Raw genomic sequence first — 266,639 nt, forward strand, 5'->3', positions numbered from 1 at the left:
TCACCATTTGACACCTTAGCCTTTGCCGTTTTTGTTAGCATAGAAACGAATGGAATTCGAATTCACCTATTCCAGCCCCCATCCCATTAATGTGCATTTTAACGAGAAAATGGCACTCTATAATATTGTGCTTTATAAAAAAACAAAGCACTATAATATAATTAAATAGAATACACAGCATAAAACAGGTTTCGAATCATGACGTAAAGCTACAATCCAATTCAGTGTGCTGCTCCTTGTGGTGTACCCGCCTTGGCCACCAGGAGGCAGTAATGTAACCAGACTTCTTCTATAGCTGTACTACATAGTTGCTGTACAACAGTATATGCAGTATATGTGTAAATACGAACATCCCGTTTAACCTTTTCGCAACAGTGTCGTTTTATATTTCTTGCACAGGCATGTGTCATCGCCTCCTCCACGCACACGCACACACACACACACACACACACACACACACACACACACACACACACACACACACACACACACACACATCCTCTATCAAAAATCATGCCTTCATTCTCCTCACATCTCTCCATAGAAGACACAAGGCCGCTAAGATCACATGACACCTGTAATCAATAAGGAAATAATATAGTCGTTCACATGGCGGGTGAGCGAGGATGATGACACGTGAGATGCTCCTCGGAGAGGAAGTGAGAGGAGAGAGCGAGCGCGCGCGTGTGTGTGTTCGAGAGAAAAGAGACACGCCCACTCCGCTTTATTACAAGCCTGCCCCTCGCTTTCACTCCAGTCACCGATGAACGAACGCCTCATGCAGACACGGCAGAGTTGGCGTTAAGGTTCCTTTTTATGTGCGCTACCGAAGACGTCGTCCAATCAGCTGAGGTTGAAACTGTACTGAAGATTCGTAAAAAGGAGTCAAGAAATGTGAAGGGCAAACTTCAGAGGAAACCATTCACATGTAAGTTGATCTATGTTGTGGAGAGTTTGTGCAATATCTTATTTATATTTGCTTTTTCGCTAGGCTGGTTAAGCTGCTTTATATACTATGTAAATAGAATGAATGTTTTATCAAGTCATTTTATTGACTAATTGAAGGAGGAGAAGGAAAGGTGTAAATGTGTGAAGTGTCCGCTTTGTGTGTCACACCACATTTTTATTATCATGCATGCGGCAGATTATGATCATTATTGGTCCAATATGTAAATAGCTCAATGAAAATGGAAAGAGGCCAAAGTAGTACTACTCCCCCAAAAAAAGGCAAGGACAATTTGTTTTCACTAAGAAACATAGCACTTGATAGTATTGTACTTAAAAACATATAGTAATAACATAATTTAAAACAATATCAAGAAATAAGTCTTTTTTTTTTTTGCTTTATAATTCACCATTGTGTAACTCATTCTGGTACAGCAAGTGTGTCTCTTGGCCGCTAGAGGGCAGTAGAATACATATACACACTTTTTCACAGACGATAAAGAATATGTCTGAGTGTATTATTGTACGCTCTGTTAACATGTGCGGCTCCTGTTTGTATTCAAATATAATTCATATAAAAGTTTATAATTAGTGCAACATTGATGCTGGTTTCATTAACAGCCATTCACAATAATTAATTAGTGTGCTTTGGTTAAACACACAACAGGCATCGACAAAGGCCACCCACCCACCCCAACGTTGACGAAATATTTTTAAGGAGCAGCAAAATGTCCTTCGTCTGGGAAATACGACATACGAATGTAAATTAAAAAAAAAAAATCTGTCTACAAAGGATCATTTTGGTGCAAATCTGGATTAAAATTTGCAAAGACAGTTCGAGCCACATTTGAAATTGTCCCCTGCCTTGGTTTTCTATTTTTGCTATTTGAATCAACCTTGAAAGAGAAGGAAAACAATCTTAAATTATTTTTAATTTAATTTTAAATTATTTAAAAAAAAAAATCTTACATTATTTTTTACTCTCCCTCTGCCCGAGATTGAAAACAGAATGTTTTTTCTTTGATTTTATTTCTGTTTTTGATCTTTAACCCTATTATCTATCCAAAATGATTTTCATTCTCCCTTGCCTTGAATTATATATATATATATATATTTTTTAAATAAATTTATTTTATTTTAATGCCACAACATCCTGAGCCAGAAAGTGGTATTTTTCATTTTAAATGTAATTAGAATTTTTATTTCATTTTATAGACGTTTATATTAAATACGTGCCTCCACCAATCTCAACACAGGTTTCAGGGGGCGGCCATTTTGCCATTTGCTGTCAACTGAAAATGTCATCGCAGCTGCTCGGGGCTCAGGTAAGGACCAATCACGGCTCAGCTTCAGAAAACTGTTGAGCCGTGATTGGTCGTTACTTTAGCCCCGATCAACTGTGATGTCATTTTCAGCCGACAACAAGTGGCAGTACAAAGCAAAATGGCCGCCTCCTGAGATGGATAAAAATGGGTGGATTTTTCGGGATAGTTTTTCTTCAAACGCATACTAATCATAATGCTATGTTTGTTTATTTATGTATTTACTTACTTACTTGACATCCTCTCAAATACTGATTGAAAAATATTGGATTTAGAAATTTTTTGTGTGTAATTTTTATTTACCCTCACACTGAAATAAAAATGAATGTATAATTTCATTTCAATTTGAAAATGCACGACCCCGTCATCTTCCATCCTTCCTCGGCGTGATTCGCAGTCTCAACACGTTTATCTTGAGCGTTTTAAGCGCACAGGCGGGATTGCAGCAGCTGCTCCCCCTTGACCGAGACTGGCCTGCTTGTCCGCGCCGTGTCTCTTATTGATGCCGAGAGACTCCAGCCGGATTGATGTTCTGGCCGTTAATAGCGCGCCAGGCCTTAGTTACACATCGATCCCTCCCCCTTTTCCTTAACCTTCGTCCTCACAATGCATGCGTAATATGCAGCGGCACCGCCATGGAATATGATGAAGGGGTTTGGGGCGTCACGGGAAGATAAACAGAGCATAGACAAGAGTGTAATGTGATTCTTTTTATTCTGCGTGAAAAGGCTGTCGGGAAAGAGGACAAGCGATTGATTCATCCTGTTCAAATTCAACATTTGCTGTTTGCACAACAGTCTCCCATTCTGTCGAGTTCACGGAAATAGTTATGTCATGCTCCCAACACGTTGAAGAGAACCGATACATGGACGGCAGGAACCTTGACTGGAGTGCTATTTTAATTAGCACTTTTGATTGAGCAGGTTAATAATTTTCTGTTTTCAAAAACCTCCAATAGAGCCATTACGGTTTTATATGTTTTTATTACCTTTTTTTTTTAACTTCCAAAAGAACAGAAAGTCATTTGCCATTTCTACTAGAAAACCTGTTTCTTTTTATTTCATTGATTGAAGCAATATTATTTAATAATAATTATTTATTTATTGTTACTTTATAGATCATGCCAGTTATTTATTTATATGTTTAATATTTTATATTTATTATACAGTATAGTATTTTTCGACTAAAGACTCCAATTGCTAAATCTTATTTCTGATTTTTTTCCCCCAAGTGAGGCTTTCCAAATTGTGTCAGATTGTGATGTAACAGTGGAGATAATTTAAATAATACAGAATTTCTTCACTCATTGCTTGTTAGGTCACCATCTTTAAGGGGAATTCATGGAAGCACGGTGTGAAAACTAAAAGCTAAGCAAAGCTGCAGTGCTAGTGCAAATGAGCTAATTAGCATTAGCTAACAAGGATAGCCGCTGATAAATGCCTGCATGCCTGGTGAGTGACGGGTTAGTGAATGAGTGTAGTTGGCACAGGGATTTAAAAAAATAAATTATTATTATTATTATTAAGTGGCTCCCTTGTCAAAAAATTGCTCAGTAATGTAATCTGTTAGAAAATATGTAAAAATAAATAAATAAGGAAGGGCGCTAATGTGTAAAACCCGGAAGTCCGTGGCATCTAGCCCATACACCGAAGGCGAGTATGATAATATTGTACAGAAAAATAAGGTGCTTTGTTGCTAAAGTGACACACTGAATGCCCTTTTATTGCTGTCTGCCTCAATAATGTCGTCCCTGTCCTCCCAAAGGTCATTCTTAAGCATGTGTTGATTTCCTCCTCAATGTGTCAGACGGCGGCGGTGACGTCCGAGTGGAGGTGCGCGTCGGGGGGCGACGCCGAGGCCATGTGCCCAGTTCCGCCACAGCGGCCATGGAGCAGACCTCGAAAAGATCAAGACCCCCAGGTGAGACCGGCAAGCTGTCTTGTCAGAAAATGCATCTGCCAACAAAAACATGTTATTGTGTGAAGGCTTCACAAACGGACTTATCATTTATTCCCAACACACATTTGCATCGTTCACATTCAATTTTTAAAAGGTTACAACCCATTCAGTTTACCTTGGGAACCGTTTCCATGGTGCCCAAAAAAACAAAACAAAACAACAACAACAACAATGTCCCACTTTTCAGAACTATTCCCACCGAAACAGTTTATTTATATTTTTTTACCAATTCAAGGCGTTCTAACTTTAAACTGTTCAGTTTATTCTTCCGCATTTTTTCTCCAAATAAAAGCAAACAATTATTAAAACTGTTCAGCTTACTCAAAGAAAAAAAAAATCTAAATAAAACCCCAATTTTACTTTTCTTTTTTTTGCCCCCGCCCCATAATTTCAAAATTTTACCTAATTTTCTCCAACTTTAAACTGTTCATTTTTTTTTCAAAATAAAAGCCAAATTAAGATGCTTTGTTTTTGTTTTCCAATTCCTAAATGTTTTGACCAAACCTTTTCAACTTTAAACTGTTCTGCTTATTCTAACTAGTTTTTTAGAATTTTAAAATAATAATCAAAATTAAAATGCTATGTTTATCTTTTGTAATTTCGATTTTTTTTTACCAATTCAAACATTTTCAACCCTAAATGTTTTTGCTTATTCTTACTAGTTGTTTTTTTTATTCTCAAAATAAAAGCCAAAAATTACCACTTTTTATTATTCTAATTTCTAAATGTTTTGACCAATTCAAACCTTTTCAATTTTAAACGCTTCTGCTTATTCTTACTAGATTTTTTTCAAGTTTTCAAAATAAAAGCCAAAAATTATGACTTTTAAATTATTCTCCTAATTTCTACATTTTTTGACCAATTCAAACCTTTTCAATTTTAAACGCTTCTGCTTATTCTTACTAGATTTTTTTTCAACATTTCAAAATAAAAGACAAAATCACAACTTTTCATGTTTCGCCTCTCATTTCTAATTTTTTTGACCAGTTCAAATCTGTTTATTCTTGCGAGATTTTTTTTTCAACATTTCAAAATAAAAGCCAAAAATGACTACTTTTGATGTTTCTCCTCTAATTTCTACATTTTTTTGACCGATTCAAACCATTCCAACTTCAAACTGTACAGTTTATACCGCATTTTATTATTATTATTTTTAAATAAAAGCCAGATTAAGATGTATTTGGTTTTCATCCTCCTGCCTATCTATCTATCTATCTATCTATCTATGAAGCTAGCTAACTAGCTATGAAGCTAGCAAGCTATCACGGTAGCAGTTTAGCTATTAAGCTAACTAGCTATCAAGCTAGTGGTATGTCTGTCTATCTATCTATCTATCTATCTATCTATCTATCTATCTATCTATCTATCTATCTATCTATCTATCTATCTATCTATCTATCCATCCATCCATCCATCCATCCATCCATCCATCCATCCATCCATCCATCCATCCATCCATCCATCCATCCATCCATCCATCTAATCTACTGTATTGCATATCTCATCTCTCTTGCTTTCCTTTCTCTCTCTCTCCCCGTCTCTCCCTACCAGGAGGCGATGCGGCGCGTTGGCTGTGCGGCGTCTTGTTGTTCTGCTCCTTGTGGATCCCGGCCCGGCCGCAGTGTCCGGACGGCTGCCACTGCGCCTGGGACACGTCCACCGTGCTGTGCTCGGACGCTGGCCTCCAGGAGGTCCCCTCGGGGATCCCGCCGGACACGGTGTCGCTGCACCTGGAGCGCAACAACATCCGCAGCCTCCCCGAGAGCGCCTTCGCGGAGCTGGCCCACCTGCGGGACCTCTACCTGGCGCACAACCGCATCGACTCGCTGTCCTCGGGGGCCCTGCGCCGCCTGGGCCCCGAGCTGCGCCTGCTGGACCTGTCGCACAACCAGCTGAGGCAGGCCAGCCGGGACGAGTTCGGGGGCACGCGGGCCAAGACGCGGCTGTACCACAACCCGTGGCACTGCGACTGCACGCTCCAGGAGCTGATGGAGACGCTCAACCTGGAACCCGAGACGGTCAACGGGATCGTCTGCGAGAGCTCGGTGCGAGGGCTGGGCGAGGCCAGCCGCTGGGAGGACCCGGGCGTGCTGGGCGAGCACGCCGGCCAGCCTCTGGTGCGCCTCCTGGACTCGGGCGTGAATTTCTGCAGTCTGCAGCGCAAGACCACCGACGTGGCCATGCTGGTCACCATGTTCGTGTGGTTCTTCATGGTCATCGTCTACGTGGTCTACTACGTCAGGCAGAACCAGGCCGAGGCCCGCCGGCATCTGGAGTACCTGAAGAGCCTGCCGAGTCCGCGGAAGACCCCCACCGAGACGGACACCCTGAGCACCGGCTTCTGAATGGAATCGAGCGGAATGAAAAACTCTACGGCTGCTTGCTCACACAAAATGGTGGATCTTGTTTGCCTTTTCGTGCCGGAATCGTTTTTATGTGCAACAGAAATAAAATAGTTTGAACTCCAGACACGAGAAGGAGAACTTTGCTGACTCTCTTTGCAGTCCGCTTTCCCTTTATTTGATCCCGCTGTGCCCTCGACTGTCCTTGCGTTGTCTCATTAAGGTCCAAATGGGACGAAATGACTTTTAAGAAATGACATCATCATCATCGTCATCATCAATGTAATCATCGTCATCATCATCATCATCTGAAGTGTTTTTGTCATTTGGACTACAATAATGTTTTAGTTTTTGGTTGTAAGTTATTGCACAATTGATACTATTGATATTTTTATTTTATTGATCAAGCAGGTGCTTTCTTTTTATATCATGGTTTTATTGGGCTGATTTGATTTGATTGTATTTTTGTTTTTGTTTGATAACTGAGCAGATACTTTGTTTTGATTGATCAAGCATGTGCTTTATTTTCATCGCTTGTTTCGGATTACAGCATTTGTTACTAAGCAGGTGTTTTATCGAATTAACATATTTTACCAATTTAAACAGGTGGTTTTTTTTTTGTTTTTTTTGTTTCTGATTTCAATATATTGATTGAGGAGGCCATTTATTATTTTCTTCTAAATGTTATTTTGTTATTTTACTGCTGAGCATATGCATTTTTTCCCTTATTCATTATTTTATGTTTATTATTTATTTTATTTTCTCCTTTTCCTTAAGCTTTTTATTTTGCACTGGACCAGGAGAACTGTTGATCTATCCTCAGGAATATACTGTCATGTTTAAAACGTGGGCCAGAATAAGGCCTTGGTAGCTGTCATTTATTTATTTATTTTTAACCATATGTATATTATGATTTAAAAAGTCATTAAAGTGATTTTAAAATAAGTTTTAAATATTACCAAATGAAAGTTGTAATCCATCAAAAGTACACACGCACACACAATATGAATGTTGTGTTCAAGAGCATATCATCTTACAACTTTATTCTTAGAATAGAAACTTCTGTCAATTTATTTATTTTCTCATTTCTTGATGATGCTGCACAAACGCAACATTGGTCCCAAATTCAAATTTCTCTCAAGTGCCTGCTGCTCGCCTCCCCCCCCCCCCACCAAACCCTTTCGATCAACTCACTTAAATGTGTGTGTGTGTGTGAGAAACCACTCACAATCACACACACTCAAAGGAAATAATATATTTTCATGTGTTTGTACTTGTTTTTCCACGTCTTCAGTCTTTTGTGCGACATAACGTGTGCACTTTGTATTGTCGAAACCAAATGTAAAAAAAAAAAGTAGCGTAATGTGCTCTTTGTGACATGCTCCGTTGTTTGATGACTACAATGTTTGTATTATTATTTTTGTATTATCATTAGGTCTGAAAAATCTGATTGTTATTGTCGTGTGACCTTCACAATAAATCTGTACGTGGACACGAGTGTTGTGTTGGCGTAACATACTTGTAGCACTTTGCAACTTGACAAAAGTATTGGGACGGATGGAATATAAATTGCCCATGTAAACTGGTCACTAAAGATGACTTTTTTTTTCTCATAATTTCACTTTGTATTTATATAAAAACTTTATTCTCTCAAGTTTGTCATTTTTTTAAAGACAGACTTTTGTGTGTGTGTGTGCAAGTTATTCTTGTACGACTATTGCCAGGACATTGAAACCAAAATGAATGACAAAAATATATTTTTTTTATGTAAGTGGCCAGTGGAAGAAGTTTTGAACTTGGTCAAAACCAATTTAAATGATTTATTTTTTTACATTTTAACAAGGGTGTGTAGACTTTTCAGATCCACTGTATATTACATTTTTGAAGTTTTTGTTTGTTACGTTGAAGATTAAAGGGTACAAAAAAAAAAGTACATTGATAGAAATGCTTAAGAAGTGCCTTTTATTGCTTGTATTGCGTTAAATGAAGGCATATAAAAAGACAGAATAAGAGCCTGGAATCAATTTAATTTACTGGGCATCTTTTTTTTTTTTTTCAGTGGCATCATTGTCTTAAAAATTGTAATTTTACATTTTTTTTTTCCAGAATGGGATCTGAGAGCATCCAGAAAACAAAATTCAGCCGTCAACTTTGGTTTTTGTCTTTTATTTTCCAATTTACATTAACAAAAAAACAAGTCATGATCATAATATTAATATAAGAACGCTATTATCAAATCTATTATTTTTATTATTAATAAAAATATACACAACCTCACGCATGTGCGTGAGCTTAACAAAAAAAAATCAAGTCATACCTCGCGACGAGCTTCTCACCTTTTATTTGACTTTTTTGGGGGGGACTGTAAACAAACATTTAGTCGATTTTTGCAATGCTTTTTAGGTTTGAGTGAGGTAGCTTCACAATTGGAAAACAAATGAAAAGACAATGTTGGAGTGGGGTGTGTCAAAAACGGAATTGTCAAGCGAAGGCATCTGCTCAGAAAAGAAAATACTATATATGTGCGTACACACACACGCACACACATATATACGTTTCTTTGGAATCAACTAGTATAGAAGTATAGCACCATTGTAAGCATACAAAGTAATGGTTGATCTGCTGATATGATTTTTTTTTTTTTTGAAGCGACATGTGTAAGTGGGCTTTTTTATTGACTTAAAAGAAGCAAAAACACAAAGCCCAAACAATAAATAAATAAGACGGACACATGACACTCTGAAGGTGAGACGCTGCTGTTGGTTGTTGCCATTCAGTGCAGGTATTTCCTACATAGTGAGTTCAATTTAGTGGGGGCGGGGAAAAAGCACTTTTTTTTTTTTTTTTACTTAGAAAAAGAAGAAGTCCCATTTATTTAAAAACAAAACAAAGAAAAAGTGTCTTGATTTTTCTCCTCGTGCTCCACTTTCATTTATTTGGATTTGTTTCCCTCCTCCTGCATCTTCTCGGTCCGCCTTACAAGAAGCACACGGCGCCCACTTCTACTCCGAACTCCTGGTCGGCACCGCCGATGTCCATGGGGGCGATGTCCACGACGGGAAGGCGGGAGGTCTTCTGTGATCGGTACTCCATCACCGTCTTGCCCCACTTGCCCGTGTGTCTCTGCGCAGGCGAGGACAACGCAAAAGCCGTCAGGACTCCGTTTTGGACCAATCGCGTTGAATCAAAACTTTCATCAGAAACCCTACTTTTAAACTCCAGCCCCAGTTTTAAACCTAACTTTGAAACGCTAATCTCGGGTTGAAACCCGACTTTAAAACTCTAACTGCGGTTTTAAACCTCAATTTAAAAACCCTAATCCTACTCTGAAACCCTAACCACAATTTGTAACTAATTTGAGAGCCTAAATTGAAACCGTAACACTAGTTTGAGAGCCTAATTTGTTTATTTGAAACCCTAACCCCAGTTTTAAACCCTAATTTGAAAGCCCCGCCCTATTGAAGCCCTACTTTGAAACCTTAACGTTAGTTTGAAACCCTACTTCGAAATAATAACTGTAGTTTGAAACCCTAATCCCAGTAACTCTAGATTGACCCCAGTTTGAAACCTGACTTTGGAACCCAACCTGTTTTAACCCCTATTTGAAAGCCACACCCTAGTTTGAAACCCTACTTTGAAAACCTAACCCTATTTTGAAACTGTAATTTGAAACCTTAACTACAGATTCAAACCCCACTTTGAAATTCTCACCGTAGTTTGAAACCCTAACCCAGTTTGAAACCATACTTTGAAATCTTAACGCTAGTTTGAAACCCTACTTTGAAAACCAAACCCTAATTTGAAACTCTGATTTAAAACCTTAACCTCAGTTTTAAACCCTACTTTGAAATTCCAACCGTAGTTCGAAACACTAACCCCAGTTTGAATACGTTGAAATCCTAACCCTCGATTGAAAGCCCAATTTGTTTATTTGAAACCCTGACCCATTTTGAGAGCCTAGTTTGAAAGTCACACCCCACTTTGAAACCTTAACCTCACCCTGAAATCCTAACCTTAGTTTGAATTCCTATTTTGAAATCCAAGTTTGAAACCATAATTGCAGTTTGAATAATTAGAAACCCTACCCTAATTTGAAACCCAGCTAAAGCATCATTTCCCACTATTTTATGGGAAGGTGACATGAGGGACAAATGTGTGAGGATATTTTCTTAACACTTAAAGTGACTAAATGAAGGCGTTGGTTCCATTCCCCTACCGTGCATCCGTCCTCCATGACGCTGTAGGTGAAGCGGCTGTTGCCCTCGGCGCGGATCTCCACGTCGTTGGAGCCCTGCAGCAGCACGGCCTTCTTCAGGTTGCCGGCGGCGGCGTCCATGTAGGCCACGCTGTTCTTACAGTGGTACGTGACGTTCTGCGACGCCTCGGTGGACAGCAGGCGCAGGAACGTCATCTGGATGGCCGCCGTGTTGGGCGCCAGGTTGTCGTCGCCGTAGCTGAACTGCAAAAGAGAGGAAATGAAGAGGGAACGATAGTGGAGTGCAGTGCTACGCTAACGTTAGCATGTGTAAGCTTGTTTTTCTACATGAGCAAACCCTTACGTGGAATCCGCCGTTCATGGTTTCTCCGAACCACACGTGTTTGCGGTCCTTGCTCTTGCTGGACCACCAGTTCTTGCGCGGGATGCTGGACGGTTTGGAGCGGACGCAGGACTCGCCCGTCTCCATGTTGCAGAAGACCTTGATGGCGTCCACGGTGCAGCCCTGGTTGGGGTCGATCCAGTACTCTCCTGCGAGGACATGTGCATTAGAAAACAAACTTTAGCTGTCACTTTCTGTAGGTGTAAAAAGCAGGATTAAAGTGAATTTGACATCCAGGAAGGTTTAGCAAAAACTAGGCTGGGCTGAAATACTTCCTGTTTTTGTTCTTCTTCTTTCAAATTTGCAGCGTCAAATTACGCAGTGTGTCATCTAGTGGTCGAGAGTGGAATTACACGCAAAATAAATGAGCGGCAGAACAAAAGTAAAAAAAATTACATGAAGTACCACTTAGTTTAAAAAAAAATAGTTTTAGTATTTAGTTTTAGATTTAAATTTTTTTACGTTATGTGTCAAATTACCTGAAAAAGGTGAAAATCAATATTTTTGTGAAAATTACAGCTACATTCTTTAAAAAAAATCACTCTCATTTTTATTTCATTAAAGAAAATGTTTCTCGAATCATAGTAAGGCTGCTTGATTATGAAGAAAATATTCATCACAATTATGTTGGCAATAATTAATTTTTTTTGGTACAAAACAAAAAAATAATTTCATGTAAAAAATATGAAGACAAATAAAAGTTTTGAAACACTATTATGCAAGTTCCTTTTGGATGAAACAACATTTTATAAATTAGTTATTTTTTAAATAAAAAAAGGTGCAAATGTATAAATTAAACAATTTAAAATTAGCATTAATAATCTATTATTTTTTTTTTACTATTATGCTAATTTTGTAATTGTGGAGTATAATATTTGAAATTGTAATTTAATTTTGAATAATTGCACAGCCCAAAATAATAGTTTTAGCTATTTCGTTGTTATTTTTCAGTATTCTTTAATAGTAACCTTGTCACTATCAGTGATTCTTTGGCAAACCACTAGAGGGAGCCCACAAACCTGCCACACTTGGAGAAATGCTGAGCAGACATTACAAACCTAGATGCTAACGGCTAATTGCTAACTGACCGCTCTTCCAGTCGGGATGGCAGAGCTTGAGGTCCCTGCAGGTGCGAGCCGGGTTCTTCTTGGAGCCCTCTGGACTGCGGATGTTCTCGATCTGGTTGTTGAGCGACTTGAGCGTGGCGTCCACCTCGACGTCGTGCTGGCGGAGGTTTCCGGAGGCCTGGTCGGCTCTCATGTACCTGAGAGGATCGGGACCCTTCTCTGTGTGACCCAGGCCGGCGAAGGCGGACATGTCGATGCCGGGGCCGGGGGGGCCGGGAAGACCGGGGGGGCCGGTGTTTCCGGCAGGACCCTGACGGACGAAGGAGGATGTTCATTTTGATTTATTAGTTTCGTACGCAGCCTCAAGCTCGAACTCACGGAAGGACCGGTCTCTCCGCTGCGTCCACGGGGTCCGGGGGGTCCGATGGGTCCGGGCATACCGTTCGAACCCTCCTTTCCACTGGGCCCAATCGGTCCGGGTGGTCCCTGTATTCAAAGAGACAGATTTTAAACCATCAATGCAGCAAAGCCACGACGGTGGTGAAATGTTTGTCTCTTCACTCTTTGTCCAGAAGGTCCAGCAGGTCCAGTAGCACCCTGGTCTCCAGATTGACCCTAGAAAAGATGAACACATGCTTTTTAAATGCCCTACTCAAATAATATACCATCAAACCTAATTTAGCTTACTGGAGGTCCGGGCAGACCCTGCAGACCGGTGAAGCCTCTGTGACCCTTCTGTCCTCTTTCGCCAGACTCTCCGCCTTCACCCTTATCACCACGAGGACCTTGGGGTCCCTGGGAACAGGGTCACATGACACATGAAAGGTTAATAAAATAAATTCAACCCCTGGAAAAGTTTGTGCGGGAGTAGCTACAGTACGGTACTTGAGAAAATACATAATGTTCTCCCAAGAGTTACGTACGGGCATTCCTCGGGCTCCAGCAGGTCCTGGAGATCCGGCGGGTCCTTGCGCACCCTAAGGAAGAGGGACGGAAGGAGCAATTGCACACAGGTGAGTTGTGCGACAGTCAGTCAGGAACGTGACATTGCCGCCAACGCTTGCACTCACAGCCTCTCCTCGGTTTCCCTGTTTGCCGGTGGGACCGACCGGGCCTGTGGAGCCGGGAGCGCCTGAAGCACCGGGAGCGCCAGCGGGACCTGTGTTACCGCGGTCACCCTGAAGCAAAAAAAAAAGAATAAGAAGAAAAATTCAACTTTTGACTATATACATAAAAACCAACTTAGTGAGCAGAATTGGGATGGAAAGTTTCACCTTGATTCCAGCAGAGCCGTCTCTACCAGGAGGTCCATCAGATCCAGGGTTGCCCTGTCACATCAGCAATTGATTAATTTGCTGTATCCATAAAATTGTCCCCCTTTACTAAACGGCAAGCCTAAATTAAACGACTTACAAACAAAAAAATGCCAAAAAAATGCTATTTCCATGACATATAACCACCATAGCTGTGTTTACATTGACTGATGAAATAACTCCACAAAATCCTTATTTTATAAATTAGAGGTTATTTTTATGAGAAACAAAAATTTGACTTGAATTTATATTTATTTATCCATCCATCCATCCACGTTGAAGGAAATTTGCATGTATACTCAGAATAAATAAATTACTTATTTTTACCCACATAAATAATGATGATTTTACTCTTTGATAATTAATGATTTAATTAGTTCAAATTAAAAAACAAAACAATGTGAATTGATTATTTGTTTAAATCGCCAAAAAACAATTGATAAGTCATTTTTATTTAAAAAATAAGTGAGTTTAGATTTGTACTCATAATTACAAAAAAATAATTAAACAAATTATTTTAACAATAAAGTCAAAATTTTCTTTATAAAAAAAAACAACTAAACAATAGCTTGATTTGATTATTAGCTAATTACATTCATTTTTGGAAAAAAAATAATTATAAAAAGTAATTTCTTTTTCAATAAACACATTTTATACATAAAAAAGTGACTGTAGTTTTGTATTTTTTTAATTATCTCAAATTTGTTTGTACTTTTTTAAATGAAAACACAAATTATTATTATTTTTTTTTAATGAATTACTTTTTTTAAATTAATAATAAGCTAAATTAAAAAGCTAAAAAAAAGTAAAACATTACTTCATTATTATTATTATTACTATTACATTTTTAATCAATTATTAATTTTAAAAGGCAAAGTCATTTTAATTCAAATACACGACTTACTTTGCTAAATTAAAAAAAAAAAAAATTAAAAACGATTTTAAGTGGAAAGAAAAACAAAAAACATACAAAAAATAAAATGCATTATTATAATCAATAATGCAAATAATAACAATAATACTACTAATAATAATACTACTACTAATAATAATAAAACTAAGGGGAAAAAATTGAGGGTGACTGGCAATATTCGTTACATAATACAACTAAAATAAGCACCTGTTCCTCTGCCCTCAAGTAGCTAAAGTAGTAAACGCGTGTCGTGTTCACGTAATACGAAGCGTTTTAATGGCCTCTGGCCACCCCGCTGTGCTCTTGGCCTTTCACTGACCTCTCTGCCTGGCTCTCCTGCAGGTCCGGTGAGCCCGGGCGGTCCGACGGGACCGGGGGATCCTCGGTCTCCGCTGCCGCCGGCACCTCCTTGCTTTCCAGGCTCACCCTGTGAAGAGGAGGAAGAGTAAGTCATGTCAAGCTGATGAAGACCCCTGCAGACGGAGATGCAAAATGTCGTGTGTAAAATGGCGCCGTCGTGACTTCTTGTTGAAACGCGATGGGGAATGATCAGAATTACTATTTCGAGTTTAGCGACTGCAGAAACAAATAAGCCGACACTGTTTTTATGAAGATGGCTCAAAATGTACTACCCGGAAAGTACTTTTCAGAATTAATTACAAATGCTCTGAATTTACACGAGTGCTTCCATCTCCCAGTAGTGCGGAGATGTTTCATCCTTCTTACATTTTTATTTGATTCAATTTGAATCCATCAAAAGACCTTCTACGGCAATCTTTGTCTTCTTTTATAACAGAAGATGATAAATGTCATCTGCTGCAAAATGGTGGATGCATAATTCAGATGCCAAAATTGAGCATTTACATTACAGTGTTATGAAGATTGTATTTCATTTGATATGTTTGACTATATGAGTTTCAAATGGAAAACGTGAGAGAATTTGATTGATTGCCCAACATATTGATAACAGCCACTAAAATGACTTTGGATTTAAAATGTTACTCAATCTTGTTATGTAAGTTTATGTTTTACTTTTTTTATTATTATTACAGGCTACTTTTAATCCTCCTTTTATGTTTGTTTTTCAGGAACAGCAATAACACTGCTGGGTCGATTTGACCCGGACACGTTTAACTGTCCAGAAATGTCAGAAACTGAAAGAAATTCCAATTAATATAATCCGTATTACATTAATTAAACCCATCTTTTACATTCACTTCTCAGGAAAAGCAAAATCGTTTCTGGGTCAATTTGACCCAGGGCATGACTAATTTACTTAAAATGCACTCCAAAAAATCAATACACGTGGTCTATATCACATTATTTAACTATCCTGTCAGGAACATTTAGTTATCAAAAGGTGTGAGGAAATGGGGGAATCTCAATAAACATTGTTTTTTTTTTTTTTTACTCATTATTATGAACCTTATTAATGTTAAGCGAAACTCACTCAGGGCACATTTAACAATCCTAACGTGTCAGTATTCAGTACCTGATTGCTTTTTTTCAATCCAATAAACATTATTGCCTGTCATCAATAAACTTTGTGTTACATGAGTTTCTTTGTACCAGTGATAAGAAAGCCAAATTGATGACAATGAACAATTTTCATTGTCGATGTTGAGTATTCCAAGCAGAAAAAAAGCCATTGTAAAAACTGTACTAACTTTAAAATGAGTCAAATTGACCCGCAACTCTGACCTGCCCTTCACTAAAAGCGAACACTCGGAGTGGACCATGAATATCACGTCAATCATTTTTTTTAAATACAATAGCATTTTTACATTGATTCATTCATGCAAATGTCCTTAATGTACTTTATCTGCACCGGAGGACACAATAAAACGTTGAGTACGCTGTTAATTACTCGACACAGACAACAATGAAGCATTTTTAAGACCTTTGGATGTCAGATTTAAAGGATTAAATAGCATTTTTAACCTTTATTAGAAATCCACCAACACCCTGTTAGTATTATTAGTAGTGCTAGTTCTAATTGTATGATGGAAAAAGTGAGGCAAACGCCCTGTCACCATAAATGGCGCCTTCATCCGGTCACGTCCAACACGGCCGCCCGCTGCTCACCATGACAACCAACATTACGTGACACGACGACTGACGGATGCAGACATCACATAATGTCATATGATTCTCGAGCACATACTGTATTTGCCATTATCCTGACAAACCAAATCTCTATCTCTCGGTGACGTGAATCCTTTGTCGTAGTGAATGTTTGGGTACTTACAGAAGGTCCGGGCAGGCCGGGGAAGCCTCTCTCGCCACGCTGTCCCGGCAGACCCACGATACCACGCTGGCCGGCCAAACCTTGAGGACCAGAAGGACCCAGAGCACCCTGGGACGGAGGAAAACGGAGACAAATGTCAAACCACAAGCATTCATGTAAAAAATTGCATAATTCGCTTTATCTTTCAACACTCAAAAACGGAATTTATTTTTAAATTTCACAATTACATGCTCGCCCCGACACACACAGACGGGTGGGGGGGGGAGTGGAAGAAGACTTTGGTGGTGAAGATGAAAATAACATGTATGAAGTAGATAGCAGGGGCCCATCAGATGGCATTTTCTGGACAGGCCTTGTCATCTGCGGTTGTGTGTGTGTGCGTGTGTGTGTGTGTGTAAGGTAAAAGGCAGCCGAGGGGCCTGCCATCAATCTGTCAGTAAGACGGCGCCGCTCCCTCTGCACTGCCCTGCTATTACACTCAATGACAGCCGGCTGTATTAATGGATGGAATTGTCTCTCTGCGAGGCTGACAGCGCCACTTTAAACTTGCAGCTTACAAAAACAGACACGTCGAAAAACAAAACAAAAATTGACCACCATGGCAATCCTTCAGCGACACCAAAAAAAAAAGAGGATGACACACTCACAGGGGGGCCGTCCTCTCCAGCGTCTCCTTTCTCTCCAGGAGTTCCAGCGGCACCGCGAAGTCCAGCGTCGCCCTGTCTGCCGTTGGGGCCGCCATCTCCCCTCACGCCCTTGGGGCCGTCTTTGCCGGAGGGGCCGGCGGGACCAGCGGCTCCAGGATTGCCCTAAGGAAGCATCCACTCACGTTACAAAACAAGCTGTGATAAGAGCAAGTGTTTCAATGTTTTTCCTTAAAATATGAATATTTATAATATCATGTGAAAATATGTCATATTGTGTCTTCAAATACATACGACATATCTTTATTTAATAATGGGAAACATGTATCGCCATTAAGGAAATAATCTGAAACAATACAAATATGTATCAAAAATAAATATTAACATTTACAATATGCTGAAGACTTAATACATTTGGAGATAAATGGTTTTCGTTTAAATAATAATTATTGTAAATGGTTATATTATTGTACTGTATTTCAATTTTTGAAAAACAAATATTTTCTTTCAATTAATATGATAGATAACAAAATATTCATTAGGAGATACATGATTTTCATAAAATGTTGAATTTAGGGAAGTGTTATTTTGATTTAAAAAATTGAAATTAAAATGATTTAGATTTTTTACATAAAGTATATAAAGACTAACTAAATTATTATTTTTTCTTCTAAAACATAGCACATTTTAATATTAATTTGGTTTTGTTTCATTTTATTTAAAAATAATCATGTCATTATTGAACAGAGGAAAACCTAACAAAAAAATAAATAAATGCTTTTTGTCTTTTAAAAACACATAATTGAGAAATAACATTCATAACAATTTCCTTTTACCTTGACTTTTTCTTTGACTTTACTTTTTAAATAAAAAAAGAGATTTTTTTTTTTTAAATTCTTACTTGTCAAATAATAATAATAATAATAATAATAATAATAATAATAATAATAATAATAATAATAATAATAATAATAATAATAATAGAAAGAAAAGTATGTATCTCAAATTTTGTCTTACTGGGAAAAAAATGGACTGTTGTTGCTCTTATAAAGAGATATAACAAAAAAATTGTTGGGCAACTTACATTGGGACCAGGAGGTCCGACTCGGCCGGCGGCTCCAGGGAAACCGGTGGCGCCCTGAAAAGAAGCGAGGGGATAAAAACCCGTCCAACAAAAATTCAGCAGAAGTGACGGTGGGTGTTGTGAGATCACTTACGGAAGGTCCCTGAGCACCGCGGGCGCCTTTAGGTCCAGAAACACCAGTAGGGCCCTAGAAAAGAAACACACTGTACATTAACATTAAATTCTATTTGACCTCAATTGCTTCAGGACAATTAATTCCACATAATTGGCCACATTCTTAACACTCAATTAATCTATTATTACGCCCAGCTTATATTTCAAGTACTAAAGAGACTCACAGCGGGCCCAGGGGCACCAGATGGTCCTTGTGGTCCAGGAGCGCCGGCATCACCCTTCTGGCCGGACTCTCCCATCTCTCCCTTAAGTCCAGGTTGTCCATCAGAGCCCTGGTGGAGAGACATAAACACTTTTGAATCGTCTTGATGACAGAGCGTTAGCACGTGTTGGCTAACTGGTGGACTAGCGCTATTCGTAATTGTTCAGTTACCTTTGCAAAAAATTTTTTTTTATGGAAAAACCTTAAATAATGAGGCTCCTTGTGACAAAAAAAATGCCTAATTGAAAAACATTTATTTAAGATGAAATGTTTTATTTATTTCAAATTGGGCTTCTTTATGTATGGGAATGGTGAAAAAGTATAACAGCTATGCATCAGATTTTGGGAATTTTTTTTCCAGGACTTGTAAAGGCTTTAGAGTAGAACTGAGCTAATTTAGCAAATTGCAACCCCCCTTCCAATAAAAGCTGACACATTTACACGTAAAAGTGACAGTAGGAGACTTGTTTTTGTCACATCTCTATTTTGAGTGCGTGTGGTGATACACTACAACAGCTATAAACAGCAGAGTGGAAATCACAAGGACGATGTCGTGCGTCATTCTGACGTATAATCGATAATTAGCAATGCTAACATCAGATCTGTCTCTGTGTTACTTACAGGGGGTCCAGCAAATCCAGCAGGCCCAGGAGGTCCGGTCTCACCTCTGTCACCCTTTAGGAGGACACAGTAGTAAACGTGTGAATGCACAATCGACACATTTTGAATTTATCTGGCAGGCTTAATGGGGAAAAACCTACAGGGGTGCCACGGGTGCCAGGGGCTCCAGAAGGACCAGCAGGACCGGATTCACCCTGGAAAGAAGAACACAACAGTGAATACATTTGAAGATGAATTGTGTACGTGAGGAAAAATCAACCATACCTTTTCACCATTGGGACCGGCAGGACCAGGAGGGCCGATGGGACCAGTAAGACCCTGAAAATAAAATATCGATACGTTCGATCAAAGGCCATTTCTGTTGTTATTGATGAAGAAATATGATGTAAACAATTGAACAAAAGTATTGTATTATATATTATGACTATGAGCATACACACAATTTTGTTCATCCTGGTAGAAATGCACTTTATGGTATTGGTCGCTTCCTAAAAATTGTCTCAAGAGGACACCAACGGTTTTCCTTTGAAAACATGAAACTTAAAAAAAAAAAATTCTATCATGATTAGACGCACAAAAAAGTTTCATGAAGCGACACTTGAAAATACATTAAGGCTACTATTCTGGTTTGAAGCTGCCATTTTAGTGTCAATTTGGCTTGAAAGTGTCCCGAGAATTTAATTAAAAAATTCAGCAAATTTTTTATTTTTTTTTAAATAGAGCTCTGAGTGGTTTTTGTTTTGTTTTCTTTTCAGCACTTTAAACTCACCCTGCCACCATCTTTTCCAGCAGCACCTTCGGGACCCTTCTCTCCAAGGTCACCCTATGAAGGTTAAAAAACAAAACAAGCATTTTATTATCAACAATTTAGCATGTAGACATAACTTGAAGTCCAACAGACAAATCCTTACTCTGTCTCCTTTGGGTCCGGGAATACCGGAGCCTCCTCTCTCTCCGGGCATACCCTGCAGACCGGGGGGTCCCTGAGCTCCGCCGCCTCCGGCAGGTCCGATGGCTCCCTAAACAGCGAGACGAGATGGCAGACATAATGAAGCGAGCTCAGAGCAGCAGCAGTGGATTACGAAAGTGGAAAACAGCTAACACAATCATTAACTAAATCCATGTTGGAATCTACTTGTGTATATTAACACCTTCACCATCAGGTAATAACGCATTTAACTTTATACCTGGTGAAACATGTAAATAATTGTACGTTTGCGATCATGAGACGATTTAGTACAAGTGGGGTGCTGTATGTAAAAGCATAATATATATCACCGGATATACGAGCATAAAGAATGTACGTATGTTTTAAAACAAACACTAATTGATAAATTAACGATTATAGTAATTTTTCATGTTACAATTTCATATGCTGTATATGCGTATCAATACTAGAATACAATTACATTAACAAAGTACATCTGAAATATTAGTTAATGGATTTTATAATATAGCGTGGATAAGTTAATAAATTGAAATAAATATCTCTCTTATAGGGTAAATATAAGTATAAAATGGGACAAAATAGTACAAAAATGCATAAATTATGTATTATCACTTAAAATTTTTTTTTATTTTAAGCCCCATACTTGTATTCTAAAATTATAATAATAATAATAATAATTATTATAATAATAATAACAGCAACATATTAAAATGTATTGTTATTATTCTAATTATATTTGATATTTTTCGCACGTCTATTATTAATTAAATAAAAGTATAAAAAAATAATCAAATAAAAAAACAAAACTGTATTTATTTGTTATACAGTTAACATTATTTTATTTGTATCCATACAAGTGATTTATTTGTACTTTCTTAAACTTCACACAGCATGTAACGAGAAGGAATAAAACTGTGGACCTCCTTTATGCCGATACGATTGGGATGTAACGAGAATATTCTTCTCTGCCTCCTCCGTGGAATCGGACTACAACTTCATACACCTTGAGACCACCTACGGGCTTCTAGCGGAACAGCAGGCCACCGACATGAGGACTGATCGTATTGTGTCTTATCGTATCCTATCTGGTCTTATCGACTCTTCTCTTAACAAACTAATTGAATTAGTATAAGCTGTGCAAACGCCTCTAGGACATTCTGCCCTTGTAAAAACTGATTCCTTTAAATTGTGCAGTACAATTGTCACCGTTGTGGCCAATTGATAAAGCCCAATTGACCCACTCAGGGACCAATTCCAGGGAGTCTTTAAGTCGCTGCTGCCTGACATTTTATGCAGATAAGGACACCATTTCAGATAACCGAGCGTGTGACAATGGCGTCTGCTTCCCCCGTGTTGCCGCAATTAAGGGGCTTAAATGTGCTGGTGGCTGGATTGGAAACACCCAGCGGATTGCACCTGTGTGAAGTCGATTTGTACTCAAATAATTATTGTTTGCCGCTGAGTATTGTGACGACTTATCACAAGGATTCTCTCTTAATAACGTTTCCCCTCCTGGGAAAAGCAGCCAAACAGAAAAACAGCAGGCAGCTTTTGATTATGGATGTAAAAAATGGAGTGGTGAGGTGTGTTGCATTTATGACTCATAATGACTCACCTTGGGGCCGTCAGTTCCAGGAGTTCCGGGCAGACCTCGGGGTCCCTGCAGACCCTGGGAACCGGCTCCTCCTCTCTCTCCGGGGAAGCCTCGTTCTCCCTGAGCATCAACACAAACTAATCAATTGGTTATCTCTAATTACTGCATTTAATGTTGAAGTTATGCATGTTATACTTCATAGTTATGCAGTATTATACAGTAAGTACCGTAGCTACTTTAAAAAAATCGAACCATTAAGAGCATTTTTTTTCCTTTCAACTACGTGTTACACTGGCTTAAAATAATATTCAATACTGCGGTGCCCTGAGAAACAAGTTTAAAAGACCACTCGTATCTCAAATCATCTTTCCCCATTTATATGAATGGAATGGCCATTAATTTGTTCCAGCCCCCAAAAGAACACACACATTTGTTCGGGTTTTTAAATAAGGAAAAATAGCAGTACTAGTACTTTATAAAAGAATAAATAAATACATTACATAGAATGTAAATTTAAAAAACAGTTTGCGTGTCATTATTTAATTCTTCAATCCAATCAATTGTACTGTTGCTTCTGGTGCGCCCGCTCTGGCCACGAGGATGCAGCGTAATACATTTTTGAAGAATTATTCACTATGTGCCAAACTGCTGCTTGTTGTCAAGTTAGTTGAGGTGAGGTTTGTTGGCCATCGAGGTGAGAATGGGTTGAATTTGATTTTTGACAACCACTCAATCAGTCAAACACACGTGCACATACAGGAATGTGAGAGAAGGTGCATGGATTCTGTTAACGTACCCTGGGTCCAGTGGCACCGGCAGCTCCGCCTTCTCCTGGAACACCCTGGCGCAGGAGAGAGGAAGTGACACGTGACGAAACAGGAAGTGGGCTTCAGACAGTCAATGTATTTTATCACAAGCTTTCGTGTGTGAGTCTGCTAAGTAGAATCGGCTCAAAACATGGCAAGTGTAAAAAAATGTTTAGGTTAAGCATGACATTTCTTAGATGCAGCCGATGGTTTAAAAAGTAAAAAAAAAAGAAGACAATAATAGTAATATTTAGCTGAATTAATTCAATTGAAGATTTTTACTTTGATGATGGCAATAAAGCCTGAGAGCTTTAAGGAATATGTAAGTAAATAATATAATGAAAATACAAATAACAAAAGAAAAAAAAAAGATCTTACATTTGACATTTAACAAAATCAATAGGATTTCTTTTTAGCCAAAAGCAAAAACACACAAAGCGTCGTACAGTATAAAACCTCAGATGGAAAGCAAGACTGACTTAGGGCACTTTGCTCCTCAAGGACAAAATACGATTTGAATCAAGCCAGAGGTTCAAGAGGCTCCTCCATGCTTGACATGATTGACTGACTGTTCAGTGTGCACGTACCTGATCTCCAGGTTTGCCTCCCTCACCGGGAGGACCAGGGGGGCCGGGAAGACCCTGTGTGGACACGACAGAAGCATCATGATGTGTGCCAGCAAACATCTATTGATCATAGATGCATTGCAATACGTACTACAAAAATACTAGAAAATGGACAAGGGGTTGTAATAAATGTTATTTTGAATATGTCTGACAGTTTTCTTTTCTTTATTACATTTTACTTTGGATTTGCATCATAGTGTGTAGATATAGTTGTTCATATCTATTTTGTTGTTCATATAATTGTTAATTACTATTTCCTATGTGTTAAAGCTTTTTTTTTTCTTTTTCTTTTTTTAACAGAGTTGTTATTTGGGACTTTTTGGAGCCAGATTAAAATTAAAGTACTTTTGTTTAAATAGTAGTATTAGTAGTTACATATTATTTTAAATAAATTACATTAATTTAAATCATAAGATTGTTCAAAGAGAAAAAAAAGCTATACATTTTTTTCTTTTTTGTGTGTGAAGAAAATAAAATTTTACTAGTAGAAGTTGAAGTTTTTCCAATTATATTTTCATTGTTTTCGTTTCTGAAAAGGATGCTATTGTCAGTTCAATCGATCTAACATTGTCCAATGTGTTAAAAAATACACAAACAGCATTTTTTTTGCCTACAAAAAAGCACCATTTGTAGAAATAAAATTAATTGAATAGAAAACCCAATCAAATACCTATGAAGTAAAAAAAAAAAGAAAGAAAAAAAGAAGTGTATTTTTAGAATCTTTTTGGGGAAAAGTATTCAGATTTATGAACATGATTTTTTTTTGAATGTATACTATTTATCTAGGCTTTCCTCTTTGAATGATAATGTTGATATTATTGTTGTCCTGCGAAAAGCATCCAAATGTTGTGAGATTGTTGTTGTTTTTTATTTCGAAAAAAGACCCCCAAACCACAATTTGGAGATTCATGTGTTTGTTTAGATATGTATGCTAAATGAGTGCATAAGTGAGACGATTACCTGGAAACCAGAGGGACCAGGCTGACCTTGTTCTCCTCTCTCTCCAGCGGGACCCTAAAGATAAAAGTGACCAAATCAACTAAAGCCATGAAATACACAAAAATCCCTTTTAGATAATTTCAAATGCGTTATTATTGATACGTACAGCAGGGCCGGGGGGTCCAGCAGCGCCAGTTTCACCATCCTTTCCAGGTAGACCCTGAGTAGAAGAAAAAAAATCCACTGTTAATTCAGATGTTTGTTACACGGTTTCTTTTGTTGATGATTGCTTCACGCTTACTCTCAGACCATGAGCTCCAAGCAATCCCTTCTCTCCAGATTTGCCAGGCTCGCCCTAAAAAACAACCCACATAGACAGAATGCGAAAGAGAGAGTTGATCAACAACAAAAAAAAAACAAAAGACGATCAACTGCCACCACATCCAACAGATGGTGACTGGGCAAAAATAATGTATAATGATATAATAATAACAACAGGGTATGAAAATTGTATTAATATGCCCCATGTCCTAATTCTACCTAGCAACAAGTGACTGGGCAAGGATGTGAGTACTGTAATTTTCCTGGCACGGAGCCTAAGTGGGTGGAGTCCCAACAACAATTTTAAATACTGAAACACACACATATGCACGTTAGAAAAACGTAAAGTAAACAAGTACAGTAATAGTCATATGGTGACAATATGTTTAACTTAATGCGAGGATAGCTGGCTTACGGTTGCTCCTTTGGGTCCGGGGAATCCCATGACGCCGGGCTGTCCACGGGCACCCTGTGGGCCGGGGGGTCCGGGTCGGCCATCTTCACCAGCACCTCCCTGCATGGTCAACAAAGTCAATTGTGGTTACGCAGCACTTATAGGTAATAGGATTTTGGCAAAGTTTTTAATATTGAACAGATAAACTTAAAAAAAACAACAACATGCGCGCCAAGTGACACATTGGGACTGCTTGGCTGGTAGGTAATAATTGGATTTGTCATTAAGTGTGGATTGATCAATCACTAAAAAGCCTTTTGGTGGCTGAGAAGATCCTAAATCACATCATGGCCCCTGAAGATGGAAAAGGTGTCTTTTTTTTTTTATTGCCAGCGGTCACACAATTGGATGAAATGCACTCACAGAAGGTCCGACTTTGCCTTGGGGACCAGCGTCACCGGGACGTCCAGTAAGACCCTGCCAGAGCACACAGACACGCAATCAACAAACACATATGTACGTAGATCATTTGCATAGAGACGAGACGCACGGGTCCACAGCGGAAATTCAATCGTCTGCTAGATTGCATGACCAATAAGTTACAACCGCAGGAAAATGGAAAATACATAAATTAGCTTAAGGTGGGTGGAACTTGTCCCGATTAGGGATACAGCGGTTTACGGATAAACCATGATAATATTTCAGACTGCTACACATTGTAATGATCAATAATTATTTATTTAGTGTTGCTGAGAGTAGTCTTACGGCCTGTCCCAAACATTGAAATAAAACAATGCAAACAGATGAAGATGTCAAATTCACACCTCAATTTAATTTTTAGAATTTTGCCAATGTTTTTTTGTGTTTTCTTGTGGTTCCTTATTGTATTTTTCTTCTAATAAGGTGTTAGATTTTTCTGTATTTGCATTTTTTTTTAATATATAGTTTTTATTCTTTCTAATATTTTGTATTTTTTTGTATATTTTTATTTTGAATTCTTAAATTCACTATTTGGTATTATTTAAAAAAATATTTGTATGTTTCTAATTGGTTAAATATTAGTGTATTTTTGTGTAATTTTCTAAAATATTATTATTATTATTATGTATTATTTATAATACAATATAATATTATATATATATATATAATACTATAATTTAAAAATGTTTTTCTTTATCTAAACATTGTTCTTATAATTAAAAAAAATCTTTTATAATATATTTGTTATTATTTTCTAAAATATGTGTATTCTTTGTAAATATTTATAATTTTTCTATACAATATTTTATTGCTTTTGTATTTTTCTTCTGTATTTTCCTTTTTCGGGTGGTGGTATTCATTTTGAGCAGAGAACAAAATTAGGGTGTGGTTTAGCTTGAGAAATCCACAACAAACAATATGTTTAGTTTTTTTTGTCTTTAAATTAATGGTTTTGAAAATGCCAGGCTTCCACCCGACAGTCACATTATATTTTATTTTATGTAAAATATTTGCAGTCTTTCTTATATTTTAAATTTTTTCTAATACGTGTGTGTTTTGTTAGATTTTAATAAAAATTGTAACAATATTATAATGACAAATAATAATAATAATATTTTTGTTTTTCTCACTGAATTGAGCAAGTGGACCTAATGTTTTGTTTCGACTTGCATAACCCAATCCCTGGCTTATTTATTTTTGGAATATTGCAAAAACACAGATATCCTTGATCATCCTGCTCACTGTAGTCTTGATATGAAACTTTCATACCGTCATCAGTGACCTTCTCTACTACGGGACTGATAATAAAGTATTATTCTTAAGCACAAAGCCTAACTAACTAATCAATCTATTTCTTGCACTAGAACTTACTCTGGCACCGGGCAGACCGGACTCTCCGGGACGACCTGGGTCACCGCTAGCACCCTTGGGACCACTGGCACCTGAGGGTCCACGCTCACCAGGGGCACCCTAAGAGAGACAAAGTTAGAGAGACAGAAACAGGCCTTTCATTCTCATTTTGATGGTGAGAATCATTTCATTGACCCGTTGAAGATGAACAGATTAAATTCTGGCAGGTTCATTTGAGCGTAAATGAGATTTGTGTGTGGGGGGATCACGTTTAATGAGATTCTGCTGCTGACATGTGAGACATTTGGGTCACTGACGCAGAGACGGAGTCGGAGCTATGCTACCATCCGGTGGCCGCCAGATGGAAGGACATCCTCCACTGCAAAGCCTGAGTCGAGTTACCATTTGCACAGGAATGCATAGAACAGCATTGAACAAACTTTTTTTTTAAGCCCCCACCTCCTTCTACATCCAGGTAGAGTTGGTATGCATGATGGTTAACCATGCAAACCAAAAAAAAGAAAAAAATAAGAAAAAAAGGATACAAGCCTGTATTATATGCAGCATATGGTATTTGTCAACCACCAAAAAAAAGTAGAAGAAGAAGGAAGAGGAGATTTTTTTTATTTGATTTTGATTTTGAAAAAAATACATTTATTTGCCGCACTTATTTACATTATTTATTTACAAATAAATAGATAAAAAAAATAAAATAAAATGCTTTTACATCAGAGCATCACTAAAACATAGCGCCTCCTCATTCACGTCGCACAGTGCCTCGTTAACAGTCCACATCTCACAAAAACGATCCAAATCTCCTGCTCTCTTGTAAAAACTAAAATCAACTTTTTGCATAGAACCGTGGGATCGACTTCTGCCCCATCGTCAACTTTCCTTTTACGGGACAACCACACACCCATCTTGGCCTGACTCAAAACAAAGTTTAAAACCCGGCTTTCTCTCTTGATCTGGCCCTTGTGGTTAAAACCATAAATAAAAGAGTGCTTGTGAAAAACGACTTTGTATTGGGTAAAAACCCTATCGACAAAATCAAAAACAGATCGCAAACGCTCGCACTGATAGAAACAATGAAAGACTGTTTCCCGGTGTCCACAGAAGAAGGAGTAGTTGTCCCATTTTATTCTTGTATTTACCCTATAAGAGAGACATTCAATTAAATTTATTAACTGTATCCATGATATAGTATAAAATCCATTAACAGGAGGAGGAGGAGGAGAAGAAGAAGAAGAATTTGTAGTAGTGTCGCCACAATGTGACATGGGATTCTAGTTAAGGTAAGACATTTTAAACTAAAAAGAAAAACGTTTCTGTAGATAGCATAACATTTTGAACCCAACCTGAACTGGTTCGCTGTTGTCAACGTGCTTGGTTTTGGGACACGGATTTTGGGTGCGAGTCCAAGCTCTACTGTTCTTGGTCCCAGTTTCTCTAAACTAAATTTCCCCCCAAAAATGTGACTTGTAGTCCAGTGTGGCTTATAGTCTGAAAAATATATTCGTATATTTACATACTATATGAAACTATAGAACAACCCTCCTCAAACATTTTTTTTCCAGCCATGCACCACCTTCAACATCCCAACAGAGTTGACGCACCCGTCTACTAATTACTGAACTACTTGCTGAAATAAAGATGAACGTGTCAGCAAAAATGCGGAGTAGATTACTTTGTATTTTTGGGTGTAGATATTTGAAGGTTAAGGTGTCCACAGGATTAAAATTGAATTACAGCCATGCCGGAAGCGATAACACAGACTCGTAAATGACATTTTGCAAAGCATGATAGCAAAAAAAAAAATGCAATTGCAAATTGCAAGTTGACAAGGTTGGACTCGATGGGAGCTAGTGCACACATTTCCTTATCTCGTGTTAATGCATTTTAATAAGGGGGCATATTTCCATTTTCGGCAGCAATCACAATCATAATAGCTCTTTTTTTTAATTGAGGACATGACTCACCTTGGGACCAGCCAACCCATCTTGTCCTGGGAAGCCCCGATTACCCGGAGAGCCCTGGAAACAAACCACCATCAAGACACTACTTACTCATTTTCCAAGTTTCATACTACAACAGAAGACTTTTAATAACGTATTTAGTCTCTTCATAAATGTATGATAATAATTATGTTTCATTGGGACAAATTAGAATACAGTTCTACATGCAAATTCACAATGAACCCCCATTAGCTTTTTTTTTTTTTTAGACAAAGGCATGGCTTGAAGACAACAAGCTTCTACACTCACTTCAACAAAAACACTTAGCACCCAAATGCCACCAGACGGCACAATAACAACGACGAGGCACATTTTTCAGGAAATAAGCAAAGAAAGGGTTTATCAATTGCCTTTTTTTTTTTTTTACAGCTACATATGGATTTTGATGTGTTACAAAGTTCACAAAAGTCAATGTGAAACTTTACAGCAAGCTAGCAAAATATTTTGAAAACGTCTAGCATTTGTACTTTGACTATAGTAGCAAAATCTCCGGTAAGAGTTTCTTCTTTGAAGGACCCTAGAAACAGCCAAAAAGGATCAGTAAAAGTATGTTTCAACCCAAATTGTGGACTTCCTGTGTCATTCTAATCATTGGTTCCTGAGACTTTTTTGTGTAGGTCTGCTCATGATGAACATGCCCCCCAAATTTCACCGTGCTCATTAAAATAGGTCTCAGGGGCTGGATTGTTACAATTCCTCAAGTTTGGTTATGCATGCAACACCTGGAGAAACAAATTGCTATACTATAGAATCCGTGTACATTTCACAATACTCACTCTTTCTCCCTGAGGTCCAATTGGTCCAGCACCACCGGGTTCGCCTCTGGGCCCTCTCTTGCCTTCTTCTCCTTGTGGGCCGAGGGCTCCCTGAAGACCAGCTGGTCCCTGCACAGAACAGCCATTCTTAGCTCGAATGTCAGTACAAGAACAGACATTGTTCTCGAAACATTTGCTATTTTTCCTCCAAGTCAGAAGAAGTGAGCAAATTTGGACATAAGAGCAGATGCATATTATGCAATGTTACTTGATATGGTTTTCCCCCCCAGTGTGTTTAACAAATTGTCAATCTCCAGGCAATCAAAAGAGTAAAGTGACAGCCCGTCCACATACATTTTCTATAGCATGTTAACAACAGTTCCCTTACGTACTTTCCACCCTTTTAGCGTTGTGCTGGGCCGTGGTGTATTATCGCGAGGAGAATATTGACGGTATTGGACTTTTGTCTATGGTAATAATTTGAGTTGCGAAACAAACAAGAACTGAAAAAAAAAGCATTTCAAATGAAGAATACAACCGTCTGGTAAGGTTAAAGGGTCAAAGGCTTGATGCAGTTATTGCAAGTAAGGTAATATGCCACCAAATATTATGTGTTATTTGACTGTGAGTTAATTTAATAATGTCACTTGAAAAGTGTGTGGCTTCAAACAAAAGGTGCTTTGTCCTGAGTTAATACATCTAGATGTGATAAATACCACAAAACAAAAGATGGAATTCTGAACTTTTGTCTGATATTCATTTTTTGATCTGAAACCCAAATGTCTTCAGTAAACAACAAAAACAAAAGGATGGATGGAAATATACTTGCTAGATGACTTTAGATGAGGTTTATATTTTTGTACTTTCTTTTCTTCCTTTGCCCTTTTTTTTTTATACGGCAAAACAAAAACCAATAAAAAAAGGAAATATGCTTGCTATGACTTCTATTAAAGTGTCTCGTGTCTTCATGACTTTATGAAAATGTGCCTGCCGACGTAAATGTCAATGAATAAAAATGAAATACAACGTACAAACTCTCCTTTAGGTCCAGCTTCTCCCTTGAAGCCTGTGATACCTGGATCCCCCTGAAGGACAAAACACACAAAAAACAGACCGTCGTCCTCAAACACTTCCTATGTGGAAATTCATGTATTTTCCAGATGAAAGCCACTATCACTGGTGGCTGAATTATGCTGTCCGTGATCACGTACAGATGTTCCTTTTGGCCCGAGAGGTCCGGTGGCTCCCTGAGGCCCGGGAGGCCCGCGAGGTCCGGGGAAACCGGGAGCGCCGGCGATACCGTGAGCACCCTTCCAAGCAAAACACTCACTCTTAGTCTTTTATTTCCACTTTTATGAGAATACGACACAAAATACTCATTAAGGGAGATTTTTCTACTTACAGATGATCCTTTAGCTCCGGGGATACCATCAGTACCGGGGTTTCCCTTTGAACAACAGAACATTACGTAAAGTAAGCCTCCCTGCATTAATAATAAACCATGATGAGCACGTATTTCATGTCAAATCTCTCACAGAAGCGCCGGAAGGTCCAGACGAGCCAGGCGTGCCAGACTCTCCACGGGGTCCCTGTGCACCCTCGGGTCCACGAGCACCAGTGGGACCAGCTTCTCCCTGATAGACAGCACAAGATGTTGTTGTTGAGTGAGGGCTCCCCCCAGTGGTACGTGAAAGAATCCCTGCCCAAGTTTAGTTCAGGTGTACCGAACTTTGAATTAAACTCAATACATTTGTATTTAATGTTTGTTCACTGTTCCTACGAATTTATTTAGGTACATTATTTCATGTTTATGTGCAATATATTTTAATTGAATCATTACTTAAGTGTAGTTTTTTTTCTACAACAGACTGCATATGTTCAAACTTACTTCCACTCAAGCCTATTATTTTATTGTTGGTGACGATTGTGGTACTTGGAGAGCAAAGTTTTGTTTAGGTGGTGCTGAGTGTAAAGCGTTTGAGAGCCCCTGAAGTACACGATCTGTAATATAGTTCCTGTTAATTAAATACACAACACGAGATTAAACATGCTCTAAACACATTAGCATAAAATGTAATTAATTGGGAGCAGACTGATAAAATTAGATGTTCAATTGTTCAAGCCTGCGAATCAGCGCGGCAGTTTAACTTGTATTTGTTCATTGATTTCTAATATACTTCCACTAGCGCATATGCTAATGCTAGCTACCAAAACCGCACTGCGCATTAGTCAATTTTGGTTTAATGTGATTTTTTTTCAACACCAAATATTTTGCTAGAGTGCTTTACATCACAGTAATTGCTCGTTCTTTGCCTTTAAAAGACACCGAGCCCTGCCACAAATCGCGAAAAATGCTCCCAAAATGACGCCCGCCTTAAAAATGTTTAAAAGTTGCCCTTATTGTCCACAAACTGATTAATAAACTCATCATGCAACATTACACTTCAAAATTAATGACTTACAGATGATTTGATTTTGAAAAATCCACCCGAAATGCTTTTTCTTTTTCGTCAGAGCTTTGGCGCCATCTTGTGGCAGTCCAGAACAAGCACACAAATCACAAACTAGGTGAGTTTTGCAGTGAATTTCGGGGGGAAGTTGAAAAAATTGTGAATAGATGAATTTGTGAATAGTGAACTAGGACTGTATGGAGTATTATTGAACATTCAACTGTAATGCATTAACCTGTGCCATATCTCATGGAACTTGCTTTGGATGTCTATGCCGGAGTGTTTATCTACGTCACTTCCCGTTGCGGCAGTCAGAATATGCGGCTGATGCCCATTTTGCTCAATTTCTGTCATTTTCAGGAAAGAAACACTTAAACAACAATCATCCGACTTGGACACGAAGTCACACATGAGCCAAGTATTACATCTAATCCAATTTAGTGTGTCTCAGTCGTGACATTTGATGAATTCTCTAACTTCTGATGTGGTGTCAAAAGCCCCTCCCCTCCAACCTTATTGGCCACTTGCCAGATACCTCAGCACACTTCCTACTATTGCAGCTTGGCGTTGTGTGCAATTGCTCTCCCATAGGACTCAGGAGTTGAATATGATGTAACTAAAGTGTAGCTACAGAAAAAAAAAAAAATTGCAAAGCAGACGGATAGAATTCCTCTGCTCACATGGTAGATTGATGTTATTTCACTTCATGGCCCAAAAACTTGAAGTTCCAGACAAAATACGTGACTCATTTTGAGGTCAGGAAAAGCTTTGAGGTGGATATTTTTAAGCTTGGTTTATTCAGCCGAGGTTCTAATAATACTTTTGGTTTCCTTGGTTCCTTTTAGCGCTTAAATGCGGAGCATCAAATACCGAACGGGCACATTTAGATGCACTTCTATTACAGTGCCAGAAGGCAAATTTTAGACCTCACGTTCATTAAAATGTGACAACAGGGACGAGGGGATACAGACTCAATATCATAGCATGATATTTTAAGAAAATTGTTTTTCCAGTATAGGAAGTACTCAGTCTATGACAATGAATTTGTACGCAAAAGCGAAATGTGTCATTTATCACTAACCCAGGCTAATGCGGTAGTAAAGTCACAACTACGGTCAATATTTGTAAGGAAAACCCTTGCAGGCCATACATCTGACAAAAACTAAGAACAACGCTAACTAGTAACTAATACATTTAGGATGAAAGTTATAAAAGAGTATTAGTTAAATAAGTTATACATTCCTACCCTAGTGCTAGTTAACTTCTTCGACTGATTAAAAAAAACAACTCAGCTGATTTGATTTATTGATGACATTTTCTTATGCCACCTTGTAAACTAGTTTATTGCAAACCGTTTGTTACGCTGAAACCTTATACTGTACGTCAAGCCGTTTTTATTATTATTATTTTTAAACAAAAATTGCTAAATTACTACTAGAAAAACGACCATAATGGCTGAGTCAATTGCCAACTTTCTGTTCACGGTTCTTTAAGACTTTTGTATGTTTTGCTCTGATAAACGTGTCTAAAAAAAATTCGGGTCAATTGGTGAAATTGGTGTTGGGGAGCTAACAAGCGCGTCCCGATGTAAATTTTGTGAATTTTTGGAGTATGGTAAAGATTTAAAGTGGCGATTTACCCTACCAATGTTGGTGGCCTCACCAAGCAAACAAAATTTGAAGAAGAAGCATTTTGAACACCTGTGTCACGTTTAAGGAAAATCAAGGCTGACTTCATTTTGGAAACTCTAATTAAGAACTTTTTAGGATCCGTGCACACCCTGTTTAAGAATTTCAACAGTCTTCCCATGGGACACACAAAGTGCAAAGTACAGCCACGCAAAAGATCACTGATATAAAACCGCTAGCTCTATGACTGCCAGATTCTCCAAAGAGATCTTCCATTTGTGAATTCCCAAAAGAACGCGAAGACGGCACAGCATCAATGTCGAGTTCGCTGAGACTGTCTGCACATTCTGGATGAATAAATCAGAGTTGGGAAGGGCAGGGGGAATGAGACCCTCGGTCCAAGTTTCCACGCAGACGGCCGCTTTTAAAGCGCTTTTCAATACAGCGCAGCTTTCTCTCATTTCAAAGCTTGACCACTCGGCCTTAATATAATCTCACTCCGACTCACAAAAGATTTTTCTTGTCACAAAGGAACCAATTGTTACAACTGGTCTGCAATCAGATGCAAAAAAAGAACAACAACCTAATAGCTAATTAATAGAAATATGTTTCTATGAGTTAAAGTATTTTATGTAAACACAGATCACAGGTTAAGTGCTGATAAAGCTGCAACAGAAGGTTTTCCTCCTCCATAAACTGGAGAGTGGAGGCCATTTTCAGTTTTTTATTTTTTATTTTTTAAATAGTATAATTTTTCTATGGAGCCCCTAAAGTGACATGGGATTAAAAAAATCTATTAAAATATGTTTCTTGTCCGCGCAATATGCAATATGCATTTTATTAACAGGGATCATTTCACTTAATGATATTCGTTCAACAAACAAACAAAAGATGTTTCAACAAGATGTTCAAATATTAAATGATAAAGTAAAGTGTGTCCGCAGAGACAACGAAGAAGTTGTTCAACAACTTTGGGACTGACCTTTGAACCAGGCGAGCCAGGGAAGCCAGGAGCTCCAGAAGGCCCGACTGGGCCCTAACACAAGGGACAAAAAAACATGGACAACATTTTTATCCCACATTGTTGTGCAATAAATGTAAATTTAGCATATTTCAATAAAAAAAAAATAATGAAAATTTTATTTTCTGATCTTCATTTTGTCTTGTTGCATTTGCTTTTTAAATCTGACAATAGTACATTTTATGCCATTAAAAAATAAAAAAAATAAAATAAAAATAATAATCTCTCCCACAGTGTGTTGTCTATATGTATATCCAACAACCAAAACGACTTGACTCGTGATTGGACTAAAAAGCAGTATAACCTACAAACTTTGCTTTCCGTTAGACAACATCCATGTAAAGTTTCCAACTTGAAAAATTCCCACAATGCAGACAGGATGAACAAGGCCATCCCGTCTTTAACATGATTGGATACCTACCGGGGGACCAGCAGGGCCGGGCAACCCATCATTACCACGGGCACCCTGGAATGAACAAAACAAACAACAAGTCAGCACATGTCAGATGAAATATTGATTGCTGATTGATTTGAGGCACTCACAGCAACACCACTAGGTCCAGGACGACCTCTCTCACCGGGAAGGCCACGGGGTCCCTGTGGAGGTGACAATGGTCACAATGGACTTATACACATTTAATACAGAAGACAGTAGAAACTAAGCTGCAATAATATTAGCCTTTTTTTGTGTGTGCAGAGAATAAATGATATATGCCTGTGAGTGTTGTTTCTGCTTGTGTGCAACTAAAAGATGCTTAAAAGTTTAGAATTACCTTAACATCTATGCTAGTTGTGTTAGCCCATCCATGGAGTTTTGCATTGTGTGTTAGCATTTAGCTAGCAAACTTTCATAAGACAGTTATCTGGTTCAGTTCACTGAGTGTATCTTTGTTTTACGCTTAGTTTGCAAGGAACTTTAAACTGGAAGTTGTAAAAAAACAGCTTGAAGAAGGCACTTGCTCTCTTTTTTAAACTGTTGCTTGTCACTGCCGGCAAGCTATAGCAAATCATAGCTAACTCTCGTAACATACATTTTTTGCTGGCAATTCAAGACAAAAAATCAAATAAAAAATTGCATCTCAAAAAACTAACGGTACAGTATTGTAAACATACATACCATTGGTCCAGGAGCTCCGCTTTCTCCAGAAGCCCCAGCCTCTCCCTGCACACAAGTTACCATCATCGTTATCTTTACTTTTCAGTAATCAGATAAATTTTTTGAAAAATATTTTTTTAAATATTTTTTAGGGGGGGTGGGGGTGGAGTCCACTTTAAGATAAGGTCAGGTGTACTTTATGATAAAATCAGATTTTTCAGGCAATACAATATATATATATATATATATGCATTTTCAAGACCAGAAAATAATTCAGATTTTTAGGAGGAAATCGTCCCCCCCCCTGACAAAACATCATAATCATAATACAAATACAAATATTTTTGTGGGGGAGAAAAGAAGAAAGTTGCATTAAAAAAACACAATCATATTTTAAGAAATGTGTGACTTGTGATTCTTATGACAAGTCCCAAGAACAAATGCCCTATGTTTTCAGTGGAAAGCAATTATTTCATTATTGTTTTAGAAAAAAAAGTCCTTTAAAAATAAAAATTAACTTGTATTTTAATTAAAATAATTCAAGACAAAAGTCAATATTGAATTCAAGATAAGTCAGCTTTTTTTTTTTTTTTTAAATATTACAATAAAAATAGAAAAAACAACGAAAGAAAAAAAAACGCCTGTCACACCTCTCATACATTTATTTCTGAATAATGTCTGTCTTAACATATACTGTAGGTTGCCTTTAAACAACTTTATTTTCAGAAATTAAATGGACTTTTGTTGGAATTTTTTTCCCCACTCATAGGCTCTAGTACCTCTTTGTGATATATGGTGGGGTCCTAAAGAGTCAGTAAATGGTAAATAAAATGCAGGTAATAGATCATAATGTACCTTTGACCCAAGAGCACCGGTCTCTCCCTTTGTACCATCAATACCAGGGTATCCCTAAAACAGACAGAGGAAACACAATGAATAAACAATACCTCACTCATAAAAACGTTATAAAGCATGAAGAAGACCCTGAAAAACCCTGACTGACTCGATGTCCCTTGATGCCAGGCAAGCCGGGTGTTCCGGGGAAGCCGCGAGCACCCTGCAAGAGAGGATAACATGAAGAAAAGATGATCACGGGTAGACCTTGACTTGGTCTATTGGAAATGTCAGCCTGTTAAGCTGAACACAAGCTAAAATATTATAATTTTATAACAGATGGACAAAAAGGTCAATTGTGCTTTCTTTATCTAAAGGAAGATTATTTAATTGTTCTTGCTGTCACTATAGATATAGATAGATGAACAAAGATATGTTTGTTAATAAATAATAATTTTGAAACAAATCAAGTGAGATTGAGAAATTTCATGGATGAGCTCTCACGGGCACACCGGTTGGGAATCACTGTCCTAAAAGACGCCTCCCACCATCTGCAGTTATATTCCACTCACCTGAGGTCCAGAAGGTCCACGCTCGCCTGATTTTCCAGGTTTGCCAGCCTCACCCTAAATCATAAACAAAAGCGTAAAAAAAGGAAAAAAAAAGAGAAACACTATAAATATGGGGAGCCTCTATACAATGCTACTTCCGATCATAATTAGAATTATTGGGGAATTAGTGCTCCAATTATTGCTTCTCGCGGACACATAGTTAGATACATTTAATGTCTGCTGCCATCCAGTGACCAAAATGAGAATTACATCTTGGTGTTTGGAACCTCCTGATAAGGACTATGGAAAAGTATAACCGTGTTGGTTGTCAATACATTTGTAAAATGTGTTAACATATATACAACAATTGAACAATTTTTGTTCCATTTTAGGCCATTTCGAAACCTATCACTAGGAGCATTGTGTGTTCAGCTCATGGGAACTATAGTCTAAATTCAGAAAATAATAACAAAACAAAAAAAACATACACAATTGTATATCTTAGACAAATTAAAGCAAAACCAAATACAAAAAAAAAAACTCAGATAAATGAGATTCTCAATGCATAAGTATGTAGTATAAATACATAAGACAGTAGTAAAGATAATAGTAGTAGTAAAGTCAATTACAAAAATAAATAAGTCCAAAATTAATCAAACTTTAAAGTGCTTATATTACTAGTTACATTTTAGGCAATTTTAATATTCATTATTCATAATAAATTAATCGAAAAATAATAAAACTAAAAACTACAGTATATAACAAAATTACCAAAATAAAAGATATATATATATGAAAAATGACACAATAATAACAAAAATGCATACAAATATTTACAAAAAATAACTAAATAAAATAAAAATAAAAATAATTGCAAACCCCAGATAACATTTCAGGCCATTTTAGCAATTATTATTAATAATTACAACAAAAATGCAAATATTTACACAATTTAAAGATAGAAATAATGAAGTAAAATACAACAATATCAAAACAACTACCAAAGAACTAAGCAAAACATCTACCTCTTATTTCTTGCAACATTTTACTCCATTTTAAAACTTTCAAGTGCATTTTGACTGCAGGGACTTTTGACTTTTGAAGTAGGAACTTTTGTAAGACCATTGTTTGGAACTGGAGCCCCCAATATGTTTGTATTTTGGGGTTGGCTCTGCGCTGAGCTTGATTGGAACATTTGAGTTACAGGAACTACAAGAGCTCAAAGTTCTTGCAACATTGAGTGGAAATGGGTCTTAATAGCTGCTTTTCCATCAACAAGCCCAGGCCTGGGTAAAGGGAGTTCTTGGTTGTAAAAGTTCTGCAGGGAATTTATAATTTGTGTTTCCAAAGTGTCTTAGAGTTCTCGGTAATTAATTCAAATGAGTTTGATGACGATGTAAAAACAACCCCCCCAACCCCACCCCCACCCCAAATCTCAAATCAATCAGCGCATATGGAGGACCAAAACTGCCTAAATGTAAAATAAATAAATATTAATTTAAAAATAAATGTCAAAATAAATACAAAAATAAATATACAAATATAATTAAATATCAATCAATAGATAAAAACGCTCTGCTCTCACATTTATTTATTTAATGCTGCAAACGCTCTGCCAGGACAAAATGTTATTCAAATGAGGGGGCGGTCCTCAGACTATATATATATATATATTTAATTTTTGAAAATTCTTTTTTCATATCCGTTTTTATTTTCACAAACTGAATTTTACCGAGGTAAATTGAAAAGAATGATTAAAATTCAAAAATTTTTACACACTCACGTCATCTCCAGGTTTTCCAGAAGGTCCTGGGGGTCCACGGGGTCCCATGGAGCCCTGTAAACGACGAGGAAACAAGCACAGGTATGAGACTAGGATACCACTGGCATTGTGCAGCCGTGCAGCTTTTCCCTTTTGGCGAGCTTTGATTTTAATCACACATAATGAAGCAGCGTCAAGGGGGGAGCGCAAGATAATCCCAAACTCCGGGGGGGAAGATTAGCGCAGCCCCCGGGTTCAGTCAACCTGCTGAGGGATCGGGGAAGGAACGGTTGGGGTCGTGTGATTTCTGGAAGCTTCATTTGGGGTAAATAAACGGGAGGAGGAAGCTAGTAGTGCGGGACTAAAATGACAGGGAGACTTTTTAGCATAAATCAATAAAAGCAACACAGATGTTATTACAATTTGCACATGGACATTTGTGGAGCTCAGCTTTCACTCAGAAGTCGAGCAAAATGGGCAATTTGTCTTGAGGAGATACCATAGGGAGGAATAGCAAATAGGTGGCTGAACAGGATAAAGGACGGTTTTACGCTCATAACTAGAATATATACAGAAGTATAATGTGTGTGTGGGGGTTGGAATGACACTCACAGCTTGTCCGGACTCTCCAGCCTCTCCTGGGCTGCCTTGGAATCCTTGAGGGCCCTACACAAAGACACACAGACATGTTCAAAATTTCATGAATGAATGAATGAATACGTTTAGCAAATGACTGCTCTTTTCCCTATTTTTTTTTAAACAATTTAAAAAAAAATTAAATACAAAAATAATAAATAACAATAGAAAATGCAAATACAAAACATACAAATAATGAAGGTGTTACTTTAATACAATAGATAAAATAAAATTGATAAAAAACAAAAGTAAAAATATAAACTGAGCAGCTTAACCAAAATGAGCTAATGTATCGTCCAATACTGTAATAGTACTAATAATAGTACAATAGTAACGACAAACAATAAAACAAAGTAATTCATGAGCTAAAAAGTAGAAGGATACTAAAATAAAACGACCATAATAAAAAAACAAAAGTTCAAAAAAATAAATCAATAAAAAAGTAGGACTACAAAAAAATAAATCTAAAGAAAAATTATGAAACAGTATAAGTCAAGTTAAATAAATACAATAAATAAGTAAAAAGAATACACAAAATAAAATAAAAACGACACCACAGTGTCTAAGAGTTAGCTTGCGAACGTTGCATGACCAAACCCAGAAAACAGGTTAGCTGTGATTGGTCGTTACCTGAGCCCTGAGGCACCGTGATGTAATTTTCAGTCGACAATGGCAACAATATCCACAGGCAAATATTCTTTATCCTCTATGAAAAATGATTAATAATACAGCATCTTACTGAGTCACAGACAGTAGCAGCAGTTTGAGTCTTATTGTACTGCCTCCTGGCAATAATGTTTTAAATGAAAAAAATTGACCGAACTGCATTATCATTAATCAAATGCAGTGGTTGAAATACACCGATAATGCAATGGAGTCTACACACAGGATTTGTTTTTTCCTCCTGAAAGCACCTGGAGGTCTCTAAACATGAAACACATCCTTATACCGTACATCAAATCGAGACCCGTTTGTGGGCATCGCCTGCCTAATGTTTTCCCTCTGCAGTCTGGGAGGAACCTACGAGGCCTTCAGGTGAGGACGAGGAGGTGAAAAAGACCAGGACGGGGGCACCAGACATTAATTGTCAGGTGAAAAAAACAAAACAACGAGGCTTGCAGCTGGGAGTATTCCACTCACCTGCCACTTTGTAAACACACTCATCTCTTCTTGCTGGAACTTATGTGTGTGTATGTGCCAGGAAGTGACTGTAAAGTGTATACAGTAAAGTGGGTACTTACAGGAGATCCAGTGGGTCCAGGTGGTCCTCGGGGACCCATTGGGCCCTGGAAAGAGAAAAACGAAACAATCAGGAATGGACAATAGTCACGATTTCATTAGGTACACCTGTTCACTTCCAATATGGCAAAAAGAGAAAGCTCACATTGAGTTATAAAAGTTTGGGGATTTTCATTTCATTTTTCCCAGTTACTTGTAATTAGTCTTTCGTTTGTTAGTTTTTTCAAAAATACTTTGTTTTAGTTTTTATTAGTTTTAGCTTTTTTTTTTTTTTTTTTTTTTTAAATATAGAGTATCTGTGGAGTAAAAGATTAAAAACAGAGGTTACTGAGTAATGTGTAATTAAGTAAACTCCAATTCTTAAACAGCTATTCAACCTTCTTCAATATGGCCACAGTGCAATACATTTGGTATCAAACCCAAAAGCTCATTATTAAATGAATTGAACAAAGGACACTACTATTATAGTTAGTTTTTAATCAGTTCTATCAAAGTAAATGTTAGTTTCAGTAAATTATTGTTTGTGTAAAATCACTTTCATTTAAATTTTTCATTTGTTAAGATTGCATTTGTGGAAAATGACTTGAACAGCAAAAATCCACCCGTTTTTTATCCATCTCAGGGGGCGGCCATTTTGTCACTTGCTATCGACGGAAAATGCCATCACAGTTGCTTAGGGCTCAGGTAACAACCAATCACAGCTAAACTTCAGAAAACACGTGAGTTGTGATTGGTCGTTACCTGACCCGAGCATCTGTGATGTCATCTTCTCGGCAAGCGGCAAAATGGCCGCCCCCTGAGGTGGATAAAAACGGCTGGATTTTGCTGCTTAACTCATATTCCACAAACACAATATTAATCAGAATACTGTGTTGAAATTCGTATATGTTACATGTTACATATTGTAACCAACGTTTTTTGGGTTGACTTCCATTTTAAAGTAGCAATTCTACTTTTATCAGTCGTTTTCAACACAAGTTTCAAAACTTTGACATAGTGTGATTATTTTTGCGCCCTCTGTCAGCGACAATTTGAAGCCCACTTACACCTTGTCTTTTCAGGTCTTGAGCTACACTTCCTCCACGTGTAAAAATAATAATAATCATCATTTGAAATTCCACACTGTCATTCATCCTCGTTGTGCATCTCTACAGCTGATCGTTGAGCAGCATGTTTGAACTCTGCTTGACTTCTTTTAGGCGGCGACACGGAAGGAAAAGCAAGACAAAGGCGGGTCTACTCGTTTCCCTCAGCAGCAGGTGAGATTCCTGCGACTCATTTCTCTTCCGCTCAGCCTCAAATCCCTCGCACCCCGACCACTTATAACGCTTAACATGAGAAAATCACATTCTGTGAAGGTGATGAGCCAAACACTCACTTTGAGGAAAAGACACGTGGAATTAAGCGTTAACAAGTTGTTTTTTTAAATGGTCAGTAACCGTAGACAAGTGGTTAGCAAATCTGGCTCACAATTGTGACGTTCTGGGTTTGAATCTTGGCCCCAGAATTCCTGTGTGGAGTTTGCATGTTGCGTGTGGCTCATACGTAACGCCAACGCCATTGATGAGTCATTTATATTTTTCGATGGGGATGCGTGGGGGAAGTTCTGCTGATGGAAGCAACTTCACCGACGCACAACCACCACTAGGTGGCAGCGATGCACCATTTTAGATATGAGATCAGCCCAGTTTGTAAGTCGTTTTCATTTCGTAGATTTAGGTTTTGCAAAAAACCTAATGCTCTAAAATGCTTGGCAGTGAATGCGTGTCACAAAATGGATGGAAGTTCTTCAAATATTTTGAGAGTTAAACATACTCCCATATAAACACACCTTTCAGAATCTTGGCTCAGCTTTAAAATAATTTTAAAAAAAATCATATAAACGTGGCACAGTGATTCTCAGAAGTGAATGAAAGTCACCTTTGAGTGTGAGTGGGAAGGCTTCACCACTGTGGCTTGAGGATTATCAATGGTGCTCTGTAGTAGTACTTCTGCATATACCGTATGTGTGTGTTTAAGAGGGTCTCAGTAGCAGTGTTGTTCCACAGTGTGGTACAGGTCGAGGTCCAGCGGGTGTGTTTCTTGATTAAATGTCACTCTCGCAGATTGACTAGGAGCCAAGGTAAAGCCACTGGTCCGGCCCTGAACTTTTAATTCCATTTTGCAGAACCTTTCCAGGTAGAATAAGCTCCTTTAGTTGAAAACTTTCTGCTTTCTTCTGTTTCCTTGATCATTTTAAATCTCTTTCATGATGATGATGTGTCCACCTCGTGAAGCTCCTCCGGTTCAGATGGTCAGCTAGTGTCCCGATTTTTCTTTTCTTTTTTTAAAGCTTTTTGACACATTGACAAGGGCTCGCAAAAAGAAAGAAGATGAGGAAAGTTGCTGGCTCACCATGGGTCCTTGCATCACGCCCATCTGAGCGCCGCCGCCAGCCTTCTCGTCAAAGCCACCTGCCATCTGAGCAGCAAAGTTCTGGGAAACAAAAGAAGAAGCATTTATAGACTTTAGAACAGTGAACAAGGGACCACCTGCCATATGAGCAGCAAAGTTCTGGGAAACAAAAGAAGAAGCATTTATAGACTTTAGAACAGTGAACTAGGGAACTAGGTGAACTGATTAAACAGTTCATAGCTCTTGGCTTTTGGCTATTATTATTATTATTATTACTGTATTATCATTTTTTTACATATCAACACAGTACGAAATGTCAAGGATAATGACATTTAACCACCACTGGCCCCCCCCAAAAATCAACTGATTTTAGCTGCTTTTTCTCTCTCTGTTGTATAGCTAAACAAATACTCAAGGACAAAGTATTGTAAAACAGTCAAACGTTCTGCCTGTAATTAATATCTTAATTGTTGTAAGGACCAAAAATAAGTTATTTTATTTATTGTATTATTTTATAATTATTTGGCAGATTATTTTGTAATTAATAAAATTGAATATTAATTTTAATTAATGCCATAGCACGTGATGTTGTGGAGTCTGCATGTTAAATGTGTACTTTTCCCCCGGCGTTCAATAAATGGCTAAAAAGTTCATCGACAACGGTGGCTTTCCTTTCCCACGTGCAAAGACATTACAGATTTCCGTTATAGACAAGTAGATACAGAAAAAAAATTGTAACATAGTGAGGCCGGCAGGTGAACTGCGATCTAGCAGTGGGATACTGTATACTGTAAGTACACCTGCATAAAATAATGTAAGTAATCAGGTGACCGGATAACTAGGGAGGCTTAGGGTCTGTCTATAAATATTGAAACGAGACAAGGCTGATGCAAAACCCCAATTAGGGTAAAGCTGGAAGGAAGAACCGATTAATTTGTACAAGGATAAATGAGACACAATCGAAAGCGGGTTTCTTGACAGATGGACAACGTGGACAACGTTTTGCCTTTGTCATCTTATGATTATGTCTTTTGTAAAAATTGCTGATCATTTCAAGGATTCACCATAAAAATCGCTGATCTACGCTAATATTTAAACATTGTTTTATCTTTTATTTCCCTTGTACAGTACAACTCCAATGACATTTATAGAGCAATGAAGTTGCTACAGTAAAGGCTAAACTCCCAATAGTGGCCTTGTGCCGAGTTATTGTGATTACATTCCGATTACATTTCATGGTTACCATTCATCTCTCCTTCACAGAGTGTTTTTGCAATAACACCTCCACTTGAAAATTACATTCAAGACCCCAATTCTCCTCCAAAGAATCTTCTATTGTTTTTTCCCCCCCTTTCTTCTGTTCCCGAGCATTTCTGGACACTTACTCCTCCAAGGCCAGGGGGTCCGTTAGGTCCTGGTGGTCCAGGGACCCCAGGGTTTCCGGGGGTGCCAGGCTCGCCATCTCTGCCACGGGGACCGGGTGTTCCCTGGAATTAATAGAGACAACAATTTACGATAAAGAGTTACTTTACTGCCGTTCTCTTCAGCTTTTAAATATTGTTGTCCCAGAAACATTGATTACTGTACATGAAAAAGTAGTAGTTTAGTGTAGTGGTTCATCCAGTTTAAAATACAAAGCATAAAAAATTTGATCAAATATATAGTTGCAATATTTAGAACCCAATCATTTTATTCATAACTAACTAGCATTGATATGTATGTTGCCATTATTGTATAACAACATAAATCTCCCTTATACCTTACTTGAATGAGTCAATATCTTAATAAGGTGCCTGTGTGTTTTTCCAGAGAACTTTATATTCATTTTATTAGGTGTTTTTCTGAATGGGTTTATATATCCGTTGATATTTCACTATGACAGATTGGACATGTTAACTACTTGATTCATTTAGCCATTTTCAGCAATAAAAAGTTCATATTTTGCCACTTGCTGTCGACTGGTAACGACCAATCATGGCTTAGTTTGTGAATGTCACATGACCAGAAAACAGGTTCAATCGACAGTAATGTCACTGCTCTATTATGAAATGTGTGTTTATGTCATACAGACGAAAGAAAATGTATTTCTTATCGATAGTGCTATAGAGCATGTCACTGCTGTAACTTATTGTTGATATTATGCACCTTGCATCTGCATTGTGTTTGTAATATAATTTCACTAATGTACGTAACGTTTTGGTAAGCATACAAATATTTGCAATATGCTACTATTCTGCTTGTTGTTGCCAAGCAATGATGATCAAGGTCTGTTCTTATGCACTGGACTTCATTCCATGTAGCACTACATTACTGCTGCTGGTGGCTTGCCATCAATCATGCCTCAACCTTGACCGTATAGCATAATAAGTCATAAGAAATGAGTAAATATCCTCTTTAATGACATGTTCAGGGAGGCGGATGATAATTCATGAGTTTGGACCAGACTAACCGCATGTGTTGACAAATCACAAGAATGTGCCGAGAGGCAGCCGGCCAAGTGTTAGATTTGCATATGAACGAGAACACATGATGGAAGACCGTGTAAATCGGGTTTACATTTGAGCTTCCGACAGGCCAGCTTGTGTTCAGCAAGCCTGGCAGACCCCACAGCTTTAAAGCAAATGACGCGAGTGAATGAAAGGCTGCCTTTCTGCACACAAATGTCAGGCCATATCACCTTAAAAGGTACATACTGTACCTCTTGGGTCTGTTAAGAAAACACACACTAATAAAGCAGACTGACCTTCTCTCCCTTCTCTCCTCTGTGTCCGCGCTGTCCCTGTTCTCCTGGGGGGCCCTGAGAAAGCAAGTCATGTTAGATGTAAAGATGACTCATTTCATGTGCAGTGAATGAATGAATGAATGACAGACCATTGGGCCACCCGGTCCTCTTGGTCCTACAACCTGTGTTGTAAGAGAGAAAGGCAATTAGAGAATGCAATTTAGGTTGAAGTTCTGCATAAAAGCATAAACAATCAATCTAGTGTGATTAATTAAAATGTTTTTTTTTAAAAAAAAGTAAAATGGGAGACTTAAAAAAAAGAAGCTTAATTTAAAAGACGGGTACATTTTTTAAACATATCGACTATTTGGGCATTTTTGAAAATGTGGAATACAAAAAAGTATACGGTATCAGGAATGTGATAAATACTTCACAAGATGTCTTGGGTGAGCATAACAGTTTGAAGTTGGAATGTTTTGAATCGATTGAGAATTAGTTATTTCAATGGGATTTATTTTAATAGAGAATGTGGAAATGTGGAAAAGTCCGAATTTGGAGAATGTGTAAAAATTGTTCTCAAGAAATCTTGAATTTTTATGATTTTTTTTTTTTTAAAGATGGGACAGTCCAGATTAGAAATAGGTCCTAAATAGGTTACAAAATGTGGAAAGAGTAGCGTGTTGGAAAAACTGCCAGGAACAACATTGTTTATATGCTTATTTTTCATGGTAAAAAGTACAACAATAGCAATGAGTCCCTCAACATTTTTTTGTAGAGCTTCAAAAGCTTTCCACATTTTGGATGTCTTTCCACTTGACAACAAGGGGGCATTATCTCTTCCACCCCCCCACACTAATCAGAGAGCAGACTCATTAATGGCCAACCTCTGAAGGGGAAAGCATTTAAACGAAAGTTAGGATAAACAATTCCGTTTTTATTTGCCGCCGCAAACTAGCGTGCTCTCAGAGGGACAAAGCATTTCCAGGTGCAGACCTTGTAAGGTTTGGATAACAATTGGGGCTTTCTATCACACCGAGGACATACCAATATACAATCTTATCTCATAATCGGTGGGGTGATCATTGAACGGCGTTAACTTACATCGGTAATATCTCCAGGTTCGCCTTTCTGGCCCTGTGAGACAACCCAAAACAAAGAAAAAAAACAATAACAATAGGATTAACACATATTACTTAAATTGCATTGAGTATTATGGTTATACTGCATTTGTTCATTTTCGACTCTCACATTCCAAACACATGCACATTAGGTTCATTGAAGATTCAAAATTGTCGCTTCTCGCCCAAAGTAAGCTGTGATAGGCTCCATCTCACCTCTGACTAGGGATGCCACGATATCGTTTGTGATATCGCGATATTAAAAATGCCACAATATTGTCGTCGTCGAGTCACGATATTAAAAGTAGCACATCTGTTCAAAAAGTCAGGTTGATTTACATTTGTGCAGTTCTAGAACCCTCTGATGGCTAGTTTTTTGTGCAGTTTAATTTTCATAAAGGATGTTTTGGCCCTTCTATGTTTAAAATCCACGCTAATTGTCAGATGAAGCGGAATGAAACGAGTCAATGTGGAGGAACTCAATGTGTGTTATCAGAGATTGTAGGCGGTTTATATGCATTGCTTTAATGTACAAAAGCATAATATTGTGTTTTTTTTAGTATGAGCTCATTTTCTTACAATATTGTGACCTTTTTTAATATCGCCAACCTCCCCACAATATCGTGATAATTATTGTATTGTGAGCTTCACATCATCATAATATCATATCGTGATCTTTGGATATCGTTACATTCCTAACTGTGACCCTAATTAGCAGTACAAAAAAATGGAAGGATAGATTTGTTGAAAATGCCGCACCTCAAATACACACCTCCTCCCCTTTGGGATTAAACTAGGCGGTGCCACTTGTTGCTTCATATTACCTTTACTTTGTATGACGTTCAATACTGCAGCAGACATGTAAAGCTGTAAAGCTGAACTTTACAACTGTCAGTGATGTAAGCGATGATAGGTAAGAGTGCAATAATTTTTATAATCATTACTTGAGGAAAACGGTCATAAAAGATACAGAATAATACACAAAATGCCTTTGCATTATTGAAATGAAAATCTCACTGGACCCACAAATGCAGCGCCATGCAAGAAATAACGCCTGGCACCTCAATGTCTAAAGCAGGGGTGATCAAGTTGGGTCCTCGAGTTTTCCATGTTTCCCTGATGCAGCACAGCTGAATCTAATGATCAGCTAATCAGCAAGCTTTGCAGAGGCCTGATAACGATCCTGATCATAAATCAGGTGTGTTAGTGGAGAGAAACATGGAAAACAGGCTGGATAGGGGCTCTCGAGGACCCAATTTGAACACCCCTGGTCTAAAGCATTTCAGCACCAGGCTCAAAAATGAACACAGGGCCTTCATTACACACATACTGTGCATGCACACACGCACACGCAACGCTCACCTTAGATCCAGGCGTTCCTATGACGTGGCAGTAAAGATGAGAGAAAAAGTTAGCACACAGGTAACAAACAATACAAAAATAATACATCTTAAACTTCTCAACACGCTGATAACCATTTTTTCTCTCCCACTTTAAATCCCCTTGCAAAAATGTGATATTTTGGTACGCCCAATTGCCCATTTGAACGTTGTTGACTCTCCATCTTAAGCATAAAAGCGTTAAAGCAGAAAGCGGATGTTTCGTACCATATGCCGGGCAGCAGGCAACGGTGAGAAGCACAAAAAATACATGGTGACCCCCAAAAATGTACTCACTCTGACATGCCATATACATTTGGTTTTGATATATGTATTTATGGACATATATACAAGCCTGATGTGGTTAAGGAAATATTTTTTTTTTATAACTTAACTGCATTAAAGTAAACAGTCTAATCCAGTCCCAAGTTGTACAAGTACCACAAGTGGTACGAAGACTCCCTCTAGTGGTACATGAAAGAATCACTGAATTAAATGTTCAAACTGTGCATGTTACTGTGGCTTTTTGTTGTTGTTCTAATTCTAATTAATAATTCCAGTGCAATACATTTTTAAAGAACAATTCAGTTGTATTTAACTTTTAAGTAAAATTAATTTGTGGTCATCTTTCATTTCAAACATTTATTTAGGTACAAGAACCGCTGGTCTAAACCAAAAAAATATTGGGCAGTCAAAGAGTGATTACGTTTTTCGGGGCACGTGTATGTAAATAATATTGTACGTATTGTTGCTCTTGCTTGAAAACAACATTGAAACGCAATCACTCAAAGGGAGGGAAATACATTTGCACTGTCCAATGAGAATCATATATATATATATATCAGGATTCATAGGTCACGATTCAATTCGATACCGATTAATCCCGATACGAATCTTTAAATTGATTATTGTGATTTTTTTTACTCAAATTTAGAAAATACTAATCAGTAAACTTGTATATGTACACTGTAAGATTTGTATGAACATTTATTTATTTATCTGAAAATACAGGTTGCAATCTGTTTCATGTTTGAACAGTACTGAAATACAATATTAATTAAGGCTTAATGTTCCATTAATATAACATTCTTCCATGCTTAATGTGTAAATCCTAACCCTAAGTAAGACGTTTTGTTGAATATTCCCATAAAAAAATTGATGTTTAGAAATCGATTGGGCCGCATATTGAATCAATTCGAGAATTGCGCGCTGTAATATCGCGATATATTGCCGAATCGATTTTTTCTAAAACCCCTACTAGCTTCATTGAAAACGCTAAATTGTCCATTGGTGTGAATTACTGTACTCTATACTGTATACAGCTAATTGGTTGGCGACCAGTCCAGGGTGTACAACATATCTTGCCCAAATGCAGCTGGAATCGGCTCCATCTTACCAGTGACATCAATGAGGATAAGTGGTATCGAAAATGAGTTCCATTTCAAAACTCTGAAAAACGTTCTACTTTTCAATGGACAGTGATATAAAAAGGACATTTTCTCATATTGACCTTAGAAGTTCTACTGCCAGTCAACAAAAAGAGAAACCAGCGCATCTAGAAGCCAAAAAATGAATAAATAATGCAATTTACCACTGCTGATACAGTAGCTGTAATATTGCTGCCATTATGTGTTGCGCAGTTAACAAGCATTCATCGCTGGTGTCGGGCCGTCACATTTGGACAAATTTCAATTTTTTTCCAAGATCTACATTTCTCAGTCCACACATGTGAATGCTATTTTTTTTTTTTTTTTTTTTTTTACAAATTACTAACCATTCTTAAGTGTTTAAAAATAGTAAAAATGTTGGGGTCTCCTGAAAAGTGATGATAACGGAGGTTCGAGGCTTCCGCCCGACACCAGCGATATGAGCTGAAACTATAAAAGCGTCTTATTCAATCAACAGGCAGCCACTTGATTTCACTCATGCTTCCACCAGTTTTTTTTTTCTTCTTTCAAATATAAACCTCATTCATGAAGCCCTTAAAACAGGGGCTGTCACAGTTTTCTCCCCACATCTGACACACAAAAAGCAGCGAGAAAGTGAAGGATGTGAAGGAGAAATGTGAAGCTGCGTCTCCTTGACTTGAGGTATTTCCTTTAATGGCTCCCACATGTTTTTTTTTTAATACCGTGTAAAGACTATTCCGGCAAGGTAGGGCCAAGGTGAGCTTGTGGAAAAAAAGAAGAAAAAAAACTTAAGGGAAGCATTTCAGTGAGATCTCTTCTTCTTTTTTTTTTGCCATGTCTTTACTTTGAGGGCCAAATAAAAAAAATAGCCTCAAAGTAAGCCACATGATCCCGCAGTGGGTGGGTAATTTATTTATGAGAGGATTGAGATAAATAAATTACAACCAATGGGCGGCGAAGGGTCAGCGGCGCAGATGGGGCAACACTCTCCGAATGGGATTTCGGGCTTGGGGCAGTCTCTGAGCTCCTCGCAGACTATTTCGTCGCACAGGACGGTTCCGGTGTCGCACACGCAGATGCGACACGGCTCGGGCTTCCACACGTCCTTGTCGCTATAGCGTTGGCCGTCCTGCAAGCAGCTAAGAGCATCCTCCTCTGCGCCGGCCAGAGGGCACGGGCACCGGGGCAGGAGGAGGATGAGATTAAGTGACAACATGTTAGCATGATGGTACAGGTGCATCCCAATAAAGTTGAATATTAATTGAAAAGCTCATTTGTGTCAGTAGTTCAATTCAAAAAGTGCATTCATTCAAGAAACAATGCTTTTCAAAAAGGCCAATTCCTGTCACCTAATTTCTATATTGAAAATAGTTGTGTTCATTGATTTGGGGTTTACTCACCAACACACTGAATATCAAGAAACATTTCACTATGTTTTGTGAATCTACTGCATAGCTAGTTGAGTGTGACTTTTTGAATGGAACTACTGAAAGCTGGGAGGCGTTTTCTCAAGGATCCACTCAATAATCTCAACGCCAATTACACAAAACCAACCATGTGTGCTCATAAATGGCATAAAATAATAAATAATAAAATATTTTTTTTAAAGTGAGAAAACGACTTAAAAATTATGTGAACAAAATTTGAACGAATAATTTTTAATACAGTACTTACATAGAAATATGGTCAGGAATCAGAATAAATGATCATAAACTTACAACAGATAAAGATTTTTCCAAAGTAAAGTCGCAATATTTCATTTACAAGTGAAAGACAAGTCACAAAAAACGACTTGATTCTTGTAATACTGCATTCAGTCCCCCCCCACCCCCCAATTAATTAATAAAAACAGTAATATATTCTTGCCTGGAAGATAACAGATAACCCTGAAATCTGTTTATAACGTCTGTAGCATTGCCTGGTCCCTATATGTGAGTAAGCACTTTTTGAATTATAAATAACAGAGCTTCATCTATGGCAAATTATTTTGTGGACCCCCCAAACTACGACTCCCGACCCCCCGTGTGTCCTCAAACCACGGTTTGAGAAGCCCTGTTGCAATTATATTGAGATGCACCTGTACTGCATATGTTGGAAACGGCAAGACACTTACCAACTGGTCCTCCTCACACACACACACACACACACACACACACACACACACACACACACACACACACACACACACACACACACACACACACACACACACACACACACACACACACATCATAAACACGTCATCCAATACATAAAGCTGATTCCATAAGAGAAGTGAAACATTACATGAAAAAATTAAAATTAACATTACCGAATGAACAATACTGAGCTCTCTCAGGAAAAAAGAAGAAGAAAAAAAAGAAACACTACACACAACTCAGTGAGATGAAGCGCAGTTCGACACAATTGCAACCATTATAATAAACAGCTGAACTAAGCATTATTATCTTTAGAGGCAGTTTTGCGCATGTGTGCCTAATTGTTGTTGCTGGCCGCTCAACACAAACAAAAGTGTCACACTAATTCGCATTTCCAGCATGTACTGTTAATGCCAAAATGATTCACATGCGTGAAAATGTATTGGGTATCTCCAGTCTGGAAGTGACAAGACTATAAGAAGTTAAAATGTCCTTCATATTCAGCACCATTTCCAAAATAACATAACCAGTATGTATATATATATAATATATAATATGTAAAAGTAAAATGAAAAATATCCCCTCTTAACATAACTTCTTAGAATCACATACTCACTCACCACAAATTACGTATCACATTGTTTTTTTTTAACAAACACCAATTAATCCCATTTAAAGTCAACCTATGGCATGACCACTGGGTGGCAGTGTAACGTTGCAGGATTGAGCCTTATAGGAAGTAACTTCACAAGAGCTGGAGGCCATGTGCAAAAAAAAAAAAAAAAGAGAAAAAAAGAAGTTATATAGGGCCGGTTTACATTTATTGGACATGAGAGACAGACTTGGCATTCAGATATCATCTGATATCTCTCAATGCTGCTACTGTACATTAAAGGATCCAACCCCCTTCGCCAACAATGAGCTTGTTGGTCCTTTGTGGCGTTGCAGTTGATTTTTCCACTCACAGATGCTTTGAGGGGATACAGAAAAGCACCCCCCCCCACCCCCAATCAAATACAGTAGCCGTGTTTATCTTTTGGGAAAGTGCTCAGGTGGAGGTGACCTAAAGAATGAATGAGGCCTTTCTGGAGGAGTGCACAGAGCGGGCAATTGACTAAGTTATTATTGCCTTGCATAAACACAGCGTGCGTTTTTCTAAGCCCACATGGTGTGCCGGGAGTTGCGGGGATGGTACTTGTGTAAGCTTACAATCTTTTGATGAAATATATATTGTGATGATGCAAATCGGACACATCTCTCTCATGTTGGCAACTTTGCTCTCTAGAAAAGAGAAGGTGGGAGGGGGGGAAAAAAAATGAAAAGCATAAAGTGTTCCCAGGTGCATCTTGAGAAGCTGTTTTCCATCTGATGCTGTCTGGTTAGTTTTTTTGTTTTTTTTTGTTTAACTAAAAGGGTCAAAAAGTGACCCAAGCCTCCTCAAATGACTTTACTACTATTCTCCAGCCAAAGTTTTCTTACATTAGTTAACTGTGAGAAAAGAAAAGGGTGCATTATCCTACGTTTTGGTGAAGGTAACCTGACACCTGACTGGCTTTTACGTTGGCCCATTTTAAAGGTGTAAATACACCTCAAAAGTTCTCTTGCTCCAGACGATAACAAAAAGCCTCTGTCTTATATATTTTTTTCCACAATCATCTCTTGCTTGCACGCAGGCCGACTTCCACATTTTATGGCCGATCCTTAAAGCAGATGGAAAACTTGCTTATGGAACATTATTCCTGGAGCTGATCCTTCACTCTTAAATCTCGCAGATACTTTATTTGACTTTAGAGGACTTAAGGGACAATTGATGCAATTATTAATGGAATGACGTTCATTTCAAATTTGCATGCAAATCACTGGTGAACTTGAAATGAGGAGGCAAGCTCGGATTCGCCTGGATGCCCTCTGACGGCAATGGAATGTGATCACTTTTCACCAAAGGCCCTTGAGCCTGACCACCTTTCACTTTTTTTGCCTACCCCTCCTCCTCCTCACGCTCAATATCTGTGATTGTCAAAGTATGATACAGGGGCTCTCTCTAGTGGTATGCGGAAGGAAGGATGGATGGATAGTAGTGCTGTCACTATCAAATATTTTTTGAATTAATTAATCTATTGATTATTCAATCGATTAATCTGATTATTTTAATTTTGCATTTAAGTGTATCGCAAAAGCTTTTTTTTTTTTTTACTTGATTATTGTTTATTAACCAGTGATTGGTGGTTATTTCGTATTTCGTAAATGTATAGAAAAAAAAGAGGGGGGGGGGGATTGATGTACTATGTTACCAGTTCCGTCATTTTTTTTTCCAAAGTAAGAAGAGATGTTTGTAAATGTCTTATTTTGAAATCAGTGAACAATTACTGTTGACATGCTAAAATCAGAGGATTCGGACAAAAAAAATAGTTTACTCGATTATTAAAATACTTGTCGATTAATTTGATACACGATTAATTGACGATTTATCGATGAATTATGACAGCTCTGATAGCTAGAATTGTCGATTAATCGAATAATTTTGACAGCTCAGATAGCTACTAGAATTGCCGATTAATCGAATAATTTTGACAGCTCAGATAACTAGAATTGTCGATTAATCGAATAATTTTGACAGCTCAGATAGCTAGAATTGTCAATCAATTGATTAATTTTGGCAGCTCTGATAGATAAATATTGTAAATAGATAGATATTATAGATAGATATTATAGATAGATATTATAGATAGATAGATGTCCAATTGTTTAAATTTAAAGTACAACAGAATCATTTGGGCCTCCTATGCTACAATCTTCTAATGTTGGTCACTATGGTGGTATTTGAAAATCTATGTATGTATAATAAAAAGCATTCAATCTGATCAAGTACATCGGTTGCAAATGAATAAAACGTGGCAAACTGATGTAATTACCCCCTCTGTGCCCAAACCCCCCCAGAATATGTCAGTTTAACACATTTTATCATGTGCAACTAATTCACATGTGCAAATTAAATAAATTCAAAGGTTTTTTCCCCGGTGTATTCTTGAGTGTACAAACGTTAAGAAACACTGCTCTCTATTAAGCGAACGAATGGTCAAAAAAAAGAGCTTGGCAGTGCTCATAAAGCACCCACAGGTGTTCATCTTAAGACAGCAGCATGGGAGGAGGCGGGAGAGTAAGGAAGGCACCCAGGGGCAGTCACAGCTAACTTTCACAGTTGGCTCCAGCTTTTGTGCAAGTTATCATTTGATAAAATCTGGTTTTATGCCACCAAGTAAAGCAGTGGACGCTGGCAACCATCTCACTTATTATCCAGAAGGTCCACACAACTTATTAGTCACACACACACACCTGCGCTCCACAGCTTCCAACTCGAGCGTTTAAGTGCTGCACCATGCGCAAAAACCACAACTTTGCCTCATAAGAAGAAAAAAGGTCACTTACGGTTGCCGTCCTGACATCTGACAAGGGCTAATAGGCACACTTGTGCGGCTGCAAGTAGCAGTAGAGTCCTTGAATCCAGGAAGCCGACCATGTCTAAATATTAGACACGCAGTGGCCCTGGAGGGAAAAAGTTCTCGCGCGGATGGAGTCTCTCAAATGCGTGTGTCCTCCAGTGATTTCAAAGCCGCACCATTCAACAGTCACCCTTGCCGAGCGGCGACGAGGGGAGGAGGAAGGGGGGGAAAACCGGCAAGCAGGACTCGGACCTGCAGTAACAAGCTCAGCACCGACCGCTTTGAGGGCCACAAGCGGTAGTTTTATGTCCCCGTTGCCTTCAATGAATCTTCGTATATTCCCAAGAATCAGCCCGGCCCCTTACCCCCAGTCAGGCTGAAATCTGAGCACACTTTCCCTCCCATTCTGTCTACCAGGTCCACCCCCCCACACACCTCCCTCCATCGGTCCGAGACCACTCCCTTCCCCACGTGCTGCCACTGAAGCCCCCTTTGCAAAAAATAACTTTCTTCCCCAACTTTGCTGCCCTCCCCCTTTCCTTCCTGTAGGGTTCATAGAAAGCTACTCATACATTTTCTTCCCCCTCTGCTTTGTTGTGACCTCAATGCACTCCCAACAGGTGTCATGTGGGGAAAAACATACAAATCACCAAATAAAATGGAGCAGCATGAACAAATTTCCCCTCAAAATTCACAAGAATTTTGCTTCACACACAACAGCAAATCATAGCGACCTCATATATCACAGTGGAATATGACATAAAAAGCAATCTGATCGCAGCCCGAGGCTGACGTGAAAATACCGACTGCGTTTGCCTCGACAGGTTTGTTCAAAAGCGCGCATATTTTCGGGCGGTTTGCGCCGGACCACAATAATGCAAATTCCGCTTGGGCCAAGTTGTGCCAAACAGCTCTTGTCATTACAAAACACGGCTCAGAGTTACACACACTAACCACACCAATTGGAATAGTATTTGGATTAAAGCGATAGAAATGTTACTATTTAATATCTTGCATACAAATATTTGGAATTTCTGCCGACCCAATAAGTTTAAAAATGTACAAACAAGCAATTTGTTTGTGAGCTGCCTGTTTCTGAAAATGAAAATGGGCTACTTTACACAATACTGCACTGCACCATTTTTCTACGCCCATGGTAGCTAGGCTCAGCGACAATCCATCATTTTAGGTAAGCAGAGCTGCAGATTTAGCACATATTAGCTAACAGCATTATCAGCGTTAGCACTTGTAAAGCAATACATACAGTACTCGAATATTTGGCTACGTTGTCAATGTGGGATGTTTGCGTTTGGTGATGAAGTGCTGCCCCTACTAGTGAAAATGCAAATGATGCTTTTACTCCATCATTATGGGGAGTGGTTTGGCAAGTAGTTAGCTACGCCACGGTCATCATGGTGATGAAAGTCATACTCGGCATTGACGTTGTTGTGGGGGGCGGGGCCAGCAGTAATTAATTTGCATGAAACCCGCCCATACCGTCAAAATGGGCTCTTTTCAGTGACATTGCAAAAATAGCATCAAAAGTGGGCGGCAATTGTTGATATTTGATGGCATCAGTGAGACACATTATTAAAAACTGCATATGTTGCATATCTTTTTAAACATGCTATTATTATTATTATTATTATTCACAACTCCCCATCCATTTTCTATACCATTTTCCTCAGAGTGGCAGGTGAGCTGGAGAAGCTGACCTTTGGGAAAAAGTGGCAAGCATGACTTCAACATAATTTATAATGTTGTAAATATTAACACAAAAAAACAATTGATGTTTATTTTCCAAACAAATGTTATTACCCTCAACTTGTTTCTAAATATAAATCACAGTGGAGAGGGTTTTGGCTGCGTCTTTTGTAAGGTCCTCACCCCGAAGCAGGTTGTGACCTATGACCTTTGACATTTGAACACCTTTATTAGCCAGGACAGCAGCTGGTGCAGCACTGAATCTATTCTCAACCCGCTTGGCCGTGTGAGGGCCAAAACAAGAGAGCGTGTGAGGGCCATTAATTGAGTTCCTACATGATTATGGGGATGTCATAAACACCTGCAAGCCTCACAAGCTCCAACACTTGGATGGCGACTAATGCCAAAAACAATTTCATTCAATGACATCATCGCTTGAGCCAAGCAGAGAAATAATTCATTTAATTCTACATTCCAAGCTGGCATGTTTACATATTGATTTGGGTGAGAGCCGGAGATGCAAACTCCATACAGTGAGGCCTGAAGCGAGATTCAAACCTGAACTGTGAGGCAGGCGTACTAACCACTAGGGCACGACGCTGCTTTCTGTTTGACTACGTAAACAGCAAGTTATAAGTGTTTCATTTTTTGCAACTGTGGCGGGTCCCATAAAGCCTGCAGCTTAGCCATCAAAGTCACACGATCACGAGACTACCAATTACGCATCAACAGACTGCAGACCTAATGCCAGCTTTGGAGGTGGTCTACTCTACAATCTGGTTGAAGGTTCGGGGCCTCTTGGTGTGGATTTCGCATCTTCAAAACCCATGGATGCGTTTTAGGTTCATTGATGTGTTGAAAGGAATGAATGAAACTGGTGGGGCATCAACCACATACAACATGTGGACTACCGGGAAAATCTTACTGGATAACGTTCTTTCAGCTTTTAACTTCTAGTTTCTTCTGCTAAGAACTAAAGAAGGCAGATGACAAAGCCACTTTAGTAATGCAGAAAAAAAATAAAAAAGACAAGGACAGAGGTAAAGAGAAAGTCAGATAAAAATCAAAACAATCCGTTGTGGGACACTGGTGAGCCTCTGATTTGTTTGCGTTTAGAGTTTGTTCCCCAAACTGTGTGATGCATTGGCCATCATAAAACTTAGATTTCGCTGTAGGCAATGTTTTGAGCAACTTTCCAAACCGGAATAGTGTTAAAAAAAAAGAAGAAAAAAAGGCTGGAGTGTTCTCTCCGGGTCATGGACGAGATCCTGCCCCTAGAGTTCAAGTATCTTGGGGTCGTGTTCACAAGTGAGGGAAGACTAGAATGGGAGATTGACAAATAACAAGATCCCAGATACAAGTGGCTGAAATGAACTTCCTCCACAGGGCATCCCAGCTCTACCTGGGAGATCAGGTGAGAAGCTCGTTTCGCTGAGAGAGACTCAGACCCCGGAAGTAAATGGCTGGATGGATGGAGATAAAATGAAAATACTCAAATCAAAGTATTCCATCTATTTTTACAAGCTCCACACTATAGCGTCCAAAATATACATTTACCACAATTCATAGCTAGTCGTTTCAGTAAAACAAGTCAAGCACATGGACAATTTATTTAGCAATGAAATTAGGACGTAATCGGGTCACTTTTAAGGAGGCAAAACTGATGGGAAGCGTCTCCGTCTGAAGCTGTTTGGAAATGAGGTCTGGAAAGATAATCAGGAGGGAAACCAAGAGCAAAAGGGCTTGGTGCAGTTGCAGGAATTTAAAAAAGAGAGAGCGGTAAGGTGGGTGGGAAGGATGGAATGCAGGAGGGATCGATGGCGAGAGGGAATGATCGGAGGAGGGTTAAAGTGAAGCAGCGGGTGGGTGGGATTCGCTGGCGGCGCACAAAGCAGGGTTAACGTTCTAACTGAGGCCATGTGACATTTTGGTTTGGATAACAAAAAGTGATGACATCACTGCCTGATCCCTGCAAGGCTGCCTATGGTAGCAATAACATTGCTTATTTCTTGTGCTTTTTATCTGTGGGGCCAAATGGGGACAATGGCTGCTACCTTAAGGCAACCACTTGGACTTCTTTTGTAGTTTTGTTACTGTCAGTCAAACCAGGGCAAAAAACAATATTTGGTAACTTAAGTGGAAATTTACATCACAAGCCTCCCTTTAAGGAAGTAGAACCCTGAGATTCTTGTCATATTCATTTGGCGAACAGTGTAATAATAACATTGGCGGGTATTTTCTAGTATTTAGTTCCTTTTGTAATTAGATTTTTTTAAACCATTAAAATATTAACTAAATTTGCTCCCAAAAATGCATAGAACGTTCTATTTAAAATATTGCCAGAGTCCCAAAAACGTGATTATACGTTTTTCTAAAATTAATTTTTATGCTAGAGCATACAGAAGGCTCTTATGCAGCCTCTGACCTAAAGAGGACGCTTAAAGCAATGGTAGTTATTACAAAAAACGGCCAGCAGGTGGCAGCAGAGTTAAAAGAGATCAACCAGGACCATGTTGCAAAAAAAACTATTTTCCCCAGTGTTTAAAACATATTTGTGAATATTGATAAAACCTAGCTATAATATAATGCTACTTGCTGCAAAACGGAAACAGATAAAAAGAAGAGACTCTAATCTATCTTTTGGTAGGTTCCATGTTTTTATAGCAATAGAATACAATTCAGTAAAACAGCCAGGGAGTGAAAATGGTTGGGAGTGAATAAGATAAGAAGAATAGCTACCACAACAAAGTGGCTACGTTTACATTTATTCGGATTTAAAGTGTGATCGGAATAGAAATACTTCATGTACACACCCCATTCGGAATATTCTGACCCGATCAAGATTTTATTCAGAACGAGAGGGTTGGTTTATATTGATTGATAATCCGATCAACGACATGAAAACAGTTTCATCAGAATGACAATTGACAATTGATTTCCACCTGGGCATCACTAGCAGAGTTAGCTGTCACCAGGCTCGCGTGCCTCTATCATTAGTGGTCCTTGGTGAACCTAATAAGACAAGCCCATCAATTTGATCCCATTTTTAGTCTCCCATCCCAAGGGAATCTAAGACATTTTTACACCTCAAATAACCCTAAAGTCACATCCGCCCGCGAATAACATGGCCCTTGTCTTATGAACTGCAATGTTTATTGACGGAGTATACAGAAAGAGTGGCTGGGAACCGGCACACTAATGTGCCTCCAGACTGGCTAAATAAACCAGAAAATCGCCCAAAAACAAATGCTACTTTATTGACGTGGAGGACCGCCATGAGAGTCGGGCTTTCTAACCATACATAGGTTAATTGTATTTGTAAGCAGCGTTTGCGTTTTTTGCGTGTTCTTCCGATTTATGCACAGGATGTGAAGATCCAGCTGTCGCGGATGGAAATGTTTCCAACACGAGCTTCTATACAAGAGCCTCGATACTAGCTTGAGTGCAGACACGTGTGTATGCGGCGATGTGTCAGAGAGGCCATCTTTGTGTACCTGCAGCAGATTCAAGACACACGCCTCTGTCTGGCTCGCAGCATGCAGAGTCAACAGGGCAGCCCGGGCGTGTTTGCAGAAGTTAGCGGCCGTCTCGAACAAAGCTCACACTATTCTGGCGAGCAGCAGACGACGCCAAAGTGTCAGTCCAGGTTCTGCTAAGATCATCTTTCAGAGAGAACATCCATGAGAGAGAGAGTTTGGTAAGGATTTGTCCAAAAAAGCAACATGCTTTTTGCACGTTTCTTTTAGTTATAGACTTCTAATGAATAATTAGAAGGATTTTGTTGAAGTTATGCGGGTTGCTTTTGTCAATGTATTTGGCCATGTTGGTACATACTGTGCCATGAAAAAGTATTTACCTATTTGAAGTCCAGACTTGAATCTGATTAAAATACGTTGGCATAATCTTCAAAAGGCCATTCATGCATGAAAACAATACAGTGTTGCTGTATTAAATCAATTCTGCAAGGAAGAGTGGGTCAAAATATCTCCTCGGAGACTCATTGCTAATTATATCCAATTTTGTCAAATTATTGAGCAATTTTTTTAAATCTATAAATTCTCGCGGCTTGTTCTAGTGAACAGAATTTGACGTTATAGTTTTTTTAGTAGTATTTTTTTTTTCAACACAAAGTAATGCATTGGAATTGCGCGGTAATAAATGGATGGAAGTAATGCACTGGAATTAGTACAAAACTAATTATTGCAATTATTTTTGTATATTATTGAGACATTTTGTAAAGATGAATGAATAAATAAATGAATAAACTCACTCAATGATCCAATTTTGTGATTGTGAGGCTTCAATTTGAGAATGTGCCAGAAAAGTGATGTTCAGGAGGAAAAAAATGGTGGTGAAAAACTGGAAATTTCATGAGTGCTGACACATAACTCAACAGCGTCACATTAGATTTCACACTCCAATACTGTCTTTGTATGACGTGTGAGACATGAAGTAATGCAGACGTCGACGTTCAAAGACCTCCAGACAAAATTAAAGCTGTGAGCGACAATGAATGGTAGTACCAAGACTGTCCTGTCAGAGGCGACATGGAGCGTGGAGCAACCAGAAAATAACTAAAAGAAGCAAGGTTAATTAGCTAGGCTAGGCTAAACTCGAGTCTAACCTAGAACAGCGTGAGCTTCAGGTCGCTTCCTATCTGGCAATTATTTTGTTTAATGTCACATTCACGCAGTCTGTGGCTCGGTCCAACTCATAAAGATTTGTGATTTCGATAAGGTCAAAGCTGCAGTTGATGCAGTATATCTGATGAGTGCGTTTACACTGAATTTGCATTTGCAGATACACCTTCAGACTTTCTTTCCACATTTGAAAGAGGCCTTATTCCAATCTGAAATGATCAGAATTTATGCATTTTTTTCTATTTATGCTATGAATGTCGATGATGTATTATTATTATTAAACATAACCATATATTCAAGTCACAACTTCCCATTAATGACAGAATTTCACTTGGTTCGAGATCATGGTGTTTTGAAAGTAGACTGTTCAGGGGTGATGTATTGCAATTGAAAGCAGGAAGCCACGCAGCCTGACTGAAACAAATACCTTTGCACATTCAAAAACTGGACCTGCTGCAGAGGTGGGACGGCCGATGGACATGCTGATAGACAAAGCAGACGCATTCAGAGCAGCAGACAGAAGCCGAGAGTCGAAATCTGTACAATTTTAAAGTTTCAAATGTCACTAGTTGTGCAGTAATTATTAGGACTGTCTTGACTTTGCTTTGGTGCATGGCCACAAAAATCACTGAAAATGTGGGACAAATGGGAACAGATATGAGGAAGGGAGAGAGATAAACTAAAAAAATAAAAAAAGTCTCCTTCTCAAATATTGCGGAAAATAAACAGCGCTAAATCGGATTCAGTGCTTTAAGTGACATTGAGCTGGCGAAAAAAAACGAGGCTACCTTGAATGCTGATGAAAAACAGACAGTGGTCACCTCGGTTCTCCACCAGAAAAGCACCTTAGTGCCTTCACGGTCGATTTCCTCTCCTCCAACTCCTCTTAACTCTTAACTTCTGGAATCACTCTCTTCGAAGAAAACAAAGGAAAACGGGGAGGGGGAGAGATAATTTGTATATAGATTTAAAGAGGACAAAATATGGAAAATTGACTTTTTTAATTGCTTGGATACAAAAGTTGGGTCTTGGGGTGATGGTGTGAGGTGGTGGTCTGCTTCTATCAGTTAGAAACCTCTCTAGTCATAATGTCAAGGCTGTGCCTTGGTTTTCATGGAAATGGAAGCCTGACTTGCAATTGGTCCAGATGCAAACAGGTCAGGCACCGCACCTGAAATAGGGTGTTTACAATGTCCTATAATTGGGGTATTTTGATGAAAGCATATCACAAACATGTTATTAAGAAACCTGTGAAATGTTTTAAAATGAGAAATCCAGTTTTTATCCATCTCAGGGGGCGGCCATTTTGCCACTTGCTGTTGACCGAAGATGACATCTCAGGGCTCAGGCAACGGCCAATCACAGCTCACCTGTTTTCTGAAGCTGAGCTGTGATTGGTTGTTAACTCTGACCTGAACAACTGTGATGCCTTTTGATATTGACAAAAACTGCTAGATTTTGCTGCTTAACTCCATGTTGCAACGCAGCTGATTCTAATCAATAGGATCGTTACCAGGCTTGTGCAGAGCTTGCTGATGAGCTGATCATATATCAGCTGTGTTGGAGAAGTGGCCCTCGAGGACCGAGTGTGCCCACCCCTGTACTAACGCAATATTAACTAGAATACCGCATTTAGACCAGTAGGCCTGCATAGGTCATATTATTTTTTTGTGGGCGGGGGGGACTTTCCCTTTAAAGCAAAAGTGCATAAGACAGATTTGCATTATACTACCTGTCATAAGTCAAAATTCAAATTATTGGATGATAAACACTTCATCAAATATGATGGGGGGAAAACTGTATGTCATATGTCAAGCTTGAGGACACACTTCTAAGTCAATTAATGTCCTTGTGAAAATAAAATAAATACTGTACAGTATGTCTATTAAATGTAACCCACCACAGAGATGAGTATCAATTGCATGGATTGCTTAAAAAAGAGGCTGACAATATCTGACATTTGTGCTCATAAATCATCTGCTGGCCTGATGATAACTTGCTCCTTTCCCAGCTGAATCAATACAATCCTGCACTGTCACCGTTGCGCCCTGCTCTCGCTCACTCGCTCCATTACACACACACACACACACAAACAGGCAACATATGCTTAGTCATGCAGGTGGACACCCTCACACATACAAGACACCAGACCTCCCCAAATAGAGCATTCCTCACACCCAAACGAGATTCCGAGCTTCTTCCTCGGCCCCGTGCCCTTTTGGAAGAGTCGAGTGCAGCAGCGTGCAAACTACGTGTTTCTACACAGGAGGGATGACATCACCATGTCTACGCCCGCTGATGGATGTGCAGTCCTAGAAAGCGGCCGGCTTGACTGACTTTTGAATTGCTTTGCTTTGCGTGCACTCAAATTGTTCAGAGGTGTCACGATTGAGTACAAGGTTTTAAAAACTAAAACACTGCCGAGACAAAGTGTCAAATGGGAAGTTGAGCCCGTCTAGCTTTGGTGTTGGTAACATTGGAGGTGATCCACGTTAAAAACACACACACAAATGACTCATCGTGTTCATTTCTGGGACATGGGTGAGCTGATATCAAATAACTTTCGGCGAGAAAAGCAGGTTATACTCATGACTAGTTGAGCCAGCGGACGTTTGATGTGAGTGAGCTAGTCAATCACACTGCAAAAAAAAACATTTATACTCATGGATCATTTAGAGTCTTCCATGAAGTTAACATACATGTTTTTGGAATGTGAGTGGGCACATATTTAATAAAGAAAGGGCCAAAATGAGTTTGGGACCCTGACTTTTGAATAAGATATGCTAACCAAAATAATGCACCATGCCACCCCATGATTTCTGATGGTCGGTCTCTGGATTAAAGTTGAAATAAAGAGGCAACTGAGTTGGCAGAAGGGCCGAGCTATTTTGAAAGATAGTCTAATTGCGATTTTTTCCCTCAATATTGCAATTGTGATTTAATGTGCAATTTTTTTTCAATGTTCTCTTCCCATGTATTTTTTAACAAACAAGCAAAAAAAAAAATCTGTTTAACAATAAAAACTAAAATATGACATTACGCATTAATTACACTAAAATAAAACCAACAAAAATTCAACTAAATAAGTGTGGCTTAAATATAAATGTGGTAAATCACAAATCTGATTATAATAATAATGCAAACAATCTTGTGACTTCATCACTTTAACTTTTCATTTTTCTCGAAACAATAATATGTAAACATTTGGACTGCACTTCTTAAACACTGAACTGACACCCAAATACATAAAAAAAAATATGCACATAAAGCCTACCGACTGATCAAAATGAAGCAGATGTGGTTTTTTTTTTTTTTATTGGATTCTACTACATTGTGAATGTCAATTTGAATTTGATTAATTGTTTAGCTCTAGTTGGCAGCCATTTATTTTTTAGGGTAATGCATGCTAGATTTGAAATGATATTAAACTGTTTTGAGATCATAGTGTGTGGTATATTTGTTATGCTTTTTAAAGTTCTATGCACCCCCAATAAACACTACATTCTGACCTGCCCCTTTGAAACCGTCAATTCTAAACATTTGTAGGGGGGTGGCAACTATTTCCGGGGTTTTTTCAAGAGCGGGACTTACTGCACCTTTATGTCGTAGGATGTCTTCAGAACTTTGGAATACAACACAAGACTCAAGAAAAGAATTCACTGTAACAAGAACTCCATAACAGCCTATTTGGGGAAAGTGATACGTTCTGCCCTCTCATCACTGTGGTTACTTTGAATGGCCTAATGGAGCTCAAAGCCATCCACATGCTGCTTTATCAGGTGAGGAGATCCCCCCCAGTGTGGTTGCTCATTCTTTTCAGCCACAACCTAAGCCTCTCAGGAATGCTGGCGTCGCGACCCTGAGTGTGCGAAGCGTGCATTGTGTGCGCAGTCGTGCGTTGTGTTTCAGCTCACAGGTGTGTGTGTGTTTCACATGCATTTAGTCAGTAATGTACATCAGAATGATAACATAAATTCGGTCACGAAATTGCCTTTCAGCCGGCGGCATCAAGCCTTCTCTCAGCTGGGCTGTTTATGACCAGTTGCAGAGTCTCAGAGACTTACAGAATTATGTTTCTCAGTCACAAGTGGTAAGCTCTCAAATGGTTCCAATTGAACTCATTAGCCTGGAGGTTGATAAAATGGGTCAGCGCCTGCACAGCGCCATGTGCATTTTCTGATATAAGTAAAGCACCATCTATAGACGTGATTCATAAATCGCTATTTTTTTTTTGCCATGGAAAACTTAAAATATGCTTTAATGTCGCAGTTTATAAACGCCCCTCCAAAAGTATTGGAATAGTGAGGCCATGGATGCCATGAAGGAGCGCTCTCATGATGAACCACCATGTGGCCGCACCAGGGCGGAGGTGCTCTCGCTCTGGCATCTCAGGTATTTTATAGAGGAGAAGTTGGGCCCCCTCAAATTATCTTCCATGCCCCCCTCCGTCCACCTTCTCCTCCTCTTTGAAAACTCTGAGGCTCATCAATGGCCTTTTTGAGTCGAGATGTTTGGTTGTAAACATTGCGTAAAAAAAAAAAAGTAAAGTGGGTGGAGATTGTTGATGATGGCTTACGTCCAAAAGCAGTGGAAGTGAGAGCGGAAGGAAAAGGGAATGAAGGTGGGCATGGATGGAGTGACATGAAGGTACAAAAAAGTGGGTAGAAATGTGGAGGGACGGGGTCAAGTTGGCTTTACTTTTGGGGTGTAAAAAACAAACTCATGGCCCATGTTAAGGTTTGGTTCGAGTTGTGTCGTCAGGAAATGACTGTAAGTTGATCTAGTGTGTGTGGTGTCCTAAGGTGGAACGCCCTCCTCAACCCAGCGACACAATGAAGCTCTGTGTGGTGAACTGGAGGAATGCTGAGAGATGGCAGGCCAGGGAAGAGGGGGTTCAGACGAGACGAGTGATGGAGAAGGTGGGGGGTGAGGGTGTAATGGAAGGGTAATAGAGAAATGCCAATTATGAGAAATGAGATGGCAAAACTTGGGGTAATGTCTGTAATGTCTTCAAGTAAAACAAATATTTGTGTTGCTGATGTGTCTGCAGTATGTGCCACATAGGCTACACACTATAATTGGCACATGTATGAAATGTAGTATAAGAAACGCTGCCTTCACTTTCTGAAATATGTCAAAGCCAAAAGGTAAGCAGAGCTGCAATGACTATTGTTGAATCTACAGATAAACGTTAGCTGAAAGTGGTAGCTTCCGATAAGCAGCACATACTTAATTGGTGAGGGAGTGGGTCTATTTGTGTTATGGGGGTGGGTGGCAATAAAGTCAGTGATTGTAAAGGCGGGGAGGAGAGACGGGTGATTGCAGATTTGTTTACTGACTCCCCTACACTGAGCAGGCTGCTGGGGTCTTAAAAGAGAGTGGGACTGACCTGGAAATTTAGCTTGAGATTATACATTCTAACTGCTTTAGGATTTTTGGTATATATTGTCTAGTTCATATAGGGTATTACTCAACTCTGAAGTGACAACAAAGTGGCTTCCTTTGGTTGTTGTACAACAAAATTACACAGTAGGTGACCGTAAGAATGCACAATATATTTTATTATAGATAAAAGGGGAAAACTAATGGAAATGTAGAATGTAAGCAACATGCTCCCTATAACGTTCATCTCTGTTGTTGTTTTTTTCATTATTATTGAATGTTAGTATTGTGAAAATTTTTTATTGCTATGTGAACAGGATTAGCTAGGTTAGCATAGTGTATTGCTATCTTCATTATAATTCAACTTTTTAACAATCACAATTGTATATATTTGCTATTCAATGGAATTCAACTGGAACTCGTTTGGTGCCGTCAACATGATCAGGGAACGGAGATTTTGAGAATAGTAGGCCGAGCTCTACTGTTCTTGGCCTCAGTTTTTGTAAAATAAGTTTCAACCAAAAAAATGGCTAATATTCCGAAGTGATTTATATATGATGCATTTCTGTGTGCATTTTTTGACTGGTCCTAAGCAAAAATACAGTAATATGAAATATTTTAGCGTACTGATACTTATTTTTTTATTGTTGTTTACTAACTTGTGTGTTATGGCCTTGTTGTGTGGGATACTGCTTTTTATTGCTATTTGTCAGAATTCCACAATGGAGTTCTAAAATTGTGTGCACCCATCAATACATTTATGCTAGTTGATTCAGTGGGGAGATATATTGTACATTCCACACACTTCAATCAGAAAACATAATTTGTTAATTTACCTTGTCCAGATTAGCAACCCAGTCTAACACTAGGGGGATTTTGAACAGCATAAAACGGGTCACTGGGCCAATTTATAACACTACCGGCATGTCTGGACAAAAGCACAGTGTTCAGGTTGTATTAATACACAGCACATATGACAGAGATTGCTCTTAAACAGTTAAAAAGAAAAACAAACATATCCTGTCATATTATGTATTTATCTTGGTTGGAGTTGTTCGTATGTGTTTGTGAATATTGTATGAACCTTTGACAGAGTTGTGTGTATATGAAAGCTGGAAATTGTGAAAATTATATTTTGGTACACTGATGGTAATGACTTCTCCTGTGTGTGCATATGTGAGAGAGCTCAATTCATGGTCACCTAAAGAGACACTATGTGCATGGTGGGGAATGATGCTTGGGAAAGTGCATTTGTAAACAGAGCCGCTATTCACTTGTACAGTACACTCCGAGGGTCCTATCCAAAAGTAGCCCCCTTGTGGTAGAAATGCCCACCGGCTTTGTCAGCAAAAGAGCAGCAATCCACTAAGCTGATTATGGTGCACCATTAAACAAAATGAATCAGGAATGAAACAATCCTGCCAAGCCAATCGGAGGGTGTAGAACGGCGGAGCTGGCATTATCATCTCTTTATAATGGGCTTATTGTGGAATAATGGACTCAAACAAAACGGTTTTCTAAGTGTCCTAAAAGGCATAAAGCAGCGGTGATTAGTGGGTACTAATTTCAACACAACAGGAAATGTCATTTATTTTCAGCCAGCACAGTTGGCCTTTTAATTAGGGAAATATTTTCAAGTCTGTTCAGCAACCTTAAATGTGAAATGCCATGTTGCTTAGCGCCTCACTTTGCCGTTTGTGTCGCATAGATAATGTACTGTACGTTTTTAATCCCCCTTAGAGTTACATCAATGGTAAAGTGACTGTTGGAGTATTCTTGCATGTTTAAGTGGATATATGACATCCAAATTCGACATATATTTTGCTTCCTATCAGAGTGAGGGAAGTAGACGATAGATGATCAAACCACCTCCCGCTTCCAGCAAATTCATCCATCCATGCTCAGTGCAGAAATTTGACTTGAATTTCGACTGTGACTTTGAAAGATTTCACATTTCGACAGTAAATTGTCACAAAGCTTGGTATGCATTTGATCTGTATCTATCAAGTGAGTTGGGATGAAAGGAAGTCATTTGTGTCTCGTTAGGTATTAATTATTGGGATCTAAAGACAATTACAAAAGAAGCATTTAATGTCTGCAGAGAACCAGAAACAGATTACCGGTCTAAAACGAGATGATTTATGGAACAGCCAGTCAGTGTGAATTCATTGTTCAAAAGAAATAACTTAGATGTTCCTGTGAAGTAAGATTGCTGCTGCAACATCAGAAAAGCTTTTTTGTTGAAAAAACATAAAATCAAGAACTGAAGTCACTACTGGAATATTCATATTGTACATCACATAAAATTTAAAGAAAAAGTTCAACCTTGTGTATAATTTCTCCACAGAGAGCCCTCTATACATGCCGCTTGAGGAATCCTTTGATCGTGAAGTCGGAATGATGCTGTGCGCAGTTAGCTCAAGGTGTGGATTGTGACTACAAACAGGGCGAGCTTTTTCAGCAGCAGAGAACAGGCCTGTGTCAATACTGGCTAGCTGGATGGGACAAGGTCTTGATTTATCCAACAGTTATGCGCTAGAAATAGCTATATTACCAGTTTCCAAGCTTGTATGAAATGCCTACATTTTCTCAAATAAATTACAGTGCAGTGAAATCAGGTGCCACATGAAAATTCCCTTGATAAAGTATGTAAAGGGTAATGAAAAAATACGGAGAATACACGGAATAGGGAATACCTCAAAGCTCATGTGCTGCTGCTTCTACAGTGGACTGTTCCTCTACCACGTAATCAGTAAAAAATGAAATAACTAGATGAATTTAGTGATTTAACGCTCATCCTTATTGCCGGTTATTAATCCAAGGGTTTTGAGCTTCAGGATTATGGTAGGAGCTGGATCTAATTCCCGTGAAAGAAGAGAGAAAGTTGGACGCCATGGACTAGTTGCAGGGTAATTGTGAATGGCAAAATATTAAGGAATTGATCCCAAACCAACTGCATTAATGTCAGCTATGTGAACACTGCCAGTTGGTCTAAATGCAAAAATCACACATTTAAAAAAATACTATAACTCAGGCTTTATAGCTCTTGTAAATTAGCACATTATGTTCTAAACCAGCTTCTTAATGGTATAGCATGTGTCATTCAGACAACTCTTACAGCTTATTATTGGATCATTTCCAATAATTAAATCAAGCCGCATCTAAAAGGAATGTTGGCATTCTTGACCAGGGCATCAGAAGCTCAGACAAAACAAAACACCGTTGTTTCTCTTCGAGGCAAAATAAAAGACTTAAAGCTTTAGAGAGGAAACACATTCCCCTGGATCGGCTGCTTCTCAATCATAACTGAACTCGATCTTGATCTCAGTGTTGACTTTGGAACAGCAACAAAAGACTTGTTACCCAGGGGTTGGACACCAAACATGACCTAAAACTCAGGGAGTATCTCAAATGCGTGATAATTACACCACAATTCCTGCTTGTGGAACTCGTATGCCAATATTAGTCAGTCCACAAAATCTTGTCATATTTGTCCATATTTGTTTTCGTCAAGTGTTCCATCAGTACAAGATTCAGTAGAAGTATAGTTGAGTAATACTTGAGTAACATTCACTGAGAGGGAGGATTTCCCTTTATGGAGTATCAGAATATCTCCCACTTGAGAAAACTCAACACAGTATACATTGTGCGTGCCTCCTTTTGAGGGGCTTGCAAGAATCAAGCACAATAAACAGCAAGCCCCCCTCTGAACGTCCACAACAAAAGCAAATAGCTCCAGCCTGGCTATAGATTTATTAGTGGTCAGCTGGTTCCCATTAGAAGGGCTTTGTGAATTGCTATCGCCTCTCAAGAATCCCAAACAAACTGACCCTGGGCTCTGTTTGTCTCCTTGTAACCTCTCACCAAATCGGTCGTGCCTCTCCAAGAAATACCCCTGGATACTGCGGCCTTCCCACAAACAGGCATCGGTCCCAGTGACATTTCTGGCCTTTAATGTTGTTACATGGCTACTTGGGTGGACGTGGTACTTGAATGGTTTGTTTGACGTTGCACAGATGTTTTTAAAGGGGCCTGGTGAATGAAACATGTCGCTAATTGTTTTGTGAGATGGTTACCTCGTAGTCATGAACCCCATGAGATCCAGTTATCCAACTACAGTAACTCTGACAGTTCTCAGTGAAAAAGCTCTTAATCTAGTAGCTACCAATCAGTTAGGGACCAACTGACATGATACAGAAACAAACATAATCACACTTACTTAAGTCCCTCACAAACCTGCCTATACATTATTGATCCTATGTATTATCACTTTTAGTTGCACTTTTCAAGTGTGATATAATTTCTGCAGCTGTGTATTTGTCAAGGAATTGTGTTTAATCTCGGCATCAGTCAAGTCAAATCAGTTTGAGTGAGTCAAGAATGTGCTGAGGTTGGTATGTGGCAGATGAAAAAAATGATACTTTCCTTCTCCCTAAATAAGCTTGGTCAGGCCTGAAAGACTAAGCAACCTTTGTTCAGCCCCTTGGTCCTATTTGTGTTTCCAGATGATCTCATTCTGATCAAAGATCGCTCTACACTTATTTCCTGTTTTGACAATAAATAACAAAGGATATGCCAATCCTCAAAGAAGAAAAAAATTGTTTGTTTATAGCATGAGAGCAAGAAGGATGGTATAGATGGTTTTAGGTGTATACTGTGGTTGGTGGTCCAGGGGGCCACTTGAGGTCCTGGCAAAAACCAACATGGAGACCAACCAACAAAGCAACCATTCATATTCCCTCCCCGGTAATGGAAAACGTTTCTCCCCCAGCGTTAAAAACAGAGTGAGGGGCAAATGTGCAAAGACAACAAAGGGGGAGAGCTTTCCTTGACTGTGGATTAGGATCTGCTTGCTGTGAGCCGCATTTAGATCTGCATGGATGTGAAAGAAACCCAAACATCTGCACTGTGGACTGCAGAGAAGGTTCCTCCATGGGTGGGAGGGATCATGTGGCCTTGAAGGCCTGGGGGACCAGCGTCTGGATCCTGTGTTTGCCCAGACTCCACCTCACGATGCCACACGGTATGATTTGTCTGCTAATTTCTGAAACTCCCCATCGTATATTTGAACCTTTGAAAACATGTATATGTATGAGCATGTGTTTTTTTAAAGCAACATATAGATAGACGTGCAGGTAAAAGCCCTTTGATACTTACTGTATGTGGTACATCGTGACAAAGAACAATAGAGACGTGCAAGAATCAGGCTGATAATTAAGTCTGGTAAGCATGCTGATTGGATTTAGCATCTGCGTGCTTTTCATCAAAGCGTTATCGCTCCGTATCTTTATATGTTTAGGGGAAAATGTGTTTAGCTTGGAATCAGCTCTGCTTCTCAGATGATATCAGGATGTAGCTGGGATTGAAACTATTTTGGGTGGCCCGTGACTGAGCTTGTGATTGCCTCACACCGCGTTTTGGAAACACTTTATTTTGTTTGAGGGTCTGAGTCGTCTGAGGGCACTTGTCACAGACAGGATATCCTGTTCTGCAAGGGGAGGATATACTTCTCTGTCTGTCCTGGGGCGCTACCGACAGCGCTGGAGGAACTTGAAGGCCTTGAGTGTTGATATTTTTACAAAAAAATTGTGATTGCATATGAGAATAAAGTGTCCTGAAAATAGGAAGTCATTTTGTCCTTTTATACTCACAAGCCACATTTAACACACTAGTCACTATTTTGAAGATTCAATATACAGTAGATAATAATGATCCTCAAGCTATAAATCCATATTTAAAGTATAGGAATGCTGATATTGTCTGTTAAATGCAAATTATTTTTTCTTGGAAGATGTTGGCTCTTCTCCTTCAGTTTCACAATTTGGCATTTTCCTGTTTCCAAAGAAGCTCTCCAAAGACGTTTGTACGCTTTACTAATTTTTGCTAGATTTCGGGCTTATCTTTTGACTTATTGACTAATGAGACCTAAGATGAGTGGGTTCCCCTGCGTACACTATACAGACTGGCACAAGCAGATGTGCCTGAATTTCAAAATAAAACATTTCAGATTGTGATGTTCAATAAATCTTAAATACCTTTTGTTCAGACTCTGTGTATAGCCAGGTACCAAATGGCCCACTGCCTACAAATTAGAAACCGCTGGTGTAGTCCATCAAATTCATGATCTGTTTACTTAACAAGCTTCGGACTGAAACTTGACACCGAGCTTTATCGGAAATATAATTTACTCTCTTGTCATTATGACATTCTGTACTTATTTGTACTGAACAGATACGACTGATACAGATGCCTGTCTCGTGTGCAGCTTACTTAGGCGTTGAAGGCTGATCTGTCGTTTGACAGACACAATTATCTTGTCAATCAACACCATCCTCCCTTGACAGCCTCATCAGTCGCTCGACTTTTGTGATGACAGCCAAATACACGCCTTACGCACCTGACCTTGGGCTCATTCGCCAGCATGTCAGCTGTAAGCGTATTGCCACTGAAGCACACTGCCTACCAACTGTACATTCCAAATCATTTTAGACTACGGTATAGGAAAGGCTTTTTCGTAAGGTAAAGCATGTGGAGGTGAGTAGTTTATTGTAATTAGGCTAGAAACTGCACATGAGGGGTGGAGGAGGTGGAAGTGGGTATGAAGAGACCAGCTTGTCGTGGGGGGGCGAGCAGCTCCAGTTCAGATTCAGTTGGACATGAACACTGGGCACTCTGTGGCCTGCTGAGGTGATGCTATCTTTACCTCAGTGATACAATGGCCTCATAGACAGCTGACTTTGGGCAAGGGCCCAGCCAGCTTCAGCTGTGGCAAATTCCAGGAAAAGTGTGCCACCTACAGGCACTCGACAGGGAGCCTCGGCAAGTCATGATAAATACAGTCGAAGCTAACAGTGTCTTGTCATTAATACAGTCGTTTGTAACAGAGGGTAGATTATGGTCAACAGGTCAGCCATTTTCTTGCAATTTGAATATAGAAGATAATTCAAGATATTATGTTTAATCCAAACCAAAAGTGAGTTGATTTTTCAATGACTTTCCTGCTTAACAGCTTCAAATTAATTCTGTTTCATTCGATATCTTTAAATCTTCCACATATATTGAATAGCTAAAATGTCTCGTCAGTGCCCTAGAGTTTGCTATCGTTTTCAGCAAATAACTGAGGCAAGACTAATGATCTTAATGAGAGATTTTAAATCACAGCATATATTGCTGAGCGAAAAGGAGAGGAATTAGGTATACTTAATGATAGCATGGTGAAAGATTCACAGGTGAATGTTTGAAGACCATTCAATTTGGAATTTAACCAAACATTCCCAGGAAAAAAAATCGTAAAAAAAAAAACACTGTCATGCTTTTCTCACAAGACCTCAGTTTTGTGAGAAACACTATTGTTTTCTTTGGATATTATTCAACAATGGCTTCAATATATGCATGAAAGTTTTAGTGTTCGAAATTAGTCTTACAACTTAACTTAAAAATACTTAAATTACATCACTATTTGGGTGAGCTGGAGCCAATGCCAGCTCTCTTTTGAGCATGATGCAGAGTACACCCCACCAGCCAATCACAAGTCACATGCAAAAAAAATCACACTCACATTTATACCTATGGAAAATTCAGGGTCTTCAATGTCAGCTGATTTATGCCATAAAGGAAGGCAGATTCAAACTTTGAACATCCGGACTGTGAGGCAGACATGCTAACTGGTCCCCCAACAGACAATCAAAATGAAGGAACTATTAAAAATGCATTCACCTAGACTGTGAACGATCTGAAGAAACAATCAAAGTGCCATCTTTCCCCATCATTTGAACAGTAGCTGTCAGCTACCGCGTTAAACCCGCAGGAAGCCTCACTGCAGCAGCCGCTGGACGCATGCCTGCTAGAAGCTCTTTCCCTCTGGCATTCCATAATTCTCCTCTCGTGACGAGACGCACTGGCAGGCGGGAGAACACTCAGACTCAATGGAAGTTTTTTTTCTCGAATAATATGGACACATGCCAGTTGTTGCAAAATACGCGTCAAAAGCACTCGCGCGGACATAAATATTGACAACGCATTGTAGGCAAAGTGTTGTGTCAGTCATTTGTGACATTCCACGGTTTCAAAGTGTTTAGCCAGGACGGAAACCTCACGTTGGTGAAAGAATGTCTTTCCCACTCCCCTCACCTCCTCGCATTAACTGCCTCCTCACCTAGTTTCCCATCCTTTTCCCACCGTCCTCGCCATCGTGACATTCCTTCAATCCTGAGCTGCTCCCGCCTCGATTCCCTCGCCAGATGTCAGCTGATTGACGGAAACGGCCCTTCCCGGGAGAGGAGACTTGGCAGCGTTGTGCAATAGTGGATCACTGTTGTTTTCAGTGTAAATTAAAGGGCCTCTGACAAATGTTGTGGGAAGAAAAAGTGTACTTCAAAGTTAAAAGGAGTCAAAACTAATTTTAAAAATCTTGAAATTGAAATACATGAATCAGTTTGTAGTGACAGCTGAGCTGCTGGTGCACTGCTGACTTGTTATTCTGGGCCAGAACGTCTGCTAGCAATTTGCATTCTTTTCACAGAAGCTAAGATGATTTTGACGTAATATGAAAAATTTAATTTTTTAATTTTGCCTACTCATCCATCCATTTACTACCGCTTATCCGGGGTCAGGTATGAAATTAAGTATGAAATTCAATTAAATCAAACTTCATTTATCTAGCACCTTTTATATCTCTCTAATTTACATAACTACCACCCACAATTAATTTCTCTACCTATGAATGAGCAGCCAGGGCCCTTGATCCACCGTTGGACTAGTCAAACTTGAGCACTATAATGTCGACAACAAAAGGTAAGCAGAGCTGCATTTTTTAAATGATTGAAATCCAAACTATAAGTTGGTGATGTTCTTTCTTCTTGGACAGTAAGTATTGGATGCTCAGGGAAATGTGAGCAGGTGCATTGTCATGGTGAAGTGGCCACAAGTTGTTTGACTCCTCTTGTACACTAAACGAAGCAAACGGAACAGGGTCTCTTCACAGACATGCTGGTTGATCGCCTGGTCCACATGAAGGAGAAAACTCATAGTTTGGGTTTGAAATGTATCTTTTGTGACAAGACGAGGAGCGTGCCCGTAGGTGCCAGAAAATCTAAATTTAGCTGCAAAGTCGCTAAGTTGACTATTGAGTAGGCCCATTTCTTCGCATGCTGTGGCTCCACCCCTGGTTGTCAAAGTAACAAAAGCTGTACTCGGAATTTGAGTGATTTGAACCAGTGTGACACTTGGATGTTAAGTGAGCTATTTTTCTTTATCGTTTGTGTATTTGTTTTTTATTTTTCGTAACCTTTATTCAGATACAGATCCTCATTTGGAATGCTGACATGGCAATTTTTTTTATTTTGACCAAATACGTCAGACAGTTTTTATGAAGCTGCCTGGGGACCGTTTAAAATTTTTGGGGGGGAAAAATGCATGAAATGCCTCTTTTAAAAGCCTATTAGATGTTCTTTTTTTGCGACTCTGACAAAGCAAGAGGCTTAAAGTGAAAAAAAAAGTAATGTGCAATGAAGTGATACACACCGCCTAAATGAGCCCTCACAGGATCTCAGAATACAGGAAAACGATGATGTGAAGATGGAAAATGGAAGGAATATTTGGATGTTTTTGTTGATTGTCATTGTTGTATCATTGTAGAGAAGACTGATAAGTAACTACGTGATCATCTAACGTAGCTATATTGGATGACTGTTTTTTTCTTCTTTATTTTGGAAAAAAAAAATCAGCGAGAGAGTGGGTTGATGGATTGGCCATCTGTGAGGAAGCAGTCGCTGAGCAAACCTGCACATTTCACAGCTTATTTCGTCAATATGTTCCAGCCATCAGCGTCATTTGAACACCCGTCGTTATTTCGCTGCCTGATCTTCCTCCATTTACCAGACTTTACAGGTCACTTTTCCCCCTAGACAGAGTTTGTAACATGCAGTTGGCAAGGGTGAAGTTGCCGCCAGGTCGGAGGATTACTGTCTGACTGAATCCTTCAAAAAGGCCCCACCACCGTGACTCCCTCCTTCACCCCTCCCATCTGACCTCCATTTTTACCTCTGGAGCTTGGTCTGTCTGCTGTGTGAAGCCATGCCAGGTAATGGGATTTACAAGGCAGTGAACGCCACACGGCATGCATTCATTGTACCAGCGTGTGCTTGCAAATCATGTATTGGCCACAAAAAAGTGAGTACCAAGGGCTAACAGTTTACGACGGTCCCGACATACAATAATGTTTTTTATTTCATTGGTTGCTACTCATGGGATCATTTTTAAAAAAAAAAAAATTTACACAAATATTTACTGTAAATAGGATAGTGATCGACTACTGTAAAGTCCAACTTAAGCATTCATTCTGGTTACGTCAAATATAAAATTACAGCATGTGAAACGTTGTAGGTTTTGATTCATTTTCCTGCTTTCAAATGGCTTGAAACTCTCTGGATTAACAGCATTAAATCATTAGAACCACCACTGTGAAATTATGTTAATTACTGTAAACACATTTCAACGCCAGCTTGAATGCTGCTGCCTGCCAGTTTGCATAACAACTGGGACAAAACAACAGTGAAAATAACCGAGCTTAAGGACTGCAATCATCATTAATGCAAGATAAAAATACTTAAAACAAACAAAAAAACTCTATAAAGAATACAATCTAGTGAGAGTTAATAGCTATTGTTTAAAACACTTACTGTTTGAAAAAAACACACTAAAAGCAAGTTGAAATTAGGTTTGACAAGCGTACAGAATGTCATACTTACTGTAAGCAATAATTCATGTATTTGACAAATATAGCGAGTTTTCTTGTTAGATGATAAGCATCTGTCTTGTAAATATCTGATCTTGTGTGTTTTCTGATACATCAAATAAATTCCACCAAGCAGTAAAAGTGTTCAGATATAATGTACACGTTGTCGGGACCTGTCAAATGACGTATAACTCGTTTTTTTCTTTGCACTAGTTTGTGAATTTTCCCCTCCGTCGCATCGTCTTTCTGTGGACTGTGTCCTGACTTGCCGTGGAAGAATGCCATCTCTTTTAAGTCGCTCTATTACTTAACTGTTTAAGAGCATAATTACATGGGATTGCTGTAGACTGTCATGGTGGGCAACATTTTTATACACTTTCTAAAGCACAAATGATGCTTCAAATTATCAGAAAGTGCAGAAAAAAATCTATCAGATGAAAATTACTTCATATTTAATCTTATGGGCCGAATGTAGTTTATTAGTTTATTGTTAATTTATTTGTTGGCAACAGTCCTTTGTTTCTACGTTTGACTTATTTTAGCATTATTGTTAGCATTGTTAGCGGCTATTAGCATTATCCCGCACTTAAGATAACAGCAGATTTTTTATAGACTTTTTGCTATCTTTTATCGCTGTTTCTTCATGATTACGAGTAAACTTTGTAGAATGTATTTTAGAATTTAATTGTGTAGTTTAGTGCTAGTCACCATACTACATACTTTTAGACTAATGATGTGTATACTTTTTTGACAAAATACAACATCCTATAAATCACAACTCACAAAATGTGAAGAAACCATGAAATTAATTATAAACTAGCAGTTTAGCTCGTGGCTGCTTGCTAACTGTGAGAACAACTCTGACAGGTTACACATATCCTTTTATGGCTGTTATTTTTCTGTTAGTTAATAAATTATGTAGAAACAAGTATAGAATTTACATAAAATTAATTGCAATAATCTGACTATTATTGCTTATTATCCTCATAATTATAGTATTTCTTAACTTCACGGTTGTACGGCAGAACTATGATGTGTAACCGAAAATGGTCAAATAAGCATGCTGCATATGAGCAAATCTTTAGTGCCCAACATCTAAAACGGATATGCTGATAAGTCTGAAATGTCTGCACAGGTCTCCAGTCAGCTTATATTGCATTTATTGGACCTGCCCATGTGCTTTGCCGTCACGCTTCAGACATCTGGACGGCAGCCGAGGCTGGAAGCATTTGCCAAACGCTTCCTCTGTCATTAGCATTAGGTCGCTGCTGCCTCCTCCTACTGCAACCCTGCTGACTATCTTATGTAACACCCTAAGCTTTTCTCTAAAGTCATAGAATTGTCTTCTTCTTTTTTTTTTAATCAGGCCTTTTCATCACTCATGAAGTTGTCAGAGCAAGCCTTTTTCCCACAACGCTAAGGTCAGGTGAGGATCTTGTTACCAGGCACTCTTTCAACTGCTCCTGCTTATTCCACATACATGTCTTCTCAACATTTCTGAGATTCTGCCAAAAGGGAAATAATAAAGAAGATGATTAGGGTATTTCTTTCCCTTCTTTGTGGGTTGACTCACATGAAGACAACTAATCCCTATGAGCTGTTTTCCATTCTTCCATTTGCACTCCTCTTACCCTGTTACAAAACTCAGAGAGATGCTGGCGGGAAAATCGGAAAGTAACACTTGGATGTCAAGTTAGCTTTGGACTTTTTCTTGTTTATGTGACAAGAGACTCAAGTCACAGTAATTAACCCAATGTGGTAAAAATAGATGTTGACTAGGAATGGACCCTGGCATCCCCATTCTGAGGAAATAGTTGCCAGAAGGTTACATTTCTACCAGTAGGAAGCACAACACAATACATTTGGTTCAGCTCTGACGTGGAGCTGACACACATACCCATTTTTTTTAAACATATTTTTTAAGTGTGAGAGACCACACACATGATGAGGGATGATGAGAGGAAAAAATCAGCAAGTGTGTGGTGTACTTGGGATGACCAACAGAGCACACCACACAGATAACGATATCCGAACAATGTTAACTTATCACTCAACATGTTTCCGTCCAGCAATTGATTGGCTATCGTTGTATGTACGGTATATATATGATCATTATGGCATTGCTAAAACTAAGTCTATGCACAATACTGTATATCATTATTTATGTACAGTTTGGAAACTGGGGCTTGTCACATGTGTAAGTTATCTTCTCCACCAGAGGGCACATGTAAAAAGTGGAATAGTAGTGTTCTTCCTTGAAATGGTTGGGGGTCTGGTTGTGACTGAAAAAAGAATAGCACATTGTGAGCTGAGATGAGCGCGAATCAAATTTTTTGCACAACCCAAAGTAAAAAAACGTTTATATATTTTGAAATAAGTGTCTTCAAGATAAAAATCCCAGCAATGATACCTGTGGACTTGTTAGAGGAGATATTCAAGTGAGAATAGAGAGAGAGAGAGGCAGGGAAAGAGAAAGAGAGAGAAACAATAATTTTGTCCATGTTATATTAGTTGCAAAATCCAGTGTTAGACAATTTAGCCGATGGTAATGATTTAATTGTTCCTGTCGCTTGCATCTTAAATTGGTAAATAACCCCACCTTGTGGTAGAAAAGGTTTTTTCAAAGTTTTATTTTTATGGATGTGTTGATAAAAATGTAAAAATACCTTTGAATAGTTTTTTGACTTTGTTGTTAGAAATAATATGTATATGGAGGACTAATATGTAGGTTGATGATAAAAATAAAAATAAATTCAGATGCAAAGAAAATTTATGAAAATGTGAAAAATCATGCTTTAAAATATGACAAATCCTATTGAAGGCCACTAAAATAAAATGGATTACCTTCTCAATTTCACTTTGATTGTATTTATTATATGACCATATCGACTACTAGTAAATCTACACCTGATGGCAAGGCACATGAATGCATTTTCCTTTTTCTAACATTTCTACTAATATATCCTTTCATCAAACGGATGATTGCAACAAACTCACCCCAACACGTCCAAACTCCTCCCACAACCACAAGCCCCATGTGACCCATCGTCAGGGGATGACGCCTCGGGTGCACTCGCTTGTTTCGAGGGCCTGTGTAGCCGAGGCTCAAGCAGCGATAACGGTGAAGCTGAGGAGGACCATGGAGAACCATCAGAAACTGGCGGAAAAGCTCACCATCCTGAATGAGAGGGGGAACGGGGTGCTGATACGCATGAACTACATCAAGAAGGTGAGCGCAGGATTCAAAGTCAAAACCAAAGACAAGAAATAAGGAACTTGAGTCACATTCAGAATCTATTCAGAGAGGCACACTAAACAATCAAATTATGATCTAATTTAAGAAAGTGCAGTATATATTGACATTTTGCACAACAGATTATTTCTTATTTCTTTAGAAATGAAGAAATTAAGGTACATAAAGTCAAATGTAATACATTTCTGGTACCTAAAAATAGGTAATTTCTTGACTTATAAGCTTCACCTTATGAAGTGTGACTACATTTTTTAGGTAATTGCAAGTGAACTTAAACAAAAGTATCTAGTGCTTGTTGCCTTCAGCGTACTTCGTGTCCTTCCCCACTGCACTGAACCAAAGAGGAAGTGCAACCAGGAAGTGGGCCTGAGCTGTCAGTCATCACCAGGTTCAGTTAGTCTGAAACTGTCAAATGAATCGAAAATAGCCAAGAAATTAGATCTGGAGCCTACCCCAGCTGACTTTAGGTGGAAGATGTGGGATACACTCTTCTTACTCTTTGACTGGTCGCCAGTCAATCGCAGGGCACACAAACAGCCACTCACACTCACAACTATGGACATTTAAGTCTTCAGTGAAACGACCATGCAGGCTTTTGGATAGTGGAAGGAATTTAGGGTACCCGGAAAAAATACACACAAGCACAGGGAGAATATGTAAATTCCACACAGGCAAGCTGAAATTGAAATCAGGTAGAACTGTGAGGAGTCCGCCGTTCTGCCAGGTAATGAGATACTGTATCCATGCAAATTTGATATGAATTTTGAGGAAATGATTCACATTCATCATATTCATGTTTCCACTTTTACATAAAAAAAATAGATACTTGTTTTTATTTTTTTAGACTTCATTAACCTTCTGTCTGAATTCTGCCACTTCACATCAGTCAGTCAGGAAGCCAGTCATTTTACATGTCAATGGCGTAACTGGTTGGAGGCTTGCTAATCTTGCTCAAGGTCACCTGTGAGGTTGCTTGCTGAAGCATTATTATTCACTCTCAGTTCTCCTTTCTTTCCAACGTTGTTTGAGAATTGGACCAAATGATGGTCAAAATCATTGTTCTTATTGCAAAACAAGTTTTCCCATCGGGTATAATGCAAAGTTTGCTCCATGCTCAAGGTACGACTATTATAAAAGCTTGGGAAGGCAATATATTAAGCAACTGCCATACAAGCACAACTACATAATAAAACTAAAATAGAATAAAAACGACTCACCCATGAAGAAGTCTGAAGACATGAGAAGGAACAAGAAGTTTGTAGGACGATACTGTCACCTAGTGGCATGTAACAGATATTACTGGGATAAATAAACAGCATAAAAATGCTACTGCTCAATATTGTTGTTGGCGAATTAGAAACTGGTTAGCACATCTGACTCACTTTTGAAAGGTTTTGAGTTTAAATCTTGATTCAAGCTGTCCTATGTGATGTTTGCATGTTCTTCCTCTGCTTGCGTGGGCTCCCTCTTGGAGTGTGGGAAGAAAGCCAGAGTAGCTGGGGAAAACACAAGAAAAACTTCATAATTTCATGCTAAAAGATTAGCTAGTCTTTAGCTTTAGCTAATCTTTCATCATAAGATAGCTAATAGTCTTTAGCTTTAGCTAATAGCTGGTCTTTAGCCTTAGCTATTAGCTGGACTTTAGCTAATCTTTCATCTTGAATTCAAGACTCGCTCGTCTTTAGCTTTAGCTCGTCTATCAGCATGAACTAATGCAGTCTGCTCAGGTGAGAGGCACAACCCTGAAAAGTTCAGTAATGGTTAATTCAATGCTCTGAGAGAATGGATGGATATGTGGCAAGCTTTCCTTGGTATTCATTAAGTATCTATAGATTTGGCAATTTATCTTTGCATTTATTTGGTAAAATTAATTTTGGTATTTTTTCTGGCTTTTGTTTGACTTTCGAGCCACTTTGTCCTTGATAATTAATAGTAATAAGACAAATAAATGATTTTTGCATCTGTGGTGCAGATCTGCGCAGATGTCAAGCTGCGGCCAGCCATCCTATCAGACAAGAGCATGGAGCCCGCCATTAAATATATCAACAAGAAATTCCCTAACATTGACTTTCGGGGAACCATTGTAAGTATTCTGGTTTTCTTTTCTGATTATGACACTATATTCTTAATCTCATAAGAAATTATTGTTTTTTTTCATCACAGCAAAGTCTGACGAGCATCCAGCGACAAAAGTCTGAAGTGACGGAAGCCACCACAAGCTACTATGACTCCTTTCTGGACGTCATAGAGTTCAGGGTAATTGTAAATTAAATTCACCAAATTATACAATTATATTTAAAATGCCATAGACCAATATGTTTTTTATTGCCTTCTCTGTTTCCTCTCATCTAATCGTAATGGGAGATTAAATTTACATATAGAGTGGTTTAGTCAGACATAAAAAATACTGTTGTAGATTTTCAAATTTGCTAGGGGTTTATTTAGGTGCACTTTGTCACACTCCTGCAAGCATTTGCATGATGTAGGTCGAGGCATCGTCAGCATTTATGATGATAACTCAATCCTGGTGATGAATTCATGCAATTTCTGTTTGGGTGATGAAATCATCTGCGTGGCTAGTGTTGTGCGCAGGAAGTCAGTGACAACTGATGTGCGTGTTATTGCTCTGTTGGCATCTGTGTTTGGTTTTAATCAAATTCTTCTGCAATATTTGTCCGATTCAGGATCACGTCTATGAGTTACTGAACACCATAGATGCCAGCCAGTGCTTCTTCAATATTGTAAGTATAATTGTTGGCCACAACTGTTTTTTTTTCTTTTTTCTATTTTATCATGATTAATTTCATGCAATTTTGTAGTCATCAAGGAAAGTAATGGGGTGACAACCTTGCATAGTGGGTTGGCTTTTCTGAATATTTACAGACATCTGATAATCGGGCCTTTGCTGACTTTGACTGGAATTTGGCAAATTTTTCAGTATGTGTGTACCCTGCTTTTGACTGACAGATGGCTTGAAATGTTGTATTACAGGCCATAACCTTTGACTTCACCAAGAGCTACTTGGACTTGATCATCACATATACTTCGGTTATCGCCACACTTGCGCGCATCGACGAAAAGAAGGCTCTTGTGGGTATGTTCAACTGCGCTCATGAGATGAGTAAAGGAAGCAGGTGAGACAACATGATATTCACAATAGGACATGATCATAAAGGATCACCTACTTGGTCTCACTTGCCTCATTGCATCCCACAGTGACCCCTCATACCCGCGGCTTAGCCAAATGATTGTGGAGTACGAGCATCCCTGGAAGAAGCTCACTGAGGAGTTTGGCCCTCATACTAAGGTTTCATTCACAGTTTTTGTGCTCAGGTCAAAGTCCTGTATAACACAGTAGATTAATATGATTATTTGTGACATTGTGGTTCCCAAGGAACAATCCTGAGGTGAGTTAAGGAGCTTTATGTAGTTCTTTGCCGCCTTATAAACCTTTTAAGAGGGAGGTGTCAATTACTCAGTGACTAATCACAGCATGCTTGGCCTTATACACTGTATACTTACTATAATGTATTTTTTTATATATTTCACATCTTTTTTTTATACCTAAAGCATGTGCGTCTGGAACGTAACCCCACGATGAAAGGGGGTTCACTACATAACAATTTGGAGGTTCGTAATTGTCTCGTCTGTGGTTCTAGTCGGTGACAGCTGCTCTGCTGTCTCTGGGGAAGATCTACCCGCGACGAAACTTGCCAGCGGAACAGTGGCGGAGTGCCCAGCTGCTCAGCCTGCTCAATGCTTCGACTACCATGTTGGAACCGGTCTGCTGTAACACTGTAAGTCTGTCACCCATCGATTTCTATTCAATTCACCCATAACGGATGGATGGGTAGAGAGGTATCTGCAAAGGTAGGCGGGCAAGTTTTGCTGGTCTGTCATTTCTCATTAGTCAGCGCCCTGGGGCATCCTTCCGTCATCGTCAGGCCATTGTTTTTTTCTAGCCGAACGAAACCGCAATCCTCAGTCCGTCATTTTATATTAACCATGCTTCCGTCGTCACTTCGTCACCACTATTTTAGGAACAGACAAAGGTGGGCATTCCGTCAGGACTGTGTGTCATTCATCACTAAAACAGGTAGGTAGTGAGGGAGAGAGACAAGATCCATAGACAAATTGTTTTTTTGTGTTGACAGATTGATAGACGGATTAGATTCGATAGATAGATAGATAGACGGATTAGATTAGATAGATGGATTAGATTATATAGATAGATAGATAGATAGATAGACGGATTAGATAGATAGATAGATAGATAGATAGATAGATAGATAGATAGATAGATAGATAGATAGAGACAGACATGTATGATTCATGACTACAAAGAATTAGCATATCAAATAACACTTGCTTAGGGGAATGTTTCCAAAAACGAGAAAAAGTTAAAAGTAAACAAAGGTTTTCTCAGTACCATACCACTCACTATAAATCATGCCTGAATTGTCCACCCCACTTCCATCTATGATTGTGGGCATGTCTTGTCCTTTACACCTCATTAATTCTTGTTTTTCCGTTACCTTCATTTTTAGGCGATGTTTTGCTCTCTGCAGGCCAGGAGCTCTTTCACATAAGAACCAATTGTCTGCATGGGCCCTCCAGGCAGCTATTTATCTTTAGATAAAACGCAACAACAAGACACTTCCGAAAATATCTCGTTTAGAGAATGTGTGCAAAATCTGCTTTTGGGGTTGAACTACCTCAAATTGAACTGTATGGCAAAATGGCATAAAACAATTGGATAACCTGGCTTTTACTTGCCTTTTGTATGCATTGGAAGCCTACTTTAATCCAACACGGTTGGCAGTTAATACATATGATGCCCCCCCCCCCCCCCCCCCCATCCTACAGATGGCATGTGAATATCTGTCTTTGGAGGTAATGGAGCGCTGGATCATCAGTAAGTGCACATCACACTCCAATTAGTGTAATTTGCTTGGTAAATAATACAAATTTTGGGGGGGATATTGGTTCAAACACACCACTCTCTTTGTCCCCTAGTCGGGTTCCTCTTGTGCCACAGCAGCCTGAATAGCAACCAGTCATCCCAAGAGCTGTGGAAAATGGCTCTGCGGAGCGGTCTGTACATCACCGTCACCAGGGATGAGCTGCTCAGCATACACAAAGTCTCTGAGGAACTCTTTGACAGCATCAAAGGGTATGGAAACTCCCCTTTGGCAGATATACAGAACACCCAACTCCAATACTTGCTACTAGAAAATAAGAATAAAATGATTTTGTACACCCTTATGTAATTTTAATATATACTCTACCACTTCAGTGGATGGAGTCCTCAAATTTGAAGGGCCTCCCTTGAAAACACAGCAGATACACTTATTGAAGGGACCAGGTGGCCGAGGCATGCACACCAGAAGGAGCAACACAATGCCAATGAATTTAAGCAAAGGATGAGGCAAAAAGTGTTTCATTCTTAACATTTTAAAATAAATGTCATTACTGTATATTCTTATCAAATATACCATCACAGAGGTTTTTTGTTGTTGTTTTGTTGGGATGCTAGAATGGATTAATGGCATTTTTAGTAATTTCAGTAGTGAAAGGTGATTTAAGATACAAGTGTTTTGAGTTACGCATGTGGTCACAGACTAATTAAACTCATATCTCAACGCCCCACCGTATAGTGAATCCCGCAGAGCCCAATTATACGATCGTTTCAAATGTTTACTTCTCGCTTAGGTATGGCAAGCGAGTTGCAGATATCAAGGAGTGTCGTGATTACGCCATAGCCAACAGGTAAGACACTTGATTCTGTGCCAGTTATGGAAAAAAAAAATATGGTTAACTTAGAGCTATGTTATGAACAGTGGAGCCTTGCATCGTGAGAGAAGACACTTTCTCCGCGGAGCCTTGAAGGAGTTAGTAACAGTTCTGGAGGATGAACCAGGACTGCTGGGACCAAAGGTAAGACGTATCTGAACAACGCTCCGATTTCTGGATGGATGGATGGATAAGCATGTAAATTGATAGCATGGTTGGTAATTTCATGGATGCTTTTATGCTAGGACACAATCACACTAGCACAAAAAGGGGCTTTGCCCAATTGTTTCCACAATATTGGAAAGATAGAATTGTCCAGTGTTTGTATGAGACGGAGATTTCGGAAACCTACATTGTACTATATCCTAATATTCTGTGTTGAATGAAATCCCCTCAAGGCTCTGTTTGTCTTCATGGCCCTGTCCTTCTCCCGTGATGAGGTCCAGTGGCTCGTGCGACACTCTGACAACATACCCAAAATAAAAACACCCGAGGACTATATTGACAAGTAGGTAGCTCCAAACCTCAACAAACAGTGTCCCAAACGACTTGATTTGTAGAGATGTGTTAGAAATGTCATGTGATGTTTTTTCAAGTCAGATGGCAGAACTGCTTTTTCACATGGAGAAACTGAAAGGACTCATAAGAAAGTACCACTACGTAGTGCAACGTTACCACATCCAGTATCTGGCTCAGTTTGATGCCTTGGTTCTCAATGACACAATACAGGTACTTGAACATGCACAGCATAACATTTGTACTCGTGCGTCATCTTTAATCGTGCCCATCGTCATTCGTCACTGTCCTGTACAGAACATGCACGTGTGTCCAGAAGAGGAATCGGTTCTGCTGAGTTATTTTGTGTCAACGCTTTCTGTACTCTCAGTGAAACAAGGTAAATACAATCAAGTGACAGTCTTGACTGTGCAAGATTCATTTTGAAGGTCCCTGGCCCTCATCTCATCTCAGCACACTCACACATACAGACACTATGGGGTGGATCTTGCATTTCCTTTAAAAAAAAATTGAATTATAAGCAAAAATAATAATGCAACAGCAAAGACCAGTTAGAATTAAAGAAACAAATGGAATTGAAAAAACAAAACCTGCATTACTGGCTTTGTTTCCCAGTGTCCTTGCTTTCTTTTATGAAGTTGACTCCACAAGGTGGCATACATTTACCGTACAAACAACCAATGATTGACAAGTCATGTTTTACTTAATAGAAAAACGATTTTGCTAAGCAATTTTTAAATTAATACCGGTAATTTGGGGTGCGTAGCCTGCTTACTCAATAAACCCCAACCACTGTGCCATGAGAGGTCAGGTCTGCCGCAGGAACCTTATGCAACTGCATTTATTCACTACAAATAATGTACTGCATGTCTGATCATGTCTATGCAATGTGTAGTTAACAAGCAGGACAATTAAATGCTCTTCTACTGATGGCAGAGGGAAACATTAACCTGTGTAGCCACCTGTTGCTATTCCTACAACATAATAGTAGCATTGTGTCCAACATACATTTGTGAGTAAATGAAACCAAGGTCATCGTCATTTAATTATAGCTACTTTTTATGACATCTTTGTTTTGAGATTTTTCTAATGTGAACTATGTGACTTGGCTCAATAAAAGATTAGGAAACACTGTGCTAAATAACTTAATGCAATTCCTCTTGTCTTTGCATTTGGCAGAGGTTGGCAGGCTTCACTTTGGATCTCTCTGATGCTTTTCATTTGTGTGTTTGCAGTGGAGAGCAAAGAGGAGTTTGATTTCAGGGCTGTGAGATTGGACTGGCTGAGATTGCAGGTATGCACAGACATACTGTACACTAGTCACATTAAGTTAGGGGTATTCTGCTTTTGGGTGGAAGTTCAGGATGAACCTAAAATTGTTATAATATATGTTGACCGAATATGCCTAAAATGTTGTCAGTATAACACATGATGCAATCACAGCAGCACGATCAAGTGTCTTTGCATTCTCATGTCATAGGCTTACACCAGCGTGAACAAGGCCCCTCTTCCAATCAAGGACTACCCGGACTTGGCTAAGGTGATGAACATGATTCAGTTTCACACCAAGATGGTGGACGCTACAGAAGAACTCCTGCAGGAAACCTCAGACGTGTCAATTCTCTGGTTAGTTTTTGTGCTTTTTAATCAGTCGTTTGCTTTTCCAATCTGACTGTGAGCATTGATCCGTTGAATAGTTTCTACCCACGACTATTTGAGAAGATGTTTTACCAGAGCAGCGCTGAGATGTCTATGAAGCGATATCTCATGGCCTTCCCTTCCGTCTGCTCCAATTTCCACTACTGTGGACACCCTCTGTGCCCTGAAGAGGTCAGTGTTCATTCACTTCACCAGCTGCAAACAGACCAACACTTGACTACCTCAAATACAGTACATAAAAGTAGTTGATTCCACAATATTTAAAGTATAATATGTTTTTTGTTTGGCCAGGAGGAGGCGATAGAGAAAAGGAGTCTACGTTTGTGTGTGACCTTCCTGGAGCAGATCGCCAAACAGACTAGCACTATTTTGTTTGAGATATGTGCTGAGCAGTGCAACCTCAATGACCAGGTCTAAGTCCAGTACACGTACTTTACGCTAGTAGATAATATATATACTCCGTATAATATGATTAATTCTTTCCCCCTCTAGTTGTTGCCCAAACACTCTTCTGAAGCTATCAGCGCAGCTCGCTACAGGAAGCAAAAAAAAGCCGTGCCCAAGAAAGGAGAAGTCCAGAAGGAAAAACCCGGAGCCGAAAGCCTGAGACGAGACCGCGCCATAACAACCAAGTCAGCATTTCTCTTCATTAGCGCCATTTTACCATGCAAAGTACTTTTAATGTCTACTTATTATGACATTTCTTTCTCAATTTAATTACTCATGTTCTTTTTAGCATGCAGATAATACACATGATGATGTGTCTGCCTCCTTTTTCCATTGCTCCAGCACATTTGTTACCTTCATGTGCCCTTTCCTCATCAACAAAGTATTTGTCTAAAACACTTGTATCATCAGTCTCTTTCACTGTCTGTCTCCCCTAGCATGGACAAGATGCATCTGATGTTGACCGAGATCTGCTCCTCCTACAACCTGTGCAGCGAAATGCTGGTCTGCGAGCACATCGTCATTCCCAATGAGTTCCTCTCTTCTCATCTGGAGGCACGCCTCTCCAAGTAAGGCGAGTGGGAAAGAGGAGTGTGGAAGTGAGCCCTGAGGTTTACTGAAGTGCCCCTCGGTGAATTTGAATGGGATTTTATGTGTGTCCTGTCTAACTATCTACATGCAGCCACTTGGAGGCAATCAGTCAAGTCACTGTTTGCTCTGCGTCATTCCGGTGCTAAATGGTATTTAGATTAGGGCCTGGCACCAGGGCAACCTAATGTTTTTCATGTGCGCGCGCTCTGCTTAATCTCCCTCCTTTGAGCTGATGATTATCTCCCCCGTCACCCTAAAATTAGCACCCTCGAGTAACACAACCCTCACTGTGATTTGCACCTCTAGCTAAAAAAACAACAACTCAATCTAGGCCAGTCAAGGAGAGAAAGTCACAAGGATATCGTGAAGAGTAAAAAAGAAGAACAAGAAAAAGAAAGAAAAACAATTGATGAGAATAAAGTGAAAATCTAGCAAGAAAAAAATTCATTTATTTTTATTATTATTATTATTTATTTTATTTTTTAAAGGAGAAACTAGTTGTAGACTAATTTGACCAGAATTGTATTTATTTATTCATTTGTTTGTTTATTTTTAGATATTTGTCAGAACAAAATTCCGATTAATCGGCCAATTAATATTAAGGAGAATTTTTTTTTTTTAGAATTTATAATTGTATGAAGAATGTTTTTTTTTACTGTAAATCCTTGATTTAAAAAAAATTCTGCTCCCACTCTCTGGTGCTCAGTGACATAGGTTGAACATATTTGTCCAGGATTATCGTGAGAATGGCCAATTACAACCAGAGCACCCAAGAAATCGCACGGCCAACAGAACTCCTGGCTGGTGTAACGTCGTACGCCGCCACCCTGCAAATCCTGCCCAACTACATCAACGTGGACGTGGCGCGGCTGCTGAAGAATGTCCTGCTTCAGCAGACGCAGCCTCTCGACTCGCGAGGGGCGCCCACGCTCACCAACATCTACACCAACTGGTACGTCCAAACGTGGCCATTAAAGCACAGCTGCTCAATCACAGACTCAACTGAACACTGTAGTTACACTTATTTTTTATTAATTACCACCTTTTGTAAGTGGATAACTATATCATTGGGATTTTTTTCTTCTTCTTCTTCTTCTAATAATAATAATGTGGAAACTGATTGTAGTAATGCAATGTAGTATTCACGTAATATTATAATTTTACCCAATAAAAACTACAACATTTTTGGGGGAATATTGAAGGTCATTCTCATAATATTTCAATTAGATTTTTCCTTTATATTATTCAAGAAAAATTAAGACTTTATAATATTTCAATTTCCTTGTTGTACTATTTCATCTACTTTCTTGCGATTCATGTTTTACTTAATTAAAAAATTGTTCTAATAACATTGCAATTTTATTCTTTATTCTAGTATTATTTTTTGGAACTTATGACATTTTGAGTAATGTTTTACTCTTGTAATTTTTTGGCTTTTTTTCTCTCTGACATTTCCAAATATTTATTATATTTTGCCTTTTTTTTTTGAAAAATTAAGACAATATGAATTATTTTTTTCAATATGTTCAAAATTTCCCTGCAACAATAAAAACTGTTTACGACCATTAAAACTGTTGGCAAACGTCTGGCGACTTTGAACGAAACCTGACCAAAAAATCAATACAAAAAATCTATATCCACTACCCTCGCAAATGTTCGCTGCTCAAGTGATATATGGGTTTAAAATCAAGACTTCTTCATCTTCAAAAAAAAAAGTTTTGATACAGTTTTTAATAAACTGTTGGTCTGTTTGCAGCTGATGAAGTGAATGAACACTGACCTTTATTCTCTTTCATTTCAATATTATATTCATTTGAGTTCCTTTGTTGAAAAACATCACCAGTTTTTCATTGATTGTTCATTTTCTTCATGTTGGACTGCACACCGCAGGTACCTGGAGAGTCTGCTACGCCTGGCCAGCAACTCGCTAGTTGTGCACTGTCCGACCATGCAGTGTTTTGTCAATCAAATATCCGACAACGATCCCGCCTTCCGAGCAGAAGAGTTCTCAGACATATCAGGTTAGCCTATTATGTATGTCGATTAACACTCATTACTTGTACAAATGACTTGCTTGTTGTCATGGTTACAAAGAAAGTGGAAATGATGGTAAACCACCATCTGTCACGATCATATTTTTTCATTCCTTAACTTTATTTTTTCACAATTTGAAATTCGTTCAACGGTCAAAATACACAAAAGTTAAAGAATTACAGCAACCAAATGCAGAGTCCGGATTATGTTACCATGATGACAGAGGGTGGAGCTAGTGTTATGACGACGTGAGCGGCTACTCTCGGTTGCTAATTTAGTAAGTGTCATATTAGCATCTATTTAAAAAAAAAAAATGGTGGTGCTGGGGTCTGATGAGTGGCACTCGGTCAAAATCACAGCAGGCTGATCTAACAATTACGTTTTGTGATTTTTTTTCTGGTTAAATCCCAACTTTAATCTCGGAAATTAATTTAATTCATTCTCACTCATAGCTTCTGTATTATAGTTTAAACCTTAAATACCCCTCCATTCACAGTACAGGGTACATATTTCAACACGCAGAAAACTGTTAAATAGGTAATGGTGAGGAAAATGGGTGGATTATTAAAAAATCAGTTTTGTATATAAAGACTTGGAGCTTTTTACCCGCTAAGTAACCACCTACTACTCCATCATGATTATATGATACCACCCACTCAACTATTGCAGAACCCCTTCAAGCTGCCTTGCAGGAGTGGATGACCTCTATTAACCATCACACACACCTACATCCCGAGCTACAAACAGACACACACACATAGAACAGACTCCCCCCTCACTATGTGTATATTTCAGTGCTTACAGTATGCACCTACCTCGAGTGACTCATTGGCACTCAGTCCATGAACTACCTCCTCCAATGTTAAACACACACACGACACGTCCTTCTTTCAAATATCTATATTGGTGGTGGGTCGTGATGTGAATGTGATACCAAGATGATGTTGTAAACAGAGCTGCAAGCGTTGGCCGAGCTGCTGGGCCCGTACGGCCTCAAGTTCCTGAGCGAGAACCTCATGTGGCACATCACGTCGCAAGTCAGTGAGCTCAAGGTACGGAAATGGAGTAATAGTAATGCATATATATCGCTGACGTCATACATTAATAATATCATACAAATAAATGTAAAGAATTAAGCAGTTCGTACATAAAATAATTCAATCATTCTGAACCGCTAATTTAATAGTTATAGTCATAATAATAATAATAATAATTAACAACAACAATAGTAATAAGCATGATGATGATAAATAAACAAGATTATTATTTTTTTAATGTATTTATTATAGTGCAAGTGTTCCTAATATACCAAATAATGTGCATCGATTTGTTAATACAATCTATAATAATAGCAATAAAAGTAGAATAATAATAACAGAAACGATACTTATAAAGCTGTATTATCATGTCATATATTAATATATTAGTAGTAATTGTAGTATTTTTACTTTTATTTTAATGACTACAATATATTTTGTGTGCCACATATTAATGACAATGGTAATCCATGTTGTTCCTACTATCATTAGAAACTGGTGGTGGAGAACATGGACGTCCTGGTGCAGATGAGGAACAACGTTGATAAGGCAGAGGTGATGGCCAATCTCAAGAGGAGGCTGACAGGTGAGCAATTTGGTGTGACAATGTCATTGGGACATCAACTCAAAGTGGGCTCACAGTTCCCTTTTGTTTTAGTTTGTTGAGTTAGTTTGTGGGGCTCTTCCAGAACAAACTCATCCAAAATGTCGGCACTCAAGTGCACATCTACTAAATACCTCATGGACACAGGCATACAGTACAATCGTTTACTTGGAACTGAGCGTACGAGGATAACCTTGGGAAATGAGTCACATGCTGCTTCACAACTTCACAAGATATGATCTGATCATCACATGGTATATTCCTTTACAAGAAGCAAGTAAGTTCACCAAGGTGTGTTCCAATACCACCAGGAGGAGAGAACCTGCTCAAGAGGATGACCATTATCGGGGTGATCCTGTCCTTCAGATCCATGGCGCAGGACAGCCTCAATGAGGTGACACTTAAGATGTTGTTTAAATGCATCACCAGTTAGGGAGCGAAATGTTGTACAGCAAAATATGCAAGCAAATGTGTTGTTGGTTTTTTAATGGAGGAAAATATTTCATTAAATACTATTTGTTCAATAATGTCATTTTATTATATTTTATTCGATAGATAGTAGAATAAGTGGTGTAGAATATTCAGGGAAGAATAGAAACTACATTATATCTATTTGGGGAAGACCCCACTTTTGCTCCTGCTGTTGTATTACTACTTGATATTTAATAAATTAATATACATTATTTTTCAAATGAAGTAAGTTTTATTATCTTATAAATAATTTTAAAATATAATTTACTTTATTTTACACTAATATTTACTAGATAAAAGAACAACATTTTTATGTACCTTTTAAAAGCTCAATATTTAGTTATATTATTTTATTTCATAGATACAAAAGTATGTCTATAGTACTTGAAGAAGAGCCAACGTTTGCTAGTGATGCTGTATTTTTTGTTGTTGTTAATTTTATTTCATATTACTGAGCATTGAATACATTAATTGTATTTTATATTCTTGCTTTAATAAGGTGAAGTAATTTATTTTACTGTAATTTAAATAATTTATCTTATTTTACAATATTCATAATCCTATTTTATTTTAATTTTATATTACAGTATGGTTATTGGTGGGGTAAAAAACATCAATTTATTTTATAATTTCAACAAAAAAATACAATATAAGAAAATGTATTTCACTAACATTTGGCTCTGAATGTATCACGTGCAATGCAATACAGGTGATGCAGAAGCATTGTCCTTTTCTGATGGGGCCCATCGAATGTCTGAAGGACTGTGTCTCTCCTGATACGGACATCAAGGTACCACCATTGCTTCTCACACTAGTTACCTCAGAAACCGTTTCTAGCGGAACATACAGTATGTACTATGTATTGACATTTATCACTGTTTATTTACATGAGAGACTAAAGGGATTTTTTTCAAAAGGTTAAAAAAGTAGGATAAAGCATGTGGTATATTTGTTTAAATGAGGGCAGGGTGGACGTTACAGAGGAGGAACAACAAAAGTGTGCCCGCTGTTACCGACCAAACTAGATTCTTTATCTCCCGGTGGAGCACTCTTATGTGAACATGACACGCCAAGGCCGGCGGCCCTCTCTTTTTGCTTACGTCTGGCCCCTGAGTGAGGCATGACAGCCGTGTCACAGCTCAGACCAGGATAACCCCAATGACGTCAGCAACCACTGCCACATCCCACCCCCCTCCTCCCGCCGTGAGACCACATCAGTGGAAACACCATGTCAGTGCAAGTAGGGCAACATCAATGTTCACCCTTAAGTTCGCTTTAATCAAACTCGTTTGTTTCTCCTTGTTTAGGTTCTTGTGAGAAATCGAGTGGTCTCAGTACGGTTCCAATTATGAGATGAACATGCGTAAAGTGCACATCAGGGAAAATAAAATGCCATAATCGTGTGTAACTTGTTCAAATTGATTAATCTTGGAAAATTGCAACTTTTTTCTCCTAAAAAAAATTCAACTTAATTTTGAACAACCCTCTCAATTAAACTGCGTAATATTACATTTGTCTAGTAATTAGGGGTGTCAAGCGCTTACATTTTTTAATCATAATTAATCGCATGACTTCAATAGTTAACTCACGATTAATCGCAAATATACGCCTTTGCTACTCACACTGGTGTATGGAAGGTGCGAATGTTTGGTGGTGGTCGGAGGGGCCATAGACGCACATTGGCAGCCACACTTCTGTCAGCCTGCCCCAGGGCAGCTGTGGCTACTGAAGTAGCTTACCGTCACCACAGTGTGAATGTGTGAGTGCATGAATAATGTATCCATTCCATTGTAAAGCATCTTTGAGTGTCTAGAAAAGCACTATATGAATATGATGCATTATTATTATTATTTCTGTTCTAAATGTACAATAAAATGTACAATGAAATAATTGTTTTCTAAGTATTCATACTCCTGTTAACATAAAATTGAAGAAAAAAAGTTAAATAATAGAAATATGGCTGCATCTTTCAGTCATAGATACAGTAATTTCATAAAAAATCATAAAATGTAGTTAAAATTAAAAAGATGCACTGTACTGCAAAAAAAAAAGTGTGTGACATTGATTTGTGTTGAGGCAATTACCTGCCACTAGATGGCATAATTGCATCTGTAAGACGGTGACAGCATTTTTCTTTTCATATTAAGAGCTATATAATCTTTAACAATAAGTAACTTGTAAAATTCTGCACATTTTTTAAATTGTAAAATACAACTTGACCCAGTTTCCACAAATGTATGCATTATTATTAAATTTAGTACTGCTAAATTTTGATGTTGACGTGTCTGCTGCGTTGCGACTGGAATTCTACCAGTAAAGGCTTTCCAAGTAAGGGGCGGTCATTAATAGCGTGTAAAAAAATAAATAAAATGCCGTGAAAGGAACGTTAAATTAACTCAAAATGAACAGTCATTTTGACCCCCCTTACTAGTAATATGACTAAAACTCATAAAAGTATTTAATTTGTTACAGTCGACTGTCGACCCCCACCCCCAAGATGAGTTGAGGTTTTCAGCAAATAGCCGAGGATAAGTTCCAAAGAAAGAAAAAAAACTGGACGGCTTGACTATACTCAATGGTCCATAGGTTAAATCTTCTTCTCGTGTATACTTTTGCCACCACGAAGAGAAGAGAGTGTTCAGTACTTCAAGATTAAATGCAAATACAACTGAACTTACTTAGGCAGTTATTCTTCAACCACTAGTTACAACCATACCACATTTTACTGTGTTAATGTATTTCTAGGTGACACTTAGTGTGTTCGAGTTGGCCTCCGCTATGGGAATGAGCTGCGACGTGGACTCAGCACTCGTTTCCGCTATCAGAAACATGCATACAGGTAACCGTAAAAATATACAGTACATGATAGTAATGACACCATCAATTTGTTTTAACTTTAGACCCCCCCCCCCCCACCCCCCCAAAAAATATATATAGATAACACGTCCATGGACGAGGAGTACAAGCTGTCATGCTTGCTGCTTGTCTTCATCGCCGTGTCCCTGCCGAGCTTGGCCCTGGACCCCAACTCTTGCTACAGCCGAGAGCATGGAGGTACGCATTTGTTACGTTCGATGGCAACACTTTGACAAGATCAAGTGCTCACATAGCCCTCAACCCGACATTCATCAGTCATCGTGAACAAATACATTTAGTAGGTTTTACCTGCATAATTACAGTTCAGTCAGGAATCCTTGATAGCTGATGTCTTAAACCACCATGTTAAAGGTAGTAGGAGAATGATATCCAAGGTAGAGTTTTGTTATTTAGCTCCATAGGAAGGGGAAACTTACAACTTATTTTCAATTAGAAATAGGGACGGAACGATAACGGCAATATCGTGATATTGCGATATTAATATTATTTAAAGAAGCACATCTGTTAAAAAGGCAAGGTTGTATTCCATTTGTAAAGTTCTAGCATCCTCCGGTGTTAAAGTTTTAGTGCAGTTTAATTTTAATTAGGAATGTTTTGGACACTGTTGTGGTTATCACTCCTATAAATCAGTCATACCAGCAAATGTGTTTCAACATCTGTCAAAAAAACATTACTTTTGGCCAGCTTCAGTCAAACAACATTGTGGACTACATAGATTCAATAAAAAAATCATAATAAATAAATAAACAAACAAATAAATATTTCCCAATGTGAGCTTTTTTTTTTCTTTTTTTCTTTTGCTTTTATACAATATCGCAAGTTTTTATACATTATCGTGAGCTTTTTTAGATCCCCAACCTCCCCATACTATCGTGATAATTATCGTATCGCGGGGTTCATATCGTGATATTCATCGCATTGTAATGTTTGGATATCGTTACATCCCTACTTAGAAATGAACATTAATTTTTTTTTTTAAATCTTCGTAGTTTATTTTGATACATAAGAAAGGCTTTCTCCGCACTTCAAAGAAATTAACATTTAGCTCCATTGGGTCACTGACTTGAACACAATATTAGATACACCCGCATCCGTGTACCTAATATTGTGTCCTGGAGTATGTGCGTAAACAAAGCACCGCACCCTGAGAACAGCATGCGTGTCATAATTTCCACTCTCAAGTATGTCTGCGCCTAACGAGAAACATGTGTTTTGTGTTGAAACTTTTTGTTTACTGACGTGCATCGATGCAGTCACTGCTGTTGGCGTGTGATGACCTCAAATTTGTCACAGAGCCCGCGTTAATGGCGTTATCAAAGCACACCGCGTTATTTATTTTGCCTTCGTTTTCCATTGCCGAGCTCCCAAAGTGATCAAGTTGGCAGGAAATGTGCCAGTATGCTTCCTCTTCAACTTAACGGGTCGTTAATGGAGTATAGCGCTAATTGACGGGCTGCAAAAACATCCTTTTTTGGCTTCCGCTTACTGTATGTCACGTACTCGCTCTCACACACAAACACACACACACTCTCACAGTCTCACTTTATTTCATACTGTTTGAAGTTTTGTCTCATATTAATTTTTTGACCTGAAACGCAAAAACCTTCCGCAAACCAAGGAATTGACCTTGCTGCTCCAATACTTTTGGAAGGGTCTGCACTGCCACACAATCACTTTTGTGAGGGTTATTCATTACACTCTTGTTTTTATCAGGCCACAACAACAACATCCACTGTTTGGCGCTGGCCATCAACCACGTGGCTGCCGCCATGTTGACGGTACAGAACAAGAACATCGAGCAGCATTTGAAAGAGTTTCTCCTGGTCAGTGCTCCAGAATAGGTGTCCAGTCCACTTCTTTTTTTTTTCTACATGAAATCGAGTTCGCTGTTTTTTTAACAATCACAAATTATCCAAGTGGAAAATCAGTAAAATTGCAACCAGTATAATAACACTATTGATAAGTCTATTTTATGTTCTAAAACTATTTTGTCATCTTGCACCCTATCATTCAAAAGCAAGAGCAGGAATCTTGCTTAGAAAAGACAATGAATAACCTCTGGTACATTCACCATTTGATCTTAAAAATGATAAATGTTTCTACTTTGAAGAAGATTTGTTAAATATGGTACAAAGTTACGGAATAACATGCCTCCATTTGAGGTTGAACATCAGCCATTTAGTGGCTGATCGTCAAAAATAAATTGGCAAATTAACAACTTTTGGTGCTTGAATAAATGTTTCATTGAAAGAATGTTTCATTTGCCTTCATACATACAGTTGGCGTCCTCTGCTCTGCTTCAGCTGGGACAAAATGTGGAGAGCAAAAACAGAGAATCAATCTACCTGCTCCTGCACATGGTAAACTCATACACCTTATACTAAACGCTTTGAGGCATGGTTTTTGAACGCTAATTCTGTTAGAAAATTTAAGTTTAACTTCACCTTCTGACTGGGCTTCAATTCTGATTAGGAGGAAACTTTATAAATCAAATCCAATATTAAATTTTTCAAATTACATGTAATTAGTGATCATGTAATTGGTTTCCTGCTTTAAAATTTGACCAAATATACAGCGGTTTTAATGGCAAAATAAAACATTTTTACTATAGGCTTCCGATTATGTTGCCAACAAAGATAGCAAAATTAAGCTTTTATACTTTTTTACATTTAAAAGTATTTTTCATTTAGTGAATCAGATATAATTGTATGAAATTACGTGCCATTAGTACTTATTTTGTGTATTTTAGGTTGCATTAAATACCTTTTTCTTCCCTTAATTTTCTGCGATAAATACATCAATGCTTAATTTGGCAAAATATATAGCATATTTATGGCAAAATATTCAATTTTGACTGTGGCATGTTTTATTATAGTACAACAAAAATATAAATACTGTAACATAATCCAATACTATGCTTTTTTCTTTTTTTTTATAAATAAAATACAGTAGTACCTGTACCAGTACCAATTAAATTGAAGATTGAAATGTTGTAGTCTTTTGTACACAAATAAATGTGCAGTGAACCCTCAAATTTGCAGTTCGGCATTCGTAAATTTGCAGATTTTGTTTGTGATATCCAAAATAATATCAATAATATATATTAATATCCAAAATTACTTTTAAAACTTAGCTACAGCTCATGTCAGATACTTTCATACTTCCACTCAAATAATTTTCCACAATATGACTAAGTTCTCCCAGTTATATTTTGTAAAGATATTTGTACAGTGCTTTTACTCAAGGATCGCTTTGAGTTACTTTCAACAAAACTGTAAAATAACTTGAAATCACACAGTGTTGTATCATGAGGTGCTAGCATGTGTAAATGTCCTAACTCTCGGTATGGTACAATTCTTAGTTCCATCTATGACTTTTGCTATTCAAAACGCATGAAAGAAAAAAAAGAAAAAAAGCAAGCCAAACTGAACCAAACAATACAGCGTTTTGGAAATTAGGCTAATCCGAGCTGACGTCCGAACCTGTGATCCATCTACTGTATTATTTAGATTGTGGAGGAGTCTGCGTTTTTGAGCCAAGACATGCTGGAGAGATGCTTCCCGTACGTTCTGCTCCGCAACGCCTACAGAGAAGTGTACAAGTCCATTATCATCACACTCGGCTGAAGACACGCCGACATTCACCATAACACTTACAGTAAATGAGTTTCAGTGGTCAGATTTATGATTATATTCACCTTATTGTAAAATGTCCCTATTAAATCCTCTGGTCATTCAGGTGTATTCTGTAACAAGCTGTCAGTGCAAACACTGCACTTTTCAGACTGGAAAGTTGCTGATGCCCTTGTGTATTATTCTTTCAAACTTTCCATGAATAAAGATCTTAATTATATTTAGTTTGTTTTTCTTTTCTTGGGCCCCGAGTCAACATGTGTTCCTCATCTGTTTCCAGCCGTCCTACCGCCTACTTCATCTACCCAATTTCAACAAAATAAAACGACTAAAACATTAGAGAGACTGTAACTAGTAAATATTAATATTTTTGAACAAATTATGTTAAATTATAGTCATATTTAGCAAAATTTCAAAAATATATTACTTTGCATTTTAAAATAAATGTCTCAAATGTACTTTACATAGTTTTATTTTTAAATAATTGGTGTGAAAGGTGACAAAAATAGAATTTTATGATTGTAAATAAATTTGATTTATTATGACACAATTACATTTGATTAATTTTGTAAGATTTTAGTAAAAGATAGGTTGTTCTTTGCAGAGGACCCCCAAAAAGTATATTCTGTGAGTGTTGTTATATTGTATGTTTACTTGTTGCTCACCAGTTTGCGGTAAAATCTGTTGCTTACAAGGTTATAACACCACCACACCAATGCTATTTGTTCATCATCTATGGCGTTTTGCGCTTGTTAACATTAAGTCAAACTGACTTCATGAAGGCAAAGCTATGTGGTTGTTTAAATTACATGTGGAATTTTTGTTTTATGTTTAATTTGACACTAAACAATAACTCATTAGACTGCCAAAACCCATCTTAAAGTCTTTGAGTAGAAGAACTGAGTAATAAGTGGTTCAAAAAATAGATGGATAGATGAACACTACAGTATCTGACAAAGTGTTACTTGTGAACTGAGCCAAAAAAAGTATTCAAACGACGGCACTATTTTCGCAATGCTCGTAATTCAGGTCATTCCTATCTCAAGGCACTGCTGCAATTTGCCACGTGCTATTTCCAGATTTAGAATAATTCTGCATGACATAGCAAGTTGGATTCTTGTGTGTCTTGCATGCAATTGGACTATTATGGCAGCTCCACAGCCACAGTGTGTTCCTGTCCCGAGACACTTGGGCCAGTTAATGGTGGAAACTCTGGTCCTGATATAAAGACTCTCTGCTGATTGTGTTGGTGCCGCAGAGCCTCTCTTGCTGACTTGTGAACCTCTGAGGAGTCCACAGGCGAGCACATTGTGCTCTCACACCACACACACACACACACACACACACACACACACACACACACACACACACACACACACACACACACACACACACACACACACACACACACACACACACACACACACGCACACACTGTGCATACACAGAGGAGAAGGCATGAAGACGTGTGAGCGTAAACACAGAGCAGCGCAGGCTTACTAACATAAACCACGGCAATGTATACACACATGCTGGATTTACAGTAAGGTGCGGGGGCGCATGTTAATTTTTGGGGGGGGGGATCTTGGCAACACACGCACACACACTAATCTAATGCCAGAGGCCATGACACACCCTCACAAGATGTGCAGAAGACCGCCTGATAAACATCTGATTGTTGCATCATGGAGGACTGCACTGGGCCGGTAATGCTGTTTTTTTTCCCCCACTCTCTCTCTCACTCAGTCTCTTTCTCTCTCTTCAATCACTCTCTTTAAAAATATATTATATAATTTTTTTTTATATAATGTGTACATGACATCATTTGTCAGTCGTCCAATTGGAGGGCACCCATTAAGTTTCAGGCTGTAGCTTTCTGCTATGAGCTAAAAGCTAACAATGTGCTAGTGTGCTGATTGCAATTAGCATATAGTGTAAATACTGTAAACAAAAATTTTGTGATATTGTCACGCGTCTCTGTAGTGCTATGACATAAAGAACTACAAATATGACCAACAATATATTGCTGTACTGAGGTAAATTAATGATAAGATGGATGTGCTAATATGCTAACTAATATTGTGTAAATTATAGGGGTGCCCCGATCTGATAGTGGTATCAGATATAAATCCAATATCAGCAAAATAAATAAACAAATAAATAAAACAAAACAATAAATAAACAACTATCAGATTATATTGCACTGCAACTAAAATCTCATCATGGATGTACTCATATGCTAACTAAACATATGATGTATGTGTCTCACTGTTGATGCGTTAATAAGGCAACCTAATTGTATTGGAAAATTCACAGGTGTAGCAATGTGTGTACTCAGCCTTAAATGTTTACGATTGTTGGCCCTGACCATTTTCCATCGGCTTTGAGAGACATTCAACAATCAAGCCTTTACTGGCTGGTCTGAAGGGTGGGAAAACACTCAAATTTGGGTCAAGTATTGATATGTATGTATCGTGATTTGGTACAAATATGTAAACCAGCTGTATCCGTTTGTGATGTCTAACTAAGAAGTAGCAATCTGTGAAAATGTAGACTGCTACGAAGGGATTGAAAGAGTCTCGAGACTGGACATGTTGCTAAAAACATTAGCTAAACTCTATTTTGGACTCCGGTATTGTAAAAACAAAAAAGACCACCCCTCATGCCCCACATCACCCTAGGCCTCTTGGAAGTGCAGTTCCCATGAGGAGACTTGCAACGTTTTGTAACGTGATTTATGGTGTCACGGAGTCACATTTCTTTCTGTTAAATGTAGCGGACAGCAAAGAGATCAAAGGCTGCGCGTTCGTCATCCTCAAGGAAGGGATAGACCGATAAGTAAACCGAAATAGTTATAACACTAAAAAGATCAAAAATGCAAAAGTCTGCCAACCTGTAATTTGAACTATACGTCAGGAGCGAGCGTTCTCTGGCATTTTAAAAACTAACCTTCTAGCAAGGAGGAGGAGGAGGCCTTAGTTTGTTTGTACATCTGTCTGTAAACAGGATTACGCACAAACCAAAGACTTTGTATCCAAACTTGGTTAAGGCTTTAAGCATTCGTCAGAATAAGAAGCCAGTAAAATCTGTAAAGGATCTATTTACGATCACAATGGCATTTTTGGGGGATTAATGGAGAGAACCTGACCACCACATGGCTTCTTTCAAATACTACTTTGTTTAACCAATCCATCAGGGACAGAGCCAATAGTAGCTGTGTGGAAAAGGGAAGGTACTACTTTTCATGGGCTGCATCCATCAGAGGCCAATTGGATTACCAAGTAAAAGAGTAAAAGTCAGAAGTGCTAGTTTTTAACAAACAGCCTCTTTTACAGACACCCAGCGACACTATAGTGCAAGATAAGCGAGTGCAGTGGAGGGTGGAGAAGAATTATGAGTAGAGTTAAAAGGTTTAGGGTAAGGTAAGATTATGAGGATTAAAGTTAAGGTTAGTAGGTTAGGGGTAGGTTCATTCTGAGGTGTAGCGTTAGAAAGTTGTGGATAAGGTTACGTTTTGGGGAACGCTAAGCAGCTTTCACACCACACTTGATTTTGTGGCATTCACAGTGGGATAGAGTACAGAGAGGACAACGGCCAACTCAAGCATACCCTTTTTCTCGACGGTTGTTCAATGACCGAAAACAAAGGATCTCAGTGCCTTGGATGTAAAGTAGGCTGCAGCTCCACGATATGGATTTGTCACCAATAAAAAGCCCTAGCTTTATTTTTGCTGAAGAGAAGGAACTCTTTATAAAAAGGCACAGCGTGATCTTGGGGAGATCAGGCTTGTCTGTGAGCTAGAGCTATTAGAAGACCAATTTGAGGTGTACTTAAGGCTTCTTCAAGTTTTGCCAAGCTTTTATTCACTCTCGTCTACAGCACTGGCAAAACGTCTTGCTTTTTTCACTTTGAAATCATTCTGTCATCATTTCTCGTCTGACGTCACAGTGGCGCTGTGCCAGCGAATGTACATATGCATTCACAATGAATGAGCTTGTCCAGTGGTGCATTGTGCTTTGATAGGCCTCATGAAGGGTTGGGGATAATGTTAAAAGATTAGTGGTAGGGTCGTGTTAGAAGGTTCAGGGTTGCGGTTATAGGGTTTGGATTGTGGTTAGGGTAAAGTGGGAAACGGTAATGACAGCTTTAGATACAGGTCCAACTATGATAAAACTGCTGAAATACTCTTATAATAATCTCGTTTGTGGTGGCCACATATCACAAACGTTTACTTATCGAAGCCCAGTGACGACCTCTCCTCCTCCTTTCTGATATGCCACAACTGTACCAGCTTGAAACTTGACCAAGATGCACTAGGGTGATAATGAAATAAAACTCTCACCAATTCGGCAAGCTCGCAGTGAGTGTTTTTCTTCCTCACTTTGACATCACAGGTTTCTTTTAATGAAAACAAAACCAGCTTCCAGTCATGTCGATGTGACTTTTCTTCACTTTCGGCGATATGTTGTGCCATGTCAAAGAGCATGGGAGCATGAGAGTGAGTCTGATCCAGCAGCCAAACCAGCAATGAGGGAGGAATGGGGGTAAGGGATTTAGACTGAAGCGGGGGCTTTCCCCAGTCACATTGCTGCACGGTGCTGCTCTAACTCCATAAAAAGATTACACATGGGTATCAAACATCGAGGGAAAAAGTTAGGGATGTGTTTAACAACCTTTACTGATCTTACTGATTTGTGGAATTGCCCTTTTTAAGCTTTGGCTCATTAAAATTTTCCTCTAAAAATGTCCATCTGGCAAACGACTGGATCTTCAACTTTATCCATAATTTCACTACATTTTAATGGTTTTGGCCTATGACCCGAATCTTCTACAACATTTTTGCAATAAAACCAGTTTTGCTTCATCATGCTCCCAAACATTCAAACAGTGATTATGACCTGGGTGCGCTTACTGAGGCTTTTTAGGGGCTTGGCTGTGCTTTGTAGGGGTGTCGCTGTGCTACTCATGGTTTTTAGGGGCTCAGTTGTACTTCATGGGGGCTAAAATGTGGTTTGTGGGAAATCAGGGGGGCATCGCGGAGGGTTTTTGGGACTCAGGTGCCCTTTGTGGGGGCTGAGGTTCATAGAGGATTTTCAGTGCACCTCATGGGGACTCATTTTGTGAGAAGTTCTGTTTCGTAAGGGCTTCTTACAGGCAAGCTTGTACATTTGTGGGGACTCGGATGGTCAACTATGCATTGTGAGGACTTCTTAGGACTGTGCTGGCATTTTGTGGGGACGCAGGTGCTGTACATGGAGGCTTTTTTGGTGCTCAAATGAGCTTTTTCTGAAATTTTAGGAGGCTAGGGTGCGCTTCATGGGGGCTGAATTGCACCTTGTGGGGGTGTTTTGGGGGATTGGATGCGCTTCATGAGTTGGGTGTTCCAGAATATTAGACAGTTTAGCAATTTCTGAATCCCTGATCTTAAGTTTCTATTCTATCTTTAGATATGATTATTTAAAATCTTATGATTTAATCAGTACGAAATGTGTACCATTATTTGACCCACTGACCCCTATGGCACTGTTCTGAGAACACTGATGGTTCAATAGTGTGTCGTATTGAAAAGCCATTGACTGGCTAGGATTGAAGCGGAAAAAAAGTTGATTCCCCAAAATGGCTGCTCTGTTGTGGCTGTTTTTGGAGGACAAGCTTTGTTTTATGAGCCTGAGTTGGGGCGACTCTGGTGAAAGAGTGTCTCTGTGGCTCCCTGATTTGTGGCAGCGTTGGAAATTTTCTCATTTGGGATTTAAGTACACACGGCTTGAAAGGCTTGCAGTCAACACCTCATCAGTGAGGTCAGCGCACTCACACACGCGCACACATAAACTGACAAAGATGCTCATACCACACTCTCTCACACACAGACACACACACACACACTGTCACAGTCTAGGCTCATTCAACCAATCAGAGTGAGTGAGTAGGTCCCCCCAGAAGTGGGTGGGAGAGTTGTTGAAACAAGTCTGTCTCAGGACACACAAGTTTTTACGTTAGTGCTTTGGAGAACTTTTTTGGGGGGGGTGCTCTAGAATAATCCTTGTTTTTCCTGCACTTTTGTTTTGATTTCGGGGGGGGGGGGAACTCTGGGGTCCGTCAGGTTACAGCTTGAGCGCAGAATGGCTGAACTGGTGAGAATCCGTAAGAAACATCTCCAGATGCCCATCTCAAGGTAGGATCAGAGCACATGTTGAGTCATTTGAATGAAAGCTTTTAACGCCACCTTAACTGATTGAGGGGACTCTCCCACTTGTTTGGGGTGTTTTATAATGAAAACTGCCACTAAAAGTCTGTTTCTTTGACGGACAAGACATTATTGATTGTTGTTTATGTTGTTTAAATTGTTGTTTCATTCTGCATGTAACCCAAGCACACATTTTGTACATTTCTAATCTAGAGAGTAGACCAAAACCTGAACACTTGCGCTAAACAACCGATCGCATGGTTTGTATTCACCAGCCTGACTATACTTAGCAACCACAACACTTACCAGTTGTTACAGGAACACTTGACTTCCTCTCACTGTGGCTTTGTGGGAGGGGAAATGAGCTGCACGGTAGATGGGTCATGTGGCTTTTGTTTTGGTTAGGGCTTTGACGTCTTAGTGTCTTGTAGGTGACACAACTGTTACTTTTGCCTTTGCAGTCATCATTACTGGACCAATTAAGGCCTCATTTTTGTTCAAAATGGTAAAATGTCAAAAACGCACTGAAAATAAATATTATACGAACCTCTATTATCTATGAATTTTTTTCCATATTTTTTTGTATTTTGACCAAATGCTCCACAACCCAAATTATTTGTAACTTTGTCAGTACACGCATGTGGCTTATGTGTGAGCCAGATCTCCAATGGGGGCCAAAGAACTTGGGAGGCACAGCACCTCAAGAAAAATAGAGGAACAAATCTTTTAACCTAGACCAACTCCTAACTACTAAACTTCTTCACACATTCTAAAAACATGCACGTTAGGCTATTTCAGGACTTTGAAATTGTCTAAGACACAGAAAACCTTGTAACAATTTCCACACAAAAAATTATATTCCAAAATGTAAAAGTAGATCAGCAGTTTTGGCTCAGTAGCTTGAGAAAATTTAAGAAAATAAGTATGTTTTAGATGTGCTAAACCAAAACCCAAAACAATTCATAACCTGGCACAATTTAGAGTTAAAGTAACTTAACATTTTTTTTTTTATGCCGACGATGTGCCTCTTGGTATAAAATACTTCAAAACAGGCACAGCAGCTTGAGAGAAATAAAGGAAAACGTATTGAAATATTTGAAAATTAGTTTTCATCACTAGGGGGAAACAACAGACCTCAAGTAGTACAACTGTATACGTGACCAAATATGGTTCCTCATTTCTTAAATGAAACCTGCAGAAGAACTAAAGCATGTTAGTTTAAGGAATTGTGCACTACTTTTGCACTGTTCGCTTGTATTCAAGTGGTATCAGTGACGCTCCACTGTGTACAGGACAAAAAAAGATTTGTCATTCATCTCCATAAACAAAAGTGCCCTTGACAAGTCATTTCCGGGGAAAAAGCACTGTCAAATGTCTCCCCTGCCGCTAACACCAAAAAGATGGAGTTATCTGGAAAGATTATGAGTGCTGACTTTCGGGCGCTTGCTATTTTTATGGCTCAACAGCTTTCTGAAGATGGTGCCAGTGTGATAAACACTTGAAAAGCTACGAGTGCCAACGGCAGCATCCCCGCCTGTTAGCAGGCCACATGGCCGTCATCTGGCAGTGCTTCAACAAGGGGACGGGGGGGTGTCATCCGTTATTTTGAAAGAAACTCACGTCACGTGACTCACGTCCAATAAATCTGCATGAGAGAATAAATCCGCTTCTGTAAACAGAGGATGAGATTTCTCATGGAGACCCGAGCAAACCTGTTGAAGCTTCGGGGATTTATTAACTGCACAAATGCAAGCTACATGCCGCAATTTATTAACCCTTCAAAGTCCTTTAAATCAATTTTTGCCCAACTTTTGGGGTCCAGGAAAGGGCCACCTCATGATTCCTAACAGCAATTGGAAATAAATAGCATGTGATGCACCCCTAAATGCCAAAGGAGTGAAAAAGTTGCCTACCAACGAGAACGGTAGTGATAATTAATTGATATTTTTAACAATAAAATTGTTGCAATTAGGGCTTGAAACAACTCATTGAATAACTCAATAATAAAATAATAAAAAAGTCAGTAAATCTCTGCCTCAAGTCTTTACATGCATCATTTTTCCCTCACAGTAAACAAAAAGAAAAAGAAAAAGAAATAATTATTTTAAGATTTTAATAAGCACACTTTTTGTCACTAAAAAACTAATTAAAAAATGTTTTTGGTCTGCCGTTTTTGGTTAATTCAAGTAATTATGTGTGATAATTCTAATATTACACACATATTATCAATACAACCGAATATGGCTTGTAACTGAATGGCACAAAATCTCTTAAGGCTTTGAATTACATCCTCATTTATGTCCTAAACACAAGAGTGACAATATTCACTCTAAGAGGCACAATTCTCAAAACATCACTTTCTCAAAGTGTGCCTTACGTAAGGCCCAAAGCTTGGGAAGTTTTATTCTCATGGAAAGATGCCCTTTTCATCACAGGCATTTTTTTCCCCTCCTTGGGACAATTTGGCATGAAACGGATTCCAAATGAACTCTGGAGAAGACTTCATTTCTCACTGCGAACATCAACTCACTCACTCAAGACTTCAACACATGCCTTTCAGTTTGTATTGGATTTACATTTTGGGATTCAAGTCACACAATTCAAATTGTTTTGTTCCCATTTGGTCTAATTAAAAAAAACTGAAAAACCGCATACACGGTAGTTAGGCTAAAAATATTTTATAAGATGCATCAGAGCAAGTGCTCCCAACCCGCAGCTCACGCACCGTGTGTAGGGCCCCATCTTCCGTGAGAAGCCTCAATTTGCGTGAGAGGATGCATTGTGACATTTAACATCTGACCGATGTGAGGTAACACTCCGACATGTATTTGACCTTGTTATCCAAATCGCCATCCAGGTAAAATTCCTGTTTTGAGGTGGTATGAAGACTCCTGTGCACACAAAGAAAACATGCACAAGCACAGGAAGGCTGCAGCTCACATTCAAACCCAATTCTGAAAAACACACAAGCTTGAGCAAAGGCATTAGACAGCGAGTCTCAAAAGCTCGACCATGAAGGCCCTCCAAGCGGTGTAAATCACTAAAGCTATTCAACCAAACAATAACACCTAACTCGGGTCAATTCAAGTCAAGTTTATTTATATAACCCTTAGTCCAAAAAAAAAAAAAGTCTGAAGGGGCTTCACCGACTCACAGTTCACAAAAATCAACAACATACCCTGCGCTCTAAGCACCAGAAAAACTCAAGAGAAAACCCCGTTCAGGGGGGAGAAAGGAAAAAACCTTGAGAAGCTATTACAAAAACAACAAAAATGGGGGCAGTAGTGATACAGGCCAAAATCCAGATGTCAGTGAGTATGACAAGAGACCAATTGCCCGAGATAGCTGCTTCAATTTCTGTGGGTAGATCATTCCAAAGTACCGGAGTCCAAACAGAGAACGTTCTAGAACCAGCTCTAACCAACAATGTATGTTTTTTGGTTACAAATATGAACTCATTTTGACTGCTTTCAGGCTGCGGAGCATCTTGAAGCAGCTGGAAGACAAAGATGTTGACTTTGAAGACATCAAAAATAATCTAGATTTGACAGCATCGCTTTTGGAGGCCGTCTATCTGGATGGAAGCAGGTAGAGAAAGTCTAATAACGGTGGCAATGTGAGGTTATTCAAATGTGTTTGGCATTGTCGCACAGGGGTAAAAAGACGATTGTGAAACATGAAATCAACTTTCCATTCAGTGTGTGTGTGTGTGTGTGTGTGTGTGTGTGTATGTGTCAGGCAGTGCTTGGAATCTGAGGACGACCTCCAGCAGCTTCAGTCTGAGGGAGTTCCCGCGGAGGTTACTGATTGGCTGGCATCAACATTCACTCAGAGAGTCCGACAGTCGGTGCGACGGTCAGACGAGAAGCCCAAGTTTCGTAGCATCGTACATGCGGTGCAGGCTGGGATATTTGTGGAGAGGTAGGACTTATTGTTTACACTTCTGTATCATATTCAATTCTGATATCATTTTGTCCAGTCAATCACAGTGCACACACTAATAAGCAATCGTATTCACATTGACAGTCTGAGAAGGAATCAAACCCACGCTTGCAGCACCAAAGTCATCTATGTGAACCACTACACTCAGAATTGCTCACCAGACAGTCACAGAGCAGAAATCGGTCCCACATTGACTGAATAAAAGTCAGCTATATGAACACCGCTAAGGATTGGTCGCAGGAAGTGTAGGTCACCCCAGTTGACTTAGGGGAATTACATATCGGATAGATCACCAGTCAATTACAAAACGCTTGTGAATTTACTATGATAGTGTTTTTACTTGACCACAACCTCAACAAGCCCACTACACACAGTCAGCCACACAGGACAGTGAAACATTGCCCCCCTTTTCTCTTTGAAAACATCCTCACGAAAGTGTATGGGGACTTGGGAGGATTTATATAAACACCTCCTGAGACGAGTTTGCTGCACAGTCTCAGCATGTGAACTTCAAGTGAACTCAACATAAACATTGCATTACTCCAGGATGTTCAAGAGGGCCTACACGGCCGCCATGCCAGACCAACCTGCTGCCGTCGTTAAATGTCTGAGGGTAAGCCCCCGAAGCATCTCGCCGCGTGTCGTGTGTCCAAGTGCATCAATAATTCTGTCATGCTAACCACCCTGTCTTAATCTCTCTCCGAAGGACGTCGACCGCTGGAGTTTTGACGTGTTTGCCTTAAACGCAGCCAGCTCTGATCACGCACTGCAAACTCTCTTTTTGGAGCTTGTCGCCAGATATGAGCTCAACAGCCGCTTCAAGGTCCTTTTTGCAGTCTTTTTCATCTTACACAACATATGAAGCCACTTTTCCACCAAGCAGTAGAGTTAAGTAAGGGAACGTAAACCCGGATTTGGTTTGCATGTATAGGCAGGATGGCGTTAGCTGAATTAGCTACCTACACCTGTAAATGTAAACATGCTACTTGTCAATGTGTTGTAAGGTGCACTGAAGATTAAATTCACACTGACAACGGACGCGGTGCGTTTTCCGTACGGCCGCCGCAAGGAATAGAAAGCGTTCCAGTCTGCGTGTCAATTCACACCAGTTGCAGTGCGTTGCGTATGCGGTGCGGAACGGATGCGGCGCTGCGGAAGGTTTCCGCAAGCGTTCTATTTTTTTCTGGACGCAGCATGCGGATTTTCATGAAGCTGAAGAAATTACACGAGCCAGACAGGAAGTCGAGCGTCGGCATCAAGGTAGATCTGGTATATTTCACACGAAAACCGTTTGCGAACTCTTTAGTTTTTTGGGGAGGGAATCTAGCTGACTACATAGCATGACATGAGTGACATTTAAGAGAAAAAAAACGATCTCAGAATAAATTAAACATGACAAAATAACACTATTTAAACACAAAACGTACTTACCCATGGTAGAAGTCCCAGAATTATGTCCAAAAGCACATCGATCATGTGACAACAACCAAGTGTGGCTATTGTTTACCAACGACTCTATATACATGGTTGTTATCGCGTGACCTCAACTCTCCAGCACGAACCCCCGTGATCTCGTGGTCTGGCGGGTGCAGATTTCCGGACACGGACAGCTCACGCAACGCACGCGGTGTGAATTGCAGTCCGTGTGCGGCGGCCATACGGAAAACGCACCGCGTCCGTTCTGCAGTCAGTGTGAATTGGCAACACATCATGACTCAGTCAATACTTTGAGGATTAGAAAAGCTATCGCTTGGAAATAGTTTAGCCTACAGATCAATAATTCAAGAGTGGGTTTTTTTCTGTGGGGTTTGATAGTTATTTACAGTATCAGACACATGGATTGCATTGGATTTCTATGGGATGCTTATTGAAGCATCCACATTGCGCATCACCAGGCTTAAGTTCATCACAACAGAAGCCATTTGTAAGGGGTTGAAAAGAGGGTCATGCAATTGATTTGTTCTAGATTCCCATCTCGAGCCTGACGCTGTTCCTGTCTGCCGTGGAGAGAGGATACTGTAAACACAACAATCCATACCACAGCCATGTGCACGCCGCAGATGTCACCCAGACCATGCACTGCCTGCTGCTGCGATCCGGTCTCGTGGTACAATTCAAATGTTGATGAGTTAAAACAGAGTCAAGATTAAGACTTATGACTACACAACAAATCAAGACCACGTCAAGAATTAAAATGTTGAGGACTTACGTCAGACCAAGACTCTGAAGAGTTGAGACAGAGGAGTTTGGAGGACTTAATTAACAATAAGAAATTATTAAAAATTTGAGAAGTTAGGACTTATTCAAAATAAAGACTTTAAGGAGCTGAGACTAAAACTTTGATTAGTTGTGACCAATTTAAGACCAAGACTGTGAGGACTGAAGAGCAAGACTGAGAAGAAAAGACCCAAGACTATGACTTCAATGACTTACAACCACGTCAAGACCGAGACTTTGAGGAATCAAGAACCAGTCAAGACTTTAGACTTTGATGAGATAAGAATGTGTCAAGAGTTAAGACTTCAACAAGTTAAGATCAAGTCAAGACCAAGACTTTTAAGATTAGAGCAAGTCAAAACAAAGAATTTGAAAATTTAAGACTATGGCCACAAAAGATGGTTAAATGATTGATAGATTGTTGTGTTTCTTGCATGCATCAATCAGCATTGGCTAAACGAGCTGGAGGTGATGGCGTCATTGTTCGCCGCAGCCATTCATGACTACGAGCATACGGGGACCACCAACAACTTTCACATCCACACAAAGTAAGCTCTTTTTCTTGGAACATTTACTCCTCCCTCGGCCAAATTCAAACAAAAGTGGCTATTTGCGTAGCATCCGGTTATGATTTTAAGCTATCAAGGAATATGACAAACGATTTATAAAGGGCTAAACTGCAATCAAAACACATCTTTATAGCGGGAGATTCGTATTTTTAGATGCTATATATATCCATCTTCGCAGAAAAAAATTCTTGGATTATTTGTGGCTCACTGTTTATATGTCCAACGAAATACAGCTGAATCAACCAATCGGAGTACCTACAAAATTGCTACAATCTGACGTCCAACCAAAATTACCTGCAAAATTATGCTTCAAAAGCTCAAAACAAAGCAAAGATTCCAAAATAATTGTGATACTGATTTACTATAGTACAGGAAATGAAACACGACAATGAAGAGGGGTTCTGGTTTCTCAGTACAAAAAGAGCTATACAATGACAAACAGCATATACTGTATTTAACATGGTGAAAATGTATCAATTTTTTTAAACATAAAATATTGAAGCTTTTTTTTTTTTAAGAATTGCTCAATATTTACCAAACTGTTGTTTGTTGTCAAATGAATTGAATAGCATTCACTGCCACCATACAGAACTTATATCTCAAATATTTGCTGACAAAATAGTCAGTCAAAAGATGACTCATATCTCAAAAAACTTGGGTCACTCCTATATTGAACTAGCATTATATTTACTATGGGGAAAATGGCCAAACCTTTCAAACACCGTGGATGAGTGCACCTACCTTTTATTTATGTAGTTTTTCTTTATTTTTGTTTCATCAGGTCTGAGTTTGCACTGATCTACAATGACCGGTCGGTGCAGGAAAGTCATCACCTAAGCGCAGCGTTCCGCCTCCTGCAAGACGACCAAATGAATATCTTTATTCATTTGACTCGAGAAGAGTGGATGTAAGACATTCCTTACTTTCAAATGGTTTTTGCTGCACATTCAACAGCATGTGGATGGATGTGAAAGGGTCACTGCATTACATTGGTTGACTGTAGGGAAAACAATACAAATTTGCCAGCCTGACATTAAAAATTGGTTTTATGGAGAGAAAAAAAATCATACATGTACAACTTGGCCAGAAAGAACTGGCGGTTTATACTAAACGTATTAGCAAATTACAATTTCTTATGAATTTAAAAGGATACTCGTTTAATTATTAAGTGCTGCATAACAAATGATTTTCAATTTAGTCATACACCAAAATATTACACTCATATTTGAAACTATTTTACTATCATGCACAAATGTTTCAAACAAAAAACAGTTTAAAAAGTTAAAATTGTAGTTAATTGGATTTTTGAATTACTTGTATCATAGTCTAATCTCAATTTAGGTAGATTTTAAAACGTTTCATTGCCTTAACTTTACTTTTAGATGAAGTATGTTAGTAAGGTCTAATTTTCTTCTTTGAACTTCAAAAGTCTCCCCATCTAAACAGATTATTTGCAAGTAAAGAAAATCTTTCTTCCTCAGTCTTATTCTGATTTCTAAATGAATGTTTGGAGTCTTTTTAAAGAGACAATTATCTTACCATAGACACTGTTGGAGGTGCTAGCCTGTGCCAGAGACAGGCTGTAATGAATTAAATGTGTCCCAAACGAAATTAAAGTCATTAGCACCTAGCTTGAGCAAGGCGCCTGCGTAGAAGAAGAGAAACTGCACCAACATGAACCAGTGTGCTCTCGCACGCCACCTTCGGTGTGGATGTCGCAGCCCAGCCAATCAAAACGCTGCATGCCACAGTCTGGAGGCAAAATTATATCTGTAATTTTGTGCTTTATCTTTATTTGCGGTTTTATGTGATCAGCAAAAGTGTGACACAAATCTGAAATACATTAGCCTGACTGTTATATTTTGAGACGTGAAGAGAAAAGGGCATGGACATCTCACGAGCCTAATTTGATTTAGTACTTTAATGTTACCAGTAGAGGGTGAAGTTGGACCATCCTATTTTGCTTTCTGTGAGGCTGACTAGTTTCTGCCGCACTTCCCAAGCATTTAAACAGGAAACACACAACTATATCTAGTAACCATTACATGTGCCCACAGGGAGTTACGTTCCCTTGTCATCGAGATGGTGCTATCCACAGACATGTCCTCTCATCTCCTCCAAGTAAAAGCCATGAAATCCTGTCTTCAGCAACAAGAACGGTAACACCACCCACCTTCATGAACTCTTTCGTATGTATAAAACCAACATAATTTTTTGGTCTCAGGATCGAGAAATCCAAAGCTTTATCACTACTGCTCCACACGGCCGACATCAGCCATCCATCTAAACCTTGGTCTTTGCACTCCAAATGGACCAAAGCCCTGATGGAGGAATTCTTCAGGCAGGTAGGAACATGCAAGGTCTCCTGGGAGGGTGAGGGACTAAGAGCCAATCACTGTTGACATTGAGCAGGAGGCGGGGCTAATATGTCATGGGCCAAACAGGTGACCATGTATGTTTTTAGTCACACACGAACATGTCTGACAACCCAATGGAATGACATCACTGCCATAAAATTTAAGGTTATTAATGCTCAGCTTTTGTTGAATAATTCAATTGTATATGATTCAAAATCGTATTTAAAAAGGAAGCCAAACTTAAAAATGTGTTGACAATAATATGTCATATGTGACCTTACTAGTCTAAACATGACATTCTGATTAATATTACATTTGTGGAATATGAGTTATGACGCAAAATCCAGCCGTTTTTGTTCATCTCAGGGGGGGGCGGCCATTTTCTCAACCAATCACAGCTCAGCTTCAGAAAACAGGTGAGCTGTGATTGGTCGTTGCCTGAGCCCTGAGTAACATTGATGTCATCTTCAGTCGACAGCAAGTGGCAAAATGGCCGCCCCTTGGATTTTGCTGCTTAATTTAACTCATATTCCACAAATGTAATAAAATCTGAATTTCATGTTTAGACTAGTGAGGTCACATATAACATATTATTGTCAAGAATTTGGGGGGTTGACTTCCCCTTTTTTATACTAATAAGATCACGTTTATTTGTAAAATATTCCAATTTTATTCTTGCATGAATACACCCGTTTTCTCCTAATATTATGACTTTTAATCTTGTAAGATTTGTCCTAGAAATTATTTTTGAGCTATATCTGTGTGACCCAGCACACTATGACTCTCAAGTGCCATTTACATAAAGTCATCAGTATTACCAACTGTGTCTTCCATCATGAGTCTGTTCCTGTCATTGGCCGCTTTTGTGCTGCTAGTTTCTTTTTTTCCAAAATAGAAAAGAGGAGGCGTTTTGGGCAGCCTCGCTGTTTCTCTTCCAGAAGTATACCAGAAAAGCCTGTTCAGTGTTTTTTCTACTGTGGAGAAAGAAGAAAAAGCACTTTAGATGTATCGCATAAGCTTGGCATAGTTATTTTGAGGCTTGGAGTGGGATGCCTTTTAAGATATCTGCTGGTTGTCTCTTTCTACCATGGGGAGGGTGATAGAGAGGCGGAGCTCGGTCTGCCCTTCTCGCCGCTGTGTGATCGAAAAAGCACCCTGGTGGCCGAATCCCAGATTGGTACGTCCAACAAACGTACACACAAAAAGCACAATACTTTTTATTTCACCTGGATAACGTGGCACATAAGGTTTTGTTTCTTTCCCGAAGGTTTTATCGACTTCATCGTGTACCCGACGTTCTCCCTGCTGACGGACATGGCGGAGAAGATAGTGGTTCCTCTGGTGGAGGAGAACCCGGGACCACCAGACCCCTGTAACAGACACAGGTACAACATTGGCCAGGATTTCCAAGTCATGTAACACAAGATACATTTTCGGGTCTTACAAACACATTTAAACACGTAATATATTGAGGAAGAGCACGAACAATGGATGACGGAATATTTAAGAGTTAAAAAAAACAACTTATCTCACAATACACATCAATAATCATGCCCAAAGATATAAAGTGAACCTACAGTCGTCGCTTTCTGTATGCGTATAAAGCAGGTTTAAAGAGGACTTCTCATTCAAGAATCTTCAGCAAAAACTAGGCTGAGCTGAAATACTTCCTGTTTTCATTCTTATTCTTTCAAATTTACATCATGTCATGCAAAAAAAGTGTGTTATCATCTAGTGGTCGAGAATGGAATTACATCCTCTCTCTCTCTCTCTCTGTCCCTCTCTCTTTCACTGTCTCTCTCTCTCTCTCTCTCTCTCTCACTCTCTCTCTCTCTGTCCCTCTCTCTTTCACTGTCCCTCTCTCTTTCACTGTCTCTCTCTCTCCCTCTCTCTTATTCCTCTCTCTCTCTCTCTCTCTCTCTCTCACTCCCTCTCTCTCTGTCCCGCTCTCTTTCACGGTCCCTCTCGATTTCACTGTCTCTTTCACTGTCCTCTCTCTCTCTCTCTCTCTCTCTCTCTCTCTCTCTCTCTCTCTCTCTCTCTCTCCACTGTATAATGAATCCAATTCATATCGTATCGGTGTCAAACTGCAGCAATTTTAAAACCATTTGAAATGGTACAAGCGAAGCAACACTGTGATATTTTTTTTAATAACAAGTATCTAGTATAATGGGGGAGGGGGGCTACAGGAGGGGGGGGTGTGAACGTACTAGGGTAAAAAGTTAAAATACGGTTGATATTAGCACATAAAAACAAAAAAACATATAATATGGGTACCCTAATATATAAATGTATTTAACCATTCAGAATTCTGTGTGGGGAAAAAAGGTAACCAAATAAAAAGTAGAAAACATCCCAACACAATAAATATACAAATGTATAATAAAATACAACATACAATGCACACGATATGGACATACATATTAGGAGACAGCTTACCTTCTAATAAACATTCTTCTTCTCCTGTAACCATTCTCCATGAAGGTCAGTCCTTCTGAAAAAAAAAAGTGTCACCAAAAACAAGCCGAAGAAAAAGCCAAAACGTGGAAGTCATCCTTCGATTGGTTCTACGTTGTTGAAGGTTTTGTGTGACTTCAAAGGCCCTGTTTCGTTCTTTTTTTAATATTCCTCATTGTGAATGAAAACTAAATCATAGAAAGTTTTGTTGTGTCAAATGACACAGAACCTCAACAATTATCCGGCACTTAAAGAATTATCAGCCGTCTAGCGCGTCACTTGGCTAAGTCACACTCGGCCTCAATCGACTGGATTTCCCCGCGGTTGCCCGGTGACTGCCCGTTGTGTTGCCTTTGTGCCATGTCTTGCTGTTGGCATGCTAGCAACGTGTGGAAGGAGAGCTCCAGAGGACTACAATGGAGTCTGGCTCACATCACGGCCGAGCTGGTGAGCTTCCGTTCAACGTGGACGCGTCACACCGACGACAACAAGCTCAAGTGGAAAGACGGGGGACCCAATGGTATTTATTTTCACCGCCACTCAACATCTACCGCGTAGCGCGCTAGACACACAACGATAATTGGGTCTAATTTGAGAAAATAATTTTTGCACATTATGCAAAAGCTTGATGCTCATAATGTGTTAATAGTTATTTTTTCCTCATTAGGCCTGATTATTGGGATGAGTGCTCACTAGCAAATGTTTCCAATGTGTGTGTGTGTGTGTGTGTGTGTGTTTTTTTATAACTCTGCAGGATTCTCAGAAGCCAAAGTGACAAAAGAGCAGAGAGGATCACCAGAGGAGCAGTCGCACAAATCCCAGCAGGATGCCACCAAACACCCAAAACAATAGACTTGACTCTTTTTTTTTTCTCCTTTTATTTTTATTTCTTGTTCTTTTTTTTACGCTATCTGTTGAGCTGAACGTCACTGTTTGTAGCAAAACCACAATGCTGTTATACTGTCTCATTTTTAAGTACATAATTTAATTGTGCAATTGTGTAACATGCTGGCCATGTTGTGCTGTAACTAGACCATCTTATTAAATTAATTTACCAAACAGCTTGTTGCAAGTGTTCTTTTCCCATGTTATTATTATTGTTATTAATAAAGTAGCAATGCCATGCTTTTATTCTTTTAGGCAAGAACATTTGACTAGAAATACACATTTACACTATAATCCCACTTTGTGTATTAAGTTTAACCTTATTGTTATTACTTTTATATTTTATTCAATGCTCTTTACACATGATTTGGTTCATGACATTTCCCTTTTCCATGTGTTTATTTATTTTTATTTAATCTTATTTAATATTTAATCAACATGACCTGGACATTTATAATAGCAGAGTATTACTATTAATATTTGGTATTGTTGCCATTATTACTTGAATTTAAGATACAAAAGGGTTAGGGTTAGGGTGTTTTTTTTATATATAGTTTAAAAATGTTTCAGGAGTTCTGGCCCCATCCAACCTCTTAATGGACTAAACATGTAGAACTCGAGCAATTACTGACTATTAATACAACTTCAGTAGTTAATACATTTTGCATTGGCTATCATATTGTGGCTGGTGGTTTTGAAAAATGCCTCAACTAATGCCTACTTTTCAGGGTTAACCGGAAGTGTCTGCATGTAGACAGAAGTTGCTGCAACGCCCCTCAATGTACGCGACCATGTTTATGAAAAATGCATGCTTTTCGTGCTTCCGGCTCATAGTTCAATGAATTATTAATACTCGGGGCCTATTTTTAGGGGAGTCACCCTCAATGAACCGCATGGCCACTGGCGCTTGCGTGTGAAAACTTCTTCTTTGTTGTAAGAAATCAGAACATGTCACCAGTTTAAACATTTTATTGTATCAAACACATTTTGATAACTCATCAATTCAAAAAAAAGTTTGGAACAAATGGACTGAGTTAAGAATATTTTTTTTAACAAGACACACACAATAGTATCCATAAATACACTGCAGAAAAAGAGCTAAATTTGTCAGTTAGATGTTTTGGAATTCTGAAGCTGATCCGTGATGTACCGTAAATGTGAAGCATTAAGGAAGGATTGTCACAATCTCCATATTAATGCAACTTCAATTTAAAATGTTCTGGTTGCTTTGACAAAGGAATATCATGGGTGTGTGCCATACAAAACGAAGCACAATCAAATCTATTGGTACCATGCAAGAAGGTGTTTAAAAGATGGATTTAACCCCCCCCCCCCCAAAAAAAAAAAAACTAGCATAAAAAATTAAAAATGTGGGCCTGGCTTCTATCTTAAATATGAAGTACAAATGTTTACAATTGCCTACATCCCCCAAAAAGTGAAATATAATTTAAAACTCTCAAAAATAAACTGCTAACAGATGATTTACATTTAGAAACAAGTGCATCTGAAGTGCGCATGTACCTGCACATTTGGCGAAGATTTTCCTAACTTCCACTATGCTAAACAAACCAAAGCTCCTCACCAACATATGAAACTTATAGAAAGGCATTTGAGCATTAAATCAGTATTGTGATATCCGCAATAAAGCACTAGAATTCCACATACGACCCTTAAGATGGCTATCAAGCATATGCCAGCCATTTGAAAATGTCCTCATGACATGAAATATGCTCAAAAGGATTCATAGAAAGCTGTTAAACTCACACTAGTAGGCACTGGTAGTGGACATTTTTTAAATATTTTAGAAACAGTTCTACTAGTTCACTTACTTGTCTTACTAATGAAGGCAAACAACATGCTAGCACTTGGAACTTAAGTTGAATACCGGAAAAAATGCTCAAATGGATTTCCATAAAAGCTTTTATCTTTCAGTTGAGATGTATCACCTTACTTCCTTGAGACCAATTCCTTTTCAGACAAGGCTTTGGCGCCATCTTGTGGCATCTAAGAGAGAAATAGGAAAAAGTACCACTGTATCTATTAAAATAAACTCAGTTAAATATCTATCAGGTGTCATCAAAGGGTGGGTAGTTTAACTTTTACTTAGTTTTATTTATTTTACTTGAGACGTGTATGCCTGTTAGGAATGTTAAAACGAAACTTGTACTATTGCTGAGTTTTATGATACGTTTCATGAGGTACAAACGCGGTGTTATTGCTTCTATGGAACAATTGCAGTTGTTATGGCACATATACGATGGCGTATTAGGGCCACGTATAAAAAAAATTTTTTTTAGAGAGGGGGTAATATTCAGAGAAAAAGAGCACAAATTTATGAAAAATAAACATACATTTGTGACACTATAATGTGGCTAATTGGCGAGAAAAATCTCACAAATTTACCAGAAAAAACTTGAATGTTTGCGACTAAATGAAGTAGCAAATTTGCAAGAAAAATCTCACAAATATACGAGAAATAAACTCACAGGTTTGTGACATTATAAAGTGGAAAATTTGCAAGAAAAATCACACAAATTTATGAGAAAAAAATTGAATATTTGCAACATTATAAAGTGGCAAATTTTCTAGAAAAATCTCACAAATTTACCAGCAAAAACTAAAATATTTTTGCAACAATATAAAGTGGCAAATTTGCGAGAAAAATCTCACAAGTTTACAAGAAATAAACTTGCAGACTTGTGACATTATAAAGTGGAAAATTGGCAGGAAAAATCTCACAAATTTCAGAGAAAAAAACTTGAATATTTGCGACAATATCAAATGGCAACTTTGCCACAAAAACCTCACAAATTTACGAGGTGAAACTTTAATATTTGTGACATTATAAAGTAGCAAATTCGCGAGAGAAAAACTAACAAATGTATGAGAAAAACTTGAATATTTGTGTGTGGCAAATTTTCTAGAAAAATCTCACAAATTTACCAGAAAAAATCGAATATTTACGACAATATAAAGTAGCAAATTTGCCACAAAAACCTCACAAATTTACAAGGTAAAACTTGAATATTTGCGTCATTATAAAGTGGCTAATTTGCGTCGTGAGTTCCTCCACCGTAGGCATTTTGCACTCTTGCGAATTGTAAATTTGTGAAGTTTTTTTTCTGGCAGATTTGCCACTTTATAATGTCACAAATATTCACGTTTTTTCTTGTAAATTTAAGAGGTTTTTCTCTGAATATTACCCCAAAAATATATTTATATGTGACCCTAATACGCCATCGTACACATATGATGTGTGATTAAATCCTGACGTGACAGGAGACGAGTAAATTCCGAGTGCGACAATAAAATTTAAAAAAGGGGAAAATTGAAAACGTAAGGATCTGTTTGGAAATGTATGGCTGCGTATGAATGTTGTTTTGTGGCTGGTAACTGAGGCCCTAAAGGACTGTCCTGATGTGGTTTGAGTGAGTGAGTGTGCGCACACACAATCTTCTGTCACTGTGTGGCGCTGTCTGAGTAGAAGGAGCAGCATTTGTGATGTACACACGAGCGCTTTAATTCACTCTTTTCATCGACTTCTTTTTCAACATTTATTTTTCTGTCCCTGGGCTGAGCTTCTTTGTCTTCTCGTCAACCGGCTGACTGGTGCCGCACGTTGCCGCTTTTGTGTCTGCAAAATACAGACAGGCATGACAGTCACTCACACAGGGCCGCTTCTGTCTTGCGTATGCTGCTAGACAGTAACTTACTGTATATGATTGTTTTTGGTTTGATCCCTATAGTCATTAAATATAGTGGTGGGAGTTACAAAGTTACTAACATTATGATATCATCACTAGTCACTATATGTTGCCAACCAATCAAATAGTATCACAAAACAAGACGTCAGAATATGATGTCATTATTTTAACCAAAAATACAGACAGTATGGCTGTATCGATACAACACTCATGATACGATAAGACAATATTAAATCAATAGTGGTAGTATTGTGATACAGCGCTCACAATACGATATCACAATATTTTGCCAATACCGATCTTGAGACAGTATGGATAATAAAGCAATCTTTTTCCGATAAACAGTATCACGATATGGTACACACAATTTGATATCACAATATGTTGCCAACAAGAGAAACAGTATCACGATACAGGATTTACATTATTCTGATATTATTGCAATATTTTGAATCTTGTTGACGATTTTCAGATATTAAGTGACATTGAGGGGGTTTTCCATTAAGAGTTTTAGAATGTCCCCATTTGGGGGATTTTAAAAATATTGTGTTACATTTTAACAAATGTTGTTATAATTTTAGAAAAGTTAATCGCACGTTGAATGTCGCTACTACAAGTTGGCAACGCCCAAATGACAACACAGTCTTGTGTTCAGAGTACATTTTCCCACCATGAAGACAGAGGGGGGGGGGGGGGGGGGGTATGTATGCGTGACAGTGAATGTTAATCAAGTTTCCATTGGTCTTGTTGCCATGGTGTTGTCATGCACTTTAAAACTTTCAAAGCGGTTTGTTTACAGAGAACAGGACCCATTGATTGACAAGTGTAATGTAGTACTGCAGTCCAGGAAACAAATAGTTTAAAAATATGGCTTTTTTTCCCCCTTTTTCCTTATTCTTTATTTAGCCTATAATTAGCTTTCATTATTTACAGTAATAAGAGTCAGACTGATTTTATTGTATGAAATATGGAGGAACTACACACCCTTTTCCTTTTACATTTTGTTAAATAAAGAAAATGTTATTAGATCTAGATAATTGTGTAGCCATTGATGTCCAAACGATGGCCTGTGGGCCATTTGTGGTTCGCCATCCATTTTTAAGTGGCCCACGGCATATAATAAAACTGACATATGCTACTAATAAATAAAATTTATATACTGTGCAGCTTTTCTAAATATATAAATGAAAATTTTTACTATTAAAGTGGAAATCAACCTTAAACATTTCTTGACAATAATATGTTATATGTGACCTCACTAGTCTAAACATGAAAATCAGATTAATATTAAATTTGTGGAATATGAGTTGTGAAGCAAAATCCAGCCGTTTTTATCCATCTCAGCGGGCGGCCATTTTGCCATTTGCGGTCAATTTAAGATGACATCACAGTTGCTCGGGTAACGAACAATCATAGCTCACCTGTTTTCTGAAGCTGCGCTCTAATTGGTTGTTACCCTAGACCTGAGCAACATTAATGTCATTTTCAGTCGACAGCAGGTGGCAAAATGGCTGCCATCTGATATTGATAAAAACGGCTGGATTTTGCTGCTGAATTCATATTCCACTAACACAATATTAACCAGAATACCATAGTTAGACTAGTGGGGCTGTATGGAATATATTATTGTCAACAACAAAAAAATTGGGGTTGACTTCCCCTTTAAACAAACGACAGTAATTACTTCAATTAAATTAAATGTACTACTGTTAACTAAAGTGCAGCATGAGTGAAGTTTACAGACCACCTCACGTGTATTTGTGGTATAGAAAAAAGAAGAAGAAAGGCCCACTGTACAGTAGCTTCCAGTGGGCATTTGAGCCACACCCACTTTGCATATCGATGCTATAAAAGAACACCACCTGGGAAAATCTTTAGGACTGCATAATGTGGTGATATTTCCCCTTCTTATTTACCTGCTTGCGCGCTGTTGAACTGCGATGAAGAATCTGACGAAGCGACCCTGGAACAGTCACCGTCTTCCTTAGAGGGTGGGTGCTCCGATTCGCCGACGGCCGCCTCTGACAGACTCTCCCTGGAGAACTCGACTGCAAACGCAAAATAATGGCAGTCAAGGTAATTGACCGATGAGGTTGCGCTCATTAGATGCACATTATGAGCTGGATCAATGCCTCCTGACATTTACGTGTTACTGTATTTACTCATACTGAGTCTATTTACAAGGCCCATCTTTAATGAGGACACATGGCACTCCATAAATATTGTAGGTAGTAACAATATCTTAACTCATTCACTGCCATTGAAAGCAATAGAAGTAAAAAAAATAATAATAATTTTAACTATTTCTATTAGTTAAAAAATAAATAAAAAATGTGTTAACAAGAGTATGAAAGCCTAGATTTTTGGGGGTACATTTAGAACAGATATAAAATTTTTGATTAATCGTGAGTTAACTAGTGAAGTCATGCGATTAATTACGATTACAAATTTTAATCGCCTGATGCCCCTAATTTTTTATAATATTTTCTTTTATAATTTTTTTTCTTTTAATTTTTAATAATCTTTTTTTTTAAAGAAAAGATTAATAAAAAATAAAAATTGTAATCGTAATTAATCGCATGACTTCACTAGTTAACGATTAACTCATTCTCTGCCATTGACGGCTATAAACGTCAAAAATTCATTTGAACTATTTCTATTAGTTTAACATTTTTTTCCCCACTTTTGTTAACAAGAGTATGAAAACATGGAGAATTTTTTTTTATTGTACATTTAGAACAGATATAAAATTTGTGATTAATCGTGAGTTAACTAGTGAAGTCATGCGATTAATTATGATTACAAATTTTAATCGCCTGACGCCCCTAATTTTTTAATAATCACTGCTTTTCTTTTTTTTAATCTTTTCTTTTTGTTAAAAAAGAAATGAGTTATAAACATTTTAATTAATCACATGACTTCAATAGTTATCTCACAATTAATCAAAAATGTTATATCTGTTCTAAATGTACAATAAATAAATGAAAATCTAGGCTTTCATACTCTTGTTAGCAAAAGTGGAAAAAAATTAAACTAATAGAAATAGTTCAAATGAATTTATGGCAGCGATTAAGTTAATCACAAATTTTATATCCGTTCTAATACAATTTTTAAAAATTCTAGGTTTTCATACTCTTGTTAACAAAAGTGGGAAAAAATGTTAAACTAATAGAAATAGTTCAAATGAATTTTTGACGTCTGAATGGCAATGAATGAGTTAATGTACCAATGATATTTCGATACAATACTCACAATATAATATTAGCACAATATTTTGTCCATACCACATGATCACCATACAAGATTCATGTTACTAAACCAAACACTATATAAGTATCCCAGTATAATACAGTAGGTAGTAACAGTATCATGATACAGGGCATCACTAAAAACAAACACACACAGTATATATTGGCTTTAGAGAGACAGCCTTTGTGATGCATGAAGACAGGCCAATTATTGGGTGCATGTGCAGGGTGTGTGCTGCACTCTGTGACCATCTGGTGACCTGCTATTAAAGTGAATTACTGGGCCTGAGATGTAGCGCCAATGTGCGCTCTTAGTCACTAAAGCAAGGACACAGCGTCTGCATAGCAAGCCGGAGATAGCGGCACAAAATGAGTAAGCTCATCGTCATGCATTTGCACAGTTCATTCGCCAAAGGAATTTGTCAAAAGAGAAAAAGAGAAAAATCATTTATTAACTGCCCCAAATAAATAAAACATTTATACATATATTTTACTTGATTTTTTTTTTATCTTAACGTTAAAACTTTCTTTAATTTCTCCATTAAGGATTTTTTTAAATTAGTCTTTTATTTCATTTTATTATTATTATTGTTTACAATTCATTCGCCAAAGGAATTTGTCAAGTTGACACCGTCAAAAAAAAAGAAGAGAAAATCATTTATTAACTGCCCCCAATAAATACATAAACATCTTTTACATATATTTTATCTTACCTTTTTTTGGTTTTAATCTTAACGTTAAAACTTTCTTTAATTATATGTAATGGATTTTTAAAATTTGTCTTTTATTGTATTTTATTCTTATTATTTTTTACAATTCATTCGCCAAAGGAATTTGCCAAGTTGATACCGTCAGAAAAGAAAAAGAAAAAAAGAGAAAATCATTTATTAACTGCCCCAAATAAATAAATAACTATTTTTACATATATTTTATTGGACGTATTTTTTGTTTAAATCTTAACGTTAAAACTTTCTTTAATTATATGTAATATGTTTGTTTGTTTTTTTACATTTTTACCTATTTACTATAGGTTAATTTTTACTGGTTGCTTTGCTGCAACATAACATAATGGAATAAAATATTGGCACTTCATTTTCAATTTTTTTATTACTTTCTGAAAATAAGTGAAAATAACCAAATAGGCCCCAATGAACCATTTTCCCTCTGTGGTGTCATGTGACTCATTAATGCAAACCAGTCACAGGTGTGCGTGGGGAGCAGGTGTTTTAAATTTGATGTGTGTTCTCTTAAAGTTATTTTTTGCCCCCGTTAAGACAATTGTTGGTGATTTTTTTTCTTACATTAGACTTACTGTTACTGTATGTGACAATTTGTCATAATTTATGCACACCTTTGTTCTTCCATTGCTCTGCCATGTGTCACTGTAACATTACACTTTGATGCCATTTTATTTCTACACGGCTTTCTGTGCTTTGAACAATGTTGAATAAAATCCTGAATGCATCTCCATACTGACTGTGGACGTACCCTCCATTTGACAGCGCAGCTTCTCAAAGGCCTCGGCGGTGGCCTCGTCGTCCCGCGGCAGCTCGTCCCCCGGGGCCCCCGAGTCGGGGCTGGGCCTGTCCGACAGGCAACTCTCGGAGGAGCACTCGTCGGCGCCTCCTTGCTGCTGCCTGTATAGGTGATGCTCCACCAGAAACTGCAGCTCTGGGAACCAGGCAAAGGATAAGGATCAAGGATAACACAGTGGGAAAAGGATGCTGAGTGAATGTTGGCAGAATGTTAAAGGAGGAGCCTGTTGGGGAGAAGAGCGGGGGCGAGATGAAGGCAACCAGTGAGGAAGAGGGGAGGGGATTAACACAAGGGGGTGGGAGACGGAGAGGTGATGAGACATCCAGCGCGTCCCAAAAATAATATAAGACATTGAAATGAGTTTTTAAAAACATTAACAGCCAGTCGTGATTATGAAACTTGATACTATTACTCTTAATCACATGGGAGTGGGAATTAAAGCAGGCTGCCTAGCGAGGAAACTAAATAAAGAACAACATCCCACCATCGTTAATTTTCTACTTAATTAGAGCCTGCGTAATCAGGTGATTACAGAAATCCTCAAGTTAAGTCGAATACCTTTTAATATCTTTTTAATACCTTCTCAGTACTTGCTCAAAGCAACACTGCTATTTTGATGATAAAACTTCTCACTTCTGACTAATACGAGGAACTTTAACTCATTTACTGCCATATAGACGTCAAAAATTAATTTGAACTCTTTCTATTAGTTTAACATTTTTTTCCCCACTTTTCTTAGCAAGAGTATGAAAACCTAGAAACAAATATTATACATTTAGAACAGATATAAAATTTTTGATTAATTGTGAGTTAACTATTGAAGTCATGCAATTAACTCATTTATTGCCATTGACGGCTATAGACGTCAAAAATTCATTTGAACTATTTCTATTAGTTTAGCCCCCCCCCCCCCACACACACACTTTTGTTAACAAGAGTATGAAAATCTAAGGAAAAAAATATTGTACATTAAGAACAGATATAAAATTTGTGATTAATTGTGAGTTAACTAGTGAAGTCATGCGATTAATTACAATTAAAACATTTAATTGCCTGACGCCCCTAATTTTTAATTAGGTTTTCATACTCTTGTTAACAAAAGTGGAAAAATTGGTAAACTAATAGAAATAGTTCAAATTAATTTTCGACGTCTATAGCCGTCAATGGCAGTGAATAAGTTAATTACAATTAAAAATTGTAATCGCTTGATGCGATTCAAAAAAAGAAAAGATTATTCAAAATTAGGGGCGATTAAAATTTGTAATTGTAATTGAATCGCATGACTTCACTAGTTAACTCACGATTAATCACAAATTTTATATCTGTTCTAAATGGACAATTTAAAAAAATCTAAGTTTTCATGCTCTTGCTAACAAAAGTGGAAAAAAATGTTAAACTAATAGAAATATTTCAAATTAATTTTTGACGTCTATAGCCGTCAATGGCAGTAAATGAGTTAATGATCACACTGAACCGAACGTCTTAATAAACGCACGAAGCGGCCTATTCCTGTCAAATTCCATCCAATATCTTTTAATTGCTCTGCGGCGATTCCTGTCAATAATTCTTACCTGCGGAGGACCCGTGCAGAAAGCGAGTGAGATGGATTGCCATGGATACCACACGCACACGTGCGTGTGCACACGATCGCGCGCACGCACGCCAAACAAACTTCACCGACATCACTCACCTTTCATCGTAGGCGTTCCTTTTTGTCCTTTTCGCCGCTGTCGAGGGGAGTTCAACAAGGCAGCCTTAAAAATTAAAAACATTTATATTTTTAAAAATCGAATCATCAAAAAAACAAATATATATATATTCCTGTGATGGATAGCATGATGGATAGTACAGTACCTTGTACAGCTGGTTGGGCAGACGGTCTTCATCTATTTCTGTGGGAAGGGAGCCAAACATAATCAATTAGGAGGCATTCAAACATGTTTATGGATATAAAAAGTCTACACACCCCTGTTTAAATGCAAGGTTTTTGCCATATGAAAAACAATCTGACCAAGATAGAAGATCCTAGAAATGTTTCCACCATTAATTCAACCTTTTTGAGAGGGGAAGTAAAAATAAACAACGCAAATAATGTGGTTGCAGAAGTGTACACACCCACACACATGAATAAACATAACTGGGAATCTGGCTGTGTTCAGAACGAACCAATCAAATTCAAGCAATGTGTTCAATTCATTTTAAACGGGAGTCAGCACACACCCGCCACCATTTAACGCAGTGGTAGGGAACCCTGGTCCGCGAGAGCCACTGTCCTGCCTGTTTTCCATGTCTCCCTCCACCAACACACCTGATTTATGAACAAGATCGTTATCAGGCTTCTACAGAGGCAGCTGTGTTGGATGAGGGAGACATGGAAAACTGGCAAGACGGCGGCTCTCGAGGACCAGGGTTCCCTATCCCTGATTTAAAGTGTCTTTAATCAATCCTGTCCCGTCCTGCTCTCACCCCGGTGAAAACGACTCCTGCTCTCAATTGGAATGAGTCCCACTCAGGGTTATTATAGCTTTGAAATTTTCATTTTATTTCGTTTTTATTTCATTTTTGAGATTTGTTATTTACATTTAGTTAGTTTTTTTTTCCCCACTACCATTTTGGAGGTCAGTATATATATATATATATATATATATAAACTGTCCGAGTCTTTCTTTTTTCCCCTACTGTATAATCCCGCTCCCAATCCCATGATTAAAGGTAAAGTTTGCTCCCATCTTGCGCATTCCCAAAAAAAATGTCATAAAAGTTGTTCAAATAGATATATTGCTACAGCTTCTGTTTGAATCGGGGATGGGGATTATCATTTTTTTCAAAGTCGCTGATTGGCTGAAAAATCCTCATCCTGTAAAGCCTATTAATTATATCACAAAACGTGGCATTTGAACAGGGGTGTGCTGACTTTTTATATCAGCCTCCTATGGGGCTTGAAATATATTTCATGGAATGTGTGAAGCAAGTGGAGAAGCATATGACCACACGGAGACAAAGAGGAGCTTTAGTATATATATATGTCGGCAATTGAGGTCACATGACTGCAACAAATAGAAGAAGACGTATCTGTTGACTTGAGCTGAAACCGTAAATTGTGAACCGTTAAACGCGCTCATGGTGGAACTTTTTCTAGGACAGCACCCTGTTGCTCGGCAACCTATACATCCTGGAGGCCAGTGCGCATATATTGCTCCGACTTAAAAGCGTGCGCTGGTGGTGGGTTCCTTAATTCGTCTCTTGTTTGAAGCAGCGAGCGTACGCTCGGATCGTCGCGGATGAAAGTGTTACATTACGACTCGCAATTTCTGTTTGGATTCATATCTAGCGCATCTGGCGAATTTGGAAAGGTTTATAGTGCAATTATAGATGTAGTGACAAATCAATGGCAGTAAATGGAAGGGTCATCAAGTCAAATAAAGATTTGTTTGTTCCTAGAGAAATGGGATTCTTATCACACAAATGGTTTCATTCCATCTGTTTCTGTCAGTGAATGAGTTTTGAAATTATAGCTTGAGATGAATTGAAATTGAATTGCACGGCATTTAGGCAGCACTTGAAACTGGATCAAACACACCTCATTCCTCATGTTTGCAAAAATCCAATTTAAGATTTATTTTTAAATTGACCACGATATTATTTTTAAGTATGGAAAAAAAAAAAAGTCATCACAGTGAGAAAAATGAGACCATGTTCACCATGATCGTTAGTAATCCGAGCTCTCAAAGCATCGAAAGAGTGAGCAGCCGTGGCAGTAATAAGAGATGTGCAGATTACGGGTTGGGTTAAGAAACATGAAATATGGCTTTGGTATTGATGTCGGTTCTAATTGCCTTCTCCATCTGCGCCCTCGAGAAGTAATGAAAGCCTTTTCTAGCTGACTGGAGACTCCCAGTTGACTGACTGGTGGACACAAAGCCAGATGAGCACATACACACGCTTGAGGGGGCGGCCATTTTACCACTTGCTGTGGACTGTTGATGACATCACAGTTGCTCAGGCAGCGACCAATCACAGCTCACCTGTTTTCTCAAGCTGTGCTATGATTGGTTGTTGCCTGAGACCTGAGCTGAACTGTGATGTCATTTTCACTCGACAGCAAGTGGCAAAATGGCCGCCTTCTGATATTGATAATAAGGGCTCATATTCCACTAACGCAATATTAACCAGGATACCATATTTAGACTAGTGGGGCTGCATAGAATATATTATTGTCAAGAATTTTGAGGGTTGACATTCACTGCCATTGACGGCTATAGACGTAAACAAATATTTTTTTCTATTACTTTAAAAAAAAAATCCTCTTTTGTTAACAAGAGTATGAAAACCTAGAAAAAGATTATTGTAAATTTAGAACAGATATAAAATTTTTGATTAATTGTTAAAAAATTAAAAAATGCAATTGCCTGATGGGCCTAATTTTAAATAAATAAATAAAAATAAGGGGTCTTTAATCGTAATTAATCGCATGATAATTGTATATCTGTTATAAATGTACAATAACAAAACTAGGTCTTCATTAAAAAAAATATTTTTTTTTAACTAATAGAAATACTTCACATGAATTTTTGACGTCTATAGTCGTCAATGGCAGTAAATGAGTTAATGTCTAAACAAAAGTACACCCCCATGTGCCCAATTTTGTATGAACACCATTATTTTCCAGCTCTGCCTACACTGCAAAACCAAACAATATTATGTCAAATGAATTCTTTAAAAAAAGGTTTTATTTCAGAAACTGACTGTCTTCCACACTCGTCACCTACTCTAAGGGACATTTATGCCAGAAGGTGTCATATTGAACGTCCACTAATATGTTTGAAGGCCCGTTCACACCCGTGATCATGTAGCACCAATAAGTCAGTCACATGACACCGCGGAGGGAAAATGGCTCATTTGGGATAACGTTTCAAATAGGGGTGCACTCAATTTTGTTGCCAGTGATTGAGATATTAACTCATTCACTGCCATTGACGGCTATAGAGGTCAAAAATAAATTTGAACAATTTCTATTAGTTTAACATTTTTCCCACTTTTGTTGACAAGAATATGAAAACCTAGATTTTCTTTTATTATTGTACATTTAGAACAGATATAAAATGTGTGATTAATTGTGAGTTAACTAGTTAACAAGTCAATTATGACCCCCAAAAAAATTACTCGCCTGACGCCCTAATTTTTGATAATCTTTTCTTTAAAAAAAAAAGATTAAAAAAATATACGTATACTTTTTTACAAAAAAAAGATGAAAAATTAGAAATTTGTAATAATGAATCCCATGACTTCACTAGTTAACTCACATTAATCACAAATGTTATATCTGTTCTAACTGTACAATAAATAAATAAATTTCTAGGTTTTCATACTCTTGTTGACGTCTATAGCCGTCAATGGCAGTGAATGAGTTAAAGGCTGCGTGGTAAGATATTTTGACAAAACATGATTACTTTGCAAAGTGACATTTCTCTAATTGTTTTTCCATTATAAAAAAAAAGTGTTGTTTTTTTCTTCTTCTTTTTTTACAGTTAAGAAAACCAGTTACGTCCCTGGTGGTGTCCATTTTGAAAACCCATTTAAAACATTGAACACTAATAACAGATGAAAGCATCTCAGCAGGAAACTGAAACTTTTTTTTTTCAAGCTTGAGGTTTTATGTTGCATCATTTATCACTCCAAGGTCTCATTGTCATGGGGATAAAAAACCGAGTGCCATCCTGACACACGTTCAGCATTCTCATTAAGGTTAAATGCCACTTGTGTGTACATCCACAGCCTCTGATGGGTGTTTTTTGCGGGGCGAGTGCGGGGAGGGGGAAGGTTCATGGGGCGTGCACGAGGCAGCCTAATAAATAATGCAGGGCTTCTGTGTGATTTGGGGCACGCCAGAACAGCTCGTCTCCCCCTCATCGTGGTATCAGTTCCTCCCTCATCCCCCCCCATGAGCATCCTCTGCCAGCCCCACAGGATCAATGCATCTGTTCAAGCCTGTGACCAATGTTTCACGTTGTATTTCAATCTGCTGTGTGGGGCTGCTGGTTTAATTTGCAGAAGATTACAAAAAAAAAAAAAAAAGAACAAGTTGTGTAGTGATTTTTTTTGTTTTTTCAAACAATACAATATTATGAGCCGAACAGGCGTGTACATTTTTATGTCCTGCGCAGATTAGTGAAGTGCGGCTTTGTTCAAATCTTGCTAGCAATTTAATACTGAAAATTTCCACTTAAGTGGCAAGCGATTTAAGAATGCACAATAACAACATCATTCTTCTACATGCCGGTATGTAACTTAGAGACAGAGTGATCTGATCTTCTTCTGTCTGCGTCATTTCACGTTAATATTCCTCAACTGTAATGAGGACTGGGCGATGGTCTAAAAATGTCCACAAACATAATGTATATATTTTTTTCTTTACAGATAATGTGGGGGGAAAAGTATTTTTTTTAATGTGCACTGAAACGAATTGACTGTAGAATTTATAAGAAATAACTGGCAAAAAAGTAAAATCTCATTTAACTCATTCACTGCCATTGACGGCTATTGACGTCAACATTTTATTTTAACTATTTCTATTAGTTTAACATTTTTTTTCCACTTTTGTTAACAAGAGTATGAAAACCTAGAAAAAATTGTATATTTAGAGCAGATAGAAAATTTGTGATTAATCATGAGTTAACTAGTGAAGTCATGCGATTAATTACGATTACAAATTTTTATCGCCTGACACCCTAATTTTTAATAATCGTTTTTTTCTCTTAAAAGAAAAATAAAAATAAAAAAGAGAAAAGATTATTAAAAATTAGGGGCGTCAGGCGATTAAAATTTGGAAAATGTAGTTCTAAATGTATCATTTTAAAAAAATTCTAGGTTTTCATACTCTTGTTAACAAAAGTGGAAAAAACTGTTAAACTAATAGAAGTAGTTCAAATGAATTTATGGCAGTGGCAGAGTTAATTACTGTGAAAATATATTACACCATATTACTGTATTTTTTAACAAGTACTTACTGTACATAAATTACAGTTACTTACTGTATTTACTTCTTTTTTTCTTTTCTTTTTTTCTTTACTTTTTTCTTCAAGAAAACAGCAATTCACAGCAGTTTCTTGTATTCTAATTTTTACTGATGATTTTATATACATTTGTTACAGTGTGATTAGAAATTAACATTTTAAATATTCAACCATTTTGCATCATATGAACTTTCAAACTGAATCGAAGAGTAACGCCAAATAGACCATAAGCTTGTTCTCATAAGAATTTAGAGCAGCATTGCACTATTGTTAGTGGGAAAACCGCCTTTTTATTAGCTGACAAGCCAATGACAGTAATTGCGATAGGGCCTAATCTTCTTCCATCCTCAATTCCATTTATATTCATTCATTCAAAACATAATAGCGTCGTCTATTCTCACCAAAACCAAACATCCCCGCCTCACTCGACCTTGTTTTTATTACAGGGCCACGTTACACACACACGAGGTGGTACGACAACAGAAGCAGCAACGAGCGGGTCAGGGCTGACTCGCGTACGCCGAGAGAACTCTCCAGAGGAGCGCTTGTTGTGTTTGATGTGCGTATTCCCTCGAGAGAACGCCAGGATGTTTTTGTTGCTCTGAAGCAGCGGCAAAGAAATCCGAGACAAAATAAAATGTTGGATTGTGTGTGAAGTTGAACGAAACATGCACCCGGACTGACTTTATTATCGACTCACATTTGGAATACTGGTATTAAATATACCTACTGGTGCATATTTTTATTTTTTTTACCTGGTGATGATTGGTCACTGGATGCCACTAAAGTTGCAGGTGTTGGCCGACGTCTCCTAATCTGAAAGAGAAGAGAGTAATTTAAAATTAGATGTAAGATAATGAGGAGTGTCGGCAAAGAAAAGTGAGAAATTTAATAATTTTTGGGTGGGCTTCAATCTCATCATACAATATTAACCGAATAATAAATGGTTTACAGGTGACTTAATTTAGGGGGAAAAATGCACCAGAAATGCACATGTACATGCGGCGAAGACTCACGCATACAAAGTTTACTGTATCTCTAATTCAAGATCATTACGTCAACATAGTGGTGACCACAGACATAACTCTAAACAATTGTATACAACATAATCTATATAGATGAATAAAAATGCGATTAATCTGTTCCAGGTGTGCAGTAAACTCCCGCCTTCATCGCAGTCTTGCTATTTTACCGATATTTTTATTAAATTTTTTGTACTGTTAATAACTCTATTTTGGTCTAACTCTGGTGCAGGTGTAATTTCAATGGCGACCATTAGATGGCGGCATACTTATTTAGTATGAGAAGTTGTAAATTTGAAAGAAGAACAAAACAGGAAGTACTTTATTTCTTCACCATAGGTATGAACACTAGATGGCCAATGAGAAGAAACGGAACCACAGGGCGGCCATCTTGGGACAGGGCTGTTTGATCACTCATAACATTACAGTCAATAGAGCGCGGACTTTCAAATAGGTGTAGATTGCTCAACCGATTTTCATTTTCTTCATTGTTATTGTTAGATACGACACAAGAGATGACACAAACAACAACGCCATGTTTAAAAAAAAAAAAATCAGTGATTTAAAAATTCTGCCTGAATCATAACCTAATACGGTTTGTGATAACCAACCAGTGGTTACGTTGCCGATTCCACCTTGAGGCATCTAGTGTTCATTTCTATGGTTATTTAATGTCAAATCCTCTTCAATCCTGCTTTCTATGCCTACAGAAAGTGCCGACTTTAAATGGGTTGATTTTATAATGATTACTGATGTATATTGTGAGATAATAAGTTTATTAAGTTGTAAAAAAAAAAAAACGGATTTGTTTACTGTAAACACACTGAGGGATCGGTACACTGTGCAATATTTTTGTGTTATCTATTAATCTTGCTCTCACTCAATATACTGTATGATATGCATTTAGATGTGTGTGTATTCTTTTAAAAGTGTGTTTAAAGACCTTTAAAAATGTAATTACCGTTAATGCTATTTTAAGTTTTAAAAAAAAACGTGCCCAGAGGGCATTTAATTAGGGTTTTTCTATCTTGTATGGTGTGGGACGGGATGAATGGAGGATTACTGTAGATAAAAACTTGCTCTTCCTAGCTCATTGCATCATTTCAGCGCCACCACGGACCATGTGACCCACTTTGAAGATGCCGGAGTCGCACCGTCAAATCAGCCGCCGTGACATCAGCCGAGCTTCCACCATCGTGCTTCCGGAAAACCTTCACATTTCATTCCAAGTTGTTGAATGGCTGACACGACGGCATTTACATACTTAATGATGGCTCTCGAAAGCCATAATGGTAACGCTGAATTATCATGCTTCGCATGGCATCGGCTTTGAAGGAATAATGTGTATAAATGCAGTGAAAAGAGTACCGCCATGCTGGCACGGTGCAAATGGGAGCTGAAGAGGCTTCATTAGCATTGGAGCTGTATCAGTGCAGTACAGGAAGGCTGCGTGAATACAAGTGTGTGTGCCCTGTGCCTCTTCTGTAGTCAGATGTGCGCCTGCTCCTGCTGCCAACTTCACATCCTGATTGCATATTGACCCATTCAGCACTTTGCTCTCACAAGGTTCTATTTTTATTCATGATGACAAAAAAAACCTCACATTACAGTTGTTGTTGTTTTTTGCAGGAAAGCAAAAATAAGTCCTCCCTTAGCCTTCTTGAACTTTTTAAATCAAGTACTACCGACAAAATATTTAAGTACTACCATAATGACCAACTAAAACAGTGTAGTGTAAAAAGGGCACAAAAAAACGGTGTATTGACTAAAAAGTACATTTTAAAAAGTGAATTTAAAATTTATTGACCACCATGGCCACCTATAAGACATACATGTGTAGCACAGGCAAAATAAACATTTTTGAAATGCCAACAATAAAATGAGGCCCCAAGACTCTTGTCATGGCTACAAACAAATCGCGGTGGACACTACAAACAACGACCTGCTATTCTTGCGCAATTTAAAACGAATCAGAGAAGCGACTGAATGATTCAAGCCTGATGGTTCATGCGGTAAATTATAGTTCAGGGTGGCCATGTCAAAGGCTTATTATGTGATCAGTCAAAGGTTTAGTGCCATCATAAAACAGCAGAAATGGCACACATCATTTTGCTGACAGGCCGAGTCGCCATTAGTGGCTCAAAGTGAGCCTGACATTCAGGGGGGGGGGGGGGGGGGGGGGCATTGCACCCTTTGGCATCTTTTGTGATTTCAATTTCACTGATGGACAGCTCAAACTGAAGCGGCTGCTTCATGTCTGCGGAGCTTTCCATTGTTCGACAGAGGGACGTTTTGGGCCTGAAGCACACGATTGTGTCTTCTCTTTAAAGTAATCCAAGCCTATCTATAATTAGATGGAAATTGTCATTTTGGTTTTACTGAATTTGGCTGCTAGTTTGGCACAAATTTGATCGTTTAAGAGCACATGTATAGATGAAATAAGTGGATACATTAGATAATGGATTTAATACAGTAGCTAACTAGCTTGATGTAGATAGATTTTAATAGTTAGCTAGCTATATAGATATATCTAATAGCTAGCTAACTAGCTATATAAATAAATCTAATAGATAGATAGCTTGATAGCTAGCTAGCTATATAAATAGATCTAATAGATAGATAGCTCGATAGCTCGATAGCTCGATAGCTCGATAGATAGATAGATAGATAGATAGATAGATCGATCGATAGATAGATAGATAGATAGATAGATAGATAGATAGATAGATAGATAGATAGATAGATAGATAGATAGATAGATAGATAGATAGATAGATAGATAGATAGATAGATAGATAGATAGATAGATAGATAGATAGATAGATAGATAGATAAATTTACACTGGTAGATAATTTGCAAAATATAACAGGACTAATATTAGGACTGACAAGTAGTATAGATTAGATTCAATAATTTTATTTTATTTTTTTATAAAATTGACTAAATGTTGGCCATTGGAGGTTTTTGCTCGACAGTCACGATATGCCTTGCGTAAACTGTGACCTTGCATTTTAACACTGCAGCCCACACAGTGAGTGAGTGAGTGACTCATCCACATGCACAGGTAATACAGGAAATAGCCCACAAAGCAGCAAGCTTGAACTCAAATAAGCATAAAAGGAAATGGATGAATGGAGTCACAAGAGCAGTCATTTCATGTATTGAAATGTTCTTGGAAAATACGTTTACTTGAGAGAATATATCTGCATTCCATTATTCAGCTCAAGGACAAAGATGATGTGGAAGGGGAGCGGAGGGGGGGGGGGGGGTGGGAGCACACTCTCTATCTGGGAGGTCTGTAATAAAATTACACATGGAAACATGCCATTTCCGTCTGTGCTGGTTTTGCTAATTAGGTGACCCTCATCTAAATGATAATGAGCTTACAGATGTGACGAGCTACATGAACTGTAAACAAGTCCAACGAGACTTCTAAACTGTAACGTACAGTATTGCTTTATTTAGTATGTGCGAATATACGATGTGTTCCGATTACAACATTAATAGGAGAAAGAAAAACAAAAAGATTACAGAAAATGAATTTCACAAGTGATTCTCCATTTCATATGCATCTCATTTGCATGTGTATTCATTTATCATGTTCCATAACTTGTCCAAATTATTAACGTGCCATCCAGGACTCTATCACTATGAGTAGTCCGTGTTGGGCAGGAGGTTCAAACGTAAGATTGTCATAAGTGTGGGAATACAGTGTGTGCGCGCATGTGTGTGTATAAGCAGGATGGTGTCGTTATGGCGAGTGTCACACACCTCAGGGAGGCTGCTTTCATTGACATGCGCCTCTCCACATAAGCTGATTCACCATGCAGCGGGGCAGTGAACCGTGGCACGCACGCACACACAAACACACTTTTTTTTGTCTGTATAAATTCATCTCTCCATATTACACACACAGCAGCATAGTGTCTATAGAATGCAATCAAGCCCATGGCCACAATGCACAAAAGCATACTGTGATGATACAGTATCATTTAACAGGATGTAAAAATTTTAACAATTTATGCATCATGATTTCATGGGTCAATCCCTATGGGCATTGTTCAACTTCTTGTGTGTGGCCACTAGGGAGCAGTATTATACAGATGTGCATAAAACACAAAGAAGAGTTTCCCAACCTAATATGACTCCACTATCCAATATGACTATTGCTCAAAACAATGTAAATATATTCTGGTAAGATTAGAACTTTTTAATAGAAAATATATAACATTTGTTTACAACTTTCCTTAAAAAAAAAAAAAAAAACTCAAAATAATACGACTCGTAAGATTACGACTTTATTTTCTAGAAAAGGTGATTCCCCCTAGAAATTATACTTCTTTTTTAAAAATAAAAAAATTAACTAAACTTTTTAATCATAAACTTTATTAATGTTTTTCTAAAATATATATTGTTAATATTACATAATAATAATAATTATACAACCATTTTTCTCACAATCTCCAAATTTTATTAAAATATATTATTTGATTTTTAAACAAAAAACAAAAACAGATTTCTTGAAAACTACATAGCATTATTCACCTAATAATGCCCCCCAAAACACAAACAAAAAAAACATTACTTTGTTCTTGAAAATGTTCAAAAAATCATTTTCAGGGAATAAATGTGAGATTTCCTCAATTTTATACCACATTCATCCTGTAGAATTTCCAACTTTTTTTTTTAATGAGATGAACTTTTCCCATTAATAAGAGTATGACTTCTCATAGTATATATATATTTTCCTTTTGCAGTGTGGCCTTCATACTCCTTTCCCACTAATGTGTAAACCCCTCAAATGTCTCCCGTAACTTATAGTACCTGTGAGAGCCTGACACATAGGGAAAAGAGCGGACGCACGTCAGAAACAGCGAATGAGAGACACACACTCATAAATCTCTGCTATTTATACACAAGGTTCATTCAATATGAATGGGCCGTCTTGTTCATGGAAGATTCATCAAATGAGGAGAACGGGACTGTGCTCACGAGCGGCTCTTAACATGCACCCATTGTGAGCCGTCCTTTACTTGCATAGTAACTGTGTCTTGAAATACTGTACATTATGGACTTTTGGACATTCCTGGATGCTGAGGTGTCTCATTATAAGCCTGCGTGTGTGTGTGTGTGGGTGGGGGGGGGTCGTTTCATTCTGCTCACACTAACGGTGGACGTGTAGACAGTTAATTGGCTGCACCGGGGTCGTAAAAAAACAGCATTGTGTTGTTGGGTTTTTTGGCTCACATTAGACACTGAAACATATAAAAAATAATATAGAAGTATGTGTCAGGGAAAAAAGTGAGCTTAACCACCTTGTTTGCTTTCCACAACTAAAATCAGTTGGAAAAATTGTTTTGGAAATTTCTCCCATTTTTGTTCAACTTCTCTATTCAAAATGGAAAACTTTCTCCTTATAAGTGTTTTAAAAATACTTTTAAAAGAAAGCTTTGTCTAGAAAATATACAATTTTATTTTTTAAAAAGACAGAGATTGCAATTTTTTTTCATTAAAAAATTATGACTTTTCTAAATATAAAATGTACTTTTTCTAAAAAATAAACAACTTTTTTTGTTGCGGGAAAAAGCAAGATTTTTTTTAAAACCATTTTTTTCTAAAATATGACTTTTTTGAAAAATATTTAACTTCTTACTAGATGATATATAATTGTTATTGTCAAAACTATACAATACCTCCCAACCCCACAGAAAAACATATTTAGAACAGTTTTCAAGGAAATATGTGACCTTTTCTAGAAAACATACTTTTCACAGAAAATATCATATAAATATATTTTTCAAAAATGTATTTATACACACTACTGTCCTATTCAAAATATAAGACTTATTTCTTTCTGGAAAATATGCTTTTTTAAATGTTTCATTATTAAATTACAAATTAAAATTTTCTAGAAAATTACTTTTACTCACCAGACATGTTTTTTTAAATAGTATATTAGACTTTTTCTCTCTCTTTCTCAATGTGTTTCAAGATAACATTCAACTTTGTTTACAAAATACAAAACTTTTTTTCTTGAAACTATACATCTTTTTTTTTTCAAGAAAATTACATTATTTAAAAAATATATCTATTATTCTCCAAAGATTTTGATATTTTGAAAGAAATTATCAACTTTTACAGAATTTTTTTTCTTCTTGAAACTATAAAAAAATACAAAACATTTTTTCTCACAACTATTTACATTTATTTTTATTTTATTCTTTAGTTTTTTTCATTTTCAGAAAGTACACATTTTCCTTTTTCCAAGTTTTTTCCTTGAAAACATACAGTACATACAACATACACATTCATCACTGTGGTGTTGTTACCTGTTCAGCTGCCTCGGGGTCCAGGTGTGTGTCCAGTAGCGGCATGGTGAACTGTATCTTCCTGGGGCTGCCGGTTTCCATGGCGGCTGTGCTGGAGTAGATGCTTGCGTGCGTGAGTGTCAGCAGTCCTTGAAGAGCGCAAGGAGGAAGAAGAAGGACTCCACCAAGTGAGGATGCTGGCAAACAAAGTGCAGAGAGAAAAAAAAAATGGGGGGGAAAATTGAAAAAAACAATACCGGCGTGACGTTTTCTTGACGTATCCGCACTTTTGCGTCATTCACTTGCTTGTCAGCATTCCTTTTGAATATTCCCAACGTGACCTACTTCTAAGCACCTGCCCGTCCTGCCTTGCCTCCTCTCTGGATCCCAATGCTGAGACGACAAGGGCACCCCGGGCTGGAAGTGCCTCTCCTTCGCTGGCATTGGCTGAGCTGCCGGGAAGGCCCGCCCTTTTTCTACACCTCCCACCATGTGTATTGGCGCGCTCGGAGCTCTGCGGCAGGGAGAGCGAGCATGAGAAAAAGATTCTCTCTCTCTCTCTCTCTCTCTCTCTCTCTCTCTCTCTCTCTCTCTCTCTCTCTCTCTCTCTCTCTCTCTCTCTCTCTCTCTCTCTCTCTCGGGTGTGTAGGAGGGAGGCGTCGTCCTCGTCATCCCACCCTGACTAGCTGACCTAAATGTACAGTAAATGCACCTATAATACATACTAACTTTATGAAATAATGCTGTGGTACATTACATTGTACAACAGAATTGTGATTATTAAGAAAAGTTTTTTTGCAGCCAATCACATTGCAGCAAGGCGTGTCCATGTGATCATACGTCTCAACTCCTCTCTCAGCTCATCAGTACAGCCCTAATATTAGTTGTTCCACGCAGAGGATAAATAATTTATTACTCTGAGTATTTTTAGATGATCTGTCTATATGTTGTTGCTGAATGGTTTGCGTTCAATCTGTTACGTAAAGGCTTGAAGCGCTGCAACAAAGGAAGCTATTAGCATTGTGGCTGTTTTAAATATGTCCTTTGTTTTATATTTATTGTGACAGTATACTTCAACTGGGAATGGCATTAAACTGACTTTTTAAAGAAGGGTGGGTTTTATTATTGAGAAAAGACAACATACATTGTCCAAGTCAGACATTTTTTAGTTAAAAAAAAAATATATTTTTTTTTTTTTGGTGTGGGGAAAAGTATGTAGGTTACGAAAGGAAAATTTTATTTATTTATTTTTTAAGAAGTTTTGTATATAATTTTAGGGGGACAATCACATTTTTGAAAAGTTATTTTTACAACAACAACAACAACAACATTCTTCTAAAAGTTATATATTGTAAAGGGGGCAATTATATTTTTCAGAAAAACAAGGTATACTGTATAGCGAAAAACTAAACATTTCTTCTTAACCAGACTTTGATATGGATATAGCATGGAGAGGGTGATGCGCCAATGAAATGAGCACATATATGAAATGTAGTCCTCCAAGTTAAAAGTCTTTATTATTATTTGAATGTTTTTTTATTAATTCAATTAAAAGTTCATCATTTTGGCCGTTAGTCACGGGACATTAAGTCCATTCAGTATCATGTTGGTGACAATAAAGATACAAAATAAATACATGTGTGGTTTGAAGGACAAAACAGGTGCTTTTCCATTTCAGTTTCATCTGATGGACACGGGTCGCCCTCATCAGCTCAGTGCCATACGTGCGTCCTCTTTGCAGCAGGTTATTATTTCTTGCCAAACCTCTGCGGCACCGCCATGCTCCAAATCTGCCCGGGAGCCTCCTCCCAGTCGGGAGAGTTGATGTGATCCTCCAACACGAGCGGCCCTCGGGACGAGCGGCCGAACCTGCCGGGGTGGCGTTGGGAAGAGGATTTGGAGACATACGGGAATTCAACGGGCCTGACTGACGATACGATAATAAGATTTCTATGAAAAGATCTCTTTATGGATGGTAACAAGTTTAAATTTAAAAAAGAAATGCTTTTGATGAGAGATAAGCATAAATCCTGCAGGTCCTTTTTTCAGTAAGTATATTTACAGTGCAACCTGTCATGTATGGAGGACCAAAACTGCCTAAATTAAAAATACATAAATGCCTAAATAAATAAATCAATAAAAGTGAAAATAAAAACGGATATAAAAAAAATATTATTCAAAAATTTAAATAAATATAAATGGAAATAAAAACAACAAAATATATACATCCCTAAATAAATAAAAGTAAAAAATAAATAAATAAATAAAAAACGAGATTCAAAAAATACAAGTAGAAATAAATAAAATTAAATGTCCACTGAAAAAGGCAGTTTGCAACGGCGGAGCCCAACCCAAGACACGCTTAGGACCGCCCCCTCATTTGAATAACATTTCGACCTGACAGAGCATCTGCAGCACGAAATAAATAAATGTGAGAGCAGAGCGTTTTTATTTGTTTATTGATATATATATATATATATATATATATATATATATAGTAAGTTTTTGATTTTTTTAGTTTTGTATTTATTTCAACATTTATTTAAAAAATTTTAATCTCGTTTTTTATTTTGGAATTACTTTTCATATCTGTTTTTATTTGTTCTTTTTTTCATTTATTTATTTATTTATTTAGCCTTTTATTTATTTTTAATTTTTGGCAGTTTTGGTCTTCCATAGTCATGTAGGTTCAAAATGTTAAACCTAATATGCAATATTGTATTTCTATTGAATATGTGGCCAGCTAACACCGAGCTAGCAAAAAACGAAACGGAGTTTGCAAATTTGGACGCCGGAACTAAGAGACGGACTAGCTTAGCTATAAAATAGGATGAAGCTAGTAGCAATGTAGCTGGATTTGAAATTTTGTGTGCCTTTGTGTGCCTTTGTGTCCCGCTTCTAATAAGTACAAGGGCCCGACCAATTAATTAGCTGACACATTCTATCGGCGAATATTAGCTCTTTTAGAATCGGCCAATTATTTTATATTTTTTTATACATTAACACAACATTAAACTAAGATAATTAAGTTCAAACATTCCGCCATTCCCCCGCCATTTAAATTAATCGTCAAATTATAGAATATTCTTTATTTAAAATGAAAATGTGAAAAACCTGTGCGAAACAAGCGCATGTCGCCAAAGTAACTCGCACCGACCTCTGCGGCTGATGGAGCACCGAGTCGCGGGCTTCCCTGCGCGTTCCCTGCAGCAGAGCTCCGAGCAGCGCCGCCAGCAGACGATCGTCCACGCCGCCGTCCGCTTTGACGCTCGCCTGGTGGGCAGAAATAGCATGAGACACGCGCAGCATGTTATCAGGAATAGCAGATGTCAGGAAAAAAACTCTTTCTGAGGAGACGTGTAAATCTCCTCTTTAATGTGTGCGTTGGATATTGCGAAGCCGTGCGCACTCTTACTCAGTGTTGCATGTGGACTGGCTTAACTGCACAATATTTCATTTCTTTTTAACATCACACCCTACGGGGCATGTGATGCTCCACCTTTAAACTGTTTTATCTGACAAGAAATCATATTTAGTAACTTTTTTTTAGGAATGTTTTAAACCGATACCAGAACGAGTATATCGATACTACTATCACTTTTAACACATCAAATTTCCCCAAGGAAAACAATGACAAATCATTTCATTCCTATATATCCCAATCTAGCATTTTTCCTTAAAATTGCATGTAATGAATGAACATTTTCTACTCTTCTGATTTCTATTTTCTAATTGTAAAACGGCTGTTGGCCAAATGCCAACAGTGGAATACCGAAACTTTGAATATATTATCGATACTCGCCTAACCCCATTTTTGACACATAACTACATTTCTTAATTATTTGATTTTATTCCTAATTTTCCGGGGTTGAAATTGTGATTTTACTTTTAATTAAATAATTAATAAGTAGGCCTTTACAGTTTACGGAAATTAATCATATTTTTTTGTGTGCTTAATTTTGGGGCAAATTAAATTAAATGTTTTTCTCAGTTTTTTTAGGGACATTTTTGTATCAATTAATTTATTGGACCGGTTCATGTATTGTGTTTATTTTTTTTATTATACTATATTTCAAATATTTTGTGTGTGTGTTTTTACAGTATTTTATTCCCTATTTTTGAATAAAAGTATGTATTAATTTGCCGTATTTTAATTTGTTACTATATTTTAACAAAAGTAGTTAATTCATTGATCTATTAATTGCAACTGCAATAATAAAATAAAATAAATGTAATAAATAAAAATATTCGTTTCATGTCAAATAATTTTGCGATGTATTATTTTCTAAATGAATAAATGAATACACAATAGCATTTCCAGTCTGACTTTCCACAGAAAATCTTCCGAACGAGCTGGGTGAGATCCAGACGAAGAGCATGCGTATGCAGAAGATGTTGTGAAGTTTTTGATTGGCTGTCTCACCATCTCCAGCAAGCGGTTGTCCATGTTGTCCTCTGAGCTACCCGCCTTCGTATCTTCACGACCCTCCGGAGCGCCTCCGACGTGAAGCCCGTGGGTGACGCCCGCCAGCGCCATCAGCGCCACCAGAATGGTCACCGCTGCACTTGAGTCCATGTTGGTCAGCCTAGGGAGGAAGAAGAAGAAGAAGAAGAAGACTTTCCGGAAACACTCCGAAGGACTTACAAGCAGTAAGTGCGAGGATGAGCGGCACCGACCTGGCCCGCTGTCTTTTATACACCGTGCGCCGAGACGGCGTGGAAACCTCAGGAGAGCTGGAGAAAGATGTGGCGGTGCTAATGGGAGCGAGGGACGGGATGGAGGCCGGACGCGAGGCCATTTAGGCTCAGCGTCGGAGTATTTAGTGACGACGGGAGACGGTCATTACGTGGCCCAGAGGACAGCGCGCCGCACAATCGGCAACTCTTATTAAACAGATAAATCCCCGCAAATGGGCCGTGATCCGCGAGCCCCCTGACGACAGAGGAAACGTTCATCAGCCTCTTAATCGGGACGCCACGCAGCGGAGCTTGAACATCGCAATGGATTGTTGTTGGGGAAGTCAATCTTAAACATTTCTTGGCAATAGTATGTGACCTCGCTAGTCTAAACATGACATTCTAATTAATATTATATTTGTGGGATATGACTTATGCAGCAAAATCCAGGCGGCCATTTTGCCACTAGCTGTCGACTGAAGATGGCTCAGGGCTCAGGCGATGACCAATCACAGCTCACCTGTTTTCTGAAGCTCTGCTGTGATTGGTTGTTACTTCGCACCTGAGCAACTGTAATGTCATTTTTACTCGACAGCAAGTGGCAAAATTTTTAAATCAGCAAACACACCAACCAGTGCTACCAATCGATGTGAAATTGGGTGAACCGGTCTTTCATTTAACACCGTATTCCACTGAAAGAAGAAACTGTTTTTTACTCATTCAATTTGTTAACAAGAGTATGAAAACCTAGAGAGAAAAAATGTATTGTACATTTAGAACAGATATAAAATTTGTGATTAATCGGGAGTTAACTAGTGAAGTCATGTGATTAATTACAATAAAAACAAAGTATCCCCGATGCCCCTAATTAAAAAAAAAAAGATTATTAAAAATTAGGGGCGTCAGACAATTAAAATTGTTAATTGTAATTAATTGCATGACTTCAATAGTTAACTCGCAATTAATAATCAATTTTATATCTGTTCTAAATGCACAATCAAAAAGTTCTAGGTTTTCATACTCTTGTTAACAAAAGTGGGAAAAAATAAAACTAACTAAAAATAGTCCAAATGAATTTTTGACGTCTATAGCCGTCAATGGCAGTGAATGAGTTAATCGGCATCATCATGCTTGTGAGATTTATTGTGTAGTAATTAATCATCCCTACAGAGTCCATGCGTGACGTCAACACGCCTAATGGCTGATCGGCTTAAAGCGAACAAACAAACACACGTTAGGCACCCGATGGATGTTTAACCGCCATGGCAACCGGCATGTCATCACCAGTTTATGTTTTAAATAGAGATCATAAACCTTTGCGTGAGATGGCTTTCTAATTTCCCCCGACACCATATTAAAACGGGACATTCATTTCCAGCAGCCACTAATAAGTCCTCATAATAACTCATCAATGCTGACTCACTGGACTAACCCATAAAAGACGAGAAGAACATTTGGACATTTTGGAACAAACGTAACTGTGTGTCATTTTGCCTGTGAAATTCCTACCCAAGTAACAAATGAGCACCTGGTCGCTTTCCAGGTTGAAGTGAAATGGCGGACAAATGTTTAAACTGGATCAATTCTGGATAACAAGGCACATTTTGTTCACATTGGATTTTTTATTTCCGCAATTGCTGAAATCTCCCCTTTTATCCCTTTTAGTGGTTTGGACTTTCTCTCCTGGTGGTCACTGACTGAAATGAAACACTTCATGACTTGCTTGTAAAATTAAATAAATCACTATCCAGACATTTTTTTTATTTAAAAGATGAATTTATTATTTAAAATGTGAAACAACGTTACAATCATCCGTTAATTCTCAGCCCCATTCATACTTTATTTGTGGCATGTGACATTTTCATTAAAAAAAAAAAGTTAACTATTTGACACTGTGCCAGAGTTACTGACTCTAAGTTAGCTTTGATTAACTCTCTGCAGAGTTGCTTTAACACTAAATACATCAACTCTGTCAAATAACTAACACTGGCCTCCATTTAAATCAGTGTTACACTTAGCGGGTTGAAATCAACATTTTCTAATATTTAACACCAACATTTTAACACTCCAATTTTTTGCTGTGTAACTTTAGTCAATGGGGGGTTTTTTTCTTCAATGTAATATTTTTATTCATTATTAGAATTTTTAACCATTTGGTCGAATTTGAATTAATTTTAAGACATTTCAGCTCTTATTTAATAGTATTTGAATCATTCAATTGCATTTTACTTATTAACAGAATTCTAACCATTTAATAGATTTTTATATATAGTCCATGATATATTTATTTAAATTCAGTTGATAACGTTTTCTTAATGGTGGAAGTTTTAACTATTCAATAGAATTAGAATTTCATGATATTTACATTTATTTTCTTATCAATTTAATAGTATTTTTGCCAAACACATCATGTGCGGTGCGCGGAACTAGCCGAATGTCAAACAACAACATTTGTTAATTCAATTTATCGTTATTTAATGGATTTGAATTATTTACTGGATTTTTTGTGTGTGTATATTTTTGTATTTAGTGGCATTTCAAAAAAAAAAATTCAGGATTTTCTTTTTCCAAGTAGTTTGATGACCTCAGATTAATTTGTGAAACACTTTTTTGGTTTGTCTGTTCAATGCAGTAAACCCTGAATTTTTTGTTCTCGATAACAACAGAGCCAAAGTATGCAAATGGCATTTCGTTTAATTATTTTTTTGATTCACACAGTTACAACAGTGCAGCCAAAGAAAAAAAATAAGAAAGTAAAAGTGTGGAAACAGAGGAGATGGCAACAGGGGGCTTCATTATGCCACTAAAACAAGCTTGTCCAGCAGTAGCTACAAACACAAGCGTCATTCTTTATATTGCTGACGCACGCCCAGCGTGACGTTCCGAGAAAGCCTCAGGCAGCCACCAAGTAAGCAACTGTGCACATGATAGACGTTTGCATGCGGTCAATGTCAGCATGAGAAATACATGCAGCTTGATTGCAACAATTTTTGCTGTGCACAAAATCCATCCGCCTTGGGTCACAGACGTCCAAAAACTTTTGAAGATGCTTTGAGCAAGGACACACATTCAATATTTAATCTCAGACGTATTTTGGCTTTCATGCTGTGTAATCAAATTGATGGCACACATTTTAGATGCAATTATCTTGGATTAACCCTAACCTCATACATGCGGGCAATATTATTACAATATATTATTATCATATTTTTTTTAGAATTTCAGTATTCCTGAATTTGCATATTCAAAGATTTTTGGGGGGAGATTTTTTTTGTTTTTTACCGACATGCTGCAAAACTATTCACTGTTTGTACTCAGGCCAAAGCAATAAATGTGTTACTTTAGTGCCATCTAGTGGAATCTTAGTGTTGTTGCGAGGTTTCATTTATTGCTAGTGTATCATTTCATTTGAGGTGTATTGTTTTGTTGAGTTTTAAATGCACCTTGTGACAACAAAAGTTAAAATATGTTTTTGCTTCTCTCCACTACTACTACTACTACCACTACTAATATATGGCCCAAAACTGCCAAAATTAAAAATTAATTAATTAATAAATGAATACAAGTGAAAATAAAAACGGATATAAAAAATATTATTAACAAATGTAATATAAAAAAATTAATATAAATGGAAATAAAACCTATATATCTATCCCTAAATAAATAAAAGTAAAAAAATAAATTAAAAAAACGAGATTCAAAAAATAAAAATAAATATATCATTTTAGATATTTATTTTGTATTTATTTCGACATTTATTTTTAATTTAATTTTTTTTTACTTGTATTTATTTATTTCTATTTATATTTTAAAAAAAGTATTTAATTTTTGAATTATATTTGTTGTATCCATTTTTATTAATTTATTTATTTAGTCATTTATTTATTTTTAATGTTGGCAGTTTTGGTCCTCCATACTAATGCACTGCATTGACATCTTTGCCTCAATACTTACTCTACCTAAAACTCAGAAATGCATTTCCTTGGAATATCTCACATCACCACCTGCTGGTCAACAACAATTCAACACAAAGTCTTCAGCAGTCAACCAACTGTTGCTGATGGCAGTATTTGTCTTTCGTGACTGATATGTCCATGATGTGTTTGAAGTGCAGCCTCCACGAGTGAAAAATATTTTCACCTTTATCAGTAAAAGGCATCTCCACTTCTTAAAATTAAAGCTGGTTACTCATTTGCTCCACTGGAGTCTAATAGTGCCATTACAAAACACTTATAGAAATGAAGAATATTGCATAAAATTGCTGAACGTACTGAATGCTGGTGAACTTGTTCCATAAAAGTCAGCCTCACTTATCATCAGCGCTTATCCATGCCGGGGCGTGTCGCATCGGTCGCCCACCCACCCCGGGTAGCACTTACACTCAAAGCGAGACATCATGAGCATCACCTCCTGAGGGCCGAGCCGTCCCAGGACCGTGTAATGACGTCCGCCCCTTGCCCTCTCCATGGACGTCACCTTCCAGCGGGCGGGGTGGAGGTGGAGGTAAACCCGCGACTCCGGGTCCCTCCTGGCGCACCTGCCCCTGGACGAGCACACGGCCTGGCTGCAGAGGACGGCCGCCGACGTCACGTTGACCAAATAAGGACCGAGGATCTCGTCTATGTACCACTTGACGGCGTCGCAAGAGGCCTGAGGGGAGGGAATCATTTGTCAATTGTACAAATGGGAATGGTCAGAGCAATCTATGGATCAGTTTAAGAATTCTGTTCATATGTGGATCTGATTGTTTATTATTATGTATTGAAATAATTGAGGTAGAAAAATAGGCTAGGTTACTGTTTATGAAAGAAATTGAATTTTGTTAGTTAGCATTTCATGTCATTATAATATTATTGAAATGAAAGTCAACTGAAATAAAAAATTGAAAAAAATAACATTTTATTTACCTGAACTGAACTCCCACACTTATTTGCAATTTTAGATCCACGAGACTTTAATCAACCAATACCAACAATTTTGTCTGTGTTTATAAGTGAAAATAGATGCATTGGTTTTTGACGGATTTTTTTACAAGGCCGATAACATTCATTTGTACGGCTGCTCGATTAATCGAAGAAAATATTCATCAAGATTATTTTGGTAGTAATTGAAATCACGATTAGGACAATCATTTATTTTTGGGAACAAAACAAGAACATTTTTAAATGTAAAAAATATTGAGACAAATGAAATTATTTGAAACACTATGTCTATATAATTATGCAAGTTCCTTTTGGATAAAACAAAATGTAATAAATTTGTTAATTAAAAAAATAAAAAAGTTGAATAAAATGTATAAATTTAAACGACTCAAAAATTTGTATTAATAATCTTTTTTTACGATTATGCTGGTTTTGTAATTTTGTAGTGTAATAATTGAAATTTTAATTGAATTACAATTAATTTGTAGTAAAAGCAAAAATATTAGCGTATTTTTTTTTTTTTTACCCTTTTTATTAATTTTAAACATATAAAGAATTAACAGCTTTGTTTAAAAATTATTGGGGAAACATGGCAGGGTGTTTCCAGGGTAATCAGCATGTGTTAAGCTAAATTAAAAACTAAGCAGGTTTTCTACTGTTAATAGTTTTACAAAATTTAAACATAATTTCTTAATTTAATTATTATTATTATTATTATTTATTTATTTTTTTAGGGAGTTCCCAGTGTCAGCGTCATTTTTTATTAAGTGGAAATGTAAATAAATCCATAAATGAGAAGTTCCCTGTAGCTCACTGAGTGACAAACGCATGCAAACGTAGCTAATTTGCCGTTTTCGTCAGGGTTCGTAAAAGCTTTCAAAAGATCTTCGCAGACAGTGAAAATTTGTCTGAATATGTTCGAAATGTCTTTGCAACAAAAAAAAAAAAACTGTGAACATCTTACAAATCCTGAAGAAAACCCTAAATTGACTACGTTTGCAAGCATTCACCACTCAGTAAAATACCAGCTTTATCGGCATTCAGATTCGTAAAAAAAGCCGATGGCGATATTTGTCAAAAATATCGGCACCTATGCCTAGCATTGATAAAAGTAGTAGTACCTTAGTTTTGGAGAACATATGGTCACCCCAGAGCACGACCCCTGCAGATCCCAAGGCAGCACTCTCTCCAACAGTGTAGACGAGATGCTCCTGCATGACACGAGCAAAACGATAACATGTTAGAAGAACATATTTCTTTGCAGTGCTATGTTTATTAAAACATCATATCATCAGTTTTTGATGTTAGAAATCATGACATTATTCGTGTACCCCATTTAACTCACCCGAGAGAGAAACTGGAGCGAGTAGGTGTAGACGATGGTGGCGTAAGGGACGACGGGCCGAGACGGCGGCGCCACTCTGAAGGCCTCCAGGATGCGGTGGCGAGCGTAGAGCGACACCTCCCTGCCGAGGTTTCGCATCTCCTGGCTGAGGTAGATGTCGGGATAGAGAGCCGACGAGGCGTTCCAAAGCCACGTCAGCTCGTCGTTCCTCTTGGATTCCGCTGCGGGACACCGGCCTGTGTAGTTGGTGCTTTTGTAGTAGTTGTAGCAGTTGGGGAAACCGTAGAAGCCCCACAGTCCACCGGGTCGCTCGTTCTGACCCACTTTCAGCGTCTCCTCCATGAACTTCCTCCCCGCCGCTTCAAACTCAACACGGGCTAAAGCGTCCACCTGCGCAGGTTTCCATTTTGGATGCCTGGACCGGACCAGTGCTCGTGATCCTTCCCAGTACACCTGCTTGGTGTCCCAGTTCCTCTCCCACACGGGCCTCCAGTCCTCCCAGTCCACTACAGCCAGGCCCTGGAAGTCTCCATCAGGGATGTACTTGCGGATATCATCTCTCGCCGCCCTCAGATGCTCGTCGAGGCTGGCGTTTTGCGGCACGCCACCGTTTACCGCCTTGCCTTGGCTGTAGTGCGGGTACGCACCCAGCTTGTCCGTGTAAAAGATCGTTATGTTGTCACCCATGAAGGTCTGATTTTGGTTCTGGGCGATGTTGAACGTGCCCAGGTCGAGATCCACGCCATACTGGGAGAGGCAGGCGGCCGAGGGGGCATTCCACACACTTGCAAAGGGCAGCTGGGAGAAGGATAATGGCGACATGATGACGCCCGGAAGGTGAATGAGTAAGCTGAAGAAGAGTAGCGGAAGAGGATGTAGGCAACTCATGCCTATGAGGAAGAAAAAAAGAAACATAACATGAAGTAATATAAATCCATTTTAATATCGCCACACAACTGAAATAACTCGTGTTACGGGCCACACATTTTCATCACAATTGTTAGACAAGTATCTGTATTTAAAAAGCACTCAAATTTAACGAATGCAGAAAAGACACTTTGGCTTAATTACTTTCACAAAGATATTTTTAACTGGTTTGATGACACCAAGTTGGCACCCTTGGCTATTATTTACTGGTTTTAACTCTGTGACCACCAAGGACCCCTGAAAGTCATATCCCAGCCACAGTTCTGTTCCAAGCTAATACATTACATCATCAAGAAGATGTCACATTGCTGTGGTAGAAAGCCTTGGCGGAGGTCTCTTGCTTAACCAATTTTCTAGGCTACGGCTTGTTGTAACCTTCAAGTTCTAAACTCAATGTTAAGAGATTCGAATTTAAACCAAGCATCCATTCAGCGTGTTTAGTGTTAAAGTTTTAGTTTTACTCATAGTGTTGCTACACTTCACAACCCATAACGCCAAAGAGTAACGATGAAGAACAACTACTCATTTTCTTATCTTCTTATTATGTCACACTTACCTGCTTTCGAAAGGAAGTATTTAAGTGGATAAATAAATAACTTGCAGCACATGCTGGGTGGGGGGAAAAAGACGCAAAAAACAGCCCGTCTCGTGACTGGAATAACACACAAAAAAACGGGAAGTGGTACAAAATAGACGTGAGTTTGTGGGTTTTGTTACAACCAATTAGAATTGTCCTTGATGCGTATCCGTCCCGCCCTCCAGCCAATAGGAATAGCCAATCTGATTTACTAACAGCCAATCAGAGGGACGACAAAGTAGAGTTGAGACATTTTTCCTCTCTTTTTTTTTAAGTGACAGGCCAAAAAATGGAAACAATTGACAAACAGTATTCTCTCTCAAAACAAAAAGTCATGTGTTTTTCTCGGGAGGAAGTTGGAGCAATGGCCTGGTCAAACCGAGAGAGAACAGTGGCTCCCTCTAGAGGCCATTTGGACGGATAACCGAATACAGTACAGCACTGTACTGTACAGTACTTGTGATAAAAATATAAAAAAAACAACTAGAAAATAAAATAAACAGACAGCGGTTAGTGAATACAAATTTAGATTATTATTTTTCTAGCAAATTTTATTTAGATAAAATATTTTCAAAAAGCAAAAGTTATAGTTTTAAAATTAAATTTGATTTATATAATTATAATTTATAAAACGAGTTAAATTACCATCAATTTGCTTAGTAAAATAAATGATAAACTATGATAATCAGAAATAAAAATAAAATGGCAACAATGTCAGCAAATACATAATGTATTTAGGTACATTATGATAAAAGGTCAAATTAATTTATGGAATTTGGCATACATTTATTTGATTAAAAGAAAACTAATAAAAAGGATACAAAAAGTCAGTGGTCAGTGAATCTGTTTATTTTTCAGAAATGCATTTGCTCATTACATCAGTTGTGCTTGATTTGAATCTTTATTTTTAATTTTTTACAATAAATGTGTTATTTCCCTCTGAAGAAGTTAATTAGTAGTCGTCGTAGTGTTTAAGGCACAGAAATGTCACGTGAAAACAGCTAAAGTACATTCAAATAAATACTGCAATGGCCTCCATCAAAATCGGAATCTTTTCAAGTCAGCTCAGTCACTGGCCGCTCAACTTTCCCTCAGCAAACACCTCATCACATCCACTGTGGGAAACGTGGAATCTGACACCTTTGGGAGACAAGGCGAGAGCCAGGAAACTGGGAGCAAAACGTAAACACCGTCATTCCAGCAAGCCCTCGCTAGGTGAAAAAGTTACAAAAATAACTTCTTTTTTTCCCCTCTCCTTCTCTTGCAAAAGTGTTTCACAACAAGAAAAAAAATCACTTTGTATCATCCGTGTTTTACAGCATTTGAAAGGCACCAGACAGGTGTGTGTGTTTGTGTGTTTCTCTACAGCAGTAGTTCTCAAACGCAGTCCACGAAATGATATGCAATAAATTATCATTTAAAAAGTACATATGGAGCTTGGCTGCTGACAAAACTTATATAATAAACAAATTACTCCTCTTTAGGCCGCAAAAGCTTTGCTATGATGGTGACACATAATCACATAAATCTGACATCCCTGCGTGAATAGGATTCTTTTCCAGAACAAACGCAAAATATTACAAAAAGCACAAATTATTGTTGGAAAACTAATGGCACATTATTACAGAAGTAAAGTCCTATGTTTTCTCAAATAACTGTATTTTCCCCCCCATATATTTAGTCAATTTATTTTAGAGAATGAAAGCATCTTTTCCAGAATAAACAGTGTAATTAATATTAAAGAGCTTTTTTTTGAATGGGGTTTGCAATAAACAAAGTCATTTTCCAATCCATTTTATTTAGACAGTTGGCTAAAATTCAGCAGGCTGTTGAGGAATTGTGGCCGGGCTTATTTTTATTTACCCTCTTGAAAATATTTTTTTTAAATCAAGTGATTTGTAGAAGTTATAGGTCATGTCAATTGTAGACAAAGTTTTGAAATGATCTTGGTATACTTTTTTTGAACAGTGTAGACTTGTTATATGTGTCAACTGTATTTAGGATTTAATCTGATACCTTTCATTGAAAATACCCTCAATTCCGAATTGATTCCCATAATTGGAAAGTTTCCAATTAGGAATATTTCCAAAGTTCCCCTCCTCAACTTCCCATGGAAATTTACCGTAAAATTTCCATTAATTCCACCCCCAGTTAAGGAGTCCAGGAATCCAAAAAGTTTATCTACAGTATATGTTGCACCACAACATAAAAAAGCAATAAGATAACACACTGCAGTGTAGACGCCGAGGTTCGACACGCCGCTCCTTTCTGGTACTGAGGGTCCATCTTCTCGCATCGCTCCCCCTCAAAGCCGCCATAGCACTGGCACCGGAACCCTGCGCCGAAGCCCTCCAAGCCCGCCTGGCCCGGCTCGCCGAGCACCTCCAGCTTGCCGCCTGGCCCGACCCGCAAGGTGTGCGTTGCAGGATTCAGGTGCAAGTAAACATCGGCGTCGGGGTCCCGGCGTAGACAGCGGCCGTGGGAAGAGCACAGAGCCTGGCTGCATACCTCGGCTGCCGTGGAGACGTTGAGGAGGTATTTGCCCAGCGGACCCCGGAGATAAGCATCCAGCTCCGAGCAGGTGGTCTGGAAAAGAGCAAAGACACGAGAGACAAGAGTTACGGCTTGTGGACAAGGGGGCTCGATTTATGCACTGGGAAATAAATGTTGGTATTGGACGATTTTGTTTTTCAATTTATATATTCTGATTTTCACAATCAAGTTTCTTTTTTTCCACATTAAATGCTTTTGGGGGGGGGGGGAAATATGCCTCTAAAAGCAGAAAAAAGGAAAAAAAATGAGAAAAGTTGTCTTTATCGTCTCTCTCACCAAAAGTCAACTGCGGAATCCTGCACAGGGTGCACCCCGCTTTTCTCAGCAAAATTCCGCTGGGGTTGTCTCATGCATTGCGACAGACGAACAGATCAAAGTACAATTAGTGTAGCTACGCCGCCAGTGGGATTCATTTTATTTGATTCCTCCTACGTTTGAAAATGTCCTGCCAAGATTGAACGAACATTGGTTTGACTCCCAAACAAACAAGAGAAGCCACAGCCTCGGTATTACCAGTTGACCCCCGTCTTTGAAGTGGCGCCCCGAGGAGGAAGAAGTAGAAGAAGAAAGCCATCTGACATGAGCAGCTGCTCGAAAAGGACGGCATCGTACGCATACGTCATGGCTGGCGTGGCCACGGGCTTACTTTGTTGCTGGCGTAGGCTGCGTCTCCCCACAGGATGATGCCGGCTGCTCCCAAAGCCACACTCTCCCCGATGGTGGACACCAGGTCCATCTGGAACCCATGAGCACGCATGGTTAAAAATGTACATCTTGTCTTCTAATTCATGCAGTCGCTGTATGACAAAAAGGGTTTGTTTACTATGCCCAGAAACATCAGCTGATAGTTGACGAGGAAGGCGGCATACCGAAAGTAGTAAAGGTAAACAAACCCTTTTTTGTCTTTAAAAAGATAAACGGTGACCATGCAGCTAAGTTAATATCAGCCAGTTAAATTGGTTGGGCCCAAACAGAGTTGGCAAATCCAGGTCCAGAAAGTAAAAACCCTGCCACAGTTTGGTGGTAGCTAGCGAGCTCCCTCGCTAGCTCCTCGGGTGCTTGTTTACCTGCTAAGGAGCTAGCTAGCTAGCACAAGTTGCTAAAGCCAAACTGTGGTAGAGTTTTTACTTCCTGGACCTGGATTAGCCCAAATGATAAATATGTTATATGTGACCTCAGTCTAAACGTAAAGTAAAATCCAGCTGTTTTTATCCATCTCAAGGGGCGGCCATTTTGCCACTTGCTGTCGACTGAAGATGACATCACAGTTGTTCAGGTCTCAGGTAACGACCAATCACAGCTCGTCTGTTTTCTGAAGCTGTGCTGTGATTGGTTGTTACCTGAGACCTGAGCAACAGTGATGCCATCTTCAGTCGACAGCAAGTGGCAAAATGGCCACCCCCTGAAATAGATTTTTTTTTTTATGCTGTATTTTGCTGCTTAACTCATATTATACTAACACAATATTAACCAGAAAAGCATATTTAAACTAGTAGGGTTGCATAGAACATATTATTGTCCCAATTTTTTTTTTTTTAAAGGGTTGACTTCCCCTTTCAACACAAAAATGGATCAACACAAATATATCAACAATATAACAAAGCAAAGCAACAATAATACTGCAGTTTACTGAGTCATTTACAGTAGTTGTGAAAGTCTCTTTCGTTTGTGTCTTTATGACTTTACATGTATTAGTGGTTGTCCCCCCTTGTCCTCTCTCTACATGTCCCTTTTCAACAATGTACAGTACAAATGACAAAATCTATATTTATCCAGGTCAGGTTCTCATTTGCAATGCTGACCTGGCAACGGGTTCAACTGCGTACACATATTTTCCAATATGCAACCTGTCACTCACAAAGTTTCAGCACACTTTCATGAATGTGCCAGTCACAGTTTTAATGTTTTAGAGAACATTACATTATGCTAGTGTAGGGCGGAGTTAAACACGCTGCTGCCTATTGATTGGTCAACAAGAGAATTGTTAGGTATTTGACTCAATTTCATAAACATAATTGCTCTCCGAATTGTAACTCAACCAAGAAGTGCAAATTGTTATTAAGTTTCCTGTGAGAATTGCCTGGAAGCAATCCAAAGCATTTTTTTTCCATCCGCTACCGCATGTGACATTCTCGTATTTGCGCTATCATAAGGAAGCCCTCAATAGGGTGTTAGCGAGCTTTTAAAAAGGTCCAACACCCATCCGCACGCAAATATGTCGTATCAGCACAGGAAAGAACTGCGCCCGCTGATAAGCGACGCCGTAAAGCTGCTGCTGATCAAAGTGCTGAGATTTCAAGTGGCAGCAGAAAAAGTGAGTAAGAGAAAGGCAAGTTTTGTTTGTCCAAAAGGTCAGGAAGAGCTAACCCGCATGACGTTTTGGAATTGATGGGATACAGAAGGGAGCAGCACGGTGAGCCGAGTGGTGAGCTGGTCTGTCTCACAGTTCTGAAGTTCGGGGTTTGAATCTCGGCATGGAGTTTGCATGTGATTTTTTTTTCTTCTTTCTTAATATTGCGATTTAATGTGATTTTCTTTTCAAAGCCCTTTTCCCATGTATTTTTAATAAACACAAGCTATAGACCAATCTTATTACAATAAACAATATCAGATTTATTATAAATAAATGCTTTGTAGGTTAGGCGTATGATGAAATAAAGGCAAATGAAACATAAATAAATATAAAATACAGTTTATCTATTTTAATTAGAGTTGTTATCTTACTAAAGTATTTGACTCGCAGTCTTTTAGACTTCACAAATTTCAATCAAATGTAAATAAACGTAAATCAGTAAGTCATAAATCAGATTACAACAATAAGACAAACAAGTCTGTGGCTTTATCACTTCTAGGGCTGGGTTTAAAAAAAAATCGAATAATTGATAGCGGATCGATTTTCCTTTTCGAGCCTGATATTGATTCATAAAAACATGAATTGATTACTTTAATATCTCTTTTTTTTCATTAATTCATAATAAAATGTAATTTTATTATTATTATATTGTTTTTTTTAATTTACTGTTCACATATATTTAAAAGTATTTTCTTGCATTTATGAAAGACCTGACAATTCAGAATCTTTTTAATTTATATTTACAATTATTGAATTGCGAAAATATTTTCATCTCATCCTTGCCCATCTCAATGTTTGTGTAACATTTAAGTGATTATAAAACATTATTTTCATTAATAAACTAAATAATTTAACCAGTTACTGCCTCAGCAAAATTAATTTGGAATTTAATGTTTGCGGAGTTTTTATCATGTCCTGAATTGATGTTCCATAATTATTCAATATCAGATTGAATTGAAGTGAATTGAATCAAATCGAGGAAAAACTCAATCGAATCCAACTCAACTCTCGAATCGACTGAGGAAATTAGAATCGATACCCATCCCTAATCACTTCAACTTGTAATTTGATGGTACAAGGAATGTCTCACCTCTGTCAACTGCTCCAGAGAGTTCATGTACGTGGGTCGAGTGTACACAAAAACGGGCCGCGCCAGCCCATCACCCGACGACGCCAAACGCATGCCCTCCTTCACACGGTTCCTCACAAACTGCCGTCCGGAAGCGGAAGAGCGCAGCACCATGCCCATGTAGATGGACGGGAAGAGCGCCGTGCTTTCAGTCCACAGCCAATTAAGCAGCTCGTTCCGCGCCACCTCCACGTCGGGGCAGCGACCCGTGTAGCTCTCCAGGGTCCGCCTGTAGTCGTGGTTGTAGCAGTCCGGGAACAGGTAGAAACCCCAAAGCTGGTTGGGCCTCAAGTGCTTGGCCAGTTTTAGTGTCTCCAACATGAACTTCTTGGCGGACAACTCGAACTCCTGCAGGGCCACTTTGGACACCTGCTCGGGCGGCCAGGTGGGGTTCTTCTGGCGCACCAGCTCGCGGGAATGCTTGCGATAAATGTCCTTAGCCTCCCAGTTGCGTATCCAAAGGGGCCGCCATTCTTCCCAGTCAATAACCGCCAAGCCTTTGGCGCTGGGCTCCCGTATGTACTTCTTCACGCCGTCTGGCATCTTTTCCAGATGCTGCGCCAGACTGGCAACCTGCGGCAGACCCCCGTTGACGGGCGTTCCGTCCGGCTCGTAGTGGGGGTACAGGCCCAGGCGGTCATTGTAAAAGATGGTGAGGTTCTGCTTCACGAAGCCTTCGTTGGGGGAGGCTATGATCTGGAACTGGTCCAACTGAAGGGAGACGCGGTGCCGCGGGGAGCAGTCCTCCGTCGGGGCGTTCCACGCCAGCAGCAGGGGCTTCTGGGAGTACAGCGGCCATGCTGTGGCTTTGAGTCCCAAGGCTCCGGTTTCATCCCACAGTAGAACAATCAGCAGCAGCAGCAGCGGAGCTTTGCAATCAGCCACCGTCCAGTGCATGTCCAGATGGGAACGGACAGAATTGACGGTCACTCTCTGCTCTGTAATTAAGCACAAGACAGCGACATGAGGCTTTTTTACTTTACGCTCTACATCACAAATATGAACGGTATCAAATAACTACCAAATGCATTACACCTACGTAAGCTAATGAGGCCCAGTTAAACAAAAAAAAAAAAATGCTGTCAGAGAGGTTTATTATTGTGGTTTTGATTGGTTTTGGGCTTCAGTCCTCGGATTTGTTCCTACTGGTCTTTCATTAAGCTATGCAAAGGTAGTAATAAAGTCATAATTATAGTACATATTTGTATGGGAAAAAAACTCTAGGCCACCACAAATATAAATTATGAGGTGTATAAAAAATGTGTCACGACTGGTGTCACAAAAGATATATTTGAAGCCAAAGTGCATTATTCAAAATCTAGAGAGATATCCTTTCCAAACCGCTATAATAATCTCAATTATATATTTTTCCATAAAATGACGGTGAGACATATTTTTCAAACCCGCTTCCGAGATGGTTGCGTGTAAATTACACCGACATCCCTGGCTTAAATTTTCTGTCATTTCTGACACTAAATTCAGTTTTTAATTTAAATGTTATCAACTACAAATGCCTCCTCACTGTGCTGTATTTATTCTTTATTATGTATTTTGACAACCTATAGAGTGTATGTTCGTTGTTGGCTCTTAATTTTTTAATGTATGCTATCAGCACTTTAGAATTAAATAAATAAATATAACAAGTGTAACATCATTATTATACATATTATATATAGTGTGTGATTTCTGTTTTTAGCAAACTTCCCAATGACACCTAACCCTTTAAAAAATATGACAGAAATTTTAAAAAGTTCGGAAAGTTTTTAAGCTCGGATTCAGAGAAAAAGTCACACTGAAAATCTTGACCTCTCTTGGTACCTTGACCTTGAGACGAGTGACCCCACATACGAGTCTTCGCCCATTTCTGGGATACAAGTGTTGTGTGGTGGCAGGTGACTCAACTCAATTCACATCCAGTAGCAATTTGCAGAGAGTAAACAACTGAATGTGTTTATTGCCACTCTCAGCTTAGGGCACTATTAAACTAAACATAAAACAAGGACAATAACACTTTGTGTATTTGAAACAAGCGCATAGCCTCTACTAGTATACAATGGAAAACACAATTAGCCTCAGAGTTGTGACCTAAGCAAAGGATATCTGAACACAACGGGTTGTAAAAGGATAAAAGAACAATAATCACAGGCAAATATTGTTTATCCTCTGCGAAGAACCACTAATACTACTACTGCAATGTCTGTCTTATACTGCCCCCAGGTGGCAATGGTAGGTGCACACACACGTTTGAATTCTATTTAATTATAGCATTACTGTACGTTTTTTTGAAAGTATATTTTGAGTGCTATTTCCTTATTAAAACACATTTCAAACGTTTTTTGTGCGGGATTAAAGGAATTTTGATTCATTTCAATTCAAATATAAATTGCCGGGAAAACGGTGCATTTTCGCCAGTTTTCATTCAAGATGAATTACTTTAATATTTATTACAGGAACATCATATTTGTATCACTATAATGCGTGTCTCATGTCTTGATTTTTACACACGTAGTTATGTGCAATTATGCACATATTACAGTAGGCTATTAGCTTTGTAAAGGCATATTTACTGTCCTTGGATTGAACCGTATTATATAAAAAAGAATGTCACTGATACTTGCATTGTCGGTTAATATAGGAAAATGTTGTTATAGTCCTTAAATCAATTCCAAATCAAGTCATCACCGGCTCGCCGGGGTTCACTTACCTTTCCCGACAGTGTGGACAAGCATTCCCCCCCAAAATCCCCAACAAGTCACGCCGCCGTTTTTATGGTTGTTGTCGCCTCAAAACGCCAAAGAACAAAAAGTGAACATCGCTGCTCTTTCTTTTGTGTGTTGAGGAGCCGTAGAAGTGTCGTCCAGAAAGAGCGAGGCGGATCGGATGGCCTCCCAGCGGACTGAAGACACGAGCAGCAGCTGCCCCCTGCGAAGATACAAGAACCACCACTGGAAGGTTCCATTCGGATACAAGAAAAGGGGGTGTGCCGTAGCGTACCGAAAGCAATGCCTCCTGTAAAAAAATCGCTCTTTGTGTCAAAAATGAACACTATTGTATTATTTTGCTATTAGAGTAATTCTGCATCAGAATTTGCCCACATTGATTTAAAAATAATTCTCCAATCACCCCAGTGGAGTAACGGTGGAATGGGCTGCTCCGAAAAGTTTGTCACAGGCCATGCGAAGCAGATACAGTAAGATTCATGCAAGGTCACAGCCACACTGTCTCTTCCCTAAAAATAAAAAAGCAACGACACAAATGAGTACTTGCCCCGGGATGGCTTTTAAGTATAATCATTTACAGACAGATAAATACATGGCAATTGGGTTGAAAACTTCCCTCAAGACCTCGGGGACAATTCATTCATGCTTTTCCCATTAGTTTGGGGATAAGAACAAGCATCCAAATATGATTTCAATGAAATTATACAGTGATTTGGGTTAAAATAAATACAAGACAAATGGTTGCAATTTGTTCTGATTTCACAGCAGATTTTCTGAAGGGAAATTGAAATGATCCTTTACAGAAGGGGTTTTGTGTTCTCAGGCATTTGTTTGTTTGTTTGTTTTTTGAGCGAATACAACACACAGATGTACAAGGTAATTTGTAGTTGAGGTAGAGTATTATTATTATTATTTTTTAAGTAAGACGTTGTTATAATCCTTACATCTCACATTCTCTACTCTTCATGAAATCAGAAAAAAATGCCATCTTGTTTGAAATACAAAGCACCACATCGCTAAAATTGGTATTTTGGTATGCTAACATATCTTTGCCAAGCAGAAACCCTGTGTGTCCATTTTATATTCTTCTACTCTCCCTATGTCATTTGTGATATTTTTTTTTTTTGCATTATTGACAAATACAAAAGTGTTGAAAATAGCATGAGAACAAATCTATTCACTCTCTTGAATACTTAAATTATCTGCAAAGTATCGTAAAACTCCGCCTCTTCCACACTTGGGTTGTTGTGTTGATGCTGGTACGTAACGGCCTATCGTATAGCTATATAAGGTCCAATACTGTACCAACTTAAATTACGCAGTGTTCGATAATTCAAGCAAGATGGTACGACGGCGTATTAGTGCTACGTATAAATATATATTTTTTAGAGGGGAGAAAAAAGTGGCAAATTTACAAGTATTTTCTCGCAAATCTGCGACTTTATAAAGTGGCAAATTTGCGAGTTTATATAGTGGCAGATTTGCGAGACAAAAACTTACGAGAAATACACGTAGCGGAGCTATAGTCTACTCATGTGAGGATTCATTGGTGGTTAATTAGACACTATTTATAAAATGAAAAGGCAGGATGGAGACGGATTTATAATTAAAACTTTACTCGTCATTCACCACAGCCAGAACAACAACCCTTCCTGAGCCCCTATCAGCTGACTAACACTAACCAATCAGATGCTAGCATACTATAGGTAAATGCAAGTGAATGACGGAGAGCAGCAGATTCGACACGTCAACTTAGCTATTGTACAAAAAAAATACCAAAATGTATGAATGTGTAAATAATAATTCTGGAAACATAAATGTACAAGTAAATAAACATTTTAACAAATTTACTTAAATACTTGATCGTCCGGGTGTGGACCTTCGCAAAGCGAGGCGGTCTTTGTCGCTGGCCAGTGGCCGTACACAAGGTTTCAAAGAGTGAATGCTTAACATGATATTGTTAATATATGCTAAAGCAATTACTATCTCCTTATTTGGAAACCCGACCGAAAAGTATTAGCACAAATAGTCGAGTAGTACGCTACGTGTATTTCTCCTGTTTTTTTTCTCGCATTTCTGCCACTTTATAAAGTGGCAAATTTGCCACTTTATAAACTCGCGAATTTGCGAGAACAAAATGTGCAAATTTGCGAGTTTATAAAGTGGCAAATTTGCGAGTTTTTTTCTTGGAATATTGCCCCCGCCCTCGAAAAAAAATATTTATACGTGGCCCTAATACGCCGTCGTATGATGGTGTTTTTCGATTTGCTGATAAGTAGCAATTTTATAGACGTGAGGATTTTGCCAGACAGCGACGATGTACTCCTTGACAATCATCTCATTAATACCTAGTTAAGAGGCTGAAAATGTTTGCATGTACAACGCAGCTTCAGCAATCCTTGAGCGTCTTAATATGAACAGCGTACATGCGGGATGTGGACACAGTCAAACTCTTGATTGCTACTGCGCTGCACGCTCGGCCGAGCGTTTTTCCGAGCCGTCTACAATTAGTGGCGGAAGAAGCATTCGCAGGGCCTCACTTAAGCCGAAGACGTGAGGTAAGAGAGTTTGGACTAGCAACCAACAAGAAGCACAAAGGAAAAGTGGAGTTAAAAACACCTCAGTTTCCCTACAAAAACATGACGGAAGTAAAGTCAATAAATGAGAAAATGTGAATCTGAACGGCTCCTTTTTTTTTTTTTTTTTTAGATTTCCTACCAGTGTTTTATTGCTCTATAATTACTTGTTTTTTCACATTGAACGGAATTCTTTTCCAAGCTTGCGACTTAAGTGGTGAGTGTTTTGCCACCTTTACGTTGAGACGGCGGGCATGTGTTATGCACATGGCCTCCAGGCGATGATAGTCGCTGGCATGACACCAGCAAATGCACAAGATAAGAAAGTGTGTTTGCACTGCAGTGTGCAATAAAGCACGTATGCTCATTTGTCAAGTTTATGTTGCTTTAGAGAAAAACAATGACTCATTCATTAGCGTTGAAATGTCAATTAATGAAGTCAACTGTGACGTATATTTAAAAAAAATTTAATACAAAAATTTATATATATATATAGTATAACCTTTAATGTTATTTGAACTTATTTTTCTTTAATGGATTTCATTATGTTTTATATTTGATATTAAATGTCTTTATTTAATGTATTTTTTATTTATTCATGTCATTTTATTTAACGGAATAGATTTTCAGTTTACTTTTCTATTGGTTTTCTTAATTTAGAGCTATATTTAGTAAGTTAATGACTTTTTAAATTGAATTGAATTTCTTTATTAGATGGAAATCTATTTTTATGGTAAGTTGTTATCAGTGTTAAAGGGATACTTGAATCATTGAGCCACACAATATTTTGTCCAGAATGAATTTGATAACTGCATTGTTTTTTGTATTCAATTAACACCTGTAAAAACAAAAATTTCCACTTGCTATCGACTGAAGATGCACCTCTGCTGAGGAAGTAGGTAACGACCAGTCATGGCTCATTTGTCTGGTCAGCAAACTGAGCCATGATTGGTCGTTACCTACTTCCTCAGCACAGGTGATGTCATCTTCAGTGGACAGCATGTGGAATTTTTTTTTGTTTAAAGGTATCAATTCTACATGACAAATAATCAAGTTATCAAATTCATTCTGGACAAAATAATACGCTTTTACTGGTGTAAATGACTCAATGAGTCAAGTATCCCTTTAAGAAAAGCTGGCCCGGCAGGATTTATTTGGAAGGCACATGAGGTGGAAGCGAGACGTTTTCCGCCGTTTGTTTCTCGAGCCTTTGCTGACTCACCATAAGTGTCATGGGGGTCCCTCCCGCCGAGAGTGCGCTCCAGGAAAGCATCCGTATGAATGGAAGAGGGCCGTGAAAAGGAACAAAGCCATGGACGCTTGTTTCCCCTCAGGGGGGCTCTGCCTCTTCTTTTTGACCTCCGCTTCCCGAATGTGACATCAGCAAAAGGCAGGAAGTCCAAACAATGGCAGGGAAACGGGGAACACACCCTGTCACCTTCACTTTGGGCCCCGCCGCTCTTTAATTGCGATGGAATGCATTGGGTCAATCAGGCACAGTCTCCACTTATTCTCCATTACACTGCACTCCAAGAAAAACACATCCAAAGTAAACTTGTACATAAATATCACAGGAAAAGTACAGTAAAAACCCCTCCATGAGGGTTCACGGTCCCACTTTCTTATATTCTGCCTCCTGTTTATTTTGGGTGTAATTCCCCTGTCGACCACTACATGGCGGCGCACTATATAGTTAGACACAGCGTAAATGTGAAGAAGATGAATGAAAACAGGAAGTATTTCAGCTCCAGTCCTGCTTTATACGCCTAAACAAAGCAATGTCCGTAGCTTTATTTTAAAATGTACATCTTTGGGCTTGGTTATTGATTTATATTGTGAAATGATAAGTTTGTCAGTTTGGAATAAAATGGGGTTTGTTTACTGTAAACACATACTGTCACTGTGTGAATAGTAGAAAATTAGGAAGTGGAATCTGTGTGGGAATTGTGGAAAGTATTGTTTTTTTTTTTAACTGAGTTATTTTTCCACCCAGAGCCACTTCTCTGCCTTTCAGTGACTCCCCCAGTCTCTCTATATCTCTGTTGTAATCGAGTAATGGTTTCAATAGGAAAATAAATGTTTTAACTTACAGGCATTGTAACGGAACAAATTCTGAAAGCACCCCTGTATAAGTAAACTAATCGAGCTAAAATGGGAAATATTGAGATAACACGCCCTGTTTAGTTCCGTTATTCTCAGCGCTTTCAATGAAAGCAAATATTTTCAGTCATTCCCAGAATATTCCCATGTGCAGAAAGAAAGCAGGAAGAGGACAGAGCCATGTACTTGTGCAGGGAAGTACAGTGGAGCAAAGGTTCCTCAATGGAAACATTGTAGCAGTCTCATCCTGCCCGCGGCGAGAATCGTGGCGTAACACTCAATGTGATACTAGTGTGAGACAATGCTGATAATTCATGATACAGGGATTATGCAGCTTACTTGGAAAATAGATATACTGTACCGTACATAGCTATAGTTTGACAACTGAAGACTGTCTTTTGTATATAAACCACACAAGACATATTGTATACCTTTTCCAGTATTGACAAGTTCATTTGTCCAGTTTACATACAAGTATATTTACAGTTAAAAAAAAAAAGTGTTCCTTGCTATTAATTAAAATATGCATTATTCAATCCATTAGGGAAATATTGGAGACCTACTTAATGGTCACTTATTTAAAGATCAATTTCAACATTCCAATTTATTTAATCACATTTGTATTCATTTACTTGAATATTTGTTTTTAATGTAACTATGATGTATAAATTGATGTTTGGTATTAACCTTGCTTAATATTTTCAATGAAAGGCCTATAATATTTTATTACAATTTTAATTTAATATTAAAGTGTTACTGCATTTAAATAATTGAATTCTATTTTTTTATTGATTTATTTAAATTGTAATTTATTAAATGTACTCATTAATTATTGAATCACTATTTATATTATTATTTATTTATTTAATTAGATTTTCATTAAGGACCTTTTGTTTCAATAAAGTAAAATTTTAACATTCTTATTCATTTAATATATTTATTTAATAACCTCTAAACCATATTTTAACCCAAATTCATTATTTCATCTTAATTATGTAATACATTTTCTATTCATTTATTTAATTTTGCATCATGTAATATATTTTTTTAATTCTAGAATGATAGTTTTATTTATTTGATTGCATTTAAAATTATTTACAGGTAATTGCATTTTTATTATGTAATGCCTGTTTATTTAGTTTTTCTTTTGCTTTTTAACTTTCAGACAAAAAGGCTTGATAAGGAAAAAGTTTGCACTTTGGTTACATTACAAGAATTCATACTCAATGATCAAGCCGGGTGGCCCCAAAAGAAGAGGGCTTTATCTTCCCCGATGCTCGATGAGCTCCCAGCACGACATCAAAAGAGCCTGGGAGAGGAAGCGCATGAAAGTGAGTGACCTCTGGCACCGGAACACACCCAACCGCATTCCACACAATTACAGACAGCACGCCAGGCCTGGAAAAGAACAGCAGTCCATTTATTGTCCGCGAAATAGGCCTCTGAATATGTTTACATTGCCATTAAGAGCTAGTGCGCTGCCAAAACGGTGACGGCGAGGCCACAAATTGTCATGATTGTAGTCTTAGTGCGTGAGTTAGGCCCTATAATTACATGAGAGGCACAATAGCAGAGGATTGTTATTAAGAGAGGAAGAAACAAGCTCAGTTAGTTCAGAGGGTTGATGAAATGTGACTGCTGCTGCCATCTGGAGGTGGAGCACAAAAACTCATCCAGCCAAACTCAATGTACTGAAAACATTAGAATGGCAAATTTAAGACTTGTGAGGATCTTTATTGATCCAATTGAAGACATTTGATGAGAGTGTGAGTGAGAAATTGTAAAAGGAATGCTAAAAAAATATTATTTTTTTTTTACAAAAATTACAAATTGGTTAAATGTTGCATTCATTTCTACTCATATAGGTTGGAACTTGTGGGTTAGCTTGAGCAGGCTTTTTGTTTAAGTTACACTTTCATTAACCTATTGGCAACCCCCCCCCCAAAAAAACAATAATGAAGCTACCATTTCTCCCATGCTGAGATCCGTAATAGACATATTCCCGACTCAAGAAGTTCAGCTCAGAAAACTATTTATTCAAGTATTTCCAACTAATGCATCCAAATTATTTACAGATTTACAGTGCATCATTTTCACTAGTGCAGGTCTGAGCTCACGTGACTGAAAAAGGCTCACATACCAAACATTTATTACAGTAAAACATCACTCGCCGCCCTGCCGCTCAACGGCGCACATTTACACATTCATTCATCCAAAGATACACACACACACTAAGACACGGTTGCTACCTCTGTACGGCTCACTAAAGGCAGACACTAATTTCCACTGCCATTTTGTATAAGAGACTATAGAGCCACACTGAAAAGAAGGAAAAGGTTGCAACATTACAATGAGAAAGATCGACTGGCCAATTAATTTGTCGGGTTCGAGTCAAAAATTCAGAGAAATAAAAGTTACGAAGGGGGGGAAAAAAATAAACAAAGTTTATGAGAATTGAATTATGTCAAAAATGACAAGAAACATTCGCAATAGATAAACATTTTGTGAGGAGGCCTCGTATTGGGAGGACAATTTAAAAAAAAATTATTCTTGTGAGAAAATGAATAAAAAACAAAAAAGATGTTATGAAAATAAATCCTTAACATTATAAGAAATTTTGGTATGAGAAAAATCCTAATATTATAAGCTCTCGTGTTCAGTTACAAGAAAACAATTGAATAAATTTAAATATTACAAAAAATAAAGACGGACTATTATAACATAATGAAATCGCTATCACAAAAATAAAGATGTACTATTACAAAAATAAAAAGTGATTTTTAAGTTAAAAAGTTGTCATTTTATGAAAATAAAGTCATCAACTACAGTGGTGCCTTGACATGAATCGAAATTCCATTAATTCATTCCAGACTCTCCCAAAAAAACAAAATTTGTGTAATGTGGTTTTTAATCAGGAAAATAGCACTATATAATATGTACTTAAACAACAAAACATACAGCAATAATGTGATTAAACAGAATGTAAAGAATTAAACAGTTTGGGCACCTTGATGAATTCTTTGCAGACTATTCGGATTTGCGCAACTTGGCCACTAGGTGGCAGTATAATAGTCATGTAATAGTGACTCATAAAGTGCAGTAATATTTTTACAGAGGATAAAGAATATGTTTGTGAATAGTGATATTGTCTATGTGTTGCTGCACCATTTGTGCTCAAATAGCACCGTTAGCGTTCGAATATGTGTTTCATAAAGCATTAAAACTCTGCCACTTAAATACTATTGGTTAGCTTGCTTGCATTTCTTTATTGAAAAATTGTTCACTATCTGCCATACTGTTGCTTCTTGTGAAGCGAGTTGAGTTCACTGCAACCATACATTGCTTATATCAAATTTTTGCTTGCAAGTCAAAGCAAAAAAAATAAAAAAATCATCCAGACAGCTCCTATGTTGAAAAAGAGTTGTGTCGCTCGTATCTCAAGGCACCACTGTACAAGAAATGGCAAAAATATATATATATATATAAGATTTTATTGTGGGGAAAAAAGTTACGATTTCACTACTCTCTCGTCCTTTTACTTTTTTCTTTTTTTCTATTTTCAGTGTGGCCCGAACACTCATTTGTATTTTTTATGCACAAATACTCTTAACACCTCTGGGAAGAAAAACAGCAAAGAGTGATGTGTGGTTTTTAAAGGAGACATAATATAAAATTAAAGTTAAACACTTATGCCCATTGAAATTCTGTATTTTCATTTATGGCAGCAGAACTTCATTAACAAGCCAAATTACACACTGGTTATACTGTAGCTCTATTTAGCTTTTGGCTTTGACAGGTACGCCAAAGCTCCAACTTTTTGTATACAAGCTATTCAAAAGTAATTGTTCCATAATATGTCCCCTTTAAAGTCTGCTGACATACTGTATCAGCTGGGCAGTGGACATCTGTACTACCTGTGTGAGAATGACAAAACACGGATACGTCACTTTGTTATGGACTTTTTCTATCTCCGGACCACAGTTCATGTTTGGACCGACAGACTCGTCGGGTTTGACCTCTTTTAGTTCAAGAGGAGTTTGCGCCGGTTCTTCATACGGAAACAAAAAAGCTTCACACCTCACAGAGGACGATGGGGAAGTCCACATGAATACAGGGATGCTGCAGCTTCACGATCCCCTACAAAAAAAAAAAAAGACATGAAATGAAGACTTGTAATACCTATGGCCCAACCGATTAATCACCCAGAATTAGCGCCATTAAAATGCTGATTTTTGCATTTTTTTCTCTCCACATTGCAAAATAAGACAAAGATAACAAAATTCTAACAACCAATACACCCCCCCCCTCCCTCATTTTTTTTTTTAGAACAAAGGGGAGGGGGGCTGGTTATAATTCTTATCTTTATTGATGTAAGTAAGAATAAAGGGCCCAAAAGGATTTTGATTCATTATGGTTTTTTTTATAATTGGCTGATTAGGTTATCTGATTTTAATCTGTCAAATATGGGAATCTGCAACATCCTTAAAAAAAAAAAATCTGTATCAGTCAAGCCTTCATAATACTAAATACTACCATGGAAGCATTTCACCAATTCACATTAGAAATTGTAAATTAAATCCAGGGCAACATGTAAAACCAAAAATGAGCTCACCTGTGGAATCAGATTCTTTTGAATCCTCTTCAACTTTGACCTTTTCCGACCGTTTTTTGTCACCACTGTCTCCTCGTAGAATTCGTGGGCAAGGTCGCCATCCTCGTCGTAGTACAGCGAGCTGCCAAACACAACAGTTACGTTAAACAAAATTCATCCTGCAACTCAATAATTAAAAAAAACTCAAATATATCATTATATCACCAAATGTATACAGATTTTGATATCTCAGCAGTGAAGCACAACTGCATAAATCCAATGCAATCCACATTTATTTCATAAGCACAATTAAAATATGATACAAAAGCAAACATAAAATACACTATAGTAAGAACCATTCATTATTTACCTCCTCCTAGTAAAAACAAAGGGAGTTGCATTTCTGGGACTTTTGAGGCGGGCCACCGATTGCTCATTGCCGTTACCAACAGAATCGCCACCTGCCCCGCTGCCCGAGAAAGGCCACGCGCCCTTGGCTTTGGATCCACTTCCTCCCATTGTCCTCACACATAAGGCCTCGTTAGGTCTTCAGGTGAAGCTTTAATCTGGTTCTCCGCCAGCCTGGCAATTCCTTAATGAAGGTGGGATCTGAGTATGAAGTGAGAAGACACAAATCACACTAAATTCTTGTGGCCACCATTAAACAGTTTACCATACAAAGTGAGGTCAACCCTGACTGATCGGGTCAAAATTGAGAATTTTAGCATCACATCAAAGTCTGCATAGACCCAATTGTTGGATGTCTCTGTAGAAAACGGATCTGTGTGTGCCCTGCACAATATAATGAATACCAGATCTCTGCTATAAAAATAATAACGCTGGTTGCCAGAGTCCTAACTAACACCAGGAAACAGGACCATATTACTCAAATTACTTCACTGGCTTCCTGTTAGTAAAAGGACAGAGTTCAAATCTTATTTTTGTTGACAAAGCACTAAAATGGTCTTGGACCCAAATACATCCTGGACTTATTAGCTCCATATGAAGCATCCAGAGCCCTCAAGTAATCAGAGGCAGATTTATTGTGTGTTCCCAGAATCAGAATAAAAAAATAGCATATGCAGTATTCCACTATTATGCTCGTCACCTGTGGAATAGACTTCCTGAACACCTATGGTCTACTCAAACGTTCAGCGTTTTTAAATCAGGCCTGGAAACCGCCCCGTTTACTGTAAACTTCGCTGACATGCTCAATCTATTAAACTGGTTTATTTCTCGAGTTAATGTCTAGCCTACTTAGCACAATTTATCTTCATAATTGATATTAAAGTCCTGTGCTGAATGTCCACTGACAGTCAAAAGTTTGAACATACTTTCTAGTGCTACTGAATGAGAAAGTGTGTTCAAACTTGACTGGCAGTCTTTCTTTGCCACCATAAAGCACTTTTACAATAGGCTAATAACCTTATTGAAGGAATACCTTTCTTGGCTGCCCATCATAATTGAAATGACTAGAAGAAAAATATATTTGATACAGCTCTAGTATTGAATTTAAATGCTCAGTGAGTGAACGCTAGTGCGCATTTAACTTATTTAACAGCAACTCTAACTAGCAAATAATTCAAAGTGGAGTGTAACTAGTAGTAGTACTAGTTACGAAGAAAGTCGTTTCATGTTAAGCCATAGGTTAGCTTTACGGTGGCGGACGCTAACCAACTGGGCCACACGATACCGTTCTGACGTCATAATAATTATAAGCCACACTTTCGTGGCTTTATCGCCCCATGCGTTTCGTACTAAAACATAACATGTTACAATGTTAACGGACAACTTTAATATAAACTGTTAACCGGTTCGCAAGGTGGCGAACCACCAACTCGCTGCTGCTAGGTTAACATTGCTAGCCCTATAGCCTCCTCTGACGCAGCTTAGCAACGGGAGCCAAATCGTCCTAGCCACGTTATTTGAAAGCTTTCTTTACCCAGTTTAAGCGAATTAATGGAATAACTATGGCATCGAATCGCGTTTACGTTTAACCTACCTTCTTTTACACCTTATCTCCATGCTGCTTGTGGCGTGCGTTGCTAGGGCTGTTGCGGTGATGGGATCGATAAGATACACACCCCTAATGGCTCACTCTTGTATTTACGCTTAGCATTGAAACTGGCAAATACGTGAAGGGAGGGGTAGACAAAAAACATACAAACATCCTGATAAGAGATTTTATTCAGAGTAGTGCACATTTGTCACATTTGAAAGGATGTGATAAAGCCACTTGAATGTCCACTAAATTAGGCACCGGTTTACACAACAGTCCTGCTATTGTTCTCTAATAAAACATACTTTATATAAAATATAAGTGATGATATCATCTCTCCGCCTAAACGTAGCCATCTTTTTGCTACAGTACTAATCCACACTTGGTTGGCAGATGAGCCCGAGTTTGACCTTTTGGCAAGTAGGGATGTAACGATATCCAAACATCACGATACGTACAATATTATCACGATATGGAACTCACACTTCGATAATTAGCACAATATTATGGGGAGGCTGGTGATATAAAAATAAAAAGAGCTCATACCAAAAAAAATGCACGTATATATTGAATTCCTCCACATATTGACTTGGTTCACAAGAATATTACGTTCCCCTTCATCTAACGATTTTAAACAGAAGGGCAAAACATGCCTTGTAAAAATTAAACTGCACCAAAAAAAAAAAAAGCCATCAGAGGGTGCTAGAACTGCGCAAATGGAAAGCAACCTGACTTTTTAACAGATTTACTGCTTTTAATATCGTGACATGACGACGACGATATTGTGGCAGTTTTATTATTGTGATATCAGGATATTGCAGTTATCGTTACATCCCTTATTGGCAAGAGAAACTGTACAACCTGGACCTGTCAATTGCAGGGAGGGCTGCGTTTCTCTCATCAACAGTCGGCAGGGATAGGATCAGGGAAGGAGTACAAGCATAATCGAGTCAACTATCGTTTTGATAAGCACCATAGAGAAAGGATGGCCGGATTGTATAAATAATCATCTGCAGGACGGTTGCATTATTCTGTGTGCACCTAACAGTACTGGCCAACAAGTGCTTGTGCGCATTAAACAAATACAAAGTGATGTGTTTGAAGGACAGGGGAAAGAAGTCAACAACATGAAAGGACAGGGAAAAGGTCAACAACGTGTAAAAAAGAACAGCTTCAAGTGGAACTTGTGTACTGTGCAATAAAAATTCATTCACATTCACAGTCGATCCGAGTGAATAACACTGGTGCTACTCGCTGACGGTCAGCATCGCACAACAATGTCCACGCAACCACTTCACTCATAAATTGACAGTGAAAAAAAAAAAGTGAAAAAAAAAAAAAAAGAGTTGCACCCATAATGGGTGTAGAGGACATGGCCAGACTGGAGTGGCTACTTGCAATGAGCACCTAATGATACTTAAGAATTTAACATTAGGCTTTTTTGCTTCTGTGTGCGGCAAGAATTCAGATGTTACCGATTTTGTTTTTAAACAGGAATGTGCTAAACTGGTGCACTGTTTCTGGATACCGCACAGTTGCAACATGCCAGAATTAAGACAGTGGCACAAATAATGTGAAAATAAAATAAGGTTTACTAAATAAAACTAAAAATTGGGTAGTCGACCAGCCCATCCGCCAGTCCTCATTGGTCTCAACTCATTCTCTCAGGCACATCAGACTCTCCAGGTGTCAGGCACTGCTTCTCGCATCATCTCACACGCACATTCGCGTCAGCGTTCTCTCTCTCTCTCGCACGCTCTCATCGTCTTGCGCCGCTTTCACACTCTCGTTCACCCAAGAGGTGTTTTTAGTTTCCGTTCATTTACGGGAGCGTCACGTGCATCAGCGACTGGTCGTTGGAAAGTCCACGGTCCAGCCGAAGAGGTGCTACGTTCCAGGCCCCTCCGTCACGCAGGCCTCTGTTCAGCCCGGGGTGGAGCCGCGCAACGCCTCCTGCATTTTGGCGCGAGCCACTTTGTAGCGCTCCACGATCTGCTTGACGTGCTCCTCTTCCTCGCGCTTAAGGATGAGCAGGAAGTTCTTCAGTTCTGGCGTGGAAAAGGCGTCCCACTGCATACGAAATAACACGGGATTAGCTGTAGCACAGTGGTTAACTCATTCACTGCCATTGACGGCTATAGACGTCAAAAATTCATTTGAACTATTTCTATTAGTTTAACATTTGTTTCCACTTTTGTTAGCAAGAGTATGAAAACCTAGATTTCTTGTAATTGGACATTTAGAACAGGTATAAAAGTTGTGATTAATCGTGAGTTAACTAGTGAAGTCATGCGATTAATTACAATTAAAAACTTTCATCGCCTGACGCCCCTAATTTTTAATAAACTTTTCTTTATTTTTTATTGCGTCAGGCGATTATTTTTTTTTAATTGTAATTAATTACATGACTTCAATAGTTAACTCACGATTAATCACAAATTTTATATCTGTCCTAAATGTACAAAAACTAAATTCTAGGTTTTTATACTCTTGTTAACAAAAGTGGAAAAAAAATGTTAAACTAATAGAAATAGTTCAAATTAATTTTTGACGTCTATAGCCGTCAATGGCAGTGAATGAGTTAATGCAACCAGTTTGATGAGCACCAATTCAAATTAGCAACTAGCATTGCATAAACGCCTCAAAGGAACAATGAAACACTCACATTGACTTCTCCAGTCTCATTCTCCTTCAGAACAAAGCTGAGCGCTTTCTCGTTGGGTCCAGAGCACAGTCGCAGAGGTAGGGGGCGCTCATTGTCAGACAACTTGCGAATGTAAACTGTGCGCAAAAACACAAACTTGATTTAAAAACAATTTGAAGAACCAAAGTGAGATTCAAAAATGATGGATTTGTATGAATGTGTGCGTTACCTTGGTCGTGGCGCTCGCTGCGCTCAAACAGAGCGAACTTGCCGGGATTGTCGACCACGGTGAACTTTTTCAACAGGGCCTCAATGACTTCGCGTGCAGACGTGCGCGAGCTGATGTGCAAGTGCTTGGACGCGTCTTTGGGCAGGTAGAAGGAGGTACGCCGCTTCACACCGGCACTCTTCCTGGAGCTGGCATTCTGCGCACCGCCGCCGCCGCCGCCTTTCTTCGGGTGCATGACCGACACGGGCCGCGCCAGTTTGAACTGCACTTTAACGAAGCCGGTGAAGGAACCGTCTTTGTTCTATGCATGGGGACAAACCATTACAACTGTGTTAGTCGTTTTGTTTACACTTCCTCTCTCGAAATGCTTCAAATGTTCATTTGTATGTTCATTTTGCACAAGATATGCGTAATGATGGAAAACGTTTTGAAACAACTTATCTTGCTCTAATTATTTCCGATCACGAACTGGCATTTGAACAGGGGTGTGTAGACTTTTGATATGCACTAAACACTCACCATATTCATGAACAGGTTGCTATTGATCTGAGTGTTGTACTCCTTGACCTTCTTCTGAGTATCAGCAGTGGTCAACACCTGCTTGCCACATTCACTTGGTTCATCCTGAAGGAAGAAAAGTGAGGGGGGAAAAAAAGTGTTTACATCTCAAGACTTCAAGTATTCCATCCACAAACATTACCAGGAAACGGCTTCCTGTCAGAAATAAGAATCAGCGCTGGCCACTCCTATCAATTTGTGAGCCAAAATGACCATTTTAATGTTATAGTATTCGTACCTTACACATTTACTTGCTCTCATTAACTTAGAAAAATAGAATGCCATTATTCCGTGAATTCATAAGGTCTATGTTCCCTGTTAATTTTATATTTTTCTCATTTTTGAATAGGTAAATTTTTTTATCAATATCAATTGATAGGAAAACCCTATTCTCCAAATCCATAGAGTAATGCTTAACTATTAAGTTTTCTTTATTATTTTTCACTTCATTTTAAAGAAACACTAAAAACTCAGGGTGCTGTCAGTTTTATAACGCACTTTTGTCAATTTGTTACAAAGGAATCCTAAATCAGAGTGAATTGTTTGTGTTTTAAAACTTCCTAATTTTACAAAGTAGGATTTAACTTCTAAATGTTGCAAATCACCCTTTGTTTAAAAAAAAAAGTTTTATCTAGGGCTGCTCGACTGTGAAGAGAATATTAATCACGATTAATTTGGTAATAATTGAATTAACAATTAGGACGATCATTTGTTTCTTGGTGCAACACAAGAAAATGATAAATTGTAAAAAATATTAAGACAAATTTCTTTGAAACATTGAAGTTATGCACATTTCTTTTTGACCAAACAAGATGTATTAAATTAGTTATTTTAAAATAAAATAGCAAATGTATGTATTTAAACAACTCAAAATAAGTATTCATATTTTTTTATTTTCGTTCACGATTATGCCAATTTCGTAATTGTGGAATGTAATAATTGAAATTGTAATTTAATTTTGATTAATTGCACAGCCCATGTTTTATCTTGTTCTTGATGTACTTTTCCTTTTTTCTGTCAATTTAAAAATAATTTTGCATTATTTTATTTTATTTTTGCCGATTAAATAAACAATGTCGCACATTTACCAAGTCTCAATTTTAATGAGAAAGTGCTAAATATTTCCTAAATTATTTTCTTGCAAATTGGCAAATGAAATCTCGCGAAATTAAATCTTTTCCTTCGAAATGATGAGGTCTCTCGCAATATGTTGACTTCATTCTCAGAATTACTTGGATTTTTATTTCACATGTGATATAAACACACTCCAGAATGTTTGTACATGAATGTCCTAAATGTAAACACAAGAGACTCCTAAAACTCATTTTTAAATTACAGATTGAAAACTACAGCTAAAAGGCAGTGGTCAGTGTTTGGTCCAAAAGATAAAGTTGTGTTTGTGGTTGAAACTGGGTAACATCAAGGCTTGAAAGGGCTTTTTGTTTGCTTTGGGCAAGCACTGGTTGCATCAGACCCACATCCTGCCAACGCAGGCGAAAGTGACGCCATCCATTCTTGTTCCGCGCCTGCGCCCTGCAACTGTGGGAGGGCTGATTGGGGAGGACGAGGGAGGGGTGGCGGCGGTGGGGTGCTATAGTACAAGTTGCAGCTGTTTGCAATGACTGTGAGCAAAAGCTCAACAGTGCATTCCTTCAGCGAGTGTTCATATAAAAATAGCCCCCGCCGGTGGGAGATACAATGCCCTCCCTTGTAAAGCAGACATCCTGTGAGGTCAGCTGACTCTTCAGCGAGTCACGTACAACTCATTACTGCACCGGCATTATCGTGAGCACGAAATGGGCTTATTCCTGTTTACTTAGGCCGACCGGCATTTCCTGCGTCGGAATACAACGAAGAAGAACATCTTCCTATGATATTTAAAATCCTAATGATCAACACCCCTCTTAATAAAGTGGCTAAGAGTCAGCATTTCACTCAGTTTAGAGAATGTAACTTAAATATTAAATACTGAGCCCGACATTAGGGGAGAATAAGATCAATAATATCACTCCTCAAGGCCAATTGAAGTGTTAAAGTGATGCCGTAAACTGATCAATAAATCAATTAAGAGACCCAGGTGCAGCTTTCCAATAACGCTGATGGGGGGTAAAACCAAACTGAGAAAGCAAGTGATGGCTGTGTGGGTGCGGACGACCACAACATCCCATGAATCATCTATGATGCAAGAATGAGTATTGAAGTAAAACATTCCAGAAGTCAATGAATGGTGGGTGTATACTTGGAAATATGAGAGGAGCTCATCGTCACCAAATACGACTTTACAGTGAAACTGTGTGCTTGTTGGTTACACTTTAAAATGTCTATTTGCATATATTATTTTCCTCTATCTTATGTGGCCATTGATTATGGTGGAATATGGCACTAGTTGTCCATGTCAGTATGTGCTTTAAAAAAAGAAGGAGGCCATTATGACTTCCGAAAATCAGACTATTGCGGTTGCATCATTGTCCCAAACTCTTTGATTTTGCACACTCTTTATTATTGTGGCAAACACATAACAGCCAGCGGTAGAGGGATACTGTGGCGCCTTTGGTTGCTTCAGCGCACAATATTTTTCCAAACTAGGACTATAAACACAACATCAAACCCAATACAATCTGTCACAGCTCAATATAGACCATTGTTAAACCTATTTATGACTGCCAGTTTGTGTTGTCTTTTCTTAACTAAAAAAATAAAAATCAATGACTATCTGACAGCACATTAAAAAGGGGTGTTCATGGACTACTGGAAAGTTGAGTACTCTGTTGCTAAAGAGGAAGCAAAGGGTAACTTCCACATTTATTTTCTATCATTCTGGTTTTTGTTTTTCTAAATTGTTTGTTCTTGTGGTCTCATAAACAATTAAAGAACGATAAAACGACCATTTTTAAGTAAACTATTACTAAAAACCGGAGAAACAAATCTACTTTTAACAAAATCAAAGCGCAAAACTCAAAGTAAGTCTCATGGTTAACTAAAACAAATTACCACACTAAAACAAACGTGAAAATAGCCAGATTTTAACAAAATAAGACAACATGAAGCCCAATAAAGTCTATTTTTAACTGAAACGCAACGGCCAACTCATCAAGCTTTATGGGGTACGACGCGTTCATGGACAACTCGGAATTTTAAGCACTACCGTCAAAAAAAGCTAAGCGCAACACCCACATTTAACTGCCAACAGTTTTGTTATTGTTTCCCCCCTCTATTGTTATTTATTTTGTTGCCTCTCACCTTCTTGACGTGCGCGATCGCTTTGCGGCCCTTAGGGAAGAAGGACGTGCGGGCAGTGAAATACTGCTCGAACTCGCTATCGGAGTCGGCCGCTTCGTCGCTGCAGTATCCACTGCTGGTGGAGCTGCCCCAGGTCTTCTCGAAGGAGGGCGACTTGTCCGCGCTACTGGCCGTGCTTGACATGGTGATGATGGGCTGAGAATCGATCGCTAAGCCACTTACGATCCGTTCCAATTGAGCAGTTAGTCAAATCAAAAACTTATTTGCTAACTTTCGACAGCTGGACAATCTAAAAAGGCAATAAACTACCTTAAACAACTTGATAGTCTAGTTATAAATAGCTAATAACCGTTAGCTTATCTCTCTCGTGACGTCTCAAACCGGCCACGTTTCCGCTCGACAAAATGTTACTGTGTGAAACAGGATGCACTTGTATGGGAACCCCGCCCGGCCCGTGGCCTCCGCCCATTAGGCCGTTGGCTTTGGAAAATACACAACTCCAGCGCAGCACTTTCTGATTGGACGAGCGACAACCGTAAGCGACATTGCGAGTCTATCACGCTTCCTGATTGGATAAGCGACGCCGGGTTGGGGTTGGGGGGTGGCTCGGCCCGTCTCACGTGCCCCTAAAAGCACTAAACCGGTCACGTGACGGTGTCATCACCGGCAATGGCGTCTAATCAGCCCATGAAGTTAAGTAGGGGTGTCGAAAAAAAAACTTCCACATTTTAAGATGCGTTTCGTGACTGGACGAACAACGTCGGAAGTAACCGCCAAAATAGTCACGTGACGTTGCCATCAAACACAATGGCGATAATGGCGACAGTTTGCCCACGTAACCGATTTGAAGACTGATGTGCTGCTTTGCTTTAACCCACTGGGAGCATTTTCTCATTTATAATGGCACAATTTGTCTCAGCATGCGCCGAGCCCTAATTGTTCACATTGTTGTATGTTTTAAAATGTTTGATAATATCTGCAGAACATGAGGATAACCAAGCAACGTGTAAACTGAGTGTGTATACCTGTAAGTGTATGCGTGTAGTTTTTTGGTCATGTCATGTCAGGTTTTACTACCACATTGGATGTTTTTACTGTTAATAAATAATTCATTGCCTCTTGTATTACTTGTGCATGTCGATGAGGATGAGACTGTAAGAATTCACCTATTGAGAAAATCTTACACAAGTTGTTACTTAACTGTTTGTCAACATTAACGCACTTCCCCGACTGCCTGTACAGTACTTCGCTTTGTAAATACGTCGGGCAGTTGGCGTTGGGCATATATGATCATTTGGAGGGTGCTATTTCAAATTTCAGATTTGTCCAATAATCTATACTTTTGGTCAGTCCACATTCAAAGTTTGAAGACACCTGTGATGCTAATTAGAGGACACACCTTGTGCAAACATGTTTCTATGGTCAAATTATTTGCAATTTTTTTTCTCAAGGTTCTATCTTTCTTGTCCGGTTTCATGAGTGTTTTTTAATATATATATAATTCTGTTAAACCACAATTCAAAAGCAATGTCTGATTTTCTTTTTTTTGTTTTGTTCATAATTACTTTTGTCAGATTCAACTTATTTCTGTGACCACTGCCCGAGTTTTTCTCGGGAAGCAACAATTTTGCCCACATCCACAATTAAATAATAATCCTTGGTGGAGCTAACGAATAAGAAAACTATTAAATTAGTGAAGTATAGACTCCATGATTTGAGATACCAGATTCCTTACCACATTGGTGTCTGTTTCGATGGTGTGCTCCACAACCAACGTGTGATCAGTGGAAGAACCTCGATCCCAGCTGCAGTCTAAGCGGATCAGGGGACGACATCGGTAGTGGCATGTGAACTTGCAATCTGGAGGAATGGAATGTTTCACACACGACACAAGTAGAATTACATACACAATTTGTTGCATTGCTCTGTCATCTGGAAGAAAAAAAAAGTCCACTAGTGGCCATTATGGTCATTGCAGCGGCAGTGGAACTTGAAATTTGGTGACCAGTACATCACAAGAAACTCTGAATGAGAGGAAATAGTTAAAAGTTTATGTGCATGTATCTTTGTATTGTTTTGGTGAGAATACTGATAATTGTGGTAATCATTTTGGTTGTGATACAAAAATGTTTAGTCTGTAAAATGATTAGCTTTTAAGATCATGTGACATTACTGTTTCTTACTTTTGTTCAAATGAAAACAAGATTGCTGTTACTATTATCAGCAGGCGCATTGTTAAGCGTTAGTGTTATGGTTCATAATAACTGTATAGGCATATGGTTGCACTTTCTACATAACATAAACCACCGGCGTCTCTTTGTGTGGGTTTCTGCTGAAGAACAGGAAGTTCAACATTTTGTTTCATTCTTGAAGATAGCGTCTTAAGCAAGAGAAGCGTACAGGCAATGGTAGCAAGTTTGACATTTCATAAATGTCTGGCTTCCAATTGCCATTTGATTTCACTATCATCCAAATTTCCGTCACAAATATTGGTGAACTCACTGGCACAGCGCAAGCTCTGTTTGTAGAGGCCCCAGATGAAGTCCCCGCACAGGTCGCACCACGTGGGCTGAGCGTGGCTGCAAGGCTGGAATTCGTGGCCCTCTCCGGTCTCCTCTGCCAGGTGCCGGTCCAGCTCGTAGCTGCTCAGGACCCGGATGATGCCCACCCGGCTCAGCAGATCCGGCACCTTCCCCGGGCTGATCCTCAGGGCGTTGGCTCTCTCCAAACGCGGAGGGGAGCGGGGCGAGCACGCTCCCGTCAGCTGGATCTGCTCCCCGCCGGGCCGCAGGTCACGCAGCTCGATGAACTCCCCCATGGACATTGTGTCACTCCCGACCTCTACACCTCCATGGTCACTAAGAGACAGCAAAACACCGGAAAACACTGAAAGAATAAGTAACTCTGTGTAGAAACTGCCTTCACAAAGCTGCTCAATTCTACCGATGCTTCTATGCCCCTTTTGTGAAGCTAAGTAAGATAACGAAAATAATAGAAACAGTTCCAACTTGAGCATCTGTGATAATATTATGTGCAGTGAATTGTTTATAATTGGCCCAAACACTAGAAGAAGCACTGACCTGTGTTTATAACCTAAATTCTGACTGTTCCATGAAACTATGCTAATAACTAAATTATTCCAAGACTCTTATATTTCGCAGCGATTCTAATGGAAGCATTGGTTTATGGATGACAGATTTTTTTCCCCAAATAAATTTTATTTTATTTTTGTTAGGGTGTGTTCTGTGAGATTTCTTTTTCTAGTAGTAATTCTTAAAGTGTGGTACTAATGTCACTAGTCGTACGCTGGCTCCCTCTAGTGGTGTGCAAAATAATCACTGCCTAAGTACAGTTCCGTTGTATTTGACTTTTTTCAGTAGGCTACATTACATTTGCATTAAAATTTTAAGGACTGTTTATAAACTTTAATTTAGACACAAATTGTTATTTAGCTTTCATATGGAGTACATTTGAAATGAATTGTTATTTAATGACGTGGAGGTAGTTTTCTTTAAAAAACTTTTTTTTTTTTTTAAATCTTAATGTTCCAAATGTGCAAAACTGCTTCTTTTTCTTTCTTTTTTTTTTAGGAATAAAAGTCTTGTTTTTTCCTACTATGCTAAATAATTTTAGGTGGTACTTGGTGTGAAAATTTCAAGAACAACTGTAGTCCCCTGGCTTAATAAAGGTTGTGAAACTCTGCTGATGCATGAATGTATTTTAAAGTTCTAACTAATAAAAAGCTACCCTTTGCAGTATTGAGTTTATTTTTTTCTTCCTGTCAATATAAATAACAGTCGCCTACACAAAAACGGGGGTGGGGGGTGGGGGCAAAAAAGCACACATGTATGAGTTAAAAATGTGTTTTAAACTTTTAAACTAATGTTTCCTACAGGACACAAAGAATACAAAAACATCTTAGATAAGTCGTGATGTCAGCAGACTGCAAAAAAAGTACCTCGCCGCAACTAAGCTCATGAATAAACAGCTACATTTTAATGACTATTATCCACAATGTTGCCCCATTTCGTTGTCACGTTATAAACACTTTCTTCAAATTGTATTGTTCGGCGTGTTATCGTGGAGTCTGACTCACCCCAGAAGATGAGAAAGATAAGCGCTTTGTTTGAAAAACATCTTCCATCCGAAGAAAAAAACTTTCCGCGCCGGACATCTCGGCCGGGCGGAGCAGGAGTCTCTTCTCTCGGCGTCCCGTCTGGAGGTCGGAAGAAGCACGCCGTCACCCCCGATCGTTTCTTCCGGCTTTGCCCGGTGCCATCACGCAGGAGGGCGCTCCGTTAACATCTAAGTATAGTATGACTACACAGGGTTGAAGTTACAGGAGGAGGATGAGGGGAGGAAGGATCTGCAGATGAGCTGTAGCAACATCCGGGATGTTTTCAAGGAGGTCGTGAAAAGGGGGCGTGAAAAAGCCCACCCGCCAACAACTTTATATTGAATATTTAAAAATTCCCACTGGCGTCTTCATTTTTTTCTGTATTAATAACATGTTTGTTCATAATTGCTCAATAAAAAGTTACAAAATGTGTCATAAGTGCCTAATTTGCAGTGATTTACTTTATTTTGCCTTTGTACACTTCCGCAATACATTTATATGTAATGATTTATATTTTATGCTGAATAACTCAATTTTCAGGGGCTCCGAAGCAGTTCTTAAACCTTTTATACCAAGTATGCTACAACCCAAATAAATACTTTATAACTGGCCAACATTGTTGTAAATTATATTGGTAGTCACACCAAACTTTGAGAATCTTTGCTCTAAAGTAGCCTTTTAACTCATTCACTGCTAGTGACGGCTATAGACGTCATAAATTCATTTGAACTATTTATATTAGTTTAACCCCCCCCCCCCCCCCCACTTTTGTACATTTATAACAGATATAAAATTTGTGATTAATCCTGAGTTAACTAGTGAAGTCATGCGATTAATTACGATTAAAACATTTTAATCACCTGACACCACTAATTTTTAATAATCTTTTCTTTAAAAAAAATAAAATAATAATTGTAATTATTTTTTTTTCTTAAAAAAAAAAGATTATTAAAAATTAGGGTGTCAGGCGATTACCATTTTTAATCATAATGAATTGCATGACTTCACTAGTTAACTCACAATTAATCACAAATTTTATATCTGTTCTAATACAAAAAAAAAATCTAGGTTTTCACTCTTGTTAACAAAAGTGGCAAAAATGTTAAACTAATAGAAATAGTTAAAGAGAATTTTTGACGTCTATAGCCGTCAATGGCAGTGAATGAGTTAATGGGACAATCTCACAAAAATCTAATTTCTGATTTCAACAAATTTTTCCTCGATAGAAAATTATATTCAAAATAAGTTTGCACTTTGAATTTCCCTTCAGATACTTGCTTTATTTCTCCTGATACCAAACAAGCTTTGAAAATTATTTTTGCAAGTTCCCTATAGCGTTAATTTGCATCGACTTACACAGAAAGTGAAAGTTCATGCATGAATAAAAAGTATTGTGACATTTCCACCTGGAAAATATGTCCCTTATGTAAAAAAAATATTATGTAAACATGACACCTAAGAAATCAACATAAAAAATGTTGACAAATGAGTCATCAAAACGCATGCTTTGGCTGGCCATGTCTAGTCCAAGTGGTAGTGTCCCCTGCAGCTCGTTCATGTTTATTTCTCATGTGAAGTGATACATGTGAGGCAAGGTGAATTCGACAAAATATTTGCAGCTTGGAAGAACAGTTGTACGTGTGGATAAATCATTGTTTTTGCAACATAAAAATGGGCACCATGTCTTGAAGCAATGTTCAGTGCATGCCATCCACGGGGCTCTTTTTTTTGTCATACTTAAAAAAACGTAAAATGTCTTCTACCCATGTTGTGTGCTGTGCTTCTAACCATTTGGAACCTACCTCCACAGAAAGGCTCATGTGATCCAGCTCTTACATTGGATCACATGCATTATTGTAGGTATACCAAAATGTGTGACTGTGCAATGGATGCACATATAAAAAAAGAAAACAAATCTGTATAATGAACTTTCACATTCTTCCAAGACGGAGGAAGTGGTTTATTAAACCAAACAGGGAGTTGTTGAAATTACAAGAACAATTCAAATAAAAGTCCCAATCAGGACTATTTATTTTCAGACCACCTCACAGATTAGGTCTGGGCTCTGGCCTGTCCATTTCTACTGTAAACTCTCTTGTCAGTTTACAGTATGCTGCTCATCTCACTTTGTTGTCACAGCTCAAGTCAGCCTGGGTCCTCTTGTTGGCCTCCATCATGAGCTGGCAGGCCTTCTTGTGTTTTGGCCAGTGTTTCACCTGACATTCTCTACAAAAAAGCAGCCAAGAGGTGAACAAATATTTCACACTCAAGGGACAACCATTAAATATCAATGTCACTAGCCTTACCTGTGACAGTACCACTCCCCTTGGCATCGAGAGCATCTCTTGGCAGCCTGGCTGCCGCAGCAGCCGCACTTTGGCTTTTCGGGAAGCAAACTCTCCATCACGTCCAAATTGTACGTCTGAGCCAACCTGGTCCAACACAACCATTACTGACATCCATGCACCGGGACTATTTTCTTTAAGTCTTTTTTTTTTCTTAGTACCTTTGTGCCTGCAGCCTCAGGTCTTTTTCAGAGGCGCTGAACGTTTGTTTGACTTGATACTTCGCGATAGCCTTCCACTTATCGGAATTCTCTCTCATGATGTGGTTCCACATTTCAGGGATCTACATGTGAAAAGAAGCAGAAGGTCAATACAACATTTTAATTAGAAGTACAGTTCATTTCGTTTTATACTTGATCTCGCAAGATTTTATAGGTGTACCTAATGACTGTAGAGCAGGGGTGACAAACTCATATTAGCTCAGAGGCTGCATGGAGGAAAATATATTACCAATTGGGCCGGATCGGTAAAATAATGGTATATAACTTAAAAACAATGGCCGTCAACTATACGCAGATTTTCGCTATTTATGGGCCAGCCCTCAAATGTAATCATATTGTTCCCCCCCCCAAAAAACACATATATGTATTTGTTACCAGTAATTCAATTTGTGTCGTATTTAACACGTTTATGTTGGTCCATGATTTTAAAATGTTTTTTTTTTTAAACAAACCGTAACTTTAGGTTGTGTGTAAAATAATGACATCCAGGACGATTCCGTGTGCAAGTTGCCCTGCTCATCTGAGGACTGCTAGTGAAATTCCGAATTTATATGTTTTGATTGTGGCCGGTTGATTAATTGGTCCGACATTTTGTTTTGCTTTACAAAATCGTCTCGCGGGCCGGATTAAACCCCTTTGCGGGCCCGATCTAGCCCGCGGGCCGTATGTTTGACACCCCTGCTGTAGAGTGACCTCTCATAATTGGCAGAGGATAGCGACAGAGCCTCGAGTAACTGCCAACCCCTCTAAAAAGGTTCCTAATTACCCACAGATACCACCAGGTGGCGCCAACGCAACATTTGATGCATCACATTTGAGTAGAACTCCAAATTGTTCCACTCCAAATGTACCTGCTCTAAAACGAGTTCCTTGCGAGGGAGTTCGGGGTCTGTGACCGCCAGATGAGCCAGGACGCGCTGGAGCTCGGCCAAGTTGGGCAACTGGTCGATCAACACCTCAGTCAGGAAACTGCGCAGCTGTGAAACATAAAGAGGATGTACAATGGTGTGAAACCACTATCAACGCCACAAAGACTACATCTGCTAAAACTAATTGTTGCATATAGATAGTTATTAGGAAGTTGATTGAGGTAGTAACGAAGCTTATCTGCTTGTGTCATGAACAGGAAGTAGATGAAGGCGTAAATAATGGGAGGGCGCTTCTTGGTCAAAACAATACAGAGAAAGCAAACAAAGGAAATCGGTGCCGTGCTCACTATATAAACAGCTCAATAGATTTAAATAATGTGGAAATGTATTTCAGTTCAATACCAAAAGTGAAAAACTCCTTAGATAGATCCTTAATCCTCATAAATGCATACAATCATTCATATAAGGAACTTCACCTTCAGAAGCTGACTCTTATTGAAACTGTTGAAGTCATATTTTCGTTGGCAGTCTTCCTTAAGGAGCAGATTGTACAGCGAAATCCAGACCTGCCCGTCTAGTTTTGTCATCTTCAGGCGGTCTTCCTCTGGTATCTTTTGCCATTTGCCGTTGATGTATTTCTCTATGTCGCCTGCATGGGGGGGGGGGGGGGGGTGAGCGAGAGGATGAATGGAAAGACCGGAAGAGGAAAGCTAAGGACGCGGGTGGCGTGATGACGACGCTTACCTGCTGTGCAGCGACTCCACGGGCAGCACTCGATCAGGCGCACCAGTAAACAAGGCACGTTATGTGTGCAAAGCATTCGGTTAATGGCACAGATACTGTCAACAGAAAATGATATAGGCCTTATTACAATTATGTTAACTCATTCACTGCCATTGACGGCTATAAACGTCAAAAATTAATTTGAACTATTTCTATTAGTTTAACATTTTTTTCCCACTTTTGTTAACAAGAGTATAAAAACCTAGAATTTTTTTATTGTACATTTAGAACAGATATGAAATTTGTGGTTAATCGCGAGTTAACTAGTGAAGTAATGCGATTAATTACAATTAAAAACGTTAATCGCCTGACGCCCCGAATTTTTTATCTTTTATTTTCTTCTTAATTCATTCACTGCCATTGACGGCTATAAACGTCCAAAAAATCATTCTAACTATTTCTATTAGTTTAAATTTATTTCCCCTATTTATTTTTGTTTTACACTTTTGTTAACAAGAGTATGAAAACCTATAATTTTTTTATTGTACATTTAGAACCGATATGAAATTTGTGATTAATCGTGAGTTAACTAGTAAAGTCATGCGATTAATTACAATTAAAAAATGTAATCGCCTCTTGCCCCTAATTTTTTATCATCTTTTTTTTTTTTATGAATTTATGGCAGTGAATGAGTTAATACTCAAGGTCATCTCTGTGTTTAAAATAAATAAATAAATATATATATATTTACCAGTATAGATTTATTTGTTAAGGGCAGCACAGTGCACTGGTGGTTAGCATATCTAACTCATTGTTGAGAATTTCCAGGTTTGAATCTCATTTCTGGCAGTACTGCTGTGTAGTTACCTTTCAGTGTGGTCAGTGATGTAGCGCAGCACGCTCAGAGCCTTCAAAGAAATGTCGAATTCCAGCTCAGCAGCTTGAACTTGCAACTCCTTACAAGACATGCCAGACTCATCATCACCTTGATCTCATCATAACGAGTCGTCAAACCCAACCAACGCTCGTTTACCTCTTTAGAGGACAGAACCGCCTCGCCGGACACCTTGTGAGTAATCTTGTCGTCCTTGTCGGTCTTCGCGGCCAGCAGGGTGAGCTTCCGGTGGCAGTAATCCACCAAGTCAAGAACAGAGTCGTCGCTAGCTTCGCACGAGTCCTACACAAAATGAAAAAATGCATATAAAAAGTCTTGAAATTCAAATCTGACATTTGATGCGTAGACCTTTTACTTCTTTCTTTTCTTTTAGGCACTGACTGACCTTGTGAAACATGATAGTCTCCAGCAAGTTGATGATGGTGGCTTCATGGTGGATCTGGGAGGAAAATGGAAGAATGATTTCTTATGCCCTTACGTGTCATCATTTCTCAACGGATGAATACTCAAGAGAACAAAACGTGTGCATGGGCCATTCTGGACTGATGAACTGTGGTGTTGTTGTTTGTAAAGAGCTTTGGGCACCATGTTGTCATTGATCATTTTATTTTCCTCACAGTCAATTAAGGAAATGTTGTTGAATGCCGATGTGTAGCCTACACAAAGTTCAACGGACTTTTTGATGAAGATAGTTTTATGTTAAGATTTATTTCCACAGTTGTCTTAACAATTAAACATTGAACTAGCATGTGGTGTCAATCGCAAGGTACATTGTATACAGTATCTGGAACTGCACTTCTTTAGCAAGTATACTAGTTGAGCCGGAATCAACAGTGCCCTCTTCTGGTTGCTACCAAGTATTGCACTCCATTTTGTTTCCAAAGTAGTACTGACGAAACGTTATTACACACTCTTAGAAGGAAGGTATTCTTAAAATAACTTGGAAGAGTCAGTCACTAACTGACATTCATGATGGAATTGCATGACTATCCACTCACCACCATGTAAAGAGGAAACGTGTTCTTCGGCGTGAAGTCCTGCAGTTGGCATAAAATGGGGAATATTTTTTGCTTCCACACTTCAGTCAGGATCATTTCATGTACCAGAACTGAGATCTTCAAAGGAGAAAAGACATTCTTGGATATATAAAACTCTCTTTTTAGGTATGGTGGTGCCTTGAGATACCAGTTAAATCCATTCCTTGACCACATTCATTAACTCAAAACACTCGAACCACAAACCAGCTTTCCCTATTGAAATGAATGGAAATACCATGCATCTGTCCCTGCCTCACAAAACAACAAAAAAGTCACTTTTTTTAAAAAATTTTTTAGAAATTAGCATTGTATGATATATTTCATATACCGGCCGTTACATACAATAATGACATAATTTATTACAATTGAAAATATTAAATTTTTTGTCACAATTTCTCCTTTAATTGTGCTGCTCATTCAGGTGTGTAGGCCTTGACCAGCTAGGGGCATTATAAGACAAACATACGGTTGGGAGGCTGCTAGATGTTAGCCAGTGTACCTATGGAAATTCCAATTGTATGTTCGTATTCAAGTAGCAGGCTATGTGGTTTAAATGGCCAATAAAGCTTTAAATATACAATTATCTTTGTTTCATGCTTAGCTTGACAGTAACCGTCAACTGAGAATGGAAATGCCAGCATACGATATCTCAAGGCACACCCCTAAGGCAAAAAGCAAATTACTAAAAGAATAGTGATCTTTATTGTGTCACCCTTGCGTCACCTTTCCATGAGAAACCAGCATCTCCTTTATGTACTCGTCCAATATGGCGGAAGCGCTCAGTATTGCCTGCATGTTGAGCTTCTCAATGTGCTCATGTTGTCTGAACCACCTGGGAAAAATGTGTTTGTGTTAGTCAGCTCTGTTGTTTTGGAAGCACTTTAAATGAGCATGTAACATAGGCTTTGCTTTTGTACAATGTTAGGCTACTTATCCAGCGGTTCTCAAACTTGAGGGACAGCAAGATGCAAATTGGATGTTGCAAGTCGCTCAATATAGAGATCAAATCTCTAAATTGGCAACGCTGACTGACTTCATCAACTAGATTTTCTGTTTGCAGCCATGTTGTTAGTGTAAGAACTGTATGCGCAGGGTTGACTTAGCATTAGGCTAGCTAGCACTAGGCAATTGCTTAGGGTTCTAAGATTTCCATGGAGGCCCCAGATGTCTCATAAAACTGATCAATAAAGTTTGTTGTTTTAAACAGGAAGTCAGTCGAAAAGTTTTCTTTTTCCAGATAATGCTCAGTAAAAAAAAATTTGAAAGACTTTATCTTGCCCAGGAAAATGAGGAGACTTAAGTTCTCAAATTAACATTTTGTAGTTTGATGGCAAACAAAAAAATGTCGAAATATATCGTGTAGTTACGTTTTATTGGCGTTAGGATTATGAGACAATTTGAAAAATTCGCAGCCAAATTGAGAACCAACTGTATTCTGGCCATTTTACCATCTAGCCCAATCATGTAAATTCAATGCTAATTTACCTCGTCGAACCCACGTCTTTGAGAGAAAATATTTCCAAACTTTCAATGAACGCCTCCGCCTCCACTGGCAACAGCACCGAGCCCTCCATTTGTTGTTATTAACCGCCTGTCAAGTGTAAAATTCCAATTTTACGTTTATTGTCAGTCGGTGGTCCAAGTGTGGTTTGTTGGTCGTCATGGCAGCAGCAGTGAACACCGACAGCGCAGTACCTCTGTGACGTCTCTGAGAGGCGCCACATCATAAAGATACGCAGACTCACGGGAGGGACACTTGATTAGGTACACCTGCACAATCCTATCAGAGCCCATTCGATCAAAAATATTGACCTTTGAAAAGTGAAATGGTGTGCTTTTGGCCGATGTATTCATTAAACGTTGCCGTTTGTAGTGATAAAACAGTGTTGCGTCAGACTGATTGTTCTGATTATATTATGTAAGCACATGTCGACAAATGTTTTGTTTTAAAGCCCCAAACTAAATTAAGACAAGTTTGCATTTTTTAAACATTACTGTACATCGTTTTTCTTTAAAATATATTTATTTTCCTATTGGCAAAAACAATAAATAAATAAAAATTCTTCTTTTAGAGTCTTTTTTTAATCCAACTGAGGACCACATGTAGACATAAATACAGAATGAAAATAACCGTTAATGTTTTTGTTTTTTTAAATTAATCATACACTCTTTTGTCATTTTAAACACGTATTAATGAAATTAAGCAATTCGAGAAAAAAAAATACTGTGGACATTTTCCTTTGACGACAAACTGGAAGAAACTCCGGAAGATGAATTCTCGCACTATTTGTGAGTTCATAAACTCCGGAGAATATTGTGGAGAACTCCCTTGAGTGAATCACAATATCAATTTGGCTATTACCAGGTTAACACTTTGGTTGTAAAATCTTCATCTGTCAATCAAACAGTTGTCTCTTTCATGATGGCGCACGTCACTTCCAGCACACAACAATGTTGGGGTCATTTTCCAAACGCTCATCCAGTTCCTTGTAGCTGACACCTGCCAAGTAAAAGCAGCGTAATGAGCACACCGGCTGATCTGATCTGATCGAGTCTAAAAATAATAATCCATGCCTGTTTTGCAGCAGATCTCATCATAACTATGGCAGCCCGTGTAGAGGCGAGGGAGCTTGTTTCTTTCGTCACGCGTCACCTTGACGGGGTACTTCTGCAGCCGTCGGATCAGAGTCTTCATAAGGCCGAACTGAATCAGCCTCCTGAAATGGGGAACACTTGACATGACTAAACCTCATCTGACCTAGTTCGTCACCATGTTGTTTTCCTGAGAGCCACTGACCTCTCATCAACCCTCTGTAGCTGCTGCGAGTAGCGAGAACAAAGGTCGCGGACGGTGGTTCCTGGACTCAGACCGCAGTAAAGCTGAAACACGTCTCTCACACTCGGACGTTTCTGACCTAATGGTAATAACAATATTGATAATAAATTCTATACTCCAATAATTACACAGTGAATGAATATATCATAATTAGCTAGTCATTAACTCATTCACTGCCATTGACTGTTATAGATGTCAAATATTCATTTGAACTATTTCTATTCGTTTAATTTTGTTTTACACTTTTGTTAACATGAGTATGAAAACCTAGAATTGTTTTTATTGTTCATTTAGAACAGATACAAAATGTGTGATTAATCGTGAGTTAACTCATGAAGTCATGCAATTAATTACAATTAAAAAATGTAATCGCCCAACGCTCCTAATTTTTAACAATCTTTTTTTTCTTTTTTTAAATCGCATCAGGCGGTTACAATTTTTAATTGTAATTAATCGCATGACTTCATGAGTTAACTCACGATTAATCACCCATTTTATATATGTTCTAAATGAACAATAAAAACAATTCTAGGTTTTCATACTCTTGTTAACAAAAGCGGAAAAAATGTTAAATAGAAATAGTTCAAATGAACTTTTGACGTCAATAGCCGTCAATGGCAGTGAATGAGTTAAACAATTTTTACACAAAACTATTATTTCTGCTCTTTGTGTCGGTGTTTGGTCCCTAATCCCTCTGAACAACAAGGGTTAACTCTACTACACTCACCTACAATGTTTGTAGCTTTTTTTCTTGTTTACCTTGCTTGGTGACGTAGTTTAAACATTCCTCCTGGATGAGTTTGTCATCGATCAGGCTCTGCACTTTGGGGGTGGTACAGTACACATTGGAGTACTGAAAATGGGCAAATAACCAAAAAAAAGAAAAAGAGTCAAGCTTCTACATAAAATGCATTTCCAATGAAGATGAATATGCAATTCTTTGCCATCTTAAACGTAAACTTTCTTTATCACGACATCACAATGATAGTATAAAATTCAATGACAATTTCACTTTCTACAGTACCTGGAATATAGACACTAGGGTCACAATATCATAATACCTGTAAACAAAAAAGGGAAAATATATACATGTCAGCTTGTGGCATTTACTGAAACAAATTCATAAGAAATAGAACAGCAGTTACCTTTGCATGCACAATTGAATCAATTTATTGTTATTTTTGGCCAAAATATTAGTGCTTCTAGGTGGCGATAACGCAAATTTCAGCAAGAAAGAAGTTTGACCTGCTCATTGCTAGCTCACTTACTAGTAGTTGGGTGGTTAAAGGGATAACTTTCATGCATGTGTGCTACCATATAAATGGTTTGGAAGTGTTTGATCACAATGGTTTTTTTTTTGCTTTTACATTAAAAGCTCATCACAGAATTGTTGTTACAATCAAATGTGCAGTAACAACTTACCAGCCTGACATGACATTTATTACATATATTACATTACCCCCATTGAAGACTATTATGACTTTTACTTTGTATTACAAAGTCAATTCCTTAACATAGATCATCCGGCAACCAATCTGTTTAATAAAGTGTACTCACAGCAGATTCTGCACAGCTATACGAACGATATTCAACTCCACGTCGGCTTCGGCGGAGATTTTTTGCACGTGTCGAAAGCCATCGATGTAGGGCAGAATCTATAGGCGGAATAAAGAACACGTGTGGATGGTCTGCAACCTCAAATAATCACTCAATAAAATGATCAATAAGTGATTAAGGGCCTGCATTTAAAAGTGCTATATGCAAACAGCAGGCAATCCTCACAATCTCACGGCCTGTCTCCATTTAAGTGCAGAATTCATTTTGGAATGAGACAAAATGTATTTTCCAGTGCATTCAATGGACACGCCCACTAGTGTCAGACGCAATAGCGTGATTTTTTCACAATTTTGAATTCTCATTTTAACTACTTGGGCTACTTTTTCAATCATTCAAACTTTGCAGGGTTTATTAACACTCTTCCTTGTGAGGTGTCAATTTTTTAAGATATTTACTTTCACTTTTGGAGTGCAACACTGCAAGATAGCTACGGTGGAATCCGTACGTTTTCCCGCCAATGCTCTTTCAGTTCATCCTCCTACCAAATGATATTTCACATGAGATTGCAATGTAGTAAATGTTCAAATGAACTATGCTTTGTCATATGAAGAACCTTACTGAGGTTGAAACATCCATGCAGTGAAGCAGTGGAAATTTTGACCCGAGAATATGCAAACACTGAGCATCCTGTTGTCTGTTGTATAATCCCTTATCATCAATATAACATTGAAATGACTGCAGGAGACTGATAAGAGTATTTTCTGTCATTGTCCTGGAGTTTCTTAGTATTAAGGCACGCCTTATCTGATATTGCACGACATTAGATGCGGCAACAAAGGCACACCTGCTGCGTGGTAAGATCCCACTGAGACTTAATAAAGTGGTCTTTGCTCTGGGTGAAAACCGGAACGTCACACTCCTGGACGACTGGGGGATCCTTTCGTAGTGGGATCAGCTTCAAGTGGATTGTGTTGGATTCATCTATTTAAAAATGAAAGAAGACAGTCATAAACTTCACCAAATATATTTCAAGGCCAAAATCCAAACAAATGAGTTATTTTCAGTTAACTAGGCTGTAACAAATCAAACATTTCCAGAAGCCATTCCTGCAAATAACGGAGACAATTTGAATTTTACGATCCACATTTATCTTTCAGCGTGATAAGATTTATCGCTGAAAACTTGTCTTGGGATGGGATAATCAACCACGCGCCATTATGCCGAGAATCAGAATTTGTAGAAATTTGATTTTGATGGTCAAATAGTCCTTTGTGCGCTATCTTGCTCTTACAATGCACATCATAAAACTAACAGTGCTTTTTGAAAAAAGGATCAAAGCGCATTTGCATTCACAGAATCAATAAACAATGCCACTTCTATGAATGAGATCTGCTCATGAACAATACCTATAGGTAAGGTGCAGGCTCCTGTAGCGTTGAGCTCTTCCAGCAAAGTCGACATTATAGGCAGGAGTTTCTGTTTGCTCTCTTCAGTGGATACGAATCCACTCTCCAGCTGTAGAGAGCAGCAAACTTACATTAAGTGGAGGGAAAATTACAGTATTTTGTTCAATTGAGTCTGACAAAGTATACAAATAGTTGTGTCTTTAGAATGCCTGCCCTCCCATCAAGTGTGAAATTAAATAACCTTTTTTTTTTTAAATCATTGTGGCCGTTTCTACAAATGTGTGTCCACGAGTTGTAATTTTGCTAAATTGTGCAATTTTTTTAATTGTTTTTATGAGCGCTTGCTTTTTTCCCCCCACAAACAAATGTGACAGTATCAACAGTAAAATCACTTCCTTCTAATAAAATACAATGATTAGCAATTTTGCATGTTTTGCATAACCTTCCTCTACCAAACCACAGTACCTAGGCCTCTTTATCAGCATTAAAAAAAAAATCAAAGAAAAACAAAAGACAGTTCAGTTAGGTGAAGTCTCACAACATTACTAACATCTTGCAAAAAGGCCCATGTGACAATGGTTCAGGTTTTCCCCCCCAGGAAACTCCCTTTTGCGCAACTTGCTTCAAATGAAACTCGAAACTTTTTACCTCCAGTGTGGTGAGGTATCCAGACAGCTTCTTGACAATCGGCTCGAGGGCACACGTGTTGGTTTGTGCATCACAAACAAAACCCAGGTTAAACAGGAGGGCATTACGACTGTACTTCTTGTGCTCGATGCACACTGGACACCCGATTAACTTTTTGCCCATCGCAGTGCTGCAGGGAGACAAACAGGATGTTGAGCTGCATAACAATGTGACGGAAATACAGCGTGATAAAACTATTAGATCCATACACTGTTATCAATTTGTTCTGTAACTCCTGTTTGGTGATAATATAAACCTGAACCGTGTCAAAGAGCTCCCGTGAAATGTACTCTTCCGGGACCTGTTGTAAAACGACATGGGACATAATCAGAAAATTTTAATGCATGATCATTTCCTGTATAGTAGTGTACGCTAGCACATCAAATGTGACCAATTACATTATTGATGACTATCCCTGTTCATATGCCAGGTTTTTGTGATTAAAAAAATTAGAGTCAAAGATATAGAAACTGAAAAAGTTTTTCCACTAAGCATATTAGAACAGCTTAACTTTATTTCTTATTTGTGTCAATCAGAGGTACTTTAAATTATGTCAGGCGTGGTGACTTCCATTTAGCACAAGTTTGAATGTGTACAATTACAAACAACACAGACACACTCCAAGTTATAAACGGATGAACAGAAATACTGATATTTGAGGAAACATAGATTGACCGAACGATCGGTCGATTGATATGTACTCAAATTACCAAAAATGTGTGACTCACCTGATATGTTATCTTGGGCCCCAAAGTCGGGTGAAACTCGCTAAAGAATATGCACTCTATTCGAGAGTCCATGCCCATAACGCACTCAACACCCGGCGTTTATTCGAGTAACTTTAAACCAGCAAAATGTTCCACTTCCAATTGTATCTGTCTCTGCACCAGACTGCCGTTTTAAAGCAGCTGCTGATCTAAGCTTGTCGTTTTAACATGAAAACTGCAATAACCTGATGAAAAGCATTATCAGTGTACTAGCGACCTACACATATCATAACAAAAGCGCCGTTGTGCCTTTTTCAAACGTTATTTCACAGTTGCTACTGCAAAACAACATTTTGTAGCCACATGACACATTGTTGAAAAACAATAATGGTGCATTTAAAGCACCTCGTAAAATGTAACACAGCATACCAATTGTATTATTAGTTAGATCAAAATTTTAATTATAATCACTTTATTACTGTATACTCAAAACTATATCTATGAAATAGTAACATCTCTCATCTATCGTTGCTGTTTTACAGTTTGTGTGCCCAATGTGACGACAAAGCACATTATCACGACTGCCTTTAAAGGCAACACTATTCAACAGAGCCACCGCTGCGCGGTCTTTGCGCAAATACTCATGTGACGTCACTTAAGACTTACAAGAGGGTTGCTACTGCGCTATGTATAGACACAAGAACTCTTCTTGCCGACGTGAATGTCGAATAAATGCCACACTAGACGGCTAAAAATCGCTAATGTGACTAAACGTGACCCATTTAACACAACAAGACTTTAAGTGAGATAAAACATGTGGAGAAAGTCAGTGAGCAGAGAATGCATTTATTTAGTTGGCAGAAATGTGGGGTTGAAAAGGGTAAGTGGCTCACTTGGAACATTTTTTCCCCAAACAGTTAAATTTTGTAAATCAATGTTTAAAATGTCCATCTTGTAAGTTATAGTAGTATCAAGCCGGGGTCAATGCTCCAAAAGTAGCGGTTCATGGAAGGGTTCAAGTTTGAAAATAAGGTTTCTAGCCAGGGTTATGGGTAAAGATTTCTAATTGGGTGTCAAGAACGGTTTTTTGTTTTTGTGTTTTTGTTGACCTAATGAAGACCACAAAAGTGGCAGCGATCCCCTTCCTTCATTCCTTTGGAATCCTTCCTATCTTCCACCATTCCATTCTCAGTTTCTTTTCATTCTTCATCTTAATAATACTTTGCTACAGTTGACTGAAGTCATTTGTGATGTTTTTGACAGTTTGTGTACTAGTATCACATATTCATCAGAACAATTTTGCAAACATTTGTGTAAAAGACAATGTTGTCATGCTAATGTTTGCTTTTGTAATGGTTGTAAACGTGATAAACTGTTGAATGAAATATTTTTAAATCTAATGTTTTTAGGAATTTTGGGGCTTCTGTGCCGTGCGCCCATGCTGTTCCCAGGCCTCCCCCCCAGGCAGGATAAATGCACTGAAAGCAGCGGATATTTGGAGAAAACGCTTTGAGGTGAATGGTGTGACTGAACCTGACCTCTCCAGCCAGTACATCATCGCCCATGTGCTTGGGGCTAAAACTGTGAGTCGAGGAATGTGCTCTATGATCTATTCCCCGACCCTGTGTGACTTAATTGTCCATCTGTAACTGCCAGATAGAAGGTGTCAAGCGGGAGAAGTTGTCTGCATTTCTTACCCAAGAGGAAACACAGCAAATATGGAAGCTCTGCAAAAAACGCCTCTCCAGGTTTTATGTCTATACAGACGTTAGATGTCTTTTATATCAATTTGAACTGACTTACAATGATGTGCGTGTGAATGTGTCAGGATGCCTGTGCAGTATGTGATCGAGGAGTGGGATTTCAGAGATATGACGCTGAAGATGAGGCCTCCCGTTTTCATTCCACGACCTGAAACCGAGGTTTGAGAGAACTCTTGAGAATACTGAAGTGCATGTCTTCATCAAGCGTTATGTCAAGGCAATGCTGCAATGCATTGAGCCAATACATGAACTCAAGTGTGGGGTAAAGTGCAGCCTATTGAACATCATCTGTTCTGCAACGCTGGTTGAATTGATAATGTGGTTCTAATTTCAAATGAATTTTTACCATAAGAAATCTTGTAAAGTGAATTTATTCATTCCAGACTCAACTGTCATATATGAAGCCATACTTAGAGGCTTTTAAGCACCTGTAGCGACTGTCTGGTGACATTTTATAGTGTTATTGGAGACTTGTGTAGACTCCCTCCCATTCATGACTCCAGACTGCAGTGCACATGAATGGCGCTTGGGAAAAGCCATCATTGTGGCGGCCGTGGCTCTGGCCGTTCAGTAACCAGAAGGTCGGCTGTTCGATCCCCGCTCTCCTCAAGTCATGCGTCGTCGTGTCCTTGGGCAAGGCACTTCACACACATTGCCTCCAGTGCTACTCACACTGGTGTATGGAAGGTGCGAATGTTTGGTGGTGGTCGGAGGGGCCGTAGGCGCACACTGGCAGCCACGCTTCCGTCAGCCTGCCCCGGGGGCAGCTGTGGCTACTCAAGTAGCTTACCGCCACCACAGTGTGAATGTGTGAGTGCATGAATAATGTAAATAAATCAAGGAACAAGGGGCAGCCATGTGAAGTGATGGTCCATCTTCATCCCCAAAATGTTATGTCCAATAAAACGGAACTTTAGCCTGATCAGAACACGCACCAACATCACACCTGTATTGCGCTGAAAAGAATGAATTAATTATTATTATTCATTATTCATTACATTAGCGTCATCGAAAAGAATCTCAAGTCATCCAACCTCTACAGTGCTTTGTAGTATCACAAATACTGTGTTATGTGTGTGTGTTGGTGCAGGAGTTGGTAGAATTGGTCCTGACTGACCTGAAGAGGAAGACCGGCTCACTTACGTGTTTGGAGGTGGGATGCGGCTCCGGTGCTATTTCTCTCAGCCTGCTGAAGAATCTGCCTCAGGTCAGCGTTTCACTCATTTATTGATTATAAGGCATTCATTTATTGGGAGAAACTAATTTGATCGTTATCCAACTTAACTGATTATATTTTAGTGTCACTGAACTCAGCCTATGTTTTGGGAGTGGTTCTGTGTCACTGCATAATGACATCTTTTTACAAACATAATAATAATAATAATAATATGAAACAAATAAGCAACATATATTAAAGATTTCTTCGTTCATAATAATCACAATAATTGTGTTTTCAACTGTAGCTCAGAGCCATTGCGCTGGACCAAAGTTTAGACGCTGTGGAATTGACAAGAGAAAATGCATTAAGGTAACTTTAATTACAGTCATTAAAATCCTAATGTGTGTCTGTGTTTCATTTAACATATGTTTGTTCCATGTATTTATTTGAACAGGTTAGGACTTCAAGACAGATTAAAGGTTTATCAAGCAGATGTCACAAAAGGTAACTGAATGCTGATTAAGACAGTTTGTCACAAAAAAAAAAACACACGCACGCACACACACGTAATTGTTAATTTGATTTGCCAGATGCTGAGATCGTGTTGAAGCTGTGCAGTAATGTCTCTGCGTTAGTCAGTAACCCGCCCTATCTCTTCTCAGAAGATTTGCCTTCACTGGAACCAGAAATTTTGAGGTAACAAACGAAGAGCGGGGGGGGGGAGGAAATTGATAATATTGTGTAAAAACCTTTGAGAAACAGGAAGTGTTTTGATGATGTGTGGACAATTTATAATTGCAATGGGAAGTGAAACTTCCTTGGTAGAGTTTTATGCTGACTTGTGAATGTTTACCGCCTGAAAACAGTCAACTCCATTTCATCTGTACATTCATTAGTAGTATTAACGAGATCCTATGTAGTTATTAAATAAGTACGCATGGTGTTAAAAAATAGCAAAGCATTGCTTTTATGACCACTCAGAAATGGTCCATAAAACAAATCAAAACAAAACAAATTGTTAAGAAGTTTTATCCCTGAAAAGTTTAACCACTGTACTACTGTAACATTTTGTACAGTTTGAACATTAATGCTGCACTTAATTATAGGGAAAAATAATAATAATTTTACCTAATACCTAAATGTTCACACACACACACAAAAAAAAGGATTAAATGCAAATAGTTGAATACAACTGAACTGTACTTAAAAATCTATTGTTGTGGATTAAAAAAGAAGAAGTTGTAGCCCTTTAATATTTAATTCAGTGCTTCATTCATGTACCACAATCCCGTATTCCATCAGTAATACTTAACTTGGCTCTTTAGCTTTAACAAAATTTCTTGCGTTAATTATAATTGCTAAAATAAAAAAAATCAGGGTATTACATTTTATTTTCTTTCTTTATTTATTTTTATCAGAAAGCTCTTTGACTTTTGGCAAAACCTAGTTATCACTACAACTTGCTTTAGCTAATAGTGCTAAAATTTGGGCGCGGGCTTTACTGGGTATGCAATTTTTTTTAGTTATTACTATGCAAAGATTGGCCCTTCACTGATTTAGCTGGAAACTGTGTAGCTATGTTAGCATAACAAAAAAAGAACTTCTTTCACTCATTGTTTGGTAAATAAACTGTAGTAAGTTAGCTTGCCCCTCACTTTAGCAACAACTTAGCACTGTTAGCTCAGCTCCCTTGCTTTCGATGTCTTTGTAAATAATAATCTCTTGAAATAGATTTTTTTTCTCTTGACACTTGTAAATACGTAACAAAAATGTGAAAACAAACAAAATGGTGCGAAAGGTTTGACATTAAGAAAAAAAAAGAGAAAAGCATTGCTGGGTAGTTAATGTTAGCATCTTCCAAACCATCTCTTTAGCTATAGCAGCAGGCTAGCACTAGTAACATGAGTCTTTCCTTTTAGCTGGTATGTTTTGCTTGGCCTTTTGGGGTTGTCTATTTATTGAATATTTTTAATATTTAAAGGGATCCGAGTAGACTGTTTGCCCAATATGTTTATTAAATTAATTTGTCAGTATTTTGCCTCAGAAATATCCATTCATCTATTTTCACTAGAGCACATATCTGCGCCAGGTCTAAACTGTTAAGGGAAATGGGGAAAAAAAGTCAATTGAAAGAAATGTTAATTGTATACTGTATGCTTGCAGGTTTGAGGACCACGCCGCCTTGGACGGGGGAAAAGACGGCTTGAATGTGATCCGCAACATTTTAACCCTGGCTCCACAGATTCTGTCAGATGACGGGTAATGCCCGGATGCAATTTATTCTCTTAACAACCCATATTACGGTGTTGCCCCTAAGCCTTTTGAATAAGACATGTGCTAGTGTTCTCCACCCAAAAGCCGCTTGTGATAATCTTGTGCTATTGTAATTGCATTTAAATCAATCCCGTGCTCTTTCCTTGCATAAACAACAGCTGTGTTTACTTGGAGGTGGACCCCAGACACCCCCTGCTCATTCGGCACTGGGTGGAGGTCAACGTGGAGTGGCTGCGTTTGGCAGAGACGCGTCACGACATCACCAGCAGGTCCGTCCAGAGAGCCCAATGCTAAATTTGATCGAGCAGGCAGGCCCATGATTGTCTATTAGATTCCCACTGCACGGACAATCTTAACTTCATTTCAAAATTAGAAACTAAGTGCATGTAATGCTCTGTGCTGCCTTCACATCCGATGTCCAAATTCGGAAAGGATGACACTGATTTGTCTGTGTTTCCCAGGCCTAGATTTTGCATCCTTCGGCAAGACAAGTCAAACGACCACAAGCTGCACCTGGGTTGAGAAAGCAAGATCCTATTACCTTGGCTTTAGGCCAGGTCGCCATAGCCCCTGCTGCCCAGCTCCCACTCCAACCCTCCACTCCCAAGCCGCCAAACACGCACCAGCTTTAATCGCTCACAACTCAACTTATTATTTGCGGCAGGAATCATACAAATCGACCCGCTGCTGCGCTTTTTAATCCGCGTGAGTCTCGTGCCACAGTAACGCAGAAAAAATGTGTGTGCGATGGCACAAAAGCGGCTCAAAGCTGAAGGTAATTACCAAGGCTTTTCTTAGAAGCCTCTCTCTCAGAATCGTACCCTCCTCCCTGGAAGCATTTTGTAGTTCTGTGAATCGCCTGATGAACGGTCCTCCCCTTTGCTCGTCCACTCGCTGACTCAGATGCAAGCCGCACACACATGCACGCACAATGTGGCCTTTACTGCCTCGTGCAATCTCGCGCTCACTCGAAGCTCAAAGGCCGCACCGTCCTTTTTTGAAAATTTATTCCTGAGCCGATCAAAAGGCTCAAATATTTCCCGATATGCTGCCAAGGCCAAAACAATCCTCATTTGGAGCAACACCAAAATTGTCCTCATCATCTGTGTATGACAGAATACGTCACTGAGCTTCGCACGGGAAAGGTTTGAAATTAAACAACATTTCGTGGAAATCAATCGAGTCGTTTTAGTGTAATCCTTCTTAACACAAACAAAGGACCACCTCCTTGGGAGAAGTAACGTGTGCCACAACAGTCCTCGTCACCGTGTGTGAATATATGAAGTACAATATTTAATTTTTAAAGATAAGAGCTTTAATATAGGACTGAGGAACTTGATATTTATACATACACGACCCATCTAAGGTTGGGGTCAACCAGACCGTTTCATGCAAGAACATACGTGGCATTGTATATACACTACTGTTCAAAAGTTGTTTTTGTGTGTTTGTTTATTTGGATGGCGGGGACACATAAAAATGTCCTTTTCTTTTCGTTTTTATTTTTTACCCATTTACAATATCTGCATTTTATTTCTGATTAATTTAATATAATCTTTACTGAAAAAGGCCCCCCCCCAAAAAAAAAAAAGTAATTCGCAAATAACCCAAAGGTTATGAACGGTTGCGTATATACAGTTGTGCTAAGTTTACATACGCTGACTAAATTTGTACACGAGTGATAAGGAAAAACATACTTATTTTAACGGGATTCAAATCTAACTAAGGCATTTCAGAATAGCACAGTCATTAAACAAATTATAGCAATAAAAAAAACAATGAGATGGTCCCTATTCAGTCATCAGACACATTTTCCAAACAATTGCCAATATTTCACAATTTCTGCCAGGGAATGTAAACTTATGAGCACAACTGTATTTATATACACTATCTATATGTAGACTAAAGTTACATTCCCGAGTGACCCAAACTTTTCAACAGTAGTGTATATAATATGCAATTTCAAAAGCAAATAAAACCACATGGGAAACGTTGCAAATAGCTCCAAAATAATTAACCCACAAATCATGTGTACAGTGCTGGAAAAAATTAAATCTCCTGCAACACTATCGGTTTATGCTTAAAAATGCCAGGCCAACAAAACTTCACAAAGATGCAAAGAAACGCGTGTTTATCATTTTATGTAAATGTGTACATTAGTAGTTCTCACATTTTTGCACCTAAAAAAAGTCTCTCCAAGTACCATCATCAAGACAAATATTGAAATACAGTAGCATAACAAGGCTAGGTGTTTATTAAAAAAAGGAGGTGTACGTTTTGTTCTTAAAAAGTCAATATTTGATATTATTGTAAGCTATAGTGTAACATTTTGCAGTTTTATAGGAAGAAAAAAAATACTTAAATAATGGTTTGATTAAATGTTATTGCACATAGAAGTTTATTAAAAATTCTACTTGGGGGGGAAAAGTATGTAAACAAACCATTCTTAAAAAATGTATGCAAATGGTTTATGCTAAAAAGTTCAATATAACTGAACTGTATTTGGATAGTGCCGTAGTGTTTCTTCATACCACTAGAGGGAACCCGTGTGCCAACAGTGGTAGTATTACCACTTGAAGAATCCTTTTTCTATAAGACTGTGACGCAAGTAGGTACATCAAGCATTTTTTTCCAGAGCCGTATATGCTGTATTTATATGTTCTTTAAAAAGGTAGAAAAAGTAGTTTATTTCCTACTTGAGTTTTTTTAAGAGTGAAATGGTTCAAAAATATAATAGAAGAAAAACACATTACACATGTAAAGGTAGAAAAAAGATTTTACTGAGAAAAATAAAACGTCAAAAGTGCGTAAATGGAATCACTTTATGTGATACACACATGCGCGCACTGTTATGAACTGAATTTATACATGTTTAAAAAAATAATGACCCTGTGTCCAAAGTTCCGAAGCAGCAAATGTCATTCCCGTGTGAGGGGGGAAAAAAAAGGACCTGTTTGTGTGTTTGTCCTCCTTTGCAGTCGAGATAAGCCTCATACCTTGAAAGGATATTCCTGTAAGAAACGCAGCAGAGGCCTGGGGAGTGGTAGCTGGTCGTGGCGCTCCGAATGCCTGTTGATGACGAGGCGGGTGAGGTGCTGCAGAGAGGGCATGCACTGCGGCTTGTACACGGGCCGCTTTAATTTTAGCACCACCGACGCCGACGCTTCTTGGATTGTCACTTTGGAAGAGGCCTCCTTGGCCGCCGTGCCGCCCTCCTCGTCTTCCGCTCTCCTCTCTGGTCCCATGTAGTGCTGGACCAGGCTGGGCACGTTGGGGAAGGACGACAGGCTGGGCCGGGCCGGCGAGCTGCAGTCCAGCAAGAAGCGAGTGCAGCTGTACTGGATCCGTATGCTGGTGGGACCTCGGGCCGTCTTGACCGAAAGGGTGAGCATGTACAGAGGGTGGCTGCTGTCCCGTACCAGAAAAGCCCCTTCAGAGGCCTCTTGAAGTGCACCGTGCGCCTGCGCCGCACTTATAGCTCCCCAGTACCACCCTGCACACATAAGCGCCATGTTAGTATTAGTACACCTCTTGTCAGCCTTTGTTAAAAGAATTCAAAGCACACGGAAACCTCCAAGCCTTCAACTCAAAATTTCTAGAAAGGTATTGTCTCAAAAGATGAAATCGTTCTCATGTGAGACTGATAAAGAGCAACTGTCAAACCCAAGGCCTGGAGATAATGTCCGTTTTTTTGCAATAGTTAAACACAAAGGGGCCTTGGTTTGAACGGTTGCGACAATTTTGAGGTTATGACGAAAGCTGAGTGTAGGAATACTTTATCATGCGACACAACAAGACTGCTGCACTTCAGATTTTTCATTTATTTGTTTTATATTTACGACCTAGAAGTGTTTATACATACATACATACAATTTTCAAGGTTGCAAATGGAGCGTAGGGAACGAGTTTGAACATCGCCGTAAAAAATAAGTCTTCACGTGGCACAAGGCACACTCAAGTTATCACCGTATTGATTGCTTTTCCATTTGTATTTTATTGCCTACATGTGTTTTTCATAAAAATATAGACTAAATATATTTTTAGGTTACAAACAGTGCACAAGGGCATGAGCAGTGGTGTAAAAACACGTCATCATGCGGCACGCTCGGTTACCACTGCACTTCCTTGTTTTCATAGGTTTTATATATATGGCTTAGAAGTATTTTTCAAGCCAACATTTACTGTAATTATGAGGTTTTGAGGTTATGAAGAGAACCAAATGAGCTACTTTGTGAAGATGCGTAAGATTACGGTGGCACAAGAAGGCATGCTCAATCACCATTACTTTTTTTTTTTTTATCAAAATATGTAATGTAATTATGTCTACTACTGCATACCTTAGGTTAGTCATAGATTATGCATCGGGTTCTGATTTGTTACGTTGCCACAGTAAACCGCAGAGGACCCTTGTAATTAAGAATCATACTATAAATTTGGTCACATTTAATCATAAACAAAAACACGGGCAATTGTGAGGAGTTTATACATTTATGGCTTCACCGTTACTGTATAACCGACGCTAACCTTAGTTCCAATGTAGCGCGACATGAAAACAAATTTGGCATCCCTAATCGACACGATTAAGTCAAAAAATGACTTTTTTCTTTTTGTTTATTGTGACGTCATCAAAAACAATACTGACAAAGAGGAAAAAGTGTGACGATAATGATTGAACACAAAATGTAACTTATTGCTGCTCAGTACTGTACAAGCAATGTCGGCGATTAGCTATCAATTTCGTGGCACAAATACAATTCGAAACGGAAGTCACCAACCTATTCTAACAACACAGAAAAGTCAAAATTACGTCCATGATGTTGATATGTAAAATACTTGTAGGTCATGAATAGTGTGTTTTTCCACCTTCGACGGCCCTCAAAGCACTTTACATGCAACGACTCATTCATACTGATAACGCAACTCGGGGTTCAGTATCTTGCTCAAGCATACTTCGACACGGTCACAATAGCATGGGATTGAACCCACAACCTCTGGGTTTGCGAGACAAACAATCTCTACCACTGAACCACACCCCATAGAGTGAGGGGTGTGTAGACTTTTTATATCCCCTGTACACTATATATCAACCAGTCAACCAGTCGCATTCTAACATAAAATCATCTGAGGGGTGTGTAGACTTTTTATATCCCCCGTACACTGTATATCAACCAGTCGCATTCTATCGTAAAATCATCTGAGGGGTGTAGAGACTTTTTATGTGTATATGGCTCTTGTACTGTTAACAATTAATTCCAGCACTTACGTCAACAATAGGTAACAGTGGAGTAGTGTTTACGTACAACTTGGGAGAGTCTGCCGTATATGCTCACCTGATGTTTCCAGGTAGCAGAAGTTGCTCGCAATAGCCCGCAGATCCTTGGTGGGATCCCATAGTGGCGGGCTGCTCTGAAGGCAAGGCGTAGGCGCGACCGTTCCTGCCCGCATGCCCCTCTGGGGGGCCTCAGTCGTGGGAGCACTGGGCAAATGACCTCGGGGACTGAAAATGACACGACGGCTTAATTAGTTTAAAGTGGTAAACAAACAAAAGAGACTGGATGTATTGTTTAGATTTTAAATGCATCGAGTGTAATGATTTGAGTGTAAATGCCATTGATGTGTAAACACAACAAATGGGCCAATCCCAGGAGTCAACATAATGTGTTTAACTTTGTCAAAAATGAGGCTAATATAGTAATCATAGCAGTTAAACACAATGATTGTTTACATCAGAGCTAACTCCCTGGAAACAATTGAATGTATTATTCGGGATTTAACACGGCGTTATGCTTTATCATAATGAGCATAATACTGTTGACAAACACAACAAATGCTCACAGCAGAGTTTACTCCCAGGAATCAACATAAGACTTTTACACGGCCCAAAATGTATAGTTCAGATTAAACAGTGACATCAAGTACAGTGATATCAAGTTAAATGTTGTTTTTTAAACAAAAACAAAACAAATGTATATAATTTCCTTCAGGTGTCAACATAATGTGTTTTGACTTTCAATATGACCCAAAATGTCTTAATAGTGGATAAAACAGTGATGAATTAGTTTAAAAAAAAAAAGCTATTTGTTAACAACAAATGTTAAAAGGTAAATTTACTCCCAGAGACTCCTTAAGGTTAAATTAAAACCATCAGGATGAAACAGTGATATCTGTTCAAATGTTATTTACAAACACAACAAATGATCACAGCAGAGTTTTGACATATTGTGTTATTTAGGCCTTAAATTAAAACAGCCCAAAACTTCATAAAATGTGCATGCCGTGTGTGACTTGGGTTGCAGTGTGTCCTTTTCTCATTCTTATCATTTAGGCTATTTTTTTCACACAAGACTTGCTTCCCCTAAAAGTACAATTCGTGTGTATTAGATATAAATATAAATAACAATTTCCTCCACGTTTACTTTATGCAGGAGTTATTTATGCCTTTTGGGTACAGTTCGCGCAATTGTTTGATGACAAAAAATGCATGCAAAATCATAATGCAAATAAAAAACAGTATAACAATAACGGCTAGAAAGATTAGTAGTCTTAGTTTCAATAGGACCTCGAGGTACGATTTTAAAAAGTGAGACTATTGTTCATCTCCACAAGGGAAGAACGCGTGCAACCAGTTTGTCGCAGTTTTAGTCACAGTTTTTTTTTTTAAATACTGCATTTGAAACTAAATAACTAAGCTTTCTGCATTTCCAGTGACTATTACTTAACCATATTGTTTTTTAATTAGAAAACTGTCTAAAATGCAATTTAATGTGGTAAAATTATTCATACAGCGCACGCACATTCGCATATGTATAGCCTAATAAATAAATAACGATTCATTTACTACATGAAATTATATACAGGTATTGAAGTTATTTAATTGCGGTTATATCTTGGATTCGCATGGAGGTCTTGTTGACATAAAAGCAAACAAAGACATGATGTACTCACCCTGGCACACAGAGAATCATACTAGTTCTTCAAGCCACACTTTAATTCCAGTCGTATATCCCCTTTTCGTAAAAAAAAAAAAAAAGAAGAAAAGAAAAAGACAAGGCTAAGCAAATGAAAAAAAATAACTTGTAAGAAAAAAATGTAATGAGAAACAAACAAGCGGTGGTTATCACCCAGTTTCGGTAAACGCGCGTTGCCCTCCTGCTTGACGCTGAAAAATAGACGACGTTTATTTAGGTGGTGCCTTTTTCAATAACAGAGTTAGGTTGAGCGGCCTCGTTGTGTGGAGTGTGTTGTCGCCAGAATCGGGAGCTTCCAATGTGCGAAGGGGACGCAGCAAAAAGGCTTGGCTTTTTTAAATTTGACTGTTTCCTAGAAGTCTATTCTGAGAACGCCTCTCGGCACCGGCAGCTCTGACGTCACTTCTCCGGCCGCTTTGTGCGCTCGCGCTCGCGCACGAGCCCCGACGCGTTCTCCTTTTTAAAACGCGACTCTTCGTGGCGAATCCCATTTTACGTCGGTTGGGTGAGTTTTTCATTTAATTTTTTATTTAATTTTTTACGACGCGTGTGTATTTGTGCGTGTCTGTTCGCGCGCCCCTCCTCTTGTTCTCTGTGCCCGCCCGCCGGCTGCTGCGTTCGCTGAAGTGGTGCGCGCTCCCGGGAATCAAGCGCTGGCTTCTCTCTACTCGCTTTCCAGGAATAAAGCTTGCCTGCGCTTTGACTCCGCCCAGCCGGACCGCCCCCGGTGAGGGCTTCATTCTGGGAATTCGCCGCCTCGACATTAAAGATACTAGTCGTGCCCGGCAGGGGCGTTTCTTGAACCCCTGGGGGCAATATTTTCAGATTTATAGTGGTCCTTTGTCCACAGTTGTGTGTGTGTGTGTGTGTGTGTGTTTCTTTTCAACTTCTGCTTGCAGGCCTTGGCTTGTATAAAATTGAATTGTCTCCGCGGTTTCCATTTGAGTCTATTTATATGCACTAATATCAGCTGTTTCACGGAGCTCTCTAGCCACAAGAGGGCAGCAACTAGCAAGGGGCAACATGCCGATAATATGTGTGCCAACAAGGAAATGCAATAGTTTTAAAAGGCCCAGGGTGACATGTTTTGGATTGAAATGAACTCAGTTCTGTGCTGCACCATGAGGCCACATGAGGTTGAGCATGCACTGAATGACCTTGCCCCTTACCCCACTTGTGTTTGTTGAGCAGTTGTTGGGTTAAAAGAAAAAAAAAGAAAATAAGTATTTATGTTCCGTACACTACATAAGTAAACCATTTCCCAAAATGTGTTTGAGCTCATCCGCATGTTGCCAAATTGTGCCTTAACAGGTCAGCACAGTATACTAGTGGTTCAGGGTTGGAATCTCTGTTCTGTCCTTCCTGTTTGGGAAATTGCGTGTTCTTCCTGGGTTTCCTCCCACATTCCAAAAACCTGCACAGGTTTATTGAGGATTCAAAATTGTCCATCGAGGCCACGTAGGGCCGATCATGCACTGGGTGACCTTGCCCCTTGACTCTACCTACTTTATTTTGAGCTGCTGTTGGGCAAAACCGCGTTAATTAATATTCAAGTTCTCTACATAAGTAAAATAATTATATTAAAGCAAACATGATATGATTTCAAGTGAACATACTGTGGGGGAAAACATGTTACAAGAAATCCATGAGCAAACCATTGGCAGCAGCGTAACCTAGTGGTTAGTACGTTTGCAATTGACAGCGAGCTCCGGGTTTGAATCTCAGCTCCGGGCTTCCTGTTTTGAGATTGCATGTTCTCGTGGTTTTGTGGTATTTTCTACAAAAAAAACTAAATGTGATACGATTCAAGGATTTTAAGATGTAATGATTCAATTCGCTTATGGGCTAATACCATACCAAGCTCTCCATATTTCAATGTATTTGACAGACTGTTTAAGTGCTTTGGTAGGTGCTGCTGTTTTGGTTAGCAAGGGAGCTCAGCAGTTAACTCTTTTCTTACTACAGCAATTACAGTTCTTCTGCTTTTTTTCCTGATGACGACGCGGAACTGTCCTCCCATTCGGTAAGGTAAGAGTGTTTTATTGTTCCAAGATCTAAATATAAACGGTTGATGACTAATGTTGACACTTGCACTGACTGACAGTTAACATTGTTAATGCGGATCTTAATGACAACAAATAAAAGATGACCGGAATGTACACCGCTAGACAGGTTATGTTCGTTGTCGAAGGGAAAATACTTGCTTGCCAGGGAAGCACAATAACTTCTGTTCTACGTCTTGCCACTATTTCGGGTAAATCCACTTTTTCCTCTCTCTCTTTTTTTTTTTAGCACTGCCACTTCCTTCTCCACTACATCAGAAATTGAGTAAGTTTGTTCTATTTAAAAAAAAATTGTACACTGGTGTAATTTTCACTCATGACCTTTGTGGATGTTAAAATCGTACTTAAAAATTGGCCATTTAGTGAAGGTTTTATGATTGTTTCACTCAAACTCATAATTGTATTATTATTATTATACAATCATCTTTCTTTCTTTTTTGACTTATACTGGTACTCATCTCTTGAGTTAGTCAAAAAACATTACCAATAGTACTTTTGATACACAAAGTAAAAAAAAAGAAGATATATGACAGATACTTTTAAAGAAAGATTTTTCTAAAGAAAATACATTTTAAAGAAAACACCTGATATCCTAGCATTTATCCTTAAAGGGACACTTGTCTCATTGAGACATTTTTAGCAGTAAAAACTATTTGTTCCATTTGCTGTCGACTGAACATGACATCACCTGTGCTGAGGAAGTAGGTAACGGCCAATCATGGCTCAGTTTGCTGACCAAACCCGGAAAACAGGTGAGCTATGATTGGTTCTTACCTATTTCCTCAGCACAGGTGAGGTCATCTTCAGTCGACAGCAAGTGAAATAAATAGTTTTTAAAAGGCATTGAAAAATAATGAAGTTATCAAATACATTCTGGATAAAATGTTAACTTTTTAGTTTTGACTGCTGAAAATTTAAAATTACATTCAATTAATGGCAATTTTCTATTCTATTTTTTTCCCATTTGTTCATGCATATTTTGTATAGAACACACATTATAATGAATTAAAAAAAAATTGAAACTAATAACGCATTAAGCAAAAATAAATAAATAAATCAGGTTAATTTACCGATGCCTGAAGAGTTTTTTAAGCAATCAACTCAAAGCCAATTGCCTCCCTTTTAGTTTTAAAAACAACAATACACATGCTTTTTTTTTTTTTTAAGGCCTTCCCTGGAAACATCCTCCTTGTACTGTAACACAACTTTTCCAAATATTCCCGCTCACACGCATATGACGGTTTGGCCTCGCACCAACACATGCAACTATTTAAGTCTTAATCATTGCCATTTGCAGCGGAGTGCGCTGATACAGTACCGCTCAATGGGGAACCCTTTCCTAGAAATCCTGAAGCCAGTTTTCTTCTCAGAAGGCCTGTGGACCTTTGTCTGTCTATCCGGATGCAGTTAAGCAAAATACGCTTTCTAGTGTACATGGAAGAAAGAAAAAAAATCCCCAAAACATTTGTGTTATTACGCAAATTATTCCTGAGTTAGTGTAAAGTAAATAATTATACTGTAGTAGTTTACAGGCATGAATGGAGGTCAAGCTGACCTCATCAACGTGCTTAGCAGTGCGCGATGATCAACATGCATGTACGTGAGATGGCCTATTCCGAGGAATTCTCCTTCCCTGGAGGCATTTTTCTTCTGGCGTGGTTTTCCAAAGGCTTGAGAAGGTCTTGTTATTGAATCTGCTCCCAGCTGGCTTCACGATACGAGCTTGTCATTTTTTTCTCCCCATGTTCAGAATACACAAGAGCAAATTCTAGGAACGGGAGGATTATCCGTCTGGAAGATCTAACAGGGAAGCGGGACAATGATTTATGCAGTATCTTCGAGGGGAAGTGGTGCTTCTCGTTGGATGTTTGGTAGGTGGTGGAGGTGCGGTGACAACCGTGACATGTTTGTGGTTAATGTTTTCAACTTTTCATGAATGTGTGTGTGTGCAGTGGGAACAATCAACTGCCTTGTGTGGTACAGGAGTTTTATGACCTCCCCAAAGCAAAAGTAATGCAAGGTAAAAAGCTTTGTATTTGTTTAAAATTATATAATTGCTTTTCTCACAACTGAAGACATTTGAAAAAAAAAAAAATCTTTCTGCCATTTGATTCTGTGGGGCTTGAATGGTACGGCTTATGTCAATATCAAAATGGAGTGTTTCGTTCATTTCATTCTCTCGCTACTAAACCCAGTAAGGTTACAATCAACACAAAAACATTTTTATTTACAGTGGTGCCTTGAGATACAAGTTTAATTTGTTCATTAATCCTGCTGGTATCCTTCCTCTCCATTGAAATGAATGGAAATGCCATTTAGCCTCCAAAGAAACAACACAAATGTTTGCAATGTTTTTAATAAGTAAAATAGCGCTCTATAATATTGTATTTTACAAAAAACGTGAAGTAATGGCAATTAAATTGAATGTAAAGAATTGTACAGTTTTTGCTTCAAGTCAACGGACATTGTGACATATGCAAACAGTATTACATTATAGGGGTGCTCGATTATGAAGAAAATATTCATCACGATTCATTTGGTAAATCATTTGTTTTTTGGTCCAAAAACAAGAAAATTATTAAACAAATACAGTTCTTTGAAACACTAAAATTATGCAAGTTCTTTTTGGATAAGATTTATTAAATTAGTCATTTTACTTTTTTTTCTTCTTTTTTTTAACAACTCAAATTTAGTATCAATAAGATTCGATTTTGTATTTGCGGAATGTAATAATTGAAATTGTAATTGAATTTTGATTAATTGCACAGCCCTATTACATTACTGTGGATACGAATGGATAGGTATTAGTTCATATATATATATATATATATATATATATATATATACAGTATATTTATTTACCACTGACAGTTTGGCTAAAGCTAGACAATATTGATGAATGTCATACTCGGGCTGTTGTTTATTGCTTTAAAATGTCTGCTCGTGATGATCATCATGCAGATCACACCAATTTCAAGGAAATTCATGTTGCATGTTGACAGACAATAAAAGAGACAAAAATTTACACAAGCAGACGGTCCTTGTGCGCACATGACTCATTATGTCTCTTCAATAATCTTACTTCCCAAACCAATTTCCACAGAGCAATTTTTTTTCTAAGAAAACCTTTGGAGTCTGCAGAAGAGCTGAGACAGGGACGGATGTTTATCTTCTAATAAGACAATGATTCTAAACCCAAAGCGAACTCTACAATGGAATAGTTCAAAACTAAACATATTCAGGTTAGAATGGCCAAGTCAAAGCTCAGACCTGAATCAAATTGAGAATTTGTGGAAACATTTGATTGGCATAAAATTCAGTCTCGAGATGTGTGAAACAAACTTTTTTGCATGGCTTACTTTTCATCTTCTTTTTTTTTTTTAATCATTTTTCTGATGCTTCTTGGAATTCTTGTCCAATCCAGTAATTCTTATGATCTTGAGTGATAGCTGTGTGGTTGTAGCTGAGGTGGGAGTCATAGTGGATACCAGATGCTATTTTACAAGTCGCTTCTTTATCAGTGGTACTTTACCGGAGAATGTAGAAAATTATGAATGGAAGTCTTTGCAGGTGATACTGCCGTCGTAGTTATATAAAATCCATCTCTTAATGGTTTAATGGTCACACATTTGTACTGTGGGCTCAGGTCACAGCCTTGCACAGTTGATTCGTATGCCATTAATTTACCGTACAGTGCCTACTCTCAACATTGCTTTCTGAATTTAATGCTGAAAGTTAAAATGATTGATTTATCCGTGCATGTATTCGTTAACAGCTGCATGCTGAGTGAAAACATTAAAAACATTTTCACTTGGAATTTTATTTTCGTTCAGTTTCTTACAAACATCACTGGTACAAAATGTGTGTTTAAAACTCAGCCGCACATTTATTATGCCAGTCTATCGTACTGTAAACAAATCAGCTATTCCGATACAGTTTCAACAGAATGGAGAGGAAAAAAAGAAACGGATTGGCTTCACATTATCACTTGTGTCCTAGTTTGCACGTACAGTTGTGTTCAGAATGATAACAGTTGGTTTTAGTGAATAAAGCTCCTAATCCCTAAAATCAAAGTTTTTATTTGCATAAATTTAAATACCTTGGGAACACTACGTTCTATTTGAAAAACAAAACAAAAAAAATCGAATGTTTTATTCTATTAAAGAAAGTGAAGAAAATTGAATATAGACATTCCAATATTCACCTGCATTCCACGGTTTCGCCTCAGAAATGGCAATATGTCACACCGCTAGCTATCTTTGGGATTTTATGTCTGGGGACCACGCTGGCCACTCCATAACGTTCATCTCGTGTTGTGTGTTTTGGAAAAATAAACGTGAATTATGAACTGAAAACTGCTGAATATTCTGTGTTTAGTGGAGACACTTTACTTAAATGCAGGGGCTGGAGTAGATTACGGGTGCCAGAAGTTGGTCAATTCCATGGAGTTCATCTCTGTTGATACAAAAATGATCGTAGTTTGTTCAAGAATTGATTTCTAAAATAAGGGATTGTCATGACATCCGCCTCACACATAACACCAAATCTGTCTGGCTGCCTGTGCTTTAATTCATCGAATCCAATAAAAATTGCATTACACCACAAGTTAGACCTACCATACTTTTTGCAAGTCTAAAATGTATTCTACATTCTTAAAAAGAGAATTGTTGAACCAACTTAAAATGACAAATTGAATAGGCTCTTTGCACATATCCACTACTTCCTGAACTCAATACCACTCCTTCATTTCCTGTCTTTCATGATCGGAAAAACTGATTCAGGTGTGCCTAACCATTGTCGTCATGGTTACTGAGGTCAGGCACAACTGGATTTATCAGTTTGTCCACTCATGAAAGACATGAAATGAAGGAGTGGTATTGAGTTCAGGAAGTAGTGGATTTGTGCAGAGCCCATTGTTGACCAATTTAAAAAAAATGCTACAATTGGTAACACATGAGTGAATTAATCCAAAGTGAATATATTAAGTTTAATTATGAGTTCATTCAACTTAATGTATTCACTTTTGATTATTTTGGGATTGATTTAATTCAATCGTGTGTTACCAATTTTTTTTTTTTTTAAGTTGGTCAACAATTCAATTTGTAATCTTAAATTGGTGCAACCAATTTTTTTTTTTAGAGTGTACTTTTTTTCACCAAAGATGCTAGACTTGCCAACCCTATGTAATATTCCTTTTTTATTGCTTTCTGTAAGGGAACAACTCATTTGTAACATTAAAAAAAATATTAAAAAATTATGCGCATTGTGCGACGTTCCCAATGCATTTGTGTGTATGAAAAGAAAAACAACTATAAGGATGTTTTTGTCATATATATTTAAACACGCCGTTATTATTCTGAACCTTACATAGAGCGAGAGACCAGCCTATATATCACAAACGCCTCCTTTGCTCACAAGGAATTGGACACTGAGCTCTTTGTTGTGGGCCTGGCGAGGTGTCAGTGTTATTTCACAAGGTGCCACAAGTCGAGAAACACCTCAGCGAGACTTTTCGGCCGCCTCTAGCCGTCCTGCACGGCCTCACCCGGGCCCTTAATGAGACGCTTGTGTCCCCTCTTGCCTGCGGGGCCGCGCGGCTTGGCAAAGGCCTGCCTGAAGGCCTGCTGCTTGGGATGGAACTCTTCGTACAGAAACTCCTCTGTCAACTCATCTCCATCCTCAATTTCCAACTGAAAAGAGAGAGAAAGAAATATATAATGCATTTGCCACGCTGCAGTTTGCATAGTTGTTTTTAAAGAGTTATTCAAACCTCCGCAAAAAAATACAAAGCATGTAATGTTTCTTAGAGCCTCAAATTCTTAGAAAGGAAAAAAAAACAGCGCATGACCTCAGTGTCCTCAAAGGCATTTTTTTCCCTACAGCTGCTCGATTGAATTTTCTATCTTGTCTACTACTCCCTTTCACCTTTTTAGCAACCCGCAGCTGGTAATCTCTCTCCACCTCCTCCAGGAGTCGACTCTTGCAGCTGGAGTAGAGCATTCGCTCCTTGACGCTGCAGCTGTATCCCGGCATGGAGTAGATGAACACTAAAAACAGAACCAAAGACGCTTAATTGATGCGAAGGCTCAAACCAGCAATTCAGGTACCTACTGTGCCCTTTCTGATAGATTTTCTAATTGCAAATGCGGTTACAAAAAGTACATTTGAAAGCATTTTTAAAGACAAGATATTTAAAAACAAAGTAAAGAAATAAAAAGTAAACAGATTTTAGGAAAGCATTCACACTTGGGGCTGACTTCCCTTCCGTTGACAGCTAATTCTATTTGTGTGCAGCATAACAGCTGAATGCTGCTTCACCATGTTTGCTTTGAATTCTGGGCTTCACTAATTGACCCAAGAGCCCGACTGGGTCTGTATTTTATCATGGACAGTATACTTATTTATTTCAATTAATTTCAAATTTGGGAAATAACCAGAAATTAACTCAATGAGTTCACCATTTTATACACTTCTGTCACTGCCCAGTCAGTATATTTAATATAATTATGTAGCTCAATAATAATTAACATTTATAATGTAAAAATAACAAGGCCGTTATTTTTATTTATTTTTATTTTTTTTAAAGATGTGCCAATTTGACCGGCAACATAAATGGAAGGTTATTAACTCATTCACTGCCATTGACGGCTATAAACGTCAAAAATTCATTTTAACTATTTCTATTAGTTTAACTTTTTTTTCTACTTTTGTTAACAAGAGTATGAAAACCTAGAATTTTTTTTGGGTGCATTTAGAACAGATATAACATTTGTGATTAAACTAGTGAAATCATGCGATTAATTACAATAAAAAAAATGTAATCATAATTAATTGCATGACTTCACTAGTTAACTCATGATTAATCACAAATGTTATATCTGTTCTAAATGTACAATAAAAAAGTCTAGGTTTTCATACTCTTGTTAACAAAAGTAGAAAAAAAAAGTTAAACTAATAGAAATAGTTAAAATGATATTTGGACGTTTATAACCGTCAATGGCAGTAAATTAGTTAAATATAAAATGTAATTCTTCCACACCGCCGTCAAAAATGTATTTTCTCTCACAGTTTTGTCTATCTTGCGTCTTGAGTTTGCAAGTTCTCAACTTGCCCGGGTTTTTTCTCTGGGTACTCCGGTTTGATCGCACATTTCAAAAACACGCATGTTCGGGTCATTAAAGACTCAAAATTGTCCATAAGTGTAAATGTGACTGTGAATAATTGTTTGCGCCTTGTGATTGACTTGAGACAGGCCCCCTTTTTTCTTTTTTTTTGCTAATGTACACTGGCGCATGATGCGGCTTGATCCCTGGATACAGGGTGCTCTTTGTAATACTGTACATTGATTCTGATTCTCCTAAGGGTGTCCCACAATGAATTCGGAGAAGCCATGTCTGGTTTAAATCATTCTGTCCTTTTTTTTTTTCTTTTTTTTTTTACAGCACTTAGGATCAGCTGGAGTCTATTTCAACTGACTTTAGGCTAAGCACAACGCACCCCGGATTGGTCGCAGGTCAAATCGCAGGGACCATATAGATCATTTTGACTCTTCAATGTGGAAGGAAGCGAAAGGAATCAGCGAAAACCCACAGGTAGCGCAGGTAGAACTCGCTAAGCTGAGTCTGAACTGTGCGGCAGACATGCTAAACTACTACTTGTGATTTATACAGAAAACAATTTCTATGAAATCACATTACTGCTAGTTTGTCTGATCCATCTGGCCTATTTTGGACGGCCGGTCTCGTCTGACTTGTGCTACTAAATATAAGCCTGCTGTCAAGGGGCCACACGTGTAGACATTCCGTCGAAATACAAAACAAGCATGGAACTCGATTATGGCGTACCGATGGATTCGAGGTAGTCGCCTTCATGGGAGTGTTTGTAGAGGAAGAAATGATATCTTGGCGTGTCTTTGGGAACCCGGCAAGGCAAGTCCTGCGTTTCGGTCTGGTGGGAATGAACCAGCTCAATGGTCTCCCGCTCCACATCCAATCTCTGAGAGGGTGAAGCTGGTCATTTATTGGTTGAATTATTTTTGGCGTTATGAGTGATTGGGGCGGGGTGTGCTGACCAGCTGTATGTAATTGATGTGCTTCTGGGCAAGTTGCTTGAGGGCTTGTCTGGCCGGCTCCTGCAGAGGGAATGCCAGGCCTTGAAGGGTTTGCTGCTTACTGTCCACGCTGTTCTCTGCCGTCACCTGCAGGGGGCAGCAAGCACACATGACATCTTTTAAAAATGGATAAAGACCAAATAGCAAAGAACAGACTGGGGTCAATTTCAAGGAAGGCTTCAGGCTACAATTGGAAAGAGGGAAAGACGTATAATATTGTGATTTTTTTCTTCCACTTTTTTATTTCAATCATTTATTTCATTCATTTGTAAAAGAAAAAAGGCTATATAAAGCAATATTATTTGACGTTGAATGAACATGAGCAGAAAGAAGACTAGTCTTAAATGATGGGCAAGCCTTTTTGTGGCTGTTTTACATTAGGAACAAAAATTATAAATAAGAAGAATAGAAAATTGACTTCTTTTTTTGGTGACATTTTCATGCAATTTTAAGTAAAAATCTAAGATGGGATACATAGAACTTTCATTAAAATTATCTGTCATTGATTTTGGGGGGAATTTTGATGTGTCAAAAGTACTAGTGGTATCAGTGCTTGGTATTGGTATTGTCAAGAGTTTAGCACTGGCATAGATAAATAAACAAAGATAATATTTTGTGTAAATAAAAAAAGTTGCATAATTTCCAGAAATGTTTAGGCTGTATACTGCCTATGATTGATTTCCTATATCGCCAATTTACATGTAAAAGTAAAAATCCAGAAAAAAACTCATTTTCTAATGTAAGACCTATTCTTTAGGTCACAATGAATAAATCCGCACTTACAGTGAAATGCAGTACGGATGGTCCCAATGATCAGGCCCGATAAACACATACCTGTTTGACTCTGCCCTGTGAAAGCAATCATAGTCGCGGGTTAGCTGTCAGAATGATTCACTCAAGCATCATTCATGCAGTGCCTTGCTAAAGTATTCACCCCCTTTGATCTATCCCACATTTTGTTCAGGCCAAAAAGGATTAAACACTTTTTCCTTCAACATAAAAATCCCCACAGTAATAACATTTGAGATTCTTTTCAATAAAAAAAAAAGTATATTTTCAAGATAAGTCTTATATTTTTGGGAGGATAAAAGTAGTGTATTTGTGAGAAGAATTTTTTTTTTGAGAAAAGTCAGATAGCTTTGGAATGATTTTTTGGGGGGGGAATATTTTAAAATAAAGAAATATGAAAATCTTTTTTTTTTTAATAAACTACAATTTTTTTCTGTTTCAAAATTAGATTAACTCATTCACTGCCATTGACGGCTATAGACGTCAAAAATTATATTTTCATTAGTTTTAAATTTTTTCCACTTTTGTTAACAAAAACCTAGAATTCTTTTTAATGTACATTTAGAACAGATATAAAATTTGTGATTAATAATGAGTTAACTAGTGAAGTCATGTGATTAGTTACGATTACAAAATTTAATCGCCTGACGTCCGTAATTTTTTATAATATTTTCTTTTTCTTTTCTTTTTTTAATCGTGTCAGGCGATTAAATGTTTTGATGGTAATTAACTGCATGACTTCAATAGTTAACTCACGATTAATCACAAATTTTATTTCTGTTGTAAATGTACAATAAAAAAAAATTCTAGGTTTTCATACTCTTGTTAACAAAAGTGGAAAAAAATGTTAAACTAATAGAAATAGTTCAAATGAATTTTTGACATCGATAGCCGTCAATGGCAGTGAATGAGTTAAAAAAAAAAAAAAGATAGATAATAGGGCCTAATACTAGTGTGTAATTTACTGTATGCACGTGATGTGATATTTGGGTTTTTCATTTTTCTGCTAGAATTTCCAAAACCCTGTTTTGACTTTGTCACCATTAGGCATCATGTATTGTACTTTAAGGGGAAAAGTAATTCGGTCCATATTGGAATACAAATATGTGGGCAAAAGTGAAGCGGGTGAATACTTTTGCAATGAGGTGATTTTAACGTCTTACCTCAGTGAGCTTGATCCTCTGCAGTTCCTGCTCAGCTAGCGTGAGCGGGGCAGGACCGGAGCACGATGTCACATGACGCTGGTAGCCCGACAGGGAGACGTCTTCCTGCGGGGGGATAGGAAAGACATACAGTTGAGAGAGAGCCCCTTTTAAACACACGTCACTGCTGCACACTGCCAACCCAAATGACCTCTGACCTCCAGTGTGCCAAACATCTCATACTTCACATGGCCACCGCCAAACTCTTTCTTGACGGTGGCACGGGTGGCAGCATACACCATCTTGTCTTTGACCTGGAACCAGCAGACAAACAGGAACTCTAAATTAAATATACTTTTAAACAAACAGCACAATGGATTCAAACATATTCGGAAACAATAATAAAAGAATAAGACTAGCACAGCAAAGATGACCATATTAAGATGGCTTACTTTACTACCGTAAGGTTATGACTGTAATCTGCTTTACTACCGTAAGGTTATGACTGTAATCTATAAAGTTGAGTTCAGTTAATCCGGTTGTCACGGTGACAAAAAGCACCACTTGACATAACCGCAGAAGTGACTGATTTTTCCCATTGTTTTGAGTCATGCAAATTGTCAATTTATTGGAAAGAAACTGATCGGCCTTTTAAGAGTGTGTAACTTAACATCATCATCTTATCAGTACTTTATATTGGCAGCTACATAAGAGGATATCTTTGCAATAAAATCGTCAAGATCTAAGATAGCTTGTGATGCCACCTGTCAGCTGCTTTTGGTTGCGCTGACACTCATGATTGGAATCAGTTGATGAATTGCATGCTGGTTGGTTATACGCACAATCACACCGAACACACCAGCCATTGTTCAACCCAAATCTTTTTACTTGGGAATGAGATTATCTGAAAATCTCATTACTCACATTCTGGTACCATTTTGGCTGTCGAATGAGTGAATGGAAAGTGAAATGGACGTTAACAAAAGTATCATGAAACAAAACTAAACTAAAATAGAGCCAAACCGCTCAACATTTAAAGTCACCCGGCCGAAGATAGACGCGTAACAGAGGATGCTACATTAGCTTGGCTAGCTAGCTAGTACAAAGAAAATGGTCAACATGCTTTGTGACTAGGCAAAGGCAAGTTAGCTTGATTAGCTAGGTAGCATATCAGTCAATCGATCGATAGATATCAGACATGCTACCCTAAAAGGCAAAGCAACATTAACTCAGCTAGCTAGCAGATGAAAAATGGCAGACTTGCTGCATTAAAAATCAAAGTAACATTAACTTAGTTAGCTTATTAGCAGATGGATTGATCTATACAAAATGCTATGCTAGCTTCAAAGTCAAAGTAGCTCAAATACCTAGCAATCAGTTAGTGTACAAACATGCTATGTTTAAAGGCAATGCGGCAACATTTCAGCTTTCCATGTAGTGTGCATTACTTTTTGTAGACAACCCTAGTCAATTCTATCTGACTGCCTCTTATAATACGAATGTGTTGATCAGGAAAATAATAAAGGTGGATTGTGTGTGTCCCAATGTCCACTCTTATCCCCTAACCCCTACTTGACTTGACTATATGGTCCCGCACTATATAGTAGCCTAATATATAGTTCTCCCATTTTGTTTGGCAATTCAGAAAGCAGACCTGCTCCTCGTCGCATGTTACACTGCTTTGCATCGCTTGCGCTTGTTTTCTTGCACACAATGCATTGTGGTCTATATGACCCTGTTGAGTGACCGTCAATATTCACTACTTTTCCAGGTGCATTGTGGGTAATTGTGAGTGCACACGCTGGGACATTCAGACCTACAAAATGGCGTTTCCCCTATAATTCCCTATATCATATATATATAGCAGTAACTATATAATAGTGTGGACATTAGGACACGGCCGTGCTGTCCGTTGTGACATACGGAAGACTGATCAGGTGACCAGGATAGGAAGAGCCACTCAAAGCCCAGTGCATTGTGGGAGTCCAGGCGGTAGAGCACATAGCAGGGCTCCTGTCGGTCCAACAGAGGTAGGAGAAAGTGGTCGTAGTCCTGGTCCCAGCTCTGTTCTGGTTCCCTGTAGGCCCCCAGCACCAGCTGTTCTGAAAGTCACACCAGGCGGACATCACATACCTTACCGTGTGTTACAACACATGCCAATGGGATGACGTCATGTTTACGCTCTTTAGTACACCTATCTATCTATATATATATCTATCTATCTATCTATCTATCTATCTATCTATCTATCTATCTATCTATCTATCTATCTATCTATCTATCTATCTATCTATCTATCTATCTATCTATCTATCCATCCATCCATCGACTTACCTATTCTAACTAATCCAGCTAATACTAATTGTTTTGCTTTTTGTCAATCATTTTGCTTTTTGCCGTGTGAACCATTTTCTGTCTAAAATACATCTGCTCAATTGCTAACCGTTAATTGAGCTAATGTAATTTTTCTCTTCGTCAGCCCATCGTCTAGCTAGCTGTGCGGCTTTTCTGACTTCTGTCCTGCAAACAGTTGCTATTCTGAGGGGCAACACATTCCTATTCTGCATATTTTCCACCAGCTATCCTTCTTTAACCTTTATTTTGTTGTGTGAGTATATATGAAGAATGACCACAACATTGACCATGAGAATTTGCTGTTGTTATTTTCCCAATTCTTATTTGTTATCGGTCTATATGAATTATTTGTGTACTCAGATTGCTATATTTCTATTTATTTGCAAATTACCATTTCTTTTTTTTCCCTTAATTTTCGATTAAGAACGATTTCCATTCAAAATGATTTGATTGACAATGATTTTTGCTTCAATCTATAGATGTGCAAGGAATTGTAATGATCTACTCCAGTCTGACTCGCTAATGCTAATTAGCGCGCTACACGCGGCACTTTTATCACTCAAAGGAACGGCTTCACGCTGGGGGGAAAAAAAACTTTAATTGGAATAACTTGACCCAGACTTTTTTCTTCTACTCTCTAATGTGGCTACAACTTAACAGTGTATTAACAGTGGCCAATCCGGGTACAACATTAACAGCGCTCCAAATAAAGGCACGCACAGACAAAGGCAAGACAGTGTAAAATAATTTAAATAAAATCGATTTTGGGAGATTTAAAATCAATTCTGAATCGTACTAAATGAGAATCGCGATTCTTATGAGAATCGATTTTTTTGGGCACACCCCTAGTAACTATTGTTATAACTATTCTAATCGAGCCATCTTATGTTTTTTTGCACTCAGGTTGCTATATGTTAGCATAACAGCTGCTAAAATGTTAACATTGTACGGTACCTATTTCAGTAGGCTTTTAGCACCACAGCACGTCGCTTGAATTATTATTATTTTTTTAGCATGCGTAATGTATCATGCTAGCTTTTAGCATCATAAGAATCTCAATTTTGTTGGGTCACAGGTGCCCCTATCTCTGCTTTAAATTTCACATATAATGAGTCAGTGATGGAAAATACTGAAATGACTGCTTGTCACCGGGCAGAAATTGTTTCACGAGTCACGACCCATCCAAATACAAGATGAAGCACTCGAGTGACACAACGCTGTTGAAAGGATTCCGTACACAAAAACAAGAGTCATGAGTGGTGTGACACAAGAGTCAGAAGAGTCTTATGCACACACACCGCATGTGAACATGCCTAGAAAACACTGGCCTCGTTGACCCCTTTTCCCACTTAACACTTCAGCAGCTGTTTTCAACTTTTTTTTTTCTTTTTTTTTCCCCTTCCTTCCTTTCCTTCCTGCCTCTAAATCTTTTTATGTTGTGGGGGTATTTTTCTTAGAAGTGTCAGATCAGACCGCCTTCAGTGCAGGCAGAAAATATCTGATGATGATGGGACAGGGGATTCCTTGAAAATCAACTTTTGGGGGGGAGGGGGTTACTACTAGAAACATTCTAATTGTTTTACAATTATATGGATATTATCTGGATCCTTATTTAGACCAGCTAAAAAGATCTTAGAAGCCAACACCAGATGTTTTTAATGTCATAATTCAAGCTAATGATGTATTATTTAAAAGCTGATTCATTCATTTGAAGAGTATAATAAAAGGCAAGATTAAAGTTGATGAATGGGCCGTTACACCATTTTTCTTGGAAAGTTCTTAGCCCTGAAATCCAGTCAATATGGTTACTGCACACCAAAACGGCCGAGTTCCTGTTCAATTTCAGGCATAAGTGCTTGAGACTTTTGTGTTTGTGTGTCCTGTTATGATAGACGTAAACACCCAATTTTGTGTTGATTGGTCAAATAGGTGTTAGGGGTTACTGACTTTTGGGGGTCATGTTAAAGACCCCTTAAAATACATGCTTTTGCGCCCAAAAAAAAAGAGGTGATTTTTCAAGTATGATAAGGTCCCAAAAGGCAATTTATTTATAGGGCTAATCATAACAAACAATAATTCCATGAATACAGTCAATGGCTGGCCCCTTGTAATCGCATCCCTTTTTTTTTTTTATGACAAACCCTCAAAATGATCATTCATAGCTGTGGAATCTGCCCAAAATGGCTACTTCAAACCAAAATGGCTAACTTCCTGTTCCATTTTGCACGTATGTCCTATTATGAAATGTAAATCCAATTTTGTTGCTCGCTAAGCAATTCAGTGACGTCGCTAAAATTCCCCCCTAAAATTCATAAATTCATGCAATAATTAGTAAAGATTCCAAGAGTGGTCAATGACAACAAAATAGAACCAATGAGCATCACAAACAGCAGCAAAGCCAGTGGAACTCAACCAACGCGCAACGTTATCAATTCACTGCAGCGGTGTGTTGTCGTGGGGTCACTCACCGTCTTGTATGCGCACCTTGATGAGGCGCACCGCTCCCCCTCTCGCCCGGGCCAGAAACTCCCTCAGCTCTGGCGTCACCACTAAGGCCAGAAACATGGCGGCTCAAGCAGCAGTAAGCAAAGGAGCAGGACCGTCCTCCTAGCAGGCTCCAAGAAATCGTCACTCCGGAGTCACGAGAAAGCTAAAAACAATCTGAAGTCTGAAATTTACTTTGTCAAATTGAGAATGTCTAAGTACGGTTGTGTAGAGCTGTAAGGGGGATCAGGGACCTTATGGGTGCGCGAGATCGCTCAAGTAACTGGGACAGTATCATGTGCACACAGATAAGAAACATGATCACCCAACCCTGACTACCAAATTTAGCTCCCACCGGCAGTCCAGTCTTGGTGTTGACCTATGGGGGAAAAAAAACAAGAAAAAAACAAAACAAGCACCCACCACTACAAGTGGACAAGTAAATATAAAAACTGTTGTTGTTTTTTTGTTTTGTTTTTTTAAATCACCTTTATGTGCCACCATTATATATATATTAATGCATTCATGTATGTGTGTTGTATGTGCATATACAGTACATAATTTTTTTTGTAATTTGTTTAATTTTTTAATTACTATTCTAGAATTTTTAATATTTAAATGATTAAATCAGATCTCAACTACGAGGCTTTATTCTTTTATTTACAGTAATGCCCCCTCCATCTCGGGATCCAGATTCGCAGTCCGCTATTTCGCTTCTTTTTTTTGTTTGTGGTTAAGTTAATAACTATATTTTGGTGTAACGCTCGTTTAAAGCGGGTGTAATTTCACTTTTGACCACTAGATGCCGGCACATTTATTTATTTAGAGACGGTGCACATTTAAGAAGAAGAACAACGAAGCAGAAAATACATTATTAGCCTAGTTTTTGTTATTATTCAATAATGTAATCCTGCTTTAGGCTACAGAAAGTGACAGCTGTCAGCTCCTTTTATAAAGTACATCTTTGGGCATGACTATTGATGTATTTTGTGAGATGGTAAGTGTTATTTTGCTCGATATTTATCCATTGCTCTTTTAGCTCTGTTTTTTTGAACGTGTATTATTTTCAAATGTGTTTGAAGATATTTACAAAATTAGGTGTCGTAAATGCTATAAAACGTGTCTTGAGCAGTGGAGACCACCGACTCAATTTATAGTGGCCGCACAGCTTTAAATTAGTAACATTTCTTTTCATAGTGCCCTGATGAAAATAATAATTTAGTAACAGTAATGAATAGCAATTGTTTGCTCCACTTTCCGCTCCATGTCAACTCATCTTCATCTCCATGTCAACTCAAGGTCAGCTAAGTATAAGAATAGAATACAGGATTAGTTTTTTTGCTTCATTGCGTAGCTATTTTTCTTTATAAATTGCCACGCATATTTTTACAATATAAGAATATTCGTACCGACACTGACGGATTGTTTTTGACATCTAAATAAATTCTAGGTGAAGAATGTCAAAGTGGCCCTTAATTCTTTTGATTTTTTTTGTATGCGGTCTTGGAAGAGAAAGTATGGACACCCCTGGTCTAGACTATTTATTTAAATAGGTTATTTCTATTTTGTGGCTTTCACTCTTACGATGGTTGTCTGAAACATAACCCTAGCAATGAAGGTGTGATTATTTGGGGGCTTGTATGCTACACTATTTTTTTTAAATTAATATTATTCAGCTACCATAACTGGATTTTTTTTATTTATTTTTTATTAACACCAATTTATATATATTTTTTACATAGTTTGTGTCATCAATTATAAATTTTAATTCTAGTTATTTTAAAACGTAAGACTACAAACTAAACTAGTTATTGAATTAGATGCTTTTTAAATTAAGTTAGAGAAATTCATTTCAAGATACCAGGCTTTTTATACAGTACATTAAAACAGGAATGCTGTTTTGTTGTATTACATAATTTTTTATTTAATGTTTTTCCACTGATTTAAAAATATTTTTTAGGCATCACAACTTGTTTTACATAATATAAAACAATTGGGAGGACGGCCGTAAGGAAAAGCATCCTTGATATTGCTTGTCAAAGAGCATAATTGCTTCAGTCATTTTTAACTTACGTTTATAAATATTGCTAATTTGTTTTTTCTTTTCTAATCATCAATGTCATGATAATTCACAAAGGTTGAAGGTTTGTTTTTAGTTATTTTCAGAAAACATAAAAATGATTCAAGCAATGATGCAATTAGGCTAATGATATTTGTGTTACACGTAATGATGGCCTAAATTGAAACAGGATGGATAGAAGGTATTTTTGGAAAATGATGAACCTTCAGGAAGTGATTTAGACTTTGCTTGACAATCATACTCGAAGAGAATAACCCCCCCCAAAAAAAGTAGACAAACGCTCGAAAGTTTCCAAGGAAAGTTTTTAATGTAAAATAAAAAATATATATAAAAAACCAAATGGACACATACTCTACTTCTGCACACAACATAATTTACAATTTATTGGGTCACAAACAAGAGGATGAGATGTCGCCCCCTGCTGGCTGCCATGTCACACTTCAGTCGTCGATGGTGGGAAGCCAGAACGCCTGAAAAGACAGGCATAGATAATTTAAAGACACTTTGGTGTGTGTGTGTATTTTACGACTGGTCAACAAGCATCATAAATTTTGCCCCAAAGCTGAATATCACGCTACATTACTTTGTCTCCAGTCTGCTGAGAACAAAAAAAACTAGTGTTGCTTCTTTCTGTATTGCGTGGCTATCGTTCCACGAAACGAACGGGTGCGATTATAAGCGGGGGGGTCATGTGACTGCACGGCTCACCATGTTGGAGCAGGCGCTGGCGAACGTCATGAATTTGGGGTTGAACTGGAGGCACGTGATGGGCCCCGTGTGTTTGCCGTCCAGCACTGCCACCTTCATGCCGCTCTCGGCGTTCCATACGTGGATCTTGCCGTCCTCTGAGCCTGTGACACAAACCATTGCAAATTCCAGTGCCGCCAGAATTGAGACCTGAATTTAACAAATGTCCCTTTTGCCAATTTGCAACGATAAGTATGCAAATGGTAAAAATATGCGTTGACAAAATATAACTTTAATCGATACATTTATTACAATATATTTTATCTTTAGGATTTAAACTGCCTTTTCATCCACGAATTCACATTAGTTGTCTTGCAAGTGGAACCACAGTATCAGTTTGTGGCAGTAATTTGCCATTAAACTGGTTTACCAACTGCCAAATAGAGAAGACAAGGAAGGACAATAATAGGTACAGTTGTGTTTTGTCCTTGTGTTTTCTATGTTTGCAGGTGGGAAGCAAATGGTATTGTTGCGCGTTTTTTCTTCTTCAATTGAATGCTGGTAAAACAGTTTGTCTTACAAACAAAACGTTAAAAAAACAAATATAACATCCCAATATTTGTTTTTAAGAGGATTGAAATAGATTAACTGCATTTCCACATTGTATCTCAAAGTTTACCATATACCGACATTCTTTTTAAAATATTTTGAGGACTAAGTGGTTTAGAAAATAAATGGATGGATGGATGAATTAAACTCATTGTTCTTTTTTTTAATGTATTTCCATTTTGTTTATTGAATTAAACCTTCTTTTTTTTTTTTTAATACATTTAACAAATTGTTTAACTTTCAAGTTGGAAATCTTCTGAAATATTGCAATAAATTATATCTACAGATTTTTTTTTAAATACTAATTTAAAAACTTTACAATGAATGGTATCTACAGGATTTAAAACTGTATCTCAAAATGTTGCCATACATTATAGCTACAGGATTTCAACTTGTATTTCATTTGTGTTGTTTTTTTATAGTTTAAAAATGTTACAACACATCTGTCATATTGGTACTTTTGTTTCAAAATACAAATTCAAAATAAAATGTGGAAGATTTAAACTTGTTTTTAATGTTACAAAAATATTATCAGAAGGACTTAAAATTGTTTTGTTTTTCTATCTCCACGATTGAAACTTGCTTCTTCTTGTGTCAATGTTGCAGGATTGCGCAACTTACCGATGACGACGAACTGAGAGTCGGGTGTGAATGATGCCTCCAGTGTGACACCTTTGTTGTTGTTGTACCCCTGCAGGTACACAAACACAATAACACTTAGTGACACTGATCACTCTGCTCCAGTTCATCTTCACTGACTCAGAAGAACTCAACTTGACGTGTTCATTTCCATGCAAGTACTTTTCTATTTTTGTCATCGAGGTGACACAACTTTGTGTCGCTCCCTGATTCCGGTTTCGTGTGTGCGTGCTAGTGAAAGAGCAGTAGCACCAGGTATGAACAAGTGAAAAAATGTGTCAAATATTTTGCCGTAGTTTTAATGGACAACATCACAGAGTTGTTATGGAAATAAAGATGGTATGAAAGGATGGCAGCAAGAACACGAGGAAGGTAAGAAGGATGGAGGAAGGAACGGACTCGCCGCCACATTCAGTCTCTCCACAAAGTCAACACCCCCCCCCCCCCCCCCCACACACACACAAAGACAGACTCGGACTTGAAATTCTAACATTGTCCTTGAAACTTTAACTCTCATTTAAAAACACCAATTTGAAACGACAAATCCGTTGTGTGAAGCCAGCTTCAGGGACACCCGGACATGTTTACTGTGTATGGTCATGTTTCGCTGGCTAATGATCATGATCATTATATTGAACTGTTAAGCAGTGAGTCAGTAAAGACCAAAGTGCCGCTTTGACATCCTAACAGTGTTTTAGTCGTCTTAACACCCTTATCTTATCCTTGGCATTTCGGAACGCTCACCTTTGCTTGATACTATAACAACCCTTGCGGGGGGGGGGGGGGGGGTGGGATTCCCCTCAGAATTGAGTGATTCCATCATTTTCCAAACAAGTAACTGTTACTGACTACCACATTTTTATTGATTTCTTGTGGTGTTTCTTAAAGGCAAGAGTGAAAAGACTTTAGTTTTGTGTCATGTCTGTGATCTGCCCTGAAAGAACATCCTGTGAGACTGGTGATTCCATTATATTATGATTTTGGTTAATAAAGCAGCACTCGGTATGTTACAGACGTACTTCACTGTAAAGTACAACCACAATCGTAAACAAATGGAAATTGTTCAACAAATAGCTCTCTGACGACTTACTTTCATGGAATGTGCGCTATGTAACTTTAGCGCCGAATACGCTGCGAGTGGACATGTGCACCTCACCCCAAAAGAATGCAGCACGGCCCCTTTGAACGCGTCGAGGATGCGGAGGGCGCCGCCGTTGGTGGAGAGGAGGATGAGCTTGCCGTCGTTGCTGAACTTGAGTCCCGTCCACTCGCACGTCCTGTCGTACTGCAGCTTGAAGGTTGCGAAGGGACCCTGCGAGACGAGGGCAAGGATGAACCGGAAGCCGCTCGGCGCCGCCGCCGCTCGTCACATCGTCGTGCGCTCACCTTGTCGAACGACCGCAGGTCGTAAAGCTTCACCATTTCCGAATTGATGCCCGCTGCGAAAATGAGACCCTCGGGATCGAACGAGCACACCGGCTTCCCCTGGAGGTGCATGAGACCCTGCGCGTGACAACAGGTGGGTGAGAAGCTGCTTGAAAGAAGTGACTTTCTGCTGCTCCATCAAACGTGTTTAAACATTTGTGCTTTTGCTGTCTTTATGGGTGCACGCTTATTTCTCCCCACTTTGGCTAATTGTAGCCGCTAACTCTGGCCCAACAGTGCGGCAGCGTGAGCAGCGGCTGATCTGCATGAGACAGGACCAGCATGAAAAGTATAACACAAAGTCACAGAAATGTTACTGGGTACTAGAGCTGCCAGCCATTGAATATTTTTAGAATCAACTATTCTGATCATCTCATTGATCCATCTGCAAATTGGACAAAAATTGGTTTTAAGTTATTAAACAACAAAATGTGCATGTGAGGTGCAGGTATTATCTACTTGGGGTCGCTATCCTCACGTCACTCTAAAATATCTATGACTTTGCGTGCGTGTGGCTTTAAAACGTCAGCGAATGAGTGCAGAAATAGATATTATGAGCTCAAGTGGCTTAACTGGCTAACTGTTGGCATGTTTTCTACCTGGGTGTCAGTTGCAGCCCTAACAGCTCGTGTATGAATTTGCTTATTGCGTGTTTATTTTGTTACCATTTGTTTAATAAAGCGGTTGATTATAATACATTCTGACTCGTGAAGGTAGGTTACATTTAAATGAGCCAACATTGACAACTTGTGTTAGCGATTGTAGACGTGCGATTGTGGGACGTTTTAGTCCTGCTTTGCAGTAGATGCGTTGCATTTAATCCTTTTTTTAAGTGTTAAATAAACAGCAACTTTGGATATTCTCTGTGTTTTATGATCATCTTCCTGCTGGCCGCCTTATTTCCCACATTGCAGCGGAATAATTGGCTCTGCTAAGCATCGACGCAAAGATTTTACTTTTTGTAATCGAACGATTGAGTTTTTCGATCAACCCTTTCAGTCCTAAACAAACGGTTTTAAAATTGCATTAAAAAAACAACAACAAAGAAGCATAATACGTCTGGATTACCTGGCAATTAGGCGAGCGAAGATCCCACAGTCTTATGGTTTTATCCAGGGATCCAGAAATGAAGGTGTCATCCACAGGAGACATGGAAAGGGAGGTCACTCTGAATACAAAAGTCAAGTGGATTAATTCAATGTGACTGAAAGGGGGGGGGGGGGGGGGATACAAAAAAAAAGAAAGACAAGTACCCACCTTTTACTGTGCCCAGGAAAATAGCGGATGTATTTATTGTCATGAAGGGACAAGTATCTGATTGTATCTTCAGGGATGACACAGTGGAAAAACATTGGTCAGACAACGTGCATGACACATTTTAGGAACAAAATGAAACCCCCGCAGTGGAGATGAGTGCGCTCAGACATGGGCAAGGCAGTCATTTGTACAGTTAGCTCCAGTGTGGGGCACAATCTTAGACCCAAAAACTGTACAAACAACTACCTCAGACCAGAGCGAGCAGTCGTGTGGCCAGCATCCTAGAGATACACACACACACAAACACACACTACCATGCATGGTGAAGTATGACAAAATATACCACCTCAAATTGGGGCGCTTATTACTCATTAAGTGCTGAAACTAAAACCGATAAGTTTCTACCGGTTGAAATCAGTGGCCATTTTGAGACTTAACAAACCACGCAGAAATTAACACTAGAGGCAAACTGAACACACAAACTGAGAAAACATTTACTTTTACAGTGCAAACATGCATATAAATACCCTGTATTGGTCTTTATGCTACCTTATAATTTATTGTTTCTAACTAGAAACTAAGACAGATACTCTTATTTCAGTGGACGCAGGGCCCATTACTGCGTTTGATATAACGGAGAGGTACTAGCAACATTTCAAGATAACAAACAAACAAAAAGATACATACTAAACACATTTGGCTTCCAATAATAATAATAATATTTTTAAAAACTTACGTCAACATACCATCGATTTTGTTGCAACTGTAGACCACTGTGTTGGCTGCATGCGTGTACCTGATCAGATCCACGCCATACTTTTTACTGTTGAGAGTCCTCTTGGGTCTGGTAACACATTTTTGAAAGAATATAATTAGAATGCACGGAACATTTACCTGTAGTTTTCTTCTATAGAGAGCTTGTCGTCATTTAGGTGAGGGGAGAACTGGAGTCTGTTGACTTGGGGTGAGAGGGGCGGGGTAATAAACACCCTGGACTGGTCGCCAGCTAGCTGCAGGGCACGTTAGACAACCATTCACACCTATGGATATCCATCATCGATCACTTATGTTCAGGGTCACAGATGAGATCAAGACAGTCCTCCAAACATTGACTCATGAGTAGTTTAGAGCCTTTAATCTCAACTGACTGGCTCAGAGGGATTCAAACCCAGCGCCGCAGAATTGCGAGGCAGAAGTGCTAACCACTTACACCATGCTGCAAGGACGATAAATTTGTTTTTAAATCATGCGCTTTCATACAGTAACCACAAAAACGAGTGCGTCGTTTCTTGTTTATTAAAAATTCCAAACTTCGCCATTGCAACACAATTATACAGGCCGTGGAATGCTCACTAGAGTTAGCATGTCAGCTAACAAAACAGCTGAACGTGTGTGTTTGACAATCCCGACTTACTTCCCCTCTTGGCAGTCGTACAATACGAGCGAATCGTCGTCGCTGCTCGATATAATGGACTCTCCGTTGGAGCTGAAGTCGAAGCAGTTAATCTTGTCCTTGTTCTCCCGGAAAACCTTCGCCACCCTGAAGCTCCGCACCACATTGTCCGTCAGCTTCATGGCGGCCTCTCTCTGTCTCTGTGTCCCGAGGGAGCTTCCACAACTCTCTTTGCACACCTTCAAACTTGTTCTTAATATACCTCGCTTCTAAAATATACTAAGGTCCACGTAAGGGCGATAACCGTCGTTTTCGACAGAAATTAAAGCGCAATATTATTTCTTTCGGCGCAACCATTACTTGAAGCAACGCCCGCGTAACGTCGGTGTCACGCATGCGCGACTGGCGCCGAGCGACAGCCGGAAACCATGTGACGTTTGGCGTATCGCGAGATTGACCGACTCCCGGGATGACTTTCATAATGCATATACAATCTTGAACATATTCAGATAAACTAAACATATTGTAGTATGCCAAAACATTGCGGCTTTGCTGAGAATGAGATTTATCGCAACTGCTCAACAGGTATGATACGTTTTCTCGGCATTGGCGTGTCCAGCTCACTTCCTTTTTATCCACCAATCACACTCCACTCTCGCACTCAAGTCTCGCGTAGTGTTGCTACGAGCACAACTGCTTCTCCCAGGTACATAACAAATCTGTTTACGGTATATCTTAATCGCGATATACTCATATGTCATCATATAGATTCCACGTCATTGTTTTTTGCTACACTCTTATTTTCTTCTTTGCACTCTGCTGCTACTTTTATTCTGACGTCACGTTCCCAACCGTTGTCAGCCAATGGGAGAGCGAGCATTGCATTCTCTCAGCCAATAGAAGCGCGTTTTAACCTTAAAGGTTCTGTAGCGAGGGCCGTTTGAAATTAAACAGACGAATCTGGGCTCGTTTGGAACCATCCTTGTTGATATCTCAATTTATTTCATTATTTTGTAAATAGATGAGCGCTGATTGTGTTCGGGTTTCATAAAGCCTAAAGTGAAATAAATATTGTTTGAACCGCTGGCGTTCACCTTATGTCCTCTGCGGTGGAACAATTGGAACTAGCGAGGTTAGCCGTTGCCAGCGTCGAGCTTTTTGCTGGAGTGGTTCCTCAGCCTCGCCGTGTAATTTAATACACTTTGGTAAGTTTACACTTTAGCTTTAAAATCTTGCTTGTGAAAGGCATTCTTGTAAATGTCCAAGTGTGGGACAAAAATGTTTTTTATTTCAACCGTCCGCCAATATAAAGTCGATAGTGTCGCGCGATGTCGGGGTTCTTTCCAACAGAGACGTTGCAAACATTGAAAATAGACTATTGTTTCTCTCCTCTCCTCTATCAGACTATGGAGACCGCTGCCAGGCTCAAACTACACGAGCTAAGGGTTCAGAGGCCTGAAGCAAAGGTAAGTGGCATTGTCAAGCTAACATGGCCATAAACGACAGTTGAAATTAATATTAAGAGAACCGAGGGGCAGAGGTGGCCAAAGTAGTCACAATGTACTTATGTGGAAGGACAACAAATACTTGTTACGTGAACGGCTCTGATTGGTCAATCGCCGGAGTGATTCTTGGCCTGTCGTGGACGGCTTTTTTACAGTTGGTTCACCGTAAATAGGTTATTTTAGCGTGATGTGTATTCTTCTCAAGATGATGCAGAGAAGCATTGATAACTCAATGTACGTAAGTGCCCAATTCGAGTTAAAGAATTATTTACAATGTATGTATTTATGCTGAGCTAAACCGTAATAAAATGGTTACTCGGAAAGTAGTAATTGCTATTTCATGGTTGTCACTAAGTGACTACATTCACGCACTTCCAGTGCATTCGAATGAGCATCTCATGACTTGTCTTTTTGATTAGTCATTGTTTTCCTTTCATTCCAGCGAGCCGAGGATGGACCAATGCGTATCCCTGTGTCCTATCAGTCGCATACAGCTTCTAAACCTTTAGTAGCCCTGTCCCAGAAACCGCAACGCATTCTTTCAGTGTCCAATGGGCCTCAGCGCTTTATGCAGCCGTTAAGACCCAACAAGTCTGCACCTCACCTTCCCAGTGCCACCAATTCCGCTCAACCTGCCGATCAGAATGTCAAACCTGCTATCCAGCAAAACCAGCCCAGGATGAATGAGCCCAAAGTGAATCTGGGGGTGACGAAACCTGCTGTAGGAGCCACTAGACCAGCCACGGCCATATCTGCGAAACCTGCAACGAAATCTGAGATGCCACAGAGTATGGTCACGTAAAATGTATTAATTTTTAGGTGGTGTGCCTTTGCCAAAATACGCACTTTTGTTTTTATCAGACAAGCCGGCCAAGAAAGATTCTGCAGACTCATCATCATCAAAGTATGTCTTTCTGCATTAATATACAATTTTTTTTTATTTATTGTCGCTTGTTGAGACTTGTTTTGCCTCTGGGAAGGACCAAGAAGCGGTGGAGCCTGGACAGCTTTGAAATCGGCCGGCCGCTGGGAAAAGGAAAGTTCGGCAACGTCTACCTCGCCAGAGAGCGCGAGACCAAATTCATCCTGGCTCTCAAGGTGCTCTTCAAAAAGCAGCTGGAGAAGGCGGGCGTGGAGCACCAACTGAGGAGAGAAGTGGAGATCCAGTCTCACCTCCGGTAAAAAAATAAAAATAAATACAATTAACAAGCACGTGCATATGTGGTCCGCGTGTTCAAAGAGATCAACGTGTATACAACGCTGAGATTGAGAAAAGGGTGACAAACAGCTTGCGCTTGCGACCGTTATGCTCGCGGTCTCAAGTCCCGCTACTGCATGTGGTTCTGGGACGTATCCCTCGTTCTACACGGAGGCTCACTGGAAGTATTCCAAATGCTTCTCTGCAGGCACCCCAACATCCTGCGCCTTTACGGCTATTTCCACGACGAGTCCCGTGTGTACCTCATCCTCGAGTACGCCCCCAAGGGTGAGCTCTTCGGTGAGCTGCAGCGCTGTGGATTATTCACCGAAGATCGCAGTGCCACAGTAAGTTTAAAAAATATATATATTTATTTATTGGGGGTGGCGTCCAAGGAGTCCTCCATCTCACGCTGGCGAACATGACCGTGCCACTCTAGTACATCATGGAGCTGGCGGACGCCCTGGACTACTGCCACTCGAGGAAGGTGATCCACAGAGACATTAAGCCCGAGAACCTCCTGCTGGGCGCCAACGGGGAGCTGAAGATCGCCGACTTCGGTTGGTCCGTTCACACGCCCTCGTCCAGGTATCCTGGCTTTCTTTATGACCTTTAAGGGTGGGCGTGTGCCCTCTTGTGGCCCTTTTACGATCAGGAACGAATGGCATGCATCTCTTACGACTTTTTACATTTTTTAAAGTGAGCCGTATTTGTCAACCCTCTCATGTGCTCATTCAGTTACAGTATATGTCAGTAAATTATGTGTATGTTTATAGGGTTTAATTTTATTTTCCACACAACCAAAAATCTGTGTGTTTAAAGAAATAGTATAACATAAATCAAACAAATTAACATTCATGTGATGAGAATTTATGTCTTTATTTGGGCACAACTGACAGTATTTATTCTTTTTTTTTTTCTTTTTTTTTTTGGGGCATATGTAGAATTTTGACAGAATAAATAACTAATAATAATTAAATAACTCATCTTTATATAAGCCTTTTACAGCAGCTGTAATAAACTTCATGTAGTCCTTGAAAAGTTGTATAAACCACATACTTTGATTGGAACATTTTCTGGCCACTGGATATTTTTCATTTGATTTATTTAAAATTCAATTTATTGTGTGATAAATTCATTTGATCAACACATGGGGGAAAAAAATTAAAAATTGCCGTTAATGAATGTCATGCAATTTTTAGGAAAATCTTATGGTGGGATATATGGGGCTTTTTATTATTATTATCTTTATTGGTTTCACTGAAATATTATGGGGTATCAGTGACTACCCAAGAGTTTAGTACTGTACTCTTGCTGGTATCTGTCTGGGGGGAAAAAAGTGGTATTGAACATCCCTAATGTGAAGGCGCCATATGACTGATTAAAGCCCCTCCCCCCTGTGTAGGAGGTCGACTTTGTGCGGAACACTGGATTATTTGCCCCCTGAAATGATCGAAGGAAAGACCCACGACGAGAAGGTGGACCTGTGGAGTCTCGGCGTGCTTTGCTACGAGTTCCTGCTCGGGAAACCACCTTTTGAAACCAAATCTCACGAGGATACATACCGCAGGATATCCAGGGTGAGGCATCAAGTCTGTCGGGGCCTGATGGATGTTTACTCATTTATTTATTTATTTTCCAATCCTTTTTTCCTGGTGCAGGTGGAGTACTCGTACCCGGTGCAGTCCAACGTCAGCACCCTGGCTAAAGATTTGATTTCTCGCCTGTTGAAGCACAACCCTGTGCACAGACTGCCCATTAAAGGGGTTCTTGCTCATCCGTGGGTGGTCCAAACCTCCACCAAGAAACCCAGCACCCGCAGCGCAGAAGAACCCAGCCAGTGATAAAAGTCATTTTCATGCTGATGTTCTTGTGCACAGGCAACTTGAGCCATGCTTTTCTTCCGGTTTCTCTTCTTGTAAATGTTTCACTCTTTTTATTCTAATAACTAAGAATTTTATTTACTTTCCAGATGTTGTTACTTGAAATGAAAAATTGGATCCTGCACTTTCTTTCCCCTCAGCATCCTCTTGAATTTTTGCTGAGGGTGCTGTTCCGTTTTTGGACAGCAGGGGCCGTCAGTGCATCACTATCGCTAATACGCGTGAGCATTTCTTCCATTGACTTTGCCAGAATTCCCTTTTATGCTCCAATAAAGTGTTGACACCACTCTCTATATGTATTTCCCATATTTTGCTTAACATTTGAAAATGTTGAAAATGTTTATATCGGTACACGTCAACGGTCGCCGTATTCACTTCGCATGCGCAGTAAAAAAATATTTCATATTTTATGTAGAACGTTTGACTTCCAGTAATTAATATAAACGCACGTTTATTATTACAATACTTGCATTATTCGAACAGCTTATGTACCCTTTCTCCCACGTTTTTTTTTTCATTCTTCACGTATGCAGACGCTGCTGCACTCAACACGTCGCGCATGAACAGATTCGAGCAGAAGGTCTCTTGCATATGCTTGGAGCGCAAAACCTGCTACTTTATTTTATTTTATTTTTGCGCACGCGTTGGAGGCCACGGCCTAGTGGAGAACAGGTGTTTACAGAATTATGTTCTTTGTGATTCCCCCAGTAGTTGGAGAGGATGCAGTCGTTTCGCCCACCTCCTATTAAAAAAAAAAAAAAAAAAACTACTCAGGGTTCATGAATGGATTACATAAATCTGCCTCTCCGAACACACACAGTGGGGTCAGGTCGTTTGGGCAATTTCCAAGCCCTAAGCATCATTTTCTGATGTAGGAGGCCAAGGCCAAGTGGAGAACAGGCGTTCACTAAATTGTGTGATCTTTGAGTGCCTCCGCCCCAAAAAAATAAAATAACAAGCAAGTGAAACGGAGTGAAAATAGTAGGCCTTACGTTCATTATTATTATTATTATTATTTTTATTCATCCTTTGTGACCTCTTTCACATCACAATGCAACTGTTTTTTTTAGGTACATTTTCTGGGAGGCGAAGGCCAAACCAAGATTAGGTGTTCACTAAATGACATGCATTTTTTTTTTTAAGATGAGTGTCGTTTTGACCGCTTTCTCCTTTCGGTCCATATAAAGCCAAGGGGAAATAGATTCACTTAATTATGTGGATTGTGTTTTTAAAATTGTCTGATTTATGCCTAACACCCGCCCACCCACAAATAATTAAATTTACATTTCAAAAAAGAAAGAATGCAACTGCTTTTTACATCATTTTCTGTTCTTTATTACTGAGAAAAAAAATACATGTTCTGACCGTTTTAGTGTTACATAAGACCACACATGATTTTTTACAATATAATTTCACTTCTTTTAATCTGTTATTCTTTAATATTAATTTCCACGATATATGATAACGACTTTGAGATATACATTCCATCTGTTTTGAAACCACAATAATAATAACACACTACACGTACGTTTTGTTGTTTTTTCTTTTTTGAAATAACATTTCCACAGGACCCCATTTGATTGCACAGAATGAAAAATGTCCGTATGCACGTTTTCCTCTCTTTCTCTCTCTCTCTCTCCCTTTTTTTCAATTAAGATTTTTCATACACCTAATTAATCGTTTCATGTGATAACAGGCCACGTGTTTGGAATGTGATGACAAACTGCATTTGTATGTGCAGAGGGAGGCTTTGTTGAGAGCTGCCAATCAGCTACAAAGTAAAAGTGCTAAATTAGCCAATCTATGATTTGTTTATTATTTAAATATCCCCTTCCATGTTGTATTTCGTGTGTGTGTGTTTGTGTGTGTGTGTGTGTGAGTGCGCTAAATATCATACATTCAATGCATAGTTTGAATAGCTGCTTATAAGGTCCAATCTGTATTTTATTGACTAAAGATGTTACAACTCTGGAGGGGGGAGGGGGGCGGGGGTAGCCGGGACATCACTGAAGCTTTTTTGGTATTTTGACTATTTTTAATTTTCTACAAATAAATGCTCCAAATGACGATATTTGGTATTTGGGAGTTATGCTGTCACAAAAGGGAGAAAACAAAGGCCCATATAGAGAAACTGATCATTTTTGCACGTGGTCTCTTTTGTTTTCCAGAGCTGTATGTTTCTGCTGGTTATTGCGTTGTGTTTGAACCTTTTTGTCTGTGGATGATTCATTTTATTGCATCTTGCATCAAAGAAATGATTTAATAGCGTCAGTCCAGCAGATTAAGGGGAAGGAGATGAACTATTGTGTTTGTTTTTCATGGGCGTGGACTGCAGACGCTTTTGCGCATGAACAGAAGCGACAAAATGGGAGGGCCGGATGTAGGCTATTATTTTACATTTGCAGCATCTTGCGTCAAAGAAACGAATATTTGCGTCAGTCGAGCTGACTGAGGGGAAACCGTTTTGGCGGGGTTCTTGGATTTACATAGCCAATTTATTAGGCACACCCGCATCAGACTATTGTGATTAACGCAAGGCCTCGTGACGGGAGGGCATATAGCGGCGTGGTTGCGCAAGACTGGATGGTTGCGAGCGTGCGCGTTTACGCATGAACTGAAGCGAGAAAAGGAGGAGGAGGAGGAGGAGGAGCAGGAGGAGGAGGCGGGCCGGAGGGCGCGTTCGCCTCGGAGTCTACTCCTCTACGTTGTACTTGAAGGCCTCCACGAGCCCCTCCATGGAGTGGATGAAGCCGGAGATGCTGCATATACCGCCGATGACGAAGATGGCCACGTCGAAGAAGACCTGGTGCCACTGCAGCTTCCTCCACAGCAGCTTGAGGTGAAAGAGGCTGGGCAGCAGGAAGCAGAGCCCGGCGCCCGTCAGGCTGCCCGTCAGGCCCATGAGCAGCGCGAAGTGCGGCACGTAGATGGCCATGAGCAGCGTGAAGACCACCAGGCCGCAGCGCAGGCTCAGCCCCCACGACTTGAGGCGTCCGTCGCCCCCGTAGCAGTCCGGGAAGACGGCGCGGTCGCCCTCCTGAAAGAAGCTCTTCTCCAGCACCTCCACGGCGGCGAAGAAGGGCAGCGGGTAGGAGAGCAGCGCCTTGGCCACCAGGAAGAGGTTGACCACGGCGCGGATGCCCTGCGGCAGGTTGTCCGTGATCACCTCCTCGGTGGTGTCGGCCCACGTCAGGTAGGCCACCAGGGCGAAGAGGCCCTTGAGGATGCAGGCGGCGATGTGCGTCCAGTTCATCATGCAGTGGAACTCGCTGGGCTTCTGCATGTTGCCCTCCAGCGACGGCAGGAAGATCTGCGACGTGTAGCTGAACACGATGATGCCGATGGAGATGGGGAACTTCTTGACGTCGATGTAGAACTTGACCTTGTCCCACGCCCACTCCCGCGCCCGCGACAAGCAGTAGGCGATCACCAGCACGTTGATGACGAAGTGCGCCAGCGTGCACAGCAGGCTGAACTTGGACACGGCCTTCAGGTTCTTGAGGAAGGCGCACGGCAGCAGCGCCGCCGTGGCGATGATGGCCCATGACTTCTGCGAGATGGGCATGTTGGGGAAGCTGTTGTACATCAGGTTGCCGCTCACCACCACGTACAGGATGCACGTCATCACCAGCTCGATGATCTGCGCCACGTTGACCACGTGGCCGCCCAGCGACGGGAACCGCGGCGCGCAGCACGCGTTGGCGATGTCCACGTAGGAGTCGCGCACGCGCACCAGCCGCCCGTCCTCGTCCTCCTCGTACAGGCACGAGATCAGGATCTTGCCCGTGTAGCAGCACACCACGGCGGCGAAGATGATCAGGAAGAGGCCCAGGTAGCCCCCGTGCAGGATGGCGTAGGGCAGGCCCAAGACGAACATCCCCTGAGGCGAACACAGGCGAGGTGATTTGGGGGCATTTCGGGTCAGCACATTACCTCCGCCAAGTCAGCTACACGAGATTCAAATCAAGCATATGACTAATTTGATCCAAACGGGACATCGAATGGCTGATCCGGATCCAATAACGTTTGCGTAAATATTTGGCACCAATTTAAAACAGTGTCAGAATCCGTCTTAAATGAAATTATATCCGCATTGGATCCAGATTGCACAACAGTGGATCTAAAAAGTATACACACCAATTCAAATGCCAGTGATCTAAAAATACAATTTTCCACCATTAATGTGACTTATGACTTGCCCATTTATTTATTTTTTTAGAAAGGAAGTAAAACCAACTGGTTGCACAAGTGTGCACACCCTCTTCTAATTGGCGATGTGGATGTGTTCAGAATTAACAAATCACATTCAAACCCAAGTTAAATGGGACTCTGCACACACATTAAAGTGCCTCTGATTAACCCCAGTTAAAGTTCAGATGTTCTAGTAGGCTTTTCCTGAATTTTTTGTCATCATGTAGCACAAGAGATGGGCATGCAGGACAGATGCCTTAATTGTCTTACAACGAAAAATAAACGTGAAATCTCCTGAACATCATGGACCAATAAAACCAGTGTTGAACTTTTTGCCCATGGGTCCAAAAGGTACGTTTGACGCAAACACAATTAAAATAATTCCATACGGTAGCATCATGCTTTGGGGCCGTTTGCTTCTGCTGTAGTTGGGGCCTCAGTCCAGGTGGAGTGAATTATGAACAGTTCCAAGTAAAAAACGAAACAAAAACAAAACCTTACGTTTGCTAGAAAGGACCAAAAAAAAACACCAGGAAAGCCTACTAAAACATCTGAATTCCATTTGGGGTTAATCACATGTGTGCTGACTCCCACGTGACACAAGTTTGAATTCGGTTGGTTATAGCGCTCGGACTAGCACCAAACACCCGCGTTATATTCGTAGTGACATTAGCGGATGACCAAATCTACTCGAATGGGTGAAAAACATGTCATAGTCTAATCAAAGAAAGGATATTTAAAATCCATCTCTGTTGCTACGAGCCTCATCCGAGCTAGCACTAAGCTAGTTTATCTCTCAGGTCCGACCTCCCAAGTTTGCAAACTCACTTTCATTTTGTTTCTACTACGTCGTTAGCTGATCAACAGCGAGGCGTTAGCCGGCCAAACATTGCCATAACTACTTCCGGTTGTCCACTCGAATGAACCGTATGCGCACTCCCCATACGGGACGTGCGATCCAAACATTCCTCTGTGACTGCAAAATGCTATGATGCGTTCTGAGTCGAATAGAACATTTCTGATTCTGTGTTCGTTTTCAACGGCCAATTCACTACTCTATTTGAATCGCCACCGATTTCAGATCGAGCTGGTTAATTCTAACCAAAGCCGTATCAGCAGCTAGGAGGGTGTGCACACTTCTGCAACTGGTGAAAAAAAGTTTTGAACTTGTTATGTATATCCACTGTAACATGTAAAATACCATTTTACTACCATTTCACATGTGGAGACATTTTTTATCTCTGTCAAATCTGAGTTCATGTCAACAAAATCGATGTCCATAAACCAGGATTCATGTGGTTCGAGTCCAGATCAAATGATTTTGAATGTCATGAATTTGTGACTTCTCATAGCGTTATTTCAGCAAAATGTAAGTGTTATTGTATGGATCTGATTCTGTCTGGTTACACACCAGACGGAAATTGTTGTTTCCTATATGGCGTCTCGCTTAACCATGTCATTTATTCATGGTTAGACATTTCTGTCAAATTGCAGCCAATTTGAACAACTCCTAATGTGTATGAAGGGTTGCTCGTAAGATGTGACGTTGAACCTGTTTTGATCCAGAACTGGACTCCATTGAAAATTTGGGACTCATTTAATTTAAAGTCACTCTAACCATGACCTATTACCCTCATTTGATCTTTATGCAGGGCTAAAAGCGGCCAAATCAAACTGATCAGGTTCCAATCCAGATTTAGCATCTGGCACCAATTCATTAAGTATGTATTATTTGAAAACGGACCAATCTCATGAATTTAACATCCTCAGAAATCCATGCCCAGTTCATACAAAAAGTCACCTTAACGTCAAATCGAATCTAATCCAGATTGGATCCGGATTTGATCACTTTTAAAAAAGCCCAATTGCTCACACCCATGTATGCAAAGGTCAGTTGTTGCCATGCTAAAACCATTTTCATCCGGATATGATTCAGATTTGGCATTTGGAGCCAAATAATCAGGTATGTATTTCAAATGTGCAAATATTTAACCTGCTCAGACATTTAGCCAATTTGAACAAAAAGAGTTTGACAAGGTACTATGAAATTGAGTTCATTTCCAGATCTGATCCAGATTGAACATTTGGAAGAAATGTCAATTAAAAAACGGAAAATCACCTTTGTCCTATTGCTTGTATCTCTAGTCTGATTTATATGCAGTCCGTTTTTAATGTGTCCCATTACCCACATTTCTGATCAAAAATGTTTGCAAGGTCATCTGCTGCTATAACAAACCCAAATTCATCCAGAGCACATCTGGATGACATATTTGGCCCCAATTTGTCATATGTGACAAATCCTGTGCATTTAACATCAGACATTTTCTTCAGACAAAAGGCTCTCAGACACTTTCCTATCAGATCGAGTTGATATACCAGATTTGATCCAGATTGCACATGATGTAAATCGGTCAGATCAGATTGTCATATCTTCTTCCGAGTGGTTTATAGCAGTCACTTGTGGTTATCCCACCGTGGCGAAGGGTTACATTCTCTTGTGTTCCTGTAATACTAACTGACGTTCTACCCCCCCCCCCCCCACCCTCCATCTTCCTCCGCCTTCCCGTTTGACGTCACGTGGGTTTTCCACTTGGCTTTGAGCTCGTCCGTCTTCCCTCCCGCCTCCAACGTCACCACGAGTTGAAGGAGACACTTTGTGACGTCAAATACCTCGATAAGGGCCGCCGTTTTTTTCTCTTGTCGCAGAGCCTGCGAGCGAGGCGTGCTCCCGAGGGGTCGACTTGCTTCGTTCACGCCCACTTTTTTTTTTTCTTTCTCCCCACTGGGCGCTTGGGTGCGCCACGGACGCGCGTAATTGCGCATTGAACGCATTCGAATAAGATGAAATGCATTGTATACACGCAAGAAAGATGATGAATTATATTATACTTTGTTTACAAAAGGGTTCGAGACAATATAAAGTGCGTGTTCGTGGAGAATGTGTCATTACATCACATCTCCGTTGCGCCTCATTCTAATAATAATGAGACGAGCTGCAATCGGACCGATTTGCTTCCAACTTAATGAGGTGCGCGCTCGTACCTGGATAGCGTTGGTGACGTTCCATCCCGCCTCCCAAGCCGTGATCTTGGGCTTGTCCTCGGACAGTTCGTTGTTCGAACCCCCGTCCTTAGAGGAGGAGCGCGACGGCCCGGTGCCGTCCCGCTGGTAGTGGCTGTCGCCATCCAGGCCAGCGTCGCCGCCTCCTCCGCCTCCTCCCGCCGCCGCCGCTTTATCGTCGGCGGCCAGGATGTCCATCTGCATGCCCTGTCGGTGGTCGTAGTCCAGGTCGTCGCAGGCGGCGAAGCCCAGCCCCTCCTCGTCGGTGGCGGCCTGGAAGCCCATCCTGGCGAACATGCCGCTGACTTTGGCTTGGGATTTGTTGCTGACGGTCGTGGCCGCGTTGGAGAGTTTATTGGACAGTTTGCTCCGAATTAACGTCGCCATGTTTGCGCTAATTTCCTCCTCTCCTTATCCGATATAAAAAAAAAACGAGAGGCTACTTTGGGTGGCGGCGTCCGCTTCGTTGCATCCACAAGACACGAGAGTGGGTGGGTGAGGAGGGGAGGGGGGGAAGCACTAGTTCTAATTAAGACACCGACGGGTTTTTTCTCCTTTTTTTTAGTTGCTATCTCCACTTCTTCCTCAGTGTGCTTCTCCTCAGGTTCATTTCACCTTCAGACGTCGCTGCTCCGCTTCTGCATCCTGCCTCCCCTTCCTCTCCTTCCCTTCTCCTGTCCTCTCCTCTTGATGCTCGACGCCTCCTCGCTGTCTTTTTGGCTCCAGACGCCGTGCGTAAAAGCTTTACGCACGCACCGACCCCCCAAAAAGTGTCTTTGTAAGTAAGGCCTTTATGATATCCTTTTTTTTTGCGCGTGGGGTGGGTGAAAGGTGCGTTCAGGTGCCTTCACTGATGCCAATGCGGTACCGTGGCGCTCAGGGGGGGGGTGGTGGGCTTGAGTGCCCCCCCCCTTCTCTTCTCCATCCCCTCCCTCCTTTTTTAGTAGATAGAGCCCCGCACCAGGAGAACACGGGAGAGATTTGCTGCATTTCTAGGGGAGGTGCTTGCGGTACCCCTCACCACCCTACACCCGCCCTCACCCCGCTCACCCACTCCCTCCTCACCCCCTCCCGGAGCCACGATCTATAATACTTCAGCCCGACGTCCAATGACATTCCGGCGGCCTCCGATCTCGCCCAAGTTTACGCATATAAAAGGAGGCTGAGATTTGTGCCAAAAGCCAACCTGATTTGGATCACAGCTAAATGTAGGATTTCTTTACGTTTTTCCTGTCTTAAAAAATATGACATAAATTTAACATTTTGCATCTTTTTAATTATAATTTGGGCTGGAGCAGGGGAAAAAAAAATTTTTAGTTAGTAAACTAGATTTTTGTAGTCATCTTAAAATGGACTATTCTTCGTCCTATTTGATGTTGTTCAAAAATTCTGGTCCATTTCATTTTATTTATTTATTTTTAGAAGAAACGTGTCATTTATTCGTTCATCCATTCATCCATCGAGGGATTATCTGCGTGTGTGCGTGCGCGCGTGTGTGCCATTGTGAGGAATGGCGCCCGTTCAAGAAAAAGGAGATTTTATTAATGGGGGGGAAATGCTGCGTTTTTTTTTTTTAATGGTGTACTTCTTAACATTTCAAAAAGTCTTATTTTCGTTTTGAAATATACACACAGGCCAGTTTTGTTTTTGATTTGTTTAAGAATCCATTTGTTGTTGGCTCTTATTTGCAGAGGTGATTTTAAAGCATCGGATGCTTTACAAAAATATGGATATGCCCCCCCCCCCCCCGACGCAAATTCTCTCCATGCACACGAGTCGACGCTGCACCATCATCAACATCATCATCATCATCGTCACCATCATCACCCTGCAACAAAGCGGCCTCGCTGCCTCATGTGTAAAAGCTTCCAATGCAATGCAATGCCGCTGCAAAAGAAAAAAATATATAATAGATTTACATCGTATATTTAAAATCCCCCTCCTGAAATAATTTTTTTGAATGGCGTAATTATTAGCCTATGCATTCCTATATTTTTAAGAATAGGCTATAACTCAAACACTCGGAAAAAAAATAATAACTAAACGCATTTAACTAAAATAAAAATTAAGAATTTAACAACAAAACACACTCATGACAAGATGAAATTTTTCGTTGTGCTCCCCACCTCAAATCCCTAAAAACATATGAATTAAATCTCTCTTAATGAGCACACACACACACGCGCGTGGGAACGTCAAAGATTGTCCTGCGTGGAAGAGTTAACGAAGGAGGCTCTTATCAGCAGCACGCAGCCTCTGGTCTGCAGGATGAAGGTTCGTGTGTGTGTGCGCGCGTGTGTGTGCGTGTGTGTGCGTGCGTGCGTGTGTGCGCACACCATCTCCCAGAATCAAAACGCTCGCCAAGGACGCCAGTCATCATCTGATAAATTTGCGTCTTCATTTAACACACACTCGACAACTCCCGCCAAATACGAGCGTTATAATAAAATGTTCATGTCAGTGCGAACAGAGAGCAAAGAGGAGGAAAGTGATTTTTTTCTTCTTCACTTGATCGCCCACAGGGAGAGTCACGATGATAGTGGGTGGCGGGAGCGACATTATAGGGGGCGGGGCCAAGTCCTCTGGGGATTCACGTCGACGTCCGACCAATCAAAGTTGTTCATTCGCTTCAGCGCCAATTTAGGAAAAGATGGAACTAAATCCCCCCACACTCCCCATAAGCCCACATACATTCATGAATCAAATGGTAAGGCTGGGTAAAATATTCCTCAGCTTAATTATTCAAACTTGAGTTGCATACAAGTCATACTGCGCATGCGCACTTTATTTGATCTCTTCCTACGGCGAGGCCCAAGGGACAAAGCACACGAGACTTTTGTCATACGAACTTTAAAAAGTCGGTTTCCCATGAAAATCATGTAAATTATTTAAACAAGTATATATACATTGGACAAACAGAACAATGTCTCACTCAAATTCAATTTAAATGCACAATTAATTCACATCTGTCAAACCAATGCTGTACACGAGGAATTAAAAGGCTTACAGACAAGATGAGGAATAAATCAACCAAAACAAATAAGAATAAGAAAATAAAATGCCTCTATATCTGTCCACATGTCGAACCATTCATGCTTATGCCTATGTAGTAAAATCCAATAATATATATTTTTTTAATTAAAATAATATTCATCAATATCCATTAATCTCCTCCTCCCTCCATCCTAAAACAAGCATTAAGTTGTCTATTTTGGTTGAAACAAACTTTTTTTTTTTTTCCTTTCTAGTAGTTGTATACTTCAACTCCTCCTGGGGGGCACTGGGGTTCATTCCGTTCCTATATTTGCACCACCCCCTAACCCTAACCTAACCTATGATACGGGCCAACTTTTATTTTTCTTGCAATGCCACCGCAGCACGTATAGGTGTAAAATAGCAGTGAAGTTTGACCCCCCCCCCCCCCCCCCCACACACACACACACTCATCCCTTGTTTTGGCATTTAAGCCCCCCCCCCCCTTCTCTTCTTCCTTCCACAGTGTCACTGCAGCACTATTTCACCCCCCACCAAACGCTCAGCCACCCCTCCTTTTCACATTACACACATGGGTGAGCTGGCGCAGGGTACAACCCCCTCATCATCATCATCATCGCCATCATCATCACCATCACACACTCACTCACACACACACACGCCTGTGAGCAAGTTCCTTGTGTGCACGAGTCAAAAACGTCGAACACAAAGAGAACGAAAGGACGCAATTTTATGGAAAGCCATTTGAGCATTTATTCGATATCTTTCATCAGGTCCACATGCGCAGTTTGTCCTTACTACGCACGCTAGTAGAATGATTGCGTCTTATTCTCCATGCTCCTTGTGAGTGTTTTCATTTTGTATTTAGTCTTGGTTCCATTTCAGTATTTGTTGCGTTATTTGTTTTATTGAATGAGTGTTTCCCCCCAAATCAAACCTTTTTCAATGCATGTGTATTTGATAAAGACGCATTTTAGTGAGCTAATATCATGATTTTATTTTACTCTTCCTGTGTGTGCGCACGCGTCACGGCTGGACGGACGGCAGAGAAAAGGCCCTCCGAGGGGGAGAATGAGCACACATCAGGCTAATCAGAGGTGCTGGCTGCAGTCCATTATGAGCATTTGCATGACAATAACAAGTATAACGCCGGGTTGTGTGTCGAGAGCGTCATGCTGTCATCCTTACGCACAGAGCAAACACATGTCATAAAATGTATGGGAAAATATGTTTATTGCTTTGTATTTTTGAGCGCACACATGTGTTAGTGTGACAAATAAATCCAGGTGGTCCGCAGTGTGGGGGGAAAAGAAAAAAGACTAACAGCCTTTTCATTAGCCTCTAATGCGTCTATTTAATGGCTTATTATGGCCTCCCAAGGGAGGTCGTCCTCCGGGAGCCCTCTGTGGACGTGCTGCATTGTCTTATCCGCAGATCGATATAGATGGAATAGAGCAATCGCGTCCCGTTTTAGCTTAGCTTAGTTTAGCCTAATTTAGCTCGGTTGATGTGAGCTCATCTTCTCATACTGTGCTATGTCGACTCATACCTTGCATTGTCTTCTATTGTACTGTACATTGACAGACACCACATTTTGTTAGCTAAACGTAGCATAATTTAGCCTAGCTTGGATGAGGTGAGCTCATCTTATCATATTGTCACCCGTTTGTCATTTTTTGACAAAAAATATATTTTTTTCCCCCTCATCATTCTGGTCACCGATGCTAAAATCGGCTACATCTTTAGGTAAACTGATTATTCAATTGTACCCCTGAAATTGAATGACTAATAGATGTAATATAGTCAGTATTTGGTTTCCGTTTTTTGTGTTTAATGAAAAAACTGAAATATAATAACATGGGCCATTATTTTTAGGAAGATGTTCTCATGTTGTGCAATGACAGCCACTGTATTTATTAGCTAAGGCTTAGCTTAGCTAAAAAAAAAAAATAGTATCGCTTAGATTAGCTCGGTTGATGAGCTCATGGTGACACATAAGACTATATATCTCAGGTGTCAATGTTAGTTTAGCATTGGCTAAAGTGAGGTCATCCTTTCATGTCAACTGTGTCGTACCTTATCTTGTCTTATATGATTGTACTGCACGACACTTAGCATGGCTGAGCTGATCTCAGCTCGTCATATCGAATCGTGTCATGTCTTGTCTCAACTCAGCAAAGTTTAGCTGAGGGGAGCCGATCTTATTGTCCTTATCTTATTCTTCTAACATTATCTTGTCTGATCTAGTAGATGTGGAAGCATGCTTTATTTTGTTAGCTTAGCATAGATTTTCTTAGTTTAGCTCGTTTTAATTTAGCATAGTCTATCTTAGCCTGGTTGAGGGGCGTTGATAATATTGCATCGTCATTTTTCTTACTTAACTCTAGATATGCAGACATTATTACGTTATCTTACTATATCTTTTCATAGTTTAGCTCTGGTGTGGTGAGATAATCCTATTATTAGCTTGACTAGGATGATCTAGTTAGATCGAGTTGTTGTATCATTCCTTGCCTGATATGATACTTCTGGTATTACCTTAGATACTTTTTTTTGGGCTTAATTTTAGTACTTGAGCCTGTCTTCGACATACTCTTTCCGTGAAACAATCGTTGAAAGTGTCAAGCATATGTGTGCGTATTTACTCTCATGTCGTGTTTCGCTACGGCCAAGCACTCCCCAGACGCCGTTTTGCTGTTAACCCGCGTTGACTCGGGCCCTCTCCATCAAGTGTTGGACGCGTTCCTCGGGGTTCAGGCTCCCGCTGTGACACATTAACATTGTAATTGGCTTTTTTTGCGGCACAATAAACGGAGACGCTCCTATGGGACCTGCAGGGGCCCGCGGCAAGCACACAAGCTACGTCAGACATTTTTCACACAGCCTGCGCTGCGTGCCATTGACAACACACGTTTTGCTGGATGACACTCTGGAAAGTCATTTGTTATTTTGGATTTTTTCAACCCCTCAATATACTGCAACTAGAAGTGAGAAATAAAACATAACAAAAAAAAAAGAAGATTTATAAGCATGGGTGATAGAAAAAAAAAAGAGTCTATTACAGTCTGTATTTGTGTACTTTAGTCAAAATGGAAGCCACAAATAGCACACGTTGGACTGTGTGATTCGTCCCAGCCAATAACTGACAAGAGCAAATAAATACTACTACAGGTACCTCATTAAAGAACAAAAAGAATTGCTATAGCATCATAAACATTATAATAATACAGTGACCCCCTAATCCCACACAATAAGTGAAATCCCCAATGTAGGAATGACCCTTGGGTTATTTTTATACCATTTATTGGCACTCAATTGTTAAAGTCTTCCACATACAAATAAAACACACATTTAAACATATACATAATTCGTTTTCAACAAAAACTAGGGTTGTGCAGAAGACTTCCAGGGTCTCGTTGTTATCTTCTTCTTCTTTCAAGTTTACACTGCCTTAAAGTAAGTTGTAGCCACCATCTAGTGGTCAAGAATAGAATTACACCAAGTATAGGCAAGATCAAGCGCAACATAAGCGATATGCCATTTAATTTATTACGATACATCAAATATTAAGTGTTAATGTACTTCCAGCAGGTGCGGAACCCCGGGTATGAGGTCCTTATGTTTGATCCCCCATTTCATACAATTTCATACAATTCTAAAAACAAGTACATTACCATTCATAATCTACTGTATATAGTACAATTGTTTACCGTTTCAATGCAAATAACCGACGAGCCCACACATGTTACATCATCACGAACACTGTACATGTATTTAAATAGGGCTGGTGTCATGAGGAGTCGATAACGGCTGAGAGTTGTCACCCTTTAGTTGTCATGAAAGTTTAATGACATCATGTCTGCTCTCGCTGGGATTGTCTGACGTGAGCGACACTGTGTTTGACCTTTCACATTGACCTGATTGACTACAAGCAACACAAAAGGCCTCTGAATATGCTCGGAATATACCGTAATAGCTGTAATCATAACAATAATAATAATTTGTTTGTGATTGTTACAACATTCAATAGTTTACCAACTGAATGTGTAAAAACAAAAAAAACAAAATAACATCATTAGGTGCATTAAGGTGAGGTAAATGGCATCCATTTTGAAATGACCAAATATGGTTCTTTATTCATCATGTGCAAAAATGTATGATCATGTACTAATATTTATGCCAAATATTATTTTCGCATTATTTAAATGTTATTACAAATAACTATTATATATTGTGCTTAACAAATACTAGTTTTAGATACATTGTTTCAGGGCAATCAAGTGCTTTAATGTGGATGCTTTCAATGTCAGGGAACTCCCGTGATGTTTGAACTTTTTCAATAGGAATGCAAAGTTAGAATTTTTTTTGGTGAGGGGGGGGGGGTAAAACTGTGAATTTGGAGTATTCATGGATGATAATAGTATTATGATATTTGAGGGTTACAACTTGGTTAAAGAGCTTGAATTGTACATACTGATACATTAACACATAAAAAAAAAATGCTGTTCATTCAATTTAGGGCTAAAAGCTGCCAACGGTGTTGGTGCAATTCATTTGTTAAGCGCTGTATATACTGTACTTTATGTCTTACCTTATTCAAATGTATACTTTATAGGCATCCTTTTAGTTTTTTTTTTTTTTTTTTATTCATAGAAAAGCCTCCATTTCCTGTTCTTCATTGAAATGCACATCTTGTCTGCATGCAATTGACAACATTCACAACCTGCTGAAAGCCTTTTTTTCCCCCCTTTCTTTCTTTCGGTGGCTTCCCTGTGATGTGAAACACTTTGATTTAATTGCGTGGAGAACCCGGGCCATAATGCATGTAGCTTGATGAATAAATACATCCCCCGAAAAGCAACATGGACTCTTTTGAAAAGCCCTCCCCCATGGTCGAAGTGTGCGGCCACTTTGGGCTGCTATTAACTGCGATTGTCGAGAGCAGGCGAGCGAGGTGGGGTGGAGGGACGAAAGCCATTATCATGAGCTCACAAACAGCATGTACACGCTCACGCTGCAACACGCGCGCACGAGAACGTCGACGCCAGGAGAGAAGATGTTACTATTGATTTGGGAACTGAAGTGCGAGACGTCGCACGAGCCACAGGACAAAGGATGCGTTTTTTTCTCCATTTTTTTCCCTTCAGAATTGCTTTGCAACACCTGCACAATGACTGCTTTGTTTTTAGGCAGCAGATCAATACGATGACGGCAGTCAAGTAAATTGAACTCACTTCAAAACAAGAGTGAACTATTTATCCCAAAAAAGAAAGGAAAAAAAGAGAAGCTTCAACTGTTTAATAGCGCAAAAATGCTATTGACATGCTAACGTTAGCATCGATAGTTGTGGTTTTAGAAGCATTAAATCATGATGAACAAACCGTTTATTTATTTGTCAACATGTTATTAGTACTCTATGTTCAGAGGTGGCAAATCCAGGTCCAGAAAGTTAAAACCCTGCCACAGTTTGGCTTTTGCCCCTAGTGCTAGCTAGCTAGCTAGCACTAAAAGCCCTAGCTAGCAGGTAAACAAGCCTCATGGGTGCCAGCTAGCTAGCTAGCTCCCGAGCAGGTAAACAAGCACCATGTGTGCTAGCTAGCAACCTAGCAGGCAAACGAGCACCATGGGAACAAGCTAGGGAGCTAGTAACTAGCACCTGAGGCTAAAGCCAAACTGTGGCAGGGTTTTTACTTTCTGGACCTGGATTTGACACCTCTGTCTATGTTTTTATAAAGCATAATATTATACAGGTACAACATTTGAACAAACATTTATTTATTTTTGCTGCAACCCATTAATGGCATTTCCATTCAAATGAATGGGGGAAATGTCTTGAGATACACGTTTTGTGAGTTAACAAATTAAACTTGTATCTCAAGGCATCACTGTACTTCCTTCATGTTTTATGAGCTTTTGGAAAACTCCCTTAAATGAAAAATGGCTAACTAAATTATTTTGCCATTTTACAGGATAGTGATTTAACATAACACAACTTACTTTAATAACACTTATGAATTTTAAATTAATAAATGTATGTATTTTAGTTCATGAAGAAGTGACGTTTAATAGTGGTCTTAGTCCCAAAGTACACCCCAACCCAAATCCCACGGCGAGTCTTCTACATTGACAGAGCAGAGGTGACAAGTCAGTGGTCAATAGTGAGCCGGTGGTGTGCCGGGTCCCAGGGGTGCGCTTGTAACACCTCTCTCATACAACCTTGTCAATATTCTCAACTTTTTGTCACTCAGCCCAACATGCGCCCTCAGGCCGCCTCGCTGCATGGCCACACTTCTTACACTGATTGCTTTCTCTCTGCTCTTTATGCTGTAACACAAGAGCTGCGGGCCACACACACACACACACACACACACACACACACACACACACACACAAATGCACACACTCTCACGCACACACACCGGACAGATACCTTCGGTAGGCTGTTGAATTGATATTCTAAGGTTTGCCTTATTTTTGGTCCCCGTGACATGACGTTTGAACAGACGCACACCAATTTGTAACTTATTTTTTTCATATGTAAAATGTGTTGCAAATACAATGTGGAAATATTATTATATTGATGTTTTGTTTATTTACTTTTTTTTTTGTTGCTATTTCCTACATGGAGCTGAACGCAAACAATCGTTGCCAAGCAGCTAACATAAATTTCCAATCAGCTTTCCACATTTGGCTTTTGACAGCAAATGACAAACGACAGGCAATGAAAAAAAGACTACATTTGGACTAGAAATGAAAATTCTTATACATCATCAGTGGAAATGGCGTAGATACAGTATATGAAAAGAGATAAAGATCTTCCTAGCTACGGAAAGAGTGTAAATGACGAGGCTCCTCTTACGACTTGCCTTTGAAAACAAGTCAATACATGTGCGCTTGTCGCTATCAGATGCTAATAATTCACAGTCTCTTATCGCCTTCTCCGCATTGTGCCAATTGTTTCACGCGCCTCAGATGGAATCAACACTGTTGCTTGCTGGAGATAAACAGCCAGCAATATTATACACTTCCATATCTAAACCTCTGTTCCAAGTCACACGCACTCACACATCCTTCACGCATGCAGCGAGAAATCGAATCCAAATGTGAGCTGCCGCTAAACTTGCCTCGTTAACAGTCAGTTATGAAATGTGTTATGAAATACTTTTCCTATTTTTTGTGTTGATGAAAATATAAATGATGTCATTCATTGACAATACGAAAACATTTCCAAACTGTTCTTTATTGAGCTAAGATAAACTGAGCTAAACTACGCTTCACTAGCCAATACCGAACAAATGTAACTTTTAATTTTTTTTTAATGACAATAAGACCGTGTCTGAACTCAACTACGCTAAAGTAATCATAACTGAGCTAACATAAAATAAGCTTGGTACGTGATGCAAATCCAAGCTAAATCGAGCTGGCAGCTAAAACGTAAACAAACTCGGTTAGAATAGCTTAACCTAAGAAAAGTCAGACGAAGCTGAGCTAAGTTAAGATCATCAAAGAAAAGCTCAAATAAGATAAAATAGCCTAAGAAAAGTCCACATTTAAACTTAGCTGAGGTAAAATAAGATCATGAAAGCTAAGATAAATTAAGATAATAAATAAATAAATAAATAAGGAAACTCAAAAGTTCAACTAAGCTAAAGAAAAATGGATGCTTTTATTGTGGCTGACGTTCACGCTCTTCATCTCCTCCTTCCTGATCTGACCTAAATCTTCTCCTCCTCTTCCTCTTTGGTGATGGCAATCACACACGCCTAAGCGCTGATAATCACTGCACGCCACACACCCCCCACACCCCCCCCCACACACACACACACACACACACACTTTATCTGCCGTCACAGCTGCAATTCATTGTGAACCGGTGAATGAGTCGTGGAGAGAGGCTGGGGGGGGGGGGGGCGGTGTTGGTTTTGCGTATTAATAGCAGCCCCTCACTCTCCCTTTCCTTCCATCCACTTTTCTCCAGCTGCCGTCTGAATTGAAGAACATCTCAACATGTCCACTCTGAACGGACTGAACAGCAGCGAGAAAAGAAGAGGGAACAAATGAGCTGGCTCCAAAAGTGTCCATCTTTCAGGACATGCAAGTGGTTTGGAATGACTTTCTCTTTAAAACATAACGGAAGTGAGTCATGTCATGTCATGTAAAAAGCACTCCAATCATGAAAAAGATTATTTGGGCTGCCGTTTAGCAGCAATTGGCTTTACTTTTAAATTAAAGCGAACTGACATGCATTTTATATAATTGAATTGAATAATAATTGTTAAATATAAAATATATTTATATATTTAATAATGAAAATAATGAAAATATATGAAATATGAAATATAAAAATTTAATAATTGTTGAAATGCAGTTTTTAATGCCTTCCAATAATGTTAAATACAATTTTTAGGAATAAAATTAAAATTAAAATTAAAAATTTTCAGCCCTACCCTACTTTACTGGAATATATGTCATAATGGAGATTTGGCTCGAACCAATATGCTAATATCATTCACCACGTAATGGACTTGTACATATAGCAACACACACACACCTTAGTATGTTGTGTAATTGTTTGTGATATGTGTGGGCACTGTACCCCCCACACCCCACCCCCACCCATCCCTTTGGGGGTCCGGGGTGGGCACTGAGCTCCAGTGTGGTGGGACTTGATGTTGATGTTCACGCTTGGCTGAGTCTCTTTGTGCAGCTGCCATTCATCATGCGTCCTCATTGGCCTACATAAGCAGAGTATCAAACTATACAGAATTAGCACAAATATTACTACTGTAAGGTTCAGAAATGAGTACGATTTATGTTAATTTGTTAAAATATATATTTACCGATATATTGAGGTTTCTAGAATTATTATTTACACATTTATATATATTTTTAGTAGCTAAATTGACGTGTTGATTCTGCTATTCTCGTTCGCTCGCATTGAGAGTTTGCTAGTTTGCTACCTCCTGATTGGTTAGCGTTGGTCAGCTGATCACCAGGAAGCGTCGTCGCTGTAGCGACTTGTGTAACGAGGAAACCGCGTTGTTCCAGAACAAATCCGTCTCCATCCTGCTTTCTCATCTTATAAAGAGTGTTCCAGTAACCACCAACGAACCCTCACGTGACACTACATTCTAATACCAAGCCTATCAAAGTCTAAATATGAACACAGTAGTTGGCTTTGTGATCGTTGAGCTGGACAGCCCCCCCCCCCCCCCCCCCACACACACAACCCCACCCCCACAACAATGCGCCAAGCTGTATAATTCCTGCTATTACTGAAAATTGCCTCCAATTTGTTGCCATGGTGACTGTTGCTCGCTCTTTTTTAAGCTTTGTGCTTCCTCGCAGGTTTGAGTGAGAGCGCACGGCACTCAGCATGCGTGTGCGCGTGTGTGTCAATAGGCTGCAAGGCAGTCACCTGGTAATAGTGAACGTAACCGCAGGCCCTATTCCAAGATAGTTGCCATGGTGACAATAATTGGGTGGCAGAGCAACACAATCCTGTCAGCATCTTGATTCACTCTCAAATGCTCCCGGAACAAAAATAGAATATTGTTTTAAATGATATTAGTATTTTATTAAAGTATATAAATAAGTAAATAACAATAATAAATGAGTTGATATAAGTTTTTAAAGTATTTAAAAAAAAAATACTTAGCATATACAGTTCAATTTGCAGCATTTGGATGGATTTGTATGATCATTTAACATTCAAATTAAAACAATATTAATTTGAAAATAGTTTATTTACTTTGTCTTATGCCTTCTGAATAAAAATTCATAACAATGAAAAAAAATCCACTAGTGTTTTTGTCTCGCTCATCTCGCTGTCACTAGAGAGCATCATCATCATCATCATCATCATCATCATCATCATCATATTTCTGTGGCACACACACACCCTTTGCATGCGTGCTTGCTGCCCTCCAGCACGGAGCTGTCATGTCCACTTGTCTTTTTGTGCGGACAGGGAAGCCCAGCTTGGAGGCGACCATGCGGCGGCGTGGGAGTTTCTCCACATGCGGGAAACGGCGCCACAGCCACCTCCTCCAAATGTGCAACATTCGGGTCAGAGTGTCAAAGAAGGGTTTCAAAGTACAGTATTAGTGCACATTAGGGGTTCACATATTGTGACAATCCGCAGTGTGGCACCGCGCCACAGGGTGGCGCCTCCTTGTTTTTGTTGTGCCTATGGCAGCACTTTTTCCTTTTGGCCATCAATATATTTGATGTCGTGGACGCGTACGCTGTATCGTGTGACGCGCGGTAACGTCGAAAAGCCCACTGTTTTTGTTTTCCAATTAATAAAGTAAGCCTTCCAGTTCTTTTGTTGCTCTCCAGTTTTTGCTATCCAGCTGCGCCGTCCGTGGCTGATCAGTTGAGCTAAGCTAAGATCATCAAAGAAAAGCTTTAATAAACTAGCCTAAGAAAAGTCAAAATTTTAACTAAGCTAAGGTAAAATAAGATCACGGAAGCTATAAATGAAGCTAAAAAAACTGAAATAAATAATACTAAAATAAGGAAACTCAAAAGTTCAACTAAGCTAAGCAAAAGAAAAAATACTAAACATAGAAATGTTCTAAGATAAACTGAAATAAACTCCTCAAATAAAAGTTGTGTTGCATTAAAGTCAATTTAGCTCATCAAAGAAAACTCTAAAATAAAAATATTCTAAACATAAGAAAGATATATTGATTAAAATTAAATAACCTTAAAGAAGAATGCTAACGAGCTCAGCTTATTAAAAATAAAGTTCAACGAAGCTACAGATGGGATAATCACATAAAAGTTAAGATACGATGAACTGAGTTTAAATTAAATCAGTTTAAGTTTATTTATGTAGCGAGCTAAGATTATCTATGTTCAACGGTTTCAAAGTATGGTTAAGGTTTCAAATTGGGGTTCAAAAGTAACTAAGGTTGGGGTTTGAAAGGAAGGTTTCAAATTAGAAGAATAGAAAGTCTTTCTCTGACTTCGTTTTGTCTTCAGATGCAGGGCAAACAAATTCTACTTACGACAACAAGCAGCAGTTTGGCAATCGAGCGAAGACGAGGCTTCACTCGCAGTCTTCGGTTAAATTAAACATCAAAGAAAGAGAATTATATGAAATTTGCCTTCCAAAAACATCTTCATACTAATAACGGCTAACAAGGCTAACAAGGCTAGCATCAATGTCTTAGTGTGTGTTTTTTAAAATGCAAATAAAAGAATATTTGATTTATGAGCATGGTCTTGTAATGCATTTAAACTTGTAAGTCAAGGCAACACTGTACTATACTTGTTTTAAAAATAATAATTTAAAATGTAAACAAAAATGTGACAAAACAATTATTTTTTTTACATACTTTATGGTGAAATGTCGATGTGCTGTACTGCATAATTTGGTATCAATCTCATGACAGTATCACTGATACAGATATTTTCCAATAATTAAAGTACATGCATCAAATTGGTAGATGTCAATTAATTTTCATGACCTTGATGTGTTTTTGTAATGAAAAAAATAGTAATAAGACATAACATTTAGTGGAAAAATTTTCCAGACACAAAACTGGAAAATATATATATATATATATATATAATTTTTTTTTTGCAGGTACTTTTGAAAAACTCAAAATGGCTGCCCGCAGCGCATACAAGAATAATGCTGAAACTGTTGTATCGATCCCATTCCGTTAGTATTGATCTGACATTGATACTGACAGTATCAATGCTATCGCTATTTGGATCGATCCATCCACCACTAATCAAATGTCAAAATATTTTCAGATTATAAATGTGATGGTAATTTGAAATGAAGACTAATCCGGCGCGTGAGTCGATAGAGGCGGGTTATCGGCAGAGGAAGCAGCCTCCTTTAAACACATTTGCCGCTGATGGCTATTGAAAAGATAAACTCACCTTTTCGCGCAATCGTTTTATCTTTAATTACGCGTGTCACTAAGGAGACTTTTTATATGGAAATGCGACGATATTAAACATCACACGCTCTCATGTATTGTGCTTTTTTTACGTCTGCTAGGAAATAAGCGTGGCCATTTGAATATGTTTGATGTTCCTTTCACATTATTCACCATTCTGGAGCACTGATAGCACTCTCTTCATTACGCGCTTCATTAATTCCGATCATAATTGATTCCAGACCCTAGTGTGTGTGCGCGTGTCAGCAGTGTGACACAAATATGCACTAAAGATGTTAAAAAATAAAAAAATAAAAAAAGTGAATGAGAGTGTGAATCTACACAACAACAAATGCTGGGATAGTAAAAAACAAAACAACAATAAAAAATGTTGCGTTCTGTGTTGCTAGGCGACGAGCCTGGCTGGATGGAGGAGATAAACGCGGGGACGCACGCCCCCCCGGTGGGGTGATTAAGGGGGGGGGGGACAACGAGGAGAGAGGAGATAGTGGAGAAAGACGGGAGGAAGGAAAGGGGAGGGGGAGGAGTCATGTGACATTACTGATAAGATTTGTAGGCGTCTTTTGTTTTTGTTTTTGTTTTTCTGAATGTGTCGTTTGTGTTTAAAATGCTGGAAACGGGAATACTTCCACTTTAAATGAATGAAGTCAGCAGACAAGCTTTCGTCTTCAGTTTACAACCACGTTGTGTTGCTCATTAGCGCCAACAACAGGACTGGAGGGGTCACACTATTGACAGCAATTTACAGGATAAAACAAAAAATTTTTTTTAGATCTACAACCACCAACACATTTATTGTTTTTCCTCAAATCTTTCTTTTTAACACTGTCAGATTGAAGATTTTACTGTCGTTTTTTGGGGGAAGCCCATCCCCATTTTTCATGGAAACCAAAAGGTGGTTCCCCCTTTTTTTTCATGATTTTTGGGGATAAAAAAAATATCCCATTGCATTTTTAATGGCATTACAGTCATTATGTAAGTTTGTTCTATTCGAGGGAGGAAAACATTAAAAAAATAAAAAATAAAAACTATTCTCATAGTATGTTTTTTGGTCAAAAATCAACATTGCCAAGTTTATTCCAATCAAAAATACATTATTTTTTGTTTCTAAATAGAAAAACTAAACAGCACTGTTTTAAGACAAGTATTTATTTTTTATTTATTTTTAATGACGTGGTTCCTGTTCTACGTGTGCGTCATCACGTCTTGATTGATCGTTAATGGGCGGCAGCAGCCTGATTGTGGAGGGAGCGGGTGGGGGGCATTTTTCGGGGGTGGGAGGTTTTGGTAAGAGAAGATGGCCAGCGGCTCATACAAGGCTGCTGATTGCTTTTCATCCCCAGATTACAGTCATTTGGATGTGCAGCCTGAAAGGGGGGCTCAGTATGCAAGAACAAGCATGGGTGCTCGAGACCTGCCGTGGGGGCTTGATGGCGACGGCGCACCTTTGCAAGGCCAATTATTATTAATACCCTACAGACAGCAGTTACTTTGCTCCATTTATTTTATGTTACCTACCATTTGCGCAGCGCTGACGCTCCCAGTCAATAGTCTTGATGGTGCTACGTGAACCGGAAGTAGTTGCGATACATCAATCCTGTCTACTCTCCAGCTGTACTGCCTATTAAAATGCAAAATGCCCCCCACCCCCACTCAAATAAATAAATACATACATACATACATTTTTAAAAAGTACCGTAAGTCCTGCCCCTAACGAGCCATGGACTTATACGCGTCGCCAATAGAACCCTTGCGCCTGAGCCCAGAAGGCAGCCATTTTACGTTGCCACTTTTACAACTTTTTTTTTGGTTTTGTTTATCAGCGTGTCTTTCGCTAGGACATCTGAATGGTGTAACGACAGCATCGCAAAGAGCAAACTCTAGTTTTCATGCAGGTTTTCCCCCTAACATTTCTAACAGAAGCCTGAAGGTTTTGTGCCAACACAACTGCTATTTGTAACTGTTCATAATTCCTTTAACCATGTCTAAGAACTTTCTAGTCCCACTTGAACAACCATCATGCTTAAATGTAGGCGATGGTGTTCTTCTGGTAATCAGCAGTTCTGTGTTTGCACCAAACATAGGTTGGAAATGATGACCAAAGGTTCAGCCTTTGGTATCATAATTGCACCAAAACACATTTTCACACAGATTTTGTTATGGTGGGTTTGTTTACGTTATAATGACCTGTTTATCATCTGGGTTAGACAACTAGCAGTCTACTTTATTATTTTTATTTTTTATAAACACTTTCCCTTCTCTTTATTCATTCGGTGTGACTCATCCATGTGGTCGCGTCAGAAGGCCTTTTGGACACGGCGAGAGCTTAAATAATCATAGTTGATGAGGCATTTAGGGGGAAAAAAAGGTGGTTTGTCCGCGAGCTGCAGACATGATTAACGCGCGCGCGCGCACGCACACACGCTAACCGGTAATCTCTCCATTGATTAGAACCACACACCACTTCACCTGCGACTGTGTGACGTGCAGATACGCTTGATGAATGCTCTTCCCTGCTGATTCCATCTCTACGTCTGCACGCCATTAAGCCATATTGAAAGAATACATCATGCGTCACATTGGATGCACATTTATTGACACACAAAAAAAAAGAGTAGGCTCGAGAATGCAATTTTTTTTGTGTTCAAAATATTGGGACATAAATATACTGTACATTCGAACACACGCACAGCGTGGAGGAATACCTCGATTTACGACGAGTTTTGTCATTTTCTGCTCTATACAGTCATGACGTCACCTGATTTGCACGGGGTGGGTCCATCAGAGTCTATACGACGACTAATCTGAATGGGAGTGCTGTGAGAATTTTATTTCGGAATTTTCTATCATTACTAACCAACGCTGACACACTGTCGTCGTGGTCATAATGGCAATATGTTAGGCGAGAAATGGAAAGTCAAACAAAAACAATGAAATGAAAAACAGTATTGAGGAGAGGTTTGTCGTTGGGCTGGGTCTCATTTTATTTGTATTTTTTGAAACGAGTAAATCAATTCAAATCGCTTTTCCTTTTCATAACCTGATATCAATTCACAAAAACACGAATCAATCCTTTTAATGTCTTTTCCCCATAAATTCCTGTGAAAATAGACTTTCACTTAAGTGAAAATAGAATTTTACGTCGAGGCCTAATTGTTTTGTTTCTTACCATTTTCTCGAAATGTACTCTTCACAGAAATGTTTAAGTATCTTCTCACAATTACAAAAGGCCTGACTTATTGCATGTGAAGTTATTTCAGAATCATTTAAATCTAAATTAACTCTATTTGCAAGGATGCGTCTGTTATGATGCAGTTCAGTTTGTTGTTTTACAACCACAAAAACCTTTTGACAGTCATTGAGTTGACAATGTGTTTTTGCTACTTTATTTACACCGCCTGCCCTTTGCTCGGAATGGATTTCAATGATCAATTATTCTTTTGATCAGGTCACGTTCAAGAAAATATTGGGTTCGATTCTTCATGTATAAACTCATATTTCTGCAAACGTTTCTACGATTTGCAGCATTGGTTCTTCTGAAAAGTCAAATTGGTACCGCATCAAATCCTTAATCGTGAATCAGATCGGGCCCTTGTCAATCGATTTTGGGAAATCCCAGCCCTCGTTTGTGGATGGCAGCCCCGCATTTGAACTTGCCTCCATGTAGTTGCTGAGCAGCAAGATGGCACCAAATAGCTCACCATTCCTAACCTCGCATGTGGGTAACGTCGTATAACGAGGACCGCCTGCATCCACACAAGACGTGGCGTCCAACCAGAGGGCGCGACGTAACCCTGACCCGGTCCGGGGCCCTGTGGGACGCCGCCTCAGAGGTGACCTACTTCTCTTGATTG

General features: G+C 38.8%; 19 protein-coding genes and 1 long non-coding RNA gene across 33 annotated transcripts; 6 read left to right on the forward strand and 14 right to left on the reverse strand.

The window, feature by feature from the left end:
• Nucleotides 1-638: 638 nt before the first annotated feature.
• On the forward strand, nucleotides 639-8,060 carry LOC147167451 (leucine-rich repeat-containing protein 3-like). The gene is made up of 3 exons (XM_086087038.1): nucleotides 639-928; nucleotides 4,074-4,187; nucleotides 5,778-8,060. The coding sequence occupies exons 1-3, from the start codon at nucleotides 817-819 to the stop codon at nucleotides 6,569-6,571; spliced, it is 1,020 nt and encodes a 339-aa protein (XP_085943164.1). The 5' UTR covers nucleotides 639-816; the 3' UTR covers nucleotides 6,572-8,060.
• A 658-nt stretch (nucleotides 8,061-8,718) lies between these two features.
• col2a1b (collagen, type II, alpha 1b) lies at nucleotides 8,719-55,845 on the reverse strand. Of its 2 annotated transcripts, XM_086087032.1 has the most exons (54): nucleotides 55,465-55,845; nucleotides 50,846-51,055; nucleotides 48,475-48,491; nucleotides 47,096-47,128; nucleotides 46,144-46,176; nucleotides 46,016-46,069; nucleotides 44,658-44,759; nucleotides 43,273-43,353; nucleotides 40,881-40,925; nucleotides 39,616-39,669; nucleotides 39,025-39,078; nucleotides 37,263-37,316; nucleotides 36,860-36,913; nucleotides 36,712-36,765; nucleotides 35,878-35,922; nucleotides 35,304-35,357; nucleotides 35,182-35,226; nucleotides 34,722-34,775; nucleotides 31,197-31,295; nucleotides 31,064-31,108; nucleotides 30,873-30,971; nucleotides 30,693-30,746; nucleotides 29,683-29,790; nucleotides 28,871-28,924; nucleotides 26,913-27,011; nucleotides 25,485-25,538; nucleotides 25,083-25,181; nucleotides 24,648-24,701; nucleotides 24,513-24,566; nucleotides 24,368-24,421; nucleotides 23,369-23,422; nucleotides 22,772-22,816; nucleotides 21,997-22,095; nucleotides 20,344-20,451; nucleotides 20,202-20,255; nucleotides 19,697-19,750; nucleotides 19,573-19,626; nucleotides 19,433-19,486; nucleotides 18,774-18,881; nucleotides 18,569-18,622; nucleotides 18,436-18,489; nucleotides 17,355-17,516; nucleotides 16,708-16,815; nucleotides 14,779-14,886; nucleotides 13,508-13,561; nucleotides 13,304-13,411; nucleotides 13,157-13,210; nucleotides 12,921-13,028; nucleotides 12,795-12,848; nucleotides 12,612-12,719; nucleotides 12,255-12,543; nucleotides 11,128-11,315; nucleotides 10,785-11,027; nucleotides 8,719-9,691 (listed from the first exon to the last, which is right to left on the reverse strand). In XM_086087032.1, exons 1-54 carry the CDS (start codon nucleotides 55,553-55,555, stop codon nucleotides 9,545-9,547), a joined length of 4,476 nt encoding a protein of 1,491 aa, XP_085943158.1. In that variant the 5' UTR covers nucleotides 55,556-55,845; the 3' UTR covers nucleotides 8,719-9,544. The 2 variants fall into 2 exon arrangements, with proteins under 2 accessions (XP_085943158.1, XP_085943159.1); XM_086087033.1 differs by lacking the exon at nucleotides 50,846-51,055.
• Nucleotides 55,846-56,038: 193 nt separating this feature from the next.
• On the reverse strand, nucleotides 56,039-115,421 carry LOC147167453 (uncharacterized). 4 transcript variants are annotated; one of them, XR_015096284.1, is made up of 9 exons: nucleotides 115,305-115,406; nucleotides 114,689-114,762; nucleotides 114,507-114,619; nucleotides 82,575-82,688; nucleotides 82,410-82,468; nucleotides 80,937-81,117; nucleotides 62,644-62,735; nucleotides 62,250-62,304; nucleotides 56,039-60,844 (listed from the first exon to the last, which is right to left on the reverse strand). It is a non-coding gene; the product is annotated as an uncharacterized LOC147167453 (long non-coding RNA). The 4 variants fall into 4 exon arrangements; XR_015096285.1 differs by having other exon boundaries at nucleotides 62,611-62,735; XR_015096286.1 differs by having other exon boundaries at nucleotides 62,644-62,993.
• On the forward strand, nucleotides 80,976-101,073 carry nckap1l (NCK associated protein 1 like). Its single transcript, XM_086087034.1, has 31 exons — nucleotides 80,976-81,168; nucleotides 83,165-83,275; nucleotides 83,356-83,448; nucleotides 83,877-83,933; nucleotides 84,184-84,326; nucleotides 84,409-84,499; nucleotides 84,852-84,989; nucleotides 86,059-86,107; nucleotides 86,209-86,365; nucleotides 86,905-86,961; nucleotides 87,033-87,129; nucleotides 87,384-87,493; nucleotides 87,582-87,714; nucleotides 87,799-87,880; nucleotides 88,737-88,795; nucleotides 88,982-89,127; nucleotides 89,199-89,331; nucleotides 89,452-89,571; nucleotides 89,653-89,792; nucleotides 90,045-90,176; nucleotides 90,932-91,150; nucleotides 92,089-92,219; nucleotides 93,187-93,284; nucleotides 93,762-93,855; nucleotides 94,185-94,267; nucleotides 95,054-95,134; nucleotides 97,090-97,183; nucleotides 97,282-97,398; nucleotides 98,935-99,044; nucleotides 99,501-99,581; nucleotides 100,731-101,073. The coding sequence occupies exons 1-31, from the start codon at nucleotides 80,995-80,997 to the stop codon at nucleotides 100,845-100,847; spliced, it is 3,447 nt and encodes a 1,148-aa protein (XP_085943160.1). The 5' UTR covers nucleotides 80,976-80,994; the 3' UTR covers nucleotides 100,848-101,073.
• LOC147167455 (dual specificity calcium/calmodulin-dependent 3',5'-cyclic nucleotide phosphodiesterase 1B-like) lies at nucleotides 102,446-119,623 on the forward strand. Of its 2 annotated transcripts, none has more exons than XM_086087036.1 (14): nucleotides 102,446-102,559; nucleotides 110,512-110,625; nucleotides 110,776-110,958; nucleotides 111,526-111,592; nucleotides 111,686-111,802; nucleotides 112,946-113,086; nucleotides 113,644-113,744; nucleotides 114,547-114,672; nucleotides 115,823-115,924; nucleotides 115,990-116,110; nucleotides 117,218-117,299; nucleotides 117,390-117,507; nucleotides 118,963-119,099; nucleotides 119,334-119,623. In XM_086087036.1, exons 1-14 carry the CDS (start codon nucleotides 102,468-102,470, stop codon nucleotides 119,429-119,431), a joined length of 1,599 nt encoding a protein of 532 aa, XP_085943162.1. In that variant the 5' UTR covers nucleotides 102,446-102,467; the 3' UTR covers nucleotides 119,432-119,623. The 2 variants fall into 2 exon arrangements, with proteins under 2 accessions (XP_085943162.1, XP_085943163.1); XM_086087037.1 differs by lacking the exon at nucleotides 102,446-102,559 and adding an exon at nucleotides 106,946-107,025.
• Nucleotides 119,624-120,418: 795 nt separating this feature from the next.
• On the reverse strand, nucleotides 120,419-142,696 carry LOC147167456 (protein phosphatase 1 regulatory subunit 1A-like). Of its 2 annotated transcripts, XM_086088154.1 has the most exons (8): nucleotides 142,554-142,696; nucleotides 142,318-142,445; nucleotides 135,721-135,781; nucleotides 129,807-129,844; nucleotides 129,643-129,706; nucleotides 127,905-128,087; nucleotides 125,085-125,216; nucleotides 120,419-123,098 (listed from the first exon to the last, which is right to left on the reverse strand). In XM_086088154.1, exons 2-8 carry the CDS (start codon nucleotides 142,396-142,398, stop codon nucleotides 123,019-123,021), a joined length of 639 nt encoding a protein of 212 aa, XP_085944280.1. In that variant the 5' UTR covers nucleotides 142,399-142,445; nucleotides 142,554-142,696; the 3' UTR covers nucleotides 120,419-123,018. The 2 variants fall into 2 exon arrangements, with proteins under 2 accessions (XP_085944280.1, XP_085944279.1); XM_086088153.1 differs by having other exon boundaries at nucleotides 142,318-142,696.
• Nucleotides 142,697-142,856: 160 nt separating this feature from the next.
• Nucleotides 142,857-147,750, reverse strand: npffl (neuropeptide FF-amide peptide precursor like). Its single transcript, XM_086087426.1, has 4 exons — nucleotides 146,974-147,750; nucleotides 146,720-146,882; nucleotides 145,454-145,569; nucleotides 142,857-144,165 (listed from the first exon to the last, which is right to left on the reverse strand). Exons 1-4 carry the CDS (start codon nucleotides 147,093-147,095, stop codon nucleotides 144,045-144,047), a joined length of 522 nt encoding a protein of 173 aa, XP_085943552.1. The 5' UTR covers nucleotides 147,096-147,750; the 3' UTR covers nucleotides 142,857-144,044.
• Nucleotides 147,751-149,649: 1,899 nt separating this feature from the next.
• On the reverse strand, nucleotides 149,650-154,866 carry hyal1 (hyaluronidase 1). The gene is made up of 4 exons (XM_086088055.1): nucleotides 154,724-154,866; nucleotides 153,241-154,130; nucleotides 153,017-153,106; nucleotides 149,650-151,623 (listed from the first exon to the last, which is right to left on the reverse strand). The coding sequence occupies exons 1-4, from the start codon at nucleotides 154,773-154,775 to the stop codon at nucleotides 151,297-151,299; spliced, it is 1,359 nt and encodes a 452-aa protein (XP_085944181.1). The 5' UTR covers nucleotides 154,776-154,866; the 3' UTR covers nucleotides 149,650-151,296.
• Nucleotides 154,867-155,571: 705 nt separating this feature from the next.
• On the reverse strand, nucleotides 155,572-163,634 carry LOC147167459 (hyaluronidase-2-like). Its single transcript, XM_086086323.1, has 4 exons — nucleotides 163,484-163,634; nucleotides 160,741-161,717; nucleotides 157,944-158,033; nucleotides 155,572-157,330 (listed from the first exon to the last, which is right to left on the reverse strand). Exons 1-4 carry the CDS (start codon nucleotides 163,506-163,508, stop codon nucleotides 156,926-156,928), a joined length of 1,497 nt encoding a protein of 498 aa, XP_085942449.1. The 5' UTR covers nucleotides 163,509-163,634; the 3' UTR covers nucleotides 155,572-156,925.
• A 5,794-nt stretch (nucleotides 163,635-169,428) lies between these two features.
• LOC147167460 (tumor suppressor candidate 2-like) lies at nucleotides 169,429-174,910 on the reverse strand. Of its 2 annotated transcripts, XM_086086326.1 has the most exons (5): nucleotides 174,769-174,910; nucleotides 173,137-173,375; nucleotides 172,788-172,908; nucleotides 172,253-172,312; nucleotides 169,429-169,573 (listed from the first exon to the last, which is right to left on the reverse strand). In XM_086086326.1, exons 2-5 carry the CDS (start codon nucleotides 173,283-173,285, stop codon nucleotides 169,475-169,477), a joined length of 429 nt encoding a protein of 142 aa, XP_085942452.1. In that variant the 5' UTR covers nucleotides 173,286-173,375; nucleotides 174,769-174,910; the 3' UTR covers nucleotides 169,429-169,474. The 2 variants fall into 2 exon arrangements, with proteins under 2 accessions (XP_085942452.1, XP_085942453.1); XM_086086327.1 differs by lacking the exon at nucleotides 169,429-169,573 and having other exon boundaries at nucleotides 170,191-172,312; nucleotides 174,769-174,907.
• Nucleotides 174,911-174,935: 25 nt separating this feature from the next.
• On the reverse strand, nucleotides 174,936-185,819 carry LOC147167461 (ras association domain-containing protein 1-like). The gene is made up of 7 exons (XM_086086325.1): nucleotides 185,533-185,819; nucleotides 183,939-184,294; nucleotides 183,172-183,296; nucleotides 178,158-178,262; nucleotides 177,639-177,939; nucleotides 177,431-177,546; nucleotides 174,936-176,835 (listed from the first exon to the last, which is right to left on the reverse strand). Exons 1-7 carry the CDS (start codon nucleotides 185,571-185,573, stop codon nucleotides 176,689-176,691), a joined length of 1,191 nt encoding a protein of 396 aa, XP_085942451.1. The 5' UTR covers nucleotides 185,574-185,819; the 3' UTR covers nucleotides 174,936-176,688.
• Nucleotides 185,820-187,477: 1,658 nt separating this feature from the next.
• On the reverse strand, nucleotides 187,478-193,413 carry zmynd10 (zinc finger, MYND-type containing 10). Its single transcript, XM_086087306.1, has 12 exons — nucleotides 193,129-193,413; nucleotides 192,367-192,475; nucleotides 191,605-191,721; nucleotides 190,992-191,045; nucleotides 190,745-190,888; nucleotides 190,579-190,667; nucleotides 189,733-189,827; nucleotides 189,465-189,637; nucleotides 188,971-189,096; nucleotides 188,060-188,181; nucleotides 187,860-187,985; nucleotides 187,478-187,779 (listed from the first exon to the last, which is right to left on the reverse strand). The coding sequence occupies exons 1-12, from the start codon at nucleotides 193,215-193,217 to the stop codon at nucleotides 187,671-187,673; spliced, it is 1,353 nt and encodes a 450-aa protein (XP_085943432.1). The 5' UTR covers nucleotides 193,218-193,413; the 3' UTR covers nucleotides 187,478-187,670.
• A 262-nt stretch (nucleotides 193,414-193,675) lies between these two features.
• nprl2 (NPR2 like, GATOR1 complex subunit) lies at nucleotides 193,676-199,366 on the reverse strand. Its single transcript, XM_086087272.1, has 11 exons — nucleotides 198,858-199,366; nucleotides 198,339-198,430; nucleotides 198,091-198,259; nucleotides 197,443-197,551; nucleotides 196,881-197,017; nucleotides 196,037-196,134; nucleotides 195,504-195,540; nucleotides 195,239-195,332; nucleotides 194,441-194,558; nucleotides 194,218-194,360; nucleotides 193,676-194,143 (listed from the first exon to the last, which is right to left on the reverse strand). The coding sequence occupies exons 1-11, from the start codon at nucleotides 198,933-198,935 to the stop codon at nucleotides 194,076-194,078; spliced, it is 1,143 nt and encodes a 380-aa protein (XP_085943398.1). The 5' UTR covers nucleotides 198,936-199,366; the 3' UTR covers nucleotides 193,676-194,075.
• A 154-nt stretch (nucleotides 199,367-199,520) lies between these two features.
• hemk1 (HemK methyltransferase family member 1) lies at nucleotides 199,521-204,704 on the forward strand. The gene is made up of 11 exons (XM_086087675.1): nucleotides 199,521-199,716; nucleotides 200,246-200,419; nucleotides 200,493-200,584; nucleotides 200,665-200,758; nucleotides 201,690-201,806; nucleotides 202,063-202,127; nucleotides 202,213-202,262; nucleotides 202,349-202,454; nucleotides 203,922-204,017; nucleotides 204,191-204,301; nucleotides 204,494-204,704. Exons 1-11 carry the CDS (start codon nucleotides 199,651-199,653, stop codon nucleotides 204,552-204,554), a joined length of 1,032 nt encoding a protein of 343 aa, XP_085943801.1. The 5' UTR covers nucleotides 199,521-199,650; the 3' UTR covers nucleotides 204,555-204,704.
• A 2,086-nt stretch (nucleotides 204,705-206,790) lies between these two features.
• On the reverse strand, nucleotides 206,791-211,659 carry cisha (cytokine inducible SH2-containing protein a). 2 transcript variants are annotated; one of them, XM_086087678.1, is made up of 4 exons: nucleotides 211,154-211,659; nucleotides 210,978-211,039; nucleotides 209,363-209,529; nucleotides 206,791-207,525 (listed from the first exon to the last, which is right to left on the reverse strand). In XM_086087678.1, exons 2-4 carry the CDS (start codon nucleotides 210,995-210,997, stop codon nucleotides 207,023-207,025), a joined length of 690 nt encoding a protein of 229 aa, XP_085943804.1. In that variant the 5' UTR covers nucleotides 210,998-211,039; nucleotides 211,154-211,659; the 3' UTR covers nucleotides 206,791-207,022. The 2 variants fall into 2 exon arrangements, with proteins under 2 accessions (XP_085943804.1, XP_085943803.1); XM_086087677.1 differs by having other exon boundaries at nucleotides 210,978-211,657.
• LOC147167466 (uncharacterized) lies at nucleotides 211,167-232,731 on the forward strand. Of its 6 annotated transcripts, XR_015096341.1 has the most exons (8): nucleotides 211,167-211,505; nucleotides 212,966-213,028; nucleotides 213,293-213,328; nucleotides 214,814-214,934; nucleotides 215,016-215,083; nucleotides 219,034-219,166; nucleotides 220,506-220,655; nucleotides 231,926-232,731. XR_015096341.1 is itself a non-coding variant. In XM_086087679.1 (4 exons), exons 1-4 carry the CDS (start codon nucleotides 213,146-213,148, stop codon nucleotides 231,955-231,957), a joined length of 330 nt encoding a protein of 109 aa, XP_085943805.1. In that variant the 5' UTR covers nucleotides 213,033-213,145; the 3' UTR covers nucleotides 231,958-232,731. The 6 variants fall into 6 exon arrangements, 1 of the variants encoding a protein (XP_085943805.1); XR_015096343.1 differs by lacking the exon at nucleotides 214,814-214,934 and having other exon boundaries at nucleotides 218,997-219,166; XR_015096342.1 differs by lacking the exon at nucleotides 214,814-214,934.
• Nucleotides 216,926-228,223, reverse strand: twf2 (twinfilin actin binding protein 2). Its single transcript, XM_086087674.1, has 9 exons — nucleotides 227,928-228,223; nucleotides 225,028-225,206; nucleotides 223,323-223,418; nucleotides 223,126-223,230; nucleotides 222,008-222,022; nucleotides 221,135-221,260; nucleotides 220,908-221,058; nucleotides 218,989-219,110; nucleotides 216,926-218,753 (listed from the first exon to the last, which is right to left on the reverse strand). The coding sequence occupies exons 1-9, from the start codon at nucleotides 228,022-228,024 to the stop codon at nucleotides 218,586-218,588; spliced, it is 1,059 nt and encodes a 352-aa protein (XP_085943800.1). The 5' UTR covers nucleotides 228,025-228,223; the 3' UTR covers nucleotides 216,926-218,585.
• On the reverse strand, nucleotides 230,312-236,455 carry wdr82 (WD repeat domain 82). The gene is made up of 9 exons (XM_086087676.1): nucleotides 236,055-236,455; nucleotides 235,387-235,484; nucleotides 234,641-234,707; nucleotides 234,452-234,551; nucleotides 233,345-233,461; nucleotides 233,115-233,270; nucleotides 231,941-232,010; nucleotides 230,732-230,874; nucleotides 230,312-230,493 (listed from the first exon to the last, which is right to left on the reverse strand). The coding sequence occupies exons 1-9, from the start codon at nucleotides 236,213-236,215 to the stop codon at nucleotides 230,464-230,466; spliced, it is 942 nt and encodes a 313-aa protein (XP_085943802.1). The 5' UTR covers nucleotides 236,216-236,455; the 3' UTR covers nucleotides 230,312-230,463.
• A 464-nt stretch (nucleotides 236,456-236,919) lies between these two features.
• On the forward strand, nucleotides 236,920-240,912 carry aurka (aurora kinase A). The gene is made up of 9 exons (XM_086087673.1): nucleotides 236,920-237,238; nucleotides 237,437-237,499; nucleotides 237,981-238,326; nucleotides 238,400-238,442; nucleotides 238,519-238,716; nucleotides 238,945-239,083; nucleotides 239,176-239,324; nucleotides 240,142-240,316; nucleotides 240,398-240,912. The coding sequence occupies exons 2-9, from the start codon at nucleotides 237,440-237,442 to the stop codon at nucleotides 240,578-240,580; spliced, it is 1,293 nt and encodes a 430-aa protein (XP_085943799.1). The 5' UTR covers nucleotides 236,920-237,238; nucleotides 237,437-237,439; the 3' UTR covers nucleotides 240,581-240,912.
• A 1,006-nt stretch (nucleotides 240,913-241,918) lies between these two features.
• slc32a1 (solute carrier family 32 member 1) lies at nucleotides 241,919-248,804 on the reverse strand. Its single transcript, XM_086087757.1, has 2 exons — nucleotides 247,853-248,804; nucleotides 241,919-244,499 (listed from the first exon to the last, which is right to left on the reverse strand). Exons 1-2 carry the CDS (start codon nucleotides 248,255-248,257, stop codon nucleotides 243,312-243,314), a joined length of 1,593 nt encoding a protein of 530 aa, XP_085943883.1. The 5' UTR covers nucleotides 248,258-248,804; the 3' UTR covers nucleotides 241,919-243,311.
• Between the last annotated feature and the right edge of the window lie 17,835 nt (nucleotides 248,805-266,639).

This window comes from Leptonotus elevatus, chromosome 10 (genome assembly GCF_054856555.1).
Source record: "Leptonotus elevatus isolate MCC_2025b chromosome 10, RoL_Lele_1.0, whole genome shotgun sequence".
Lineage (NCBI taxonomy): Eukaryota > Metazoa > Chordata > Actinopteri > Syngnathiformes > Syngnathidae > Leptonotus > Leptonotus elevatus.

What these genes read in the sequence shown, in the direction of transcription:
- hemk1 (XM_086087675.1), top strand. Translation starts at nt 199,651, where the DNA reads ATGTGGAGAAAGTCAGTGAGCAGAGAATGCATTTATTTAGTTGGCAGA. An exon ending in TTCCACGACCTGAAACCGAG is followed by an intron (nt 200,759 to 201,689) that starts GTTTGAGAGAAC and finishes GTGTTGGTGCAG; the next exon opens with GAGTTGGTAGAATTGGTCCT. An exon ending in ACAAGAGAAAATGCATTAAG is followed by an intron (nt 202,128 to 202,212) that starts GTAACTTTAATT and finishes TTATTTGAACAG; the next exon opens with GTTAGGACTTCAAGACAGAT.
- cisha (XM_086087678.1), bottom strand. Translation starts at nt 210,997, where the DNA reads ATGATTCTCTGTGTGCCAGG. An exon ending in ATGATTCTCTGTGTGCCAGG is followed by an intron (nt 209,530 to 210,977) that starts GTGAGTACATCA and finishes TGTCATTTTCAG; the next exon opens with TCCCCGAGGTCATTTGCCCA. An exon ending in CTGCTACCTGGAAACATCAG is followed by an intron (nt 207,526 to 209,362) that starts GTGAGCATATAC and finishes TTATGTGTGCAG; the next exon opens with GGTGGTACTGGGGAGCTATA.
- hyal1 (XM_086088055.1), bottom strand. Translation starts at nt 154,775, where the DNA reads ATGTGCTGCAAGTTATTTATTTATCCACTTAAATACTTCCTTTCGAAA. An exon ending in ATACTTCCTTTCGAAAGCAG is followed by an intron (nt 154,131 to 154,723) that starts GTAAGTGTGACA and finishes TCTTCCTCATAG; the next exon opens with GCATGAGTTGCCTACATCCT. An exon ending in ATATGTTCTCCAAAACTAAG is followed by an intron (nt 151,624 to 153,016) that starts GTACTACTACTT and finishes CCCTCCCCTCAG; the next exon opens with GCCTCTTGCGACGCCGTCAA.
- LOC147167451 (XM_086087038.1), top strand. Translation starts at nt 817, where the DNA reads ATGTGCGCTACCGAAGACGTCGTCCAATCAGCTGAGGTTGAAACTGTA. An exon ending in TCAGAGGAAACCATTCACAT is followed by an intron (nt 929 to 4,073) that starts GTAAGTTGATCT and finishes TCAATGTGTCAG; the next exon opens with ACGGCGGCGGTGACGTCCGA. An exon ending in GAAAAGATCAAGACCCCCAG is followed by an intron (nt 4,188 to 5,777) that starts GTGAGACCGGCA and finishes TCTCCCTACCAG; the next exon opens with GAGGCGATGCGGCGCGTTGG.
- LOC147167456 (XM_086088154.1), bottom strand. Translation starts at nt 142,398, where the DNA reads ATGGAAACCGGCAGCCCCAGGAAGATACAGTTCACCATGCCGCTACTG. An exon ending in TGCCCAACCAGCTGTACAAG is followed by an intron (nt 129,707 to 129,806) that starts GTACTGTACTAT and finishes TTAATTTTTAAG; the next exon opens with GCTGCCTTGTTGAACTCCCC. An exon ending in GCTGCGCTGTCAAATGGAGG is followed by an intron (nt 125,217 to 127,904) that starts GTACGTCCACAG and finishes TTGCGTTTGCAG; the next exon opens with TCGAGTTCTCCAGGGAGAGT.
- LOC147167459 (XM_086086323.1), bottom strand. Translation starts at nt 163,508, where the DNA reads ATGCTTGTCCACACTGTCGGGAAAG. An exon ending in TGTCCACACTGTCGGGAAAG is followed by an intron (nt 161,718 to 163,483) that starts GTAAGTGAACCC and finishes GCTTAATTACAG; the next exon opens with AGCAGAGAGTGACCGTCAAT. An exon ending in CAGCCTACGCCAGCAACAAA is followed by an intron (nt 157,331 to 157,943) that starts GTAAGCCCGTGG and finishes GCTCTTTTCCAG; the next exon opens with ACCACCTGCTCGGAGCTGGA.
- LOC147167461 (XM_086086325.1), bottom strand. Translation starts at nt 185,573, where the DNA reads ATGTTTTTCAAACAAAGCGCTTATCTTTCTCATCTTCTGGG. An exon ending in ACAGAGCTTGCGCTGTGCCA is followed by an intron (nt 183,297 to 183,938) that starts GTGAGTTCACCA and finishes CCATTCCTCCAG; the next exon opens with ATTGCAAGTTCACATGCCAC. An exon ending in ATGAGACTGGAGAAGTCAAT is followed by an intron (nt 176,836 to 177,430) that starts GTGAGTGTTTCA and finishes TTTCGTATGCAG; the next exon opens with TGGGACGCCTTTTCCACGCC.
- col2a1b (XM_086087032.1), bottom strand. Translation starts at nt 55,555, where the DNA reads ATGGTCGGCTTCCTGGATTCAAGGACTCTACTGCTACTTGCAGCCGCA. An exon ending in CCGGCCCTGCTGGTCCCCCG is followed by an intron (nt 34,776 to 35,181) that starts GTAGGTATCCAA and finishes CCCTTGTGTTAG; the next exon opens with GGCCCAGTCGGGCCTTCTGG. An exon ending in CCGGTCCCAATGGTGAAAAG is followed by an intron (nt 19,627 to 19,696) that starts GTATGGTTGATT and finishes TCTTCTTTCCAG; the next exon opens with GGTGAATCCGGTCCTGCTGG.
- aurka (XM_086087673.1), top strand. Translation starts at nt 237,440, where the DNA reads ATGGAGACCGCTGCCAGGCTCAAACTACACGAGCTAAGGGTTCAGAGG. An exon ending in GAGATCCAGTCTCACCTCCG is followed by an intron (nt 238,717 to 238,944) that starts GTAAAAAAATAA and finishes GCTTCTCTGCAG; the next exon opens with GCACCCCAACATCCTGCGCC. An exon ending in CATACCGCAGGATATCCAGG is followed by an intron (nt 240,317 to 240,397) that starts GTGAGGCATCAA and finishes TTCCTGGTGCAG; the next exon opens with GTGGAGTACTCGTACCCGGT.
- LOC147167466 (XM_086087679.1), top strand. Translation starts at nt 213,146, where the DNA reads ATGACCGGAATGTACACCGCTAGACAGGTTATGTTCGTTGTCGAAGGG. An exon ending in TGCTTCTCGTTGGATGTTTG is followed by an intron (nt 214,935 to 215,015) that starts GTAGGTGGTGGA and finishes GTGTGTGTGCAG; the next exon opens with TGGGAACAATCAACTGCCTT. An exon ending in CAAAGCAAAAGTAATGCAAG is followed by an intron (nt 215,084 to 231,925) that starts GTAAAAAGCTTT and finishes TCAATGTTGCAG; the next exon opens with GATTGCGCAACTTACCGATG.
- slc32a1 (XM_086087757.1), bottom strand. Translation starts at nt 248,257, where the DNA reads ATGGCGACGTTAATTCGGAGCAAACTGTCCAATAAACTCTCCAACGCG. An exon ending in ACGTCACCAACGCTATCCAG is followed by an intron (nt 244,500 to 247,852) that starts GTACGAGCGCGC and finishes TGTTCGCCTCAG; the next exon opens with GGGATGTTCGTCTTGGGCCT.
- twf2 (XM_086087674.1), bottom strand. Translation starts at nt 228,024, where the DNA reads ATGTTTCTGGCCTTAGTGGTGACGCCAGAGCTGAGGGAGTTTCTGGCC. An exon ending in CAAGGTGCGCATACAAGACG is followed by an intron (nt 225,207 to 227,927) that starts GTGAGTGACCCC and finishes TGTGACTTTCAG; the next exon opens with AACAGCTGGTGCTGGGGGCC. An exon ending in GGTCACCTGATCAGTCTTCC is followed by an intron (nt 223,419 to 225,027) that starts GTATGTCACAAC and finishes TGCTGGTTCCAG; the next exon opens with GTCAAAGACAAGATGGTGTA.
- LOC147167460 (XM_086086326.1), bottom strand. Translation starts at nt 173,285, where the DNA reads ATGGGAGGAAGTGGATCCAAAGCCAAGGGCGCGTGGCCTTTCTCGGGC. An exon ending in TTTGTTTTTACTAGGAGGAG is followed by an intron (nt 172,909 to 173,136) that starts GTAAATAATGAA and finishes TGTGTTTGGCAG; the next exon opens with CTCGCTGTACTACGACGAGG. An exon ending in TCCCCATCGTCCTCTGTGAG is followed by an intron (nt 169,574 to 172,252) that starts GTGTGAAGCTTT and finishes GTTCTTTTCCAG; the next exon opens with GCCTGGCGTGCTGTCTGTAA.
- LOC147167455 (XM_086087036.1), top strand. Translation starts at nt 102,468, where the DNA reads ATGCCAGAGGCCATGACACACCCTCACAAGATGTGCAGAAGACCGCCT. An exon ending in TTGACTCGAGAAGAGTGGAT is followed by an intron (nt 114,673 to 115,822) that starts GTAAGACATTCC and finishes ATGTGCCCACAG; the next exon opens with GGAGTTACGTTCCCTTGTCA. An exon ending in GGTGGCCGAATCCCAGATTG is followed by an intron (nt 117,300 to 117,389) that starts GTACGTCCAACA and finishes TCTTTCCCGAAG; the next exon opens with GTTTTATCGACTTCATCGTG.
- nprl2 (XM_086087272.1), bottom strand. Translation starts at nt 198,935, where the DNA reads ATGGGCATGGACTCTCGAATAGAGTGCATATTCTTTAGCGAGTTTCAC. An exon ending in ATAGCTGTGCAGAATCTGCT is followed by an intron (nt 195,541 to 196,036) that starts GTGAGTACACTT and finishes TTTTGTTTACAG; the next exon opens with GTATTATGATATTGTGACCC. An exon ending in CCCTAGTGTCTATATTCCAG is followed by an intron (nt 195,333 to 195,503) that starts GTACTGTAGAAA and finishes GCCCATTTTCAG; the next exon opens with TACTCCAATGTGTACTGTAC.
- nckap1l (XM_086087034.1), top strand. Translation starts at nt 80,995, where the DNA reads ATGACGCCTCGGGTGCACTCGCTTGTTTCGAGGGCCTGTGTAGCCGAG. An exon ending in AGTGCAACCTCAATGACCAG is followed by an intron (nt 89,572 to 89,652) that starts GTCTAAGTCCAG and finishes TTCCCCCTCTAG; the next exon opens with TTGTTGCCCAAACACTCTTC. An exon ending in CTGGAGGCACGCCTCTCCAA is followed by an intron (nt 90,177 to 90,931) that starts GTAAGGCGAGTG and finishes ATATTTGTCCAG; the next exon opens with GATTATCGTGAGAATGGCCA.
- zmynd10 (XM_086087306.1), bottom strand. Translation starts at nt 193,217, where the DNA reads ATGGAGGGCTCGGTGCTGTTGCCAGTGGAGGCGGAGGCGTTCATTGAA. An exon ending in AAAGACGTGGGTTCGACGAG is followed by an intron (nt 192,476 to 193,128) that starts GTAAATTAGCAT and finishes CATTTTTCCCAG; the next exon opens with GTGGTTCAGACAACATGAGC. An exon ending in GTGGAGTCGCTGCACAGCAG is followed by an intron (nt 189,638 to 189,732) that starts GTAAGCGTCGTC and finishes CCCCCCATGCAG; the next exon opens with GCGACATAGAGAAATACATC.
- wdr82 (XM_086087676.1), bottom strand. Translation starts at nt 236,215, where the DNA reads ATGAAGCTGACGGACAATGTGGTGCGGAGCTTCAGGGTGGCGAAGGTT. An exon ending in CTCTCAGTTCGTCGTCATCG is followed by an intron (nt 230,875 to 231,940) that starts GTAAGTTGCGCA and finishes TTTGTGTCACAG; the next exon opens with GCTCAGAGGACGGCAAGATC. An exon ending in CCAGCGCCTGCTCCAACATG is followed by an intron (nt 230,494 to 230,731) that starts GTGAGCCGTGCA and finishes CTGTCTTTTCAG; the next exon opens with GCGTTCTGGCTTCCCACCAT.
- npffl (XM_086087426.1), bottom strand. Translation starts at nt 147,095, where the DNA reads ATGGCCTCGCGTCCGGCCTCCATCCCGTCCCTCGCTCCCATTAGCACC. An exon ending in TATAAAAGACAGCGGGCCAG is followed by an intron (nt 146,883 to 146,973) that starts GTCGGTGCCGCT and finishes CTTCCTCCCTAG; the next exon opens with GCTGACCAACATGGACTCAA. An exon ending in GTGCTCCATCAGCCGCAGAG is followed by an intron (nt 144,166 to 145,453) that starts GTCGGTGCGAGT and finishes CCACCCCGGCAG; the next exon opens with GTTCGGCCGCTCGTCCCGAG.